The sequence below is a fragment of the Rhea pennata genome, chromosome 5 (assembly GCF_028389875.1).
Source record: "Rhea pennata isolate bPtePen1 chromosome 5, bPtePen1.pri, whole genome shotgun sequence".
Taxonomy (NCBI): domain Eukaryota; kingdom Metazoa; phylum Chordata; class Aves; order Rheiformes; family Rheidae; genus Rhea; species Rhea pennata.
Window position 1 is genome coordinate 31,878,115 of NC_084667.1, and position 288,358 is coordinate 32,166,472.

The 288,358-nt window shown below is 37.6% G+C and overlaps 4 protein-coding genes and 1 long non-coding RNA gene across 18 annotated transcripts; 2 read left to right on the plus strand and 3 right to left on the minus strand.

Moving 5' to 3' along the window:
• Window positions 1-23,147: 23,147 nt before the first annotated feature.
• FAR1 (fatty acyl-CoA reductase 1) lies at window positions 23,148-62,596 on the minus strand. Its single transcript, XM_062577640.1, has 12 exons — window positions 62,526-62,596; window positions 52,463-52,657; window positions 48,030-48,205; window positions 45,966-46,145; window positions 41,913-42,090; window positions 40,759-40,803; window positions 40,516-40,634; window positions 39,940-40,007; window positions 38,226-38,397; window positions 31,323-31,452; window positions 28,571-28,698; window positions 23,148-26,095 (listed from the first exon to the last, which is right to left on the minus strand). Exons 2-12 carry the CDS (start codon window positions 52,649-52,651, stop codon window positions 25,933-25,935), a joined length of 1,548 nt encoding a protein of 515 aa, XP_062433624.1. The 5' UTR covers window positions 52,652-52,657; window positions 62,526-62,596; the 3' UTR covers window positions 23,148-25,932.
• A 6,505-nt stretch (window positions 62,597-69,101) lies between these two features.
• Window positions 69,102-105,697, minus strand: LOC134141594 (uncharacterized). 2 transcript variants are annotated; one of them, XR_009958661.1, is made up of 5 exons: window positions 105,527-105,697; window positions 94,748-94,844; window positions 79,663-79,810; window positions 76,073-76,259; window positions 69,102-69,279 (listed from the first exon to the last, which is right to left on the minus strand). It is a non-coding gene; the product is annotated as an uncharacterized LOC134141594 (long non-coding RNA). The 2 variants fall into 2 exon arrangements; XR_009958662.1 differs by lacking the exon at window positions 69,102-69,279 and adding an exon at window positions 74,743-74,881.
• Window positions 99,447-100,605, plus strand: PTH (parathyroid hormone). The gene is made up of 2 exons (XM_062578029.1): window positions 99,447-99,532; window positions 100,332-100,605. The coding sequence occupies exons 1-2, from the start codon at window positions 99,447-99,449 to the stop codon at window positions 100,603-100,605; spliced, it is 360 nt and encodes a 119-aa protein (XP_062434013.1).
• Window positions 105,698-105,930: 233 nt separating the features above from the next.
• BTBD10 (BTB domain containing 10) lies at window positions 105,931-134,800 on the plus strand. Of its 6 annotated transcripts, none has more exons than XM_062575841.1 (8): window positions 105,931-106,006; window positions 126,504-126,697; window positions 127,351-127,636; window positions 129,665-129,767; window positions 130,532-130,652; window positions 131,577-131,774; window positions 132,698-132,808; window positions 133,529-134,799. In XM_062575841.1, the coding sequence occupies exons 2-8, from the start codon at window positions 126,544-126,546 to the stop codon at window positions 133,837-133,839; spliced, it is 1,284 nt and encodes a 427-aa protein (XP_062431825.1). In that variant the 5' UTR covers window positions 105,931-106,006; window positions 126,504-126,543; the 3' UTR covers window positions 133,840-134,799. The 6 variants fall into 6 exon arrangements, with proteins under 6 accessions (XP_062431825.1, XP_062431826.1, XP_062431828.1 ...); XM_062575842.1 differs by having other exon boundaries at window positions 105,933-105,998; XM_062575844.1 differs by having other exon boundaries at window positions 106,002-106,014.
• A 282-nt stretch (window positions 134,801-135,082) lies between these two features.
• BMAL1 (basic helix-loop-helix ARNT like 1) lies at window positions 135,083-186,591 on the minus strand. Of its 8 annotated transcripts, XM_062575833.1 has the most exons (20): window positions 186,481-186,591; window positions 184,406-184,519; window positions 161,290-161,413; window positions 160,445-160,592; window positions 157,682-157,702; window positions 156,948-156,986; window positions 156,574-156,615; window positions 155,442-155,599; window positions 153,044-153,123; window positions 151,916-152,008; window positions 150,702-150,819; window positions 148,885-149,034; window positions 147,786-148,032; window positions 143,143-143,249; window positions 142,638-142,788; window positions 141,973-142,061; window positions 139,937-140,045; window positions 138,082-138,175; window positions 136,282-136,384; window positions 135,083-135,679 (listed from the first exon to the last, which is right to left on the minus strand). In XM_062575833.1, exons 4-20 carry the CDS (start codon window positions 160,582-160,584, stop codon window positions 135,519-135,521), a joined length of 1,902 nt encoding a protein of 633 aa, XP_062431817.1. In that variant the 5' UTR covers window positions 160,585-160,592; window positions 161,290-161,413; window positions 184,406-184,519; window positions 186,481-186,591; the 3' UTR covers window positions 135,083-135,518. The 8 variants fall into 8 exon arrangements, with proteins under 8 accessions (XP_062431817.1, XP_062431816.1, XP_062431814.1 ...); XM_062575832.1 differs by lacking the exons at window positions 161,290-161,413; window positions 184,406-184,519; window positions 186,481-186,591 and adding exons at window positions 171,692-171,751; window positions 175,108-175,180 and having other exon boundaries at window positions 147,786-148,029; XM_062575830.1 differs by lacking the exons at window positions 161,290-161,413; window positions 184,406-184,519; window positions 186,481-186,591 and adding exons at window positions 171,692-171,751; window positions 175,108-175,180.
• Between the last annotated feature and the right edge of the window lie 101,767 nt (window positions 186,592-288,358).

Below are 288,358 nucleotides of genomic sequence, written 5' to 3' on the forward strand. Positions count from 1 at the left end.
TTCACAATATCCTCTGACCCACCACCAGTCAACAGCCCGACAATCATTTACATGTGTTATTCAATTGCAGGTTTTTGTTGTTCTGTTCTTCTGCCAGTCAGATGATAACAACCACCAGCTCTTAATCTGAACACACAATTTCATAGCAAACAGCTGAATACAAAACCTGTCTCAGAAACTGAGTTGCTGTCCTCTCAGTACACAGAACTTCTTAAAACTGCCATTTTCTTACTTGCCCTGTGGAGATCCCCAATTCTGCCACTTCTGAAACCTGTGCCACCACTATCATTCCATATAACTAAGAGCAGCTGTAATCAAAACCTCTGAAGACTGCTGTCTCCGTACACTGCCGGGACAAAACACCCCCCTCCCAGGCAGTTCCACATCCTGTAGAGCTCTCTGATCACCCACCACAGAGACATCCCTTGGAGTGATGCCACCCAACATGCTGAGATAAAAAAAAGAGTAAACAACCTCAGCAGTTAGGAGAGACACTGTGCAAACAGCACCTGTCACGTTACTGACGAGAAATAGAAACTTCCAGCCCACTGGCAAATCGAGAAACAATCGGCTCATTTCAAATTTGTAACAGCGAGGCAACACTCACTCTGCAGCAGCCAAAGCGGTCGCAGAGCAAAAGCACAGAATAGCACGTTCTGTACAACCTGTCCCTTGCCGAGGATGACAAAAGAGCAGTGTAGGTTTTCTCTTCTAACTGCTTGTCGTTCTCCTCCCTTGCTACCTATTTATCTCCTTCGTTCTGCACACAGTAAATATAGATACAACTGCAGAGGCATGGATGACCTTATCTTCTTTCCCCACAGGATGGCTGCCATTGCTCCTAAAACTCGTAGCTTTGGCAACCAGCTCCACCAGCATCGTTCCTCAAAGAGAGGCAAAGATCAAATCCGGGAAACTGATCTCTATCCACACGTGTGCTCAGAATCCAAATGCAGAGCTGGCTTCGTATCATCCTGTTAACATCCGGCATCTTTGTAGTAACACAAACCAAAGCCATTTAATCACAGTGTCCAAGATGACTGTGTACTTGAAATCTAGACCTGCTTTACATTTTAACACGTTAAGCCAGTCCCTAGTCCCACCATGGTGGCACTGATCAATGCTAGGCAGTCTGGTCTGTCTCTCTTGCAACGCATTTGATGTACAGACTTCTTGTTCTCCACAGTATGGTTGATGGTATGGGATTGTATATAGCTGCTTCTTCCTCTGACGTTATTACAAAGCCAAACACACATACAGAGAAGTAAGTTTAAAACTAGGAGAAGACAAAAGAATATAGATCACCACCATCACCAGAATCCTTCAGAGTTGTTGCTTATTTTGTCTTGTTTTGCTTGGGGGTGGGGGGAGGAGGGAGAGAGTGAATGGAAGCTGCAGTTTGGTTAACTTCCGTGAAACACTGAGTCCAGACTGCAAGATGTAAAATAACTCATTCTTTTCTTGCCACACAATTTTCTTCACTTTGCTTCTTCTGTCTAAGGAGAAATAAAGGTGGAAAATTTATCCACTTTATGACAATGTGAAGTTTAAGAGAAGAGGAGATGAGGAGTCAAGGATGAGGGGAGGGAAGGGTAAAACAAGCAGCAAATGCTGGTTAATAATTAACTTACTGGAAGATCAGTAAAAAAAGACATTTAAATGAGATTTTTTCGGGGGGGGGGGGATTGGACAAAATGAGCTGTGCTTTTAGAGGTCACCAGTCAAATCTGAACCACCGCAAAAGTGAAAAACATTAGTTCAATAAATTAAAAATTTCATAGATTCTAAACATGATATGATGGCTTGAAAGATTCATAAAACATTAAATTACATCAAATTTATCTTCATCTATTACACTTATCAAAAAAAATCTTTAGAGTAAAGCAGATTCAGGTTTAATAGGCTTTAAATGCATTTAGTTTTAACAGATTTGCATGGGAATTTTAATTTTCTTTCAATTTTTTTTACCAGCTTCAGCCTACTGAAATTCCAATGACTTGATTAAAATTATGCCTGATTTTGACTTAACAAGAAAATCAAGTCCAACCGTCAAAAGGAAAAAAAAGAAAAAAAAAAAGAAAAAACCCTCACAGACTGAGAAAGGTTTATTTTTCATTCACCTTCTTAAGCCAAAGCCTTTATCTTACACTTCAGAGGACTATATTAGAAAGCTGAGGGAAGTCCCTTAAAAGGGAATTCCCCTGCTTGAAAACATCCATTCCTAGGATCAAAACGTTAAATAACCCTTCAATTCACAAACCCTTTCCCCTCTGCCTCTCTACAAATATAGGCTCATCTTGGAGCAGAACTATGATGTTCTGCCAGGTCACACCTTTGGATGGGATTCATGTGGCTGGGATTTGTGTACTTACAGACTAGCAGAGATCATTTGATAAATTCACTTAACCTCTTGCACAATACAAACCACAGAATTTACCTTGGATTTCCCATATAAATCCCATAGCTCCTAGTTAAGATAGTTTTAGAGTTTAGGATTACAGCTAGGTTTGAATAAACATTGCTAAAAGATTTGCAAACTCTAGTAATGCTCATGACGCTATTAATTCATTTTCCTGAATGATTCATATCCATGATTTTTCAGTTGCTTGGACGTTTTCAGGAAACAAAGAATTTGGCTGAAAAATTTTGCAAATAAATATTATAGAAAGGTCAGAGCCAAAATTTGTCATCCAGTATCATTTTGAACCTATCCAATCTCCATCTATGAAAAACAGCAGTTGGTAACAATTGGTTGCTATTATATCAAGAGCAGAATTAACATGAAAACAAAGCAAAAGTTTTATATGATCCAAAAGCTCAAGTATCTTCCTACAATGGTTGTTGGTTCACAATTGCTTTAAGCCAACCCAAGTTTTGGCTGCTACCACAAGAGCAGTCGTGCACCTCCCTCATGAAAGTGTTTCTTGCAGCCCTTCACCTTGTGCTGGCCTCAGTTCTGGTCAGGCTGTGGGGAGAATCAAATACTCATCTGTTTTTATTTAGCTGGATTTATTTGTAGCTGGATTGCTTTCCTGATTAAAGCTGTTGCTCAAAAGTTGAATGCTAGTGCTGATGCAAAGCAGGAAGTGCGAATGCAGGCACTGGAGACAGATCAGTTCATTCTTTTTGGTTGCAGTCTCTGCTTACACTTTACAGTATCTAAAGCAGTCATGAAACTGCACCTAGACTAGAGCTGGCCTTTAGACACAGTATTGTCTAAAACCCAACCCACAGTTTTCACTTCAATATTTTGTTATGACTTCCTATCTGGTTCTAGTTAGTAAACATACCTCTCAGCTAAATGTTTTGCCATATTTAAGAACGGTCAACTAGACTCTGGGGCTTTCTTAGGGTATGAAGGTTTCTTAGGGTATGAAGATGTCTGAAAAGACAGAACATCCCTATGAGCTTTTAGCTGCACAATGCAAGTTTAAAGATACAGTCACCTTGTATCTCTGTAGCTCAAACTGGAATGTGGCTGCCACCCCTGTGTAACTTGCAGACAGTCCCCAACCTCCCAAGTATTACTCAGGTCAATGTGTCGGATTCCCTTGGATGCAGATTACTCTCCAAGACTTTGCTCTTTCAACATTTCCTCCCCCGCTACTATTGTGCTCCCATTAGAGCCTTCAGCTTAACTGAAAGAGCTAGTGTTCTTGCTTCACAGAGGGACATTTAGTTATGTTTTATTGCTTCTAATTAACTAAAGCAAGAAATCAAAGGGAACAGTATAACAAGAAAGGTTGGCTACTGACAATGTTTTTGTTTGACTTGCTACATCCTCCTAAATTCTTATGTTGACCTTTCAGGGCACAGAACAAAGCGTACAATAGCAAGTACGTTCAAAAGAGCGCTCAGTGCGATAAGTGCACTGAAATCTCCCCAAGACCCTTTTCTCAGAACATTTGGTCTGTAATTTAAGCTTCTGGATATGCCTCAAGTTCTGTTTGAGTTTCCTGTCCAAAAGGAGTGCAACTTTAGAGGAAAATGCATCATGTTCTTTGTCATTATGCAAAGCAAAGCGGAATAGTTGCTCTACTAGCCAAAAGTAATTGGAAACCAAGTGAAAGAAACAACACCTGCTTGCCTTTTTCCCACTTTTCACAATAGCTCCATTTTTTCTGCTCTCAGAGATTACCAGTACACAGGTAACTTAGACACAGGCTCAGTAACTTGTATTTTCAATGAATAGTGCTGTGAAATGCATTCTACATTTGTAGTTAGTCCTCCTGACATTCATTTTCCCTCTCAAGGTAAACAAGACCAAACCAAAACAAGATGAACAATATCAACAAATGATATTTGAGGCTATGAGAGCTACAGGCTCTGAGAAGGCTATGAGAAAGGCTAAGAGAAAAACAACATGTTAAGACAGAGAGAGAGTCCAAAGCTTTCCCTGGATAGAATCCAGCCCTACATCTACCATGTAACTGATTAATTGGGAAAGGACAGAAGAAGAAAGGAAAAAAGGAACAAAATTGCACTTAGCTTTATGTCTTTGGTCAGAGTCTCTAAAATGCTCTTAAGGGAAGATCAGTATTAACCTTCTTTAGTGAAGGAAAGCCTGACATAAGATCAAGCAAATCAGTGACAACCAGAAACATTCTGGTGTCTTAGCTCCCAAACGCATGTAGCAACCCCTCAGGAATGTTTTATTGCTGATGAAATACATAGTCCTAGAACAGTGGAGCTCTTCAATCTAAACATAAATGCAACAAACAGAAAAACCGATGCATTAGTTTCAAGCAGTAATACTGTTTTATGCTGAGCTGCTACACTAGCAATACCCAATTTGGGTCTGCAGGCGTCTAGAACTCATCTTAGCAGCCTCTCAGGCCCAGCAGAATAAAGTCTGAAGTACAAATAACTAGAGCTAATGAGGCTTTGTACCTCAGGTAAGTAACTATGAATGTAAAAAAATGTGAAGTTCTGGCTCTCCTGATTCAGCAGGCATCTTGGTATGAGGTGTAAGGCACTGGGGAAATGGGCCTCCGATCTTGCCAGCTGTCTCCGCCACTGTTTTGTCGCTGCACAGCATTGCACACACCAGAGCAGCCCAAGGCTGCTCACACAGCTATGGGTGCAAGACAAGTATACCAATTAACAAATGCACTGTTATATTATTATATCACATCATACTTTGATGAGAACAATTGCAAAAAGTCTGCTGCATCTGGAATGATTTAGCAGAACAAATATTTATCGAATGGGCTTTGTAGATTAGGAGACAGTCTCCCCCACCCCCCACCCAAGGACATCACATTCTCACTTTGCATGACCAATGATAAAGAACAGAATGCTTTTCAGTGCAACTAAGTCACCTGAAAAAAAAATCCAATCAACATTTCCCATTTGTTTTTCTCCTCACCACACTCTTCATAAGAATCATTGCTATATTTATGTCTAATATCTCGTAGAAATATGTCACCAGCTCAACTACATGAGGATTAATTCTCACTTCACTTGCTGTTTCTCTAATCTTTGGGACTGATACTGAGAAGCAATGACTGGACATGCTGAATTTTCAAGGTCTGAACATCTGTACTGATGAAGCATTTCTATGATGGTTTATCATGACACACGCACAATTCCTGAATAAGAGCTAAGTTAAGAGCATATCCTTTTGATACTGGAATTTTTTCTACCTGATACTATGAGTTTTATACTGACAAGTGACAGAGGCAACAATAACATCCGGTGGGAGAAGTTGCCATACTGCCTCTTTTTCTGTCATCGGTATGAAGCAAATATGGAGTAAGACTACAGTCTTCCCTTCTGTCTTCCTTAGCTGTAGGTACTTTTGCCCCAGAAATACATTGCCAGCAAGCTTAGATTACACACTCTCTTCCAATGAGGTTCAAAACACTGCAACAAAGCAAGGCATAAAGAAAGCAACTGTCTACTACATAGAAGTCATTCATAATTACATCAAATAAGCCGCACATCTCATCAAACTGATGGATAACAGTCATGGCCCAAAATAGAGCTAACAAAGTAAATTATTTGATTTTTTGGAAAGCACAGTGAATGCATTTTAACGTTCAATCTTAACATGGGAAAAAGTATTTATAGTGTTTCAGTGCTAAGGAATATGCTCAAAATACATACAAAGACCTGTTACATCTCAAGTAAATAGCAGTCAGATGAATTCTTGCATTGTTTGCTCAGAAAGGTACTAAAGATAAATCCTTTTCTATTTCATTAGCATGTCTGTGCTGTCAGTATAGTGTCTTGTATTACACTTCACCACTTCACATCAACAAGAAGTAATATAGAATCATAGAATCAGCAAGGTTGGAAGGGACTTCTGGAGATCATCTAGTTCAACCCCCCTGCTCAGCAGGGAAACAAGTGGCCCATATGGGGACTGAACCCACGACCTTGGCATTATTAGCACCATGCTCTAACCAGCTGAGCTAAACCTAACCCCCAGTATATAAGAACAGCAGTCCAGGTGCCCATTAAGTTCAGCATGGGGAGTCCAAAACCTTTAGCATCATTGCATAGCTGATTTCACAGAGGTCACCATTGCCTTACAAAGACAGAGTGAGCTGGAACCAAGTTCAAATGATAGGGGATCACAAACAAATGATTTGTCAAACCAGCTCAATACTCCAGGAAGTCCTAAAGCTAATCCAAGTATTTGCTTTTGGTCAGTCAACAGAGACCAGCTTCCACTATTGCAGACACCTGGCATGTAACCAGGGTCTATTTGCTCCTGGCCAGGCATGGTCTCCATGGCTAAATAACTTATCTTCAAGATCCAGTGGGAAAGGCACTTAGCAATGAAAGAATAAGCCAGTAGGCTCACAGTCCTTAATTTACAGTTTAGAGTGAGAGGCCAAGCCAGAAAAAAGGAAAGAACAGTGACTTTTCAAAGACAAAGTAGTATGCTCATACAGCTATTTACATTATACCAGCCCTGTATATAGGTACATTTCAAATCTTTGGTGGTACCTTCCAGACTGAAATCTGGTTAGGGTTTAGGGGAAAAAATGGCATGAGCCACAGTCTCCACCTTTAAATAGGGAAGTAGAGACAGAGAGAAAAAGTAGTTCTCTCCAGCATCAAGAATGGAAACTTGCAGCACAGTTGAAAAATAGACCTTAGTCTTCTGCCTAATAACTCATACTATTACAGTAATGTAAGAGTGCAGAAAGCAGGAGGAAGTTCAGTCTAGGCTCAAAAACCAGGCAATTTAAAAGAAATGGGAAATGTTAAGTTGCACAGGATTACTGAACAAGGATGGAAAAAGTAATAATTTCAGAGTTGTTTGTTCATTCTTTTATTTTTAATTAAAATGCAGCCAATGTCAGAAGCAACAGCACGCATTCTTCTAGCCAGTCCATGGTAACATGTACAATAATCTTCATTAAAATTGAAGTAGAAGGAAAGTGGTGTGTTTTGTTTTCAGCTCTGCCATAAGAGGGCAGAGCAACATCAATTCTATCTGAGATAGCTGAATGACATCTGAGATTTTCATAGAATCAATAAGGTTGGAAGGGACCTCTGGAGATCATCTAGTCCAACCTCCCTGCTCAGCAGGGTCACCTAGAACATGTTAGACAGGGTTGCATCCAGGTGGGCCTTGAAGACCTCCAGAGGAGGAGACTCCACAACCTCTCTGGGCAACCTGTTCCAGTGCTCTGTCACTCTCTTTAGTCAGGAAAGGCAAACATACAGCCAAGCAAATATCTACAAAAACAAATACAAAAAAAAAGACTTATTTTCATTCTGTACTGCTATTTGACATACAGGAAACCTCACTCAGGCTCAGAGAGATCTCTAAACTCACAGATTGAGAGCCTTAATTTATTTTTCAGGAGTAAATCTTAAATTGTTCTCATGATGGTTGAGAGGCCTTCAGGAACAACATGAAATCTGTGATGTTATCTAATTATAAAGAACCTTATTATGAGTAACAGTGACACACAGTCAGCATAGCTCTTCATACATTTTTGTATGGGTTTTTCCAGTTTTGCACTTTATTCTCAATGCTGAGTGTAAGGGACAGAGCAAAGCCTTCCTACCCCCTGGCAAACCAGAGCAGGTTCATCCTAGCATGGTTAGCTAATAGCACTAATGTAAAACTGTTCAGGTTTTCTGGAAGTATTTAAATCTTACATAAGTTAACATTAACAAGCTGAATTAACATGCCTATTTTCCCTACTTTCTCAGCTAGCCTTCTGCTTCCAGGAAGGAAAGAGTGAGCAGGTAGCTTGTAACAATACAGCCACCTGCAATATTTTCTGCCACAAGGGACACATTCCTTAAGCATTATCAGCAGCAATGAAACAACTGGTTTTCCTCTGTAGGAAGAGATGCACTATATGTTGTGCTACAGATAATATCACACAAAAGGATGAAACAGATGAAGAAAAAAAATAACCTATTGAAACTGAAGCGATTCTCTACCTCTGCAAAGGTAGATGGGATGTAATTACTAGTAGTGAGTAGGAAACAAGAAGTCCGCCTTACAAAATATTCTATATTTGGAATGTGCAAACACAGAATTGAAGTTTCTGCAGAAAGTAATTGTGGAGAGAAGAGGTAAGAACAGCCAGCAGTGAGAACTGATGCCTTGGATGCAGTTCAGATCCCTACTTTAAAAATCAGGGGGAGATGACACTCTAGGTAAATCTTCTAAAGTGATTTCCAGGAAAACGAGCGGTCTTCCTTTGGGAATAGGAGCTTTAGGAGCACTTCTAGAGGCATTTGACCATGAAGAGGCTGCAAACTGTCATTATATACTCCTTCAAATACATTTGGCCCACTCTGCAGAAGAAGGGAGCAGCTAGAAATTTCATAGTACACCAGTAGTGTGAGCAATGCTGCTATTTTTATTTTGTGTACAGTGAAGATAGGACATGGACACACTACCCTTCTGTCAACACTTCTGCTTTAGAAAGGACAGCTTTCTACCACCTCAGCAGATTTTGGTAAAGGTGCCAGAGTTGAAAGGCTTAGATCACTGCTACCATACCCACAATGACAGGCCAGAACATACTCCAAGCAGCACATGGCAACAAAATGACCATGGGAGAGTCTTAATAGCTTAAGAAATGAAATTTAAAGTAGTTCCAATCCTGATATGTAACCTCAATACATGGAAAACTGGCCTATGCTGCTAATAATTTATCTTAGAGTAATATAGTCAAAAACTGAAGGTGTTTAATGAACGTCACAGACCACTACAGAAACCACATTATGCTCAGAGACAGGAAGTGGCTTTTGCCTTTAATCAGCAGATGCAAGATATTCCACACGATCAGCTTTGTTGAAGCTGCTGAATTCTACACTGAGAACAACTGTACTAGAGTCCCCCCAAGCTAAACAGACCATTTTCAGAGTCAGCTCTGTTTCTGCAAGACATGGTATTTCTGATGTAGTGGTGCTTGGCACTGGGAAACTGATCAGTATGCTTATTCTCTGCTCAGAAAAACATGTGATATCAACCACTTGATAGAAATGTAGGCTTAAACTACATGAAGTTCATGTAAGCAGGACATAGAATTAGAACACACAAATTCCATACATGCTTGACTTAAACTTTGTTGGCATGCAGCTCTGCCACATTTTTGTAAGCAGCACTGTGCTGACTGTGCAACATTTCTGGCTGGTTCTACAAAACTAAGAAACAAACAAAAACACCTCACACCCAAAACCCCAAGATGGCAAATACTAACTCCCCGCAGATAAACAGCTGAAAAACACTGAATGCCAGTGTTTCCTTTCACAACTTTGTGCGCAATGCAACCTTTTCTTTATCTAGGAAAGTGCCATATCAAGCCCCCAGAACACTGCAGCTCACAAATACTGCAGAATATTGTAATTTTGTGCCACCCTGCACTAGGTAGTATTGAATTACTACACATCACTTGCTGCACTGTTCCTTGGCCTAATGCAATATGCATGGCATTGCATCACTAATTCATGATTCAGGAGCTTTCTGCCTTCTCTAGAACAGAAGTCAGAGGCAAAGTCTGTAGATTTTAATATCTTTATGCAAAAAAAAAAAAAAAAAAAAAAGAGAGAAAAAGAAAAAAAAATGAGTGGTGTGCATATCCGTGTCTTTCAACAGACAGGTGAAAGGAAATGGGATACGCCAGATAAATTTGCAACTCAAAGTATAGCAACTTTCAGTGAGGTCCATCTTAATTAACTTCCCCATCAATCTACCAAAAGAGCTTCCAGGCACTGAAATCACATGTGGCATTGAGAACAGGTGACAGGTAACAGGGCAGTGGACTATCACAAGCCAGCTGATTGAAGCACTGTCATTCAAGTGTATCTTATCTACAGCTGCACATCTTTAGCATTAGCAACTTCTGCATGCTTTTCTCCACTAAAATAAGCAGAACAGTTTTACTTTCTGCATTGAAGGACACAAAGGTGGTTTAAAATGCAATGCTAGAGGTCCCCCTATGGACTTGGTTCATTCTTCGGAATTCTTATCTGTTCCCAGGTAGCGAAAAAGCAAACCATAAGGTTTCTGCAATTTCAGGCCCCTCCCCCCAAGCTTGCAGGAAAAATGACAGATCAGGGCCTTTAAGAGTTAATAAGTCAAGAAGTCTCCATTATTTGGAGTGTTATAGTCAGGAAAGAATCATGCAAGAAACTACTGTTTACTTAACAGGTGTGTTCACAGTGAGGAATTTTTAAGTATGAGTTAAATTACTGAGTTCAACACTGCAGTGCCATGAAGTCTACCCTGTGTACTTGGATTCAAAACTGAATACGAGGATCTTCCAATTACCTTCTGATTTTCTGTACTTTCACAGCCTTAGTCACTTGTGAGCCATGTTTAGCCTAGGTTCTCCTTCTGCTTCCTAGAAATATTAGTACTTCCTTCTCACAAGTGTAGAAAAATCTTGAAAATAATTTGGGTAAACTTTGGCTTAAAACTCTTTTTTTTTTTTTTTTTTTTAAATGTATTTTGTAATTACCCTCACTCATTCTTCATACACACATTTTGGATTACCTTAAGTTTGCTCTACAGGTTTCCATCATTAATGGATAAAAAACCAATACAGCTAAAATTTCAGCTCTCTAAATTAACTTTGGCCACTGCAAAGATCAGAACAGCACAATGGCTAAATTAACTTAAAATCACAGAGAAGAAAGAAAAAATAATTCAGAACCTGTGTAGTGCCACTTTTCAGTCACATATTATCTTATGCATTTATTTCTGACCATTTGGACATCCACATAACCTCAATATCTAAAACTCCCAGAGCTCCACACAGGTGAATAGTCTCAACTTCTTGGCAGAAAAATTGAGACCACAAGTAGCTCCATTTTGTCAGAGACTGCTATTGGCACTTAAGCTTCTCAGCAGGAACAGCAGTTTACTATTATGAAGTTCTCTGCAGCAAAGAGCTTATGAACACTGTAGTCAAAAAAGCTACTTCTGCAATTAAAGTTTTTAGGAATCTGAATCTGCTGCTTTGTGGCTTTAATTGACCACTGACCTCTACCAGCATTGGAGCTGGGTTGTTTGCCTGTTTAATCATTTTTTCCTCTCTCTTTAATGAGGACCATCCTCTCCCCAACAATATAGCATGTGTGTGTACATGAGTCCATGGAAAGACCCGGAAAGACGTATTTTTACCATGCAAAGTATCCTTGATACATTATTTGTTTCACATCCCCTGGAGACTCGCTTCCCTCACTTACTTTGTGATACTGCAGTTGAAACTAATGGCAGCAAAACCAGCCCTGGCCTGTTTGCCAAGCTCCACCCTGAAGGATTTCATGCTGCAGATCTAGAGTTTACTATGGAAACACTGACAGTTTCCTAACAACAGGGACTGTAAACTATGTTACAGGAATGTAAGCAGCTTGGAACTAGTCAGAATTTCCTGCCTCTGCTTGGCAGAACACTCAGGGCAGTGCCTACAGTTTAAGTGTACAGTATAACCATGCAAGAAATTTTCAAAACAGAGCACACAGTAGTTGTCATCAGCATACACTCTTGTCTACTTATCACTGCTTACCTAACAGTTTGTGCGCAGTCTATTGTATGATCGCTGTTTAAAACCTCCTCCTTTGGCTCACTCTGTCAATTCACATGAACTTGTCAGTCCATAAGCTCAATGAAACAATGAAACTGCATCTGCAATATTGTTATTAACGGTGCATCAGCACTTCCACTCAACCACTGCTTTGCCGTGTGCTCAATTCTGCTCTAAAAACTAATTCCAGAATACAACTCATACATATGTCTCATCCAAGAAAACAACAAATCTAAACCAATTTTTCCCCTCATATGGGCGTGCTCACAAGCTCCCAGGTTGCTTTCATTTCACTGGCAGGAGCAAAGTGCCATTCACAAAATGCAAGAGAACTTGCTGCTCTTCTCTCACCTTTTCATTTTTCACTGCCCCTTCAAACACAGGCAGAGTGTTTGTCTCTCTGCAAGTATATTTACCAGTTGTCAAGCAATCAAACCAATGGTGATGCAAACTATAGCCTCTATCCTCATGCAGAGTCATGAAAATTATTCTTATGGCAAATAACTTTAATTTTTAAGGCTCTTTATTAATTCTTTCTTACTTAAATGTTCTGTTTTGAAGCAGAATCTATGAATACTGCATGCACCAGCTTCCCTACTGTGTGCAGTAATTAACAACTAAACCTTTAAGAAAACAGAAAAATCTGCAAGCCACATACTCCATTTAATACACCTATAACGATAAAGCAGAGATGATAAACCTTTTAGTTCTATAAAGCTGAGAAAACCCACTTCTTCACCTGGCACTACAAACATTTAAACTTTCTCTACAAAGAAAGAATTGACATTTAAAAGCCATTCATAAAATATATGCTTAGTTTTTTTGTGTAAATTCTATAAGCAAGTCATGTAATTTAAAGAGGTAATTTTCATTTGGAAATATTTAAGTTTTTGAGCTAGTATTTTAATCTTGTATTCATTAACTACAAAGAAATTGTTTAATTCAATTACAGTTAGAGCTGTTTGTCTAAATCACAATCTAGCAGGTACTTGTCTGTACAGTGCTGAACATCCATTTAAGGGATTGACATTTACTTTAGTGCTTTAAGAAACTCTGTATTAGCAGATGTATACTACTTACAAATAATCTCCTGAGGCAAGCTTCTTTTCTAAAGTTAATTGCCATGTAAGAGAGATCTAGACTCTGTGTTTGTTACTGTTTGTTGCAGTTTCCAACAAACAACTAATCTTCAGTCTTTCTTTTCTTCTAAGGAAAAAGAGGTGAGAGGATATGGATGTCAGAAAATTTACTATAATTTTAGTCTAAGCACCTACAGAGTTACTGCGTCACTTCTCTGTAACCTTGTGACTATAATTTTTCTGGTAAACTTATTGATACACACAGTTTGAATTGATACTGCAGCTAAATCTAGGCAGAGGTTACTAGTGAGCACTACATGTATTCATATTATCTTAGTTTCCAGAGATCCCAGCCAGTGGCCAGGATTCTGTTATTCAAAACATGCAATACAATCAACATCTCAGCTAGAGCCTTTGTACCTTTTACTCTCCTCCAAATACTCCATTCCAGTGGAACAGAATTTGAAAACCTGTAAGATACCATCCTACAGCAATTTTATCAATGAATTATGACCAATTCCTCCAGGAGCAAAAAATTAAATAAAACATTTTTTGCCATAAGCTGGAAAGGACATTTATTTTCAAAACATGATCTCCACCCAAATTGTACCTTCAACCCTAAAAAAGAGGACAACAGTAGAAGTGCTCCAAGAGCAGTAATTCATCCATTTTAGCTCTTGCTTTCTGCTTCTCTTTCAGACAGCTTCCAATACTACCCAAAGCCATGCCAGTTCTGTTTAATATGATTGTATAAAACTTGACAACTTTTGCCACTTTTCAATTTGTGTTTTTTGCACACATGCTTCTTACTTTCAAAAGGTGGGAGGGCTTTAGGTGCGTCTCAGGATGTAATTTCTGCAACAAGAATAAAAGTTTTCTTCCCTTCTTTCACTTCTCACTTATGTCTAGACAAACTGGAGACTCTTGAGTGACACTCTGGGCTCTCCAACTTCAGTTCTGATGTCACCTGATAAATCAGAAAATTATCAAACCTATTAACATTTTAACTTCTACCATTTCTGTCTACTTCAAAGGCCTCTTTTAGAAGAGCATCAGTGGACACAGGCTTAGCATATTTAATTCTACTGCATAACATAATTTTGCAGTCCAAAAGATGTTAGTTTTGAATAATGCTGTACTTTCACCCAGAATAGCTCTGTGCCTTCTCCTCAGAAGAAATAGTGCTCTTGCATATAGCCAAGTGCAAAGACCACAGCATCAACAGAGCTAAAAGGCTCTGTTCCAGTGCCCTGTTATGTCTTGGAATGACAGACGTAAAATAGCTATCACTTAACATGATATTTAATAGTCCTGCAGTTATCTACTACACACGCTAATAAAATATCCCACATAATAGGTCCATAGTAAGAAAACAGAGGACTCTATAGCCACATCCAAGATTTTGTTCATCTGGACAGCCTGAAAGCAGCTAGCTGCCTTTAAGTAGCAGCACTGGTCTTCCTAGTAAAGGAAAACCTGTTGACATAGGTGGCCTTGCACGGAAAAGCATAAAGATCATGCAGTGAGAAGAGTACAAGACCTATTTCACAAAGCTCAAACACCCGCAGAGTTGCATGCTGAACAGATTACCTTCAGCATTCTAGGTACAGTGCTAAACCTTAAATGAGTAAGTCCTATGTTCAGATTGCGGGACGATGATTCAAAAAAGTTACGAAGATTGCAAATGCTAAGCTCAGTGACAAAAACAAAATTACATAAACTAACGAATGGGGATAATTTGGTTCTGACCTATAGGGAATTAATACATTTCTTTATTTAGGACACCAAATCAAAGGCTGGCTGAAAGTAAAGGGACAAATTCAATTTCTCTTGTCTAATATTTTTAATTTCCTTTTGGAAGCCCTGATTCTACCAGCTATTGCCTAGTGCAATAGAAGATACCTATAAAATGCAGCTACCTTAATTGTGTTAGAAAATATAAAACCTTACTATATTGTGCTTTACTATTAACTTATGCCCATAACATGCACATGGTATGCAAGCCAATGTGAAAAACAAAACAGGTAACCATTTACATGCTTCAAAATGCAAACTATACTAACATATACTAACTCTTCTATATCTTTAAAACACCAAGGCAGTTCAGAGGGAGTTGTCTAGCAGCACAGATAATGTTATCTGTAACTAATATTTTCAAAACTGAAAGTAATTGGAATTAAGAAAAACATTCAAAAATCCTGTCAATATTAACATATCAAGTATTTAGTAGGACTCAATATTTTTCCAGGAGGTACAATTTTATTTTAATTAATAAGTTTATTTAAAATTTCACTAAACATTAGCAACAAAACATTTAAGAACTTTTTATTTTGCAAAATTCAGTAGACCCCCAAAGTTAGTTTATACATGGTGTTTAATAAGATGCTTTCAATCTTTTACTCAGGCACAATTAGGGGTAGCAGTGTTTTTCTTTTCATATAATACAGTATGCTCTGCAGTAGAATCTTCTCAGTGTGTTCAGTTTTTCTGGCAAGCAAACAAATGCTTTGCACTGAAGCATCAAGAAACAAACAAGGAAGAAGAGTTTCAGAGTGTAGCTTTTTGTACAATATTAATTTCTTAGTCTACACCAAGTTAAGCACCGCCATACTACCTGTAGAGTAACTACTTTGTTTTCTGCTCTACCAGCTGCAACAGGTAAAGGGGACTGGGAGGAAATGAAACAATCACTACTTAAATGAACAGGGTCTACAAGATTTCTTAGAAAAGCAAAGCTCTCTCAGATATTAGAGTACTCTGTTTTTCACTTCAATCCATACAAGTTTAATCCATGTAATAATTATGATTGGAGGAACATTTCATACTGCTATATTTAGCTTCTAAAAAATGTAGTTTTGATACAACCCACATATCTAACAATTGGCATAGATTAGCATAGGCCTAACGTATTTAGCCTTCTTGTAAGCAGCTGCTTTGAAAACAATAATGGGTAACTGTTTCCCTCAATTCCAAAAGAAGTCACTGATTCAAAAAAAAAAAAAAAAGAAAAAGAAAAAGAAAAAGAACTAATGAGAATTCATGAACAAAAACAGAAGAGGGGAGAAAAACTGCTGATAGCTCTTTATATGCATACCTGCCTTTTTACATAGGATTAAGACATACAGATTCAGCACTCCTTGGAAGCTTTTCAAACTATAATACAACTATGTTTGTAAATAACTATTTATTGTCACAACACAATTAACAACTGAGCAACACTGTAGAGAAACACAAAGGCTCAAATATGCTATGATCGTACCACTTCTAAATAACATTCTGTCAAGTAAAGACAGTTTCCAGGAAACATAACTAGAAGACTGGACAACAGAAAGCATATGTACTGTATGTACAATTTGAGAAGTCTGTAATAATCCAGTAGTTAAGAGGTAACATTTTATAGATAGCTTAAAGTAAATACAGAACAAAAACAAAACAACCCATAGTAGTTTCACCCATTACTTCACACACTTCACATAGTAAGAAAAAAAAATCACTATTTTCTGTTGTCACTTCACATGTAAACTTTGCAAGTAAGAGGGCTGACCCCCTGCACAGGAAGCCACAACAGTATTTCCCTGATGAATAGTCTAGAAGCTTTCACTAGGCACCCAAACTATCCCAGCTAAGGATGTCTTGGTATTGAGAAGACATAAAGCACTACACAAAGGAAGCCATTTGCAGTGTATTTAGCAGCACATTTCCTAAGTCCTATAAAACCCAGAAACCGTAAAATGCACTTGAACGCCAGCTGCCTCCAGTAGAAAAAAGAAAAATTGTTGCCCAAGATCAGAAGAACTAAGGCCTGAGGTTGAGGACAAATGCTTTAATTAAATGCAGTGAAGCAGAAGAAGCAAGCAGACACTGGAAGCAAGTGTTTACAAGACAGCATAGAGGAACACACAGATGATGCTGAGAAGACGAACAGGCAGAGCAGCACAGAAGTTCACCATAGGTCAGTTCAAACAAGCTGCTATTCAGAGAGAAGCATCTGAGCCTTTTCTGTTCTCTCCTTATGGAGAGCTGGCTGTTGTAACCTATTTCTCTCTTACCTGAACCTGCATTCCTCTCCACGTGAACTTCCTTCCGAAATTGTATGAAATGGCTGCTGAAGAAGAGTGATGAAAAAGGGGCAATCAACCCTGAATGTTGTATGAAAGAGACTGGAAACAAAGTGGGCAGGAAAACTAACAGCAAGCACTCTCAGTTTGATGTGGGGGCAGCCCATTCTGCCAGCACTGCCCAAGTGGGCTAACACTTTTCCTACTCTGACAGGGCCCCAAGCAGCTCCTATGTGCAGCACCTGTATCTTCATTGCAACATCATGTGCTAACTACCAGTTCTTAAACTCTCCCACCTGGGTTTCTAAGCACTTAGTGCTTAGATCTTACTTATAATAGAAGCAACACAATGTTTCATAGGTGGGAAGAGTAATTAAGTGAAAGATGACCTATAAGAAGGTTTCATGCTTTAAAATACTATAATCATTCATGACATGACACAAGTCATCTCCTTCACTTGACACATTTTAACAGTTTTTGGACAAAAACTGGACAAAAAACATTTTGAGGTGATGCTAAAACATTATTTAGGAAGAATATTACTTTTAAATATGCATTTGACTGACCTTCAATCTATCAGGGTCTTTCTTTTCTTTTTTTTTTTCTTTCTTTCTTTAAATGCCTGAAAACACAGTCCTTTCAGACAACCTGTCAGCATGGCACTGCATATCCAACTTGCCCTAACAGATGCCTCATGTAAAAAGGTTAATTACTAACCCTGCATGCCAAACACCTGTGTAGCCACCATGACTGAAGGGAGCATCTGTTTTCAGATTCTCCAGTCGGCTTCTAGGCCAGCTACACTGATCACTGCTGGCACTCAGAGTAATAACTTCTGACATTTCAACAAGACAAGAAACACAAAAAACAAGAGTTTTTGATCTTTCCAACAGAATGATTAAGATGACAAGATTACACTTAATTCTAAAACAAAACTTAAAAAAAAAAACTGTGAAGTGACTAATTTTAACACTTGCATTCTGCTTTTAGTATTTCTTCTTGACAAAAGTTACAATACAGTTCTAATTAGAAACAAGGTTATCTGATAGGTATTGCTATAACCTTCAAAGAGAAAAGTACCAACTGTTTCTATATTCTGCAGCTCTGGGTTTTTCGATACGTCTCTCTTTTCTCTGAAGTAGAGTTCAGACACACACCCCCCAAACTCAGCTCACTAGATATCGCTAGTTAGTATTTCCTACTATGGTTCCTTCCTACAGATTAAATCACATCAATACTTTTTCCGTTCTCTAACTGTGGAAACAAATCTAAAAGCGAGATCACTTAAAATTGTTCTCTAGCTCTCTCTAACCCAAGCTCAGATTGTTACTATGAAAGCCTTCACAGAATACTATTGCTACAAAAATCCCTGAAATATCCTCTGCAGCCTGATACTCCATATAATTTCAAGTCACATTTCCTGCTCTCTGAACTCATATACAGGCACAGGTTGCTAAACACCTAACATTTGCTCTGGAATGCAGAAACCAGCAAGGAAACAGCTAATTTATCCAGAAACTGACTTATAATGCTGAGTGCAGCATACTCTATTAAAAAAATCAATAGACTAAGTTTTAGAGTCACAAAGAGTGGAAGTCACCTCACATGTTTTTCTTCCCAAATCAAATATTTAACAGAGGGAAACCACAGGTGTCAGTAATAAGGAAAGATTAGTTGTAGCTTAAAACCACAAACATGGATTGAAAAGTAGTGGGATTTGCTCTGCTCTCTAGTAACCTTACCAGTGCCTAATTTAGGCTGGTATTTTTTGTCACAGAGGAAATAAAGCCTTTCATTTGTTCCCAAGATCTGAAATTATTTAATATTCTTTCTTAAGAAAAAGTGGCTGCTTCCCTGTTATGTTCAATATGTAGCATTAATAAAGTGTGTATAACTGAATGTGCACAATCTTTTCATCTCAAGAGGCCTAGTGCTCCAACTGGAGTGGAACAGTCAGCTGAGGGGTGATAAGAACAGAGGAACCAATGGTAGGTAGGATCTAGGTGGGGGAGGAAAATAAAGGAGCCAAAGAGCTTATAAGAGCCTGTTTGCTCAGTGCAAACTAAACTACTATAAAGCACTCTTTTTCTGTAGAGCAGAGTTAACTCCAGAGCTCTGACCTTTCTACCAATACACGCCCTTTCAGCAAGGGGACATTAAGCTGAGGAGTGAATGTGAAAGAAGGCTACTGGACTGTTATTTTTGCAACATGATACGAGGAAAAAGATAAAGAGTCCTACACTATCTAGTGTTTAATAGTCAATTACAGACAAAAGCCCTGCCAGCAAACAAACAGAATGCAGATAGAAATCAGTTTATGGGTCTTCCAGTACTGGATTTGGAAGAGAACTGTTTTACTTGCAGGCTTGAAAAGGTCACATTAGCAGTAAGAATAGCATCTGTTGTCAATTCACGGTTACTAAGTGAAAACTCATCAGCTTCAGGATGATTGTGCTGTTCTGCCCTTAGCAGACTTGAATCTTGTGAGTATGAACTAGGCACATGATTCAGAAAACACATAGTTGTGCTTTAAGCAACAGAAGAGTAGATCCTTGACCTAAATTAGGATAGCCTACAGGAAACAAGTAAAACAAAATAGATTTGAAAGATATAAGCAAACAAGAAAATTATTTTTCAGAAGGTAAAAATAATTTCACACAACTGGAGAATTATGCTTACCTTCCATCTTAATTTAAAAATTAAGGATGTTGAACAACAATGTCTTGTGAAGGAACCTGAATCAAGGATACTGATGCGTCTGTGTTCTGTGCAGCACAGCAAGTGGATCAGGAAACTGTCACATTCCTCCCACTAAGCACTTAGAGTAGCTATCAAGTCCTCTCGTTTTAGCCTATAGAAATTTGTTCAAAATTAGTGAGCCCCTTGACATAAAAATTTAAAAAAGCCTGTTTCAACAAATCCTGTATGGGAGTGATTAACGTGTTTTTGCAGGACCAGCTGCTGCCCTTAATGCTACAGTAAATCACCTACTTGCCAGAAGACTTCTACCTTATAAATCCCCCCTCTCATTTTCATACAAAGGCAGGGAAATGCCAAGAGGAGCTGGTAATAGATGCTGCAGACTTTTATACGCTTTTAGAAATACTCCAAAATAAGCATCTCTTTAGCTGCCGGCCCCTCTCCAGTCTGAATCTGGATCATCTTTAAGTTGGAGTCAACACTGTCCTAGGACAGAACATTAAGTGATAAACATTGGAAGACAGACGTGCTCACTTGGTTTCAAAATTAAGTTCTGTTGTCCAGTTTATCCCTTTTGACAGATAAGCTCTTTATGCAACGCAGATGCAGAGCAGGAACCTTGTAACACAAAAAGTAGTCCCACTTACCTATTGAAGTAAGAAAGAGCACTGGCAACATTAAGTCTACTGCTACAATTTAACTATTTCCTTTCACACCCACAGGTCTTTCTCCCCCCGCCATGTGATTCCTTTTGAGAAGTATTCCCTGCTTATTTTAAGCATTTGCCTTATGATTCTGAATCATACCAAGAAAACACCTATAGTTTAAGAAACCAAGTCTCCTAATTTTAGGTATTTGAATTTCATCCAAGTTAGGTGACTACAATAGTAAGTGTAGTTCTTTGTGTCACAGACATCCAGTTCTGAAACAATTTTATCGACAATGAAGAAAAGGATGGAGTTTTCTAAGAACAGAATTTCTATATGGTGCTAGCTTGAATCTGGATTAAGCAATAATACATAAAATTAACAATGGCTAAACATTAAGTGACTTGCACTAAATGGCCAATGGTAAGATGAAGGTGTTTGCTGATAATACAAGTACCACAACTGATTTATGGCACTCCTGATGGTAGACTGTACTGAAGTTTCTACAGTACAGATAAAGAACAGACAGAGCACGGAAGGAAAGCTCATACTATCTGAGGCAAGGATAATAAACCTCAGACATGTGGTGGTTCTAATTTTTCATCTCAAAGTTGATTATGACTCAAAAATAAGCATATGTTTTAATTTTATAGCCCTATAAGAAGCAAAATAGGTCCTGCTTCTACATATCAAAATACTTGTTTTTCAGAAGTGATAGTCACTACTGAATTATCATCCTGAAAGGAACAGCAATTAAATTAGAATGAAATTAAAGGCTTCTGGCAACAACTACTATGCTAGACGTTAACAGATATAACTGAATTAAGAGGAAAAAAAAAAAAAAAAAAAAAAACCCACAACACAGCTTACCCAGAGCCCACAGCTCTAAGCACTGGTGTTTTGTTCAGTGCACTCATGTGCTGGAACTTGCTTTCACCAGTCAGTCAGTTTCTCCTGCTGCTCACAGTATGAGTAAAAGCTGCTCACATTCCTGAAAAGACTATTGCATAATTACTCATTATCTATCAGTGAATCAGAGCTGTTGCAGAGCAGAAAAAGCCAAAGTGAATGCCAAACCCATACTAAAGAAAAATAACAAAATAACATTAAGGAGGAAAGTATTTATAAGTATCTTGAAAGTGAAAGCAGGGTTAAATTTAGTTCAATATGGCAGAGAAATACCTCACAGTTTGGTTAAGTAAGCTTTTACCTGAACTCACACCAGAAAGGAGGACAAAGACTGAAGGTCTGAAAAAGCTCTGAAGAATGTCCTACAAGAACTGGAACATCACAAAAAACTAGAAATCCAAAGTGATAAAAGTAAGACCTGTCAGTCTTCTCAAACCTCCCTTGACAGTTTATCTTACAGTACATACTAAAAATAAAAGCATACAATCAATACCAGTACCACTGGAGCTATCCTTCTTACTGCTTCTAGGGATTTACTCAAAATTCAGTGAATGCCACACACACACACACACACACACACACACACACACACACACAGGCATCACATACTTCAGCACAGGAAGAATGACAAGCAGTAAGAATACATTTTAAAGCAATTCACTTACATTTCTCCATAATAGCTCTTCTCTTGTGGCTTAGCTTCCTTTCCATTTTCAAGTCTGCTTGTCACAGTTTGGGAAGTATGCAAAAGATAGTATTTTGAAAAATTATGCCTCCCAACTCTCTGCAAGATACTTCTCAGGTCCAAGTTGCCTCTATAAGCCTCATTGTTTTTTGATTTATTAGTAATACTATGCTATGAAAAAAGGGTAAAGTGTTTAGCACTGCAGGAAGTATGTAAGTTATATTAATTTCCCTATTTTGTCCCTCATTCCAGTTTCGAACCAGCTAAGAAACTCAACATAAATCCACCTATGTTTGGTAGCTGAATTCTTAAAAAGGGTGTGTGGGGGGGAAATAACATGCTTTAATTTTGTAGTTCCCAAACCAGCGCTTACAGATCACACAATCTCTAGAGCTGTGCTCTCAAAAAGCCTATGACAAAGGGGGAAGGAAAATAAACCAAGAAATTCTGAGGGTTAAACAACACTAAGATTAAAAAGACACCATTTAGATTATGCACTAACTTAATGTTACCTTCTCCTACCTCACCTCCCAATATAGATGCTAGAATAGCTGTGTGTGTTTGCAGTTCCTTGAAATGTTAATACAATAGCTGCTGCAAAACCATAGTGCATTACAAGTCTACCTGGGGAAAATTTATTTTTACTGCTTGTATTTCTGTGTACAGATATATATATATATATAAAGGTTATCTCCCTTTTAAATTAGGTGAGAAAGCATCCATCTATTAAGGTATGATAGAAACCAGCATTACAAACAAAAAAGCAATGATAGTGAGGAGAAAACTAGCTGAAGTTCAAAAGAAGTCACTGTGACCAAGCATACCTTGCCATGTTGTTTTGATATCACTCCATGAGTTTTAGATTGTTTTCTTTTTTTAAAAAAAATGCTGTACCAGTTATATTAACTTGATTCTCCAAGTTTCAGATAAGAGAAAGAAGAAGAACATGGCTATAAATATGTATATTAGGATGGAAATAATACTATCCAGTTAATTATTTTCCACAAACTAATTAAAAAAACCCATACATGCACAGATACAATAAACACTGTAACAACATTTTAAAGGGATTTGTTTATTTTTGGTTTACAAACAAAGGCACCCAATATTTCTGTTTATGTCTTATAAAAGCTCACAGATTTAGCCTTTTTGTTTCAGAATGTCTTTTCCTACAGCAGAAAAAAACATTACAGGAAAATGCTTCTTTTCCTGGTCCCAAATTTAAATACTAATATGACTGTTAAGTGAACACATGTTTTCCAACTGTTCGTCTTCCTAATTAAGTAGTCAGAGTATCTCCTGTAACTTGCTAGTCAGTTCTAGCTGACTGTATCAAAATATAGTTCCAGTATATTTTTTGATCAAAATCTGTTATATGCAAACACTGGTATGAAAGACTGCAACAGAACAGGGTCTTGACATAGAAAAAAAAAGTATTTTCAGATAGAATTTTACAGACTGACCACAGGAAGTGACAAAACTAATGTAAAAAGTACGATATTGAATCTGTTGTTGATTAGATAGGATGACTGATGAGTTTGTGCATAATACCAATAGTGCACAGATAACTGTTGTCTCCAAAGAGGAAAAAATTTAGGTTTCTAAAATGACAATGTTGAAAGAGTAGCGGCTAGGTATCATTATGCTTAAAATAATGCTTTACTTCAATTATTCAAAAAAATAAATTCCTAACCAGTGCTCTGTACCAGAAATAATCAATTCATTGGTTCTGTAGTCCTCAGTATTAACAAAATAAATGTAGAAAGTATCGTATATAATGGCTACAAACAACCAAAATTTCTAAGCGAATTGTTTCACAGAAATAAATTTCACAATGTTGATATATTTCTTTCGTCAACTTCAGTCACATGCCAGCACAGGAAGGGGGGTGTCATTGGATTTTAGGCACCTCTGGAAAAAAAAGTCTAAGTGCAGGAATGCTTAAGCATAATTCTGGGTTGGGTAAAAGGATGCTTGAGGAGGTAACTACAATGTAATACACCTAAATGTATTTGTTAAACTCTAACATCTTCAATCACAGAAGCCATAATTTATTTTCAGCCACAGTCAGAGGTCTCTCACACAAGGTGTGGTCCTAGACCATTTAGACTTTTAATCACTAACTTTATATATACACATAGGTAACTTAAAAAAAAAAAAAAAAAAAAAAAAGAATTACAGTTTAGCTAGTTACTACAGAATATTTAGCTTCAACAAGGAAGCCGTTATCTTTTCAGAATGAGATATACACCTGCATGAAAGGTGTTCTCTTTAAAGTAAGCTCTTCACAAAAATAGTAAAATAAGTTCTTTACTTAATTCAAACAGGACAAAAAACTACTAAGGGCAAGTATAGCGTAGTTCTTGTCTAATTAAGTTACTGTTTGCCTTTTCAAGCAGATTTAAGAACGTATTATTCACATAAAGCATAAACTGATAATTTCAATGAGCAAACACTGGGCAAGGGTGATGGTCAGTGCATCAGTAAGAGGAACATTAAAATGTTTTCAACTAGACTAAGCCACCAAAATTTAGAGGGAACTCTGTGTGTTGCTTTAAACAGGGATTCCATCTTTTCTTACATTCACTATTTCAATAAATATTTTCCCTACCAAAACAGACACACATGTGGAAAAATAACTTTCTTCAGATTTAACCTTAAGAATTTAAGTTAAATGACAGATGGAAGAATTATTAACATATTTCAATTAGAAGCAAGGTGTGTCTCCTTCTGCTTGTTCAGTGAAATGAGGGTTTTATTGGGGCAAGGAGGAGAAAAATGTGCTTACGCATTGGCATTTTCCATGCAAACTTCATAGCTCGGAGAGATTTAAAGAAAAATCCTAATTTACAAAGAATTTGCTAACTTTGCTCAAAACTTTACAAGTTTATCTCTTAATAGCCTACAGTCTGTCCAGCTACAATCATCAGTACTACAAATAGCAATTAAGCATGTTAAAATCCTTTCACATAAATTTACCTTTTAAAGTCAAGTGTGACATTCAAGTGCTGGCTCTGTGTTTCCAATAAAATCATTAAAGAAAGAGGATGGTCAATGATTTGTAGCTTTCTTCAGTTACATTTCCTTCTATCTATTCAATGATGAGATCAACTCTGCTTTCAGAAAAACAAATTGCTCATGCTGATATAAATGCAAGCTGTATGAGGCCAATTCCAAGCACAGAAATGAATCACCGAGCACATTCTGAAGATGAGATCAGACAAAAGGCCTTTCAGTAATTAAAGGAGGATTTTTTTTTTTTTTTTTAAGCAAAGTAGTCACCCTTAACATCCTTACTTTGAGAGGAAGAGAGAAAGCGACAAAAAGTAAAAACAAATTACAGAAGAGTCCTACAATTTTTTTTCCAGGAGATCCACCACCATTTATACAAGTTTGCAACTTGATAAAACCCTTCGCAATTTAGAAGAATTTCAAATAAATACGTCTACAATAGCTAGCAACTAGTAAGTCAATATTTATCTTGCTCAATGTGGAGTAAAAATTAAAAGAAAAAAAACAACCTATGTTAAGGCAGATTTCAACCAAATGCATTCCAAATTGCACAGTTATGCTGGTCAGTGGTCTAAAAATGGTTTTCCCCAGGTCAAGGAGTTAAATTGTTTTAAATGTTTGTCCAATGCCAATTCAACCTGGCACCTGACCATTTTATTTTGTTTTTATGGAAATACACAACTAATATTACATATACCATACCGTATATTTCGCACTCCAATTTAAGATGAAATTATGTTTTTATAAAATATGAGATGACTACATGTTACAGGCTTTGTGCAGTTAGACCACCAAATGCATAGATGTCCGAATGCTAAATTCTGTTCTTCAATATCTCATAGTACTGGAGGCTCTGAAGTAGGAGAGGAACTTGTAACACAGACTAACCACAAAGTACCAGATGTTTCTTGCCATTTGCGATCTTGCAATAAAGATACGCCAGATCAGGATCACAAGAACTGTATTGAAGCCATAGCGTATGTTCCTCAACCTGAGTGAGGGAAAACAAAACAAAAAACAAAGCATTGAAATCAAGACCTACAGGAAAAAGAATACTCTAGAAAGTTAACTTCTAGTGTAGAATTTAGTTTGTTCATCTTATTCATCATTAAACGCATAACTGAGCGGAGAAAGCTAAGCACACACTTCACTGCTGAAAGAGGAACACAGGAGAATTAAGGAACACAGCCAGCCCCATGGCTAACCACTTATGTAACTACACTTCTGCTTTAGAGCTGCTTGATACAACCTCCTAATGTCAAGGTTGCACACTGTAACCTACCACTGTAACTTACCTACAGCAGGCAGCCATCATCCCAAAATAGGCCAATAGGCAACACTCCCCTCCTCCTAGCAAGCATGTATTTAAGGCTTCATATATACATGGAAACAGCTCTGACTGCAGCTGACAAAAAATTCATAGGATTTCCCTGCCATAGCATCCAGGTCTCCACTGCAATTTTAAATTCATTCCTTTCCAGGGAACCTCCAGTTACATTTAAGTGTTAAGAGAAACTAAGTGCCCTTTTAGCAATTTTCTCACACGTAAAGATAGCAGCTCTGGAGACAAGCAACAGAAACCAATATGCAGACTGCTAAGACTTCTAAGAAAACCAAACAACTTCTTTGGTTCAGGAGATCATGACAATTTGTATTTTACAGGGAGTTCTATTTAAGGAAATACTTGCTGCCTTTGTTCTGTTCTACAGGCATGCTGGATGTTATCACAGCCAGACTTTCCACTGCATAGGTTATTCATGTAAAAAGCAGACTATATTTCCATATTACAAGAATAAAAGTGCAGTTTTTCTATTTGAGAAAAGATTCTGCTCAGTAGTTTCTTAGAAAAGCCAAATCCTCTAAGTTGCCACATCTGATTATTATTCAAAAAACAGATTCCTCAAATTCTGATTAGCTACAGTTAAGTGCTAAATGGTCACAAAAGAGAGTGACTCAATACCTCAGAGTAAAGATATGCTAGAATCTAACCCGCTTGCAACATAATCCCCACATAAACTGAGAGTCAGGATGAACAGATGCCATTCCAATACAAGACTATTTCTCATGTTATTTTTGGTATGATCTTTTGTACAGAGACAAAGAGTGGCAACTGCATGGTAACTCCAGTGCATTTCCGAATGGCATCTAAATCCAAAATTAGAAGACATATCTCTTAAACTGCCTCCACTATTATCAAAAATTACTTTTTCCTTTAAAAAGTATATTTGAGTTTTTAAAAATCATCTTTTGTTTGACAAGAAGCAGTTTTGGGTCACATCAAAAGAGAATTCAATAAAAAGCAGTCACAACAGATATGCAAGAATTTTGATTTAGTCCTATGGACCCTTTACTTTTTTTCAATATTTCTACCATGTTCTTCCACGGTTAATTATGTTAGTCAAGTCCTCATCAGGATTCAGAAGAAATCATTACTTCAAGGTAGAATACCTTCTATAAAAATTCAGAAAGTCTGGATTCCCATAATAAACAGTCTGCAAATCTTATCTATCCAAACTTGATTGTTCGTATCCTACTTTATCAGCAAGGTGTCTGTGTGTCGTAAAGTACTAGCGGCATTCAGGATCATCACACACCTCAACCGAAACCCATTGTCTTGCCCATAGATAGAGATTACTTTGGTGCTACTCCATATGCAATGCTTACAGTTGTGTCTCAATACGCTACACCACAGGTTAACACTGGCAAATTTGGCCAATACACTAAACACAGGTCATCCCACACCAACCCACTCTGCAACTGCACAAATTCTTCAACAGAACAACATGAGTGATAGCACTAGGAGTAGTAGTCTAGGTTATCAAGCTTGGAGACAAGAAGCAGTATTGTAGAATGAGATGAGTCATTTTGATTTCATTCTTTAAGACAAATCAAAAAATTTCCATTACCAACTGTCTATGAATCACCCAAGAACAAAACCAGTAGAATTGTACCACTAACATTCTAGACAGTTAGATCATAAACTGGAGGATTTAAGCTACAGATAAAAGGCTAGGAGAAGTCACCTTAGAGGCACCAGCATCAAAGTTTTGTGCTTTGAGGTTGAGAGTTCATGCCTGTTTCAAGAGACCACATTCCTTCTATTAAACCTCCTCAAATGAATGAGCCCCTCTGACTTTGTTTTATTGCATACCTTTTTGCTTTCCAAAAGACACTTGGATAAAATCAGAAACCTCTATTTCAGTACATGCTAGTGATCAAAGCTATAACCGTAATACTAGAATAATATTGTAACTATTAAGACCGCAAACAACTTAAAAGAAGCAACAAGCAGAAGAGGAAAGATGATATTTGATTGTTTTAGAAAATGCATCAGACAACTGGAGAAGAACTCCAGTGGATCTAAGCAGGTGCTATAAAGAACAGTTACATCACAAAATTGAAATGCAGTGAATCTGGCAAGGACAGGAAAACATAAAAAGTTATTATGGGGGGAGGGGAAACTTACTTATTCAGGTGTTTCCTAGCTGCAGGGAGGCCAGACATTTCTTCATTCAGCACATATTTCTTTGTTCCCATACAGTAATTTTCCATGTATTCTGCCCAATGTAGTTGTCGAACATCAAAATTAAACGTCTGCATAAAATAAAGCTTTTACTGTTAGTTGCCTAAAAATTCACCTATGTTGCATTTGATAATTAAAAGGAAATGGTGAAATAGTAAACCCTCTTTATACCAGATACTTCCTTTTTTTTTTTTTTTTTTTTTTTGATGCAAGGAAATTATCTTGTCCTTAAGCGTAAGGATGAGTCAGATTTAGATCCCATTTCTGATTTCTTAGCTTCTTACATGCTGTCTTGCAAACTTCAACCACTTCATTCCTTATTTTCTCATCAGTATTATTCTGCCCTCACCTTCCAAATGCACTGCTTTTCCATTTCATCCATCTAGATATTTAAAAGCTATTTTGCATAATGAGGTTTTCTCTTAAGTAATAAAATAATTCTAATATGCTACTGACCAAACATACTGTTCTTTGTCAAGTTCTTTGTTAGATAAATGCACAGTTTTTAATGGTGCTTATAGTTGTACAATTATATTCCAAAGAAGAACCATATGAAAATATTCATCAGTAGAAGAAATTGCAGTGGTAAATTCACAACTCAAATTTTCCACTGGTGTCTAGATCTCCTCATCTCAAAAGATTCAACAGTCATAAAAGTTCTAGTGAAAGACCAAGATTTTCCTAGTGAGTTATTAAATGTTCTTTCAGGAAAAAAGAGAGTAAGCAAGATTATACTACGAACAAGAGACAATTAAGCAGTTTTGTGCAGTGAAACTGAATTCAGCATTTTTTTGTGCAGTGAAACTACATTCAGCTTTATAAAGTGATATATACACTAAATCAAATCCTCATGCTTATCCTTCAAAATAAGCTGTTTAACAGCATAGTAGGTGTGCTGTAAGGCACGATGAACCCCATTCATCCTACATTCATTCCCATATGAAAACCCCAAACTTCCGATGATAATCCATTACAATGCATCTTGGACAACAGTCCATTTGGTTTCTTTTAATTTCCCCCTCCCCCTGCAGCTTGAGTGGAATATTTCAGGAAAAGCCCAAAACCAACACTCCATGCAGAAATCAGCACAAGCTATTCTGGTTGATAAAAGGCTACAAGTGCAGTTTTATTTCCAGAAACTTGACCATATTTCCTGCTTCAAGACAGTTTATTTTGAAGTTGTGTTGCTTTTCTTCAACTTAACTAGATGGTAAAAATCACTGAAACATCTGAATAGGAAATTTAGAAACACACCCCATTCACCTTTCAAGGTAACTGAAAAATTTTATTTCCAGTCTATATTAGCCACTTCCATCTGAGAAGACCTTTGCTGCTTTCAGATATACCTGCCAACAGCAACTACACCGTTCATAATGCAAGACTAATTGTTCTAGGCATCAGAGAAAAGGTAGGTGAAAATGATTCTAATATCTGGCCTACAGCATGGCCTACATTTTACCAACATCAGCAATATCATCATGACATCACTATAGCAGAGAAGAGATGAGATTTTATAAACAGATATAAAGAGTCTGCCTTATAGGAACAGGGCTATAAAATGGCAAGTTAATTTGACAGCTTGTTGTTTCTGAAAGTCCCTACTCTAGTCCCCCACAAACCTTTCCTATGTTTCAAGTTCCCACTCTGTGTCTTTCGACGTTTGCTGGACTGAGTTGCTTTAACACATTAGTAGAGCTGGGTAGCTGGCTGCATTATGGTCAATGTCCTATTTCATAGTGCGATATCTGAACAAGTTGACATACAGTGAAGCTTCTCAGAACAGGCCAAGTCAAAAATCAACTGTGGTCAAACAGTTCTCTGATAGCATGCTCTCACAAACTACTAGAGCATAGTTAATACCAGGGTATAGCTCTACCAGTTCTCAGAGCATGGAACTCCTACTTCATGGGCACTAAACACCAAAATCTAGAAGAAAAAAAATAGCAAGAGTTCTTCTTATGAGCTCTTTTATTCATTCTTATTCAGATCCTGCATTCAAATAAAGTTTTTGCTCTCCCTCAACAGCCTGCAGGAGTTCTCTATCACTCTGCTTCTGATACACTTTCTCTCCTGCATGAGGCTGTTTTAGTCGCACAATGAGAATTCAGTAAAAAGAAGTGAGAGAATTTATGCTGGCATTTTTTAAATATACATGCTATCTTTCCAGAGCATGAAAAAGGATATACAGAAGTTGCTACTAGACTAAAACAAAAACAAACAAAAAAGCCATCAAAACCCATTGTTCGTTCCCAATAAAATAGACAGCAATCAAGTAAAGCCTTATTTTATTCAAAATGTAGGCAAAAGTGCAGTTGTTTGACCACCTGACATATCAAACACCACCTTTTATCACATGACCAGGCCACCCTAACAGAACTGTCTTTTATATCAAGTCTCCTTCAAGGGGACCCATGCCTTTCCTCATCTCTAGCCACTCATTTCTTCTCTCATTCATTTAGTGTCTTTGTAAAAAGGACTCTTCTTAAAACTCAAGTCACATCACTAATCCAGTTTATAACATGGCTTCATACAGATGCACTGGCACAACTGAAAGGATGTGGCAGATCTCTAGAACTGAGTTACTGCTAGGCTTAGCTCTGTATTACAAGTAGCATTTCCAATTCTTTTCAAGCTTTCTTAATAAGCTAATTTTTCACTTTCAGAGTCCACACGCCCACATCACACAGCTACTTGCCTTTTTGTCTTCCGGGTTTAGTTGATTCATAAGCATAGTCATATTTTCAGTATTCCAGATCCAAGAATTGCTTGTAAAGTACTCTAGTAACATCATGGCCTTATGAAGACGTGTTATTGTTTTCATCATCCTACAGTCCAAGGAATGGCATGTACAGGTTACAGCAGTAAAGATTAGTTCAAACAAAAACAGACAATCAGATCATACGTTTCATTACCCTCCAACCCTCCACCCTAAGTTAATACAACCCAACTTGCTCCAAACATTACCCAAAACATTAAAAATTAGATGAATAGTATATTTCTGCATATTACTCAAGAAAGCTATTACTGGATTTTGGATATCCAAATTCCAAATGGAATGTGAACTTACTGAACAGCCTGGTATTTTTTTATTCCTATTTTGCAGTGCAAGAGTAAGTTTATTCTCTAAAAAGAGTGACCATCAGAAGACAACATTTTATCACCTTTTCTTTTTATTTCAGGACAGTAACATAAAATGCCTTTGACCTACTCTTCACCTTAACCCTACTGCTTCTGCAGTAAAGGGTGGGAACAGCTAGACCACGGCATGTTCTAAAAGTTAGCTAATCACTTCTGGGCTACTTCAAAATATGCAGAAATACTTTCCATCCTCCTTTATTATGCAGAGGTTTTTGCAAAAACACCACTTGGAGTACAAAGAAATTACGCTGTAAGGATCAAACTGAGCAAGTTTCTCTCTGATCAGATTATCTGAAAGTGGATGCTAGAGTACAAATTTTCCTGTCTCTTCATTGCAAAGTTCTCCACTCTCTAACACGAAAATTCTTAAATATTACAGTGCTAAAGGAGGTTGCTCAAACCATGTTAAGTACTAATTTGTACCACATCACCTAATGCTATTAAATACCCAATTTCGAGGCTCAAGGGATTTTTCTATCTCACAGAATTGCTTCCAATTTGATCTTTACAGCAAGATATACTGATTATTTTAAACATAGAGGGGAAGAGGGGGGGAGAACAAAGCAGAACAACCAAGCAGTAACAGGAAATGGCTTTCTGAAAGTAAGATTTGATCAAGAAATACAGTAGAATTTTTTAAAAACTCTGATTTTTCTCTAAAAGCTGCCTTGGTGCATTCATACTTGTAGGAGGGATATAGCACATAGTCCCAGAAATTCTTCCAAATAAAGTATTCTGCGTTGCATGAGTGTCCCCTACTATTATTAATGACTGGCAATCTCAGTATCTCAGGGAATATCGACATTGACTCTTTTTGTTTCTTCTCATGAAATGGAGTAATACAACATGCAGAGATCATTGAAAAAGCAGAGTATATCTGAAGTGGAAATGCAAAAACTCTCCATCTCCATGGGTACCTATTTAAAACTTGATTGAGAGTTGTATTCAATTTTAGACTATCATTTAATTTCCTTAGTAGAAAGCATTCCTGGATGCTTTCAAACACCTGTTTATAGTTTCTCCAGTTAGGCAAGGTGGCAGCGCTGGGAGTTGAGTTGAATCAAGAGTTCCTCTGATTCAAAAGTAACTAAGAATATTGAAGGACCGAACTAAACATCCCCCCCAAAAAAAAGGTATGAACTTCCCAGCAAGTGTCTTAAGAGTTATAAATAAAAAATAAGATTTTTAAAAAAGGACTGTTTGAAGAGAACTTGGAACCTGAAAAGCAAAAAATCTCATTGGTCAGGAAAGCCAAAAACGATCTCACAGAGAATTGTCCTGGATAAAGGCAGTGCCAAACTAAACACAGCGGCTAAATGTTTAGACTTGTCTGTGAAGATCTGTCCACTGGCAGTCCTAAGATTATTTAGCTTATTTGACTTGCACTACTGTGCTTCCCCAGTTTGGTGTGTTCTCCAGCTAAGCTGGAAGAGCAGCTGGGTTGTAATTAGACTACTCTGACTGCTACAGTCCAAGAAAACTTGCACCCCTACAAAATTCTAAAGAGTGCAAACAAAATCTGAGTAGGTAAGTGTAGATTTACAGCTTGCCACCAGCCACTGGTCTTGCTTTCAGTTCCTCTTTTTCTGTCAGAAAATAAGCCAATTTAAGCTAACTTTCTACTGAGAATCTTGCTGCCTCTGCTTATGGAACGGGTATCAGAGCATACTTAAGCTGATAAAACAGCATGTTGCTAAAGATAGTCCTTCTACCCTACCTCAGCTGTAGATTCTCTCTCTCCCTCCATCTCACACTGGATATAGTGACTGGCCACAGAATCAGTTGATTCAGTTGACCAATGGATTTTTTTTCTTCTCCTTCATTGCAAGGTTAGTTTCTTGCTATATCAACCAAAAGAATCAAGTGACTCCACATTCTCTCGATTACTAGAGATCTGACAAGAGAGAAGTGACAATAATATGTAGCTAAGGGATGGAGGAGGAGGGCCTAACTTCCTTGGGGACAGCTTCTTAGCTTCCACTAAATCAACATGAAACTACACTCCAACTCTCTTTTACAAAAGAAGAAAAAAGTATGATGACACCTTCTTCTATTCATAGATATAAGATACATCAATAATGCATATTATTTAGTGGATACTGTGTAGCTGTAGCAGACTAAGTTTGAGTACAGAGACTTCATAATTTCAAGGGTACCATATTCCTCTTGCAAGTGGGAATACATAGGTGACTCAAAAAATTACATACACAGTAAACTTTATCTCTCAACCTGAAGTTCTGAAATATACACTTCACAGATTGTTCCAGAGATAGCAAATCACTTCGCGTAAGTAGTAAGTATGTCAAAACCACACATAACCAGTTAATATAGCATCAAATGCAGCACCACACTTTCTTCATAAGCTGATCAGTAGATCTGATTTTTCTGTCTTAAAAAACTGAACATCTCATGCAGTCTCCAAGTCAGTGTGACAACACGCAAGGCTTTCACCTATACTATGTGGAATTTTGCCTCTATTTGCCAGTCCTTATTGTCATTACCACAAAAAACATTTAACAGATCAAGAAGTATGTCACAGGAATTAGAAGTTTTAAGCAACAGTTAAACAAATCAAGTATCCTTAATTCCAGTAAGCGTGTTTCTAACCAAGATGATAAAAAGCAGCCTGGCTGCATTGCAACTATGCATTCTGAAATCTCACATGCAAGCTATTGTCTCCAGACTAAAATTAGTTTTGATGCCAAATACCTTCAATGAATCTATGGGTTGCCAATATGCAAGTCTCTAAATAAGCATTACAGAGACAGGTCAATTTTTTTTTCTTTAAAGATTCTTCTAAAATGCATCAGATACACTTTCAGATTTGCAAATGACACACACTTCCATTTTGCTGTAAATATTGGACTGTAAGACATCGGAATCCTTTTCTAGCAACTCTGTTGTTCCCTTAAGTGGATGCAACTTAGAAAAGTGTTTCCAAGACCAAAATATTATCTATTCAATAGAAGTGTACTGTTCATTCATTACTGATTTGCAACACAGTAACTATGTGAAGGGTGCTTCACATTTTAGTTCAAATTATATATATAAAATGATCTCTTTACACCTCCTCACACATATCAACCACACCTTCATTTCAGCTTTTTAAGAAGCAGTAACAGAAAGTTAATTGCTGGATAAATCCCTAAATTACTACCTTAACACCACATTCTGTTTTTCCAGAGTTACTGAAAAGATATGCTGGGTTAATATTTAAGGGCTTTAAGATTTCAAAGACACTGAACTGCTTCTAATAAGATATGGTTCTGTTGTTCTAAGCACTATGAAAAGTTACATGAGAGAACTATACCTTAAAATTAATTAATTAGCAAATATGCTTTGCTATGCAAGTATGTAGATTTCCAAGTATATATGGCAAGCTACTGACAACATTATCCACAAATTTGGATGCTACTCACTGCTATTTATGTATTGCCCAACATTACAAAAATCGTATTAAATTACAAAAATCCTATTAGGTATAATACACAAATTCCTCATTGTGCCATTCAATTCTTATAGCCCATGTTCTTTCTATGCAATTTGAGGCAAATATTTCTTCCTTCCCTTAATATTAATACTGTTAATATTAACAGAGAAATTTTAAAATTTTCTTATGAGAAATTCAAAAACATACCACTGTATACAAAGTCCATTGCACTAAAATCCATTGTTTTAACTGCTTCCACAAGTAAGGTGCACAAGAATTATTTGATATGGCAGAAATATTTCAAATTATAAATTTCAAAAACCCCTTGAATAGATTTTTTTCATTATGAAAACATTCCCCTAGTTCTAAAAAGTCATAGCCCTACATCTAGTTCTTTAATTTGTTAGATGTTTCTCATTCACTGACACAGTATGATATCCTGACAGCATGACAACAGTGCAGTTAAACCTACACAGTAACATCACCTCTTAAAATTTTTCTCTGTGGTGTGCAATAAAGACATTAGAAAAGAGTATTCAGACTGAGCACAGAGAAGGAAGACTATTGACTGTATGAAGTTGAGAGTCAGCACAGTATTCAAGGTCGACTGTGCAGATTTTACCCCTTTTTTAACCACACTATTCAAATTTTCTTGCTAAATTGTAGTGGAAAAAAATTCATCTTTTGAGTTAAGCTAGTCCTCCAACACTCAGAACAACATTGTGCTGAGTCATAATCTCTACCAATATTTCCAAGACTTCAGCAGTTTCCTCGTGCATGCTACCTGGTAATTAAAACCATGGGCCAACTGGACTGAATGACCATTGCAACAGCAGTAAACCTTTATATCAGTACTGTCTACAGCCTCTCAGATAAACTGATTTTCCAGGTATTTTAAGATAGAAAATTTTTATTATTAATAATAAACAGATCAAGATTAAAATTTGGCTCCTAAGTTTTTTTCTGTTATTAAATAACCTGTGAAGCCCATTAGGATTTAACACTGTATGTCTTGCTTTTACCTACATAGTAATTTCCTTCCATTGCTCCCTTTGTGCAATCTTATTAAAAAAAAAAAGTTTTTAAAAAAGAGCACTACATAATAAAAGCTATATTTCTATAAATGGGCTGGGTATCAAACTTAAAAGCTTTTCTTTTAAGAGCATTAGAGTAACTTTAGCAATTTGAAACACTTTTTCTTTACGTTGAATTTCCCATCTTTCCTCCAAACTGGAAATCTTGTGCACAACAAGAAACCCACCTATCTATGACTAAGTCAAATTAGTCACAATTACGAGTACTCATATCAGTAATACCTCACAGGCTATCAGATAATACTCAGTGTCACTAATTCTACTAGTACTCATTAGAGTTCTCAATTCCATCTTTGGACATCAAATAAGAATTCCAGAAAAGGCAAATAAGATTTACGCCATAACATTGGGAATGTCAAGACTATAAAAGTTTCCTAAATAATGCTGTTATTCACAGCCTTGTTTTATTCCCACTGGTCAAATAATTAAAAGATTAGACTCCTTTCTATGACTAACAAGATTCTGACAGCATTCAATTACTTCCTAATCATTTGAAAGACAGCAGGTTGGCATTTACAGTACAAGTTTTAAGTGATAAAGTTGTCACATCTGTCAGGGAATTTATAACAGTTTTTACTAATAACTAATCAATATTGCAAGAGAACCTAAATGCTAGCATCTCCTTTACATTAGGCAACTTCTTTTGATCTCAAGAGTTTATAATTTTTTTTTTCTTTATGTGGTGATATTACTGTACAGGCATGCCCTCCCACCACTACTGTTACTGTTACACTGTTGAGTAGGCTTGGGACAACAGAACCCAGGGCAGTTTAGAAGAGTTCTACAAACCATTTATAAGTCTTCCTTTTAGTGATCCAGTGTCAAGTCTATTACATGACTTTTTACCCTCTTCGTATGACAGACCTAGGCTTTGAGACAATGAAAGAGTACTCACTTCTGTTAATACACTGTCAACACAGTGGGGATTTGATATAGTCTGAAGACAAATACTTTTGAAAACAGTATATGCAATGAATTAAGATCATACGACTTGGTAAATCTGAAAAAGTCAAGTGACACCTCACATTCCATCTACATAATTTAGTTTAGCCTGCTTGGAAGAGATATGCCATTTTCCCACTTAAGAAGTTAGCCACATAATAGTGTAAATATTATAAACTGAATGAAATGCTGAGATGATACAAAACAACCGGATCAAGTTGTATCATCTATAGGAATAACCCACATTTTACTTCCTTTCTGCTTTCATTTTCAGTTTATAATAGCAACAACAATCTTAGTGCACGCCACTTCCTAGAGTTTAATGACTGACTAGAATTCTGACCTGAGACACATCTCAGTCAACATTGTTCAGCCAATCATTAATCTTAGTAACTCAGTCACTGGATTGTTATTGCTTATAGTTAGTAAATCTGGATAGTGCCCATGCCATGTCCTCTTCACAAGTCTCCACCACCTTATCAGCAAGTATTTTTAGCCCTGTTCTTCTTACCATGGTTTATGACCTGTCAATCTGAGCAAAAGATCGTGCAATAATGCAGGTAATATATGGCTGACTGTAGTCCAAAATTGACACAAGAGGGGGTTGGAACGTAAACTAATATTAGGGCGCCTTATTGCACATTCTAACGGATTTGTCTTGAAATTCAAATTTATGTGGTGTTCTGTAGGAAAAAATAAGGATCAACATATTTTGAATATTTATGATTCAGGAATGAACATCATTTGTTAAATCTTGTATTCTGTTTACCTTGACTACTCAAACACCCAAACAAGTAAAATAACCAACCAAAACATCCTCATTTTTGCTAGAAAGTTTAAAGTCACTTTCAATTCAAGGACCTATTTTCAGAAAAAAAGGCTGAATTTTAGTCACAAAGCATTCAAGGGGAGAAAAGTCAATATACATTATAGTGTAAGCATAGCTTTGTTTAAAAGTCAGAGGAACAGATAAGACAGAGCTAGTCACCATTACCTTGGGCTTCTTCCAGTAATCCTGAGGTAGATATCATACAGGAATGCTGGGGCCTTATGGCTTACAGCAATCCAGTAATGATATAAAAGGTGATTGGAAGTTAGATTTACATTGGGCCGTCTGAAGGCCTGTTCGAGAGGATTCCGCTTGAAAGTAGAAATTACATGGTATTCTGAGAAAGAAAAGTTGTGTAACAGCTTTGATAATAACCATGTAAAATTTAATGGTTTTCAAAGTAAATTACAGTGTACAATATTTACTTCAGTTATGTTATTTAAGTAACCATCCTAACTTTTCTCCCATCCACAGAAACTAAGACAGTTAAAAACTTTTAACCTGAAATACTGTTCAACTGGTTCTTAGTATATCAAGAGGACTTTTATGCCTTCATTTTCAGTATCATGTTTTACTGTAGCTTCTCTCTTTCTGTTCCTCTTCCCTACCTTAGGAGTTGTTGATTTCAAAAACTCATAGCAGTTTCAGTTTATATGGCACATAGAGCCATATAAAACAAATATTCCACTACATTTTACAGAGAAGGCTATTCTAATCTCTCACATGAAGAATAACTTAAAAACAGATTTAGGACTTGAAAAGCAACTGAAGCGCATTTCAAAAGACACTTAACAATTTTTTAATATTTAAACATTTAAAAAGTCCCATTAAGATTGGGCTTTACATGAAACTCCTGTTGAGACCTAAAAATGCTGTATATGGAAGTTTTGCAGGATCAAACTCTTAAATAGTTTTGCGGAAATTCACTTCATCTTTCTCATCCTCTCTTATAATTTTATGGTGTTTCTTACAGAAGTATTTAAATATCCCAATTAAAAATGAGATATAAATGAAGTCAGTAGTTTTCCCAGTTTGCCTGAAATAAGGTTTACAAACATAGATACATATAAAATGGGCAAAAGTAAATAAAAAACATGAAGAAAGTAGTCAAGAGAAATAAAATAGACTTAAATACTTAACTGAAAGAAGATTAATCTAAGTGCAACACATCTATTTCTGAAAAAAATGACAACTAATATACACTTTGCCATGCCAGCCAGCTTGCACCGTGATTTATAATAAAAAGTATTACAAGGCTTTTGGCATGTGGGTCACATTTTAGTCGGGATATTTAAGAGATGAAAATAGGTGGCCATACTTTCTTAAAGATTACTCTTTCCTCAATATAAACAGTTGATGTCTCAGAAACTATTTGAACACTAAAAAAGCCACCCCAAGCAATTACTTTAAGCTAAAAACAACAATAAGCTACACGAGTGCAAAACTATTGTCATACTTCTCAATTATGCAGCTGTACAAAATAAATTTTATTTTGGACTGCTTTTCCAAATTATATTTAGTCAAGTTGGCACTCAACATCACTACTGCTCTTCTGAGCAACGCTTTTCTCTACAACCTTCCCACAAATGGTAGGCAGATTAGAATGTGGCAGTACCAAGCAGAAAATCAGTTCTCACATGTTTTAACTGATAATGGAATTTAAAAACTATGAAAATAACAAGTTTAACAGTTGTAATGCTACAAGGAGGAAGAACTAATAGTAGAAGAAAATGAAAATATGTAATACACTGCAAGATTGAGAGGTATGGCTTTTATACTAGTTTCAACAATAAAAAGCAATATGATCTAATGATTATAGCCTAAGCTTTTATTATTTGACCTTATTCTTTTATTAAAGCTTATAAAAAAAAAGGCATACCAACTTCACCCCAGTGGAAAGGGTTGGTGCCACCTGTTGTACAGTTATATACCATGATATTTCTTGGTCTGATGTGAAAAAAACAAAGAGAAAAAACAAAAAGCAAGTTAAACATCTAGTAAATTTCTAAGAACAAACACACCCAAAGTGACTCCTTCCCTTAATAGTATCATTTAGATGAAGCAAAAAATATTAATATAATCACTTTATGTTTTTTGCTTCCTATATCCTTCCAATATTTATCCTTCTTTAACTATCACATTTCTTTCTTTTCAGAGGAAAATTTGCCCACATAGCTGTAAGTTACATTGACTGTAACAAAGGCTAGGAAGGAATTTTCAGGCATAGTTTGTATAACAGTATCAGGAGATGATGTCTTCCTCTTCACTATCAAATGTTGGCCATTACCACAAGGAAGTTACAAGTTGAGGGACTAATTGCTGTGAGAACCTTAGATTCCTTTATCCTGGGGGAACAGCAGGATATAGATTAGCAGTTAAATAGCAGACTGGTTTATCAAAGTACACAATATCATCACTTCAAAGTACTGATACTCTCTATTGTCACCTGCCATACCTATTAACTCCAGAATACCAGGCTGCAGCCAGTGTTGTATTGACAACAACATCTACTGGAACAAGATCTGCTACTGCACTGTTGGAGGCTCTCATTGTTCGAAGAATTCCTTTTCCTGCCTTGAAGAAAAAAAAAAAAAAAAAAAAAAAAAGACAGAAGATCCACCAGTAAAACGTATGAAGCTTTGCTGCCTTCCAAAGGAGGAAGAAAACAATCTGTAACTAAAGTCAAACATATACTTACAGCAATGAAGAGACCACTGGGTCCATTGAAGTTATCAATCCATCCCTATCACAAAGAAGGAAGGAAAAAATAATTTGGTTAGAGTGCATTGAATTCTGCAGTTTTTAAGAGAAAATTTGACAAGTTTCCACAAATAATGAGGGGGAGGGGTAGAGGGCAAAGGGGAGACAACAAAAGGGATTCTAGCTTCCATATCTATAAACAAAGTTCTTCCATTGCAAAATGGTGGTATAACAAATTGTTATAACTTGGAGAAGAGATCTATCTGTAATTTCATTAATCCCTCAAAGTGAGTTGCTGGCTTGTTTATTCTTAGCAAATATAATGCAAGTAACTTTTTTGTGCAATGTATTTATGTTGAAGGTATTCAAATTTACATTTAAAAATGTTTTCCTAGACTAACTTCCAGCAACTCACAGGAGGCTGATAAAAGGTTTTGCTATCAGTTATTAGATTTTCCTTGCATTTTCCAAAGCAGAAGACATTTTCTCTCAACTTTAATGCCAACATTTAGACATTACAAATTCATTGGTTTGATGTATATGTACATCGTACACATTCAAAAAAGTAGACAGTCATTATATAGATTCATAGATTATATAGATTTTAAGTGCTTGAGAAATATTCAATCTCGAATTGGCAAACTAGTCCAGCATCAATTTGCTATACTGGAGGAAGCATACAGGATACACGTTATAGATTAATACAGTATACGGTATATAAAACTTATGTTGCCTCCCACAAAGTTTATAGGGCTTGACTAGAAAAAGTAGAGTCCTCTGCCTCCTTAGTAACGTACTGCTATTGACATACCATACATCTTGAAGAGGGAAAAGTAGACAGATAAAAACATATCCAGGATCAGGAAGTAAAGAGGTGATAAATAATTATTTCATAGGCATTTTAACAAACTTTTTAATCTCCCCTTTAACAGAAATGTATTGCTCTATGATTAAAAGTAATTTATCCTCTACTTTTCCCACATAATACTACTAGACTTGATAGCTTTTATACCAGAGTTGTTTGCTGGAAGCAACTAAGCCACACTTCAGAGTTTAAAGGGTATTCCTGCACATGGGCCACTACATACTCAGGCTCTCAGCACATACTGGAGTTCACAAGCAAGATACTCAATTGAAAACTCAATGACTTACAGGAAAAGGCTCCTTCCAGCTAGCACCAACAATAGATGGCCTTATAATGGCTGTGTTTAATTTTGCACCTTCTTGCTGTACTACATATTCAGCTAAGGCTTTTGTGTATGTGTAAGTATTGGGCCTGTCGCCTATCAGTTTAGGAGTAATATCATTCACTAGACCATCATCCATCCACCTAAAGAAACAAAAAAGAGGCAAGTGTAAATAATTGCACATTATTCCACCAAGATAGAAAAAAAATGCAAAAGAAAGATCAAATAAAATTACTCCTGAAAATAATTTAAAAACCCAGTTTTTTCTTCAAAATACATTCCATGACAAAACTCAAAGCATAGGCATTTCACTAGAAGCTGAATAACTGTAAGAGCAAGAATTCTGCAAAGAAATTTAGGCAAAAATGAACAACTCAGTTCAGCATTTCACATTTCTGCAACAACTGTAGTATCTAACATTAAATCACTAAATTTTAAAAGTCAGCTCGATTTTTCAGAACTTGAAAGTAACTCTCACTGAGGTTATCAAATCATATATCTTTTTCTACTTGAAAAGGTTAAATGTTACGGAGTATTTCTATAAGCATTTACATACCAAACAGTAAATGTCTGCAAGCAGCTTACCCTGAGCTAAGCTTAAAACTATATAGCTTCCTAAAATACCACTCATGTGGGGTGGGAGAGGGGAGGGAACTCAACCCTTTTAAACTGAAGGCTGATTCCAACAGAGGCAAGAAAAAAAAATCTATCAAGTTTATTAGAATGAGTCTATTATTCATTCTGATTGTACACAGTAGTACAACCTTTAAATTAAGGTGGCAATAGCGTATTTATAACTGTTCTGAAAGAGAGCTTGAAGAAGAAAATCATCACTTGTATTTGTGTTTTTCCACAGCACTGTAGTTACGATGGACTAGTGACACTAGCACTGTCTTGTAGAAAACTATGTTGACAATGACTTCAGGTTCATCTTGCTTCAAATTAAAGCATAAAACCTAAGCATTTGAAAATAAATGCTAAGAGAAGAGAAACCTTTCACCAGAATATTTGGTCAGTTCCAAAATTCTTTTGAAAACATTTCTTAGAAAACATCCTAGAAAGTAAACACATTTATGAACTAGGCTAGGTATCAAAGATTTTTTTTTCCTTTACTGTTAGACAGAATAAAAGCTACTATGCCTTTTCCCTCTTTTTTAAAAGCAAAAGGCATACAGTCTGAACTGAAAACAAAACAAATTTCTCAAAATCAAAAAGAGAGATGAGGGCTGCATGCTGAGTGTCCACTGGCATACAACCCATGAAGCAACTACTTTCTCTGCACAAGTAGTTAATTCATTACACACCTACTGTAGAGCAAATACTGACTTCATCTGCAATATTCCTAATTCCACCAACTAAACTCTCAAATGTGAAGTGCAGATTTAGCAAGTTAGTTGTCTGTAGGTCACAGGTAGTGAGCTTCTCAGTTAGTGCTGTGTAATCTAGAAAGTGATGGCCCCAAAAGGAAGTGCCAGCTGCATTATAAGCAAACCATCACTTCCACTTTTGTGCTGGCTTAAGTGATCACATACCCGCACAGCAGGCTTGATCAGAAGCCTGACCTGGCAGCCCACCCCCAAGGTCTTCTCCTTGACCCAAACTGCCCTGTGACTGAACAGGCTCAAGAGCCAAGAGGGAGACAACAGTGAGAATATCCTCCTAGTAACAACACACAAGTTCAGCTAAACCCACTGTGATGGTGAAGGCCTTAGACAACGACCTTATGATTTAATCAACTAGAAAATAATATGGCAAATAGCTTCCTGCCTCAAGTTGCTATATCATGTGCCTTTTTAAAAAAAAATAACAATGAAATCTGCCTTTCAAAAAGGTGAATTTGTTCAGTCTTGCAACAGTCCCATTTCTGTAACTCTCTGACATACCTTGCTATTAATCAGTCGCTAATTAGATGGAGCCATGAGAGCTCAAGTACAGTTCAATGTGGTCAGAGGAATTAGTCTATGTGCTTCTCAAAAAAGTTCCTTAAAGCAACTAAAAAGATCTACTTTGTCAAAAACTAATGTTTAAGATATGTTGGAAGTTTTGTTTGCAAGTTTAACAGCAATTTAACAGAATGTTTCATCATTTTTCCCCATTGTAGTTCCTTTATGTAACTGTAGAAAAATCTCAGATAACAAGAGTTAGGAATAGAAAAATAGACAGTAATAAAACTTTAATAAGTAGAAGGATCATCTTAGGACTTAGGCTATAGGACCTCAAGTTTATTTCCAAAGGACAACTCATTTCCCTCCACAAGAGGGATTTCTATTTCCTAATCTGCATTATCAGTGATTGGTTTCAAAGAAAATAAGTGTTTACTCTCAGAGTGAATATTCAAATCTCTCTCTCTTTTTTTTTTGACATTATTCATCTTGTTTATCTTAGTTAAATCTTGCAATTTCACCTTGTTTTCCAATTCATTAAGCCACATGTATCTGAAGCTGTGGTAACCTCCTGTCTTAGCACATGAGCACAACCCAGATGTGCATCTTAAACCATTGTTATTTTGGTGTATACCTGAAATTCAGACTTGGATTTTGTTTGCTTTAGTGTCTCAATACCTTAGTCACATAACTGGAGTTTATTCAACATATTTTGATTCTTATTAACCAATCCTGTTATCTTCAAAGCAACATGCATTACTATTCCTTCATGATGTGAATTCAGAGGGTGTGGGGAATGGACACATGAGCACAAGTGCGTTTGTATCAGTGCCTCAGTCAGCTGTTGGCTAGAGAACTCATTCTCTCATAAATTTCTAAAGCTTTGCCTCTGTACAGCATGTCATTGCAACGGGTTTTAAAATACAGACAGCCCTTCAAGCCCAAATGACACTTTCAGTTGTATTTATTCTGCTTGTGAAAAGGAAAAATAGACAAAAACTACTTCAGAATATCTCCTTTGAAGTTTATTTCCTGTGAAACTTGTTTAAACTATTTATCTCAGGGTGCAATCTTAGAAGAGCTAATGTGAAAAAACACACACACACTACTACAAGGTAAAGAGAACACATTGCTTTTTAATTGATTTACTTGATTACTTTTAGTTTCATACTTGCAAGAAAAAATATTTATATGACAGGGAAGAAAGGATAGAGAGCAATTTAGAGACAAGATAATATTATCTGATTATCATATTACACGATTCATCTCATACTCGCTACTTGTTTCCTGTTTCAGTTAGGGTTTGATAGCCTCAGAGACCTCAGGGCAATATACAGAGAAAAGAAAAGAAAATACAGAATGAGTAATATTTTTTCCTAGTTTTGTCCAATCCAAGAGTAAAAAGCTACAGAAAATAGGTCTTCAGAGAACATAAGCACTGAAGATGCAACTGAACTACTATTATAATTTTGTTTCCGAGTAGTTAACTAAGAGCCTTTTCAGTATCTTGGAAGCTGTGATCTTCCAGTGGTATTCAGGTACATGTCAGAGGCTATTGCTAAAGGGCTGCTGTCTTAGCCTTACCACCGTCCTTCAGTGTTAGCACATGAAGTGTATTAGTACTCATGTAAGAATGCAGTGAACTAAAATAGATTATGAAGGTTTAACAAAAAATCCCTACACATACAACACCCTTCCATCCCCCAAAAACACACACCACCCTATGCCCTCCCTCCCCACCCCCAACAACAATCCCCACACTCCACACCTAGTCTTCAGAAGAGATCTAATGATTAGGTGTTTTTTTTAAAAAAAAAAAAAAAAAGCCGATTCAGCTTCCTGATCCAGCTCACCATACAGCTGCACAGACTGTCAGCATATGGGAAGCATCAGGAACAGAGACAAACAACTGTCTCTTTCAGCAGCAGTCTACACCTAGATCACCTTAAATTGACCACAAAACTTTAGCCTACTTCCTTTACTATAAGGGTAAGTGTCAGACATACACTAGACTTACAGTACAACATAAGCTAATTTCTTCACTTTTCAGCCATTTAACTGTTGTTTGGTACTTTGTTACTAGGAAGGAGGTGGTTACAAATTGCTGAAGTAGTTTATGAAATATCAACACATACTCTAGAGAATCCATCAGTTTCTTGGGATCAACAGGAGGTGGATAAACTATTTCCTCAATGTGTTTCCGATTGCAATATGCGTATGCGGTCGAAACATGCATGAACACTTCTAGATACTTCATTCGTTGGGCCAAGAAGAGGAGCTGTTGTGTGGCAATCACATTTAACTGAACAGCATCTCTGTTGATTAAACAGAAATTCGATTAGCAGAAATAAAAAAAAAAGGAAAGTAAAAAGTAGTAAATGGTCAACTCATTCCTAATGCCTCACTGATTAATACATAGAGTAAGAATATTCCTTATTAAAAAAATTAATAAAGTCGTAGACAGTGTCCTAACCTTTTGCTTGGAGCTATATGCTCCAGTCTTAACCTAAAACTTCTCTTAATATTCAGGATAATTCTTCTAAATTTCACTCTGTTCTTACTTTCATCTTTAGGCTCCCTTACAGGCAGGGAAAGGGAATGAATCACTGAACTCCTCAGCTTACTCCTCAATCCTACTCCAATAAAATGTTCTACCCAAGATGAGAAGGAAATAAATGCAGTAAGACATCTGGTCACCACAAAATAGGTGGGTCCAAAGTTTTAACTATAAGTTTGAACTTCCTAACTTGAGTGAGGTTATTGTCTGAGAGGGAAGGCTTGGAGGGCTAATAAATTAGATGACTGGCAACATCTTGCAAGATAGCACAAAGCTTAACAGTACAAACGCCTAATGGGAAAGAAGAAAATAAGAATGAGCAAGAACCTCAGCTTCCTCACTCCAAGTTGCAAACTCTTCATTGAGAGTCCTCAAGGAAATTGCACAGGGGTAAGTATATATTTATAATTTCTATCACATCAGAACATAGCTTACTGAACAAGTATTACAGATGATTTTATACAATTCAGACATTCTCTCCAGCTTACAACCTATTATGGGCTGAAGTCTTGTTGCAGACAGTGCAAAAACCAACTTAAGTTTCAAGAATACTGCTAAATACAGCTTTATCAAGATCTTTGCCATGAAGTGTTACATTAACATTTCTCATTTCTCCACAAAAACTACCAACAGTTTCTCAAAGTCATTTCCCCAAATCAGGTATTTATTCCATGTTTCAACACTAAAGCAAGTGCCAAAAGTGAATATAAGAATTCTTACATCCTCTCTCTTACTTTCACTAGTCCTTTTCCTATCATTTCATTAACAGAATTTCTGTACAAGATGAAAGTTATTCAACTTTGCTTAGTCTTCATCTTTCTCATCCATTTCTCTCTATTCCCTCCAATGCAAACTTCTATTCCTCTCACCGAAGAATTTTCTGAAGACATGGAGAAATCCCAGAATATTCACTTTCTTGTTAGATCATCAGGTAAAAAGATCAAGCACTAGAGCTTTCCTCAACACATAGCTTTGCTGAAGTTATCCCCATTGGAAACACATATTCACTTTCCATGAAGGAGAGCTGAAGGAATGGTTTATGTTCCCTCTTACACAAGGGGGAAAAGACTCTAATATAACTAGTAAGCACACTGCATACAGTTAGAGCTTATTTACATCCTTGCCAGCCATCCAAGGAATTACAGCAACATATGAGGATGGGAAGACTCAGAAAAACAAAGCGTTCCTGAACTAGCATCATACAAGTCTGTCCTCAACAGTTGCATGTATAGGCACACACAGCCTAGAGCAAAGTACAATGACCATTTACTTAGTCTGAATGACAATAATCCATTTGCCTTTTTGTCTAAGGGTTTAAGATACGAATTTTTGATGCTGGACAGTGTAAACCTAACCTTTGGCAAAGCAATCTTAAATAGGCCTCCGAAGACCACCTATGAAAGGCAAATGGAAACCTAATAGCTCAAGTCAAGTTTCATGTAGGGAAAAAGATTAATACATTGGGGGGGGGGGGGAGGAGAACCATGAAATTGACCAAATATCATACAGTACATGAAGGAGCCTAACAGAAAGGCTGAATATTGACAAGAACCATGCAGACACTTGATTTCTCTCTTCCTTCTGCAGACCACTGGTTAACCAAATTAGCACAAATTTAGTACATACAGAATTTCAGACTCACCTTAGTGTTTCATTGAATCTGATTGTAGCAGCACAATGAAATATAATATTAATGCATTCTATAAGCTTCTCCTTGATCGGTTCACTAAGATCCAGTTCAGGCTGTGTAAGTTCACTTGTAATTACTACTATTTTTGCTTTGAAGTCTGGCTGCTCCTCTCTCAACCTGTCAAAGAGCTGTCAGAAAACAGAACTAAAAATTCAAACTAATAGCCAGTGAAAATACAATACAAGCTTCAGGTAAGCAAAGAAAACAAAACACATACACATTTTCTGCCTATAGGAAGTTAGATATCCTTATTTCTCAAGATAACCAATAGCAGTTAGAAAACCACACTTAGAATCTTATAAAAGCATGTTACTAACTCCACATGAACATATTTAGTAGGAAACTGCACACTTGATGCCAAGCAGAACAAGTATTGCATGCATTGCAAAGGAAGCTATAAAACTTCAGTTTGCAATTAAAAATTTGCTAACATCTATCCTTAAAACCAGATTTCTCTTACAATGTCTAGTAGAGACCATTCTTTCTTTAGACAACAGGACTTAAAGCATTTTTAACTAGTGAACTAAATATTATTATCTCTTGTTCTTTCAAGATGAAAAAAAGAGAATAGTCCGCCCATTTCTTAAGGTATATAATGTCCCCCTAAATTCTTGTAGGATTCATGATATTTTTAGGTTTAGAAAGCTTTTATCAAACTTAAAAAATATATTAGAATTAATAAATACTATCTTGGACTTGAGTGAGCTTTGGGGAACAAAAGAACAAAACAAGAAAACCCCCATAAACATCAGACACCTATCTCTCTGGCCAGTAAAATAAACAGAATTAAAGGCTGCTCACTGTGCTGGAACATCTGATAAATCTTACCAAGCTGACATTCACCTCTTTTAGTAAAAAAAATTCCACCCACAGCTGAGTTCATTCTCTTGATTTTATTAACTGGATTCTAACCATATAGGGCTTAATACACACAACTCAATCATTAATATGCAAGCTTTTGGGGGGTGGGGGCAGAAGAATAGTGCTGTAGGAATAAAGTGCACTTGAAAGTGTCACCAGAGCAGACCCCTCCACAATTAAGCCAGTATCACAACTGCTTCAACGTAAGTCTATTAGAATACATTAAAAATCACAGCAGTACTCTTCTTTTCTCTTCTACTTAAGTGTGTGGTTATACTGAGGGAAAATAGTTAAAAGCCATTTCCTCACAGCATCAAAAGAAACCAACTCATTTTCTACTATAAATTAACTTAAAGGTGCAGTTTCATGGCTGTCTTAAGGCAGTCTAAGCTTATACAACTCCCAAACAGATTGGTCTCATCTCCTAACTTCCTTGTCATCTTGTTGCTTCTCTTGCACTGGCAATAGTAACTAGCCCAAGTCTGTGAGAACTTCCTGGTCCAGCTGAAAGATACTTTTGTATTTTTTTTGTATAGATTTTTATATAGATTTTTTAGCTTGATTGTGAGCTAATACAACTCACTGTGTGACCACCTAGGTAGCAGTGGTAACACTACAGTAAGAACATGGGATATGCCCAGTAGCAGACATCTTTGACTTCCCAGGCATGAGATTGCACCTTAAGTGGCCAGGTTACCAATACAGCGTTTAATGCCTTTACAGTTCTTAGTTCATGCAGTACAGCTACTGGTACTTACCTAAGGGCAGGAAGACTTATTATTTTGAAAGTGACCTACTATGATTTTATATTTGGAATGACAGTGTCAGCCTCTAAGAACATGTAAAACTGAAGCTACTGCCCTCTAATTGTATTAAGATGCGTGATGTGCATTATAAAATACAAGCAGTCCCATAGATAAAGCACTAAATAATAAAATAAAACACCTAAAAGAACACATCTGGTATTTTTAATGTTAGATATCTGCTTCTGCACCCTTTCACGTCCACAGACATATATTCTTGGCACAATCTTGAACTAGCAGTGACACAAGTACAAAGTAGGAAGTTCAAATAGCTAGACCACAAGTGATGGGCATGCTGAACTACCACAACAATTAGATGTCTCAAATCCAATGGAAGTAGAAAATCCATTTTTTTTTGCTATTGGCAGCTCAGTTTTGCTCTTAACCCTCACTTTCACCCATTTAGATTTTAAACTCTTCAAGAAACAGAGTATCTAAACATCTGCAGTATGTTTATTGTGCCAGTCAAAATGGTCCGAAGTTACTGACAGGGCCCTCCTCACAGCAGGACACATTAAGACAACAGATCCCACTAAATACTTTCATACTACTTTGGAGTCATCTTGACCAAGTTAATGCTAGTTAAACAATATACTTTCAACCTAATTTGTCTAAACACATGATAAAGTCAGAACAAATACCTTGATTCAGCTGTGTCTCTACACAGAGATGCAGCAGCACTCACTTTATGTTCTTATTCTAGAGACTAAAATGTAGGACTATCTCAAGCAGTATTTTTGCTTATCAAAAAAGGATTCATCTTTTGGACTTGTTCCAGCAATAAATGGTTAGCCAGGCTCATAAAACACTTTGGATTATAACACCTCAAGGCCTAGTATAGACTTTAAGCAGAAAGTTTGGGTCTTGTAAATTTAAGAGCCTCTTACAACACATGAGCTTCCCAAAAGCAACACTGAGGCCTAAGCCTCAGTCAGGTTCTGTTAGTTCACACTACTAGCTGTTTTCCCACCTGCCTGAATATTCCCCACCTTTTATTTGAGTAATGATCTTATCAACATCTGTAAGTACCTTAAGGGAGGGTGTCAAGGGGACGGGGACAAACTCTTTTCAGTTATCCCATGCGACATGACAAGAGGCAATGGGCACAAACTGAACCACAGGAAGTTCTGCCTGAACATGAGGGGGAATTTCTTCACTGTGAGAGTGACAGAGCCCTGGACCAGGCTGCCCAGAGAGGTTGTGGAGTCTCCTTCTCTGGAGATCTTCAAGGCCCTTCTGGATGCAACCCTGTCTAACACGCTCTAGGTGACCCTGTTGAGCAGGGAGGTTGGACTAGATGATCTCCAGAGGTCCCTTCCAACCTTACTGATTCTATGATTCTAATAGTGTATACAGAAAGTGAAGCGAGAAACTCCCCCTTTCCCCCCAAGGGTTTAGTTTAGCCTGAACATATATTTGTTTTAAGGAGTGAAGAATTGACAAACTCATGTAAATATGAAGGAAAGAATCTGTGGATGGATCTTAAAACTGAACCCCAAATGCAACTCTTTCTGCTGAATGCTATAGCAAGGCACTGGCATGCAAGCAGACGCTTTTGAGCAATGAGCAAGAGTTTTGACATGAGTCAGTTTATTTAAGGACAAACCTACCCTCATGTCTGCTGTGACTTCAACTTAGAGTTGCAAGGAAATTCAGTTCCCTGCTTCAAAAGGTTTGCCTTTCCCATCTTAAATGCCTTTATACATTATTTTTATTGAGTGCCTTTAATAACCTTCTAAGCACACACCTTGTGGAGCCTACATTGCATCTGAACACAGATTTCCAAAGTTTGGACTGCCAATGCCTACATCCCACAAGAGTGCTAGACATGGGTATGCCTAAACAAATTCTGCCTCGAAGTTTTGCTACAAATCCCTCCTCTCACTTTCTTCACATTATAAATGGGATACTCTGTACAGCATACATCTACTGAACGTTGTACTATTCATGTACTGATGGACAGTTCTGCATTTATTAAGAATTCCCAACTTAGCCTAAACTCTAAAGTAAATAAGTCTTTTCAGGAGTAAAGTACCCCACCCATGCACCAAGACCAATATGTAATCAGCTAGGTGTAGCCTGCAATAGAAAAATCATTTAGATATCTAGTTTGATACTTCCAGAACAAAGAATGTCAGTGCTTTGCCTTTGTTGTCACAGGCTTACAGGGATGTGGATGACTAATAGAAATTTGTAGTAGAATCTATTAAGGAAACATATCCGTCCTGTTCAAACATAACCTATTTAAATAGCCTGTTGAAATCAGATCAGATCTCCTTGATTGCTGGTAGATGTGACAGTGTTTTCCAGAAGAAAGAAGTGCTGATCCTCATTTTATAGACAAGAAAATAAGGCAAGGCACAAAGAAAAGTGACTTGCTTAAGATCAAAGCAGGCCAGTAGTCAAGTCAGTTTCACAATTCAGGCCTTAACTCAGTCCACACATCCTCCTGCTCTCGATTATACAGTCTCTTAACAAGTCGTCAGATATTGGACTTTTCAATACATTATAGCTAAACACCTTCCTGAGCTAAATAAAGGATAACTTTCTGCTACTGGCTTTCCTATATGAGTAACATTGACAGGTCTTAGCTTTCAATTTCTGTTAGAACAAAATGCATTGAAAAACAGTAATTTGCTTTAAATGAACTAAAGTTGTCTTCATAATGAAATGGAAACAAAAGATGGATCAAAATGCATTTCATGAGCATATGACACATACCTTACAGCTGGTTATTTCCTCTATTCGTGCTTCAGGTGTCTGCCCTGCTTTGTGTCTCACCAATACATACACTGCTTTCACTTTAGGACAAGATCTGAGCAGCTTTTCCAGAAGTACTTTCCCCATGAAGCCAGTAGCTCCTGTCAGGAGGACATTCTTTCCTTCATAGTATTCAGGAATGGAAACCATTGTGACCTTAACAGAAGTAACAAAAAGTAATATATTAAAACTTCCTTATCTTCTACAAATCTGAAATCCTAAATAAACTGTACAGACGCGAACATTCAATTTCATACTGAAAAGATGTGCTTACTTGTCATTTTTACCTACAGCTAATACTTAAGTATACCTCCCCACAGCCCAAACATTCCAAGGAATCTTATGGAGTCACTATACTCAAACAAGCTCTTATTACAGTTTGGTAATTGTAAACTGCTTCTATAACAGTGTTTTACTTTTAAGGAGTTCGACCTCCACCTAGCCTAGGAAAATAGCTGAACTTTTGGTGTATTTTATCTCCAAGTGCATGGTCCTTTAATACTGTAAGACTAGATGGGTGCTCCATGTAGCCTGTAGTCATATATTAAAATATAATCACAAGTGGAGGCTTCAAATATGTTGACTGAAAACAGGGAGCCAGACCTTTGCCAATTGCCAGCCCTGGAATTTTTCCCTGTGTCAGCAAATCCCCTGATAGTGCTGGGCAGAGTCTTCCTATGAAGGATGGATGCCAGGCCACAGAAAAGGTGAAGTTAGCAGACTGGTGTTGGAACTACTGTGTTCACATTGATAACAAAAGCTATACTTTCAACAAATAATATAGATTTGCCATGTTTTCACCAAATGACTCCCCAAAAAAAATTCCTCCCAACAAGATGTGCTCTTAGAACTATCACAAAAACTGAAGACTTGCTAGTCACAAATATTCTCTCTAATGAAATGAAGGGGTAGGGATGGTAATGGAAACCCAGCAGACTGCTCGAAAACACTGTAGGCTTTGCTTCAGTTTAAAAAGTTAATTTAGCTATGAGAATTATTAATCCTTTCCCCTCCCCCAGTTAACTGTTTGGAGACTATGACTAGTCCTAGATACTGATAATAATAATACCACCAGAAATTGGAGAATTATATCCACTCTTAGAAAGTTCTATTTTTCCCCACTAATGCTGTCTTTGGAACGTGACCTTAACAACCTCTGGAACTCAAACTGTGCCTTGGGCTAATTACAAGCTATTTTATGATGTCTGATATACCAGTGTCTTCACCACACCCCACTAAAACAGCTTCCTTTTACCACAAAAGGCTATATAACAGATGTCTATATTCACACCTTGGTTTACTAATCTTCAAGTTCTCTTAGCAAAACAACAAACTTACATAGTACAAGTTTAATTGTACAAGATACACATGCATACACAACCATTACAATCAAAAAACTACCAAAGAGACAGAGAGCACATTTGCATGACTCCATAAAGGCACTGCACTCAAAAAAAGCTAAGTCGCCTTGAAGGTAGATGAAGACTTAACTTAAACAAGAATTACAACACTGAACTGGTAAAAAGGATGAGAGCCTTTCTGCGCCTTTTATCCAAGAATACAGGAAAATAACTTCTATATAGAAGTACTTAGTTGTTTGAGACAGCAGGCTATTACAAGCAGAAACTTACCATGGAATATACAAGAGCTGTTCTATGCTAGGATTCACATTGCTATTCACTACTTTTTGCCCAAAAGGCTAAAAAAAATTTTGAACACTTGCCTAGAACTCAGGTATCTTTGGTATTAAAGGCTCTATGATACTCTTTTCCTACGCTCCTATAATGATGAAGTCTCTGAACAAGCTTGCTACAGTTACTTGCTAAAAATGAGTTGTTGCCTTCACAAACTTCAGTTTTAAAAGTCTAGATACAAAGTCTCATGCATTGTTGTCCCATATGCCAAATCTTATTTTGATTCCCTGCTTTCACAAGGACAGCTCCTGCACTTACTGGTGAAGCATCTAAAAAGCCTGTCAGTGGGCTACAGTAGCGAGTTTGAAATAAAACAAGAGCTGCAATTTCCACAGGCCAAAGTACAATCATCCAAAATCATTCCTTTGAAAGTTAGATCAGTTCAGTAGCAGTAGCTTCTTCCCATTCACCTCTTTCAGTTTTGCCATATACTTACAAACCTTTAAAACCAAGGAAATAAACCAAGGAAGGCAAGATAAAACTAGCAAGATACAGCTAGCTCATACAAGTCATTTTTTCTATTCAATGTAAAATACAGGCCTGTTGCCTTTACTGCTGCTCTCACAAGAACAAAGAGGACTCATTGTGATTTCAAACACGCCCTCCCCTTAACTCTAGTTTTTGCACATACTATTAAATTCTATTTCCTCCTAAAAAAATTCCACGCTTGCTCCCATGCATAAAATAAGTCTTCCTTCTGTTTCTTCAAGGAGGACAGAAGACTCATGCAACTATTATTATAACAAAACTGAATTTTAAGGACAAAGTCGGTACAGCTCCCACAGGATCTTTTTAACAAATTATCTGTGCCAATACATACTGGGACTGCGAGTGAATTGCCTAGAAACACCAAAACTGAAGTAAGGGTAAAGACATTTACAAAATCTAGGGGTAAATGAAAAAATGTTAATGCAAGTAATCAGCCCATGGTCTGCCCTACTAACTCTACATGCCAGTTAACACAGGAGTTGCCAACAATGCTAACTTCAGGCTCAAGAGGGAATTACCACATGCGTGTAATTATATTAGTTGTGTTACTGTCTAAAGTTCTTTAAGGAAGCAAGTTACTTGAGAACATGTTCATTGTATAAACAAAACAAAAAACAAGAAAGCCACCCACCCACACCATCCTAATAAAAATCACCCAGTTAAAAAAAATTTGTTCCCAATGCAACTTCAGTTTGCCTCTAACCCATAACAAGGAGCAGGTCCAAAAAGGTATCTACCTTGCAAGACAACATAGTAGAATCAAATCTGGCATTTAGCACTGGAGTGTCAGCAGTCTTTTAATGTAGTTTTAGAATACAATAACTTGCATATTTGTAATAGCTGAATTGTATCTATTAACCAGCTTTACATTTTTGTACTACTTAACAGCTACCTCTTCATATATGCAGCTGGATATTCCTAGCAAACACAATGTTTTCTGAAGTGCACCATGGAACATCCAAATTCCTACATAGTAGCTATTCTTAGAGCTAATAGGTAATAACAGATAAGGAAAAGAGAATCACAGAAGGATTGGAAGGGACCTCTGGAGATCATCTAGTCCAACCCTCCTGCTCAAGCAAGGTCACCTAGAGCATATTCCCAAGGATTGTGTCCAAACAGCTTTTCAATATCTCAACGAAAGGAGAGTCTACAACTTCTCTGGGTAGCCTGTTTCAGCGCTCTGTTACCCTCACAGTAAAGAGGTTTCTCTCATGTTCAGATAGAACTTCTTGTGTTTCAGTTGTGCCCCTTGCCTCTCATCCTGTCACTGGGCACCACTGAAAATGAGTCTGGCTCCATCCTTTCTACACCCTCCCTTCAGATACTTACACATACTAATAAGATCTCCCCTCAGCCTTCTCTTCTCCAGGCTGAAGTCCCCCCCAAAAAATCTGAGAGTTCAAAAGATCTAGTAAAAACATTCTCTAATGGGTTCTTGTTCTAGAACAGAGATGAGAAAAGTTTCTGGACAACTTGTATCACTGGTATTTGCCACCTTCAGTCACACAGGAAAGAAAAAAACAGTAGTTTTCTGTTGTCTAGTAAAAGCTTCTGTCAGAGAAGCTATAGAGAAACTGATGTCAGAATAACTCTGAATTCAGTTTCAGGGCTAAACCAATGGTAACACTTTTAAGATATTGCTCATCTGAAAGGTGCTCATCTTCGATATGCTCAGAAGTTCTGAGCATTTCAGTAAAAGTGAAAGAAAAAAAGGAAAATGGACAGGCTGGCCTCTCCCCCTCCTTTCAGGATCCAAGCCAACATTCTCCATCTTCTGGCGTTCAAGGCAGAGCAAGTGCTATTATGGAGCACACAACAGCAGCTCTGTTTGCCTTCAGAGCTGCTGCAGCAACATTTAACTCATTGCTTTAAACACACTGAGGTCTCCATGACTCTCAAGACAAGCACAATAAGCCCACATTCCGTTTTTAACATGAAAAAGACCATTTCTCAAGTTTGTCCAAACAGATCAAGATGCTTAAAGATTTGCTTTCTGAGCATCAAGAAAGCCTGAAATAAGCTAGAATTCCAATGAATGTTAAATCCAGCAATTAGTGAGGGGGTGCACATATGTCCTTGTTCAAGATTAGATAGCCTTTTTTCTACTGTATCACTGACAAACCCTACGTCAGCAAAATCCTCCTTCCAAATTCAGTCATAATGAGACTATCCAATCACTGGAAATAGAAAACGTGCACTTCCCAACCTCTGAAGCATCAACAGAAGAACCACTAGAAGTGCTGCAAAATAGAGCCTGACAAATTAATTTCCCTCTTACCCCTGCCAACTTAAACCTAGTACTAATGGCAGTACAGCAGGAAAAGGTCTAAAACTAAGGTGGAAAAAACATTTTATGTATAGTCAGAAATTAAGCCCATCCAGATATCAGGCCTGAATGCACTTGCACATTTTACAAGTAAAATCTGCATCACCGAACAACTTCACAGAAGGTGAAGTCCCTCATACAGAGCTTAAACTACTGCATTGCAATGATGCTATAACAAGCCAGGATTAAAGAGAAAAAAAAAAAAAGAAAGAAAGAAAGGGGAAAAAAAAAATCAAAGAACTAGATTTGGGCAGCAAGGAAGTAATATTTAACTCATCTGAACAAGGTTATTGTCAGCAAGACAAGCCTGGGTCATATCATGGTATCATGTCTTATTTCATCTGGTGCCTTGTTTCCACAAAAGTAAATCAATGAATGCTATCAGCAGAATGTCCACATTTTCAACAGCCACAAGGGTCAACGATCTACCTTATTTGGACAATACCTATCCAGCATATCACTAAAGGAGGACAGCATGTTTGTCTTCACGGTCCAAGGTTATATCTATTGAGAAACCTTATCTGTGAAAGATACCTGTTGTAGAAGATGAGAGTAGAGACTGATATGATAGAACAGAGTATTTCCTGTTATGAACTGGTTTTGGTGCAAATTAACCTAAAATGTACCTATTCCAAACTTACAGTCATGTAGATAATTTGGGATTCTTCCCACAACTAACAAGACAAACTACAAACTTATCCATGTTTTAGACTTATTATTAACATTTTTATCTATTCTCTGCAAGGTCATTTCTTTACTAGCTATAAGCCACAGTATCCAGTAGGATAAGCCTGCCAAGAAAATACAACACATCTCTAAGAGCAAGAAGACACACTGTCAGCTTTAGAAGCTGATTAGAACAACTAAGTTTTGAAGAACTATCAAGATGGGTCCACTAATGTAATAATAATTAGTCAGTCTTTAGCTTACACCAGATTACAAACATCTCACTACGTAGTTTCCAGACTAATAACTGGATGGGGTTCAGGGTAAGCTATTTCATCTATACCAGCATTTCTTTATTGACAATCTTGATAAAATACATGAAATGCAACCAAACTGTATCAGCTTGAAAGAGTATATGTACATGGTCATAACTGCAGTAAGATGTCCATGCAGTACAGCAAACTTGGGGCTGACACTCAGCAATAGGTATATTGGAAAATTTTCAAACTACAATACTAGATGCTTCAAACTAGTTATATCCTTCAGTCTCTAATAAGTTCAAAGAGACTAACCGATCACTAACAGAATGATTTGTCTACTTTGAATCATTTACCTATTCAAATACAACAACTGTTAAAAATAATTAATATAGTTAGGTCAACGTTTAGGTAAAGTGTACAGCCTGATATCCATAAATAAAAGTCTCACTTTTAAAATTCCTCATTCTTAAGTACAGAATGATGTTATATAATGAAAGCTTTTCTTGAGCTGTACACTATTCAAGTTGCAATCTTCCTGGATATACTACTATCTTTGGCAGTATACACATTTGAGTTAAGGAGCATTAAACTGATTTAGGTGAAACTTAAAACAGCTTACCGTTACAAACAAGTAATACCGCAAGATGAGTTGCAATTTTGATCCTGCTAATGATTACTGTGTGGTCATGGTTTAGTTGATTAGAACTCATTTCATTTTAAAGCAGTTGAATGAATATTGTGCTTGTTTAGTGTCATTGTCATCTTAAAATATATAACTGCATTACAGCATTTTGATTTAAAAAGTTACATCAGAATTTGAAGTAGTTCTGTAGCTTCATTAAAGATAACAATGACACCAAACAAGTACTTTTTAAAGCAGCTGAATGAATACTGAAGTGAATTCTGATCAACTAAACCATGACCATATAATAATTATTAGTGGGATCAAAACTACAACTCATCAGTTTTCATTCTAGCAAAAGCTCCAAACAGATTTGCTATTTGAAAATATACTTGTAAAAATACTTGAAAGTCAGGGCTGGGCCCAGAGTCACAAGGTCTTTAACTTGCTCCTTTCCTTTAGTTTTACTGGGGTGAGCCTGACCTCCACATGGGCCAAGAGGAATGGCTCTTTTAGGAGCAGTAAACTTCGCCATTAGAGGTATTTGATGTATGTGGTTCGCATGCACTTTCACATGCCTTCTTTCAGCCAAAATTCTGATTTTACTATAGATTTGTACTCACTTATGCCTCTATTCAGAGAGTATTCTGTACCAGCTGACTTAAAATGAGTTTTGAGCAGTACTGTTTAACAGAGCACTAGACAGCCCCACGCTTTGCTGTAATTACATTTTTTATTGTAAAGCCCTCCTTTTTTTAAAGTCCTTCTTTTTTTTTTTTTTTTTTTTTTTTTTAAATGAGGTTTCTATGAGCTGGTATAGTGCAATCAAGTAAGATTTTGACTATCACTTCATAATTAAATTATATTTGTAAATTGATGTTTTTCTGAATTGATCTATTTGTTGTGCTTAGTCTTCAAGTGCATGTTGAAAGAAAATCTGTTTTGACACACACAATCTCATTTCCCTAGGGTTGCACAAGAAGAGCAGAAAGCTCAGAAGTTAAGCTATTAGAATAACATATAACACATAAAAGAATAAAAGCATTTACCGTACTCCATCTCCAGTTTATGGGGAATCACGTTTCTAATACTTAAATCCAGATTGCTTTCAAACAAATTTTAGGAAAGCAAAGAATAAAAGATTTATGGTTCACTGAAGAGGATGACTGTTCCAAATCTTGTGATCTAAGCTACCTAAAGAACTACAAGATAAAAATCTCAGCGTTTACATGGAAGATGCATAAATCATGGCTCTTTCACCTGTAACCACTGAAAGAAAATGGAAAATCTATGCGAGGAACCCATGCACATCAAGAGACAGTAACACTACCTCACAAATTAACTACAACAGGAACTGCTGAAGCCACAGGATTGCTCAGTTCTCATTCACTGCATCAAAAAAGGAAGGGGGGGGAGCAACGCAGCTAAAGATGTCAATTTAGCCTTCGTACAGAGTATGCTGTTACCCAGTTCAGACTATTGGCAGGAAAAGCCTACATTTTGCAGAGTTCTCTTTTACAAATAGATATCAAGATATCTTCAATATATTTCAAAATACCAAAGATACTGGTATTCAATATATTTGAAGATACTCAAAATATTTGGAAATACCAAATAGCAGATGGGAGTGGGGGGGGGGGAAGCAAGGGGCTCACGTGTGAAACGTAGTCTTGTAAAAGACTAATTCAAGCAATTAAAACCTAGATTCACATTCTTGATCTCAAACAGGATAAGGATGATCAACCCAAATTTGCATTCCCAATTACATCCCGTTCAAAGCTCTAGGACAAAAAAAAATCAAAAATAAAAAAAAATAGCTAGCCCTTTTTTTAGAATTGCCTTGAAGCTTGTGAGTAAAGTTTATTAAGAATTTTGGCTGCAAATGCTATAATTAAAACCTCTTATTCCTTGCTTATTTAAAATTACATATTATGGAGTTAGAATACTTGAACTACAGTTTACAACAAACCTTGCACCAAGAATTTGAAATCCCAGGAATTTAATACTTCCAGATTCCTTCCATACCTTCCCACAGTTTTACAATTAAAAAAAATACTGAAGAACAAACACCATATAGTCAGCCTTGCTGATCATCTGAGCTCCTCTTGACTGAAACAGCTTCAGACAGTTTAAGATAGATGTACAGGAACAGCATAGTGCCTTATCTAATAGATAAATGACAATGTTTAGTGCTAGTTTATTAACTTTACTTCTGTAAGAAAATTCTCTGGTGCCATTGACCATGCTTCACCAAATCTTGTCTTCTTCTAGTGCTGTTGTAGTAAAGAACACTCATAATTCATCAACAGTGAGTATGCTTGCTGATTGCAGAATAGTTCTAAGAGAGTTAAGATTTCAGAAGTCTCCATTAAAATTAGACAAGTTCTCCATAACTGTAATAAAGCATTCAATTTCTTAATGTCAAAAGTGAGCCACTTTGAAGTTAGTCTACAAAACAGTAGTCAAGTAGTACATCATTTTAGCATAGTGCAATTCAATAGTTTTCCAATGCAAGTCAGTGAAGTTTCCCTCATGTTCCTACAAAAATTTTTAAAAGAATTCTCATTCTGAAATCTAAAATAACTCATTATTCATCTGACAACTGTCAGTTTGTATTTAAAGCCTAAACACAATATTCCATAAGTTTAGCTTTGCTTTTTCCAGAGATGCAGAAAAAATCCTGTCAGAAAATCAGAAGCCCTGTTTCCATAACTTCTACATCTTTAAAAAAAATAACTTAAACATATGTATTTATAGCAACTTCTGCTAATAAACTGCTGGCCTGTCCTACAACCAACACGAATAACAACCAACACAATCAAAAAGGATGCAAGAAGTTTCTCTCTCTCCTTCTCAGGACCGTTTATATTTGACAAGAGGGTAGAAAAACAGACTAGAGGAGCTGAAGAGCACGGAGATGCTAGGAAGTTCTACAAGTTGTTTAAAATAATGGTATTTCCACTCAGTTATGAAGTGTGGGCACCAGGTCACAGATTGCAAAAGTGGCCAGGGAAGAAGGGAACAAAAATTGTAGCCTGCTACAAGACAGATAGATATTACAAATATTTTAATATCTAAATGATTCACTTCAGTTTTAATTACCTTTAAAACAGTTATTAAAATATCAAAAGCTTTCATACTGCTCAGTTACTAAAACTATTAAACTACTAACTAAAGTAGGTTACATGAAATTACAGGTTTGTATTTCCATGGGACTCACACAGCAACACAGTGTAATTCTGCAATTAGCCACACTTCAGCTAAGCATCATGCCAAAAAGTCGTTCTGTAGAAGCACACGGCTCCAGCTCCACAAGGATTCAGGCTCTTCCCAGAGTCAGGGGCTGCTGCACATACTACTGAGCTACCAGGGCTCAAGCTACCACTCCTGTCACGCGCGGGCTCACTGCACAGAGACTCCTATTTGAAGGAATGGACAATTTTAGCTGTCTCCCTCATACATTTTTTCCTGACGGGGAGAGAAACTTGTGCCTCTTCCTCATTACGCTGTTCCTCGCACTAGTCACAGCTCCAGAAGGGCTCCGAGGAAGGGGAACTGCCGCGGCGAGAGGCCTAGGCGAGGGCGGGAGGGGAGCAGCCCGCAGAAGAGGGGGCGCCGCGGAGCTGCTCGCGAGATGCGCCTCCAGCGCCGCGCCAGAGGCCGGGGGAGGCTGCTCGCCGCGCCGGCACGGCTTGGCGCCGCGGGCCTCACCCACGCGAGAGCGCAGCCCGGCGCTGCCCACGCAGCCTCCCGCACCACTGTCGGGTCTTCCCCCGCCTCCTTCTCAATGACCGCTCTCGGCAACCAGCTCCTCAGCGCGGCCTCGCGCCCCGGCCTGGCCGCCCCCGCCGCGCCTCAGGGCTCCCGCCTTCAGCGCCCGCCGCGGCCTCCGCCCCCCGCCGCCGCGCAGGGATGGAGCAGCTCAGCCTGCGGCGCCCCCGCGCCCACCCCCGGCGGCGCCTACCTGCTGCGGGCGGCGGACCCCGCCGCGCCTGGCTGCCGCGCTCTCCCGCACAGGCACCGCCGCGAGCGGCCTGACCAGCGGGCCTAAAAGCGCCGCTCCCGTTGGCTGCTGCGCGCGCGCTGCCCGCCCGCCTATTGGCTGCGCTCCGCGCCGCTCTGAGGGACGGGGGCGCCGGGGGTTGGCGGCTTCCCGGAGCCCCACCCAGTGCCGCGGCCCGGCGGGGGGGGGGAGGGAGACGCCCCTCACCGGCGCCGCCGCGAGGGTCCTCCCGCCTCCGCTGCGGCCGTTACGGCGCCCGGGCACCCCCGCCAGCGGCCGCGCCCCGCCAACGGCCGCGCCCCGCCAACGGCCGCGCTCGCGCGGCGCGCCCTGCCCCGCCGCGCCCTCCGCGCCCGCGGCCTCCCCCACGCCCCCGGCCCGCGTGGCATCGCGCGGCGGCCTCGCCGCTCGCTCTCCCAGCTGCGGAGGCGACACAGTACAGCGGGACGGGCTCTGTCACGGCCTCCATCATCACGGCTTGCAGAACAGCCCCAGCGGCTGCCCCAGGCCTCTGCCGCCGCCGCGCCGCATCCTGCGCATCCACCATCGCGGGATCGGCCGCACGGGCTGCTCCATCACAGCGCGGCGCCGTCGGAGTGGGGCAGCGCCGTCACGGCTCGACACTGCCCCGCAGGCATCACCCGAGGAACCGACCGTGCCTGCTCGAGCCTCTGCCGCGCTTCGCATCGCACTTGTACAAAACAGGGGCCACCCTCCTGTCATATGTACGTACACGGGTATCATTCCTGTATGTCGTGTTACAGAGATACCCAGCAACTTGCGACATGTCACAGGGATTGCGCTGGTTTCTGTGAAGTTTCTAGAAGTTCAATAAATTGAGAAAATAAGACAAATTTGGTTGACTTCAGTGCAATGTCAGTAATACCAGCATACTCTTGGTAAACAGGTGATACCTGTGGTGCAAATACCATTGCCTAACAGTTATCTCACCACTTGTTACCAAATATCACTAGGCTCAAAGGAACATGCCGTGATGCTGTGCCCTGTTGCCATACGCCATTTATTTCACAACTAAATATTGCACATATGGACCTGCATCAGGCTGTAAAATGTCAGACCTATATAATCTTAGCAAGGAATCTTAATTCAGATGAGGGTGCATATACATTATTACACGAGCACTGTTGTTTACGTTGATTATGTTATTGCATATTACTTATCCAGTCCATACAAATCTGAGCTGTGCTCACAGCTATTCAGCTTAGAGCAGCTATTCAGGAGTTATTTTCTTCTCATTGTGGTATGTGTATTTCATGGCTTACTCCATACTAGTTAAAAGTTACTCTGAATAGGAAATTATTATTTTTTTCACAGAATATTTAGAATCACATAATTCTAAATTCACTATCCTAACTGTTAGTGGACAGTTTTTCAGACAATACATTATTTCTCAGAAAATACGAAAATCAAGTAAATCAGGCAGTGCAAAGATTCCAGTCTAAAACACCCACATCCCTGCTGATCTCACTAGATCTCACTACTCCATTAGCCCCTGTCCAGGTGTTGTTGACGACCTCTCTATGAGAGAGTTGGGCAGTAGGAGGGGAAAAAATCACAGAATCACAGAATGGTTGAGGTCGGAAGGGATGTCTGGAGATCATCTAGTCCAACTCCCCTCCTCAAGCTAGGTCATCTAGAGCATGTTAGACAGGATCGTGTCCAGGTGGGTTTTGAATATCTCCAGAGAAGGAGACTCCACAGCCTCTCTGGGCAACCTGTTCCAGTGCTCTGTCAGTCCCACAGTAAAATTCTTCTTTATATTCAGGTGCAACTTCCTGTGGTTCAGTTTGTGCCCACTGCCTCTTGTCCGGTCACTTGGCACTACTGAAAAGAGACCAGCCCCATCCTCTTGACACCCTCCCTTAAGGTAACTGCTAACTACAGGCCTCCAGCCAGACTCTGCAGCTCTGATGACAGCCCTCTGAGCTCTGCCTTTCAGCCAGTTCTCAATCCACCTCACTGTGCACTCCTCTAACTCACATTTCCTGAGCTTACCTAGGAGGATGTTATGGGAGACAGTGTCAAAAACCTTGCTGAAGTCAAGGTACACAACGTCCACTGCTCTCCCCTCATCTACCCAGCCAGTCATTCCATCCTAGGGGGCTATCAGATTGGTTAAGTATGATTTCCCCTTGGTGAATCCATGCTGACTACTCCTGATCACCTTCTTTTCCTCCACGTGCTTAGAGATGACATCCAGAATGAGCTGTTCCATCCCCTTTCCAGGGATGGAGGTGAAGCTGACCGGCCTATAGTTGCCTGGGATCTCTTGCCCTTTTTGAAGACAGTAGTGACATTGGCTTTCTTCCAGTCCTCAGGCACCTCTCTCTCCTGTTCTCCACGACCTTTCAAAGACGATGGAGATTGGCCTAGCAGTAACATCTACCAGCGCCCTCAGTACTCGGTATGGGAAGATAGTGACGAAAACACATCAGAGTGGGGAGGAAGGGGGAACTGCACCATCACACCACTAAATTTACGAGTAAATTACCTCTATGCCACGACCAGCAAAGTGACCTAAGAGGCTACGTCTCCTGTGAAGTCTCTTGTGGATCTCTACAGGTTGGCAATGCAGAAGGGCAAGAAACCAAGGCATCTTAGAGGGAGGAGAAGGCGATCAGAGAAACGGGTAAGCTAGGGAAAGGGGAAGAGATCCCCACAGGAATGTGGGATTAGGAACAGGAACCCAAAGCAATGCTGGAAGGCATACACTCCTCCACATTTTCCTGTGTAGCAACCAATGTGAAGAAACAGGTACGTGAGCTGCCAGCTTGGTTGTGTGCTCCCATCTGAAGATCTCTTCAAGCTCTCTGACACAGATATAAGTCTGCCATCTATCCATAAAACGTAATTATCATTCTTGTTCTTCTAGAATGCTGATTTTGTTCTTTCAAAGTTAGTGAGGCAACAGATCTCTGAAATACAGCAGCTGTTGCAAGGTTCGTAACCATCTGATACTGTCATTGGGTACTTCTGCTACACAGGAAACATGTTTTTCTATTGACACAGATTCACAGGGAGTATCAATTTCTCAAGGCCTCAGGTTGCATTTCTCTGAATTTTCTGGGGAGTGGAAGGGTAGTGGTTAACAATATTTATCAACAAATGAAGTAAGCAGGTAATAGTTTTGAAATACTTATTTGCCAGCTGCTTTACTAGTACTAACAGTTCTCACCCCATTTTACCTCTGGTGGTACACTTGCAAAAAAAGACAGCTTGAGGATTCTGCCTTATTATGTAAGAAATTAATTTATTAACCAAAAATTACTTCTATATTGAACTCTTAGAAAAGTTAGTCTCCAAAGCTATTTTGGAGGCTGCCTCTAAAATGCTTTGAATGCTGAGGCTGAAACTTCTGTTACACAAATGCTGTGAATGACTGTGACCTGCTCTACATTTTGTGATGTCTTTGATTCCTTTTCTGGGAGATGTGATTATACTTTTACTGCCAAAAGTGTCACTGAGAGATAAACACCTCACTAAGAAATTCCAGGTGGATTACAAACTTACCATGTACTCTAGTGCCAAAATCTTAATTACATCCAAGGATCAAGTGTAACTACCTTTATCTTTATGCAGGAGATGAACACGATCATGGAAAATAGCACAATCAGCTTACAGCACTGATGGACACCTGGTCAGCCCACAGCAACAAGTTGCCCCATTCTTGGCCTTTCATCTTCATCTTCCGAAATGTTTAAGATATTTAATAAACTTTTGTCCAGTTATCTGATCTGATGAACTCTCATCTGCCCAGCTGACTTGAAAACGTTATTTCAAATATTCACTACTTCAGCTGAGACTGTAGGTTTTTGTCCTCTTTGCAGATCTCCACCACAGCACAGCAGTGTTCCTCAGATCAAAACATGTCTTTGGCCTGTCAGAACAGGGTAAGTGCAGAGTCTGGTGCCAGTAGGATTTATACTAGGAGACTAATTTTGCAAAATGGGTGGCTGAACACCAGTGTTGTGACATGATACTGTCTTTTCAGAAAGCAGAAGAGGAGAAAGGTGTATAGAAAAGCCACCAGGCATGGAGGTGAAGAACTATACAATTGCCTATGGAAGATTTCCTTTATCTTCAGTGCGAATCTTTGAATGGGATGAAGAAAAATACAAGCTTTATCTCACATCTACACTGCCAGTATACATGTGCTATAGCCATAACTCTTAGCAAAGATTCTTTATTCTTCATCAAAGTTTTCAGGATGGCATAACATGTAGAGAACCAGATAAACCAAAACGTCAGCTTCAAACTCACAGCAAATCACAAGTTCAACAGATGAATGAGAACAAGATTCCTGCTAAAGCTAACAGGTTAACAAACATATTAAAGCTTGGACAAATACAAATCCTACCTTAGGAAGCTATGTCATTACATAACAAATGTTATGTTGAAAAGTAACTGCTATTGTGAAATGGTTACTCTACCAGCATTCCTGGCCAGAGCCTGGAAACTATCCCTAAATGATACAGCAGCAACTACAGCAGCAGGAAGAAGAAAAGGATCAGTGTGGGACATGCCCATTTTCTGGCTCTTAGGTGTAGTCCCAGTATCCATTCTGAGGTTCTCAACTTTCTTCCCACATCTCTAAGAGCAACTATAGAATTTCCTGTGAAACATTAAGTGGTATGATCTTGAAAGTGATTAGAAAGTAAACATTAGAAAAACAGTGGTAGGAATGGGAGAGATCACCTTCAGAAATTGCAGAACTTGCTGCAGTGCTTGTTTCTTTGTATAGAGCCACAAGTTAGCAACAGTAAAAAAAAGATAGAAAAGGCCCGTGAACACTGAGCGTAAGATTAATATTTGCAATTAACTCATCTGTGACATTATTTTTTGTCTGAGTTTTACTTAACACTACCAGTTCTAATTGTCCCTATTGACCAGGGACAATATATGGTTTAAGATGGTAGTGATTCTAACACAATATTTGGCTGTGATTTGCAGCTATCACCACCACACCATATGCAATGTCCAGATAATTTATTTATGACATGTAAGCAGTACTGGAAGCCAGAAGTTGCACATCAAAGAGAGCATCACTCTGCCTTTTTTCTTATACTTTCTTAAGTGTCTGCTACTGGCCATATTGAAGATAATATTGAGAAAAGACAACATTGGCTTAGTTTGGCAGTTCTTATATTCTTTAACATTCACTGAGAAAATTTACAAATGTTGAGCAATGTAAGATAACTTTATAATGCACTGTTGCAAGATGCCACTGATGGCTGAGATAGCCTTGTTACAATTATGAATTATATGAATTCTAACATCAGAAAGTCCTTTGCTCAGATATATTGCAATCAGTTGAATCGCAATCACAGTTGAGAGCTGCTTAACCTTCACCTTAACATTAGCCATGTTGACCATAATACTATATTCTTAGCAACATATTAAACTTAAACTCCTCCAAATGCATTTTTGTAATGCTTGTTGCCATTATATGATTTTTATTTAACACACTTGAATTTGTAGTCTATACTGTAATTTTTAACTGTAGCTGTAATATTACTATAATATTGCCATGATCTCCACAAGGATTTAATTAGTAGAATTATGTAATAAGTAGAATTATCATGTTTTCAGGTTCCCAAGGATACAGTGTTTTCTGTAATCAGAACTCTGGACTGGGAATAATTTGAGGATATTGGGTGATATCAAGGATGTCTGTCCTCAGTCCTAAGCAGGCAGAAAGATGTCCAGATACCCCAGACGCACTAAGAAATGCAACCTAAGTAGAGCACTTCCCAGAAGCTTCAGACCTACTGTGCAAATATTTTACCAATGGTTGCAAATGCTCAACAAATCCAGCAAGCTCAGGTTGTACTGGATTTACAGAAAATGATGTGTTTATTTATGAAGCATCTGCTATCTACTGCAGCTTGAACGTGTCAGACTCACAGTTTAAGGGCTAAACATAAGGATATATACTTCTGCCCAGACACACAGGAGCTCCACCCTAAGAATATCAGCCTAGGTGCAGTAATCATCAACTCTGAAGGAATTTCAAGTAATTCTGAGCTGTGAGCTCATTTTGGAGAGATCTTAAGATCCAATAATCTGGTGATTAAGACACCTCTATTGATGTTGACAGATCCAATTTCAATCTTCACTCTGCCTGATTAGTATTTATTTTCTCCCATAGTCCATGAGAGGGACCTTGACAGCAGACTGTTGTATACTCTGGATGTGAGCCCTCTGGAATTTCTTACACTTACATTTTATACAATAAATTCTTCAGAATAGGGATGTGGATGAAGGACAGAATGTGGATTTGAAAATAGATCCCACCTCCTAACTAGGATCATCCTAAGAAGGAAAACAGATCTCTCTCTCCTAAGAAGAAGAGCTTTATGACTTTTGGGAATGTAACCTGGGCCTCATCTCTGTTCCTGGCAGGTCCAACATGCAGGCCTAGACTTGACTTCATTGCTTAGAGAATCTGGGTTTCAAACCAGGAGCTGAAGTAGCCAGGTGCCTAAAAATCAAACACCTTTGCAAACTTAATTCTAATTGACTCAGAAAACTTTGAGGCTAAAGAGTAAAAGAAATAAAACTGAGTATTTTTCTTCCAGGAGACACTTCATTTACTCCACAATGGGCCAGAATCTTCTGTCTTTGTCCATACTTTGGATCTGTCTTTCAGGGTCAAGCTGGAATTCAAATCTTGTTTGTTTTCTTTTTTCTCCTGCTTAAATGCAGAAACAGATTTGTCAAAACTATTAAGGCATAAAATATTATTTTGTGTTCTGAGTTGGTTCTAGTCAACCTTAGTTTCTCTGAAACCGTATCAACTGCATTTTGCTTAACTACTTCCATCAGTTAAACAGCTTTATATTCCTTGGTATTTCATGGGAATGAAAACTGTAGCTCGAGTCCATTATGTTAGTAATTTGCCTGAAGTACAGCAACCGATTTCATAGTAGAACTTGAAATAAATCAAGCCTCTATATTGTCTTAGAGAGACCAATCTTCACTTTCCTTTCCTTCAATATTTCCATTCCTGTTTCCTCATTGCACTTTATCTCCTTCTCCCCTTATTAGATTGGATGCTATAGTCTTAGAATTTCTTGGAATCATAGATTGAGAGAAAAACTTAAGTTGTAAGGGACCTCATCTGGTCCAACCTCACACTCAAAGCAGATCCAGCTTCAAAGTTATTAGTTTCAAAGTCACATCAGGTTCTCCTACTCACCACCCCCCCTCCTCCTATTACTCTAATTTATACTAACCACATTTCTATTGTTTTTATAAACTATCATCCATAAGAAAGGAGCCATAGTTGTGTTGGTATTAACCTATATTAACGTTATACACACTATAAGCATAGGGCTTGAGTGCTTCATTTTATTCTCTGCCTTAATGTGTAGGTGGTGAGTTTTGTTGTGTGCCTGTGAACAAAGAATTATGTACAACCATAGTGCTCCATAGTTTCCAAATACTAAATCATAATACAGGTAAATGCATAAAGCAATAATTTAGGACAAAATACACTACAGAGGTCTTGAAATTGATCCTCAATCCAAGTATTACAAAACAAGAAAGTTCAGAACAAAGGCTACATTGAAAAGAAAATCAAACTATGTCAGGATAGAGCAATGTGACTCTGGCATTCAATGGTGATACAAGACAGGAATTACAGGAGTGGAAGGTAAAGATATTTTAGGATTTGTGATCTCAGGTTAAATTTCATGCAGTAACATGAAATGCCTCTGCTTGTCTGTTACAGCACTATGGGGAAAGATAAAGACGTAGACAGTTCTCAAAGCTTAGCAACAGCACTCGCCCAGCTGGCTTTTTTGCCAGGATCAGACGCTTGTCAGTGAGGCTGGTTAGGAAACTGGTAGCCAGCCATGCTGATAGCCACAGGCAGATCAATATTTACTTCTTGCTCTTGGAAAAGTCATTAGATGGAGCTGTGCCTCCAGTTGAAGGTGCAGACAACCCTGGGTTCTGCTTGCACTCCTGTTTATAAGCCATTTTCTATCCTGAGATCCTACCTAGTCAGCCAGGGTTGTCTGCTCAGATCCTGACTACACAGCACAAGGCAAAGTGCAAAGAAAGTAAGCAAACTTCCAGCAGGCTCACAGAGACATACGGCCCAGGGGCAAGCCAGACGGGCACATTAGCTCCAGCTATATTATACTATAAACCATACAGCAATTTAAAAAAGCCCTGTCTCTCATTGCGCAATTATACTGAGTGCAGTGCCTGTAGATGTAATGATACTGCTTCCTGTTCTGAGGTTAGCACAGCTACCTGGGCTATCTGATAGCTCAATAGTCTGGAAGAGAGACACACATGTAGCTACTGTATAAGGAATGCTGGCCTAATTACCTCCCTTCACCGTTTTTACTCATCCAAAGGAATACTCTTTGTCTGAAAGTCTGAAGAAAAACTAAACACTTTTGGCCATCTTTTCATTATAATTGCTGCAGCATAAAGTGATCAAGAGTTGTATTCCCCAAAACCTTTCCTTTGGACAAAATCCCTTGTTAACTTCAATGTGACAAAGTCCAGAAGAATTCAGCTCACAAATTTAGCTGCTTAGCTATACAAGAACTAAAAAACTGTGCTTGGCTTTTCCCACTGATCAGATATGCTGCCTTTTAGACATATAGGAGGTCTGGGAGATTCTCAGTCTCTCTGTGCCTAGATGATGACCTGGGAATGTTTCGGGCTCAAAAAATGCAAGCGTGAGCTCTAGTTCTATCCTGATTCCACACCAGGGCTCTGACTTGTCTATATGTCATCATTTCATCGTTCCTCTTTTCTCATACTTGGGTTTGCATGGGAATAAAATCTGGGGCAGTGGAGTAGAAAGAGGCTGCAGTATTCATTAGCTTCTCTATCCATGTGGTCAGGGGACAGAGATTCTGAGGTCCACTGCAGTGCACATCTTCAGTATGGACTTCTGAAATAGCCTCCTGGGCTTTCCCCTCCCTCTTCTCCTAATGCCATTCTTCCTACAGACTAACTACTTTCTCAAATTTTTAATCATTTCCAGTTTTCCAGAACAGTGGAAAGTCCATTTCCAGTCTTCATGAACCCAAAAGATTTCCAAAGATGTCAAATGAAACACTGTTTTCATTCCTCTCCCTTTGTCCATACGTAGAGAGACACAATTTCCATAAAATAATTTATTTTCAGCCATACTCTAACATAAAGCCTCTGAGTTAGTTATGCTACAAGGCTTCAGCTGTACCAGCCTGAGAAGTTGTTGCTTCTTTTTTTTTTTTTTTTTTTTAATTTGGCTTTCTCATTTTCTCATGTCATATACAACACATGGTTTCACCATCTTCTTTCTTACCTACCTCTTAAATCTTCTTTCAGGGCAGCTCAGAATTACTCTTCTTCCCAGTCATCAGAGCATTTCTTCATGAGCCTTCTTTGTTCCCCCCCAGGCAAAGGTTCTCATTGTTTTTATATGTTACTTACAGGCAAGCCAGTCCTGCTCATGATTTATCTCTGGGACCATGTCCTAATTCTTAAACAAATGTATTTGTTTTCAGTTTCTGCAAGAATTTCCACTACAGCAGGGTATTCATTTCACAAAGACTGCAGTAACCCTTTCTGTCAGTCTTCAGTGCATTAACGGATAGCCATGTATACCGCAGTTCTGACTGTAGTCAGGGCAACTGTATTTGATTTGTTCAGCCCCATCTTTTAGTTGGGGATCAGCCTCACTTTGAAGAATTTACCAGATATTAAACAAATTGCCAACCTACATAACTTCACTTACTTCAGCTTTTGGAGGAATTTTTCCGTACATGTTTGTGTCCTCTGTGCTTTCCTGAGCTGTCGTCTTTAATTTCTCCAGGACCTTAAATTATCTAGAAGTTGAGTCTTTCTGTCTGAATTTCACAGTTTCTTGCATACTTTCTTTTAATAAGTGCTGCAGGTTGATTATTCCAGACATACTCTTCTAGCTCTTCAGACACATTTTTCATACTCTGGAGCTTTCTGCAAAATACTTTGTTGTTTATAAAGCCACTTCATTTGCAGCTCCTGAACCTTTTTCAATTGTGGTTTCGTCATGACAGGCAATAGGGTGCTTCTGGGATTTAAGATCTGTCTTTTCTGTTCCCAGTTAGGCTATTTCTGCTGCCTATACAGTGCTGGAAGACTTGTACCTGGATGCAATTACAATTATCAAATGACAGTAGAACGCTGAAGAGCTCATCTTTTGAGCAAGAAAATATTCATTTGTTCGCACTGACATTTTAAAACACATTAAACAAACATTTACATTGTTCTTCCCATTTGTTAAAACTTCTGTCTAGAAAACTGACACTTGGATCACATTTAATCTGATGTCTCCTCTTAAAATTTTCAAAATGATGGCTCCCTTGTGTGAAATGAACTTGACAGCAGAAAACACTGTGTTTTGAAAAAGATCAGTGACAAACGGGTATTGTTAAAATGCTTCAGATGGCTGTTTCTTGTAAATAAAGAACTCATCCCTTGAAACAGAGGCTATTATTCTTTAAGTGGGACACATCTCTCAGAAAGCTGTTACCTGTCTCATTTTGGTAAATATTAAAGAAATAAACTTGTATCAAACCAATAGGTTTCTACAGGCATTTTTCATAAAACACACAGGCCCATTGAATAAGACATATCATTCTGCAGAATGGAGTTCTCTAGGAGGAAAAGACTTCTCTAGTAATTATAACAAAAAAATAGTTCAATAAAACATTTGATCTCCTTTTTTAGAAAAATCTATAAAGCTTTTCATTAAGGAAAGTTAGAAAAAATGCATGGGTCAGTATATTCTTCAAGTATATTCTTGTTCATGACTATGTGACGGAACTGGCATATCACACACTTGATGGAGGTATAAAGGAATTAAAGCTGTTGCTAGAGGAAAGGAAGAAAACTTCACCCCTCATGGAGAAATTCTCAGTGTTGCAGGTACAACAGGAAGGTATATACATGCAACTTCGGCATAAAGTATCCTGGGGAGGATACTTGATACAGGAAGCTTTAAACAACATTGGAGCCTAGAAAGCTCCTAGAACTCTTTATTTTCCTATGTATTCAAGTCGTTGCATGAGGATAAAGAAGTAGGTTTTTGGTTCACAAAATGTTTTCTCTTTTCTAAAGTTGTTTGAATACTTCTGTGATGAAAAAAGAGACAAAGCGAAGGAGGACTCAGATTCTTGTTTTTCCTGGCAGGCTTAAAATATAAGTAAATAAGAATAAGTTGGCTACTTCTCCCAGCAGGAAAAAATATTATCAATACTGATTCAGAAAGGATCCAATATGCCATATCCAAAGCCATGTTCCAGAGTCCAAACTAAAGACCACACAGAAAGCTATTCATATATTTGGAATTCAACTGAGTAAGATTTGATTTACTCATTACTTGCTAGAACTCAGCAATTATGTTTGTTTGACAATTTTCATATCTGGACACCCATGTTCTTACTAGGAGTCGGGGGCATACTTTCATAACTTAAAGGGTAATAGCAAGTCTTCTTCTGGAGAACGTAGACTAAAATAATTCTTCCCTATCTCAGCCTTAAGGTGTTTAATTTTCTGCTCCAGTCAGGGGCAGAGATGAGAACAGAAAAGACACGGGAGTAAGTAAAAGAGAAACAGTTGTAAGAGAAGTCATACCGTCAGGCCAGGAGCCTGGAGCCAGGGAACACCCTGGGACAATACTTTGAGGCATTGTTTAGAGGTGAATCTGGGAAGCCGCATGGTGAGCAAGTGGCATGAGCATTTCAGTCATGTAAATGGTATTTGCCATCTTTGTCTTTTATGTGGTGAAAGCTGTGGAAAGCATTTCTGAAAGATGATTGATAGAATTACTGTCACAAAGGATACTGCAATAGACCAATATAATGTTAAAGACATTTATGTTTACCAGTAATCATCTAATCTGATTGCCTGCATCTCTCAATTTGACAAAGGTGTCTAAAAAAAATTATTGGTTAATTAAATCTTCTTGAAATTACATGTCTTTAGCCATCCATATGTGTCCTCCAAACAACTGACAGCAAGGCATCTTTCCTAAGACCTTGTCTCCAGCCAAACCTAAGTTTCTTTCAAAAAAAGAAGGCACAGGCTGGAAGCTTGTTCACAACGATATTGCTTAAAACTACCAAAGGCAGAAGCATTTCACTTTCAGATTTGCACCTTCCATTTCAATTTTATTTTCAAATAAACATTCAGTGTAACAGCTTCTCTGACATCAATGTCTCTACTTGAACTACTTGTACTTCATTAATATCAGAGCATGGAGTTCCACAATCTGATATACATCAATTTCCCGATCTATTTAAATCCTGAAAGATGAAAAAGATTTGTACATGTTGAATTAAGAAAACATCTAAAAAAAAGCATACACTTCTTAATGCACTAGTAGCTTTGTATGGGACTTTGCTGGAAATGCTTTTACTATTTTAGTATGTTTAAATGACTTAGTATTTTAAACTATTGTGGGCACAATAACTTAAGAGCAAGCAACACCATTTTGAAAAGTGGCTAATGAATCATATACTAGAGAATACTAGAAGCCAAGTTACTCCTAATATCAGGTTTTACAGGGAAAAAAAACAGTTTTTAGAAGAACAGTGAACAAATACTTCTGAACGTTCTCTCTTTATAGCCTTTTTCACTGACAGTGTCATGCTATTGTTACAAAAGCAGATGTTGATATCATTCCTGTCATGACACAATGTCTCATACAGTATTTGCTAGAATTTCTCATGTTGCAGTCTCCAAGTTCCAGCTTCCTTTCCTTTTCTAAGAGTTAGCACAGTCTGGAGCCTCAGTTGCTTTTGTGCATTGTATTTGGATGTTAAAGGTAAAGGACACTAAATGTCAGCTTCAGCCAATTTACAGCTCTGACTTTGAGCTTTCTGAAAAGGAATGTACAGGTCTGTCTTCTTACACTGATTATGCTGTGGAATGACTGTGAAAATACGAATGTTTTCTATACTACACCTGCAAATTTATAAAACCTCCAGATGTGTGCAGAATTTAGCGGCCATTATACTCTCAGATTGGCTATAATTGTTAAGAAGAACATAATTTCTCATAGAAATTTTACTTTTCTTTATTTTTACTATTTTTACTATTTTTACTTACTATTTAAAATTAATCACTCTAATTCTAGACTTCCATGAACTCCTGAAGTTCATGGTTGACTCTTTACATGTTGGTAGACAGACTCTGTCAAAAAAAAAAAAATCTGGCATTCTGATCCTCATCATAAACAGTTAAATGACTTCCCTTTACCTACACCTGGAACAGCTTGTATGAACAGAGACTTCACGTCAAGGAAAGGAATGGAAGGGATAAAGGTTGACACATTACTATAGGGCTTAGAATGAAAGGGACAATACAGACCTTGCACATGTATAGCAACAGAAAACAGAGAGAAAACAGAAAAAAAGCAACTTGAGATGAATGTTATTACAAAAAGCAGGCAAAGCTATTCCTGCCCTAAGAGAAAAACTAAATTTTACACTTACCAGCAAAACTCCACTGGCCTCTAAAAGCTTCCTTCATTTCCTCTTTAACCAAAATGTTCCTATGTTTCACAGCTGCATGTAGCAGAAGAAATAGGAAAAGAATGGTGGGACCAAGAAAGCCTCTTACTGACAAACTCCACCTAGGTTAGCGCTAGGTAGTAGAGCACCTGGGTTAGGTGGGGTCCATCTGGGAAGAAAGAATAAGAAATGGCACTTGTTGAAATAGCAAAGAACACCAAAGAAGAATGTACTGCATTTACAATATAAAGACTTGCTGCTGCTGAAAGACAACGTTCATTATCAGAAATCTCTGAGACAGATGAATCACCTCTGTCCTCTGCCATAATATCTGCACCAATGTGAAGGAGAGCACTGGGCAGAAACATTCAGGTACAGATCCACACAAACCACAGAGCCAACAATGAAATCCTTTCTTGGAAGAAAGCATTGAGGTTCACTGATAAAATGCCAGATATGATCTCTAGATTCTGTACTGGCTTGTGACACTCAAAGATCTCACTTGTGTGGCCAGTAATGATGGTAACCGTGAAGGAGCAATTCTGGCACCAGTCACAGACATAAGGAATGTGGTATGTGGATACGTTGCACAGTTTTACAAGAACTGGATGTCAGGAACTGTTGTGACAATATCTAGCTCTCCTACTTTCCCATGAAAAACAAGACTTCTCAGCTAGAAGGCCTTTGCTGTGCTCTTATACTGTACTTTGTGCTACAAAATAGAGTGCAGTCATACTTCCTTCCTAGAGAAGCTTCTATGAAGGACACTTCAGCAACATGTAAACCAATGTCTGTGATCTCTAAACAGTAAATGTTAAACCACCTTCATTCAAACTCTGAGCACAACAATTTTCAAGGCTTTGAGTAAAACAAGTAATCTCTTTGCCTTCTTTTCCAGTTTGTAATGTTGGAATATTACCTGTTTGGAATTGGTATTATTTAACTGTGAAGGCATTATTCAACTAATAGTCATTACACAGATAAAAGGTTTATAGAGTTTACACCTTTACATTAGTATGGAGTATTATGTGGTTTCAGTGCTGATTTTCCTAGAATTAAGATTAATTTTCTTATACTATTAGGGGGATATTACTTATCTGAAATTAACATCTGGAATAGTCATATGTATTCTAGTGAATTATATTCTTGTTTCTTTTAAGAGGGTTTATGTTGTTTTTTAGATAAGTCCAGGAATTGTAATAAGGCTAAAGGCACTCCTCGAGCTCAACGTGAGAGCACCATCTGGTGGCAAATAGGCTGTCTCACATCATGTTAGAAATGCCCAAGATTGCAATAAACTGACACACTGCTTTTGAATTTAATTCAAGCATGCTCAAAAAACAAAACAAACAAACAAACAAACAAAAATCAAACTTGTGTGTGTTAAAGGGTATTTTTTCTCCTGTGCTATTTATTATTGTGAAATTGAATAAACTGGTCTGAAATCTCCAGTGACTTTTGCAGAAAATACCATGAGAGAAATCAACAGTCAAAAATGCATGAACATTTCTTGACATTCATGGTTGAAGAACGATGTGCTCTGTCTTCCAGTTCTCTGGAAGAGTGATTACAGTTGCTTTGTACATATGCTGAAACCATAAGACACATGCTCCTGCCCGAGACAGCTGTCACCATATGGCTTCCTTCAGACAACAGTCCATGATACTGAGTAGCTCAGCATTAGCATCCACCTGTGTATGTTTGGGCATCCTTTCACATAATCCATATGCTTCCATTTTAATGATTTGTGAGGTTGTACTTCATGTAATAAATATTTGATAAGGGATTACTGGAGTTTTGTGATTTGGCTTAAAATGCAATGAAGTATTTTCTTTTTGCTTCATTACACTTGTTAGTTCTTTGGACACAAGAGCCATGCAAAGGAAGCGCCACAGAAAGCAGCCAGTTGCTGCTTGGAATTTTCCTCACACTTTCCCCAAAGTCAGCTGTGCCCATCCCAGCTTCTCAGGTGGTGCCCTTCAGGGGCATCTGAAGCCTCTGCCCCTTCCTATAACCATGGCTACTGGAAATACAGTACATGGTTAGAAAAACAGATGTTTCATAGAAATGCTTTATTTCCCATTTGGGTATTGCACTGTGCATACGCACAGGTACGTCCAGTTTCTCTCCACATATTGGGGATTCTTGGGAGAAGAAACAGGATTGAACTGCTGCCACCATTTCACACCTACCAATCCTTTCTACCTCCTCCCTCAGGGATGCAGCCAGGAAGCAGACCACGTTTTGGATAAATTGTTCTGGTAGCTGCAGTCTGCTCCTTTCCCAAGGGCACTGCAGCTCCTTCCCTGTCCTAAGACAGTGTGCAGCACAAACTGCCCTGCTAGAGCAATGCAATCATAGACTAAGCCTTAAATAATTTTGCAGTCAAATTTTTCTGGCACTGGTTATTTTTGATGGGAAGAAATACTCTTGATCTATTACTTTCTACCTCCCTGTATCACAGCAGCCGAAGTCCATTTGCTTCCACATTTAAGTACTAGTCCATTCCTCTTTCGGACCACATCTTCTCTATAGTCTGCTTTTCTACAGTAGATCTAACAGACTAAGTATAACATTGACTCATCAAACTTCCAAATTCTAATATCAGATCTGCCAGTAGTTTCCCCAAAGTCATTTAAGCTCTTTGTGAACACGGAGTAGTATCATTTACCTTTCTATTCTTGAAAGATAGTCAGGATTCATTCATTCATTCATTCATGTTTGTACTGTAAATCACTTTGAAGACGTCAAATGCTAAAATATTGCCATATACTATGTGGCCTGATACCTTTCTTGCATAGGCAAACCACTTGCAATCCCACTGAAGTTGTAGAGTACCTTGGGTTTACGACTGAAATGAGGTAGGAATAAAACAAGTGCCCTATGTCCAAAATTTATTGTTTAAGAACACTGAATATATTTATGACTCCCTAGAGCATTCTGATTTTCCACTGTTACACAACTTGGATAATCTGCACCTTGTGAAAGGATGCTACAATATGTGAAAGCGAGTAAAAAAATGTGTCCATGTACCTTCTTCCTCTGTGACAGACAATGAGACTGCTGTCTCAACAACTGCCAGATACATCTATAAGGTGCTGCAACTCCAAATCATGCACAGCTGTCATGGAAAGACCAGATAGGCAGGGGCAATAAAATTAACTGTAGGAGTATGTTTTCTGAATGCATCAGAAGGGAGACTAGATTCTTAATTCAATACAGGCTGTGAAGTATCACAAAACATAATCATATCTCTTGTCATGAAAAAATTACATATGAATTTAGTTCTGCTTTCTAGGCTTTCTAGAGCTCTATTTTCACAAAGATATTATTGTCTAGGTATGGGTGAAATGCACAAAGTTCAAATACCGTTAAAGTGCCTGAAGAAATCATCATAAAATAACTGTTAGTTAATAACAAGTATTTTGCTTAAGTTTAACTATATACCCATTCTTTTTGTGTTTTGAGATTGATTGAAAGAAAAACAAGAGATCTTTCTTTCAAATAAAGGAGTTCCTTTCTCCCTTTTGCTCCTCCCCCCACCCTCATGCCCTCTCCTTACTTTTACCAACCTTGTCAGGTCTTGCTCAACCTCCTTCTGGAGAAAGGTGCGTCTCCTTGTCTTGATCATGAACTGTACACATGAGCAGTGAGATGACAAATCATCATCAACTATTTCCTTCTCCAACTGATTCACTGGTGGTGCACGTTAAACATGAGCTAAAAGAACATTTTAAATAACTTCAGTGACAGAACTTGTTCAATTTTTCAGCATCTTATTTTCTTTCCTTGGGATGTCACTATTTCATTTTCTGTCATCATAAAGCTTTCTAGGCTAGATAAAGTCTTAGTTCTACTATTAATACACTTTTTACACTTGGAATTTTCAATGCTTTCTTAGCATTTGCTAAGGTGAATAAAATCTGAGAGTTTAGAGTTCACTTTTTTGCAAACAGTAGGTTTACATTTAGAAATCAAGTGAACTGTACACAGCACCTGCAGTGAGTTGAACATGCAGCGTTTATGTTCTGTGCAATTTGATTGGATTTAGCTTCTTCTTAAAGTATGTTAGCGCACTACAAACAAAAACCAGTTATATGAATATATTTTTTCCAATGGAAATGTGACTTTTTTGTAACTTCACCTTCAGAACTAGGGGAAGCACTAGGAGTCAGCTTTTAGAGAACTGATTTGCAATGCTCTTACTTCTTTGTCATGGTGAGTGCCTGTACTGTCAGGAGTAGCGGCACAGTGTGAGGAATAAATGTCACTTGATAAAATGTGAAAAAATGCAGTTCTACCATGTGTCCACCCTGATATCCACATTCCTTGTAAGTCTAGCAGAGGACAAACTTAGCTTTGAAGACTGGAGGAGTGAGGAGATTTTTCTGGGATTGCAACAAGAATCTTTTTCCAAGGATAATTCTAGGTCCAATGATACCAGAAGACAACTTAAACCATGGATATTCTAAGGAACAAACAGTATCCTTGGGGATGTATGTAGATCTTTCCAGGGAAATCAACATAAAAGATATACAAGACAAATATTCTTCTTGTTGGAAAATAAGAAATTCTCAGGGTGTTTGGTTTCCATGTGGGATTTTTTGGAAATATTGAAGGAATTAAGTAGAGAGTGGAAGAATTGTTTTAAAGTAGAGCAATGGTTCTCAACTTTTATATGTTGGATTTCATGATAGACCCCAAGTCCTTAAAAAGCAGATTAACATTTTTAAAAGCTTCTTAATTACATTTTTAAAAATTATTTAAAATTCTATTTCATGGTAGTGAAAACCATGTAATAGTTGAGAACTATGAACAGCTTATTATAACCTATTTTTGTAATGAGCAGATCTTTGGGGATATATGATTTTGGAGATTAAGCTTATACTACTCATAACTACTCATAGCAATGCTACTGCTCATAGCACTTACCAGTATTCTGATGTAGGAGTGTAACCTTAATCTCCAAAATAGTACTTATCATCAATATGTATTGTGTGAAACACTATTTCTATATCTATTTTGTTACTTATACCAAATTTATACTCAAATCTACAAACTTTGTTTATGTAGGTCTGGCTTTCTTTAGGTTTGTGCTGGGTAGAAACCGACAGTCTTTGTTATGCAGCTGATCAGAAATGCTCATATTCCTAATTAATGTGGCACAACATTTGTGGCAGAAACATCTACCTGGAAGAAGCAGTGAGCAGGGATGGTGATAACATCCTAATGCATTCATTCTAAATCTGTAAGAGGTGATCTGTCAACACTTAAACTGTATTTTTTGCATAGTAAGTTGTTTAGATATTTTTCCTTAGGATGAGGAATTTTGGTTATCTGTTTCCTTCTCATATACACAAAGAACTTACTTCTCAATTAACGATATGAAGTAGGCATCCCATACGTTTTGTCTCAGCAGTAAGAACAAATAAATTCGCTGTTTTTGATGAGAAACTTGACAGACACATTAGGCATTTTAGTTAAAATAAAAAAGAACTTTCCCTTCTGTCCACGTGAGGGCAGTGTTTGTAACCGCACAGTCAGATGCACAGCAGTGCCTATTCCTTGATGATTTCTTAGGTGGCTTTCAGAATGTAACTGTCCACTCTGCATTTTTTTTTTTGGCAGATGAGAGAGAAATGTCTTTAAAATAATACATAGAGGAAAATATTTTTTCTTATCTTTATATCTTTATTCTTTTATTCTTTATTCTGTTTATATCTTTATATCTGTATTTTAAAACCTGTCAACTCTACTCTAGTACTAAAAACCAGAAAAAAACACACCTTTGATAGCATACTAATTAGGCCCTAACACACAATCAAGGTGATCTTGCTCAGCTTTCTTATATAAGCAAGAATTGAAGATTATCCTTGCAAAGATGAAAAGCAATTTTATCCCAAAGATAATTACCATTTTCTCTCAATTCCCCAGCAATTAACCTCTATCTTGCTCATAGTACATGAGTCACTTGGATCCATTCTTCTTTGACCGTGGATGTCACCAAAGGAAATAGCCACAACAGAAGAGAAAATTTCCAGATCAAACATAAGTTAAACACTAAGTTCCAGAGCTTATCCCCGTGCTAGGAGTTGGAAGGAGTCTCTTAGAAACCAATGTCCTACCTAAAATTTCACTAAGTCTGTAGGGACACAATTTTCAGAGGTATTTCTATCCAATTTCTATAAAATTTAACTTGTATGTTTTTGAATAAAAGCTTTCTTTTCACTGAAAATGTCAATTAACAGATATTATACATCAGAATTTAATACTAAGTAGACTTCACTGAGACCAGGATTTCATGCTGTGCTTCCCTATCTTTACAACAGTAAAAGCTCTCTGCTAATGAATGCATGTTGCCTCTCAGAATGAAAAGCAGGTAGCTAGGGAATTTGATCTGTAGGTAAATTCTCCTTTTCAGAACACTGATCAAGGCAGATGCCCCTGTGAGAACTTTAGGCCTGTAAGAGCAGTGCTCTCCAATGAAACCTATATGAGCTTCTGTGCTTATGAAATTGTTCAAATGAAAAAAGAAATATCCTCATGGTATCGTTTCAATGGCCACTTAAGAGGATTTGGTCCATTTAATTTATACTGATGGAAGTCTGTGCCACAGAACTTCAGAAAATGTTGTCAGAGATCTTCTATGTCAGAAAAAAATATAGGTATTACAGTACCAAATTTACTACCCTCTGTGCGCATACACTGTGTACATACACTGAGTGAACAGAAAAGCATTATGAAGTGCTTTTTCAGCTTGTGATATGTGTGATTTAGACAGTATGATAAGTTCAGATGACCCCTCCTCCCACATATTACTTTGTACTTTTGATTTGTTTTCCTAGTTCTAAGAAAGATATTTGAAGAAATCAATTGGCTGTAGAGATAGAATGATAACAGAAGCCAAGGAAAATGCATGCTAGGCAAAGTATGTCCTTTGTGATACATCCATCTCAGCAGATCTACCTTTGATTACAAATACTCATGACTAATGGCATAGTTTTAATTATACTGGAGTACTTATTATAGAAATGCTGCAAATGCATCAGATTTGCAAAAGCTTTTCCATTTGAATGTTTCGCCACTGCCTGCTGAAATACTTTAGGAGGCTTTAATTTTCTACAAAAATTGACAAAGCCAACTTGCAGATCATGTATTGTATAATAAAGATCCCCAAAGAGGTAAAACACAAAATATTGATTCAAAGAAGTTTAAATGCTCCAGTGTTCTTTCCTTTCACATTCTTTTTCCTGATTTAAATAGTGAAAGTGAGGGGACAAAACACCTATGGGAAACTTATACTCAGGTGATGACATGAGACATTCTTATGATCATAGGAATTACTCAACCAGGTCAAACTCATTCTTTATCTTTATCTGCTGTATCCTCTTCTTTATCTACTTTATTTATGGCTTTATTAGTATATTCTAAAAATTTGGAGAGATATGTAAGATGGGATCTTTATCCTTCATATTGCAATTTTTGTTCTTCCATTTTAACTATTTGGGCAATCAACATACTTATTATTTTGTAAAACACCATATCATCATATGCGCATTTTTTAAAGATTGACACAATTCGTTCACTGTCCTCAAGAACAAAGGCTATTTCTATTGAATATTTTGCGCATTGTAAACAAAACTAAATATCGAAGATCCCTTAATCACCTTACTTAGTTTCTTTCTCTAATTATTATACCACTTTCTTTTTAATGACATTTGAAATGTCTAGTTCAGTTTCTTTTGTCGAGCTAAAATATCGTTATTTTTGGTAAACCTCTCTTTGTACCATTTAATAAATGGTACAAAGTTCTCTTTTTTCCTTGTTTTTTATTTTGCATATGAAACTGCTATATTACTCTCTCAGTCTAGGTCTTTCAATGAGTCTTTCAGCCTCACTTTGGTCCCTACGTAATCACAGGGCAAGTCCTCTTGAAAGTCATTTCTGGGCACATAAGGAGAAAAAAGTAAATTGGAATAGCCAGCATGGCACTCACTAACCTGATTGCCTTCTATAATGAAGTGACTAGACCTGTGGGATAAGCAGAAAGCTGGGTATATTGGTTGCTTTGACTCTAGCAAGGCTTTCGACACAATCCCTCACAGCATTCCTGTAACCAAGTTGAGACACTACAGTCTAGATAGATGGACAACTAGATGGATGAAAAACTGGTTACATTATCAAAGTACAGTGGCTAATGCTTTGTACTACATCTGGAGGCTGACTGCCAGTGGAGTTTCTCAGGGGTCTACTCTGGGACCTATCCTGTTTCAAAATCTTATCAGTAACAGGGATGATGAGATAGAATATGCCTTCTGCAAACGTGAGGGTGATACCAACTTGAGGGGTGCAGTCAAAAGCTCAAAGGCAGGGTTGCCATTCAGAAGGATTTGGAGTTAGTTTTCCTCGCAACAGTAAAGCCTGCAGACTGGTTGGAGAGCAGCTCAGCTGAAAAGGACCTTGCGGTCCTAGGGGACAGTGAGCTAAACATGATTCAGCAGTGTGCCCTGGCAGCAACGAGACTAACAGCATACTGGGCTGTATCAATAGCAGCACAGTCAGTAGATTGAGAGAAGTGTTTATCCCCTATTACTCAGCACTCACTAGATTTCATTTGGAATACTGTGTCCAGTTTTGGTCTCTCAGTACATGAAAGATAATCAAGTTGAGCAAGTCCAGCAGAGGCCCACCACAATGGTCAGGGGACTGGAACACTTGTCTTAAGAGGAAAAGCTGAAGGAAGTAGGCTTGTCCAACCTGGAAAAAGCTTAGGGGTGATGTAACACAAGCTTTTATGTACCTATGAGGAGGTTGCCAAGAAGACAGAGACAAACTTTTTACAGAGGTGAACTGCAAATGAATGAGAGGCAATAGCTACAAAATGAAACGGGAGATTCTAACTCAGTATAAGGAAGAAAAAATTCTCACTGTAAGGATAACTAAACACAGAAACAGGTTGCTCAGAGATCTTACGGATTCTCCATCCTTGGAGATTTTCAAGACCTGACTGGATAAAGCTCTGATCAGTCTGGTCTGAATTTACTGTTGAGGTTGGACTAGATGGCCTCTGGAGTCTCTTCCAGTGTGAATGATTCTAGGAAATAGGAGATAATTAAAAGCTGCTTCTTCTTTTGTTAAAAATGTTACACGGACAGTAACCTCTTCAGAACGTGGAGAAATCTGAAAAACCCCCTCATTGTTTGAAGTCTGTACTCAGAAATGACAAATGTAAGATATTTGGTGATGAGAACTATTGATGTGTGATATGATCACTTAGACTAATGCTATTTACAATGCAGCCAGAGAAGCTGTGACTTGTTTGCACCTGTGTTTCATTGTCACAGATGGACTAGGATGCAAATAAATGCCTGTAATGAAGTATTTACCATACTTATGCAGTGAGATAATACAGAGAAGTGTTTTATTACATGGAGGTGGGACTGGCACCAGCAATAACAGCTGTCAGTGCAAGCCTTTCCAGAAATTCAAAGAATGACAGTCATTCAATTCAGTGTTTATATTTTTGCAAAGAGATTTTACTTCATGCTTCCAGAGAATAGAGCTATAAATTAAGCACAAAAATATGTATTCATATTTCTTCAGAAATATGTTACGTAGTTTGCCTTACTGCTCATATGACTGATTTTAAATTAGGAATAAAAACCCAAGAGAGAACCACAACAGAAGATGGATAAAATAGGGAAGATTGATGGAAAGAAAATTAGTATGTCTGGAAAGCTCAAAATATGACACATCAGTAGAGTGAAAATCTAGTAATACTGAGCTTGAGAAACTTAAAAAACAGTCTGTACATTTTGTGTAATATCTCTGTGAATCTCAGCACTGGGGAAACAAAAAGAGATTGCAGCCCCAGTCAAGTTGGAAATATGTGCTTCTTTGAGGAGTTAGATCACTCAGGGAGAAGAGAGCGTGTAGCTGTTACATAATAGGCCAGCAATAGAGCTGCAGCCCCGCACTCTGCACTGCTGGCTGGAGAGCAGGACCCCACATTCCAAATCGCAGCTCTGCCTTTGGACCTTGCAATCAGATCATTATATAGTGTGGACTGTTTTTACGGGCATGTATCTCCACTTACATTCAGCGATGCAAGGGCCTTGCATTGATATTTCCTATTGTTATAGGAAGGTTTCAGTTCTGTGATTTTTAGACATAATTTTTCATACTTCTATTCACCTATCTGTAAAATGGATAGTGTAATTCTTCCTCAAAGATGGTATGAGAATTAACTTTTTTTGTACTTCTGGAAAACAAGCAAGAGACCTGTTCTGACATTAATGATAACAGAGCTGTACAGCACACTTTCCTGGAAGGATATGATTCCTCTAAGTACATTCCTAATGTGATGAAGTTGTATTGAGCATGTGTGTATTCAGATCTGCCCATTCCAATCTGGTATCCTTTCTTCACACTGCTAGGCTACTTAGACACTGTGGCAGTGAAGTATGTTACTGCTCAGCTTGATAAAACAATAATTTGACATATAATTGTGTGCATTCAGAACTCCTGTGGTATTCTCGCATATTGTATGCAAATATTCCCGGTATATAAGTTCACAGTAAAAGGATCGTAGTAGAGTTTTAGAGAGCATTTGATCCAAGGAAGGTATGTTAGGTAGTTTGTCTTACTGCTCATTTTATGATATTCCACTTACTATACATAAGGTCTGCAGATTTGTATGCAGCTGCTCCTTTAAAAACAAATTTCAGAACTCCATATTGAGATCTTCCCTTTAGTATTAAGTGTTTCTTAAATACCATTGTTTTCCAGAGGAAGAAACACTTCTCCAGCTTCTGTTGTAATCTTAAGTCAAGGACAGAATTACAAATGTGCATGATTCAGACTGAATATTTTCTCCTCTCATGTAATTCAGCCATGTGCAACCTACCTGGTGCATACAAAAGTACGCCTTTTTGCCCCTACCAAATTTAACTTTAGAATCTTCATTAACGTCTGATATTTGAAATCTACTCCTTTTCTTACATTCATTTTAACAAACATCTGCAGCCAAATTCTAAACCCTCATACACTGAAATGATGATGGAGATGGTGGAGTTCATGATGCTGTGAAGAGGAAGCAGGATAATAAGTAGGATCACAACCCTGGACTTCAGCAGAGCAAACTCTGGCCTCTCTGGGGACTTGGAGGAATCCCACAGTTTAGGGCCCTATAAGGAAAAGGGGGGGGTAGTAGGCTAGTTAATATTCAAGCATCCCTTCTTCCAAGCTCAAGAGTAGTGCATCCCTATGAGTAAGAAGTCCAGCAAAGGGGGCAGGAGACCTGCATGGATGAATAAGGAGCTCCTGCCAAAACTCAAACAGAAGGAAGTCCACAGAATATGGAAAAAGGGACAGGCCACTTGGGAGGAATATAGGAATGCTGTCGGAGTAGGTAGGGATGTGACAAGGAAGGTAAAGGCCCATTTGGAATTCAGTCTGGCAAGGGATGTCAAGGACAACCAGAAGGGCTGCTTCACATACACTAGCAAAAGGAAGACTAGCGAGAACGTGGGCCTGGTGCTGAATGGGGTGGGTGCCTCAGTGATGAAGGATACAGAGAAGGCAGAGTTACTGAATGCCCTCTTTGCTTCAGTCTTTACTGCTAAGGTCAGCCCTCAGGAATCCCAGAAACAAGGGAAACAAGAAACAAGGCAGAAAGTCTGGAGAAATGAAGAATTTCTCTTGGTTGAGGAGGTTAGAGACCTTCTAGGCAAACTTGACACCCACAAATCCACAGGCCCGGATGGGATGCACCCACGAGTGCTGAGGGAGCTAGTGGACATTACTCCTAGGCTGCTTTCCACCAGCTGTGAAAGGTCATGGAGAACAGGAGAGAGAGAGGTGCCTGAGGACTGGAAGAAAGCCAATGTCACTACTGTCTTCAAAAAGGGCAAGAAAGAGATCCCAGGCAACTATAGGCTGGTCAGCTTCACCTCCATCCCTGGAAAGGGGATGGAACAGCTCATTCTGGATGTCATCTCTAAGCACGTGGAGGAAAAGAAGGTGATCAGGAGTAGTCAGCATGGATTCACCAAGGGGAAATCATACTTAACCAATCTGATAGCCCCCTAGGATGGAATGACTGGCTGGGTAGATGAGGGGAGAGCAGTGGACGTTGTGTACCTTGACTTCAGCAAGGTTTTTGACACTGTCTCCCATAACATCCTCCTAGGTAAGCTCAGAAAGTGTGGGTTAGACGAGTGGATAGTGAGGTGGACTGAGAACTGGCTGAAAGGCAGAGCTCAGAGGGCTGTCATCAGAGCTGCAGAGTCTGGCTAGAGGCCTGTAGTTAGCATTGTCCCCCAGGGGTCAGTACTGCTCAGGGTGCAGTCACGTTCAACTTACTCATCACTGACCTGGATGAAGGGACAAAGCTCCTTCTCAGCAGGTTCGCTAAACGATACCAAACTGGGAGGAGTGGCTGATATAGCTGAGGGCTGTGCTGCCATTCAGAGAGACCTGGACAGGCTGGAGAATTGGGCGGAGAGGAACCTCATGAAGTTCAACAAAGGCAAGTGCAGGGTCCCGCACCTAGGGAGGAATAACCCCACGCACCAGTACAGGCTGGGGGCTGATCTTCTGGAAAGCTGCTCTGCGGAGAAGGACCTGGGACTCCTGGTGGACAATAGGTTGACCATGAGCCAGCAATGTGCCCTTGTGGCCAAGAAGGCCAATGGCATGCTGGGGTGCATTAGGAAGACTGTTGCCAGCAGGTCGAGGGAAGTGATCCTGCCCATCTACTCAGCCCTGGGGAGGCCTCATCTCAAGTACTGTGTCCAGATCTGGGCTCCCCAGTACAAGAGAGACAAGGAGCTACTGGAGAGAGTCCAGTGTAGGGTTACAAAGATGGTTAGAGGACAGGAGCATCTCTCTTGTAAAAAAAAGACTGCAAGAGCTGGGCCTCTTCAGCCTGGAGAAAAGAAGACTGAGAGGAGAACTTATCCATGTTTATAAATACCTTAACAGAGGGTGTCAAGAGGATGGGGCTGGTCTCTTTTCAGTAGTGCCAAGTGACTGGACAAGAGGCAACGGGCACAAATTGAACCACAGGAAGTTGCACCTGAATATAAAGAAGAATTTTACTGTGGGACTGACAGAGCACTGGAACAGGTTGCCCAGAGATGCTGTGGAGTCTCCTTCTCTGGAGATATTCAAAACCCACCTGGACACGATCCTGTCTAACATGCTCTAGGTGACTTTGCTTGAGCAGGGGGGTTTGGACTAGATGATCTCCAGAGGTCTCTTCCAACCTCAACCATTCTGTAATTCTGTGATTCTGTGAAGATTTGCATTGCTCCTCTGATGGAGTACAACTATGTCAGCTGCACAACTGTAAGCTAGAGGGATGCACTCATTTTAAAGTGGTGTGCAAAGGACCTAGTTTGCAGAGTGAATGGGTACGTTTAGAAAACTAAAAGTTACATAATTCATCTGTTTGGGGGATCAGCCATCCCTGAAGTTCTGAAAAAGGTAGCTGGGCTGGGTTATTTATAGACTCTGTTCCTACAGTTACAGCACAGATGCTAGCATGGAACAAAAATAAACTGTTAGCTCGAGCCACCTCTTATGTACACCTTAGTACATATACATAATACTCTCAAAAGCATTCATGAAGCTCCTAGATACAAAGAGATTTTAGAGGTCTAGGATGCTGCTGTTGCCTCTTGCAGAATCTGTTTGCACATTAGTATGTCCATTTCCTATTAGCTTCTGACTGCACTTTTGTACTGTTCTTCAGGTCATTTGTGTGATAGAGGCACCTGGAGACTCATTTTAGAGGAGTTTCCGAGTGCCTGGGAGAGGAAAGAGGGTACTAATCTTGGGAGAACTAATACAGTGATTGACTATATTATTATTCTGTCTTTAATTTCACAGGACTGCTAGGATGATGGGTCAGAATCCTTCCTTTACACGGACTCACAGTTTGTTTTCTAAGAAAGATGCATTTGTAGGATCACTGTGAAAGTCCACTGGTACTGCTACAGCATGGTAAAGGTGCATAAGAATTCATGAGTGGTCTATAGCTGAACAGTTCACAATCATGGAGCCATGAAGAATCAGACAACTTATAGAAAGGGAAGAAATGGTATACAGTAGGAAATACATGTTTGGGCTGCTTCTTATGTATTCTGCTGTTATTTAATATATATGTCTATATATACTCATTGTTATTTTTACTTAAATACTAAAAAACATTCAAGGGAATAGAGATGGCTAATGAGCAGTAATAAAACAGCAAAAGAATGAAAAGAACAAAAGTTTTTTGGCTTATAGAGGAAAGCCTGTTCCTAACACAGGGGTCAGCACAGAAGACATCATGTTAGGGATAGGACTTTATAGGGACAACCCTTTTAATAAGGACCCTGAAGCATGGAAAGATGAAGGGGCTTGCTCAGGCTATTCAGCAAGTGATGAAGAGCCAAAGAGGGAATTGGTTAGTCCTTACCTCCATTAGACTATGCTATGAGATAGAGAGATCACAATGTAAACAGAGGTTTGTAGAAAATGAGGGCAGAAATATATGATTAGGTCCTTCACTGCATAGCATTCTGTATTGTCATTCATGCACTGTGCAAGCTAATTTTGATTTGTTAGTATCCAAGTCCAAAATGCCCTAGTTAAAATGGCAATGTGTGCTGCATGACAGTGGATATCTAGGCCTTTAGCAAAAAGCTGAGAAAATTAAGATGAGGAGTTTGCATTTTATATGGAGGGAGAAAAGCATCTTAGGAACAGATTTCAGCAGAGACTAAATCGAGAACAAAACAATTTAGCAATAAAAATCTAAAAATGAGATAGTCTGTATACCTTTATGAGAGATGAGAAATATTGATGTCAGCAAGAAAGAGGCTACAAGATCTAAAAGAGAAATACTGAGTTAGATTACTTTAGACTAGTACAATCTGATTCACAAAAATTACCACTACAGTTAGTAATAATGCTCTCCTCTGTTGAAAGACCAGAAAGACCAGAACAGAAAAGGCAAAAAATATGATATATTGAGCCAAAAGATATTTTTTCCCTCTTTTGAATCTCACTGGTTCAACACAGAGACTGTGGGAGAAACATAGAAACAAAAACAAACAATTGTTAATTGAGACCCACACATCTTACCATAAAGTGCATTTTATCATAGGCCACGCCATCAAATCAGACCACGGAAAAGAATGAAGTAAAAAGCAGAACAGAAAGTGACTGATGCTCAAGTTGCATAGAAGGTGCTAGACTTGTTGATGCATTATATTATGAGAATTACTGCAAGAATTTCACTCTAATATTGACATTTCGGAAGATCTAAGAAGAAAAATGAGTTTTGAGAAAATTCTTGTTCAATATGGAAGTATAAAAAGCAAATTAACTGTACTTAAAATGTTTTTTGAATTCTATAAAAGAAATATTAATTTGAGAATCTGATGTTGACAACTATTAATAATCAGAGAAAAAGATGGACCAAATAAGTGTGATAAAAGGCAGAAAAAATACTATCCCTTCAGAAAATAGGATCTATTATACTAAATATACAAATACATTAAAAGAGGTTTTGAAGAAAGTTCTAATGAGAATATATAAAACTATTAAGTGATTTAATCTTTAATAAGTCTTGTATCTAGAAGTTTTCATTTATTTAATTTTGTTTCTGGGGCAAGGTCTTTTGTGTATAACTTAAACCATTTTATCTGCCGTAATTATGTCTCAAATAATGAAAAGCTCTCTATAAAATAAAATGTATTTTTTGTCCGTAGTAACACCATTATTGGAGGCTCTACATCTTGTTCCATGTTTGCACAGCACCTAGTACAACATTTTCTTCTGTAATTCAAGCAAAACAATGATTTGTGCAAGCTATTTATTTTTCATGTTTTTCAACTAACTTGCTATGCTCTTCAACTTTTTTAGAACCTTCAGAGAATTGAAGGAAAGGTCTGAAATGTCATCATTTGTAATCTGAACTTGTCATTCCCATGAGATTTCATCAAGGTCCAGATTGCTTACTAGGACATTATCTGCTCATCTGCAGTGACTGCAAAAAATATGGGAATATGAACTTGAAATGTCTTTTCAGTAGAAAGAACAAGAAAATACGTGGTTGCCTGCATAAAACATGCAGACCTTCTTTATTCCATCCTGTATGGTCCTGAGTCTTGTAAGACCACTCTATGTAAAATTAACACATTCACTCTTACTATAGTTTTGTTAGGTCAAATCAGATATTCAATATGTATCTACTGCTCTCCAGCTCTCACTTTTAGGATGAAATGAATACTGATATTTAACTACTTAAATTTTTGTTAGTAGATTAATTAATTGTTTTTAAAATAATTTATTTTACAGGTTGTACATGCCTGTGCCTCTGTGTGCAGATACATTCTCAGGAAAGAGTTCCTGAATCCTGAAGTCTTGAGTGAGGTACTTAATCCATGAAAAGGGGAAAGACTTTAGACTCACTCCTATCCCCCAGCGTTACAGGCATTTCTCCTGGAGATTACTTGTGTGCCTAAAATTCGTCTCCTTGGGTGGCTGGTCAGGGATTCCATGTCAGTTTCAAGGATGACAAAATAAGAACATGAGCCCTCATTAGAGCTACCACTATATTGCACGTTGAAAGGGAATTCAAGCCTGCACAAAGTATTTAGAGCAAGCAACAGGCCAGTACACAATCTGACCTATATATGAGTGTGTGTGTGTGTGTGTGTGTGTGTGTGTGTGTGTGTGTACATATATACATATTTATTTCAATTTACTATCAATCCCAAGATTCTGCTCATCCAACAGTGGTTTTGAATACTATACCAGCCTGCTATTTACTGAAAAAGGTCACAAATGCATTTGTAAGGTACTGTATTATTCATTATCACAATATATTCAGCAAAACATTGACAATATAGAGTTTCAGTGTCATGAGAGCTAATATTCCACTGAGCAATTATTGACTGTACAATGATTTACCAGAACTTTAAAATCTGAAGTAACATCTAGGTTTTCATATGCAATTCTATGAACATTTACACATCAAGTCCATTCATTAACACCTACCTGTCCTTTAAAAATGTGTCAGTATGTATGTGTTGAAAATAAACAAGGCTTTTCTTATTTTTTCTGATACAAAATAACATTGTTGTTGCTGACCACTGAAAAATGTCTCTGTAGAGAATAAGATGTACTTCATCTTCATGACTTTCCTTAACAGCCATTGTAGCATTCCTCCAGGCTGTTCTGGGCTGTTTCATCAAGCTTTAGATTCTTCTCATGAGAGAGAGATGAGGTAAGCAGGGCTCTCCATTTAGGCTTCAAAACAGCCATGTAATGCTATATGAAACTCTATGCAGCCAAGGTGTAGGGTGGCATGCAGAGAGCAAACAATCACACATTCATGATCATATCATCAAAACATGGCATGTTCATGATAGGTCATCAGAGAAAATCCATGATAAATGGGATATCTCTGTTATCTTTTAACTTGGATATATCAAAGTCAAGGAAAAAGAACAAAAGAAAAAAACAGACATCCATTCAGACACCATATGTGATTCATTTAATCACTGAAAACTCTAGAAATAATCCAGATCACAGTTATCATTATAGCGTCTAGTTTAACTAACTATGTAAGAAAGTGTACTTAAAAACAGGTGATTGGGATTAGAATCAAACAGCTTTTGTTTTCTCTCTGATCTTCTCAGTGATGTTTGCATTTAACTTGTCTTTCCCTAAATGTTCATGAAACATATAAACAGACAACACCACTATTTATTTTTCTCACAAAGAAATCAAGGAGATTCATGAATATTGTGATTCTCAGATGAAGGATGTAACTGAAGAAATATATACTGGTAAGCAATTATTTCCAAACTCACATTTACCAGTAGCTGCTAAAAACACATTGTATCAAGCAGATCGGGCACATAATGAAATTGTGTTGTGCTATGTTTTGATTTTCATATAAGGCCATTTGTTGTTTTCCATCTAATTGGAACTTGGCATGTGATCGAAGCTTCATCTAGTTGCAGGAACCCAATGAACACCTGAGGATATCCCACATTACTTACATAAATTACCAAACATGTTGCTGTGGTATTTGAAAAGCCACAAATCTTGTCAATCAAGTGAAGATCTGAAGAGTTTACTGACTGTCACTTTGGATCTTCATTGTGTCAAGGCAGAAACATTCCTCGGACACATTTAGAAAGGTTGCCTCACCAGTCATCCACTGTGTCACCAATTACTTTGTTCCCTTGCTCAACAATCTACTAATACTGTGCTAGCTACAGTTCTGGTTAGAATGAAGTCTATCTGGAACTGCCGGCTGAAATAAGCAAAATGGCAGAAGTCTGATTTTATAAATAACATGGAAATAATCTGACTTCAGTACTTAAACCTTAACTCAAATTTATAGGATTAAGATCTCTACAGGAATATTAATACACCAGATTATGCAATCAATTTGTGAAAACTATACTCTAGTCACTTAGGGTATAATACTAGAAAGTACTCTGTCATCTAACCATAATCCAGTAATATATCTCAGGATGTGTTTAGTTTAGAGATGCAGTACAGTCATTTTTCCTGACAAAATGGAGAGAATATAAGAAGGAGGTTGTACAGAATTCAGTATTTTCAGAATATTTTGTTATATTCACTTACCTGGCTGTAAAATCTGTCTAATTGCTTCCAACTTGTTTTCAGCCCTGGAATCTGATTACATTCAATGGCACAAATTCAAAGCAAGGTGGCATGCCTCCTGCAAACAAAGCAGCACAGAGATTTTTTCATGCACAGTTGGTTAAAGCATCTACTCAATCTATAAGGGAAGGTCAGAGAAGAGTATTTCTATAACTGATCAAGGAAAAGGCTTTTCAGAGGAAAAGGCTGTGGTCAGCTCTTCTCTCCCACACAAGGATTCCAGTATTTTCAATTTTCACCCTTCTCCTTCAGAAGTACCATTTCCTTGTTTGATGTCTACAGCTACAGTGCCTGATGTCATAGATTAGCTATTATCATAATACAATTGGGAGTATACCACTATATTGTCTCACTTCAAGTACAGCATTCCTTGGTTTTCGGTGATGATTAACGAGAACTCTCTCTAGCCTGAGAGAGTTGACTAACACACTTGAAGAAATAATCACAAATTTGAACCAGAGTCTTCCAAGCATTATTATATTTCAACCCACATCTCATAAAAAGTTACCCACCTCTCCCTCTTCCAAAGGAAAAGAAAATTCAGTATTGATAATGCAACACAAAAACCAATTGTTTGCAATCAGTCTCAGAATCAGTCTCCTTTGTCTGGTAGATACCTGGAACATATAATGGTTTGTGGTTTCTGGACTGTTCTATTCAGTTATATCCACTGCATTGGCTCATTCATCGCCTGCAGTTTTCAGAATTTCAGAAACTCAGAATCCACTGTGTTTTTCTTCCTTCTGTTCCCAGAGAAACAAAAATTGTCCCCTATAGATCTGTTCTCTTCTGTGGGCACCTTACTGGCAGAGGATATTTTCATGAGAGACTCCTCCTCCTATCTAACAGCATTTCAGCAAGGGTTGGCACTGGTTTCCTGCTTTCTGCTGTTCCATTAAGCACTGCCCAAAAGGGATCTGAATTTGTTAAAAGGATGCTTAAGAAAGAGAAAATTTTGAATCTGAACATTAATCTCCATCTTTCTTAAGCATCTTCTGAAAAAGCTCAATACTACTTTCTACTGACCATTGGACAGTGGATACATTGTGTTTAAAGAAAAATGTTCACAATTACAGTATTTCATAAAAGAATGGCATTCATTTTGTTCATTATCTGTCATTCCCACACTTGATACACCATGTTCAGCAAATACAGACGACACATACAGGATAAGGTATCAGCAGCTGTATTTTCAAATAATAACACTTCTAGATATCAGGTGTAATAAACCAAAACAAATTTTCTGCATATACAAATAAATTATGCCAATTTGGAACTGTAATTTAAGGTTTTTGTACTTACTATCATAGGCCCTTTTTACTGAAAAACATTGGGGTATATATTTCATATTTTTACTATTTTCTGTATATTTTCTCATCTGAAGCAAATAGCACAGTTCTAATTTGTCTTCCGCACAGTTCTAATTTGTCTTCCATATTCTTCCACACACAAAAACATCTTTCACATATCAAGTTTAGTAATCTTTGTTTGACATTTAAAGAGTAACTACTTTAGTATCTTTGAATAAATATGATATTGAATAAGAAATCCTCTTTCAACAGGAGCATAAAGACTGGGGAGGCAGCAAACAAGCTAGCTAAAATTACATCTTTTTTAAGGGCAGCTACTGTAACAGACTATATTTGTATGAAGCTAGCAGAGTATTTAGAATTACAAAATCATACTCTTGGGTTTTCTCTATCTCAGTTTTATTCAAAGCCCTGGAACGGGGTCTCTCCTCAGGATTTACATATGAGTTGCAAGGGATGCAACTACTACTAAGAAATTAACCTCTGCAACCCAGATCTGCTAATACTCATTTTGCATCCACTGCTAGAGGCTTATTGCCACTTTTTGCTATCAGTTGCTCTCAGTTTATATGAAAACATATTTTTATATAGACACTAGAGTTTATAATGCTTAGCCTTTAGTTAAGGTTTTGCTGTTATATGCTAGAGGTTCCAAATGGCTGCCCAGCCTTTGCTAGAGCACTTCCTTGAGGCCTTGCTTTGAAGATTTTGTGTATGTTTATTATTGTTGAATCTAAAAAATGGTGCCTTTCTTTACCCATTGTGTAGCGATTTTTCAAATCCTTTCCTGGCATTCGGGTGTACACCATACATTTTATTTACCAAAGTCTTTAGGTTAGTACTGCTAGCAGCCAGATCAGATATAAAACTTCTAGCAAAATCCCATAAACCTCTGTACGTTTTCTCTGTGTGTAGGTGGAAGCACATTGACAACTGACATATGTCCTGTGACATATCACACAGGAAACCATCTCTATCCTGTTTTCTTGCAATCATTTAAATGAGTAGTTTCTTTACTTCTTAGTTTACTGTTTACTGAGAGAATCATGAGCTCTTTTTAGAGCTTTATGGAGCCTCTGGTTATAATAGTCTTTCCTTTCCCCATGAGAATACTGCCTGGGTAAATGAGTATTATAAAAAGTATCTTCTATCTCTTTGTGAAATATTACAATACAACATTATCTAAACAATGTTTCTGGTAAAGCAATGATAGCTTCCAATAGTGTACTAAAGTGTGCAGATGTAAACTTTTTTTTTTTCTTCTTCTTTTTTTTCTGGAGAAACATGCTGGAACCCAGAAGAAACATATAGGAAAAGTATCTGGCAGCCAAAAATACTCTTTCTTCATACATAGAGGAAGTATTGCTGATTTACACACATGTTTAATTTCTTAGAATGTAGGTAAAGAGTTCTATATTTCTTTTCCAAAATTAATAAAGCACTAATTTATATCACAGCCTCTTCAAATGCCTCTCTTATATCTGGCTTGTCTGAGCAATTCAGGGATATTCACAGGCATATATGACAGAATAGTGAGAGTCTAGCTCTATATTTTAAAAACTTTTTTAGTATCACCAGCTATTCATTAAAAACACCTTGGAAATGATCCTCTATCATTTAGAAGGGCAGATACTGGGGTGTCTGCCCTTCCTCAGTATATTCTTTCTCAAAGAAACCTAATATCTGATCTCAAATGACTACTTTCACTTCCCACAACTATTACAAATTATTAGCCTTTCAGTATTTTGTTTTAAGCTTATATTTATAGATCACTAACCCCACTGCATAATCTTAAATTCTACCTGTCTGCATTTAACATGACAAAGCTTTCTTTGCAAATCTTTACTATAGCTTCAGAGATCATGCTAGCCTGTGCACAAAGCTATGCATAATAGGGAATCTGAATTTAAAAGTTCAACTTGTTCACAGTTATCCAGAGTACCTTCTTTTTGCTGAGACCTTTCTTTTCTCTGTAAATGCCCAATTAACAAAAGCATCTGAGGGTGGGTACATGAGGGTCAGGAGGGTGTGTGTCAAGAGTGACATCAACTGAGACAATAAAAGGGCTTCTAAGTTACTTAGAAGCTCTATTTTAAAGTTACATTTAAGGGGTCCACTAGACCAATTCAGTAGTCTTTAAATATACTTGACATCAAGGGACAGTCAGCTGCTGACATACTCAGACCAGAAATCTGTTTAAGATCGTATCTGGTAAGTATACTTTTTTATTTCCAAGTTTTCTAGAAGATTGATTTAATCATTGATTCATTACTCAGCTTTTACTTTAGCTTCTTTTCTGACTATCTAAAAAAGGAATATAAGTAAGATTAAATTATTCTATTATCTGAACCAGATTTGTGAAATGAAAAAGTCTGAGAAAGTGAATTAGAAATACCTTAAGTGAATTCAACTCTTCAATTCATAATATTGAGTTACATGGACTGCTAGGAGCATAACTATATTCTCATGTAAGGTATTATGCTTTTTGTCCTGTATAAAATACTGAAAAAAAAATAGCACTATGGAGTTCTGTATTTATTATGTCTCCATTATTCTGTTACAAATTGTATAAGTTATAACAAAAAGATGTCTTTTCTGGCTGTCAATACTGAAAATCCAATTGCAAACTGAAATTTGGGCTGTTTTATTTCTGCCTGTTGCAGCATCATCAGTACTAAGTATTCTCCAGGTATATCCCAAGTGACAGTTTGGCTGATGATACACTGAGCAGAGTAGAATTAATACTGGCAATGCAGTATTAATACCAAAAAATGGGAGGCTCAATTCTGATTTCTCTTATGCAATTCAGTGGGGAATAACATGACTCAGTAGAGTTATGCCACCATGCAAGAATTGTGAAGAACAGTGTCCAGTTGTTCATACTAGAGAATATGGAACTCAGTGACACACCAGAAGTAGATAAAAGAAAAAAAAAATCATCTGCATAGTTATATACAAGTATTTTAACATACTTGGAGAGTATCAAGTATAAATGATTTCTAAATGCTAATAATTTTATTGCAAGGACACGGTGTTTTGCACCCAAGTATCTCAGTGATGTGTAGAGATATGCTGATGATGCAGGACAACTGAGGTTGACAGAAGTTCTTAAGAATTGCCTAAGAAATTACAGTAAGTTGTTCACAAAATTAACATTAGAAATAAAGTCTAATTATTCCCTGTCTAAATTTTCCTTGCTCTAACACATTCCACGAGAAAAATACTTTTCAATAACACTTTTCTGATGTCTTTAACTTTTTTTATAAACTAAATTTCTTTTAAGTTATTTAAACAGAAATTATTTGAAATACACATTCACATATCTATTCATTTCTATATTTATAGGCAAAATGACTTCTATACAAAATCTGGCCAAGACTGCAATAATTTTTTACGCCATTTGTTTTTTTACGAAGTGCGATGGACGACCAATGATGTAAGTACATTATTATACCCTGCTGAAGTTTGAAGGATGATTTTAGCTGTTGGTGAGAAAATGGTCAATTTGTCTGTCTGCATAGAATTTTATGTGTTTGTGAGTCCTTCTGTCCCCACTTTTGAACCCTTTGGCCACTTTAAGCCAAACTGGCCCAATTCTGTCTTTATGCATAACTGTAGAGATCTCAAATACACTTAGTTCTTATGCATTTTTTGAAAAATAAGCAGCTGAGTACAGGAAGAAAAATCACATAAGCATGTCCCTAGCTGTACAAGTTGTATCCCTTACTGGACACTTGGTGGTCTACACAGGAGCCCTAGTTTTGGGAGAATCTTTAGCTGAGACTCACACTTGTTTATACACTAATATCAGTTAGCCTTGAGAGACAAATCCACAGGAAATCGTGCTTCCTAAGCCATAGTGTTCACAGAAAACTGCCTTTGAGTAAGTGCTATCATTTTATTAATCAGTTATCTATTATCATGTAAGCCCTGAGCTCAACTACAACAGCAAAAATAAGTGATAAACTTACTGTAGCCAAACATTGTTGCATAACAGAATTACTTCACATTTTTTTGCTTCCTTCTCACTAATAAATCCATTACCTTTAATATATCATCATCCACCTTCCTTCTCCTCTCCAGATGTCATGCTAGCCCTTATAAATTAGAAAGATATGTTCTACAGCTCCGTACTGCAGTACCATCCAAAAGTTCCCAAAAATGGCTTTTGTGTGAAGTTTAAGAATTCAAGGAGGGCCATGATGAGCCTCTATCTTTTCCTTCCTTTTGTACAGGAAAAGATCAGTGAGTGAGATGCAATTAATGCATAATCTTGGAGAACATCGGCATGCTGTGGAGAGACAGGACTGGCTGCAGATGAAATTGCAGGACGTGCACAGTGCCCTCGACGATGATAGGACCCAGAGGCCTCGAAACAAGGATGATATTGTCTTGGGGGAGATTAGGAGTCGGAGATTGCTCCCTGAGCATTTGCGGGCAACAATGCAGAAGAAATCCATCGATCTGGATAAAGCTTACATGGATGTACTCATCAAAACAAAACCATAATGAAAAGAGCCAGAGCATTTTGTCTGTCCAAGTAAGCGTGTGTCTGTAGATCACTGATCAAGTAGGGCATTTTATTATTATTTATTCAAATTACAATAAGGATTAAAGGCTCCATTCAAGTTTATAGCCCCATCGAGTTAGGTATTTCACAACCAAATAATAAAAGGTAATTGCAGCCCACCCATGACCCTCACTGCTAATTTCTTTTAGCAGTCTTTCTATCTGGGTATCTTTCAAATGGCTTTTGCATCTTATAAATTTCAATTTCAAACATAAAATTAAAAAAAGAGGGTTGAAAAAGCATTTAAGATCAGTTCTATTACTCTTATACAGAGAATACTTGTATGTAATCTCTCTGTCTACTTAACCTGATAATGAAAAATGAATAAATGCAGCAGAACTTGTCCCCGGAATAGGGCATAATTTTGCCTATTGTCAAACTGTATAACTTTGTACTAAAGAAAACATGTGAATCTAGATTCACATTTATTTTAGGAAGAAGGCCAAAAATTATGTGAGCTTCAATTACGTAGGAAAAACTGCAAGATATCAATTTAAGATAAACAAGAGCAAACATAAGAAATTAAAGTAGGAAGGCAAAGCTTAAGATTAAAGTTGAATGGGATAGAATTAAAATAAGTTCTGCAAGAAATATAAGAATGAAATTAAGCAAAATACTGAAATGAAGGGAAGGTTTGATTACCTTTCCCTCTTCTGAAATGTAACAATCTACAATTAATTGCAGAAATAGTTCTCTTATAAATAAAGTTCCTCATTTTCTTATTTAAATTGTCATGAGACTTTTAAAACAAATTTTAACTTGTCAAGTCTCTGGGATGAGAACCATTGACCTGTAGAAAATAACACAATGAAGAGGAACCATAAGCTACAACACACAAAAACTCTAAACAGGATTCAAAAAGAACTGGATGTAAGTATGGAGAAAAAAATCCATTATGATAACCACAATATTGAAAAAAAAGAGAACAGTAAATACAAAACTGTTTCGAATGATATATATAGATACGTGCTTAGCACCCTCAACCATTTCTGAATAATAAGGACATTTTCTTAGTAGGATTAACGGCTGTTTCCTCCAAAATGGTCATTGACAAAGCTCAAATCTTAGAAAACTGCTGTTCTAAGCCAAAGTGTCTATACACATGTTTCCAGATTTCTTCTTATTTGTGTGATGTTCAGCACACTTTCGGGAACCTAGTGAAAACCCCATAAATAATTACAAATATAAATGCAATCTGCTGGAGTCTAGAAAGGTACTTGTAACTAGTGGACATAGTTCATAATCATAGCGGACTAGTTCATAATCTTGGCTATACTTTTACTAACGTAAAGGCCCTGATGCTGCAAGTAGATGATATGCCTGTGCACACTTGTGTGCCCACATGCAGGCAAGAATTCCACGTCATGTGTCTATTTGTAGGATTGAGGCCTTAAAGTGCACTTTCTATTTATTCTTTTATCAGATGTTTGTGCTAACTTAAAGGAATTACACTGCATTTTGTACCTATGTCTCACTTACATATTACTAAATAAAGTGGACCAAAGCTCTTGGACATTATTTTAAAGCATAATAACTGATGGACTTGTTACTACACTAATACAATTTAGCCTGGGCAAAATAAAACGGCTTAGTAAGTATAACATGGCAATAAGTAGTAAAATGACAATGAATGCAGTTCTTACTTTTCCTTTTGTCACAGAATGAAACTGGTGGTTAAAATCAAAGGCTATCACCTAGCATAAATCCATTTACGTCCCCATACAATAACAACAAAGTTGCAGAAGCTATATAATCTTCAAGTGCCATATTCATAATCTCTTTCTTCTCGATCTAAATAAAGAACCCTGTCAGCTAAAGAATTCCCTTTTGTTCTTCCTAATCTTCAACTATCCAGTAGACGAAACAAATTTATACAAGTATTTTAAATTTCTGTACACTTGGAAAGATACCCTTTGCTGAAAAAGGGCTTGAGCATCAAAGACAGATGAAGCACCACTGAACATGATGAACTTAGCAATATAGCCATAGACAAACTACGCTCAGCATTGTTTCATTCATGGCTAAACCCACTGTCACTTTTTCTGCATACAGTATGAATCTTCAGAAGGGCTAAGATAGCACAGTGGCAGACAAATAACAAGTATGATAAAGATACATGGAAGAATTAACCATATGGAGAGGTAAACAGTACTGTATACCTATCTTTCAAAGAGGACAGTGTAACAGAGACAAAGAATTGAGCTTGCATGTGGCTGAATACAGAAATTTCAGCTAGCATGAACCAAAATCTCATCTCCAGCCTTTGTCATTCAAAACACATTAAACAGTCTCAGACTCAAGTTTTTTCTCCCAAGGATGCACTGGAATTTGCCTTAAGTCTATGTCAGGGTGAGTACTTTGATGTAAGCAATGTAAACACTGAATTTGCACTTCACAATGGACTCAGACATGCCTATGACTGCCATCAGAGACTTCTTATGTCTCCTGTTACAATGAGATAAGGTTAGAAAAACCTAAGAGGGTATTAAGTCCACATTGTTTTGCATGCACACGATCAGCCTTCCAAACATGGGCTTCTGCAGTGTCTCTAGAAGGCCTCCCTCCCTGAAGACTGCAGTCTCCATGCATGTGTCCTTGAAAGGCACAAACTCTTGTTTTCTGGTCTGAGACAGGCTTTTTGCCCTCAGAGAGCTATCCTGTGAAGATGCATCCCTATGGTAACACCTACTTTTATAATATTGTCTGAAAAAGAAACATAATCCTGTTTCTCATTCATGACTCATCATTGAAACAGCAAGTGCTAGTATCATCTTCAGGGGAAGTAGAAAAGCAGCATGCTTAAAAAACATGCAAATTAAGAAAGTCAAAATCAAGAAAACTAATAATTAAACTAGATAAATTGTAAGATCTGAAGGTAAAATCTGCTGCTAGTCATTTAATTACTGTTGATTTGGTTTTCTTAATTGCTTTTGATGTTGGCTGCTGTAAATACTGCTGTTAAGTATTGCTCAGATTAGAGTTAAACAGCATGTAACATTTGACTCCTTGTCTAGTTAGCGTATTCACTGCTTTCGTAGGGGTTGTGTTGGCACATCATTGTTCTACTGGTGGATTTCCTAGAACTGCATGATTTGCCACTGTGACTATTGGTAAAGAAAGGAAAATTTATTTCAACGGATTCACATTTTGCTGCATATTGTAGTAAAGTTTCTGGCTTTCATAGGCCATTTAGTATTGTAAAGAGACAAATCCTTGCTCCGTTACCCTCTTTTCTTCCCTTCGCCCTCTGTCTTACATATGACTTGGTCTATTTAAGATTCCCTGCCTGAAGCAGTCAGATCTATTAATGCATTGGATGAGGCCAAAGATTAACATTCATTGAAATTTTAGATTAATATGTAAGTGACCCCAAATGAGGAAGATACTCTGTAAATACGTAAGAACCGCACAGCAGACATAGGTTACAGAGTTATAATCTCTGGAATTTCATAGCCACTTTATCAATTTTCTCCTCCAGTTTGATACTAACATTGCAAAATAAGTGATAGTAATGCATCTTCAAGTCTGACAATACCCGAACGTGGATTGTCACTCATGTTTCTGCAATGTTCCCATCCCCATCATCAGTATTACTTTGCTTGTATTACTCTACTAGTGGTATTACAAGTAATCGCTTATACAATGGTTAAGATGTCCATGACTGTGTCTAAAGGAGGCTCTGATATTTATATTTGTTTGTATTCAGATGTTTCCCTCTTCTTTTTTCTTTTCTTTTCCCTTTATGCTCTTATTTTCTCAGATTTCCAAGAGTAACAATCAGCTAGAAATAGTTTCAGCCTCCAGAAAAAGAACTCCCAAAGCCAAGCTAGTGCAATTTAAACACTTCAATTCAGAAGTGCAACCAATAATATTACTGTTTTCAATATTGTTTATGTATTTTCTGCATTGATTTTTAATTAGAACCCTGTTTGAGGTGAAGAGACTCATTGACAGTGAATAGATTCATGTCTCCTCTTGCCTACATGCTTTCCCTATGAGTTCTGGTCCAACAGTAGTGTAAAAAAGCACTTTCTGAAGTTCTGATATAAAAGATCCCCACAGAAGATGGCTAATCTCCACAGTGAATCTGCCCCAGAATATCCACTGTGCAACAGAACTGGCTTCCCACAACACACAAAGGGGAATAGATCAATATTCAAATGTTTAGGCAGAGATTTGCTCTTTCTCTTCCTCCTCCCAAACTCTCCACTATTTCCAATTTGCTTTAATGTATATACTGTCTAGAGTTCTACGGACCTGAAAGTCAAGCTCTGCCTATATTTAATAATGATGATACAGAGAATACCTTTAGAAAAGAGATAAATGTTGCCTTTAAACCTGAATATAGCTAGGGCTCGGTATCAGTCTGTTCTCCCCCAAAGAGAAGTGAACAGGGCTCTGCAATCTACACAACTGCAGCACTTCAGTACTTGGAACGGAAGCTGCTTGTGATGTGGGACATATAATAGCTGTGCAGGGGATTAGGGAACGATAGCCGCATCTGCTATTATATTCCCAAATAGACTGTAGATTACATAGCCCCTATATAACCTAGAGCACTATACAATCCTAAAAATTACAGTCCTTGGATGAGGCAGGAGCTAGCCCAGATGAGCTAATCTTTGTGCCTTATCTCTCTGGCGTTTCCCCACTCGTGTGCCAGGCAGTGATGGATGGACGTGGAGAGGCCTGGACCCTGTCTACCGCCTGCTCTGAGGCACCTGTAACGGTCGTTCCTCACAGCCCCTGCGGGCAAACGCTGAGCGCTCTAGCAGAGAAGCAGCTGTCCGGTCACCAGCCCCTCAGAGTAGCTCCTGAGGGGAAACTGGAGCATCTTCCCTGTCTTTCCCACCTCTTTACCTCTCCGTGGCGGCAGGCGGGCGGCGCCGCTCGTCACGCCGGCGGGAGGCGCTCGCCCTCCAGCGCCTCAGGCCTGCGTCCTCGCCGCCCTGGCCGGCCGCAGGCGCTGCGGGGGCCCCCGGCCGCGGCCGTAGCCGTGGTCAAGGTCGAGAACGGGCCCGCGGCCGGGCCTGGGGCCGGCACTGGGGCTGGGGCCGGGGACTCCCGAGGGCGGCGGCCCCCTCGGGCAGGCCCGGGCCGTCGCCGTCGCCATGGCGACGGCCGCCTGGGCGCGGCGGGACAGGCCCTAGCAACGGCGTCGGCCGCCGCCCCGCCCCCCTCCCCTGCAAGTCTCGTGAGATCTGGGCGCCGCCGCTTCCTCCTTCGTGCGCGGCTGCGGCTCTCGCGAGAGGCGGCGGCGGCGGCGGTTGCCGGGCCTGGGCGCTGGAGCCGGCAGCGGCGGTTGGCGGTGGTTGTGGCGCCGCGCGGGCGGGCGGGCGGGTGAGTGAGTGAGTGTCGGGCGCGGGGCGGCGGCGGCTGCCGGCTCGCGGGGCCGCGCAGGGTGGCGGCGGCGGCCGTGGGTGGCGGCGCGGCGAGCCGCGCCGCGCCGTGCCGCGCCGCGCCGTGCCGCGCCGCGCCGTGCCGCGCCGCGCTGTGCCGCCGGCGCGGGCGGCCCCCGCCGCCTCTGCGGGGCCGGGCGGGTGCTTTGCTGGCCCGGCAGGCGTTCAGGCGCTTCAGGGGGTCCCTGCAGCCGCTACCGCGCTCCGCGGGCCTGGCCTCGGCAGCGCCGCGGCCTCGGGTAAGGAACAGGGTTTAGGAGCCTTACGGAGATTGGTGCTGTAGCGTCTCCGTATCCCTGTGCATGTATAACTCTGTCTCGCGTAGTGTGACCAGGCTGAACACTAATTAGATGATCAGTTTTAATCTTAGAGTGTTTGCTAGTAAAACCCGCAGCTCTTGTGAGGGCTGTACACAAACAGTATCGCTGCCCAGGGCGGCCGGGCAGCTTTCGTGTAAGTTCTGAGCAGATTTATTTTGCATAGTCGCTAAGCAATGATGTACCTACTCAAATGTTTTCATAATGAGTTAAATGCCTTTATATAACTTTTTTTCCAGATAACTTATTTTTTTCCCCAGAGAAATATCTATTCCTTGTGTGATAGTTCTCTTACAGTATGGTTATGTATTACAGTTTTCTATCACTAATAACTATTCTTAAACTCAGTTTTGTTTCTAGCTATTGTGTCTACTCTTTTCTCCTTTTTATCTCTAAATTAATCAGATGTGTCGCTCGATCTCTTTTCACTCAGAATGTGGATCCAGCTCCATCTTAGACCTTTTCCAGGTTTGTTTCTGTTACTTCACTTGTTGCTTCTCTGTTGAAAGTAGTAGGTGAGCGTGATATCCTTTTTTTTTCCTTGACTATTGGCTGACTTTTACAAATTCAGTTATCTGCTTACACCCTGACTTTCTGGCAGCCCTTTTGCTGCCTTCTGTTCTATTTGATTTTGTTTGCTTTTTTTCTTCATGAGTCATCTTCGATGATTTATTTAAAAAATCCTATATCTGCTGTTGCTTCAGCTTTGCAGATCTTTTCCCTGAGATTTCATTTTTTTTTCCTTTTCATGTTTTGCTATTGAATTAGATGATCCAGAAATATAATTCAAGTTATGATCTTCACAGTGATTCGCAGTTCTTAACCTGATACTTTTGTTTGCTTTTGTCTGAACTGAAAATCTGTCTCTACATCATCTTATGCAGGTAGCTTGAACTCCTATGGCTTGAATGTAGGTACAGTCAAAAGGATAGCTGAGCTTTCTCTGTAGTTAAGGAAAACTGTCCTGTGTTTTTTTTTTTTTTTTTTGTTTGTTTGTTTTTTAACAGATCTACTATTGTGGATTAGTCTTTGATTAGATCTCTTTTTTGTAAAACATTGTAGAGATTTTTTTAATTGCCACACTTGCATCTTCTGGCAAAGGGCTGTTACTATTATGTCTTGGTTTGTGCCTTTTCTGTAGCAAAAGCTCCTCATGGTCTATTACATCCTGCCTGTAATCATAATTGACTTCCACCTTGTCTGTGATTTTATTTTGGACTGTGGTTTTTGGACTGTGGTTTCTCCTTTTCTTTTCTTTTCTGTTTTTTTTTTCTTTTAGTGTCAAATTTTTCAGCACATAAAATTTGTGCTTTCTAACCCCCTATCTCCCTGGTACTAACACACTTGGTGAAAAGAAAACAGTGCAAGGTGGCTCTCCTTAGCACATGCTGGTTTTCTTCTCCAAGTCTTCTTTTTCTTTTAGGCACTATGGCAAATGAAAATTGCTAAACAGTTGATATGTTGGTGACACTACTTAGTAAATTCATAGCAAATGTGATAACCATTGGTTTTTGTGTCACTTTGTTCTAATTTGTATGGCTTCCTGTATCTTATGTATACAGAAAGAAATAGTCCCATCTGCAAATTTACACAGAAATCAATCTCATGTGCTAGTATCTTTGAACGCAACTTTCCGTAACAGTATTGCTTAAATCTTGGTTTGGTGCTGTTCCTTATCAGTAAACGTATGTATCTTTAAAATATATATAAAATTGAAGGCTAATTTAGAATTTGTATAAAATGTGAAAATTCATTTGGAGTTTGCTTGCTCATTGAGATACATTGTTACTGATGGGTACATTCAAGGGGTTACTTCACCTTTTTGGACCAAAAGAAAAACCTACCCTACTTAATGTTCTCTTTCATGGTCTTCATCTTGTCACTGATGCTGACTGTCATAAAGCTCCGTGTCTGTTTGCTTTCTAGTTTATGTTGCTTGGCCACGGGTGATCAGGCTAGTAGTAGCAGCAAGAAATTAGATTCTCCTCCTTTTTGTCTCCTGGTGGTAACCTAGATTCTGCTTTTGTGTGGGAGAATCCACTCAATCCACTGAGCTTTTAATGAGTAGACTTAGGCTGATTAAATACATTGAATCCTAAGGCAGGGGAAGAAAATAGTCTAGTTTTTGCTTTTTAGGCTTTGTCTGTCAGATGCATGTTTTATGATCGTATTTCTTTTAGGAATCGTAAAGCTAAAGCTTGTAAGGTATTCGCTGGATGTCTGATACTCATACTGATACAGAAATAAGAATATTATCAACTTCACATGACTGCCTCTACCAGTTTTTGCCTCTTCATTAAGAGAAGCTTTAGTCCTGACCTACTATCTTAATGTTAGCAGTGTATCACAAAGAATGTTTCTTAGCTGTGCTTTGGTAAGTGACAGTTTGATAACATTTCTATCATGATAATTCATAAAACTACTGTACATGTCCGTATTAGGGCTCATATCTACACTAGTCTGCAAGAAAGTCACTTGGCAGGTATGGATTTCCATATTATATGATGTTTGTATTATTGGTGTGTGTACTTTGAACTGTATTTCCTAATTAGTAATGTTAGCTTGCTTTCCGTGTAATACTTAAGTTAGTTTTTGTTGTTGTTGCTTTTGTATTTTGATGATTAGAGGCAGTGAACAGCAGACTGTCACCCTTGACAGAAAGTCTGAATAATTTGAAGCTTTGGAGTTTCAGAACTGTCATAGCTAACTGATGACGCATTTTGTCCTGGCTGGTTACTTGTCTGTTGGGTCTTTCTGATTATCCTTGGTCAACTTTACAGTGCATTTCAGTGATGGAACTGGTTAGATCAAATGAGCTTTTGGGACCCTTGCACTGGATTTTGTCATAGTCCAGAACTGAATATGCTTTAAATATTACTTAACATAATCTGTTCTACAGCTATCAAAAGTTAGTGTCTGATATGTATGTCCTTTTATAAGGTCCTCGTGTAGTGGTGTAAGCATGCTAATTGTTGTATTTTGGAGTGGCTGCACCCTACGAACTATTAGCTGGCAGGACCCATCAAATGTTTCTCTTTACAGTTCTAATACATTTCAATAATCTGCTGCTTTCATAAATTAGTGAAGATTCCAACTTCAAGTTACTGTTGAAAGGTATTTTACCAAATCTGAAGTATTCCAGTTGTCTATGTCAAAAGCTTTAAAAAAGAAAGTGTGTAGTCTTTTACAGAATTGTTCCCTGTGCGGATTTTCTGAATATCAGCTTTATGCAGAAGACAAGAAGAACCTGAGGTACAAAGAAGGAATTTTTAATTAGCTGGTTATAATTTAGGCAGTGTGACAGTTGTTTGTGCTTTACAGAGCATCTTTGGCTATGTTTTATTTATTTGTTTTTATTATTTTTTTTATTAAATACGCTTCCAGTGCCTTTTAGTCTTTACCGGTATTTCAGGTGAAGTTCCTTAACTTCATGAAAGCCCCTAAATGATATTTGGGGCCATGTCCTCTTACACTTTCTCCCCTGCCCCTGAGTTTTACCCCTAAGGTGAAAATGCTCAGCAAAAAACACTCCTGTTAGTAAAAGTTACCTACATTCCCTATGGTTCTGGATCCATGTATAGAAATCTTTCAACCACAGTTTAATTACCTTTTTATGCAACAGGAGAAAAAAAAAAGATGGAGTTGTGGAAATGGTTAAAAACTAATCAGCAGCACTAGTTATAAATCTTCAATTAGCAAATGCTGTGTAACCTTAGTAAAGTAAATATCTTCATTTTTTTTCACAATGCTTTTATTTACTATCGTAGGGGTTTGTTAAAACCTAGAATAACATTGATAAATATATTTGTTTTTTATAAACAGTAGTTGAAGAACGTGTTAAGTGTTTTGTCAGGGCTAATGCTCAAAATTACTAACAGTTATGTTCAAAAAAAATTGACTGCAGTACAGTAAGTTGTTTCTTAGAGATGTGTTATATGTTAAGATCCTGTTGAATGGAGGATGGAAGAAAGTTGAAGTGAGGTTTTTTTCTTTTCTCCCTTTGCAAGTTCATAGTGTGACACACTTGGGAATTATGTTAAAAGTTTCATGAAATGTGGCTTTGGACACTTGCAAACTGTTTATCTTGTTTTTATATCTGTGCACGAGTTGTCAGACGTGTGCTGGTTTAGTACTTCACTGACAAAACTCTGCTGTGCTTTCTTGTGTGCTTTAAGCTGGAAAAAGGGAGCCCTCCTGTTCAGGAGGGGCAGTCCTGGTTGTTCATTTCTGTCCTTCTGTGTCATTTGTTGTTTGTAATGACCTGAGTGTGTGGCTGCATAGTAAAGCAGATTGAGGAACTGACTCTATTTAAAGCAATCTTTTTCTTTGAAGTGCACAGAGAAATTGTAGCCTCATGTTAAGTCTGTAATTTTCGTTAAATAAAAGATATGGGAAGGCAGGAAGCATGAGACAATTGAAGAAAGTGACTTTAAATTTTCCTTTCAGTTGCAGTTCTTGTAGTACTGGCCTTTCCTACAACTCTTTCTAGTGTGAAAGCTAAATTCAAATACTGATGTTTTTACTTGAATGACGTGAGTAAGTACTAGCTGCTAGATGATGATCTATTTAAAGGCTTCTTTTGGTCAATATATGAAAGGCTGAGGTGTTCGTGAGTCTTTTAGTTCCTTCTAAAAGGAAGAGGGAATTTCAGGGAACAAACAAAGATTGAATAGGAATGCTTGTATATGTGGTGCTAAATAAGCCTGTCATTGTGGTGCTTCAGTGCATAAGGGAGTCTTATTAGGTACCCTGTGTTAATCAAAAGCTAGGAGTTGCTAGCTCACTAGGCAGACAAGCTTAATTGCAGAACTCTGATCATTTGGAGAACTCTGTGCTTTGTTTTTTGTTCTACATCATACTGTTGCTATACAACAAATTTTGACTGCATGTATCTTGCTTGAGTGACTCAATCTAATGAACTCAGTTTGTTTCAATTCAGGATAAAATTGCCCCTTTATTTTTTGCATTAAGTGCAATATGACGTACCATTTTCATATGTAAGTAAGTCCTGGATGACTGCTGCTGAAGTAATTCACTACTGGATCTGTAAACTAACCTTCCTTCCCCTTGTTTTCTTGAAGTACTTTTTCCATTCTGAAGTAGGTTATAGGCTTCTCCTTGTTCAGTATCTAAACACACTTGATAAATGTGTAAATCCTATGACTTTCTAATTTTATGTAATATCATTGCATATTGACCATGCTTTTGTAACCAGGTAATTTCCAGGTAATACAGAATGAAATAATTCTTAGAAAATGTTGCTTCTTTTGCATGAGAATTGAGTATTTGTTGTAATTTTAAACAGAATGTGCTTTCTTCTCCTTACTTTATATGGACATGTGATCTTATTAATCTTCCAATCAAAGTGTGTTTAATTATAGAAACCCTAACAGAAAATACTGCCAGACCCCATGGTGGAGTTTGCCAAATGCTGAAACTTTAACATTATAAATCTTTAAGCAGCTGTTGAGTGTTCTGTGTATGAATGGTGCTGAAGTCAGAAGGTTAAGCATGTATCTTGATGTTGATCATAAGAGACTTACAGTAGACACTATAAACAATCTGTTTACCGCTACCAATTTTAGTTGCAAGAGTAAAATCATTCTAGGAAATATATAGTGTAAAACCTATTTTCTTTGTTAGAATTGAACATGAAGAAAAGCTCATCTGTAACTGACAAATTTTAAGAAGCTTGTTTTCTACCATTTGCCTGTATAACACTTTGGGGTCTAAATTTAACTAATAATATCTGAATTTGTCAGAAGAGCTTATCTCCATGCTGTATGGCTAGAAGGACTTTCTATCTGAGGAACTACCATGTCTTAAAGGAGAAATCTAAATTCTTTTGATACTAATTTTTGATAGGGTTAAGTCCTGTAGAATGTAATAGAAACATGCTAACTATAAGGGGCAGAGAGGGAAAATGACATTTGCAAAATACTTAGCTTAAAATTCCAGCAAAACATAGTAGGCTTTATTTCAATTATTTGTAATATATTTTCCATAATCTATACAGTCAAAAGCTTTTCAGTTCCTATGGCTACCTTTTACATTTTTATAACCAGGTTATTCCAAGCTACACAACTGTTTTGACAGACGTTTCACTTTTAGGTATGATTTAATGCCAGTTATTTAGGATCGGCTGCCTCTGTTGAAAGTCATAAGTTACCTGTGAATGTATTTTAGTGAGAGTTTAACTTAACGTTGGTTCAACTTTGGTTTAATCTAAACAAGATTAAGCTTATAATGTTACTTTTTTTTTTTTTTTTTTAATATGAATACTTTTTCCTCTTCTTCAGAATCCAGTGGAACTAAACTGGATTCAGTGTTTCTAAGGACTGCTTTTGATTCTCTTTTGGAATAAGAACTCAGATATAACTTTTTGTTAATCTTTACTTTGTTTTCCTTTTGGGCAGTCATTCAAATTTTAAAATTGTATTGGTCTTTTTTCTACAGTTGGTCTTTTTTCTGAATTCTTTGAATTAAGTTTATACATTTAAAATAATTTTATGATGTTTGTATTTATAGTGTTTTATAACTAGTGACTTTTCCTGTTTGGACAGAACAATTGGTCTGTGGAGTTAATTATGGCAAAATTGAAATTATTTGCCAACATATATAGAACTATTCCTTATAACAATCTTCCTTTAGTGCAGGTATCAGCAAAATGAGTGGACTATTGTGGTATAATTTAGAAGTTGTGCTTCAGAATACCCTAGTTTCTATAATCTTTTTTAAAAAAAGAACTAACCAACAACACTTTAAATTCTGCATTTGTCTTTTTTTTTTTTTTTTTTTTTTTTGTATGGCATGATTTAAAGGTCAACACTGCTCTCTTAATGTAGGTTGTGAGTGCTGCATGTGTGCTTTTCAGAGCAGTAGTGTGAGGAAGCTTGCAGTGGAATGGCAGGACGGCCTCATCCTTATGACAGTAACTCCAGTGATCCAGAGAATTGGGATCGGAAATTGCATAATAGACCTCGTAAACTTTGTAAACATTCAAGGTAGGTGTTATGTACAATCTATCGCATCTCAAAACTATAATAAAAATCCATTCTAAAGACTACTGTACCTGGTTGTGGCAAGTCCTGTCATAAATTTTATCGTTCTTGTTAAAAGGTATGCTAGTTAATTGATTTAAAAGATATTTTCTAACCTTACTTATTAGCCTTCTTAATCTGTGCTTGCATTTACTCTACAGTGGGTTTTTTTAATGCTTTTTTGTGTATATCAAGGTACCAGTTGAGTGTCTGAATGTTTTTGGAGTGCTTACCAGGAATTACTTCCTGTTAATTGCTTTTTAGTCACTTGGCCTTCTCTGTTAAATACTGTACTTATTTTAAGTGCAACTTGTATGCAAGTATCACTCTCTAGGGCACTTTCTTTGTAAAGCTGTGTGTCAGATGTTGCTTTCCACTTGCCTCCCTCACTGTGAGAATGTCTTCTAAATGCTTGATTTGAAGACATTAAGAAATTAACTGGTGTTTTTTCAGCCAATAGTATTCAAAATGTGATCCAAGCAAAGCAGTTATTTACCTAGTAAATGTATATGAAGAAGCATGTTGCTGGAAGTATGCATAAGCATCAAAATAAGTGTGTATTTCTCAGGTGTACTGTGTTTTTTAATAAAGGCTAAGTAAAACTAAAAATATTCCTGTTAGCTAGCTAAAATTGTTAGTGATTTATGTTTTCTCACCTGTAAGATGACAGAAAGAGAACCAAGCAGCACATTCAACAACAGCTTCTGAATTCCAATGTTTTTATTGGGTAGATTCAGCTAAACTGGACTCACATATTGCCCGAAGCTTTCTACGGGTGATTAATGTTGTGGGTTTTTTTCCTGTCATTAAAACTTGAATCACTGTGAGATATCTAAGAGGGCATGAAAAAGAATGTGCTGAGAATCAAAAGGCTTGCATGGACACCCACGTAATTACAGGTTTATTTGTGATGTTACCTTTATGAGGAATAAATGGTATGGTTAAGAAGGAACTGACTAGGGAGATACTACTGCTGATCAGTAGAGTCTTATGGAATATAACTTTGTACAGTCAATCTTGATATTAAGATGACAGCATCTTTTAAGTAGTCTTCTCTAGGGTCTTTGTGGTGCAGTATCAGTAAATGAACAATATAGAAGTAATAAGGCAGCGTATGTGAGCTGAGGACTGTTCACTGTCGGGCGCAAAGTACAATTGTAAATGGGTGATTCATTGTTGAGTCTAGTTCAAGCAATTCATTCCTGGTCCAGTGCTAGCTCCCATGGCTGGTGATCTGGAAGAAAATCTAGAGTTGGTATTGATGCTGATGACTCAAGATGGAGTGTTAATAATAAAAAGGGCTCATTAATAACATGTGATCTGAGCAGCTTGTAAATTGAGTGCCAGCAACCATGTGTTTTTAATATGACTAAGCGTGAAGTTACGTATTTTGGAACAACGGATGTAGGCCATTCTTGTAGACTGCTTAAACTCTATTGTTGGTAGTATTGGCACTATAAAGAACTCTCTTGTCTTAACAGGTAGTCAGTTGCACATGATCGTGCAGTAAAATACATGATCAAAAGGGCTAATGAAGCTATTGGATGTATGGTGAAATTATTGGAAGCCTGGTATCAGTGATTCAGGGAACAATTTTGATTTGAAAGGATTTTGAAAATTCATGAGAGTTCTTAAATATCTTGTGAGGCATGAAAAATTCAAAGGTTAGCTGATGACTTGATCAGTCTGTGAAGATCTGTGCAGGAAACAGCAATATGATGATCTTTAGTTGGTAGGCAAATTTGCAACAAAATGTAATAGCTGGAAGCTGAAACTAAATAAATCTCATCTAGAAAATCATTGCACATGTCTTACCATGTGAGGTTTATGGTACATTATCTATTTTGGGGAAATATTTAAATAAAGAGCTATGTGGCTTTCTGAAAAAGATTACTTGATTCAGATAGGAGTTAAGTTGAGAAAGTCTATAGACCGTGCCTTTCAGAAAGGTGGAATATGGTTAATTGCTTCTGAAGACATGAATTAATAGTTCATGCAGGACAACATATGTAATATATGCCTTTGGAATAAGGCGTATAAGCTAAGTTAGATGAATTTTTAACAAAACACAAGCTGTTTCCAAAATAATGTGTTACATGGTCATATGTATGATGGAGGAATAATACTCTAACACCTGATGATGTTGGTTTTCTGCTTTGTTTTTTCAGATAATGTAGACACATTTTTGGAAAGATTTGTGAATGAGAATCCAGCTAATAGTTTATAGTTTTTGAATAAAAATGTATTATCTTCCAAGAATTTTATTATTTGAAATAGTGAAGTATCTTAAAAGAATGAGATTATAAAATATTTTGAATTTATTTGTTACTGTTATGACCTCAAACTAAGTAATTTGGTTTTGGGTGGCTGAGTATAGGCATATTAATATTGCTTCTGACTTAATTGACACTTTTCCTCAAGAGAAGTGAAAGCCTGAAAACTGCAGGGTTAGAAAAATGCTTTGGGGGACATAAATTTTAAGGGTAGAACTTCAACATAACTGCTTTGTCTAAAGGCTTTAGTATTAGTCTTATTTGTCATGTGCTTTCAAAATGTGCCTTATTACTGTAAGAGAAAATAGATTTGTAAAATATGTTAGTGAAATCAGTGCTTAGACGGTGGCTAAGATTCAAACAAATAGTCTCTAATGTTTTCTTTAGTAAGTATTGCTGTTATGTATTTTCTATTTATTTTTTCATTGCTTATTAGCTTCCCACATGCAACTTCTCTATAGTACTGTAATTTTTCTTGTTGTTGGAAGACTTCCATTCTACTTCTGTTGCACTAAGTGCTTTCTCTGAAGTTATGGTGGAGAATTTTAACTTGCCTCTTGTAATTGGTACTGGATTTCTGTATATCTGTGCTAGAGTCTTATTTGATAGCTTCTTGTTCATTCTGTTTAGCTCATGTTAGATTCAAAATCTTTTCTGCTCCACTGCATTAATGAACAAAATGGATCCATGCCTTAATTCTTTTTTCATGACTTTTGAGTCTTTGAAAATCTTGAACCTATTTGAAAAATTTACCATAGATGACAAGTTATTGTGCAGATGCTGAAGACTAAGACTTTTTTTTTTTTCCTTATATTGCATGCTGGGAGGATGCGTTTATGGGTCATGAATTGAAGTTCTGCTTGCTTCAGTGTTTTTAACCAGATGAAGCATTTCTGCAAGACTCCTTTCCTTATCCCTGTAATGATAGCAGAATGTATAAACTGTTTTCCAATACAGGAAGATTTTTTTTTCCCCTCCTCTCGTAAATTGAACTGCAGAAGCTCAGTATTTTATAGAGTGGGACAGGCCTACACAATATGTGACACTAAAGCAATTAGGCCTGTTTTCACCTGTCATAGCTTATGAAAAAGCTGCCGTGCATCTTCTACTTTATGGTAACTGCAAACATACCTGCTCTTAATTGCAACCTAGTACTGATAAATCAAGATTTCTATCTAGCTTTTTATTTGCACCATCTTATAGAAAACTCAGAAGAAGCTGAGATGGACTGAGAGGAGATGTTCATGAAATCATTTTTTAGTTGCAATTTTCAAAAATTGGTATGCTAATCTTTTGGAAGATACCTAAGGTAGAGTGGTCTTAAACAGCTTTTTTCTTTCTTTCTTTCTTTCTTTTTTCTTTCTTTTTTTTTTTTTTTTTTCCTTTTTGAAGTTCTTTACTTCTGAGAAGGCAGCTTGTGAACACTGCTGAAAAGGAAAACTTGGTGGCCTTCTGTGCAGATGGTCTAACTAAGGTCTCCTCAACTTCTCCAGCACACAAATAATGCTCTCTAAATACCTTCAGATGTTAATTTTAGTGGACTTCAAAGTCATGCAGAGCTTGATCAGACCCTGACTTTTAATAAAGACCCTAAGCACTTACGAGATGAAAGCCATGCTTAGATACATCCCTGCAACTTTTATGGACAGCTGTCCTCTGCAATTGTTGCCTGATTATTTCTGCTCTGAGAGTAGAAGCTATAATGGCTAGATTCGGGTTCAGTAAGTGTCTGAACTTGATTCTTTTGAATTTGAACTTCTGAAGCTTTTTTTTTTTTTTTTTTTTTTAATAGATGGAGGGACTTTCCAAGGATGAAATTTTTTCTGCCTCTGAGTTTAAGTGTGTGCGTGCATGTGCATAATGTCTCTGAAAATAGAGGGGAAACTGCTGGTATATAAATAAAGGCAACTAGTATCCTTGTATGGAGATCATGTATTTGGGTAATTTGACAAAAGAGGTAGGGTTTGAATGAAAATCTAACCAAAGATTAACTTTTTGCTGCTGGAAAAATACCTCTGGCAACTGGAGACTCGGGATTTTTTTTATTGTTTCCTTCCTGAATGGAATAGAATTACTAAGAAATGTATTACAGTTGAGAGGATCTGCTGAAACGAAAAATTATGTGGTTAAGAATTTCAGAGCAAAATTTAATCAGAACTGCAATGCTGAGCTGAAGGAAAATCCTGTAGTACTCCCTGGCTTAAAACAGAGGGAAAGAATACTTTCCAAGGACCTTTTCGTGGCAGGTTCTGTGGCCTAAGTAAAGCAGGGCTGCTGTACCAGATCTTGCTGGATGGATGTCCTAGCCTGGGAATTTGAAGCTAGGCTATCCAAGACACATGCTTTCTACTTGAAATTGAGGCAAAGGAGAACAAAGTGTGCAAATTCTGCTATGGGGAAAAGACTCTGTATAGTGAATCAGTGCTGAAAGAACTTAGCTACAGTTGTACTTTTTCTTGCTGCTGTTTGACTCTTCTATTGAAATAAATAAATAAGTAAATGTTTGAGGCAGACAGCTTTTCTACCCTACTTCTTGTAGGGTGGCCTCCATGACTTATTTTGGAGGAAACAAAAGGCATGTAAAGATTGTGATGGTTATTCTACCCGGGAGGGTTGTGTGAAACCCCAGAAACCCTAAAACAGGAGGAAATTCACTGGCTCAGCTGATACTGTGTGAGCAAAAATTCTCCTTTGATGTCTAAAGAACTGATTCCTCAGTCTGGCATGCTTGTGCTCTCCTGCCTTTCTGATCAGAAGTCTTTCTTCTCTTGATGACTTTCTTATAACAGCAGGCCTTTTCTGAACAACCTTCCCTTACTCCTTCAACTTTCATTGTATTCCCATTTTCACTCTGCTGCTTCTCACATCTTGATTTTTTTTTTTTTATTATGATACCTAACCTGCTTTTCAACGGTTCCTCCAATGCACTGTGACTTCTTTAAACAGCCTGGAGACATTCTAAAAAGCATCATTTAAAAATGCTGTAGTATAATACTTATTTATCCTTCCCCAAAGGGGAAAGCCTCTTAGAGGAGTTTATCCTGATATAAAGAGTAATTCACTGTGGTGTTTTTACTCTATGCTCAGCAGGCTTGACTTGTTATCAAGCCTTTCATGACCTATTGATGTGAAGATGTGATGTATCAAGAGTTAGATTGTCACAGAGTGTAGCACATTTTTCCTCTGAAGTTGTGCATGCTCTTGTCTAGCATAGGCTGACTGGAAGAGGGATGTTTCTAGTTCAAAAATGGAGGCTGTGCTGTCTTGTTCTCCAAAGGCTAATGCAGTACCTGCTTACGAACTTAGCGAAAGGTGAATTCATATTAAATATTGATTCTGGGAGACCTTACAGTAACAGATTAAATGTCCCCTGAAACTTGCGTGGATTTGAATGTCTGTAAAAGCAAATGAGCTGTGTGATAAGGGACAGTTAGCAGTACCCTTTTCAGATGTAGTGTTTGTGTGCTGAAACCCGACAAGCTGGCAGGACTAGAAATAGCTCCGCAGATGGTACTTGGCAGCATAGCGAGCAGCTCTCCCCTCGCGCGCTGCTCGCCCTGCCTGTCAGTCGCAGTACCCAATGGCTGCCGAGAGATGGGCGAACGGCAAGCACGAATTCAGCTCGCAGGAGGCTGCGAGGTCAGACGTCAGGATTGCAGTACGCATGGCTGAGTCAGTGGCTGAGACAAAATGAATTGAATTAATATCTAGAGGGGTTTGCGTCTTTGAGCGCTTAATGGACTGCATAGCTACCATCCTCTTATCCTTGAGGGGGAAGATGATAGAGGAAAAAGTAAGGCTGGCTGATGGTGCAATGAATTGCTGATGAGATGATGGAAATATCAAATATGCTGAACTTAAGTAATGCCAAAGGATGGTGATCTGGCTTCCAAAGCTGCCTTCTTGGAAGGAACAGAATTCCTATGTGCTCCGATTTCAAAATTATTTCTGTGCTTTTGTGTTCCTTCCCTGAGAGATACAAGAGGAAGGTGCGTATCTAATAACAGGAGTAATCTCTGGACAGTGTCGAGGAGAAGAATGAGTAAAAGGAGAAGTGCTGTCCTTTGTGTACCCTGGTCGGTTGAAATGCCTGCTGACAAAGAGCAGGCTTCAGGGGAGGAAGAGGGGCATCAGCATTGTCATTGTGTTAAGTCATAGCAGCATGAGCAGAACGAATCTTACTTTATTTTTTTTTTTAAGCTTCACAGAAATGTTGCTGTAACTTAGTGTATGTCTTTAAGACTCTATATCCCTCTTATCTGAGTGTTGATTGTGTGAATGCAAGCATCCTAGGAAAGGATTGGATCTATGTTTGTATGTTAAGAGGAATTAGTTAAGAAAAGTTTAGAAGGTAAGGGGGGGAAATGAATGAGAGTCTGGGTTAATATTTCATTGCTGTGTACCTTGTGTTTAGCTAAGGTTTTATGGTGTTTTTCTCTGGCAATAAGTGTATTAGTTTACCACCATAATTCTCTGTGGATAAACATACTTGTTCTATGAAACAGCTTCTTATTGTTAGTGCTAAGTAAGATGCACATGAACTTTATATATTGGAATATGTGGTAATTGTTTTAGTGGCAGAATTAATTCAGTTTAATTACCTCTTTTAATCATTAGTAATATATTCAGAGCAATATGTTATATATAAAGACAAAGAAAAACTCAGCAGATGACTCGAGCATCATTAAATTGCTTTTACAGTGTTTTTTCTTTTTTTAAAGAAAAACTCTTACCTCACTGCAGAAATACAAAGTGTGATAGCCTGCCATTTTGATGGTACTCTCTTCCTTACTTACTTTCTATTAAGCAGTTTTGCTTATATAAGCTTTGAGTTTATTTGGCTTTCTCTGTGTGACAGCTGCTTTTAAAGAAATTACCTCTTTTCTCCTTTTGCGCAAAGAGGCTTCCTTTAGCAGCAGTTGAGGAAGAAAATAAAATTTCACTTACTGACCCTGAAGTTCTTGCATGTGTGCAGCAATACTGTCCCAATGTTCCTCTGGAGCCAAGAAAGAACAATATATTGAATTTATGAAGATTGTTTAAATATACCAATATTCATATTTTTTCCTATAGGAAAGTAGAGGATAAAGCAAGACACTCTTTTCTCTTCATAAGCTTTTGTGTCTTAGCTTGTCTACATTTTTGTTTGGTTTTGACCAGTTTTAGTGAATGTAGATTTAATTTTTCTCTTTTAGAGTTATAAATTAAACACAATATTAAGCACCCAGGAGAAGAATTTTGCTTATATGCCGCTTTTGTTTCTCAGTCATTGCCCATACATTCCTCAGTGCAATTTGTAGCTGTTAGTCATCAACTGGGAAATTAATTCAAAGTTCTAAAATGCAAATTCTTCTTAGAGTGCATTAGAGATTGGAAACTATGTGCTCAGAGCATCGTTGGTTGTTGTAGGCTGAAGTTGCAGATTAATATAATGTGACCGCCAGGTGCTGTGCAAGACCAGTGGCTTTCTGGCACTTCTAACTCTCAGTGGTTCACTGCTGTTTGAAAAACGCTGCTTTTATATCTGGTCTGCCTAAAGCTTTTGTGAGCCCTAGCACTTACCGACAGTTGCCCTGTGTTTGTTAGCAGGGCTGCTGTGGCTTTGTCAGGCTCTTTGTCATCAGTGCAGAACTCCCTGGTGGAGACCAGTTTGGCCTATCCACATCATTTTGGATCGTTTTGTAGTTAAGTCCCATTTTGGGCAAAAGTTAAGCCTTGATGAACAGAATGAACTACATAGTCTCTGTCAATAACTTAAGAAATCATTAAGTTAAAACTATGTTACAGGGAGAGGAAGTGAAAATTTTGGTGCAATCTGTTAATGAGTGAAACTAAATTTGCTAGTGGAGTCCCCCAGGGCTCAGTACTGGGTCCCATCCAGTTCAACCTTTTCATCAGTGACCTGGAGAAGGGGACAGAGTGCCTCCTCAGCAAGTTTGCTGATGATACCAAGCTGGGAGGAGTGGCTGACACACCTGAGGGCTGTGCTGCCATTCAGAGAGACCTGGACAGGCTGGAGAGCTGAGCGGAGAGGAACCTCACGAGGTTCAACAGGGGCAAGTGCAGGGTCCTGCACTTAGGGAAAAATAACCCTAGGCACCAGCACAAGCTGGGGGCTGACCTACTGGAGAGCATCTCTGCAGAGGAGGACCTGGGAGTGCTGGTGGATGACAAGTTGCCCATGAGCCAGCAATGTGCCCTTGTGGCCAAGAAGGCCAATGGTCTCCTGGGGTGCATTAAGAAGAATGTTGCCAGCAGGTCGAGGGAGGTGATTCTGCCCCTCTACCCAGCCCTGGGGAGGCCTCATCTCGAGTCCTGTGTCCAGTTCTGGGCTCCTCAGACAAGGAGCTACTGGGGAGAGTCTAGTGTAGGGCTACGAGGATGCTCAGAGGGCTGGAGCATCTGCCCTATGAGGAACAGCTGCGAGAGCTGGGCCTGTTTAGGCTGAGGAAGAGAAGACTGAGGGGGGATCTTATCAACATGTATATGTACCTGAAGGGAGGGTGTCAAGGGGATGGGGACAAACTCTTTTCAGTTGCCCCGTGTGACAGGACAAGAGGCAATGGGCAGAAACTGAAGCACAGGAAGTTCCGCCTGACCGTGAGGGGGAATTTCTTCTCTGTGAGAGTGACAGAGCCCTGGACCAGGTTGCCCAGAGAGGTTGTGGAGTCTCCTTCTCTGGAGATGTTCAAGGCCCGCCTGGATGCAACCTTGTCTAACGCGTTCTAGGTGACCCTGCTGAGCAGGGAGGTTGGGCTAGATGATCTCCAGAGGTCCCTTCCAACCTTACTGATTCTGTGATTCTAAATGACTCATAGATGGCTTATCTATGCCATAAATGGCTTAGATTACTGGTGTGAAGTGAAGAGTTTCTGCATTCCCTTCAACCCCCCCCCCCATTAAAAAAAAAAAAAAAAAAAAAAAGCTTTGTTGGGGGGGGAAAGATGTTGCTAACAAGTAAAAAAAATCAAAATCATTTCGTAGTTCTATTGTCTTTTCCTACGAACACTTGCAACTTTTTCTAATGTCTCTTCACAGTAAAATCCAAGTCATAGCTCTTCTTTCATATGTAATATCGGCCACAGGTGTAGGATTGAGGCTCCTTTTCAGACCAACTTATACAGTAGCTCAGTAACACAATTTTCAAAGTAAATTTGCAGGGTAAAGCAAGTAAATATTTCTCCTGACTTGCTAGATCCCACCTCTTTTTTCTTTGTTCAGGTTTAAACTCTTCAGTTTTAGTCATCTTGATTATTGTAAAATGAAGTTGCATTTCAGTAGTAGTATTTCTTCTGAGTACATATGCTACAGAACAAATGGAACTTCAAATGTCATCAGATACGTATCCAGTGATTCAAAGAAATACATTTACATTTTTTGTGCGTTGTATTTCAACAATGATGAGCCTTAAGATTGACACTGTAAGTGGTTGTAATTAAAATGAATGAAGATTCGTGATTCATATGGTGCTGTCCTAAGCCAGACTACTTGAATTCTCAGATATCTTGCATTTTGTGTATTGTTCTTCTGGCTGATATCTTGCAGTTAGTGTTAATCTGTACCTTAAAGGGGGAAGATGCAGTGTAAAAGTAGAACAAATGAACGGTGTCTGCAGTTGCAATCTGAACAACACCTCTTTCAAATTATTTACCAACTTAGCTTCAGAAACAAATTGATTTTAATATTAAAAGTTCTTGTCCTCCTCCACCTGGAGGTCTCTGCCTCCTCAGCAGTGCTGCATGCTGAACTACGAGTTCATGTGGCCCCGCTCCGAGGGGCTGGCTGCGGCTGGCCGGAGCAGGAAAGGTATCTGCATGTGCCTGTGTCCTCCTGCCTTGGTTGCTCCCTGTACCTGCCAAGGCAAAAGTAGCCCAGTTCTGGTGGTGGGAAAAAGTAGCTGGAACATTTAGAGCTAAACACGCCTGGCATCTCTTCCGAAATGACTAAGGAGGAAGGCTGATGCCAGCTGAATCAGTGCAACTTCCTGTAGCACCTGTTTTCTTCTATGTCTATGAAGAGATTATTAACTAGGGTTTACACTCCTTCAGTATGAACTCTGAATCACTGCTTAGAAGGTAATGTGGCTTTAGATAGTTTTCCGTTATTAAGAGTTGCATTTTAATTGCCTCCTCCTCTGTTAAAAGGTAATTCATGTCTGATCGTGATATGCTTGCAAATCCTCGCAGAGGTTTCATTTTTCACTATGTTTTCTCTCTTTTAAGAAACTAAAGTGCTTTGGTTATAGAGAAATACGGAATCATAACTTTGCTGCTATGAAATGGGGCACCTGCAAAACCATGGTTTCTCACTACATGGTTAAAAATACTGTCTGGAGGTAGGGTCAAAGTGCTTCATCGACAAAGGCTCGATCATGTGGTTTTGTTAGGATTTGCTGAGATGATTTGTCTCCAGACTGCCATGTACGTATTTCAGTACACTTTTTTTTTTTTTTCCCTCTCCTTCTGGGATGGTTACACCATGATGTGCAAATATAAAACAGGTAAGGGCAGATAAAAAAAAAAAAAAAAAAAAAAAAAATCTCCTTAAGTTTGTGACTTTTTTTGTTAGATGACACTAACAGCTAAACCTATCATAGATGATGATTGTCATCAGTAAGCAGAGCTCAAACTTGGGTTGCAAGTTAGGTTTTAATCATAGGCTACAAACTATCGCTTCCCCTAGTTTGCGGGCACATTTCATACCTGTTAGATTATCTTCTGTATGCGTTAGTGTATATGTAAGAAGAGGTCAAAGGTTTTTCTAAATTGTTGATGTTCATGGAAAGGATATTTGAGGGTCTCAATCTCTCAAATTTTTGCCAGTTTCTTTTTCATAATACAGAACATATCTCTTTATAATAGGGAAGTAAAACAAGTAAGGAGACGCATTAGCTGTGCTGAAGTGTTTCATATCTGTATACATTCAAAATAGCATCGGACAGCTTGTGGAGCGTACTGTTGCCTTTTAATGAGACTGGTTTAATTCTTGGACTGTACATCTGAGCATTTCCAGCTATAGGCAAGGCTTGCAGTTGTTTTACCTTAGTCAATAGACCTCTGGCTGACTTCACATCTAGAAGATGCATGTCTTATTGCAGCATATTTTCAGCTTGGCAGGAAACAGTATTGCAGTAGATTCTCTCTGCACCAAACTTCTGCTTTGTCAGTTATGAGCTTCTTCCCTCACTCAAATGGGGTGGGGAGAAACTTGCACCCCTTAGCTGAGGAGTACATTATATTCTTTGCATGCTAATATCCATTTTGTGCCTATTTTAACATCAATATAAACTGTATGATAAGGTCTATAGTAGCCTGTTTCATTCTAATTTAAACTTCTCCTCTTGTATCAGTCACTAATACCGGAAGCTGAAACAGTGAAGCTAAATGTGTCATACTGGGTATTTGCTTTTTAGATAGCCCTGATTTTTTTTTTTTTTTTTTTTTTTTTTTTATTTTCCTTCTGAGCAAAGTAGAAAGAGGACATTCTATGCAACTTGCTTGCATAGTTCATGCTCTTAAAATTTGCTGTGCTGTTCCTGGCTAGGCCGTTATTTTCACCTCTTTGTGCTCTTGAATTGTATAGCGTTCCTAGCAGAGGTGTTTAAGGTCTCTTGGGTAAGTGCTGGATTCACAAGCTGTAAGCAAGTGGGTTATTGTGGCCCTGTTTCGTGGCCACAAACAAGTGGGAAATAATGATCCTTCTGCACCTTGTCAGATCTTGTAGGTGTCCACACTTCTGTCTCAGTACTCCAGTACTTGGGGTTTTTAAACAGTTCTTTAGTTAAACTTTTATCTTGTAAATGAGGAGTGTTGTCCTGCCTGTGCTCTAAAGGCAAGTAGCAAAGGACCTGGTACAGGAATTCCAAAGGGGTGCAGAGAGACAGATGGGTCTATGTTGTCCTGAAATACCTATTTTGTATAAACAGTATAAATTAAAGATGTAAGTATTTTTGCTGAAATTTGTTACCGGAGCTTTTGTAGTTGATATTCAATTTTTAGTTTCTTAAAGCACTGGACCTTGAACTAAAATGTTTTGTTGATAGGTTTAATAATTAATTGCAAAATAAAATCAGTATCTTAAATTAAGAAATACAACATGATTTAGTCTAAAAAAATCTAAAACGGTTGCATTACATTTTGCTAATTTAGAACAAATGTGCAACTTGTTACTGACAACGCTGTAGATCTTAGCTTTAATGGTATAGCTGATATATTTATTCTCTGGGTTGTGATCTCTTTCTATTGGCTCTTCTAAGAGGAACTGGAAAGTAAAGGCGATGCACAGACACAGACTCTCGACTGGTGTGTCTCAATGCATTAACCAGCTTAAGGCTGACCTCCTTCTTAAAAGACAAGCTGCAGTAATAGCCAAGTGAGCACTAGAAATCTATATTCTGAGAAAGGTTTTCCAAAACAGGTTTTATTGGAAAAAATGACCCCTACCTTTTAATTTCTTGGTTTGATTAGAATGCATAATGTCACACTAAGAGTCAAAGTAAAATGCTCAGTTGTGTTTGGCTTACTGGTTCTAGAAGGGCTTTCTGTGAATTCAGGTTCATGGCCAGGCTGATTTAAGCAATGCTTTTTTGGATCACACAGGAATAAACAGGTATTTCTTGCTATCTATTTATTTAATGTTCCAAATCATTGTTCATGTTTGTTAATATACACATAAAGCAAAGCAAATGGAGGTGGATAATACTCATCTTCAAACTATGTACATGGAGCATAAATTGAAAATGCCTTTAAAATTTAAATATACTGTATTTTTGAAGCTTTGAAATGCTGAACACTTATTTCTCTTTTTAGTACCTCATCTCGTATTGCTAAAGGACTTGATTGTACAAAAATGAGCCTTCATGGTGCTAGTGGTGGACATGAGAGATCGAGGGACAGACGCAGATCAAGTGACAGATCTCGTGACTCATCCCATGAAAGAGCAGAATCTCAGCTCACTCCGTGCATCCGGAATGTTACTTCGCCAACAAGACAATATCACTCTGGTGTGTTCAGAGTCTATAGCCTTTCAGGATTAAAAACTTAATTACTATTTTGTTAAAAGAATGGTACAGCATACAAACTTCTAACGTGTGCCCTCTGACCTGAGAGCAACCTTTTTTGCCAGGTCATTTTTTTTCCTTCAATCTGCAGCCTGTATTTTTATGCAATGCTCTTGTGATTTGAACAAAATTAAGAGCAATTAAATTCTCCTGGGGACAGAATTGACTACTTTTCCTAACTTGATAGCATTTAGGTACATAGAAACACAGCTCTAGAAAAACCTCTTTCTTTTTTGGTGACAAAAACTTGGGCAGTCACTTTGAACTACAGCATTAAACACAGAATTTTTTGCTCCTGTACTCTGAGCTTCTTTTTCAAAAAAGGAGTTAAATTCTAAATCATTCTTGTAATGACTTTGGGAAGACAAGGTGCCTCTGATGCCTAAGTAGTAGGAACTTTGGGGTCTCTATATAGATGATTGTTATTTCTGTAGGGTTTTTTATTATTATTAATTAGAATATCTTTAATTGAGTTTGTCTGTAACTTATCAAGTTGCCTTGTTTTCCTTCTGGAAGGAAGGAAGTTGCGTAGAACTCATGTAAATCTTAATTTAGTTTCACATTTCTTTTTCTCCCTTTACCTACTCCCCTTCAAGATCGAGAAAAGGATCACAGTTCATCTCGACCAAGCAGCCCTCGTCCTCAGAAGACTTCCCCAAATGGTTCCACTGTCAGCATGGGGAACAGCAGCAGAAACAGCAGCCAGTCAAGTTCTGATGGGAGCTGCAAGACTGGTGGGGAAATGGTATTTGTATATGAAAATGGAAAAGAAGGAGCTCGGAACGTAAGAACATCTGAACGAGTAACGCTCATAGTAGACAACACTAGATTTGTTGTAGACCCTTCTATCTTTACTGCGCAGCCTAATACAATGTTGGGCAGGTTTGTATCTTTTTTTTTTAATTTCTAACTGTAAAAGTCATAAACACTTGTATGTATTAAGAGCTGTATTTAAATAGCTGTTGAACTTATCTTATTACAGCTGATCTGTTAACATTTAATATTATCACTTTGTGAAGGTCTTTAAAGATCAGATACAAGTTCTCTGTATTTGGCAGAGATGCTAGTAGACATCTTTTACGTAGAGACACAAGAGTTCCTAAATAAATGAACATTTCGTAACATACTCCTGTGCTCTTATCTTTTTGAGTATTGCTTCTGTATTGAGTCTGTCTCATGCTATCTCTTGTTCTTAAAGCTAGCTGCTCTGTAAGACAGAGTAATGAGTATAGCTTGTCTCTTTCAAACTAGCAAGGAGGAGAACCTTGAAGGAACTTTTATTTTTGCGTAATGGGCCTACCCTAACAACATTTAAGCTCAGCAAATTTGTCTTCTGAAATGTCTTCCCTTTTGAACAAGGGAATATCAAATGGATATTGTTGTTAGTGTGGCAGACATGTCCCTTAGCAAAGAGACCTAGCATTTAAAACAGGATGAAAATCTGCAGATGGGCATGTGATACTTTATGTAGAAACTATGAAGAGCAATATTTTTAACAGGTTTACTTGGTAGGAAAAGATACTATATTTTTCTTGCTTGTTTACAAACTTGCAGAAGAACAAAACAGTAAAGGGAAATAGAAGTAATCATTAATACAATTAAATTCTTGATATAAGGAATTTGTATAATATGCCACACATGTCTACAAGTGAATATCCAGTATAACAGATGCTGTATCAGTGTGAAGCTATGTGGTGAAACAGTCTCCTTTTTCATGTTCACCCTCAGAGTAAGTGGTGCTGGGAAATGCACTAGATTTCTTTGTGTTGCTGAGTTACTCTGCCCTCAAGGATTGGTCCAAGGAACAACCTTATTTTATCTTCTGGTAATTCAAAAGTAGGCTAATAAAAATATGAAAACATTGCTCTAAAATGCAAGTTATTTATATACCCACTCTTTCCCCAGTGCTAATTCACAGGACACTGAGCAAGAACTGCTTAACTAGCATGTACTGGGAGGTAAAAGTAGCTATAGTAGGAATGTATTCTTTGCCTTAAGCCTGTACCTTATTAGACTGCCATTTTCATAAATATTCTTTCTCTGCTTAGAAAGTAGACAGAAAATTCATGTCAAAGTAGCAAGGGGAAGAAGTGAATTTGTTCTCCACAGTAAATGGGCACAGTACTCCCGCTGTATATTTATTTGGGTGGTGTGTATGAAAGCAAAGTTTTGCCTTTGGGTAGGTTTACTAAGTAAAACAGAAAGTAGATGGCAGTATTTTTGTAAGCATAGGGTGTAGCTGAGACATACATTTTAAAAGGTTGGATTTTTTTCTGACAGTTCAATTACATATTGTAGATACAGTTGGAGGTATGAAGAAAAGTTTAAGTTAAAATTGTGGTTGTCTCCTTAGTCTAAATTTCTGTGCATCCTAACAGGAAGAAATAGGCTGTACATGCTATGCTTATTTATGGGCATCTTCTATCACAATGATATTTTAACTTTGAAATTAACTAATTTTTTAAAAATAAATTAAATGTAGATGAGTTGTGTCTATCTGAACACTTAAGCTTTGTTTCTCAAATTATCTCAAGTGTTTTTTAAATAATCAGAATTTCAGAGCAGAAGTTGTTTTTGTGCTGCGTTCACCATATGAGTGCCAAAGATATCTTCTGAGCTCCTGCCCAACTTCGGTACAGGCAGGAAATGGCCTGGTCTAACTCTTGTTTTGATCAAATAATATAGGTAGGTGAAGGTTGAAGAATAAAGCTAGTCTTTCCTTGGTTACATTACCCTACTTTCTATTTCCTAGTGGTGTTGCTAAACATAAACTGAACACTGTGTGTACATACAAGATGAGATAGGCTTTCCTTTCCTCTGCCATTTCAGAGCAATTTCTGACATATTGTAAAGCTGAGAAGTAAAATCATAATAAGGAATTCTAACTAAATTACCTGTTTTCTTGAATAGGATGTTTGGATCAGGCAGAGAACATAACTTTACACGTCCTAATGAAAAAGGAGAGTATGAAGTTGCTGAAGGAATTGGGTCCACTGTGTTTCGTGCTATTCTGGTGAGTTTTTATGGAGGAAAAAAAGGCAGGGGGAAGCACTATCAAACTAAATACTATAAGTATTAAAAAATATGTAACTTCTTGATTTAGTCTTACATATCTGGACTCTGTGAAAGGAATAAATACTGTTTTTCTGTACTGTTCTTTAGGGAGGGGGGAACTTAGTATGAAAACAGTCCTATTTTTAAAGATGCACATATGTTAGCCATAGAACACACGAAATAAACCACAATATATTGCTTGCTAGAAATCTGTCCACCTTCTCTTATACACCTGCACAATCACCTAGTTCAGATGTATTTGCCTTCTCTTGTAATGAAATTAGGTAGTTCAAGTACAGTACTTGAAATTAAGTTACAGGAGGTACAGGAGAAAAGCGAATTTCAGTCTGAGAAGAACACGACCCCTTACGCATTTCATATTTCTACAAAGGAGTAGAGCTGCTGTACTATTTTGACGGAACCAGAATACCAAAAGCTGGGTGATGTATAGACAAAAGACAGTATACATACCCCAAAATGATCAATATTAATAGTTGTCACTTAAATAGCAGTTTTAGCTAGAGCTTACTGCTCTGAAAGCAGCTACTTCAGAAACTTGATCAATTTGAGGACAATAGTATTAGCAAAATTTAACACACCTGTTGCTCTTCCTTATTTTAAGTTTTAGGGGATTGATTATGATGAGAGCGTTATAAACAATTAAATGTATGTCAGTGAATATTTTAGAGTGCATTGTGCTTCTTGTTTATGGTATTACTGTAGGATTACTACAAGACTGGAGTGATACGCTGTCCTGATGGGATATCTATTCCTGAACTGAGAGAAGCATGTGACTATCTCTGTATCTCCTTTGAATATAGTACTATTAAATGCAGAGATCTCAGTAAGTATAGAATTCTTGTAAGTATGTGAATGATGGGTAGTATTTGAGATAATGAAACAATGAGAAGATGCATTTTTCTGCTGTACTTAGTTCTGAGGAATACTTGAAATCTCCTGATGTATTTACAATACAGATACCACTAATATTAAGTGGTATTTTTGCAGAGGAGCAGGAGGATAATTTATTCACTACTCGTGTAAGAAAAATAAGATATTTTGCTAGCAAGAGAAGTACAGGTGTGCTGGTGCATCACTTCCAAGTGTGTAGCATCTCTCCAACTCTTTCCTTCCCTGAATGCAGCCAGAATTTTTGCCAAAGCTTTAAAATGACCTGGCCTACATCTTAGATCCTGTTGTCTCATGACTTCTGTGTCGTTCAGTGCAGTGCCTGCCTAGCAAGTCAATCCAGGTCAGTTCCAGCTGTGAGCTCAGTGCAGGAGCCAGTGTCCGCCTCTCCCAGCGGGGCTGTGACGGCTGTTGCCTCACAGAGCGTGACTCAGCAGGCAGCTCACTCTGTGCACTTTGTCCTTAGCGGAAGGATTTAGCAGCTGACACTGTGGAGGTTTTGAGGCCTTGTTTTTAGGCTGCTGCTTTCTTTTAGAAAGCTTCAGAGGAGTCTTGCACACAATTATCACACGTTTAGCAGTAGTAAAACATTCAGGAGATCTCAGTGTTGCTGAAGTCACTGCACTGTCTACCCAACAGAACATTAGTATCTATCTGCAGGACAGTCCTGTCAGTTTGAGCTGCTGATGTGGTTCTGGTAAACATTTGAAAAAGTTCCAATCTTGTGCAAACTAATAAACTAAAAATGTATTTACAACTATCTGCAGTAAATAATACAAAATAAACAGAACTAGTGTTTCTTTTGCTTTCATTTCTTTACTGAATTTTCAAATATGCCTATGCATCTATACTTTTTCAGGTGCTCTCATGCATGAATTGTCAAATGATGGTGCTCGCAAACAGTTTGAATTCTACCTAGAAGAAATGATTCTCCCGTTAATGGTAGCCAGTGCTCAGAGTGGTGAAAGAGAATGCCATATTGTTGTGTTGACAGATGATGATGTGGTTGACTGGGATGAAGAGTATCCCCCACAAATGGGAGAGGAATATTCACAAAGTAAGTTTGTTTTCATGGTTTTCAGTGAGCCACACTATGGCAAAGGTAGTAGTAAACATGCTGCTTTAACTTATTCATGAGCACTGTTAGCAAAGTCGTTACAACATCCCTAATATTTAACAAAAACTTTGGTAGTTCTGCTTAATATTTTGGTTCATTTAAGCATATGTTGCATTCAAATCTAGGTTAAAAAGAGGAACTAATCTTTTATTTTTAAAGTATTGTTAGTCTGTGGAGGAGGGGGAGAGGAAGGAAATACTTTCAGAAAGAGCTTGACAAGAGAAGTTGGATGGGGTCCTGTTAACTGAGGGAGAACAACTAGTGCTTTGAAATAGAAAGTGAGTGTCTGCTAATATTTTGTAAGTGTAATAACTTGATCTGTAAAGAAGTTAAAGTACCTGTTAATGGAGTGCACTGCCCTGCATGTGTATTATCCCTGTAGCTGGAAATATGTTTCCAGTGTGCAAACCCGAATTTCAGGATTTGGAGGGGGGAGGTGGGACTTGAGACGCTCTTTGTACTCCAGTACAAAGGACATGCTTGTCTTAAGTTTAATACTTTTCTTACAAGATTAGTGACCGCAATCCCTTTCAGGAGCTATATAAGCAGATTTTTGTAGGACTCCCTCTTGCTCTGCTTTATGGGTCTAAGTTTTCTGCAACTGATTTGTCCAGGAACTCAGATCTCTTACATCGTGGCAGGCAGAATGGAGAGGTTTTGGAATGTCTGCAGGAATCCCGTTGTAAGGGTGGTGGTGAGGGGAACTGAGATGTCTTTTTTTGGTAGAACCGAGTTTCAGAGTAGTTCATGTTGTTTGCTCTGTGAATTGTCCTATTACAGTCCAAACTGTTCAAAAATATTATGAAATCTTTGTAAAAGTGTAATTTTTGAATACAATTTTTCTCATTAGAATGTACTTTTAGTTATTTACAGCACAAAGTTGTATAGGTTCTTCAAATACATTGAAAATCGAGATGTGGCCAAATCAGTCCTGAAGGAAAGGGGGCTCAAGAAAATCCGACTGGGCATTGAAGGTAAGTTTGCTTTTACAAACTGGCTCTTTAGGGAAGAGCTTCACCGCGCTTTCACTTTATGATCGTCTTCACAGTTGAAGAAATCAGACTTGATACTGTGTGTCATAGGCTAGATGAATACAATGGCGAGTGGGGGAAGGGTACCCAATAAGCAACTGGTCCTGCTAGAAGACCTGGTAACAGGCTCATGGCTGAACTACAGAATTTATCTGCCTGCCTGGACTGTTTGTAGATTAAGTTAGGCTGGGGGGAAGGTGAGATGGTGGAGATGAGCAGTAGGATCCTGCTTGGAAACTTAAATCGCAGATCAGGGCAACACTGCTTTCTACTTCTGAGGTCTCGCATCCTGCCTTCCAGATCACAGTGCTACAGAAATAGCTTGATGCTTTGGTTTAAGAAAGGAGCAACTAGCTTTGTCTGTAAAGTTTGTAAGAGTCTTCTCACTAAAATGTATGCTAAAAACATATTCATTATTGGTAGCATTTTAACCTCTTTCTTTACAATTCAGTTGGTAATTAAAAAGTTTTGATTTGCGTTTTCCTTCCTTAGCTAACATTAAATGGAACACAGTGGCATCTGGTCCCATTCAGGATGCTGGTGGTGACAACTACTAATCATCTTCACTATGCCTTCATATGTTGTCTTTTTGTAAAAGAAAAGCCTGAATTAATCAGCACGTTAATCAGAAATGTTAACTTTCGCTATTATCTGATGTTTTAGGTTACCCTACATACAAAGAGAAAGTGAAAAAGCGACCAGGTGGAAGGCCTGAGGTGATTTACAACTACGTCCAAAGACCATTTATTCGGATGTCATGGGAGAAGGAGGAAGGAAAGAGTCGGCATGTTGACTTTCAGTGTGTGAAAAGCAAATCTATTACAAATTTAGCAGCAGCAGCAGCAGATATACCCCAGGACCAGCTTGTGGTAATGCATCCTACACCCCAAGTAGATGAGTTGGATATTCTGCCTATTCATCCTCCGCCTAATAACAGTGAGATGGATACTGAGGGACAGAACCCAGCGGTCTGATGTAGACTCGTATTAAAACAAAAGCATGCTACTTTAAAGTGACTCTGTACTCAACTCATGCTACACTGCAATTCCAGTTTTTCTCCATTGTGTAACAGTGTTCAGGATACTGCAGTGTAGACCTTTTTAAAGACCAAAGGGAGCATCTGATTGTTTTCTAAAGAGTACAGATAAAAACATCCTGCGGTTACAGTTACATACATGTATTTGTTTACCAGTAGGTTTGTGACATTGGTTATTTGTATGCTGGACTGTCCTCACTCTAAGCCCATCAAAAACAATGGGATGTGTTGGTGGCTAGTGTACATTCAATATTGCTGCACATGGGCTAGAATGCAGAATTGAAACTGATAGTAGCACTTTATAAATGGTTGATAAATGGAATTTCAAGCCATTTTTTGTAAATGTATTGCACAATACTAACAAAGTGCTTCTATCAAAAGTGTTAACTGTAAATAGTTTTGCGATGACTAGATTGACCCTTTTAAAGTTATTGTATATGGTTGAGCACAAAAATACTACTACTGGGTTTTTGGATTGAGGACATGATTCAATTACCCATACAACATCTTACTAAACTCAAGTTCTTTGGTGAATTTTTTCACTTGTTTGCAGCGTGAGCCATGTTCAAAAGTTGTGAACACCTGATAGGGGCTTTATCTTAAATTTTGCCTTACCTTAATCTGTTCACAAATATTTATTTACTAAATTTTTCGTGTCACAAAATAGGAAAATGCAAAAGGTTCATTCTTCATTTATTAATGATTGTAAACAAGTTTTTCATTCAAATAAAATTTCCATTATTTTAATTGATTTGAATTATCTGTGAATAAGATCAAGTATATATAAATGAATTTTGAAAGTCACTGGTTTTCTTTCTTTATGGTGGTGGGAGAATACTTAGATTGTTACTTATTATTTTGGGTGAAAAACAAGTATTACTTTAATATTAAAGAGAAATCTGTGGCACTACCAGACTACCTAACTAGCCTTTTCTGTTGCAAGTTGGGTTTTTTTGTAGTTTAAGCTAAATAGTAGCTTCTCTAGATACACACTTGCAGTATTTTGTCTTTACAATGTATGTATTGAGGCATTTTCCCCACGAAGAAAGAAATGATAAATATGCAACTACTTCTAGCATGCACCTTCAGCAGGGCTTTATCAAATTTATTTATCAAAGTAAATGCTCCATTTTAGAACAAGGGAAACATTTATTTAAAAATATTTAACTGTCTAATACATTACACTTTAACAATATTTATAGTAAAGGATTCTTACAAGAAAGAATAAACAGCTTTATGGTACAATTAGTATAAGAAATATCCACATGGGGACTGTTTTGCAGTGTAAAAACACACCATACATCTGAAATGGTCATTTGCATATAAAAGCTACCACTGATGCCAGTGAGTTGCACAGTGATTTTAAAAAAATTCAAACAACAGAATCCAAAATATACAAGTAATGCAAGCTATACACAGCTAACCAAATCCACACAAACACTGTAGCGGGTTATTCCACGTTGTCTGAAGTTACACATGGTAGGATGAGTTGCATTCTGATATGGCTTTTATGAAATTCATACATAAAAGCTTCTCCATCCAACAAGTTTCACAGACTGCAGAACTCCACCAATAAATGCACTTTTGATATTTGGATGTTGAAGCAAGGTGCATCATTTACAAGGGCCATGGCAAATCACTGAAATCAACAGGGCCACCGAGACCTGCATCTGCTTCAAGAAGGCTCATTATTACAGCCATTGCTGCTTCATCATTGCTAGGGCTGCTTGATCCTTGATCGTTGTCAATCATATCAATGCCTATATGAGAGTTTTCCCCTGTAAGCATAAATACAGTAAGTTGTTACAAGTCCAGATTTATTTGATGACTTTATTTGCAATGGTCACTTGCCACATGGCTTAAGAGCAGAACAGCTGAACAGGCTGACTATTCTATGTGTGTTAGTATGTCTGATAGCTAGGATGCCACAGTTTCAGGCATATTGTTGACACCTGGGAGTTAAGAGTACAAAGGTTAGGTCACCTCTCAGAAGTGACCAGTATACCTGATACGGAACATCTTATGATGTGCTCTACTACAAGAATAATCTAGATTAATGTCTAGGAGTCAACTTAGCCTTTCTTACTGTCTCTAGCTATTTAAAAGCATTCACAAGTGAGGGGTTCACCTAATGCACACCTATTCAGCAAGAGAGAACAGGGTTACAACCACTATTTTTAAAAATGACAATATTTTGCAATAAAGCAACCTAGACAGATTGTCAGGCTACTCTTGTAGCCACTTTTCAGGCAAACAGTGGTAAGTTAAGAGCTTTATTGTTCAGCTAAGTGCTACAGATGGTAAAAGCAATAATCTTGTTACAGTCATCTATACTGTGTTCAGTTGATATTGAGTTAAATTATTGTATGGCCTTGCTTACCAAGAATAGAGGAGCTGTCAGAATAGGGGTAACCAGAGTTATCCTGGATTTGCCCAGAGAGTAACCCAGCTGAAGGAATGTCTGGAGTGCCACCATTCAAGACCTTAAAAGAGAAGACAGAAGCTGTAAAGCAGCATATTATTATTACAGTTTAAGATTTAAGATACTGTTTCATACCAGGATACCTTTTAATACAGTGGGATGGACTTCCTGAAAAAACAGCATCTAAAGTCTAGTTAATGCGACTAGCTGTAAATTAAGATCTACTTCCTCTCTATTATGCCCATCAAGCAGATTCCTTCCTTTGCAGTAGTGATAAAAAGTCAGCACTACATGCTAAACTTCTAAAAGTAACTTCTGAAAAAACTACCAGAAAGCGCTTATAAAGATGTCACAGAAATTTCTTAACTATTCTATTTGCAAGTGATGTTACTTAGAGCTAACTAGAAGAACATCTGAATTTACAGCTATGGTACACGTAAAGGACTGTCAACTGAGCTCCTTCACATAGGAGGGGATCATGCTCCTAAAACTGAGAGAGACTACATGAGCTGAGCACTGCTCCTGGATGCTATGTCTAACCATCTGTGGTACAGAGCAGCACAGTGGCAGGGTGTACACCAAAGCGCATGATTGCATAAAGAACAGGGCAGGGACAATGAGTAGAAATTCCAGAATCTCTGAGATTCTTAAGCAGCAAGGAAATAGCTGAATGTGAATGACAATCACTCAAATTAAGGGTAAGGACTTGTGAGCTCCCTTTGAAGGCAGCATCAGTTGGAACTTGAGCCATAACTTACATGGTCCCTATGTAGAAGGCTTTTTAAGTTTGCTTTTTAAATGAAGATAAATATTGAGGGGGTACCATATTAGACACACCTAACTCACCATGTGCATTTTCCTTAATTCTGCTATGTTAACAGGAGCCCTTAGTAAGCTCAGATATTGAATTATTGTAAAGCAGATGGAACATGAATGATTATTCTAGAATTACTCTTATTATGAGAACTTACAAGTTCAAGTTTTACTTCAAGTACAAAGTAAGCCACCAACAGAAGAAAATATTTAGCATAAACGATATGTTCCAAAGAAAAAATTCTTATGTTAGAAGCTAACATGGTTAGTTTCTGAGGAAAAACGTCTGCAGCAGGGTTTGAATGCACAGAATAAGAATATGGGTAAATGCTCTTCTTGCCTTGAATATGACAGCAGCAATTTGCTAGATCATTTAGCCACTTGAACATTTATTTTAAAACATCAACTTTTATATACCAGCTGCTTTTAAACATTGATAATGGTATACGAATGCTACTCAAGCAATCTTAGGACAAGGCATGGTGCATAGTATTGATTTTAAAAGTAAAATTCCAGTGCACAGTGAAGCATCTAGTTGTCACATTTTATGTTTCATCAGTACAGTAAAGCCATTGTGTTTAGACTTAATGCGAGTATGGTGAGTGCTCAAACATAGCAATCCCAATGTTCACCAGTATGTGGTGTGAAAGACTTTTTGGAGGATCAAGAGACATGAAGCGAGTGACCTGCTTGCAGCTCAGTTAAAAAATAAAATTGGGAAAAATCTAGGAAGCAGGCAGATTTCAAAAGCTGTCAGTGCTCAAGAATTACTGATTTCTGCACTGTATGGTCTGCTATAAAGGGATTTGGCCCATCAGAGTGCTGTGATTTGCTGCCACAGCTCCTTTAGCCATGTAGAGTTAACACTATGTATAATTTTATAAGCTTTATCTCACACTGCTTACCACTGCTGTTGGAAGTCTTGTGTGTAAAGCTTTTTCTTACCTTTTTGCCTCCTGGGGATGATGTATCGGGTGGTGGTGTGCTGGTAATATTCAGCGGACTTGAACCACAGCTAGAAGGCGATGATCCTCTTATCCTGTCATATGGACAAAATAGGGAATGATTTTGCTAGTGACCGCTTGGACTCAAGTGCCAGAGACTTGGAGTTTCAAATGCTGACCTTACGTCAGCTGATACTAAGGTGTTTAAAAGCATCAAATTCATTATTGTCGTTTCATTGCTTTTTCACTCTTGTGCAAGTCAGCAGCAGCAACATTTTAAACTGCAGCCAGATCAACAACAGGTTCTGTGTACATTGTCCAGCTCGCTCAGTCTGCAAGCTATACCTCCTCCTACCTTTAGTTGCTGCTGTGCAACCTTCACAGAGCATCTGCCAAGAACAGATCCTGCAGGGTATTTTTTTAACCAAAAAGTTAATCTCAGGTTGTGGGTATTGCTTCAATTTATACCAGGTAAGAATTTGGCCTGCTTCAGCCATATTAACCTAGACTCCTTCAGTGAGCTACTGCTATAAAAAATACATTAGACACGTGATATAATTAACTTATATTAAAAAAACACTTGAAGTAGCATTTTTAACTTCCATTTTCCTCAACTTGATCAAATACCAATCTTTTAACAATAAATATTGTATTAATTGTAGAATCAACAAATATCCAGACTAAATGGAGTAGGGGCATTAATTACAGAGAACAGTAATGGAAATGGGAATCTTATCCTTGGCAGAGTTCCCCTGAAAAAGTTGAACAGAAGGCAGCCTTGGAAAATAGTAACAGTTGCTGAAGGAGGACTGGAACTAACCCAGAGTCTTCAAATGAAAGGAAAGTATGGGAGGTGAACTATACCACTGCATTCACGTTAACTAATTAAGAGTTATACATCTACGAGAAGTGATGGGAAGTTTTAAAGTCTTGGCTCAACTTGCCTGTTGCTTTAGAACTATGTTTACAGACAGGAAAAATGTCAGTCCTATTGTGATCAGTTTACTGTTTTTTGCCTAAATACCTAAGTTTTTGGCCTGCAGCAGGAACAAAACTACGAGAGATTGATCTCAAGTTTTTCCTGAACTGCAACTCAGAACTGTTAATACTACTCAACATTTGCTAGATGGAACTGCTTTTATTGGCATGGGAACAATTCCCAAGAGGAAACTCATGAAGAACGGAGGTCCTTAGCCAGTAGAAATTAATGGGGACACCTCCAGAAAGTAACTGCTCACACGGAAAGATGAGACACAGCTGTTCTAAGAACCACCTAGGTATTACTACAGGTCCTTACTGCAGGGTACCACGAGTCTATGTTTAAACTAGAGCTGTTTTCATACAGACTGCCTCTGGGAAGGCAGAGATAGCTTAATCATTTTATCCTTGGTCAATAAACTGTGTGAATACTCCTCAAGCCGGACTTACATTCTGAAAACTCTAAAAGCATCAAAGTGAAATGGATCACAGGGAAGCAAACATTTGGCACATTGTCAATAGTTTTGACATTCAGAAGTTGTTCCACTTACACCCTTAAGTTATTGGGAAAGAAAACATGGAAAGGAATTTAGTTTTAGTTAACTGCTCTTTTTACCCTTTGTTTCTGGTAAACAGATAATTACCACCATTAAAAAAAGTTTCAGTATTAGTCCTTTTAGAGTAGAAAACTGGAAGCTGTAACTTCTTCGTTCTTTAACTGTGGGCTTTGAGTGCCTCAGACATTCAGTATAGGTATCTGTAGCTGTCTACTTATATAATACAACTGTATAATTCCACATTCAGCTTGAAGAAATACTTCCTTAATTTTACTAAAAAAGCCAATGATTTTTCTTTAACTTCATACCATTTTCTCTCACCTGTGAATCTCCATGATTTCTTCAGCAATCATCCTCCCTATTTTACCTGCCCCAGCTCTTGTTCCACCTGGAATTCCAGGGACAGTAGGATGGGTCCTTTTTGGGCCACCTGAAACAAGTAGGTATCTTAAGGTCAGGTAAAAGCTTGCAGCCCTTTTCCTTAAAAGCACTTGCATTTAAGAATGAAAGTGTCCGTCAGCTTGTCAGTACTAAATGAATTGTATATATTTACAATTCCACAGACCAGTGAGTACCTTTAAATGTATGGAATGCTCCATCTTGCACTAGGCCAGGCTATGCTATACTCTTAAGACATCCATCTACGCCACTAGGTGTACATAACTCTGACTCAGTATACATATTCTGACTCTTTCCAGAATCTGGCTGTTTCAAGCACCTGGTAGTATCTCTTGCCTAAACTCAGTAGAGAATAGCTTACTAGATCCGCTTTAATCTGTGGATGATTAGGCTTATCTCCAGACACACTTGTTCTTTGCAAAGAACTTACCAGCACAGACACAATATGGAATAAACTCAAGCTACCTGATGAACATAAATCAAGCCACTACAGGTTACTGCAAATATCTCAGAAGGGAAGAAAAAGTGAGCTCTTGAACATTTAGAAATTCACTGTTACTTTAATGTGATTTATCACTTGCACAGTGCTTTAGGTTGTCTGGAAGGAGCTCAATATACTCCAAGGCACAATGAAAAAGGGATCACCTACTGAAAGGTTAAGGAAGCCACGTAGCATTGATTATGCATAGTAGACATTTGTCTTGTTTCAAAAATTCATATTTAACAACCAAAATGCTTGCAATCTTTATGGCTCAAATCCATCAGGAGGGGAGGTGGCTCAGCACCTCCTAGAAGGCATCAAATCCTTAGCTGAGCTAAAACCACTTGAAATTAAACTTTGCTCAATTACTTTTCTGGGAACAAGAACCATCAGTATGACAATATTACACGACTGATTTCTTTTCAAAGGCTATGCTGTAGCATGAATAAGCTTATTCCACTTATAGAACAGCTTGTTCAATATTTCTTCATTTGCAAAAGCCCCAGACACTACTTCATTTTTGTAATTCCACATTCAATTAGTAATCACCATACCTATATCTCAGTTTCTCTTTCTACCACACTGCCAACTATCTGTGTTTTGCCATCCTCTCCCTTCATAGTTTGACTTACTCAACCTCATTTTTCAGAGCAAAGACAGATGAAAAGCCTAGCTTTTGCAGTGATCTGCTAAGCATACTGTATACAATTTACGAGATAATTCCAGACATGCACAATATCCCTGCTTTACTGCTGTAAAGGCGTAGTTGACAAAACTAATATCTAGTAAAGTAAACATGATCTCTAAGGGCAATGGCTTCTGACTTTTTGGGAAGAATCTCAGTGCTGTTAACATCCCTTTTCCTCAATTCTTCATCCATAGTCTATCACTGCGTCTGCCTACTCCTCATTTCTACTCTGCTCCAGTAATACTTCCATTATCAAATCAAGCTCTGCTCCATATTATGCTACACTCCACCAGTTACAAAAGGTGTTCCGGTGATCTGCAGAAGCCATAACAAACCTGTGATAACTACTGGATTTCAGTTTTCACGTCTTGACAAAAAGCAAGTCAAATCAAGGGGAGTGATACGGAGAACAGCCAAACTATGTTTATGATCTATCCACCCTGAGCGAACGTCTGCACTGACCACAGAAGTTGAAATTGTTCTGGGACAATGTTTGTTAAGCATATATAGCAGATAGCCTCCTCCATGAAGGCAAACATTTCTCCTCTAACTCACTCCTCCAACCTTGTTGGTAATTATTTCCTCTGTCTCATTCATTCACTCTTCGAACATTTTGCATTCAAAGCTGATTTAGGCACTAGGGCAAGGACTGCATTAGCATTTGTGTGTCCTAAAACGTATTTTTTTCCTTAGATTTTCACAATGGACTAAAGCAGCAAATTTGTGCATTCAGGATGAGCTGATAACAAGGCAAGACTGCTAATAATTTCCTCATAGTACAGTAGTTACCTTCTCCAGACTGGAGAACACTGTCCATGCTGTGTGGAGAAGCTGCAAGCTGTGGAAAGGCTGCATCCCCACTGTCAAGTACATTGGTGCTGTGGATTTCAAGAATTAAAAGAATCAGTGATTAAAAACCCTACAAAATAGTCTCTCTGCCAGGGTGTCAGAGAAGAATGCTTCAGGGTTTAAGTAGTTTATGAGTCACTACCGCCTCTGTGAAAAAAACACCGTGACTGACATTAAGGCTAGATAAACAACAGAAATAAAACCCCGGGTTACAACTCAAAACGTGCAATGCAGAACCCAAATTGCTTCTCTCATGAGATTAATTCCTCTACCGCAGTTATTCTTCTGTGAAGTCACCGCACCTGTACAGAAACCACAAGGAAAAATAATGCATCTGCCTTAACCTCTACAAGGACAGTAACCCCTGGTTTTCCCAAGGATAGAAAATATTTGTATGTTTGAAGACCTTAATAAGCACTATCCAGCCTATATTACAATTCATAGGTCAACTAATTCCCCTCCCCACAGTATGCATTCTGACTCCTATTTGTAGAATACATACTGCCACAGGGAAGACATGCACATAGTTACCTCAAGTCTTATCTTAAGGCAGGGCAAAACAATCAGCGTTCACATCATGCGTTTGTTAAGGAAAAGATACTTACGAAACAACTGTATTTGTCGAGACAATGTATTCTACTTCTTTGGTCCAAGGGTTCATGAAACTGAACCAGCGACTCCTCAACGTAATAAAAGACCCATCTTTTATTTTAAACTTGTAGCAGTTGGTTGTGATCTTTTCTCTTGTCTGCAAAACTATAGAGGAATAGAAAGTGAGTAACTTTGTTTCAAACAGGCACAGTGACTACACAAGCAGAATCCCTGTCAGGGAAAACTCAATTCAGCCTACTCTTCCCCTCACCTCTGGAGAAAAAAAGATATTTCTGCAGCTTTTTTTTTCCCTCCATAACTGAAGAACAAATATTCATTAAAAATCCATGGAAGTCTAACACAATCATATCATTTGGCTCATGATGAACAATGCTCTGAACAGAAGTGACTCCAAACAGAGAGACAGCCAAAACCTTTCAAGTTTCCATGATTATCTTAATACACTATTTTCCCCAATATTTTTACAAAATTTCTTTATTGAATTATTAATAATTGTACCTTGTCTATGGCATTCTGCAAGATGTCCTATATCATCTTGATGAAAATACTCGTAACACGAAGTACCTAGAAGTTCCTGGGGTAAGTATGCCAGAATGGCTGTTGCCCTTGGGGAGGTGAAAAAAAATGTTTTTCAAGTTGAAATATTAATGACAGGTTACTAAAACTCATACTGAAGTTAGACAAGCTGCAAAGCTGCAAGTAATGCTGAAAGTTATTTTAGCTTACAAGGAAAAAACTCATTAAGAATACTGTTTTCTTTTTAATTCTCAGGTAATTACATCAACAGTCTTCAGATGGTGTATTTGACCTGTCAACCCTGGATGTAAGAGTTTCTAAATAACTTTGGAGATGTATCGTAATTCTGAGAATTTAAACTTGATTAAAGCTACTTTGTAGCAGCCACAAGGTAATATGAAACCCCCTGCATATGATTCCATTAAAAATAAACAATCATCTTGGGTCTGAAGAGCTGCAGTTTTCCTTTGTGTACCCATGGTGCTGTTGAATAGCAGCATAAATTTAGCATAACTAACTTTTCAGGAGCATTTTCTCCTAGTTGCAAGACATAAGAGTAGAATCCAAACAAACAAGCAAACAAAAAAAAACTCCACCCAAACCCATTAAAAAGAAAGGTTAACAGAATTTTCCTGAAGAAGCGCTAAGAGATCTACTGTATATCTTTATTTTAAATCAGACAGGAACACAAAACAGATAGAACAACTTCTCGTTTCATCAGAACGGCCACAAAGCCAAATCATTGTCCTCCTCATCAGAAAACTTTAGAATTAAACACATTTGAGAACTGCAACATGGAAAAGACACATGGGTTCTTGCTCTGATTCTCAGCGTTCAAGGAGATGTTGGAAAGGATGGGGTACATCTCAAGAAGCTAAGAAAAAAAAGATCTTTGTACATCAACTTGGTAATCCAGGCCTTAAGCTAAGTTCAAGAGAAAAAGCGAAGTAACACTGCAGATAAGTGACAACAGGCTAGACAGCAGCCCTACACAAGGCAAAAGGGCCATTCTTGACAAGGAAGAAGTTAGAGTGGGCTAAACATCTTGGAGATCTGTATATTAAAACAGGAAAACAAGACTTGCTTCTTCTGTTGTTTATGATTTAGAAGACGTATCAAATTTACTATGGTAACTCATCTAACCAGAATACGAACATGAAAAATAACAAATAGGCAAGGGGGGCACCAAAACTGGTGTCACCTTGCACATTATGGATGTGTCTGCTTGCCTCCAGCCCCCAGACTATGGGTTAAGACAGACTTGTTGAGGGTATCCAGGGAGTGACAGTTCATGTGCTGCACACAGCACAGGCATCACCTGGCAAAATCAGTAATTGCAGGTAAACGAGGAATCAGTTGAGAAAGCAACAAAGCAGTATTAACATCCAGGAAGGCCTTGAAATGCACGATTTCATTTAGGAGAGACACAAAACCAGAGGGCTTATGTCAAAAATCAAATCTGTAGAAGCCCCAGGGAAACTGCTTGAGAACATCAGGATAGAAAGTAACATGGCTGAATGACTCCGGCATAAGAGTTTGAGAACCTCTAGCTCAGCACAAGAATAGACAGCAAACAAAACCAATGACCTGCAGTAAACTTTGATTTTGTTTGTCTCTTAAAAGAGACATGATGGTTTCTTGAAGAAATCAGTATAAAAGTCCCAATTCCAAACTATTCCAATGCAAATGAAATATGAAAGGTAATAAGAAATCAACTCAGCTAGATCATCACCTCTTCTTCAACCTCAAAAAAGCCAAAGAAAATACTATAAAATGTAGAAACACTTTCATACTAAAAACTGTGAGTAAGAATAACAGTAAGAACATAGAGGGACAAAAAATGAGATACAACTGACACAAAAAAAGGAGGTTTTTAATGCAAGGTATTTTTGTATATTTCCTCTTAAAAGTCTTTAATATCAATCAGGTGGCTTACACCATTAGTCCTCACTGACAAAATACTCAGGCTTCAGCCTCAGAGAAGAAAACATTACAAAGTATTCACATGAGAGAAATTTTCAAATTAGCTTTTGTCTGGTGAAATTTACTAGGACACTTAAACTACCGACAGCTGTTTTGGTGAGTTACATCTGAGAGTTTGTGGAAAAACAAAGAGCAGCAAAATGTAGAGTTTATCATTAAAAAGGAAGAATGAGGAACAAACTAAACTTTATTTCAGTATTTTTCCAAGAACTGAAATAGCAAAGCCTCTTAACAGCACTGGGGCAGGAGCTGAAGGCCTGGCATAGATGATTAACAACCAATACGGACATCAATAAGCAGCTTGCTGAACCTTTTTAATTTACTTTCACAGAAGGATAAACAAGTCTTGTCGAATGTGGATGGTGTAACAAACTATGACAGATGTCAAAAGACCTAAAGAATTCAAGGTCTGACATTGTCCTCTGACTCTGGTGGCCCAGCTAGTTAGTACGTGTAGTATCTGTAGCAGCTTGGTTTCCTTCCTTGCTTAGTATATAATATATTGTAAGACAGTTTCTTAACCGTTCACTGTCAAAATGGCAGGCTACACTGAACAGAGTTTTAAAAAGAACCACACAATTTCTTACTTCATTCAGTACTTTTAATGACTCTGAATGATGAATTTGAAAGTAAAATGAAGTTTATTAAATATGTAGATGATATTATGCATAGCTTCAGAATTCAAAGTGATCTTCTCAAGTGGAGAAGCAAGGTAAAGAAAAAAATTAAAAAAAAAGATGAAATTCAAGAACAAGTGTTAAGTGCTACACTGCTGGAAAGAATGGAGGAACAGTTAGTTAAGAAATACTTCTACAGAAGGAGATTGAATATAATATACCATAAGGCAGTTTTGTTCAGTCATTGGCAACAGAACACCGCACTAGTATATATCTTTTGAAGCACATCCTATGAGATGCACATAACAAATCTGCTACTCAGCCCTGGAATCTTCAAAGTTCAAGAAGGATATGGATGAAGCAGGCACTCCAGATGACAGCTACGAGAATGGCCAGAAACCACCATCTGATGAAAGATTTAGCATAACCCTCTCTCCTCATTCCCAGCCTCCAAACAGATTCATTTCATTACAATCATGCTTCCTATTTGAAAGATGCATAGCACAAAGAAGAGACTCCATCTGTTCACTAAGTCATAATGGCTTTTAACTGCAGCAGAGAAGATTCAGATTCAGCGTATCTGTTACTAGGAATGCCTTTCAAAGGTAGAGGTTAGTGGCTTCCTAAAGTAACTTGCCTGGAAAAACCTAAGTGTCTCAAAGAGTAGCATAGCTCTTGACTGTAAACCTGAAAATGGTCTACATGGCCTCTTGGGTCCTTGTTGTTCACAATCCCATTACAATCCCTTGTTTATAGTCTAGACTTGTAGTCAACACATGCACACAATTCAGTGAGTAATTAAGTATTTTTGTATTTTCCCTGCTGAGGCAATTTATCAGAAGATACCTTGAAGAGCACTCTTGCCATGTTTTAATAAAAGTTATTAGATATATGCTTAACACTTTTACTGGATCTGAGCCAGGTCATAGACAACTTTCAATATCATTTCTTCCAGGTCACAGACTACTTTCAAGATCATTTCTTCCAGTGTACTGAACACCACACTTAGGAGCACAGACCAAGGAAATTCCAGTTACTTTGTGGACAGTTACTATGGAATAGCTGCTACACACTCTCTCATTCAGTAGCAACACAATGTACCCCTTTGCACAAATGGACAAATTAAACCAACTAATGTTACCTTCCCTGCTCAACAGAAACATGAACACAGGTAATAACCACGTAACAACTGATGAAAAGTAGCTCATGTGTTTCCAGTTCACAGATGCACTTTACAGCATTCTGCATATAGAATCCCTCTTCCACCGCTGCTAAATTAGTACAGAGTTCACTTGTGAAAGCATAGTTTTATACTGAGGGCTCATGTATGCCATCTTCCTCATCAAATACATAGTATGTTATTAGGGAAAGCCAGAGATACGCCAATTATTCTTAATTTAACTGCAAGCATAAGAAATTGGTTCAGTTATGAAAGTCTTTAAATGTTCAAGAAATCTCAAGTAAAACATTAATGCCTAATTATTCTCCAGAAGTTTCTCTATGCTAATTAATGCCTACATCTTTTCTCCTCCTGCAAGTTCCTCTCCAGGGACTATGCGCTCCATAATGACAAAACATTAAGGTCACAGAAAATCTGAGAAGTGTCTCTACTAGATTCCCTGCACAAAGGAACAATGCAGGTCTATATGAACAAGAAAAACCTCACAACATAGAAATAAATTAATGTTTTTCAGCTTTTATAGGTGCCTAAATATTGCCCAGTGGAAGTATAGATCCCAGAATATGAAACTTAAGCTACAGATGAGGCTCACTTTAAAAATTTCTTTTCAAAGAGCCCTTTGAAGTAATACACATCCTTCAAGGTATACAGACAACAGCTGGAAAATAACAAAATAGGGTATTGGGGAAAAACATCAGAAAAAATGTGTACAAGATTTAGCAAAAAGTTGAAATGAACAGACATTTTTATGAATAATATTTACACTGCTTTAAGTATATATTATGCTGTCAGTAAATCAGTGCTGGATAGTGACTTATTGCAGAAGTTATTACAAATATTCTTACCTCTGATCTACAAAAACAAATTTTCCATCTATTGCATGTCGAGAAACATATTCTGTAGGTTTCACCCTGATTTCACCATTCACTGGTTGTGGTACTACATGGGGATGCAGCCGTCCAATTGCAACAAGACAACTTAAATTGCAGCCTTCATTATCTGGTTCATTATCTTCATCTAGTCCCATTTTTGTTGGTGGCCAGCTCTTTAAATATCCTGTACTATGGATAGTGCAAAAGCTTTTGCGGTCTGCTGTTTAAAAATAAAAAAGAAAGAAAGAAAAAGAAAGAAAGGAAGAAAGAAGAAAGGAAGAAAAAGAAAAGCTTATTTATGTCATTAATACTGCTTTTGGAGAGCTTCATCTTCCAGTTTTGCTAAAATGCACAAAATGTACCTCCTCTCTCATCCTGGGAATTTGAGATATTGCTCACTAATGATTTTTCAGTACTCCTGTGACACTGCAGCACGTTAGAGAAGTCAACATACAGTTTACCTCTGCAAAATCACTGTTTATACTAAAATATCTGGTAGTTCAGACCATTTGATAATCCTGACGTAGCAACTCCATCAACTCTTATTGTTTCAATATAGGATACAAATAACCTAAAGAATTGATTGGAGAAATTAGCATTTTTTTCTTTTTAAGATGACTTTTTTTTTCAACTTACTATGAGGCTCATGAGAAAACACAAACAATATGGTTAGCGAAAAATACACCATTTCAGGTGCATGGGGGTAACTGTACACAGGCCTGAAGATTAAGACTCACAATGACAGGTAGTACAGGCAGCATCTGAAAGGAGAACTCATTTCCTCCTGCCTTGAGCAGGCAAGACTGACAGTACACACTGCCCACAACAATTTCAAGAAAGAAGAGTGGAGAATTTGGCTTTACATGCTAAAACAACATATAAAAGCTACTCTTGAAAAAAAGAAACAGTATGAAGAGGAGAAAGTAACAGACCTAGATATAGTTCATATAGCAATATCTTAAGAGGAAAGATTGACTCTATTCAGTGTCAAAAACTTAACCGTTGTACATCAGCAATTATAGAAGAAAAATGATTGATAGTCATTCTATTTGATAAAATGTATAATTGTTACCTTTCTTCTTTGAACAGGTTGAAGGAAAATCCTTGTCTTCTACTTTTACAGAAGGTCTATTGCACTTCATCCTACAAAAGAAGGACCGTCTTGCTCCAGAACATAGTCGTGACGGACCAGGTGTTATATCAGTTTTAACTGGGAGTCCAGCTGCAGCAAACAAAGGAAGTGAGGAAACTTTCTCTTTGTTAGATAAAAACTTAACCATATAAATGATTATATCGTACAATCAAACTGCATGATCTTTTAACTTTGCTGGGATTTGCACAGATGCCCCAACTGTTAAATCCTTCCCAGAACCAAAGTGCTATTTTGGAGATTTTCCTTTAAGTGAACCAACAACAAGATACCAACTGACTTAACCGACTGTATCAACTTAAAAAAGTTACTGATTAGTACAAGTACAAGTACTACAAATAGATCGTAAAAATCTTCACACATCTTGTAACATTTTAATTTCTTTGAACGCTATCAATTGATTAAAAAACAACAATTATTTCCCATAACCAGAGTGGCACTTCATACACACAGTCACCCAACAGTCCCACTGCCCTTCACTTCAGACTGGAAGATTTTTCTATTACACCCAAAAAGCACATAGCAATGTGCAGAAGAGAGCAGGCCCAGTGTCATTTCAGGTCCCTCTAAACTGCAGTATCTCAATACATCAGATCTTTCTCATTGTTCTGATAGAAGGGTGAGAAAGTGATATGCACACCGACCACAAAACTCCAAGAACTCCAGTTATGTCTAAAGAGTCTCCGTCCGGAAAGAAAAAGAATCCCTATGACCATGCCCTAACAATAAGCCCTAACCTTTACCATATTCTTGCAGAAGGTTTTTATAACCTTCTGCGGAACGTAACTGCAGAAACATGTGACCAAATGACACATCAACTCTGGAAACCATCAGCAGAGTGCTGGTATGGGGCGCCAGGAAGATCCCTGGCACATGTCAGGAGTGTGGGTATCAGCAAAGTCAATGATACAGCTGGAACTCTAGTGAGAGCACTCTGAGAACTGAGGAAAGTTCTAACCTGCCCAGTAACTTTTCCACAGCTTGTTATCCACCTCAACCATTTCTGCGTGGGGATATACATAAATGGACAGCTACAAACATATGCCCTGTAGGCCTTCTAACATGAAGAAGAAGAAAGAGATTCCAGTGTTTCAGTGTTAAGCGCGCTTTTCCATCATAGCAGATGGGAAGACCAACATTCATAGTATTTATTTTTGCCTTTACTTTGTCAGAGGCGCACAAATAGGGGACAGCACTGGATAAGCACACTTGAAGATCTGGGAAAACTTTCCAGAAACCAGGAGCCTCTAGACTTATCACCCTGGAATAACCTTAGTCTAGTTGCTGATCTTGAGCTGGTGGCTTCTTTCAGATGAAGTACTGGGCAGCTGAAATAATACAGGCAAGTCTCCAGTGCTACCTACTACCATTCTACTCACCCTATATTCCAAGGCTATTTCCCAGGCTTATCTAGCCTGGGGAAAAAGAAAAAAAAAGAAGAAAAAAAAAAAAAAAAAAAAGGATTCCTCACAGTGAAGCCAGTTAATCAAACTAATACATCTATATTGCAGTGCATGCTAAAACAACAAGCTTCCACACTGAGGTATCAATGTAGTACTTCTTTCCCTGCCTTTAAGGCAGAACTTCCTCAACATATGTGATATATTTCTAGCTGGAAAAGAATCTTGTGGAATGACAGGTAATCCAAATAGCTCCTCCCTCCTTCTAGATGTTAGGTAAATATTCAGAATCACTGTATCTGGCTACATGACACTGTTTCAAAACACACTAATACTCACTTTTTGCATCTATAAGCCTTTCTCGTGGTGCAGTGTCAGAAGAAGAGAGCTGTTCCTTCACTTTGGCAATGTCTTTAGGATGAAGGTAATCAAATAAGCTTTGACCAATCAAATCATTCTGTAGATATTGAATATTCAGTCAAAAATTAAAATAATTGCACCATATATCTTCCTAATTTTAGCATCCATTATTAAGAATTCTTTCATATATAGCTCTGACCAATGAACTTCAAATATCTGAGATCCAGGATTTAATGGAATGTATTTATTTTCTTTTTATGTTTTGAAGTTATGACTATGTTGCACAGTAATTTAATAATTCAATTATTTTCAGCATATAGCATGCTCAGTCCATTAACAACAAATATTTTGACTTAGTCTCATTTTATATACTACATTTGAAGTAAAAATCATAACTATAAATATTTTCTTTCAATACTTATGTGATTAGCAGGTATTTAGCATATATGTAAATTAAAGGCTCCCTGAAGGAAACCTTTGAAATTCTTTATAAAGTTGAAAAGCATAGCAGATGACAGAAAAAAGAAAGACTATTATTTACACATTATATAATGCAAGTCAAGCCTTATGTTAAGCACGTATTAAAGCCTAGCTTTGGTCTAATTCTCAGATTATATACTGGAGGGAGTCAATCCATGGATAACGCCATGGAAATAGTTTCTGCTTTCATCAGTTTTGCTTGACAAGTCTCACTCCTATGTTGACAATGAGCACTAATAACATTTTTTCTCTTTCCAGGTAGCCTCAAGGGAACCAAAATACACAAAGAATGATGCAAGATACTCCAGTGTTCAGATATAGGTGCTGCTGTCCAATATGCAAATACTTGGTGCAATACAAACCTTAGATGAGTTTTTAATCCATTATTAAGTAGGATTGCAAAAACAGAACAAAGATAACCAAGTAGAAAAATTCTCCAGAACAAATGTGAAGCTGTTGGAAGAACCACAGACTGATTTTTCAATGTTCCTTTAAAAGTGAAGTTGGGTAAAACTATGGTAAATCCCTAATAAGAATGTATCACTACTAGTGGAACAGAGTTAGTACATTTTCACCTCCTAAGATTGAACTCAAATCATTCCTTTCAAGATAGATCATTCAGGTGAATACCACTCCCCCCAAAATAAACGCATAATCACCTAAAGTCTTTTAAATCTTGTAAGGCCTAACGTTATTTACAACAGAAAAGATACCTGACTGTAGTTGAGGATCTTGAAGACAGATTCTGAAACAAACAGTATCTTCCCTCTGTCACAGCCCACAACAAAAAGAAATCCATCTGCTGCCTAATTAGGAAATAAAATGTAAATTGCTAAGTTATACATCTTCACTGCATCATTCTAGTCTTTAGAAGCCTTTTACATACAGTAGGATTTTTACATCAGGAAACTCTCAAAGTTCATAGAGATAACTGAGTCAACAGGCAAAATATGAAATTACAATAATTTTTTTTTTGCATTTGCAAGAATTTTTGGCATCTTTCTGGGAATCATGCCTAGAATTTAAAATCATTTTTATGAGAAAAAAAGAATTCATATCTTGTCCTATAATATTATGTTTAATAATAATGCTTTTCTTTTCAAATTAAAACATTATACTAACTATATTTACTTCATATTGGCTCCTTTAAAAACCAAATACAATATGAATATTTATGTGGCTGCAGGTAGGTAGTATCCCTTCAGGAAGTACTATTTTTCAGTCGCATACAAGCATGCAGGATTAGGAATGCTAGCTTTATGACTCTAGAGTCACAATGCTGCAGAAATTCAGTCCTGCATATGCTGTATCTGGTCATTGATTGCAGTGCTTCACAACTTATGCAAGTTATTAGAAGTGCTTAACTACCGACACAAGTGATATATACGCTCTGCACTTAAAAAAAAAAAAAAAAAAACATAGCACAAGTAGCCAAATATACCGAGTCGTGTTGCATCAGTGACCTCAAATAAACCAAATTCATTACATCACTGTATGCTGAAAATCATGTCAAGGTAGCCCAAGGCAGAACGTCTGTAGGAAACCTAATTATTTAATTTTGGTTCATTCCATGAAATAACCAATGATTCTGATGATCAGGAAGCACAGTGCTTTTACCATCAAAATATCTGAGTTTCTCAGATTTCCATCTAGAATCCTTTTGCTTAATTTTAGACATGCTAAACATCTTAAAATCACATTGACTTTATGCAATGGTCTGTCATCTTCCACAATCAAAACATTCTTAGGATGAGATACAAGGCAGAAAAATACTGGTGTTTTGCTTTGGGAGAGCTATATTCACAGCCATTAATATCTCATAATTAAAAGCTGAAACATACCCTGAGAATAAGATGTTTTAATTCATCATCTGATAAAAAAGCAGGCTTATAGTTTGCTTCTGTATATGGATTTGTAGCACCTAAAGAAAAAAAGATATCCTCTATAGATTACTAAGTTTGTGATACATAAATTTGACAATAAACACTTAAATGAGCAATTTTCCTTTGGCTCCTCTTTGTACTGTCATTTTTTTTCAGTTGTTTCTTAAGATGAAGTGCTTTTTTGGTTCTCTCCTACTATCCAGATGAACTCTGCTCGTATTGGCCCAGAAAAGGATGAAACATTTTGTGTACTAAAAACACATACTGAAGTGTAGATTATAATGTAAATTAAATGTATTTTGAGGTATAGAAGTGTTCCTCAATATGTTTTTTATTGCCTTGAGTGCTGTGCTTGACTTAGGAAGGTCTATTCTCAACATTAGAGGTCAAAATTGGAGATTAAGTTATAAAAAAAAATTTCTACCTTCAAATTATTTCTTCTTCCTAGAACTCAGTAAAATATGACCAAGTCACTTAACCAGACCATCAGTTAAGAGCTTACAAATTGGTTCTCTCATTCCATGTCAGAGACACAAAGCCCAATACTACAGTGGCTGTACCTAACAATGTCAAACTCCCCAAATTATCAACAAATGAGAGAGTTAGTTGTTCTAGAATGATTCTTCATGATCAGTTTCATTTAGAAAGACAAAAGGGAATCAAATTAGTAACCACTGAACTATTATTGTTTACTAATCTAGTCAAATGACAGTGTCATAAAAAAAGTTAAACTTAAGAGCGAGCACGAGAGAAAGCGAGAGCAAGCGCGCGAGAGAGCGAGCGCGAGATATGACCGGAATATGCCAGGTCTCATAGAAACTAGGAAAGTGACTCTCAAAATAAGCTGCACTACCATCCATACTCTTTGGAGGCTTAAGCTTTCACCATCACCACAGATTGCATTCAACAACTGATTCACTCTCAGACAAAGATCTAGGATACACAGAAATTTAAAACAACTCCAATTCTTCCAAAACCATGAGCGTTTCCTTTCAGGTGCTTGTAACAGAAACTGATTAAAATGACTCAAAGCAAATTCTCAAAGCACTGCTTATTCTTTCACACAGAGTTAATGGTTCAAAAACAGGTCTCACCAGTCCTGTAGGAATATTACTCATACCAAACACCTAACTTTCTGTCCAGAAGTCTTGCACTCTGCCTACCTAAGAGCATTACTCAGTGCTACACAAGTTTAAGTGTGGACTGCCGCTTAAGGCTGTTGTTTCCTTCCCCTGCACACCTCAGCTGCTTTGCCTTTCTGGAATCTAGTGATGGTGATCAAAAAAGTCAGCTTCCTGACTTAACAGAAAATTCTTTGCTCACACAAAAAAGCTCCCCATCAGATATCACATTGTGAACCTGCAATTGCTCAGCTGCAAGCCAGAGGGGAAAGGGAGGCTATGTCTCTTAAATGCTAACTTGACATTACAACAAACTAGCCATAGCAGAAAGCCACACCTTGAGTTAGAAGGTACAATCTGCAGCATTTGTCTTCCCATGACTTGAGTCTCTCAGCCTTTGCTAGCCCACACAGACTCCTTTTTTGTTCTAGGGCCTGATATATTTGGTATTCTTAAGGATTTCAAAGGGGGAAAAAAGTGCTGAAGGTAACATTTGACTAAGTTCAAAGGTGTTTCTGAGAAAGAAGACCTGGAGGGTTAAAAGGAAAGGTAGTCTCACTACAGTTTAATTTTGTAGTCAAATCTACAGAAACAGGTAGGAGAAAGGGCATAAATCTTCATGGCTATATCTGAGGAAAGGCTCTGGATGCTTAAGACTACCACACTATCAGGTGAGAAAGTTAGGAAAGGAGTTCTGAAGAGAATTCCATTGTGAACCACAGCACAGACAAGTTGCACACACAAGGGCTCCAGCAAAACAACCAGCTCCAGCACAGGAACATGCTTACGTTATCTCTTTTACACAGAAAAACACCAAACAACAGTTCTAGCAAGAGACTGAAGTGAGTTATCTTTCTAATGTCACTCTTCAAAAATAAACAAAAAACCTTTGAAGCTACAGAATTTAACAAATTGATTCGCTAAAAGAATATGCATTAGTCCCCCCATATGTTAAAAATGGCTAATTTTTAAGCAGCTCAGGTGAATCTGACAAGCTAAAATTTCTTTGATTTCCATAAGTGTAACCACAGCAAACAGTGCTGCAAACTCATGAAAGGTCTTGGAATCTCAAGAGCTATGGAGTGTTGCAGTAACCTATAAATGAAACAGCATCACCCACTAATAAAAGTCCTCCTGTAGGGAATTAATTTACTCCTTTTTCACAGAGGCAAGGAAGAGAGAGAAAATGAATGGCTTTGGGGAAACTCCATATTGTTCCCTCCCCACCAACTTACCGCGTAATGTTTTCATATGTTGGACTGCCATTCTCAACACAGTGAGTTTATCTAGTTTTCGAGACATAGCGTTGCATGTTGGTACCAAAGATGCCAGTTCATCTATAAAACTATTCATTTTATCTCTACGTCTTTTTTCAATTTGACTATGAGCCTCCCTAAACACACAAGGTGGTGAGGAAAAAGAAGAAAGCACAACAAAGCAAGTCATTAAAAAAAACAGTATGACTCCTGAAAAACTGAAATGCAAAATAACCTCCCCCTGACAATTAAGTCACCCTTTTATCCTCATGACAAGGCCATCCACATACACAGAGAGTTCTCCAGACATTAAATGTTCATTATTTGGGTAACAGTTATAAGCAATAGGTAAGGCTGCAGCACATGGCTCTAATTTACCAGAAAACACATATAATGTTGGCCACACTGTACACCACATCTTCAATTCTGAAACCATACGTTACACAGCACAATATCTTACGAATTTCCTACTGCTGTCCAATACTTCTTGGCACATACATTGAAACCTAACAGGAGTCACAAAAGTCACAGGTAAACAAATTCTAGCGTATCTAAAAATTGAATAAAGTATTCAATTAAGTATTTAAACCAGCACACTATATAAATGTACCAAAGATTTAAAACTGTCTCTTGCCATGGCAATACAAATTTTCTAAACATCCTACAGTTTTCCATTTGAGGTATTTGAGATACCTTTGGACTAAGCTCTTGCTTAACCAGGAAAATGGCGATCAACACCAATTTTGTTCATTTTTGTTCTATTTCTTCAAATACTACAGAGTCTCTGTGAATACTTTTGTGACCCACTGTGAGTTTAAAGAAACAAGATTACAAATGTAACATTATCAGAAACACATGTACAGACTTCAGTTGCAATGTTAATATTAACAGAAGTGATTAAAAACGTTTTTTAATACAATTATCTACCAAATCAGCATTTTCACAAAACTATATGCAGTTCATGCAAAAAAAAAAGTTAGTGTAAAAATATGGAAAACAGAAGGTCAAAGCTATAAAAATTTATTTTCAGAATAAGCACATGCAAATATTCCATATATGGCAAAAGGTGACAAAATAATTCTTTTCAATATACTTGTTAAGGGTATATTACCTTGCATTTTTTATTCTGCCTTGTTGGTCTGTATACTCCAATCTGTTAAGAAATTGTATCACAAAATTACAGTTCAGAAAACAATTCTTTTAGTGCATCTCACATACCTACTGACCTTCATCAAAGATCAGCATTTTATTTGATTCTTCATTTAAATATTCCTCAGAAAAGATCATTATTTACAATATTGTGGTATGTCTCTCTCTCTCTTTTTTTTTTTTTTTTTTTTTTTAATTTCTTTAACAACATTATGCCTTTTTTCCTGGGGAAAAGAAACAGTTTGGGGCACCTGACTGCAATGACATTGAACACTGGTATCTTAACACTATGTTAGTACTGTGGAACTAATGATTTACTGACTGTATCAATAGTACCTTCCATGTTGGTCATCTTTATCTGTATCCATACCTTCCCTGCAGAAACAGAACAAAGCAATTTATCGTAAATTAAGCAGGATTAGTAAAGCTCTCACCAAACCACCATAAAATTATTATAATTATTTAAATCCTAAGCACAAAAATAACTCAAGTTAAAAAATATAAAAATGAGAACTTAGAAGAACTAGAGAAGTTCTGGGTTTTGCAATACTAAAACATTTTCCTAAACCGGTTCTCTCCTTTAAAGCAAGCCAAATGGCACAGTTTGATGCATTTGACAGTAAAAAATGCTGCAGTTCAAAGATGCCACCTATTACAAAATTTGTTTTTCAATTAATTAGAGGAAAAAAATGAAAAAGGACTCAAAGCAGGTATTTTTCATGCCTTCATCAGAAATACGGCAAATAACTTGAAGAAGTTAAAAGAAAAAGGACACTTCTTAATACATTTTTATTTTGTAATTATAACTACAAAAATAAGGAGAGAGGAAAGCCTAAATCTTCACAGTAGAGCCTGGTAAAAGACTTTGGATGCCTACAACTACAGCACTATTATTTTTTGATATGATTAAATCTATACAACTGTGTTTAAATAGACATTCTTAAATCTGGTGTGAATTCTGATTTAAATCATACCTATAAGTTCTAGGCAAAGAGAGGGAATGGTGAGGAAAAAGACATGGCACCTTGAAATTTCAAGTTTGAAGTGATTATTGAAATATTTGTACTTACTCAAAAGGAAAGCCATCAAGTCTGAAAAGATAAAGAAAAAAAATTATACTATACATAAGAAGTTATAACACTACCCATATTTTTGCTGAACTTCTTAAACTAACAATTTATATTCTATTTGAAAAGAAAGCACAATGAAAAAGACAACAACAATGAAAGTTCGTATTCTAGGGTGACAAATTTGTTCAAGTAGATGTACTTTCAGAAAGAATAATTCTGCTTTTTAAGGTGGGATAATGTTACAGTTCATTACACTAAATGTGAAACATTAGACATAATTTAGAACAGCTGTTTTACTATTATGCAAATTATTATGATCCTGTTTCATTTGCAGAAATGAATAGATCTCTGCTTTACACATATTGCCCTTGTGGTTAGGTAAATGGAATTTCAGAGGACTCCAAGGCCAGGAATAAAAAACATATCTCCAGTTTCTCAGGTTTTTGATTCAGCAGGACAAATCTTCTTTTAGTTAGTACTGAAGTCTAATTCTGAAAATTATACAGACCTCCTCATATCATACACAAAATAAAAGAAATCTCTACATGCAAATTAACTTCTGATATCACTTCAAGACTGCAAAGGGGCCTGAAACAACACTGAGCTTTAAAAAATTGAGAGGCTAGATGGTTTTTTTTAGAAATTTTATGACAATCCTTTTAGTCATTAACATATTACCATTACTTCAGTTCAACATTAGACATTAAGATTCTTAAAAATAAACATAGTCTTTCATATTATTCAGTGTACTTTCTAATTAACCACCTTTGTGATTAGTTTTTTAAGGAAGTCTGAATAATGCTAAGTGTTTTCTTCATCTCTCTAATTTGCACACTCAAGTTACTGTATTAGTCAATGACTCAAAGCACTTCTGACACTTACAAAGAAATAGCATGCAGGTCTAGAGTAAAACTTAGAAACAGAAATGAGGCATCAATTATCCACTTATATAGGTATCTGAACTACTGTTCCCAAGGAATGATTTATATGCTGTAGTAAATCACAAAGTAGATATGGCATCTCAGTTCTTAATTGTTTCAGTGCAAATTCAATTGCAATCAGGTTGCTAATGAAAACAGACGTGATCTTTAGCTACAGGATGCTTCCTGGGACACAAAGTCCATTTTAGCCTTAGAAGAACCCAGAGAGAAAAACGTAAAAGAGGTATTTCCACCAGCTAATTTACTAATGCTTCCAAACAGTTTATTATTTTTTTTAATCATATATTATTTTAAATTAAAACTTTATTCCCAAGAAAGGAACTGTTTTGGGACCTGTGAGCAAAGTCTTGGATTCCAGCATTTAACAAGAACAGACTGTAGTGGAGAATGGATAACCTTTGCTGAAGCAGGCTGGACAGGAATTTCCCTGAAGGAGTTGCAGGAGAAAGAATTTAGGTGAAGCTGGTATGGAGAGCTAAAAGAGCAGCTCACCAATAAGCTTGTTTGTACTTGAGAGGTGAATAGAGATCACCACCAAAATAGTGAGGTTCTTCCTTATTCCTTGACTAACTTCATTGGTCAAGGAAGCATAAAGCTGAACCCTCGTAACAATTTATAAAAGAAAGAGATCGTTAATGGGGAGCAAAAAGCTGAACAGCAACATCTCTGAACAATGTTTACAGATACATACATACAGAAAGATGAATCAAGGGAGTCTATCTTAAGTTCTGTGCAAAAATAGGAATTTTTGGAAACTATCATTTCCTTTGCAATGCAACATGAACTGTAGTAAGAAGACAGCCATTGTAAACTTATTTTACTTAGGATTTAAGGAAACAGTATTTTTACATATTTAATAAAATGCAAACACAACCTGAACGGCAGAATTACAACTTACAAGAGCAAGCTGTCTTTTGGAAAAGAGGACTTGAGCAATGCTTCCTAGCCAGAAAAATAAAGATGAAGAAATCCTTTCTAGAGAAGAGGAAGTTGTTAAGATTGAAGCTATTCACTGAATTTTGTGGTAGTCAATTCAACTAGAGGAAGTTATCTTTTTTTTCAGGAAGGTTAATCACATATTATGGAAGATAGGTAGGTAGGTATGTATGTATGTCCACAGCCTCTAAATAGTAACTAAAATTTTGCACATAAGTTGTCCTAAAGAGAAGCTCTGGATTAAAAATTGTACACCTCCCTGCAAAAGGAACTATCATCACTTCAACAGCCCATGACAATCAGATCTGTGGAGAGTTGCAAAAAAAATGGATGTTACATAAAAGTGGACTACATAGCTGTATTAATGGATGGGACCCATCCAAATTAACCTCAACTAGCCACTTTTAATTTATAACACATACGATGAGGGCAAAAATAGGTAAACAGAAGTAACTATTCTTAGTTTTGCTTCTGCTTTTTAATTGATTATTAATTTCCTTCTTGCTAGTCAGACTACCTATTTCCTATGCAAATGGTCAACATAATCATCCTTCACATTGTACATTTCATCTAAATTAATTTATCTTTCCTGATCACATAGAAGATTTCTCTCCTCAGTCTTATCCCAAAAGCCTTGGAACAGATTTGACACTAGCTGCACAACCCTCAAAACTGGCTGCACTAAAATGAAGGCTTTATGTTTATTATTAAATAATGAACTTTCTCATTAGTGTATAGTAACTTTTTACTTCATTAAAACCTTTACAATAGGCTATCATGAAAAGGTTAAGAAAATCATTATGAATACTTCCACTGTCTCCCCCACCGTGACGTTCTGTCATAACACTATTTTCAATAGTGCTAAATCAACAGAAATCCAGCTTACTGATAATCAGTAGAGCTTCCTTTCCTTTTCCTGTTACAATCCATTCCTGAAGTGCTAAGGGAACTCGAGATCAAGTCAGTAGGATCTGGTGACATGAAGTCACTAATTGTAGAAGAAATGTCCATCCTTTGGTCTGCCATTGGTTTGTCTAAAGTTATCAAAAGGAAAAAAAAAAAGGACTGCATTAATAGAATCAGAAACTTGATATTTTTAACCAAAAACAAATTTCAAACTTAGTATACTTAATACCTGCAATAATTTCAATTCCATTATTTGCTTTTGTCATAAAACAGACACAAGCTATCACTCTTTCTTTCAAATACTGTTGTATTAAACATAGCATACAAACCACAACCATTCTCAAAACACATTACTTAACAGAGCATTTTGCAGAATTGTCAATGTGAGCTGGAACTGAACAGGGTTTACTGTTAACTGGCCAGCCAACTGCTGCTAATCAACATAAAGGCTAAGTTCTGTTTGCCTTTTGCTTAGTGGAGACACTAATTTGAGTGTCTCCTTCCTTCAGTTGCTGATTATATTCTCAAAATTCATAAAAATTGAGAGTTCCACTTCCATCAAATTCCTTGAAATAGAGTTCAAAATATTTCCATAGTAAACCAGGTTAAATGAACACTAGCACAAAAGTCCCCATCTAATAACCCAGCTACGGTCTAAGAAGCCTAGTTAAAGGTGCAAAAGAATTTGATTAGGTTTTTGTTCTAAAGGATGTACATTTTAAACCTCTAGACTGCAAATAACTCATTTAATTATATTGCCAGAGAGACACAGTAAAGAGCTTTTCCATTACTAAAGAGCATCATCTATGAAACAAAGAATGTTACCTGAAAGTCTGCCTTGGAAGCCTAGATTCACCTAGGGGAAGAAGCTGATGCTCTGCCTGAAGCAGTTGATCACCTTAAAACATTTTCATGCCCTGCAATTTGTTATTCGAATATTTCCAAGAACCTGAACAAAAAGAAAATCAGCTATCATGAAAATCATTTTCAAGATAAGTTCATCTTGAAAAATTGAAAAACTGTTTCTTCAACTTTTGAACAGAGCATCATCCTGTTTTTCTGGAAGCAGAGCTTCTAAGCTCAGGGGTTCATTGTGCATCTCACCACTCATCAGCCTTCTAAGGTCTTTTGTCAGTAACAACAACAAAAAGTGGTATTTCTGAATGTGTGGACATACTGGTAACAGCAAATGAAGAGTTGGCGCCAGGTCACTGACAAAAGCTGTATCAACATAAATTTAAATCAAATTATGAGTTCTCATTGAATCCAGAACCATAACTGATTTTAGAAGGCAGCTGTCATCCACGCTAATATAGTTACTTGTAGATCAGGCTTTATTTTCTTCTTATTTTAGCCCTTTCCTAGTTGTCTCTTTTGTCTCTCTTACACAAAGCAGCACAACTACAAATCCAGTCCTGTGATAAGTTACTGAGGTCTACGAGATTACCATAGCTTAATTTATAACACAGCAGTTAAACCACAGTCACTGACCATTTCTCTGCTCTTGGTCTATCAGATGCAAAGAGAATGCTATCTTTAACCTCAGTTGATGCGCAACAGTTAGTTACAGCTAAACCTAAGAGTGGCCTGTGCCTAAGCCTTATACATTTAGTGATAAAGTAGACACCTAACTGCCTATAGTGATAATTTTCTCTGCTAAGTACTGTGCATCCACAATTCAGTCCTAGAAGCTACCATAAAACCCTGGGCACTGTACAGCGCATGCTCTGGAAATGAGCAGCTTCCAAAATCTCTGGCCCACTCACGCATCATTAACTTTCCGAAGATCCTGAACACCACCACATACAACTACCTGAGTACTTGCTGAGCTCAAATTTTACTGCTTAAGATAATTTTAGGGACCTAAGAGAGAAGGTTGGGACACACTAGAATAAACGAAATGTTTTCTTAAGTTTGACATAGTCTTTTTAAGAATACTTACGATAGTCAGTGTTTCAGAAGGAAAGGGAAGGAAAAAAGGGATACTATGAGAAAAGGGGATGGGAAGAAGAAGGGACAAAAAGGCTGCATAGGTCATCAGTATGTTTTCATGCAAAAAGTTGCTTTCTTGTTTACCTCAAAATATAACTTTAAAAAGCAGTTTCACAGAAAAATTCTATAAATTATCCATTCAACTGTGCTATTTTAAATTGTATAAATAACAAGAGCATATACTTCATAGTTTCAAAGCAGCTATTTTAAGTTTCTGGGCTGTTTAAACATAGCAAAACTACATTAAAAATAAAAAGAATTTTCAATTTCTTTTCAAGTCAGCCCCTTCTCCACAATGTCCAAAATGCTCATCTCGGTTCTAACAACCACAGTCCTATGTTTCAGCCTTATGGGAATAAAGAATCATGTATGTCTCTTGAAATGAGGTTTAATGTTAAAAAACGTCAACTCAATAATCAGAGGAACATCAGCATGCTCCAGTATAATAAGCAGCCTAACAGTAAAACAAAGTTTGCTGAACTGTTCGCTTTCTTAAAAATCTGGAAGAGGGAACACTTCAGCAGTTTTTCAGCCTCAAGCTGCTGGTTGTTCAATGGCTCAAAAATCCTCTACAAAAAGTAACACACACAAAAAAATACCCATAAATAAAAGCAAAGCCCAAATCTTCCAATTATGACCCCAAGCCTGTTGCCAAGGTAATTCAAGAACCTACTTGAAAAAATGCCATGTAGGTCACTTCCTGATTAAATTCCCCTGTAGGTAAAGAATCAAACAATATTTTGTCACTGTGTTGCATCAGATAGTGTCTCTCCACAGCCTAGTTTGGACTGCTTCCTTCAGGATTTCCTCCCTTGCATCAATCTTTCTCTAACCCCCCCCCCCCAAGGAGCCTAATGAGACAGTAAACACAAATCTTATTGTTCTTCTGTTTAAAAAAAAAAAAAAGTTAGATGTCATGTGACTAGCTTAATCATGCAGCAAAGCTGATCACGAGTACATAAACACCTCTAAGCAAATCAAGGTCAGAGTTAAAGTAGGTCAGCTAAGTCTGCCAGGCTGGGGAGTTTGGACCTCTTTACACAAACACCGGCTTCAACTAAACCCCAGGCAAGATTCAACTACTTCCAGCATACGTTTATTTAAGAAGAAATGTAACAATTCATAATTTTGTGAATCAGAAATGTGTTGTATACTAAAAACTAATGCTTTTAGGTTTATTTCACAGTGATAGAGGAAAACTGTGGTGTGGCTTCCTTAAGAAATAATTGAGAAGACACTCATTGTCCTCATGCATAATGACTGAACTGAAAACAGATAGCTAAAGAAAGGAAATCTTTCTTCCCTTCACAGCCATATTCTATCTCAGATATTAATTTACACAATAAGGACTAGTAAGAAAGTGGAGATAAATAATCTTTATTCTTCTCTATCTACATTTCTGCAAGATGTGTTGTAGACATCTCCAGATGTGGGTGCATTCAATGAAAGTGGGAAATTTCTGCTCAGCAGTAGGACTGCAATATTCCTACATGGATTTCAAGACAGACACAGGCATGCAGAGGCATGGTTGCTAAAAGTGACAAGTAGTTCTTTTAATATCAGAATTCTTATTATGGAAAGCTCTGTAAAAAAAAAATCAAAGGAAGATCCCTAAAGCAAAGCAGTAATATTTTCCTTCGCCTCTAGCACTAAAGGAACAGCTGTCCGAATACTCCATATCTGTTCAATATATGGATATTGTTTTAATGGTACACTTTTATTCCTTGAACTTCCTGAAATTATTTGCAAGACTATTCCGTACTCCCAGAAGAGAAAATGTTATAGGCTAGTATCATCTCCTACGCAGATGTTTTAGATACAGTATCCATGGAGCATAGAACTAATTTTACCCCGCTTTGCTTGTTGTGGGCATCCTTTTACCAGTCACTCAACATCATGGTTACCAAACTTTGGCAGACCACAAGCCACATTTGAGTACTGGAACTCTTCCCTACCCAAGCACTCAGCAACAGCGGTGGCTCACACTTCCTCCCCATTCTCAACCACACACACAGCAACAGCGATCAGGCTGACTCCTGCATCTCTCGTGTTATCAGCCACTGCTTGCTACCAGACACCTTCACAACATGAGCTGCACAAGTACCCCTTTCTCTGTGGAAAGCAGAGGCACAGCCTTCAACTGCTGAAGTGACTTACTGTTCAAACAGCTGTTCCCTATCCTTCCTAAGAAAAAAGCAGCAGGCTAGAGGGAAGCAGCTCATGAATTCAAACCAGCCACAAAGCTACAAGCTGAATCATTTTGACTTGGGGGGGAGGGGAGGGAGTCCCCAACGAACAGAAGAAAAACTCCACAGGCACAAAGAATATCTTTCAGGTCTAGGAAGTCAATTTAAAGGCAGTTTCTCAATAGAGTGCCCACACATACTCCCCTGCCAAAAATCAGGTTTGTTCATCACCACTGCCTCTGAGAAAAGACAAAATACGTTATATCATGGGATGCTTTCCTACAGGAGCTTTCTAAACTCATGCAACACTAAGTGGTAATAGAGCCATAGGGCAATGTTCTCAACGTTATGCTGCTTAGAGAAGCAGTTAGACTTTTAGCTTAGGAGGTGCCTCTTCTTGCTTAAAAGGAAAACCACTTAAAAGTTTTTTTTTTCCCCTAGGTATTTTAGCAAAGAACTTTGCTTAAGCATAAGAATCATTTTAATTACCACTTATTTTAGGTTTTCAAAGAATCAATGTGCTAGCCTTCCATGATGAGATGATGAGCTTGTTTGAAGAAGGGAGAGCAGTGGATGTGGTTTACCTTGACTTTAGTAAAGATTCTGACACCCATAACATCCTCATAGATAAGCTGATGAGCTGCAGGTTGGATAAATGGTCAGTAATGTGGACTGAAAACTGGCTGAACTTCCATGCTGCAACAGCTCTGACTTGCAGCATGAAGTCTAGCTAGAGACCAGTAGCCAGTGGTGTACCCTAGGGGGCGATAGGAGGGCCAATCCTGTCAAACATTCCCATTAATGACTTGGATGATGGGAATGAGTGCGGCCTCAGGAAGTTCGCAGATTAAACAAAACAGAGGAGTGGCTGACAACCAGATGGTTATACTGCCATCCAGAGGGACCTCAACAGGCTGGAGAAAGGGGCAAAGAGGAATTTCATGAAGGTCAGGAAAGAGAAATGCAAAGTCCTGGGAAAGAATAACCCCATGTACAAGTACAGGGACTGGGCCAGCTGTAAAGTAGCTCTGCAGAAAAGGACCTGGGGTTGCTGGTGGACCACAAATTGGATATGAGCCTCACAGCAAAGAAGGCCAAAAGCCTTCTGTGCTGCATTCGGTAGAGTTTTGCCAGTAGTAGGGGGAAGGTGATCCTTTCCCTCTACCAAGCACTATGAGGCCACTTCTGGAGGCTTATGTCCAGGGTTGGGCTCTCCCAAGAGAGACATGGGCCTGCTGGAGTAAATCTCATGAACAGCCACAAAGCTTATAGAGGGATTGGTGCATTACTCATATGAGAAGAGGCTGAGAGAGCTTTGACTGTTCAGACACATGAAGAGAAGGCTTGGGGAATCTTACCAATATGTATAAATACCTGATGGGAGTGTGTAAAGAGAACTAGATGATCACATAGGCAAGCATCATCCAATTCTGACCTATCCTGGTGGTGATGACACTAATCCAATTCCACAGCACCTATAGAAAGGTTGGCAGGGAGATCATCTAGTCCAATATTCCTGCTCAAAGCAGGGTCAGCTACAGCAGGTTCCCCAGGTCAAGTGGGGTTCTTAGTATCTCCACAGACTTCACAACCTCCCTGGGCAACCTGTTCCAATGTTTGGTCATTTCTTATGTTCTCCCTTTGTACTCTTCCATCATGTATTTATACACATTGATAAAATCCCCCTAGGCTTTCTCAAAATTCAACAGTCCCAGTTCTCTCTGCCTCTCCTCAGAGGAGAGAGGCTCTGATCTAAATCCACAACCTTCTTGTCCTGGGGAGCCCAGCACTGCACATAGCACTCCAGATGTGGCCTCACCAGTACTCAGTAGAGGGGAAGGATCACCTCCCTCAACTTGCTAGCAATGCTTTAATGCAGAACAGAAGCTAATGCAACCCAATGTAGTACAGAAGGCTGCTGGCTGCCTTTGCCACCAGGGCACATTGTTGGCTCATATTCAGCTTTTTGTCCACCAGGAACCCCAATTCTCTGCAGAGCTACTTCACAGCTGGTCAGTCCCAGTCTGTACTGGTACCCGGGGTTATTCCTCAGGGCAGGACTCTGCATTTCTCTTTCCTGACCTTCATGAAGTTCCTTCTTTGCCCCTTTCTCCAGCCTATTGAGGTCCCTCTGAATGGCAGTACAATCATCTGGTTGTTAACCACTCCTCCCTATTTTGTGTTGTCTGCATTTATAACAAGCAAGACCTAGCATGTTCTTCTCTGTGAAGCAGAGAAATGCTTGTTTTGAAGGTGAGTCCTGCAGATAGAGATTACAGACTATCTTGGGGGGGGGGGGGGGGGGATGGGGGAGAAGAACTGGAACAAAACCAAACCCCATCCATGCCCCTTCAAGGAATCAAATCTATTGAGTCTAAAAGGAGGTTGTCCACAGTATAGATGAGGTACTTCCCTTCCTAGTAGGGCAGGGATATACATCACTAGTGATATAGTGAAGTGTAGCATAACATTCTACTGAATGGTCACCAAGTTTGGAGACTCTATCATTATCAGAGGTAGCATCCTAACCTACCTTTCAACTCTCAACCACAGGAGATGTCATTTCCTCCCGTGTCTCAAAGGAATCTTTCTGCCAACATATTTCAGTGAATCTCAGCTAAGAGAATGTTTCAAAGCTTGCTAGTTCATAAACCTTATTGAAAGCTATACTAAGTATAAACTCTCCTTCAGTCAGACTCCTTGGCCTCTGATCCTTTGATGTAAGCTCATGTTGTCCCCTTTAAACACTTCCTTTGGGGTAGCCATCAAAAGGAAAGCTCACATGGAAACCAATCAAACCTTTGAGAAAGGGTGGTGATAGACACTCCTGTAAATTAGTAGCAAGATGCTGCTGTTAAGGGAACTTGGCTTGTTTTAATAACCAACCCACCAATTCACTTTAAGTTCAGACATTGCTTCTACAGGAATAAAAATGGACCGGTGCTCCTTGGAAGATATGGTTTCAGAGGATTTCTGCAGCACACTTAAAGAGGGATGTTACCAACACATAAAGCAAACCTGTAGCCTCTACACAGGCCTCAAAGCAACAAGTATTGGTCCTACAGTCACTAAATACTGGGTATAATGATACCAATGATCAAATAAACTATTAAGTTCAGTCACAGTGGCCAGAACTACAGTAATCAATACCAATGTCTTAGCTGAGACAACAGGGACAAGTGGATGCTGCCTCAGAGTTGTTGCAAGCATTTCACTGAGAGGCTTATCACATTTTATACACACACTAAGACCCCCACCCCACCAGTATTCTAGAAATAGATTTTCATTTTTTAATCTCAAAAGTCAATGAAATGGAAATTTTAAGGAGGTTTTACAAAAAAGTAAAGCTGTCAATAAAAGCCAATCTCCTACAAAGAGTAGGAAAAATTAAACAGAGGTAAACCTATATATAAGTAAGTATCAATGCAAAATCCATTCTCAATTAGCACACTTCTTGACTTTGGATATATTACTTGACACAGTCCAGGTGATCAAAAATTGCCAGTTTGATAAAACAGAGAGAATAAAATTACTTATCTGAGAACAGTTGCTTTCAGAAGAAAAGTGAACTTTGATATTAGAAGGGTTTTCACTATTCATAAAATGTTACTTTAAGACAGGGGTATAGACATTTTGTTCAGCGTAGCACCCTAAAGTTTCTGTAAGTTACAGAAGACAATAGTTATATTAAGAAATAGGGAACACCAATGATAAATACTGGTAAAGTTAGTTCACAGAAATGTATATGTTAAGATGTAGTATTTAATATTCATTTATTCCAATCCCTCAGAAGAGTGTTCCTTCCTATGCATTCGGAAAAAGTATTAAGTTTTCAACATTACAAAAAACCCACCTGAATAACACTTAAAATTAATAGAAAAAAGAAGCTTTAAGTCCTGTGGCTATACACCAAATTCTACTCTTGACATCAAAATTCTTTATTCTATTACAAACACTGACCCCTATACAGTCCAAGTAGGAAAAGCTACTCCCTGAATTATAAGCTCAGTTTGGTTGTCAAACTGAGTTTCCAAGCCAGGTCCAGCCTCCAGTGAGTGAAGCCTGCACTATTTTACAACCATAGAATGAAATCTTTATCAACTCCAAGCCATCCAAAATATTTTTTTGGGGGGTGGGGGAGGGGGGGGAAGGAGAGGAAGCGGGGGGGTAGAGAGGGGAATAAAAGACTGAGGGAAAGCTACCCTACTAGATGGGCAGATCTATTATCCGTAATTAAATGTGCCTTAAGTAACAATCTAACTAAATATATTGTTGACTTCCATAGCCACTTATGTACTTCAGTGTGCTTTGATTGGAAGCCTTAAACAGATCTCTCAACTGAGGATTCAGTGGTTTTGTGAAGTCTCCCAAAGTTTAAGTACTGCTCTTAATCTGTCAAAGTAATATATCTTGTCTTGTGCAGCATTCAGTAAACTTCAAAGCAGAACTTACAAGAAAACTCCTTAAGAGAACTGTATACTATCCAGAATAACAGACATTTCCAGAACAGGAGAAGCATAGAAGATAACCAGATAATCTACTTAACTCATTCCTCCCATTTACACAAATAGTAGAAATTTACAAATCAGTGCATCTTTAACTGGGAATACCTACCTTCTGCATGTGCAGTCAAAAAGAAGTAGCTTTCTATTCCAAGAGTTCATCTTACTCCTATCTATGAGCACTGCTTATTGCAGGCATATCCTTTAGATACAGGCTTTAAAATTACATCCTCATCCTTCAGTTACCCAAACTGGATAAGCTAAGTTTCATACAGTTTAATATATGTCATCTAATTTAGGGCTTAGTAAGAATCCTGAAGCCTGATTGTTCATTGCAAACTTATTATCATGATGAGTTCTGGACAAGTTGAAATTTTCCATACCATGGCTAAGTGAAGCTCCAATATTCTCACAGTTGGCAAACATTCTTCCTGCAGTTCTTCATCTCCAAAGCTGCCTTTAAATGGTGGGAAGGCAAGTTCCTCTCATCAAGTTGTAAGAAATGTGCCTTCTAGAATGCATGAGTTACCAGTCTCATAAAATACTTCCGTGTTTCAAAGGTAGAAGTTGTATTTCAGATACCTCTCTAATACTTACCCCATCTGATCTTCTATTGTAACATACCATGAAATCCATTCTAGGATTTCTTCCTCAAGCTTACAACTTCTGTTTGCTCTTTAATATATTTTGCAATAGGATGTTTTGATTTAAAGATTTCAAGTGAGAATAAGCTCAAGTCAACATTTTTTTTCTTAATGACAAAGCACTATTTTTGCACTGCAAGTTGGCTACCCCAGCTTCCAGCTACTGAATTTGCTATGTGCTTTTGTAAGGTTTCAAAACATCAGTTAGAAATTCTTTTCTTAATTATTTTGAATTCCTTCTCTCCTCCTCATACTGGAGAATTGTAGGCATCAAAACTAGACATTGCATTCAAGCACTGATGTGACTAATCCCGCTTAAGTAATATGTCCTCACTTGACTTTTCTTGTTTTTGCATTCAAGGATATTTTAGCCATTTTTTAAGTCATATGACAACAAACTTAACTGCATTTGGCCTGTGTGAGATCCTTCTTTCAGAGGTCTGTTGCCAAACAAATTAAAACAACTAATAAAAAATAACAGTTCAAAACCAAAAAGTTTATATATTCAGGGAAGAGAGCTGAGAAACAAGAGTGCAAAAAACATCATTAAGAGTGTAGACATGGGTTATATTTATACCTTTTATTTCCAGCTTTTACACAGTTCCTTTGGTCCTCCTAAATTCCATCTCTGCCTGGAAGAAACTGCCTCTGCTCTCAGCACACTCTGCCAGTCTCCTTGCCAGTCTGACAAAGAGAAGTTGACAGGCTGTCAGCTTTCCTTTGATCCTAAAGTTATATCTTGGGGAAAACCAAGATATTCTCAGCTTGCCTGAAACAAAGCTGGAGATATTCCCCAATAAAATGCTTCTCCATTGTTTCCTCCAGCATGTGCATCTCTTTTCTCTCACTGATTTAAGAATTCCTAATTTTTGCAAAAAGTTAAAAGCTGTCAAACACATATGCATCAGATCCATATGAACATCAATATTTCTTCCCTCAAACCATCTCAGAACTATGTTAAAGGCTCAGTTTCATTATTGTTCTCCCACCCACTACATCACTGTATTTTAGATAAAGGTATCACAGCTTTTTGTTTAGTACGAGTAGGTTACTGCAAAAACAAAAAGAGAAGAACATGCAGAAGAACATACAGTGACAGTATACCCACTGTATTTCTTAGTTAGTATGTGTAAACAGAAAATTACAAGTTACAATTTTCATTTCCTGACTTTCAACTTCAAGAAGGTAAAAATCCCCACTTATGCAAGTGGATTCAGCTTCTAGTCTTTCAAATCTGCATCTGGAGTCCTTTTGATTTCTGGGAAGCAACAATAAACTTCTCATTTATGTTAATGAATGTTAACACCTTGATTTCCTACAGTCATACTATTTGCCAGTGACTACCCAAATCAAGCTGGTAAAAACTGAGGCACTGCAACAATTCAGTAGTTGCACATTTTCCATTAAACATACTAAGCAACACACAAACATCAAATAAAGTTACCGCATGCTATTTTCACTACTGTTCAATACTTCAAAAAATAGTATCTTTCCCACTTTTTAAATGAATGATCTACTGCTAACACTGAGAAAGGCAGCATTTTGAAATGATGACAGCTCATGCTGCTGCATTATCTGCTACTCTGCTCTTCAGAATGATTGACTTCAAGCAGTTATGAACCACAGCAATAGTAAACACAGTGAGAACTAGGGCAAGTTCCCAACCCTTCCCTAGGACAGCACAAATACTGATACAGTGCATTATAAGCAGAATTGCCGTAGCTGAAAACTACTCATTCAGCTATCCAACAAACAGCAGTGCTTGCTCTGGCACAGAACAGGAGAGCTTCTTCAAGACTTGGATCATACTTCTGTTGTTTTGAAATGACCATGCAACCAGAAAGACAATTAAAAGTAATCCTTTAACAGGACATTCAAAAGAAAGGTAAAAGTGTCAACATACCATATGCTGAATGCATAAGTGACTTATACGTCTGGCTTCTTCTGCCTCTGCATAGTTTATCTGAGTTAGGAAGAAAAACAAAAAAATAGCCAGTGCTGAGATTTCTGTGCAAGGCAGTATATCTACATGGTAAGCCCAGAGTAGTCCATGAGGCACGTTTCACTAAAGTCAGCATCTAGTAAATTTCACTTCTTTGAATGTTGTAATTTATGAAGTCTAAGTAAGGCAGTGGGGTAAATCAAGTGATAATTCAGGCAGAAACCATGCAGAATATTTCCTGTCCTTCATGTTTATGCCCAGAGTAGTAAGTGCCTTGATAAAAACCTTTATGTCTTGGAAAGAGTCCTATTTGTGTAGCTCAGGAAAAGCATGATACACTTAAATCTCACAGCAAAGTTTCATAGAATATCTGATATAACATTTTACAGACATCATCTGATATAACATTTGAATGGCCTTTTCCTTCTCTTCACTGTTACCCTTCCCCCAGATTTTCCTTCTAGTACTCTGGCACAGACTTCCCACAGGATCCATGGCCTGTCTGCACAGTGTGTCAAGTCAACTTGCTCATCAGGCTAAATACTAACTTGACAGAAAGCACAGTCTTCTGTGGAACTAGCAAACTGTCTTGCAGAAAGGTCAGATGATAACTCTGAACTAGCACAAACAAGGGGATGAGATTGCCAGAAGGTGGGAAGCAGCAGAACTATCCCCTTCACCCCTTCAACAGCAGTGGGGATAGAATATGCCTGCTGCATCCTTTAATTGCATGTGCAGAGCAAAAATTGTTTTCCAGCTTATTCAGCCTAGCATGATTTATTTTCATACGTAAATTCCTGTGCTAAGCACAGGTTTGTGTAAAGCAAGGTATGCTGAAACCTTTATACTGAGTGAACATCTGCACTGTGACATTTATTCTTTTGTGAATGACAAGTTAAGAATTTACAAATATGCTACTGGAGGCTTCACATCCTCTCTGTATTTGTTGCTTTAGCAGTAGTAGAAACTTACCTTCTTAAGAAAGCCCTACAGCAATAGGAAAGCTCTTGACAGAAATGGCTCATGAACCACATTCCTCTTCTGTGCATTTATACATTAATGCTGATGTTGACAAGAACTAAATTTGCAAGCCTGTGACATTCAGCAGTCATCTGGATTATTGCATCTGGATGCAAGTCTTCACATTCATTTTTTTTTTTCAGACAGCATTTTAAATTTCTGTTTTCTATTTTAATAGGAATAGAATTGTTTTAATTTAACAATCATGTTTGAATGTCTACTTTTACATTATAATTGGAACTGTGTTTTAAAATTGCTGTTGTATTTAGAACAAAGACTCACATTTCCAAATTAAAATGTCCATTCACAGAGACAGAATAATGATCAGGAAACAATGAGAATTCACTTAATAGGGCCTTATGTTATGCAGGCATCTTAACTATTACAATAAATGAAAATTAAATACAGCAGGTGAGTAAGAATTGAGTGTCACATGCACAAAACCAGATCAAAAACCCTTCCCATGCCATACATGTGAAATAGGAAGAAAACTTTTTCTGGGGAGGAAAATAACCCCCCTACAAAAAACAGTCTTTTGGTAAAACTCAAGTCTACGTTTTTTGCGATTGCTCATTTGGTTCAAAAATCTGCCCACACAGCAACCCCGTCGCCCCTCCATGACAACAACGCAGAGAAAGCAGACATTAACTGCTGCAAGGAAAAGTTCTTCCAACTCATTGTTCTATTCTGAAGTTGAACATTCCATGACCTGCATAGTCTGATCCCAAAGGACCTGTGATCACCAGACAGTTCACATTCCTCCACAGAAAGTTTAAGCAGGTTTAGAAGATCCTTTTTCTGCAAGTAACAGACTCGTGACAGATGTTAATAATGTAGCCCCTTAGTTACCACTTACAAATACTAATAATTATTTACACATCATGAACAGTACTGAGGATTTGGATATCATCCAACAAGTCCACAGCAATTCAGATTATTAGAAAATGGAAAGTTTTCCAATTTCACTCAACGGAATAAGATACGCAATCGCTTCTGTATGAGGAACAATTAGGTAAGCTAATATACTTTAGCCAAGAAAACAGACAATATCCTAGTCTATAAAATTATCAAATGTCACAGTAAGGACTGAGAAGTATTGTTCTCTTTCAGTGTTAGAGTTAAGGACATTAAAAAAAAAAAGTGCAGCCAGTAGGAGCCACGTTGAAGACAGCATCTCTTCCCACTACAGATGATAGGTCTTGGAACTCCCTACCAAATAACATGAAGGCTAGAAGTTTGTGGTTTCAAAAGAGATAGGACCAGTTCATGGAAAGGAATTTTGTTAAGGATTACCATATATGACTCGTGAAGACCCTGAGCTGAAGATAACTAGAGGCCAGTGTGAGAGGGCAACTGTCTGCTTTCATCTTGCTCTTCCCTAGGCAGTCACTGATGTACTCTCCAGGAACTGGGTCTTCACTCTGGCAGGGAATGATCATTCTTACCTTCTTTCAACATTAGCAAGAGAACACTATCTCAGTTTAAGTATTCAAGGAAAACTGCTACTTACAGAAGTATCATACATACTTTCAAGAATATCCATAGTGAAAGGGTAAAGTATACAACATCCTCAAAAAAACCCTTCTAGGAAACTTTAGGTTTAAGTCATCTAACCTGCAGTCATCAGCATAGCTTCAACTAACAGAAGATGGAAAGTTTCAACTCAACACATGTTAAACTGAGTTTAGCAAAGCCATCATTAAAGCCTACCTTATCAGAAAAACTGGCTTAGTACAGAATTTATTAGAATTTGTATAAATCCTAAGATAGGATCTATACATTAGCTAACAAGTGCCATCATAAGTGGAATTTAAAATCTGATTCAGACATCTAAATTTCCTATGCACTACCTCAAAATTACAGCAGAGAGTAGGGAACTAAGAAAAAAAATCAATGCAGGAGGCACAAACTTGCTATCAGCAAGCATTTAGGATTGGAGTCCAATCCTTTACCAGGCTAATGAGTGCAGAATCTCTCCACTCACTTGAAATCTACAGCCTACAGTACTAATTGAACTTTGGTATCATTGAGCACTGCTCACAATTCTCTTTTTAAAAGAGATCAAAGGAGGCAGCAAGCAGGGAAACTATTACTGAACAACATACAGGAGAAAAAAATGAAACAGGCAAACAGCTTTACAGTAGCACAGAAGAGAATCCCTTCTTTCAGGGGATCATATACTAATCCCTAGAGATAAATATTTCTACTTTTTTTCAGAGTCCTACTTTTCTGCAATGTTCATTTTGGAAAATGATCTCTAGACTCTAATTCATTATTTTGCCATGACATTACTAGAGAAACAAGAACAGCTCTGTTACTAACTACTACCACTTTTGTATATATTTTTGCTTCATTACCTCATCTGGTGTTCTACTGAAACGTTTAAAGATATTTGCTAAAGCTGGTTCATCTGGCTTCAAGGGTTCTGTCTCCTCTTCCGAATGTATCAGTTCCTTGACTCTAGATGTACAAGCTTAGGTATTCAATAAATTCTGAAACAACAAAATATTTAGTCTGAATAAATTAACAAATATAAAACTTTTTTCATTATCCTTATGTTAAAACACTACACATTTGTTTTCCTGAAAATACAAATCAGCTCTTCTAGTTGTTTCCCCTCCCCTCTTTTCACTTCCTTTAAGTATCAGTGCTTTAAATTTTGCTCTTATCCAAATCCCTGGTATGGAAACTTGATTCTCCTATTTCAAAACAGAAGTGTTGCACTTTGCTCCCACTGGTTAGTGATATTATAGTCCAAATGCGGAGTTTTCTTTGTCTTTTAGTATTGATGAACAAAACTAAAGATATGCCATTTTACCTATCTTTGACCTAAAACAGATTTGATCATCTCTTTGATTTTTAAGCTTCCTAAAGTTTTTAATAAGTTTTGAAGAAGAGTTACAAGAATCTTCATAGATGGTCCCCTTCTCTCTGTCATAAGCCTTTCTAGCTCTCCTTCACAGTCTGGTTAAATCTGTTTATGCCCCCTCCCCAACCTGCTTTCTACTGCTTAAGCATATAGCAGCTTAGAAGAAAACATACATTTTTTATCTTAATACTGATAGAAGATTCTTTCAGATTTGTTCCCATGTATGACCATGTATACTCAACTCCTATGCAGCAGAAGACAAAACAACCTCAACTACTATTTTGTACAACAAAGTAATAAGCTGTAATTCAGGCCAAAGTTTATTTCAGAAAGATGTCCTGAATGAACTGATAGGTTGCAAGAACCTACTAACCTAGCATTTCTATTCCAGAGCTTAGTTCCACTTGTTCAAAATAGTCACCTTTTCTAGTCTGAATTTGAGCAAGTCACTGATCAGCTACTGAGCCTCATTTTATTTACTCCATCAGGTCACTAACTTAAGGATGAAATCATCCAACTGTTTTTCCCTTCCTTTAACTACACTTGGTTGCATTTCTTTGATTTCTCACTGTGAGGTTGTTTTTCCAAATCAAAGTTCATCCCTTGACCCATTTTCAATTTTCTATAAAAATCTTTTGAACTACAGGAAAGTATCCAAGTTCTAACATAACTAACATCATATACAGACTAAAGTTCCTTCACATCCAGATTGACATTTCTTGTTCACAAAGCCAGAAATTCACTTGCTCATCTTTTTGTAACACTGCACTGGAAACAGCTAGTCAATAAAATTCTCCTGCCCTCAGTCATTTCAAACTTTGCTTTCTAAGAGAGCCTTTAATTTGTAAATATGACATACAGATATATGGCTGTCTAGAAGCTAGCTAGAAACAGCATGTATATTTCTTGAGTAAGACCTTACCAAGCAACATAGGCTGTTGCACCATTACCTTGCATCACTTGGCCCTTTCATTAATTAGGGTATCTTCCTCTATCATACAATTGATAAAAATACTGAAGAGCTTTACATCAAGGACAAACCCAGGTGGAAATCACCAGAAGCAATGCTACTGACTACTCCTTGCTTAGGATTGTGAGGAGTATGAATGGGGCTACATGGATTTTCTACACTACAGCATAGACTTCTCTTTACATGATTCACACGAGAAATCTCTTAGATTTTCAACTTCTCATCTAATAAGAAAATGCTTTTTTTTTGCTCAGTGTCTGATTCCAAGACATGTTAACTGCCCAGTCTCATCTGTCAGTTGTGCACATGTAGCATTGGCCACTACCTTATTTCAGTGAACTGATTCAGAGATCCAAAACAGATTATACCAACCTCATTAAAAAAAGTTTTCTGTACATTTGAGTCTACAGTAAGGTGATCCAGGGAGGCTCATTTATCAACACCTGCATTAGAACAAATCAGATCTCTAATGCGGGCTTTCTTGATTGTACTTCAATACATGTGTGCTACTCAATATGCAGGCAAGCTTGGTTTACGAAACCTGTTATTCTAAATTAGAATTACACATTAGAAAGATCAAAATACAACTGTACTGGGAAATTGGTGTTTATAGACTGAAAAGTGAGAATGAGAAAACTACCAGAACAAGAAAAAAAAACAACAATACAGGATGCCAATAGCTGCAGCTGACACAGCTTTTAAGAATGGAAGACAATGATTAGATCAGATGCAGAAATGATTCTGATGAGTACACTTTTGGAAGTTTGTATGGAAAATACAGAGCTACATCATAAAGAGTGGTTTAAGAGAAAGTTGCATACTCTTGCCAAATATCCAGCCAAATGACATACAGGGAGGAGTTAAAAAGGACATGCTGTGTTGTATTTGAAGGTGGAGACCTATAGCACAACACTGCAACATGCTATTTTGCTTGCCAGAAAGCAAAATTAGAGTTAACTGTATTTATCCCTACTGTTTCTTCTTTAAAGTAGAAATCTGCTAGCCCATCAAGAGTCTTGCAGAAGTTGAAAAGCCATGAAAGCTCCTTTCTCTACTTTCTGTGTTTTTCCAAAATCCACTTGCTAGCCACTTCTACAGATAAGCCTCAGAATTTACACCAACATCATTTTCTGACCCAGTCACCAACACATCATCATTCCAAAACATCACCACAAGAAAACCCCCACACACGCAAACAAAACACTCACGAAACTGAGATAAAAGGATAACAAAAAGGTACACACCAATCATTTCCAGAGGAGTTAGGCAAGTAAGGGGGGAAAGTAGACTGCAGCATATATATATAAGTCAGATAATTAAGAGACCAGTTACTAAACTTTGAGGTCAAAAAAAAAAAAGAAAGAAAAAAAAAAGAGGAAGAAGAAGAAGAATGGAAGAGTATTTCTCACTAACAAGTTTTAGAAAACACTATCTTTCCCCCACCACCACCACAAGGGACTCCATCACCCCAGTATGTTTAGGGTCACAGGGGAGTAGTAAGCCACAGAACTATCCTAAAACTGGAAGTCAGGTGACAGACAGTATTTGTTTAAAAAAAAAAAAAAAAAAAAAAAATGGATCTGAAAGCAGTGACAACAGAACTACATTACAAAAGTTTTACAGCACTCCATGAATGAATTCAGAGTTTCAACCACCTGCCTGAACACATCCTGTTCTAAAAGGCACATTTGTCTGAACAGTACCTAGAATTCTCCTAGATTAAATTCAGCATTCAAGGGGAGACCTCAAAAGCCTTGGAAGGCTGGATAATAATCAGAGACATTCATTCAGAGACAGAAGATCTCCAATACTTCATAATGCTAATTATGACTCCAATGAGATACCAACAGGCACTCTTTCCTCACTGTTTTGTTGCATGAAGGGTTTTTTGTCCTGCTTCTCTTAGAGATGTACAAATATTTGGTCCTCATTAATATAATATGTTCTAGGGGAAAAAAATAGTCATGAATTTATTTTAAGTCAAAGGAACAGATTCTCTTGAAGCTTTTCTTACTTTTCATTTATATTCCATATAAAAAGATGATTGAGTAATTCTTAAAAAAAAAAAAAAAAAAAAAAGCGTATATATCACAGCCACACAGAAAATGGATTTTCAGGCCATTAAAGACATGGAAACCTCTATTTCATAGCTCCAGAGATAAAAGTTAAAAGTTGTTTATTTCCTTGGCTTCTGGACACCTATGTCAAAAATAGTTTGTTACTTTTATGCAGATTCACAGAAAAAAAAAAGACCTAACAGAGCCTATCCAAAAATATTCTGTCATATATACTCTTCTCCCAAACTGAGGTTGCAGTGTAACATACTTAAAACAGCACTGCTACTGAAATGTAGTCCTCACACTCACTGCTTCTCCCACCTCTCCTTTAGGGCTACTCATTCTGTGAGCTGCCATTGTGCTGTTTCCCAACATACATAAGCACAAGTGTTTATGAAGCCACAAAGTGTACGTTACTGCCCTAGACGGTAGCATTTTCCACATGCATCACTGAAAGACTCAAAAAAATCGTAGATCAAACTAGAATTCTGGGAGGGACACAGAGAACCTGCATGCTGGCATCAGCTATATACACTTCTCAGTTTGTTCTAAGCCGATAACGTGATCACCTCTACCAGGAACAGCAGAGAATGCCGAATGTCAGTTTCTAGTTATACATTAATTTTGGAAACTCTTGTATATCTTTGATTTATTTAATGGTATTTTGTCCAGATTATTTCTTCAAAAGACTCTGACATGCTGTATAAACATCTAAAGAAAGACAAAATTGAGGTAGCTATTCTACAAGTGAAACATGTTAACAAAATAAAGACTTAAAAAAAAGAGAGAGAGAACTTTACTCATTTAAAAAGGAGTAGAACTTCCCTTTATTTTGAGCAGGTAGAGTTCTGGCAAATTGCAACAGCCTACTCATTCAAAGTTCTCTTCCCTCCCCCCCCCACCCCGATCTTATGCTTGATGATGACAACAGCATTATAACAGCAGGAATAAAGAACTAGTCCATCTAGGAAGATAAAACTGGCATTTGTTATGAATAGTCTCATGGCAAAGTTAAAGAAATTAGGACAGAAGTCATTCAACAACCAATAGCCAAATACAGTAATTGAGAACTCCATACTGCCAACTAGGATATCTCAAACAGACTATTAGATTTTTAATGCTACGATACAGAAACATCCATCTTTCTTCAGACTTCTGCCCAGTCAGATGGGTTGACCAAGCTACACATCACTCAGATATGAAGAGGTAGGGATAGGGGGGAACACACCATATAAAGTCCTAGAAATTCCAACTTAGAAGTCCAGCATAGCTCACTAAACTCACTCCTTCCATCTCTCTCATTAAAAACAGAAATATACAGTTGCAGAACTTTCACCTTTAAAATACAAATAACTTGTGGTATCTGGACCCTAAATGCAAGGTAAGCATTTAACACAACCAACAGGCACTGTTGTCATTCTATAATTATCCAGAGAGCTCTTCCAACAAGTTTAATGTTTTTATGTGACAGAAATCACTGGACTGACTTGACAGGTTTCTAAATAAAATGAAATATTCATCACCTAGTCTGGTTATAGCAGCCAAAGAGTATTTTCAAATACAAGAAAGAGGAAAAACCTTAAGTATACAATACTATTTATAATTAAGAAACTTTCCAAGCTCCTGTATAACTTCTAGTATTAAGATACTGCTCTCCACACTTGAAAACGTCACTGTGAGAGTGCTGTAACGGACACAATTTCCTAATTTTATGTAAGATGTCACTAAAAGATTAAACATTGCTTAAATATTGTCATTTTAAATAAAGGCTCTGTAAATGTAAATTTATGACAGCACTTGACATCATAAAGCTTCAATTTGATTTTAAAAATTAAGATGTTGAGTTTTTAAAAACTCATTTAATTCATTTCATCTATAACAAACCAATCTGTAAACCCAAAGCCACATTATAGCCTTGGTAATAATACATATTGGGAAAGGCAACACGGGAATAAGTATTTTCTCAAAGATTCCTACTGGTTCTCATCTGAGAGCCTAAGAAGAGTGAGCTGCATTTGAACTGGGAGAGGAAAAGTCTTTTGATATGCAGTCAGCCAGGACAAGGGCAGTGGTAAATACCTACTGTACAGCTCTATAAGGAGCAGCGCAACACATCTTTCCAGGATGAGTGGGCATGCATGCATGTTACAGCTTGAAGCCTAGTTTATATCCCTGAAAAATGACTAGGCTATTCAAGTCTATTGGCAAAACAAATAGTGCCTAAAAAAAGTCATAGTATAGCTAACACACCAACAAGCAAACTGTAAGAGAAAGCCTGAATCTCAGAAGAGTTATGCCCCAGAATAAAGGGCAAAATCAAAGCAGAACTCAATTCACAGCCATTCCGCTGTACCTTTCAACAAAATTACAAGGCATATATGCAACAGGAGTGATAAAAGTTCTTTTACTTCTTAAAATATATTTTTACTTCAAATTGGAACAAAAGTTTGAACAGAAGTCTTAAGTTTTATAAGGTTTCAAGGAAAAAAGAACATATATAAAGAAATCAATTCACAATAAACTAAGAAAGAAATTTCCAAAAAGAATTAAAAGTTTTTCCTCCTGCTTTTCTATGAAGTAACTTTGTCTCCTTACTTCACAGTTCCTCTATTAATATTCTGCACTACAACATTACTTAACGATTTATACCAAACTTTGACATTTTTTTTTTTTTAAACTAGAGAAGGGAAAGCCACCTCTAAGGAAATTTCCAAGATAAACAGCATATCAGATTAAGAATCATATTCATTTCTGAAGTCTCCAATAGTCTTATTTCATTCCCTCTCCAGAAATTATATCATCTTTAAACAGGCAAGACTACTTTGCAGTTTTCTGAGTAGTCTTATATCAGGAGTACTTCAGATCTTTAAAATACATGATTTCCATTAGCTTAAAGTATTTTTAGCTGACGCAAAGTAATTATAGCAAAGAGTTGCAATGGAATAAGCATATATGATTTATTACAAAATGACTTCCTATTAGTGACTTGAAAGATGTGATGCTAATACACACTGCTTAGAAACTGCCAAACACATCCTTCCCACTGATACAGCAAATGCTCACTAGGATATACACTTTCATTGTAGCTGTATCAAGTGAGGATCATTAAGGATTTAACAACATGTTCACTATTTCCTTTACACAAGCTGCAACTAAATTGCTTGTCTGTGCAAAATAAAGCCTACTAATGTTGCAAGGAAAACACTGCCAAAAGAAATGTTAAAAAAAAAAAACACCCTGAACTGCTTACATTCATTTGAATGGGTTTCTTTAAAAGTTAGTAGAGAACATCAACAACTTAGCCCATGAGAAACGTGGCATGTTATTTCACCATTTAATTCCTGTGAATTTTATTTCCTGCTCTGTAAGTATCCTGCTGGCACTATTCCTACAAAGGAACAACCTAGTAAACTACAGCATGGCTTCTGCTCAGGGTCACAAGTTCCGACACCAACAGCTGACGTAGAAGTGTCTGACATCGGAGACACTGAATAACAGCTTCTCAAATGGCAGAAGACTGAAAAGGTTACAAATTCTGCAAGCATTGGCTAAGAAATATCTTTCTGCAACTGCAAGGGAGAAAATATGATCTGAACACAGACGAGAAAGATGAATACTTGCAGGCATTAAAGAGGGTGAGAGGGGGAAGCAGGGATGGTCCTTCATTGCACACATGAAGGAGACATTTATCACCCAGCTATTGAATTGAACTAAATTATACAACTACCACAAGGATTTTAGCAACAGCTGAATTAAGTCCAAAATGATACCAAATGCAACAGAAACCATCCATCATCTTTGGGGCAAACCGTGAAATGTCAAGCTACTCTAGTTAAAGAACATTCCAGACTACCAAAATCTGAAAATGTCTGATCTGCATTCTTCTGCAAAATGGATTAAAAGAGAAATTACATTTCTCAACATCTGGTGAAAGATCAGGTTTCCAAGGAGATGAAGTCTGGGCCTTGGATAAGTAGCCATACTGCATTTTTCCAAACAAATTGAGGGGGTTAAAAAAAAAATACAGGTACACTATGCAGTTCATACCAGTGAATTATCCACTTAATATATTCAACATAAAATTTAACTAAATATACATAACAGATATTTAACAATATTTGAAGTGATTAACTACATGAAAAAAACAATTTAGTAAATCACAACTGGCATATCTTCCTTCCACCCACAAAAAACAACCTTGTAAAGAAAACTGAAATTGGCTTTCTAAATAATTACTCAATACATTAAGTCTTAAAAAAGAAGCATCCTCATTTTAAGTGTATCACTGCGTCCTGTTTCAGTTTCTTGGGTTTAATCTACATAACACTGTACAAGTATATAACAGCCATAAACAAAGATTTACAGGTTTGTTTTGTTGTTTAAACCACATAAACGGCTACTTTGCATTCAATCTAACTAAACCTAGAATGAAAGTTTTATTTATATATATACACATACACACACACATTATATTTTATATATATATACACATATACATGCATATATATGTGTGTGTGTGTGTGTATATATATATATATATATATATATATATATATGCACATATATGTTTATATAAGTAAATAAAATGTATTTTGGTCTGTTCATTCCCTGGTCCCTGGTATTCTGGTCTATTTTTTAAAATCACTAAAACCCACATTAGCTCTCAAAAAGCCTCAAAGACTCAGATTGAAAGCTCTCTTTGTGCAATGCGCTTTTGAAAATACTACGAAACATTTATTTGCATCTTAAAGTATCTCTAAAACATAGATTATAACTTCTATGGGACAACCAAGCAGAACTTAATAGCTAAATGCAACAGTTGATACTGAGTTCCAGTCAGTATCATCAATTATTACATTGATCAAAACCAAACCAAAACGATGTAATAATTGATTAAATTAGTCTGAAACTTTCTAAATACGATGATAGCCCAAAGTGAAAGTTTCAAATTATGTTTAAAACGTCAGTATAGAAAGCCTGAATATTTTGGAATTCTATTGGGCTTCTCTTTGCAGTAATTCATTATGTGTCATTAAACATTTTCCACTAAAGAAAAGTTTTCTTAAGAACTTTAAGCATTCTAAAACTTAAGAGATTTATCTATCTGCTTTTTACCACTTTTCTGCCCTTGTTCAAAACCAGAACTAAGTGTGAAACTGATGTTAAAGGTATGATAAATGATGATAAAGGTTAAAGGACACAAGTCGCAGAACTACAAAACAAACAGACAAAACCTCGCACCGCTAACTGATCTGCCAAATTTATCTTGGATTACTTAAGAACAATGAATTCCTTCAGATTTGCCTATATTCCCTGTTACAGTGTTATCATACAGACAGTTAGGTCTGCATTGAAACAACTGAAAATGTTGAAGTAGAGTATGAAACCAGTGCTTTTATAATCATCTAAATTTCTCTTGCTACTTCCACTATACGTGATAGCAATTTACTTTTAAAAACTGTCTTATTCATTTGCAGCCCACAGCCTGCAGCTATCATATCAAGTCTCAAATCCATCACCACAGTCCTGTGTAGTATTAAGGCACTGTATGTAACTGAGCTCTCCCAAGAAAACCCTGTGAATGTTCATTTGATCCTATTCTTTACTTTAGCGACATAATACTCTCCCCCTATTTCCATGTTTGTCTCTAGTTTCCTGCTAGGAAGAAGAATCTTCAAAAACAAGTATCTGGAGGAAAAAAAACAACAAAAAAACCCCACACTCCAACAAACTGCCCCTACAAACATCACCTTCCTGACCTTAGCGAAGATCCCCAGGTATGGCAGGTGTTGTGGTAGCAGGCCCTAACTTCAGCTCTGGCTTTGTAGAATCGCAGCTACAGCTAAATTAATCTCCTGACACCCCCACAGGACCTTGAAGGAAGAGCAAAATAGAGCAGTTTTTGTTAGGTTCTTCCTGGTGTTCCCTTCTTGTCCATGCAGTCTTCAGATGTACTTTTCTTTCTACCATCCCCCCAAATTGTTATATGGGCAGACAACGGAAATAGGCTGTGTAAAAGAGAATATAGGATGAAACAATACATTATTCTATAATCACAGTATATCTTCTTGGGTTATTTTACGATCCATTTCCACAGGTAGGCATACAATCATGAATGTTCATGAGAAATACAAACCCACAAAGCTTAGAAGATGGAAAAGCTTTCCTCTTAATAGGCAAATATTAGTTTAAAATATTCATATGAGAGCTCTACAGTTTCTGACACTTCAAATAGCTATTTACATTTGCAAGTACAAAATATCCACTTTCTTGGGGGGTACAGGGGAAGCAGACAGAGTTTACTCTCAGCCTTCTGCTAGACCATTTACAAAGACAGTCAGTACTAGTAGTCAATTACAGCAAACAACTTTTTTCCCCCCTACAGATCTGGCTGCAGTCTGTGCGATATCAGTTGCTTTCATTTACAAAACCCTCTCAAGAAAAGAAAAGAAACTATACTAAACAGGCAGGACAAGCTACTTTAATGCTTATCTACTCAAAATCAAGTTACTTCTTAATTTATTTTTAATGCTTAAGGAATAACATTTGGAAGAAATTTTTACTTAAAGCCTGAATGAATTCTGCAAAGAAACTGGAGTTCAAAACAAAGATTAGAGCTAGCTGCAGGCAGCCTCTTCTACTCCAGACACTAAGCAACTACTTAAAAACTGCTAATAGTACATTTACTCCAAAAGAAAAAAAAAAATCACCACCCACTTGCTTCTTGTAAAAATACTACAACCTTATTTTCAGGTACTAAAATGTTTATAAAATTGCTATAATTGAGGCATTGGAATAACATAAACCTCAGCCATGAAAAACAATTTGTTTCACACACAAAAAAAGTGTGAAATTCTGATAGTAATCCACCTTAACTGTTGTCTGCATTTTACTTTCAAAGAAAAATGTTCATTCTCAGCAGAGTATACACACACAGCTGCCAGACACAGGGAGTCAAGAAGTAACAGTACCAGTTTGGATAGACTCAGGACCCCAATTAACCATAAAACATTAATCTCATAGGGAGAGGAGGTAACTGGGCTGTACTGTTAGGAAGCAAGAAAACCCACAGTGGGTCCCCACATGGCTCTAGCTGTCTGCAGGTATGACGGGCCTACATGCAACAAACTCACAACATAAATTACCAACTACCATCACCGTTGAGGTGCTAAATACACACATTCTCTACACTCCACATAAAGCAGGCTTCATCACAAGGTATCAGATTCACCAAAAAAGATCCAGGCGATCAACTGCGGGACAGAGGCCGAGCGGATCCATCCTTGCTGCAGGGGAAGGGGAACCAACCGCTCGCTGCTCAGTGGCTTGCCTTAGCCACCGCACACTCACTCTTAAGCGAGGCGAACTCGAGATGGGAAGGAGAAGCAGAGCTAGTACTGCCTCCACTGGGACCCACGTTTCTGCCCCTTCCTCGCTCCCAAGGAGGCGCCGCCGCCAGACCCCGTAGCCCCGGCTCTACCCTAGGGGCCGGCTGCAAAGGACCGCGGCTGGCGCCCACCCCGTCCGCTCTGGGTCCCGCCACACCGAGACAGCCCGCGCCGCGGCCGCTGCACTCGCCCGCCTCGCCCGGTCCCGGCTCCGAGGGACATTGCCCCGCACCGCCGCCCGGGCCCGGCCACCCCACCCGGGTAAGCCGCAGCCTTCGCCTCCACCGGGGCAAGCAGCTCCGCCTGGCCTGCCAGAGGGCACCGCTCCCGCGGGGGGCAGCGGCGGCGGCCGCTCCCCGCCCTCCCCTCACCGCCCAGGAGGGGACCCCCGCCGCCTCCACAGTGCGCCCCCCCCAACGGTCGCCCACCGCCCGTTAACGGCTCACCGCGGGCTCGCGCGCCCCTGCGGGGGGGGGGGGGGGGGTCGCCGTCCCTCGGCAGCGCGCGACACGCTCGCAGCGGCGCCCGGCGCAGGCAGCCCCCGTCCCTGACCTACTTTCCGCCTGGCTTGCCACCCAACGTCGCACCACTAACCTACTTTCCAGCCAATGGCACCCGCCTCCGGCCCCGGACCGGACGTGCCGGTCCGCCAACGGGCGAGCGGCTCACCGGAGGCCCTGTCCAATGGCCGGCCAGCGGGCCGGCAATGCCCGCCCTCCTAAACAGCGGCTAATCCCCGGGCGCCCCCGGGACGGCAGCCAATCAGAAGGGTGGGTGGGAGCTTCAGTCCCGCCTCCCGGCGGCGGGGGAGGCGCGTGCGCGGTGGCGACGGCGGGTGGCGGTTGCGCGGGGGACCCGGATGTCACGCTCGCGGCGTGGCGGTTTTGGCCGTTGCTTCAGCTGTGGCGTTCCCCGGGGGTGCCGGCGGCGGGCCGAGCGCCGCGCCGCGCTGCGAGCAGCTCGCCCTCCTTCCCTTCAGCAGCCTCCGTGCCGCTGCTATGACTCACTCTGGGCTTTACGTCATTCGTATGAAATCGCCCTGGGCCATGACGTCACCTCTGAGGCGTCAAGGTCACCGCGGCCTGCCGTGATGTCACGCGGCCTTGCGGCAACCTGGCGACCGCTCGTTCTAGGCCTGCCGCCCCCGCTGTGGCCCCGCGTCCTCTGCAGGGGCGAAGCAGGAGCCTGTGCTGCCTCGTATGGGGGCAGCCACCTCCGGGCTTCCTGTTTCCTCAGAGCCGGGAGCACCTCTCGGCTGGCTAGCAGCAGTGCTGCCCAGCTCAGGGCAGGCGAATGTCCACCGCTACCTGCCCTCGCGGTTCTTCCCCGTGAGGTGGCTGCTCATCCTTTTACACTATGCTCCTTGTGTCCCATGGCCTTCTCTGCTGCATCCACAGACTGCAACGTTGCTCCCAATGTCATCCACCAGCATTAGCAGATGCCAGTGTTGTTTGCCTCGCATTGCTGTGTTGCACATGTATGTTCTTCTATACAATACTTCAATAAGGTGCTGTTGCGTCACCTGCACATCATATTTTATGAGATCTCATGCCTACCGTGAATGCCCTGGCATTCAAAGTGTCACAGAAGCACATGCACGACTGCCATCAGTTTTACTACCGTAAATGCTATCATCTTACAATGTGACTGTCTAATACTGAAACAGTAAGCTGCAATAATTTTATTGAGCATTTAAAAAGGCCAGTGACAGAAAATGGTAAAGCCATCCACTGCACCATATTATAGTTTGAAATTAGATATATTCTAATAAATTGAGTCAGAAAACCATCATCTGTATGACAATGCTGGCACGTCAAGGAGATGTGTTGCTAGAACACAGCGAGCAGTTGCAATCAAATACAAACGTTCAAATATTATTACTACATCAGAGCATCATTCCCTTATTATCATTCCCTTGACATCATTTTCTGTCTTGGGATGCCATGTCACAACTGTTTGTTTTATATTTACGAATATCACTAGAGAAGTGTGGATTGCAGTATTATCTAGTTGCAATGCAGTTGTGGTTATTCCAGTCCACTGTCGTAGAATGTGAACTCATCCTATGACACTGATAAGATTTAGTTTCCACCTAATTGATTTGGGATTCAACACAGCCAATAGTGGCCCCTGCTGGATGCCAACTTCCTATTCACCTCACAAGACTCCTACTCAAGGAACAACCTTCCAGCAGAACAAGGTAAATTGCATATCGTACATTAACCAAATGAAAATACATACCATGAAAAAAAGGAAACAAGGCATCAGTTCTCAGGGACTGTTTTGCTATTATTGTTTCAAATTGGTTTAGTGCGCATAAGTTATGGAGGTGGAGAAATCTCCTTGGCTACTTCTTTCTCACAAGTCTTTGTAGTTTTCATCATTGTTTCTACCCAGCTGTAGAAAGAATCTTTCTTAAGCACTCAGACACATACGATCTCTTTTAATGAGCGCAATGACTGTTGTGGGGAATGATGCCAAGAGTAATGATCTTTAGATATTTCTGCAGAGAAGTAGCTTAGCAGGCCATATGTCATAATTCCCTAGTAAGTGATTATTTTGATTTGTTTTTAAACTGCAGTTTCTATTCATATTAAAGAAAGTAACAGCATCTGATTAATCAAATCCTTGTTTTCAGCATATGATGATATTTACAGATGATATTCTATTCATTTTTTTAATAGATTTTATCTTTAATTTCCATACAGGGAATTTTTCTCTGTATGTCAATAAGGCATTTTCTAGACGACTATTACACCTTAAAATGTTAAGCATGCAAAGTTTATCACTGAAGAGTTAAGAAGTGATGGTTTGACATTTGATGAGATCTGCCCTCCACTGCTGTTGGCTGAAAAGTTTGCTTCACCCTTCTCCTACCCATCTATAAGCACAGAAAGTAAAAAGAAAAGGTGAGGCTTGAGCAAATGTGTGATGGGTACATTTTCCTTAAAGAGGAGTATTTGAAGGAGTACATGAAGGTGAGATCAGATTGCAAACCTTGGATCATGCTAGAAAGACCAGCTCAGTGGTGTGTTTTGCTCAGGGTGCAGCGTGTAAGTGCTTCTGATTTGTCCGATCGACTCTGACCTGATTATTTTTCAGGATTTAAACTATTTTAGAGAGGATAATAAACTAGGCCTTAAGCAGAAATTTAACTGTCTCTTTGATGATGTATGCATTAATGATTACACCCTACTTAAACACTGGAATTTAGACTAATTTCTGGCATAACATTACATTTTAAAAACAGGAGGAGAATATGCTGTGTGTTGACTTTACCAAAAATTGCATTTATTAATAGATTATTGAAACTACTAACCTGTGTTCTCACCTATGGATTTTCTTCATTGTTTTCACATTTGAATGCTATAGTAATCACTTCCCTATTCTTAGATTTTTGGCTTAATATTAAGAAGAGTAGTGGGTATAATCTGCATTAAATACACCCTATTTAAGGTATAGTGAGGCTATATATCGGTGACTTTATTTAGAATCTGCAGGTTTTTGTCTAATTTTTGTATTTAGGTATTGTTACAGGTACAAAAAGAAGTCTAGTTTCTCAAACCATAACTCAAAAACTGAGAGCGTTTTTCTTTGCCTTCGAACAGTCCCCAATACATCTGTGTAACAGCAACAGATATTCAGAAGTTCAGGAGTAACCTACCAACTTACTTCTTTGATGTTTTAGTTGTGTTTTGTCTGAATCATGATTCATGACCCCAATTACAGATGTGGAAGGAGACAAATCTCTGAGTCTTAGGAGCATGAATTTGGAAATACTATTTTACATATTTATTTTTGTAGTGTCTTCCAAGACGTATTATGTATATTATTTGGTTATATATTATGTATATATACTTGGATTTCTTTTTCTGTATATACTGTTTAAAAGGCCAGAGAAATACTGAACTGCATTTCCCAAGCTCTTATACAAAGGTAACGATGAGCTTCAACTCTGTTACAAGAACCAAAGAAACAGAATGCTCAGTACTGGTTGCAAAGCATGCCAAAAAACTCAGTCATGGTCTATTTATTATAGTCTGTCACAACTCATGTATGGCTGGCTTAAATTTCCTGTGTAAAACAGAAGATTCAGTGAGCAATAGCTTAATCATTCTTTTCAAGATTCTTCAAATTCTTAATACATTGCAACACCTGAGGCAAGGGAATGTAAGGCTTTTTTTTCTGCTTTTGTTTGTAGAAACACTTGTCACTTTAAAAACTGCTTACTCATGTCACAATATTTGAGCAAGACTAAATATAAAGTAACAAATACTGACTTTTTCATGTGCTTCTTTCTGAGATTTTTTAAAATCCATTTTTCGTCTTTAAAACCTCTATCTTAGTTACTGGAGCTAGAAGCTCATTTGAGGATAAAGAGAAAGAAGGTTCTTGTACAATCTGTTGATTTCAGCCCTGTGGTCTCTAAGAACACCGATTAATATTCTGAGATTCAGTACGAACTTTCAAGAGTTAGCAATCCGGTATCTGGCAATGTAACAGGAAAGGGAAGAAGAATCTAATGAGGAAAATGAGATTAAGACCAGAAATTGTAAGTAATTTTCTCCAGTATTTTTTCAATCTTTATGGAAGGTGCCAAAAAAGCATTTGTATCTTTATTTGAATTCAAACTTAGTAAAGATTGAAGTGATTTCAAGTTTTTTGCTCTGTTACAAAGATATGGAATTAATTTCATGGCCACATCAGGCTTATTTCTTTCAGAGACTGGAAGTATCTCAACTTAAGGCAGAGATGTTAAAAACTTTAAATATTTATATTTTATTGAATAGAATACTTTAAATAAAAAATTTTAAAGCCTATAGAAGACAACCTTTTAAATAAGAAAAAAATTCCATCAGAATCTTATCTTCCTAATTTGTTTTCTTTTTTTCTAAAATTCTATCAAAATGTATGTTTTATTTACCATTTTTGTTGATACATAAAAACAACTATAACCATTCTTACAGTGATCTCGATTCAATACCATATTGATTTCTTATAGTTAAGCATCATATATAAACATAGACTGAATTTTTATAAGATTTTTGCCTCCTTACAAAAAAGAATTCTACCAGCAATTTTGTTTAAATAGAATTAGTCTCACCTGACCAAAGACGCTTGAAATTGATGGTCATAATACTTAATCATTTATTGAGGAAACAAAGATCCAGTGTGGCATCTTATTGTTTTTCTTTTTTTTTTTTTTTTTTTTTGATAAGGGGTATTACAGCTTTGTATGGTCCATTGCCACTGCATCTTTGAATCAAAGTAGTCTGTTTCTTACTAGCAAGAAATTCTGTAGCTAGCTCTTTTAGTTTCTCATCTATCCTGTTCCCTTATGAGAACAGTGAGTGCTTCACTACAACAGTGGTATGCTTGAAGCACTGCGAGAAATTCTGTTCAGCATCAGTTCTTGCGTTTCAGGAGAATAAGAACACTTCAGTAGGGCAAAGCTTATTTTATTATTGGAACAAAGCTTCATTATAAGAAAAGCAAAATCTGTCAAATCCGTAACCTACCTTTCACAGAATAGTCAAGAGCAAGGCAGTATCTAGGCAGCTTTGACTTGAAATGAGGGCAAGAATCACTGAGATAGGAAGTAGGAAGATGACTTTTTCCATTTGGTAATGAATTGATCAGAAAAGGTTTTGAGCTAATCTTGATTTGACTGTTTTAAGGGGTAAGAAGCAGAATCGGATGTAGAAAAAGGGATAGCTGGAACTGAAAGCATCATCTTAATATTTGAAAAGTTATTTTAACTAATTAACATCCACAGGCTGTATTAATTAAAGAAGTATTATTATCTCTTTTTTACAGATTGGAAAAATAGGCCTGGAGATTATTAAATGAATTGGTCAGAGTTACACCCGCATACTAAATCACACTCAAAGCTACAATTAGAAGTAGATTACCTTGCTGACAGCATTCTAAAGAGTTCAGTAAGCCACAAAGCACTTGTTATTTTTTAAATCAGTTGCATAAAACATATTATTTATTTTCCAAATACAGGGTAAATCATGATGCCTGGGACACATATTCTAAAAAAGAAGCTATGGAATATATAAAAATTAGTGGATTGATTATATTTTCAGTTAATGTTGATAAAACTAATAGAAACAGGCTGTTTAACAATTCACAGACTTATTAAAGGATAGTATAATTTGAATCCATTTCTTTAGGATGTTCGCATTGACAAGATGTAATATGGCAGTGGGGCAGAATTTTTTTTTGACATTTCATCTTGTAAATATACCAGAAGTTATTCTGAAGTCTTTAGTTAATTGTTGCAATCAGAACTCTTGTTGTTTTCAATTCTGATTTCATTAGGCATTCAGAGTAAGGCCTGCAGTAAGTGCATGTCAGAGGATATAATTTTCTTCAACATTACATATTTCTGTACTCTGGACAGTGTTTTACGGTAATGTGCTTTCAAGTCTGTAATCAGTTGTAAACAGAAACTATCTTTTAAAGAAAAAAGCAATACATCCTTTATGCTCACAGTGAGCTTTAATTTCTCCATTGTCTACAGACAAATGTTAAGTAGTTTATTCATACTGCTTTGATGCATGTTAATATTAGAGAAATAAACTTTTTGTTGCCAGAGAAGGTATCTTTGTTATCAGAGAAGATACCGAGTATTAGAAAACAGAACAACAGCAGACTTTTTTATGGGGTTTATAGATATATCAACCAAAAGGTGTGTCTGGCACGTAGTAAATGGGAAAGATGTAAGGACTCGTTCTTGTTATTAATTTATGTAATAAGACAGGAAGTACTAAGGAAAGGTTTCCCTCTTGTTCTGACTGCCAGGAAAGTTATTCAGCCAAACTCATGGATCACGAAGCAGACTAGAAGGGAATTTCTATGAGTGTGGCATGAAAATATCATCTGCACTCTAAAGCCTGAAAAGTCAAACAATTTGATACTTTTGTTCTGCTGCAGATTTTTCTTGGATAAAAGAACAACCCCAGGAATATTTGACTATGCAAAATCTTGCTGTGTAAAATGTGATGTTTATATGAGAGATACCATGTTACTCATCAATTACTCTATTTTAAGACCAGCTCCACGTAGGGACTGCCATTTTGTGATCTACTTGGACAGCAGCAGGCACATTAGAGCTTTACATTAACGGACAGCTTTACAATCTAAAGGATACTTAATATACTCATGTAAAATTTATTCTCATAGTTGTGCTGTCACTGATATTCTATCTTAGCATGTTGTCTTTTCCATTACATTTTCTGTCCATTTCATGTCAAAAGTCAGTGCATCAGCAGCATTAAAATTAGTCCATAGTAATGCTTTGCTGCGATAAGATCAAACTATATTTGCAGCATATGCCATAAACTGCAGGTGAAAGATGTACTGTTTCAGTGCCTGAAAAAGGCAACTAAAAGGAATTCATGGTAATGTGTATCAGGGATAAAATCCATAGATTCTATAGAAATTCATAGATTCCATAGAAATCCATAGATTTTTATAGAAAAGACAGTACATGTTAATTAATTATATACAAAGACAAGCTACGTATATGATTTAGATCCATTTGGAAATATTTACATTGCAGAAGTAAGAAATGGTTGCCAGGTTGCAGCCTAATTCTGGAGTCTAGCAGTTATGTGAGTAATTTGCCAGTTGCCATAAAGTTCTAGGACTTCATCTGTCTCTTCATACGAAGAGGGAACTAAGTCCTTTCCTGTCTTTGAGAATGCCAAATCCCAGTCTTTTCTAAAAGATGACAGAATAGTAATGTTAGAGGGTAAAAACACATGTGCCTAAAGATGTGTGGAAGAAAGATGATTGAAAAGAGAGGACAAAATACGAGCACTGCCTATGGGCAGGCATTGGACCCTTGTTCACAATATGAAGTGGAACTACCTGTTCAGCCAGCTTCCAGTGCTTGTGCCCATTTTTTTCCATCTTCTTAGGCAGTCCCTGGGCCCACCAGCCCTTGAGCCCTGATGCAGTTGCCTGACTTGGACACTCAAGATCTCTGCCTTTGCGTATGTGAAGAGCAGGAACCGAAGCTAGGAGGTACTAGAATGTCACGCTGATCAACACAGGTACTGTATTGATAATTTTGTCCTACTCTCAGTAGAATTATCTTAACTGTGAAACGTAGTGATTAGTAATAAGGTGAAAAATGACTTTTCACATTTTATTTCAGACATTAGTAGACTGGTATTCATTTGTGTATCATGTGTTTAGCTGACCTTGGTTGTTGAAACTGTAAGCACCAATGTTATATGCTAAATAGTTTCTCACCAAGACTGTTCCTACAACCTCTTGGGTTTGGGCACTTCTTTCTTCTTCTCCTCCATCAGTGATGGCCAGGAGGTTCTTCATCATGGGACTCCTCTGTGCTCCTGGTACCATGCACCTCCACTGTAATGCTGGACTTGTACCCGCTCCTTGGGTTTTCCTGAAGTTGGCAGCCCTGGGACGTTCTGGACTGAATGACAGAATCATAGAATCATAGAATCAGTAAGGTTGGAAGGGACCTCTGGAGATCATCTAGTCCAACCTCCCTGCTCAGCAGGGTCACCTAGAGCATGTTAGACAGGGTTGCATCCAGGCAGGCCTTGAAGATCTCCAGAGAAGGAGACTCCACAACCTCTCTGGACAACCTATTCCAGGGCTCTGTCACTCTCACAGAGAAGAAATTCCCCCTCAGGTTCAGGCGGAACTTCCTGTGGTTCAGTTTGTACCCATTGCCTCTTGTCGTGTCACAGGGGACAACTGGAAAGAGTTTGTCCCCATCCCCTTGACACCCTCCCTTCAGGTACTTGTACACATTGATAAGATCCCCCCTCAGTCTTCTCTTCCACAGCCTAAACAGGCCCAGCTCTCGCAGCCGTTCCTCATAGGGCAGGTGCTCCAGCCCTCTGATCATTTTCGTAGCCCTATGCTGGACTCTCTCCAGTAGCTCCATGTCTCTCTGGTACTGGGGAGCCCAGAACTGGACACAGGACTCGAGATGAGGCCTCCCCAGGGCTGAGTAGAGGGGCAGGATCACCTCCCTCGACCTGCTGGCAACACTCTTCCCGATGCACCCCTTCTTGGCCACAAGGGCACATTGCTGGCTCATGGTCAACTTGTCATCCACCAAAACTCCCAGGTCCTCCTCTGCAGAGATGCTCTCCAACAGGTCAGCCCCCAGCTTGTGCTGGTGCCTAGGGTTATTTCTCCCTAGGTGCAGGACCCTGCACTTGCCCTTGTTGAACCTCATGAGGTTCCTTTCTGCCCAGCTCTCCAGCCTGTCCAGGTCTCTCTGAATGGCAGCACAGCCCTCTGGTGGATCAGCCACTCCTCCCAGTTTGGTATCATCAGCAAACTTGCTGAGGAGGCACTCTGTCCCCTCCTCCAGGTCACTGATGAAGAAGTTGAACAGGATGGGACCCAGTACTGACCCCTGGGGGATGCCACTAGCCACAGGCCTCCAACTCAACTCCATGCCAGTGATGACAACCCTCTGAGCTCTGCCTTTCAGCCAGTTCTCAATCCACCTCTTGGAGTGGGAGCCCAACATTCCAGCCTGTTTTTTATTATCCTATGTGCTTCTGAGTCTGCATGTCTTACAAATGAAGTTTGCCATGAGTCTTTCCAGGTGTACACTTTGACTTTATTATGTTGCAGCAAATTTGTGATTGAAGCAAAGCTACCACATCTGATACAGTTCCCACCCTCTCCACACCCACTTCAGTGACTTGAGACAGTGACTTCAGGTGTTTGTATCATCTTCAGATATCCTTCAGACCAACACTTGAACCAAAGATTGAGAAGCAACGTGTGAAATTATAGGGGAAGTCGTCACTACTTAATGACAGGCAAACTTGCCACATTCAACCAAATAAAATCCTTCTCAGTAGTTGTTTGCATGTGTATGATCCGGTGGCTCTCTGAGTCAGAGAGCTGAACCAAATGGAGCCTGCCTCCATGTCAGAGTTGGTATACCCAGAACTCTTTTCATTCTATGAAAAGATATTATGTGCTAAAAGCCTTCTCTGACTTTTATTAGGAGACTAATTGTTCTATAGATATGTGCTTTTCTGCTGTTCTTTTAAATTTAATCTTTTAATGAATTCAGATTCTAAGGTGGCTGTAGCAGCTTGTAGACAATTATTCTGAATTTCCTTGGGTTTGCTCCTGCAATCCTTATCCTGTGTCACACAAAATTACACTAATGGCAAAAAAAGTAATGTGAAGTTTTTCCTACATAATTCTTTTAATTTTGAATTGAAAGTGCTAAGCCTGTCATAAATAAAACCTAGCAATTATGGCAAAAATAATTAAAAAAAATACATTATCATAACAGATACAAGAATATAAGCTATTATAGAAATAATCAAATACCAGATCATCCCTAGTATAATTTTATTTAAATATAGCATAATCACTGTAAATAGTTATTTTCATCAGGCTCTTTTTACTCCAGTTTTTAATGACTGTTTCTAACATATCATTTATATTTTAATAACAGCTGTTAGTACATGAAGTGTTACACGACTTCAAAATCTTTATGAAAAAATTAAAAAATATATATTCTGCATGTATTAATGTGGACCATGAAAGAATTCATAAAGGAGGATAAATATATTCATTTCGTCATGCGGCTTGTTCAGATCATGAGTTGAATGTTTCTGATTTTTAGAGATCTACAGCTCCTTAAGTCAATTGAAAGACTCCTCTAAGAGATTTTTGGATCAGATCTTCAGGTGGAAGAAGAAAATGTTCTTTTGTGTGTTTTTTTTCAGGTTTCTGTGTGTTGTGTTGGGAACTGGACACAAAGCAATTGTACAAGCCAGAGACAGTTTCTGTAAGTGTGCCAGTCAAGTTTATTAGCAAGTAATGAAATGCAGCCCTCAAAAAGAGCTGCAAGATTGTTAACGTTTCTAGCTCGTCAATGCACAATTAGCTTCCTTTTGTATATTAGTAGTACATACACTCCTATTTGCTAAGCAAATATTCAATCCACACTGAAGTTTATGGGATGATTTTATACCTAGGACACAGAAGAAGACTTCGAGAAAACTACCACAGACTCAGTAAGTTAATTCAGACAAAATCCTTTCTTTTTGGTGTGAATTATTTACTTAAATGCATTTCTGAATCTGTCTCTCTGGCCTTTTGTTTACTGGTAGTTAAATGGGAATAATATTACTTGTCTTAGGATATTGCTTCAAAGCTCATTTTAAATACTTTTAAAGTCTCTCAAGACTCTTCATTGAAACATGGGATAAAAATATAAATCATTGTTATGTTCTTTCTGCCAGGATATTGCTGTGATACTAATTCTCTTTTCATTTTGTGTTTTTTATTTGTGATACTGTATACTAGCTTTAGGTTCAGAGGATAAAAGTCCTAAAATGCCACAAATAATCATTTAAGATAATCAATAATTAAATTAATTAGACAATACAAAGTTTTTGCCACTAATGAAAGAACTGACTTCTATTATTTGGCATTTGTTCAAACGTTCCTGTCTATAGCCTTAGGTATTTCCAATGAATATTGAATTAGTGAGTGCCTGAATACTACAAAAAAAAAATTCATTCATGACACACAGGATGGAAATACAAAGTGCAGCCAAAATTCTCTTGGAACACCAGCAATGCATTCTGCTGCAAATTATATCTCGTGTAACCTTATGGAGTCCATTTGGATTTTGTAGTAAACAGTAATTTTTGTATAATATTTACAACATATTACTATCATGACAGTAGTAGTGCAGTAGTGCAGCAATTAGAGCAGTAGTGCTGTAATACAGTATAGTGCAGCAGTAACTCTCATTAGGAGTGGGTTCCAGTATGCTAGATACCGTACCAGCAAAATAGATAGAGAGGTACTGTTTTTGACAGTGCTTCAATGGCATAGGAACCTGTTCCATTTTCAAAAATTGTTTAGGCATTTAGAAATGTCCATTTTATTGAAAGCCCAAGTGCTTAGCTTTGTATCTGTATTATTAATTTCTAGAATGTATTTAGATGGAATGGGTTTTTTTGAAGTTCAAGTATCTCTAGAACTGAAAGTACAAATGAGATGACCAAGGAATTCCAAGAAAACATTATCCAGCTTCGTTCTTGATCACACTAACCAGTTAGTGGATACTAAATTTAAAATTTTATAAAGACTTATAAGACAATTGTGATAAATGGGAAAAGCAGATGATAGTGTGATGAAGCAGCAGATCATAAATGTGAGAAACAGGGAATAGATGTTTCATTAATGCGGCTAACATAGGCCCAGAAGGTCTCTCTAATTTATTTTTGGCATGCAGTTAGTCCTAATGATAATGCGCTGTGTTACAGTGCTGTGTCTGTGATTCCCAGCATCTTGTCTAAAGCATTTTATTATTATTATTATTATTATTGCCTGTATAACTACTAGTATTGTGTTAAAATGGTATCTGGATTATTTACAACTCTGGTCGAAATAGTCACACAGACAGAAATCTGCAATATGTTTATGGCCTAAGAGACTGTACTTTTCTTCCTTAGCAAACAAACAGACAAATGAACAAAGAAGACAAGAAAATAATGTTTACCGTAAATTATGCAAAATTAATCTATCATTCCCTTCCTGATCCAGGAAAAGGAATGATGACATATCTTACATGATATACAGACTCCTAAGAACCTACAGAAAAAAAAGGCCAAAACAGGTTTTCCTTGAGGATGTTACTCTTACAGATTCATAATGTCTTCTTTAAATGATTTCACAGCCTATGTATATGACTCTACTGAGCTCAATTTGAGAAATGTAGTTTTGCCATTTTGATAGTCTGGGCATGTAAATATTATGCTTCAGGATAAATATTGCCGACTTGGAGCTGAGTTTGGCTTTCCTGAAGCCCTTCAGGCCTTTCCTGGAGTTCCTAAGTGAGGGAACTGGAAGAGAACTCTGATGCCAACAGTGCCGTTGGGCTGAAGTGAGAAAGAAAAGTGAAGAGGGATAGGTCTGAACCAGTTTATCTAATGATGCTAAGGTTTATGCGTGTGAGAGAGGATCTGTTTGGTCACGTTGGATAAACTTGGCACTGATCATGCTGAAAAATTTTGCCTCTTTCGGGTCACAGCAGTGTGTAATGTAAGTGACATGCACCTATGCTGTATTTTCTTACTACATGCCTATAAGTAGTTGTCCTTTCCAAGCAGATGTGATATATGGAGATGTATTGTTGAAAAGATTTTCCTACAGCCATTGGTCATAACTTGTTTATTGCAGCAAGGAGCATATGTTTTTCCTTTCTTTCCAAGATGTCTCTTTCTGAGGATGCTTATGTTTAAGGACTGTCATTGTGATTGGTTAAGCAGTGTTTTGTGGGTTTGGCCTATTGCAGAGACAGCAGTTAAATACACACATACCTTACTACTATAAACTGAGTGATTGCTTGGCTTTAGTATTTCCATTTGTTATACTTCGGGTTTTCTGCAGGTGATAGGAAAACATTCTTGATGATACTTGATGCAAACTAATTCAGATGTCTCTCGTCATTGGCTGCATTATCTCCATAATTACAATCTTAGTCTGAGTCTTTCCATGCATTGTTACTATTCCTATTCATAGCATCATTTTGTCTCTGCTTTTAAATCAGTTCAGATCCACTGTGTGCTTCACAAATAAACTCACAATTCACAAAAGGCATTTTCCTTAATTTTCAGTGAGAAGCTATAGTAAATGCTGTGTGCTTTTAAACGTTCAAAAGACTTAGTGAACTTTGCTTTTTATGTTGTTAATGCAGTTGGTACAGAATCAGTTAGCTTTCATGTGTAGCAAATTCATCACATTTTCTGGCACTCAGCACCTCTGTTAGTTTGATGTTGAGCTCTGACTAGCTCTTTATATTTCCATGGTTACTAGTAGTCACAAGAGTTCTGTTAACTCCAAAAGGCAGAGTTATTATGTCTTTTTTGCTATAAAAGGCATAAAATTAACCAATTAGACTAAATATAAATGAAAAGATGTTTTTCAACATTACAGTATCAACTTTTTCAGTTAATTTTCTAGCTAGAGTCAGTAAGTGTTTGCTCAAGTCTTTTTCAACTGTTATGCCTGTGTCACATTTTTTTAAGTGTGAATTCCTATTAAAAAACCTGGGGAGTCTTTTCTTTCTTTCCCATTTAATTTTGACTGAACATTGCAATAGATTTTGAAGGCAGTGGATTTAGAGCAAACTATTGAGGTTCAGACCTATCCTATAATTACATAATCCCAGGCAAGTATTAATTATTAGTATACATACTATTATTTGTTTTTATAGATATGAAAAATGGAGGTGGGACACATGATCACTTTTCAAAGAACACAGATGTAGACATATCAAAATCAGACTGAGAATTTCAGGTCTTAAAATGTTATATTTCTTTCAGATAGAAGATTGAAGAAAGCCCTTCCTGAGTTTCAGAACTCATATCTGGTCAAAACCTAGCTTCTTAAGTGACAGATTATCTGCCTTCTATAAGCAGATAAGAAATGGTATACCCTTAATAGAAGGCTGCTAGTAGTAGCAGTGTTGTTCTGGGAGGTTTTCTTTAGATAAACTTCAAGCAGTTTGAGAGTTTTTATGAAGGAAACACTTACGTAGCTGTGGTTTGTTATGGTCTTCTGAGATGCAGAGCTCTGAAACAAGGGAAAGGTATCTGGATCTTCCCTGGATAGAAGAGAGAGAGAGTAGCTGAGGGCAGAGGGGTCAGAGGGAGTGATGAAAGAAAGCCAGAGAAATGTCTCTAATGCAAAGAGAAAATATTGTATACTAAAAAGGTTATGTATATTGATAGCAGCATTGACTAGAATTGCAAGAAGTAATCCTGTTAAACAGCGAAGTAAGGCTCTGCCAAGGAAAGAGGATGGGACTCTCTAATTAACTCTGCAGAGTTACTTTGTCAGCGTGCACTACCATCTTCCTAATTGAAGAGAAAAGGACTTGCTCTTTTCTTGTCTTTTTGGAGCTTTTGGTTTGGCTGGAGGTATTAAAGTTGCTGAATCATCAGATGAATAGAGGCACAAGCTGCTTCTGTGGTCGTCGTATCAAACTGTAAAATACCTATTTGAATAGAACCGCTGTAGGAGAGACAATAGTAATGACACAACATTCTTCATCTTTAAAGTTTCTTACAGATATTAATGAATGTTCACAATAACCCAGTGATGTGCATAGACACACTGATAATATTTAGATATTATGGATGAAAGGTGATGGTTGTATGGTTATATGATGTATCTAAACACTTCTGAGCAGAAACATAGTCCAAGTATACAAATGAGCAATTACTGAAAAACAGACCAATAAAACTTCAGCCTGATAATTGTACTAGCTGCTCCACATTAGTCAAAAATGTAACTGGTTGTCATGTAGTTACAGGTGTTAGATTGTCAAATAATGCATGTGTGTCATTGACATTTTAGGTGGCAATTACAACTTCTGGAAGACTTCTTGTATGTGTGGAACAATCATAATTATGTATAGGAAACATTAAGATGGTGCTGCCAATCTGACAATTAATTCTGGTGTTCTCTTCCAGGGAGTGAGATTTGTAGATCTGAACTTGAGCAGGTTGTGGCAGGATACCACAAGTGCCACCAGGTGAAAGAAAGATGAACTAGCACGATAGTGGCAAAGAACAGAGTTTGCAGAGGTCATAACAGCCTGTTTGGGCTCCAGCTGTGATTTTTACAGCCAGTTCTGCTAAATCAGACTGAATGATCTCCAGGGCAGTCCTTGGAAACACTGTTACAAGCATATTGAACTTGTAAAGGAGGCACTCCCAAGTAGGAAGTGCCAAAACTTGTCTTTAGTGAAGGACAAATTATTTTGTCTGCAATGCATTTGGAATTCTAGCAGAACTGAAGCAAGGCCTTGGTCTGCAGCTGGCTGGGTGCTTCCAACAGCCCTGAGAACACTGGTGGCAAGCTTCTAGCAAAGCGAAATCATGAAAGGGTACTGTATGACAACTCCGGGTTTGTGTGACCTCACTGGAGTTAACCAAGACCAAGAAATGGCATTTTTTGTGTCTCAGAATTGTATCTATGCCAATTTCAAAGTTCTGCTTACAGCTATGGATTCATTAGACTGCTCCCAATAAAAGTGAGGGAGTTTTTTTTAATAAGGATTATATGTCTTAAAGTTGGTGGCTACTGCTCCCTTCACTGTGGATACAGTTTTTAAGAACCTTTTATAGGTGCAGTAGTGTTTGAAATCTACCAGAAGAATATGTTTCTTGTGCCGTTATATTGCAACAGTAGTACCACTGTCTGTTCAGTGTATTTGTCAGAAAGGAAGACTGGACTCCCCTGTGTGCCTTTGACTTGCATACAGTATGCAAAGAAGAGGGAGAGGCTAGTTCCTTTCAAAGTTTATGACTGTACAGCAGTAAAATGTGTGGTTACAACTCCTGTAGTCATACCCAAGCTAAATGTAATCTAGCTGTCTCATATTTAAAAAACACTGTGACTGCATTGGTGTACAGCTCAGTCTGTGTCATCTCTCTGAATATTCATCCACCTTAGGTATGTTGAGCTTCATTTTTCTGAGATTATATTTTTATTGAAATCTGAGCAACCTAGCTCAAACTAGCTTGCAGTTGTATTTGTTAAGAATTACAGTGCAAGATACTCAGAAATGTCCAGTCCTTTGGTCCATTGTTGCCTAGATAAAATAGTTAAACAGAGTTAGTTTAGTTTAATAGAAAATGTATATTTATGTCATAGGTAAATCTGTAGTTAATTAACATGGAATCATTTTGGAATCCTGCAAATTGGCATGATAAATTATAATGGAGTATGGTAAAAGCAATTCTGCTTCCAGAATGAGAAATTTTTATCTCCTTATAATTTAAGTGCATGTTGGAAATTAATTCATTCTAAACTTTCTGTGTAACAAATCACAATACATCAATACTTGATTAAAATATCCTAATTTTTAATTACATCAGTGTAAAATGTTTCTTAAATTATTAATATTGTTCAGTCCTACAGCTGACTGCAGTAGAACTTGTAAATGGCTTGTAGATCTATATGCATATATATATAAATTTTTCTCATCAGAGTGATTTCTTCGCTATTTCCCTGGAAAAGGATCGCTGATCTCTCTATAGCTATATACAGAGTGTTTTCTAACAACATGATTCTTCAGGGGATAAAGGAGGCAATTCATCTCTATCTTTCTGTCAAAGCCTATACTAGCAAAAGTCCTGACACAGATAAGTCAACGACTGTTTTTCTCAAAGCAAAGACAGATATTGTACTTGTTCTTGAGGATGGGAGGTTAGAGTTGATGATTCTGAGTGATTCAGATGATCAGTTAGACTTGGGATTTCTGACTCTACTCACAGTTTGGGATAAGCTCCTCTTCGGCATAATTTCTCACCATTCTATACACCTGATTATATAAAAAGCTGTTTCTAGTGTTTAGATACCTTTTACTAGAAGATATGCTTTCTCATTTGGAAGAATTTTGTTATGTGGAGCCCACAAGAACATTTTTTTTGTTCTAACCTTCTTTGATACCTCTCTTCAAGGTATCCAGCTATTCTCAGTGTTTGGAAAGCAAACTTTAGGGGGGTTACCTGTATTTTCATCACAAGATATTTTTAAGGTTTTGAGTGTTTTTGGTTATTGGCTTGCTTTTATTTTGAGGATCCATTGCTACCTACTAGAAAAGGACTTATTGAAATATGCCCTGGGTAATGACTAAATTCTGAGGTCATGTGGTGCCAGCCCTGGAGACAAAAACTCCAGAATGTGGCTGAAACCCTCCAATGCCATGAGAGGCCAAGACCCAAAGATGATCCCTTTGCAGGTTGTTTTCAGAGAAGCAAGAACAGAAAGTAAGGAATTTTTGTTTATTATAGGAAAATTTGAATAGTAGTAGCTTTCTTCTAGTTATTTGGCAATATGCTTACAAGTTTCCATTCTCATTGTTCACCTTGGGCAAGTTAACACACTTAAAGCAGATGACCTTCCATGTTGCTGGTATATCTTAGCAGTGCTTATTGTAGAAAATCAGTGTGAATTTCTTATTTGCTAGAGTAGTTTCTGAACTTGCTAGAAACCAAAGCAATCTGTGATACGTGCTTGTTTGTGTGGTCAAGTTCTGGGGAGCAAAGCTGAAAAGGCTATCATGAAAACCAGGAAGGAAAGTTTTACCAAATTTTATTAAGATTTCTGACTCATAATGGACATTTTTATTTTTGTGGTTTTGCTTTGTGTAGCAAGCTTAGAGTTTGTGAAATAGGTATAAGAAGCATCTTAAAGGTAGAAACATGGAAAGGTAGTATCGTAGTTCTGAGATAAAACAAAAGATGAGATGAAATGAAACTTCAGATTTTTGACTTACCTATCTAGAAGACATTACTTTAATATCTAAGGGTGTGCTTGTCTCTCAAAACTCTCGGTAGTTAAGTGTTTATTGAAGTTACATAAAGAAACTTAGATCATATTAAGTAAAAAAATATTTAACAAATATACAATAAAACATTATTAAAGACCTTTCTGTAAATAATACAACAGCGAAAATAGAAATACAGTTTACTACTGTTGCATAAATGTATGATTGTGTCTCTCGGGTTTAGAAAGATTCTTTTCTACCCATAGGCACTTTCTACCCATAGGCCCACATAAATAATTGCAAGTCTGTTCAGTGTCCTTTAGCCTCCAGCAAATAATGCTACAATCAATCTGAGTATTTTGTTGTTGCTATGCTCTAGGTTGTTATATGTGTTTGTAATAAATCTCTTGCACATGCTGAATAGAACAGGAGGGGGCAGAACAGCATAAGTGTAGTCACTTGCATGTGATTTACATTACAGATATCTATATTGTGTGTAAAATGAAAGTAAGTGGAAAACTGATCTAGGTAAAAGATTTGATAATAATTACATTTTAATGTTCACCTAAAATAAATTACTCAGATATTCTGAAGCTACTTACATGTTTTTCCTACGTATGCCTTTCATTGCTGCTACGCTATTAATGAACATTCCTGAAGGAAACGAGTTCTGGCCTGTAACAACGCTGTTAGAGGAACTCAAGCATTTAACTGGATTATTCAGTTCACACTTGAAATGGAATTGCCATTTTTTTGAGGGTTACTTTGAATCCCATTCATTTTTGTTTAATTTTTTTACTTCTTACTGTACTCTGATTCTGGTTTGGTTCCTAAAACATTTATTCTGTCTTCTTTAAAATAAAAGGCTTTAAACCAGTGTCCATTTTTAATAATGTAGTAAAGTATCAGCCCCATTAACTATCAAGTAGATTAAAATCTGTATTCCTCTTGAGAACGTTGATGGAATGGAATGCAACAGTTATTTTTATTACTTCTAGAAATCCTGATCTAAAGGCCATTGAGTATGAGCAATTGCACTCAGTCAATGTACTTTGGATAAACTGGGATGTTGATGCAGTGTTTTTTGGAACAAAGGCTGAGCTTCTTCCCGAACAGCAGTTTGCAGCTTGAGTAAAGAGAAGACAACACTCACAGAGCACATCTTGGGGAGGAGGGGAAGGAGTGGGTGAAGGACAACTGGAGAGACAGTGATATTCAGTAATTGCTTTGGTACAGTTTTTTCTTCATTTTTGTAGGTTTTTCTTAGCAAGAGAGTCTAATGCTTTTCTTTTAGTAATGAGATTAAAACATATAATCAAAGAATGCTAGTGTTTGTGCTTCAATAAAAAATATTCATGCTAACAGTAAGTAGCTTTTGCTGTAGTGAACCTTATTTTATAAGAAAGCTGTAAGCCCAACTACTGGTTTTGAGCCTTTTGTGACTGTTTATTTTTAAAAAATGGCAGGAGTGTGCTTTTGAAAGTTCTTGAGGTCTACATAATAACATGGTTGGCTTATTACATAATCAAAATGAAGTGTCTAAGGCTGTATCATCTTCTTCACAGACTGGAGGTTGAGTAGACAGAAGGATTCTAGAGGTATTTAAATCACCAACATTAAAAACAAAACAACCTTTTGAAGGAAAACAATATCAATATTATTCTTTGCTGCACAAGTGTAGTCAATATTGGCCTCTATCTAAACTAAGAGAGGATGATTTGTATTTGGTTTAAAATTGTGCAGAAGGAATGCAATCTGTAAATGAAACATGTTGTGCAGAGCATATGGGGTCTCTTCATCACATCCTCAATGTGTATTCAATGCAAGGATTTTAACAGGTTTAAATACAATGTGCATCATGCACATTGGAATAAAAAAAATTCTAAAACTAGTACTAACAAACCCCTGAAGTGAACGCTTCTATTTAAATCACATGGACTGGATGCTCTTAATACTAGAGTAATAGTTTCCTGTTTCTGTGATGTGTGTCTGCTTGGTAGAAAGTTAAATGTAACTTTATGAAAGCTTTCATTTTGCCTTTTTTAAAATCATAGTTTATTTTTCAAACCATTTATATAGTGAAACTGTAAATACTTAGATTTATGAAAATGGTGATTTCATATCAGGTATTATATATTGAAAAAATACTGAGTAGTCATTTCTGCTCAGATTTCTCTGCTTTCAGAATCTGAGACTCCTTGTATGTTAGGTGCTACAAGCTTCTTAGGTGACTGTGTATTACTCAATCTTATCTCATGATAGATGTGGACAGTATTACCAGAATGATTGTGAGATGGTTAGAACAGAGCAAAAATGTATTAACCCTAGGGGAATTGTTTTTCTCCTTAAGAGCTTTGCATTCCTCAGAGAAACAAGATAACTTTGGGTCTTACTGGACATCGTATAGCCTCAACATGATGAAAATAACTTTTCTATATCTAGCTTGCTTACCTTGTTCCTTAATCTCAAAAATCCAATCACAGTGATGAGTACTTATCACTAGATGGTCATGATTTGTATTGTGCTTCAGTGGAAGCAGAGGTTTATCTTTCCCTAGTGAGAAAATCACAGCGTATGTGCTTCTCTTTATTGTTTAGTTTTCCTCCTCCACTCTGACTATAATTTTAGCAGCATAGTAAAGATATCTCTATTTAAATCTTTTTCTTGGTTCATAAATTCTGATTAAAAATGTTCCTCTAAAATAAATTGTTAATGAATGAGTAATGTTTGAATTCTTGAAGCCATGAATAATTATGGTTGATTTATTTAGCTTACTTTTGCCTATAATCTGGTATATTTTATATTACCTATCTACAATTTTAAAACCTTATGAACTGCCTCAGTCATTTCGTCTCATGTTCTCCTCTATCAGATAAGTTGCCATATAACCTAATGAACTTTAGAGGAATTAGCTTGCTGAAACCCATTTCTTCTGCAGTTCCCAAGAATTATACTACAGTCGGAATATTATTTAATTCATTGGTCTTTCCGGCAGGGTTACAAAATAATTATCAACCACTATCAGTATCTTAGCCAATTTTCAGTCACAGTTAAGATGCCCTGCTCAGCTTCTTACTTATTACGAGTTGCAATGATTAAAAAAAAAGAGTTTAATGAGCTAAGAGTTTAAATGAACTGTCATTCCATAACATTTCCAGACATTCCATGACATTCCAGACATTTCCATGTCTGGAAAACCCTTTAGGTGCTTTGCAATATTCCCCTTCTGTCATCCTTTGTTCATGACTATTTGTAATTTTACTTATTAAAGTATCATGTCATGTGATTTCTATTCAGATAATAAAAATAAAGCATTATATATATATGTATGCATATATATATATATATATACATGTATACATATATACACAATGTATACATATATATAAATAAATATATATAAAATGTAGAGCACCATAAAGAAAAGGAAATATACCTCTTCTTGGTTTCCTCCTCATTTAGCCTTTACTTGAGTTTTGTCAGTTCTTCCTGTCTCAACGTCTTGTTTTCACAGGCATTCTGCCTCTTTGTATTGTAGTACTTGTCCATTTCTGGGAAAATGCATTAATCTGTGCTGTGCTAGCTTATGGATAGGGTGAGATGTCAATCTAAAATGGACCAATTCTGTTGAGTTTTACTTTCTACAGTTGCTGGGAAAACAAAGTGAAACTTAAATTGGTCGATTCAACTTTGGTATTTTTTTCTTTTGCTGATACTGCGTGAAATGACAATAAAATGAATAATGACAGAGTGAATATTGTATGAGATAAATGAAAGCTTATACAGAAATGTTCCTATATATGAGATATTCCTACTTCAGGGAAAAGGATGGGCAGGCTTAACTAACCCTGTTGTTTATTCCTTGAAGTAATTTCTTACGACTTTGCAGTCTGGTTAATGTGCTCAGTTTAGCAGTATCTAAACAATTGTAAACGAAATGTTGATAAATGTTGAATTTTTAAAAACTATGAACTGTTGTTCTTTTTGTAAACAACAGACAGATGCTAATTCTTTTTGTTTTTAATCTAGTTGTTTCTTTGATGAATGTTTATACTAGCTGTTTACTATCAATATTTTTGGCCTCTGCCCACCTGAACACTGGCTAGTTACTTTTGTCTTCAAATACTATGTAGCAATGCTGAAATCTGTCTGTAATTGGCATTACAGTGAGTGTCCTATGGGTGCCAGATTACAAACTGCTGAAAATGTTTCCTTCCTCTCTTTTCCAAAGCTTTAGTATCTTTGCTTTTGCTTTGGGGAATTTTTCTTAGAAAAATGATAAATATTATTTCTTCGGTGATTTTTATATTTGAACTTGAAAGGTTGTTGTCTGTAATAACGTGGGGCTTTTCTACCTCCGAGGGAATGAATGGTCAAGTCTTTCTACTCTGATGGTTGGAGGCAGTTCTTCAATCACTCTTATAATTTCTGAAGGTGACTGTTTTATATAAAACTTTATTTCCAGTTTGTTATGCTGAAGGTTTTATTTTTGCATGTACATTTTTTACTGTTTATTTGAATGGCATTCAAATCAGCGTCTGTGAATTGCGGCTTGTTGTTTGAGTTTGTGAGATCGGTAGTTCTGTAGTTGATTTGTACATTAACATTACCGTATCATGCAATTCTTCTAATGGCAAATAATTTACTAAGTCTAAAACAATATATTTCATCCCTGTAGTATGAAGTTACTATGAACTATAGTGCCTTACTATCAAGAAAATAAAATTAGTCAAAGCTTGACTGTTGGAGCACATAGTCCTGATTAATGATATTTACTGAACGATACTTATTTGAAATTATTTTAAAGCACTACATTAGAAATATATTAGTCCAAATTATTTTATACAAAAAATTTGAATAATAGTAAAATCAGCTAGCTTTTGCCATAATCATTATGTATATATCTTATTCTTGAGATCTGTTCATATCTCATTTTCCTGCTTGATTCACTATATACACTATCTGCAATAATTTTTTCCTTTTTTATTTGAATGTGTCTTATCAACTACTAGTATGGTTACTGAATTTTACTATATCACAGGGGTATAATTGGTGTCACAATTAGTTGTCCGATTTAACAAGCAGGACACATGCAGTATCTTCAATTTTACAGTAGTATACATATGTGATTATTAAGTGTGGGATTCTAATGGCAAATGCAGGCTCTGCAGCGAATTTGGAGCTTCTGGTGTGATCTTACTTCACAAGGAATGGTAGGATCTTAGGTGCCTCGGGTTTGTATTGGCAGGCTAACAGTCACAGAAGCTGGAGCAGCACAGATCTGCCGTTCTGCCCCAGTGAATGGCATAGGGCTCACTGCAGCGTCACCTCTGGCAACATTGCCCTTCTGCCCTGCCTGTGCACTGCCCTAATCCTGTTACTAATGCCCTTGCAATTTCTGCAGTATGTTTTGCCACATTCTCGAGTTAGGTTTGCATGCCAGTCTGAAATTGCAAACCACTGCTTGTCTTGTGCTTCAATTCCAAAGTGCATGTTACAATCAAGGGTGTCTTTTTGCCTTTCCCATTTCTGCAAGCTCAGAAAAGTCACCACGGCTTTCCAGGTAACAGACATGGCTCTGTGCCAGCAGATCATTATGCAGATTTAGGGCTTAGAGCAATCTCAATAAATGATATGTTACATACATGTAAATAGTTCTATTTCCTCTTTTTGTTTTTAAGAAGTGAGCATCCCAGAAATGGCGTATATCCAGTGGGTTCAACAGTTTCTCTTCAATTGATTAGTCTCTTAATTTAATGGCTTCTGACAATAAATTCTTTTGAAACACATTTTCCAATGGGTAGAAATCCATACTGTTATTAAAGTGTTAGATGTTCGGCTGTGCCAGGAAATGCTCTGGCAAGCAACTAATTATGTCCACAGATAAAGTCTTAACAAAAAAAATTGCTTCAAGCCACAAGTCAAAGGCTTTAACCATTGTCTGTGTCAGGTTACTCTAGGGCTTGTGACTGCAGTCAGCGGGGTGGGAATGTGGTTGGGAAGCAGTGTCCTTTGTCTGAGGGACAGGCCCCCGCTTTAGCCAGCTTATAGAGCCATACGTACAAACGGCCCCTTTGCTTTCACTTCGCAGGATGCTGTTCACCTTTCTGCTCTGCTGAGCACCATTTCATGACTTAACGGCCCAGGAATTAAACCCGACACACAAAGCAGCTTTACCAGTAATTGTCTACAGATTAAGTTAAATAACTGTTCACATACAATATATCTGAATTGTATAGGACTCACTTCTCCCCTTACACACTTATTTTCTGACAGTAAAAGGCACCTACTGAAAAATGTTGCAGTCCCTGGGAATCTTTCTGTCTCAGAGATTTGAGGGAAGTGTCTGGGGGTTTTCTGCATTCAACCCAATGTTAACTCTATTGTGTTTTATAGTGAATAAAATATCTTAATCCCATGGTATAACACCAAGATATTTTATTTCTGGAGCTACTGTCAGTAGCTTTCTTTTATGCTGCAACTTTTAAATTTCCACTGTCACAACGTTTGGCAGTTGAAATGTTAGTATTATTTTCTATTTAAAATTTTGAGGAATGTGTAAAATCCAGACAGTCTTTTTTTTGAATTAGATGAATTGGAGTAAAATAATCTTGACTAGTTTAAGTCAGTCATGCTTCCTTCCCTTCACTTTGTGTTTTCGAATGTGGAGAGTATAAAGCTGTTAATTTCATGAGGAAAACATTTTAAAATAATAAAGTTAAGGAACTAGTCAGTTTCCATTAGGGTAGATTTATGTATGTATTTCTTCTATATTTATTTCCTTATGATTGTTTACTATACTACAGAATTGTGCAACTGTCCCAGAAGTTCTTGACTCAGAGAGTGCTGCAACCTGCTTTTACTTTAAAAAAAAAAAATTATATCACTGTTGATCATCCAGCTGGTGTAGCTCATAAGTAGGAGCTGAAAGCATACCATCATTTTAAAAATTTCGCAATCTCTGATTTCTCATTTATGGTATGCTCCGTGGTTGTCAAATGTCTCCCACCAGTCTTTCAGTGACATCAGAGACGAGCACATTATTACATTCTCAAAATAATCTCTGCATGCTTTCTATAATATGTGTGAAATTCATGCTTTCTGTAATAATGTGTTTCTTCTCAGATTTTGAGTTTTGTGCAGTATTCTGTACATACCCAAAAAGAATTTAGACTTGGCTTAACATTTCTTGATTCAGGGGAATCTGGTGAAGACTTGACCTGAATTCATTCAGCCTCAGTCAGATTTTACGAATGCCCCTGAATTGTGATGATTTTATTTGTGTACAGTCCTAAAGATCGCACCTTTCAGAAGAATGGCGTGGTCTTTAATGACCAGAGAAGCTTTTGGAGTGAGTTGTTGTTTGACACATTAAAATCCAAGGTTTAACATGTTCCTGTGGAACAATTACGTTGATGGGATTATACTGTGTCATTTTAAGACTGGGTCAAGAAGAAAGGTACTTTTTTGAATTGTGTACAGCTTTCTAGTCAGAAAAGAAGCTACAGTAGACCTCTGAAAACTATATGCAAGTTAATTTCATTCTACTAATCTTTTAATATTTTTGGAAAAGCATTAAGCTTTTATAGTTGCATAGAATATGAAACTGTGCTTACTGAAGGAAGAAAATACCATTTCTTTCTTTTAAAGTTGATTGAAAAGATTTCATATATACTGTGCCAGAAATCTCATGCATTAGTGTTAGAAAGAACACTGATAAAATCAAGTATTGTATTTACTCCTGTATTTGCAGTCATCTTTAGCTCACTTTTCTTGTCTTTGTTTTAACTGGGAATGACTGGTGGGTAGGTAGAAAGACAAGATCCTCTCTAAGGGCTGTTGCCCATAAATATTTTGGCTGAAAGACTTTCATTCCAAAATTGTGGTAAGCTTTTATAAAATATGTGTAAAATGAGAGAATATTGATGGTCTTGGTACTTTCCTGAATAAAGTACTAGGATCTGTGTGATGAGGATCAACATGCTTTAAAATTATGGCTTTATCAGAATTTGGGAGTAACTATTGCATCACGGCACTAGAAGTCTCTATCAGTATAATGATGAAAGTATTTATACCAGCAGCACAGGAAGAACTCCAAGGAAGAAAAGGAAAATAGGACCATATTTCTACGAACACTGTGATATTAAGGTGCTTCCTTAGGAGATATCAGAGGATATATGTCTTATGTCTGCAGAACCAGCTGCAGGGCCTCCTTCCAGCACTTCCACTTGTGGTCTCAGTATGGCTTTGCCAAAGGTGGTAGGTGAGAAGGTAAAGGTAACAGCAAAGTGAGAATTCACTCTAAAATGTTAGTACCTTGAATGCTATGCTATTAGGGCAATACATGATGATTGTACATGTTATTCCATGCTAGACCTCACTTTCAGTGACTTTTACCTTTTTTTTTTTTCTGCTACTGCTAATATGGTAGGTTTATTTGATTGTACTCATTCTGAGTTTGATTCAGCCTTTGTTCCCCATTCACATAACTAAAACTCTTGCCTGGATCCTTATCGTTTCATGTCTTGACAACTGCAGTCATCTTCATTCTTGTCTCAACAAATACTAGCTTGCAACGTTTGTATCTTTTAAAACGTTTTCCTTGTTATTTTGACATTCCATTGTTCCCTCTCCTGTACTGTGGGAGTATTTGCTTTAACTTTTTAGGCCACTCCTTACCATCTCTCATATACTTCAACTGCTGACTGTACGGCATCTCTAAAAGCCAGCCTTTATTGCTCTTTTCAGTGTTTCCAACACGTATCTTTGAATTTCCTGCTATGTTATTTAATACAAGATATTAACTAAAAAAATGCCAGTACTATTTCATTGTCCTTCCATTCCTTCCAACTGGGACCTCTAAATTCTACTGCAATTTGACTATATATTAGTAGCACTAATCTGTCATAATAATTTACAAAGCATATGGGAGTTCTGGGCTACTGCCAAATGAAGCTCTGGGAACCAAAGCTGACCAATACTGAACTCAACAAGACTCTTATTAAATACACTATGATCATGTGCCTGAAGTACAACTTATTCATTACAGTATTACTTTTATTAAAGGTCACCAGGAAAATAGTGGAACCAAATGTCTCATCCATAGCATTCCATTTAATGCACTTTTCTTGACAATAAGTTGATAGAAAGAATGCATTCAGCATTCTTTTTTTGTTAAGAATAAGAAGAAATTTTTAAAGAAATGGCTACTGCCTCTTTTCTTATCCATGCCAGTAAGGCATGAGCATCTAATTGCTGTTTAGATACCTCAGGCTAACATTAGATTCCACTGAGATCCTCAGAGTTGCTGCTTAGCAACAGCTTAAAAACATCAGACACCCCAATTCTCTAAACATTATCTGTTCTTTTGGCTGCCAAGTTAGCTGAAAAGTCTGCCTTGCACAATCAGCTCCTCCACACCGTGCTGACATTCAGCTTGGCTACTAAGCCCCTTATGGGTTTTAACGCAATATTCACCTGCCTGTCTCCCTCCTGGTAGACTTCTTTTGCACAATGGGTAGAGACTTTTGAAGCTGACATTCTCACATGCTCTCTTTGCTCTAGTTGAGTTTTAGTTTACATTTTGTTTCTCTGAGGAAGAAGTTTACTTGGCTCAGGTGCCTGGCGCCAAGAGGATTTTCATTTCAGACGCAAGTAAGCTAGGCGTGGAGACACAGAGTCAAGTTATCTCCTCCTATATTATTTTCTTATGACTGGCATTTTTGGTAGCTTTTCACTTTACTTTCTGTCCTTGATGATCTCTTTGTAAGGTGCTTGATTTTGTCCAGGCATTGTACACAAGCCTTGGATGATCGTCTCGGACAGTTGTTCTGTTACGTTACAGGGCACTTAAAATTAGGCACTGCAGCATTGAATGGAGCAATACCTAAGCAGTATTCGTGGATTCTAGTATAAATCTCTTATGAAAATGAAATATTGGGTCGTATTTACAAAGATTTTGAGGCATCTAAAGATGATGATAGTCAGCCAGTAGTATTTCCAAAGATATCTAAGCAGCTTGTATTGATTTTATTTAATTTCCTAAATTTATAATTTTCTACATCCCTCCTCCCCAGTTTATATTTGCCTATGCAATCCGACTGTTTTATAGGAAGTAAAATATTTGGCTGATGGGCAAGTGGAAAGGAAACTTATCAGCAATTATCTACTTATCTATTACAGTGGCTTTGAACTACTTCATTACATGTTAATTAGTTCATGTTACAGTTGATGCCAAGTTAATCTTATTAGTATTTAGTATGTTATACAGCTTTGGGAGTGATAATATGGAAGGCTTTTCTGCAAAGTAGTAGATCATAGCCTTAGATTGCTGTGAAAGACTTCCTACTGTCTTCATTACAAGCTGGTGGAAGGAAACCAGCTCTAAGGTAAGGACTCTTAGGGATTATGAGAGAGATTATATTATTACAAGAAAGAACAATCTTTTTTTAGAAGTAAATGTTCTAAAAGCTACCACAAAATAGCAATGTATCAGATTATCCCAAGTAAATCACCTAAAAGACAACTTCATAAAAAGTTATTTCTATATCTGATCAATGATAGCATGATCCGAGAAATCATTGCCCAGATGGAATAAATCTTAGCTTTCACTTCTGATATGATTTTGAGGAGTGAACTGTATTCAGAATCTCTCAAGTGATTTAGCTGAGATTTTTGCTTAGACAGGATAAGATAATCTAAGAAACTAAAGTTAGAATCTCATGGTTAATTAGTACAGTGGCAGAGGGGAGTAAGAAGTAGAATCTTTAAGAGCAAATTATTTGATAAGCAAATTTTAATGTGCTTAATTTTCAAAAGTATAAAAATACAAAGTAGTCTGCAGGGTTTTTATTGTGCTCTAAGACTATGCAAAACTGTATTAGAAAGTGTTTGGGTGTAGATTTAGCATATAAAGAAACATTGCTGAAAGAACATTTTGGATTGAGAAATACTTTTGTAGATGATATGATAAATGTAGAGGGATCTCTTGTGAAATGGACCTTTACTAAGCTTGATTACCACAAAATAAAAATCCAATTAAGGCATTGAAAAGATAAAGAAAGACCATCTGTGAGGGAATTTGTCATAGATCTAATTGTAAGCTAATTTTTTAGATAAAGCAACTACTGTACTTTGCACGAGATGAAGTAGAGAAGTTAGAAATCGGTTTAGGTTATGGTATCAAAAACTTTGCCAGGAATACAAAAATATTGAATGAAAGAGATAGAAACAATGCTTGTAGGTCAGTTAAACACAAAATGTAAATACACACTGTATTTCATTAGGTGGTGACTCTGCATTCCATTGTGTTTCTGAAAATGCTTGAAATAGTGATACAGGTAAGATGTCTCTTACGATTTCTGAAAAGCAGCAGTGACTATATGCATTAAAGTTAATTTTGTCCCAGAGGTGATAATAATGTGCCTGGGATAGATTTTCATGTGATAGAGCAGAGGTAGCGTTTTGTAGTGGTTAACTGAAGACTGTTTTTCATAGAGAATCATAAATTGAGACTTGGTTGATTTTGTACTAATGGAGGGAAGGAAATCTGTTTTGCTATTTTTTTTGCAGGTAAATTTTCAGGTTCATGTTAACCAATTCCTTAACACAGAAAAAAGATCATGAAGATATAACTTCATGGAGAATTGATGAGGAAGCATGGTCTGAAGGGTGACTGGAGTGCTTCAGATAGCCTGGTCAAGGTTAAATTCACAGTATGGCATCATGAGCTGCTTTGTTGCTCTGGTCACACAAATGAGGTTGCTGAGAAGAACTGAGACATTTGCTTAAAGATTAGACTAGATTAGATAGAGTGTAATAGGGAGTCTGGAGAATTTTTGTACTTTAGTTGCGTTCTCAATTGCTAAACTTTGCCATGTGCAGATTGGTAAATTATGCAAATTAACATTCAATTTGTAGGTTAAAACTTCCAAAATTGCCCTATTAGTAAAAGTAGGAGACTTTATTCTTACAGTATCAATGAAAGAATCATTGATCTTCTGCAGTGTAGACCTGACTTTAGGGATAGCCATCTATCTAGGACTTAGCAATTATACTTCAAAGTCAAAACACTATTTAAATACTATTCAAACCCCTAAATAGTGTGAGATGGTCTATCCAGAAATCTTTGATATGGTGTATCTTCCATGAGCATCTGTAGTCAGCATGATCAGGACCAGTAACTCTCCTGAAATGTTATTTAGCTCTTCTCTGTGTGGAAGTGATCAGGAAAATTAAAGGTATTAAGACAATATACTTGATTAACAAATGTTCAGTCCCACTTCCTACTTGCTTTATATCCCTTCTCTTTAGTAGTAGCTTACTATTAAGCTTAATAATTAAGGTTTTTTTGAAGATCTTTAACTATTTAGCTCACATTAATATTGTGTATTTCTGTAGCTAAAACCTTACTATGTGGAAGTACACTCTCTAATTAAGATAAAAGGCCTTAAAAAGAACAACGAGTAGAAGCACCCTATCATGGGATAAAATAACATAAAATGTATTTTACAAGGGATGTAAGAATGATGATAAACAATGTGGTATATGTATACTCTCTCTAGGTAAAATAAATGCCCTTCTGGTCACATTTTTCTACTTTTTAATAATTTTAAGTCTATATATATTACGTTTTGTATTTTTACAGTGACAATATCCTTTCAAGGATGGCTAAAAATATGTCCCAGTCTTTGTAACTAGCTTCCTTACATTATTTAAGCTTTTTATGTATTGTTGAGCACTTTTCCTTTGATTGTTGGAACTACAGATGCCACCTGTCATGGAAGGACTCATAACTAATCCAATATTCGTTGGGCAGGTGAAAAAATTGGTATTATTGTGAAGTAAGTTGCTTAAGTACTTTGTGATGTCCATCTGCCCTTTCATTTTAAACACAGGCACATCCAGACCAGTTACTTTTGAACCTGTCAGCTATTTTTCATGTGTGACAGAGAAAGAGAGGTATGCTACATGAATAACAGCTGAAGCTTGGTTTCATTGACCAGAGCTTATCTCTTTATTTTAGTATGATTTGTTTTGTTTTGGGTTTCTTTTACCTTCTAGATACCATGAGAGTAACTTTAGGACAACCTGTTATGGAGAATCTCTGCTCACGTTAGAGAAAACAAGAGGTGGTTCGGGAGACTCACTCTTTCAAACAAAGCTTGCAGAACTAGTCTCTGATACTTTCTCTCTCTCTCTCTTTTTTTTTTTTTTTTTTTTTTTTGGTCCAGATGTTTTGCTTGAAGCTGTTTTTAGGTATAAAACCTCAATTCTGACCTTTGTGAGGAAGTGATGAGTGGCAGACAGTTAAAGGCCAAATTCCCACCTTATTTATTATCTTTTGCAACACTGCTTAGCTATATTAATTGATATTTAAGATGTTTACTAATAATATAGTTTGTTGTGCTGGCATTTCGAGTACTTTATAGTTAAATAGTCTAGGAATAACAAGCAATGTGTTTTGACACACAGCAGATTGAACCAACAGAAGAATGGAGTTCTACTGGCTATCAAGAACTGGAAATGGTATATTAACTTATGATACTTTACTCAGTATCTGCCAAGTGTGTGATCATATTGCAGTGCATAAAAGTGCTCTGAATTGTGCCTCATGTAGAATAAAATACGCTAAGTACCTTCCTTATAACTTTCTTGCAATGTAAGACATCTGCATGTCTTGCAAGTATTCCTTCTTCGTACTTCTGGACTTTTACAGCTCCTCTTACCTGACAATTGGTTATTTCAAATGGAACTTTCATAGCAGGATTGCAGTTGGCCAAACTAGAGCTAATTTTAAAATTGAAAGGAAGTAATTTAATTGCAGCAAACATTATTGATAAGTAGAGCAAACTTTTAAGCAGAAAAGTTACCATTATAATTTTAGTTTTAGTTAGTTTTTCTCTTTGTTCCTACACTGTAGACAAATTAAATAAAAATACTGGTAGTCCTTTCTTTCTGCTGATCTTTTCAAATATATTTTAAATAAATAGATTGTGGTAATGTCTCTCAATGTAAATTAGGAGAGTACAGTTATATTCAAAAGCATCAAAGTTTTGAAGTTGGTTACCTCTTCTCTTCTTATTCCTTTCCACTCATGTCTTTTTTATCCAAAGCCTTCCAATTCTGCATATTCATTTCATTTTTTTGTTCATTTTTTAATTATAAAGACTTTTTTTCCAAGGCAAGGAATCATAAGAACAGCTTAAAATCAGACTTGTTGTAGATGGCTGGCTGAGTTAAAATCATTAAAAACCTAAACATTTTAACACTTGAGATCTTTAATATAAAGAATAATTTCTTTAAAATTCTTCACATTTTTTTTTTTTTGTTGTGGTCTTTGATGATCCTTTTGCTGAATGCTAAGTATAATTTTGCTATAACATTTTCTTTCTTCTGGAATTAGACATTAATTTACTGTTTACCATTCGCTGTCTGTTCAATATAATCCTGTCAAGATGAGATATTTTAAGAGGCGATAAAATATAGTTTCATCTCAGTTTTGTAGGCTATTCTGTTATAAACAAAGAAGATTTTTAGACTTTAATAAATATGTAAGAGATGCACCTATTTTAGAAGCCATTGATTCTGTAAGAAGTTACTGAATTTATAGGTCTGATTTGGGGAATGGCTAAATTCTGATTATGTCAAAAAACTATCATTATATGAATGTTATGTGTATCTTTCTATGCTGTAAATAATTCAATTTCAAACCACATTATTTCCTAGCCAGCACTGAAGTTGTTGGTAGCCAAGAATAACAGCTTCCTGTGATGGAAGGAAATTGCACTTTGCCATTATTTGATGCTGCAAAAAGCATCCAAATGACATTGAAGGCTGTCATATGGCAACACTCTCCTTCCAAATACCTGACGACTTTGACATGCAGTAATTTGAATCCTTCATAATTCTTCTAAAAATGACTAAAGATAACATTAAACATTTTTTAATTGAAACTCTATAAATGCCTAGTTACAGTTTTATTAAAACTAGTACTGTAAGTGGAAGTTCCTTGATGACATCCAATGACATAGCTGACATCGTCTAGGAATTTCATGCTATGTTCTTTCTTGTTATATGTTGGAGGAGTTTGGTCAACTGCAAACATGAATTGATCTAGAATTTAAGCAGAAGACCAGGAAAGATTTTTTCTTTCTTTTCCTGTTACTCAGTGAACATAGTGGACTTTCTTCTTCAAATTTCTGATCAGTGGAATGGGAGTAATACCATGTTGGAATATTTTTACAGTTGAAGTTCGTTAGAAGCTTTGAAGATTAAGTACAAAGAATTATTGTTCATAGTTTTGAAAGCTAATCCATGAGTGAAAAAGAGGAGTAACACATGCCTGAGGGAGAAAGAGCTTTTATCGGGGCACACATTGTACAAACTGCTCTTATGTGTGGAGAGGGAGCATTGCTCTTAGTTGTATTACAGAGTAGAATCCAAGACTTAAGAGTGTTAGAAGTGCTCTAATTTGGCGTGTAGGGACCGAGGTAAACAAAATCCAGGGTAGTGGCTGTATTTTGTTTTTAGATTTTGAGTGGCTGTCACAAAAGAAAAACAAAGCATAGTGGAGCTTAGATTTTTCAGCCTCTTCTGTTTCTGTTCCTCAGTCTGCCGTTTGTCTTGTAGAGATTTACCTATTGCACTATGCTGAGGAGAGAGGAATACCTCCTTGTTTCCTGCCAGCCAGATCACATAGGACCCGATGTAATTGGACCCTTCAGGAGTTAGCAGGACTGGAATCACAGCTCTTTCACAATTCTCACTAGAGGTGTTCATCAAAGGTTTTGTTTGCAGAGGGCTCAGAACAGCATTAAGCCATGTTAAGATATACTGAGAATGGTGGCATGATGCTTTTCTTTATTGCCATATTTCGTGAAGATAAGGAACCTTTTCCTTTTTATTGTCTGTATGCATTCCTGAAAGTCTGAGCTAGCTTTTCCTTGCAGTACATGTATTCCTTTTCAAATCTCTTCATTCAGATGGTCCAATTTCTTATCAAGAAGTTGTTTTGGGGGCGAGCAATAACCTAGACAGAGATACAGAATGATAATTTCTAAACCTATTTCCCAGCTGTTACGCTTCTTCTGTTTTGCTTTAGTGGAAATTCCACTTCTGTAGGCTCTTCAGGTGCAGGCTTAACAGTTTCTATACTAGGGAGGTTGTTTAAAATCATAGCATACTTTCAGATCAGGAGACATTATTATATCAGAGAGAGGAGGAAGCTCTCTCATCACCCAGATTCTGAGACTAACAGGAGAGAAAACATGTAGCACTATCTGAACAAGATAAAATACAAATACCATGTTTGCCTTTGGATTTGTAGCCTTTGCTAATCTCTCAAGAATCTGTCTTCTGACTCATAACCCAGGTAAATTTATTTTCCTTTCCCAGGTGTGGAGTTACTTCTTATCTGCCTTCAGATGATGAATAGCAACTGAACATATGTTCCTATATTATTGCGGGAAAGGGTAAAATATATTCGCTTAAACTGAAGATGATTTAGACAAACAGGCTTTATTTTTCTTCACAACTTTGCAGATTAAAAATGCACTCCTTTAGTAATCACGCTTCACAAAATCCATACTCGTTCCTTTTATCATTTTAATTTACTTTCTGCAATTGTCTTGCTATCCACTTACATATCTATGAATCAATTCATGAACAATTTTAATGGGATTTATCTGTCTACTATACTTTGTTGTTTGCATTCATTTATTAAAATATTCCAGGTGTCTTCAAATTGAATATTCAATGATTAAATCACTAAATATAAAAGTAATAGTGAAATAAAATGAATACATTCTGTATTTGACTGCAATATTAATTTATTTACATTAAAATAGACAACTTTAAATTCACATAGGAACATGATACCTTTTCTAAAGTATATGAACTAATTGTATAGTATGTAAAATCATTATTTTTAATGTGATGCTGTTTGTAGATTACAGCCATTCTTTAGCTTAAAAGAGTAACTGTTTACTGCATTTTAAATTAAAAAAAAATTTTAGCAGATTTAACTCAATTTATGGAAAATAATAAATAAAATCTGTCAGTAAGAACATTAGCACTAAGCTAGATAAAAATCCACTACTTTTTTTCTCCAATTCCAGCAATGTAAATACAGGCATATGTCAGCATCATGATGTTTTCATTGTTTCATGATCCTTTTGAACAGCTCAGTTAACAAATGGTATTTCTATAGTCAGTTGGTCAGGATATATCTAACAAAAGTTTGGAGAAACACAAAGTCATGAAAAAGATGAAAATTCTAAAGAAGTTGTATAACTACCTACCTATATCATCATTACTAAGATAAAATACTCAGCCTAATTGTACAGGCCACCATGTGGCTTAATCCTTTTCTGAAGGTCAGGAGAGTTTTATTCATCTTGTGTAAATGGCTAGACCATGAGATTACTCCAAGTGATGACCTGTAATACTCTTTAAACATTTATACAGCTTCAGCATTAATTTAACTTGCCAGATGATTGGATTTATAAGTACTTTTATATTAAAAGCTGCATAGTTGCAGAAACGAAAAGTTCTCTAATTCTTCTCTGCTCTTTTTGCTATATCAAGTTAATCAGAGGTTGCTAAACAAGAAATATGAATACTTTGGGGAATAAATGCTCAAATAGAGCCCATTATGTTTGCTTTGGAATGTCTTTTTAAAAGTGCCTAGGAACTTCTCATTGTGCCACTTAATTTAAGGTTAACTACAATGGATATATTAGTTCTGCCCTCATAGACAGCATTTGCTGGAATGCTTCAACCACCATGGAGCTCCAAAGATAATGTAAAGCAGAAACTACAATTGGCATGAAAAAAATCACAACATTTAACTTAATTTTCAGCTTCAACATAATCCTTCCACATGAAGGCTTTGTCATAAAATTTTAATCCTTTTATTGCTGAATATAGGAGTTTCTTTAAAGATACTTATTCAGCTAATACAATAGGAATATGATAGATCAAGAACAATGTTATCAGCAGGCTACTTTCTTAGATCATTAAAAAAATTTGAAAATGAACTTTAACACTTAAAAAGCAGCCCCTTTTCCCTGTTTCAAATAAATTGCTCTTAGAATTATACTTAGTGTATATTTAAAATTTATGTTAAATGTGTATATTTAAAACCATTACTTTTTCATTGTTTGCAAATATAACATTGATGCCTGTGTTGGCCACAGATAAAATATTGCAGAGTTTACTAAGAATGCATTTATTAATTCTTGAAAGAGAAACTTTGCAAAAAATGTACAAGAAGACTGTTCTAAGCATTTTATAGGGGGGTCCATTTTTACAGATAGGAAGAAGAGGAAGGGGAGTGTCTTGCAAAGATGTAGTGGTAGAAACACGGACAGAGTATCTTTTTCCTCTGCATTTTTCTGCAGATTTTATGAAGTATTCCCTTCTTCTATGAAATACTGCAGTTGTCTGAGATATAGCTCATTTTATTCCAGTTCAGCTGTTTTGAACTTGATGTCACTGGCTGTGAATGACAATATAGATGATGGCAGGCTCAGGACTAACGTAGGATGTGGCCACAGGCTGTACCATTTTGAACTCTAATCTCAAAATGTCATTCTCTTTTTTTTTAAGGGGTTCCTGGAGATTGTAGACATGCTGGAGTGTAGGGGATATAAAACAGCTATATTGGTACAGTCTAAAAGATCATCCAGCTGAATAACCTGCAAATGCACTAACAAAGAAAAGAAAACCAAACCAATACAAGGGTAACTATAGTTATCTTTTGATAACTATAGTTATCAAAAGTCTAGAGGTCTGGAAACTATGGCATTTAGAGACTTCAGAGAATTCATGCTTCAGGAATTCACTGAATTCATGGTTTTCTTCAAAAAATCTATTTCAGAAGTATTTCTGTGGTGATTTTTGCAGCCTGTATTATCTGCTTATATACCCTTGCAGTACAACTGTATCATTCAAACTTGGTTCTGTCAATGTAATAGTTTCATATGAACTTTCTGCTAAAACAATTTGAAGCAAAGAAGAAGGGCCAACTAACTTATTTCATATGCATTAAAATATAGCCTGGTAAATAGAGAAAACAAAGTTCTTAATATCTTTGCCAGAGTAAATGCTAATAATTTTACTGAATTCTGACACTAATTTTGTAAGAGAAAGCATTATACAGGCTGTTCTAGATCTGGTAGCAAATGAATAATGCTTTTTTATTCTAATAAATAAGCAATTAATATACTTTATCTCCTCATCTAAACACAGGTCACAATTTCATTTCCTTCCTGATAAGAGACTGGTATTTGGAGACGTATATTCCCACGCAAAGGTTTGAAATATTTTCTTCTATAAAATACTGTGAGATCATCAGGCATAACATATTTTGGAGCTGAGAAGATAGTGGAAGCATTTCTGATTGTTTAAATCTTTAAGCCACCTTGTTTATTTAGGTAACATACTAATTGGCTGTTTTTATATATGCTAGTTAGGTAGAGTGTTAAAACTCAAAATATACTACTTCTGATCACAAGGAAGAGACAATCCTGGTCTTCTGCATTTTTGTAGACAGACTGGCAAAAATACTGATAGTCAGATCTACCTGATTTTTTTTTTTTATTTATTATTTAAGTAAAAAACCTTCTGAAATACAGGTGGGCATAGAAAAAAATATAAAATCAAAGGCATTTTTTACCAGGAGTTATTAAAAAGAAAATTTTGATGTGCATCAGGAGTAGCCATTCCCCTTCTATACTGCCTTAGTGCAATGTAGCGGAGATCTGAGCAATCAGGGAACTACTACTTTGGATGTTTCTCATTCCTATCGACTGATTTTTTTGGAAATTCCATATTAATCAGCATTTTAATTTAATTGTTGAAGTAAATCTGTCTAGCTTAAGCATAGCCGAATTAATAGAGATGTATATCTTGTGCATGTATTTTGCAGATTAATCATAAATTTATTTTCTGAAAGTTGGAATTCTACATGTTGAAACAAGAACTTCGTCTCAGTGCCAGAAAAGTGAATTTTTGAATTATGCTGCTGTTTGTTGATGTTAGAGAAAGAAGCAAAATTGTAATTTAGATAGTTGCATGCTATGAATGCACATACTGCTTTGAGAAAGTGACAGCATTTCAAGTTGTTTGTTAAATATTTGTATAATTGGTACTGTGGTTCTAACTTTTCATACTTAGAACCTCTGGTCATATTTCATTATTAGATACTGGAATTCACTTCCTAAGACATATTAGATGTGCATCAGAGTCTAATTTAGGTATTACATTGATATTTGTAATCTAGGAAAAGGAAAAGAAAAAGAGAATGCCCATGCTTAACAGAAGGAAGCTGTATCTTACTGCATTTTTCTAAACCAAGTATAATTTTTCCTTTTGCCAATTTTATGCCTTTGTTTTGGTTCTTCTGGTTAGTGACTCCAGTTGCATTTGGCAAATCAACACAGAGCATCTCCTTTTTCATTATACACGTAAGTCACTTTTCATCCCTGGTTTAGTGAAGCATTGCTTCTCCACAGTCTCAGTAGCTGTCCTTACTGCTAGTCCATCTGCGCCGCGCACTCCTTTCCCACCTCTTCTATAAATCCTTTTATGATGTCCACTCTATCAGTAGCTGATGTTTTTTCTGTTATTCAACCTCTTCTGCTGACTTAGTCAAATGCTTTTGGTCTTAACACTAAAAGCTGTGACTCCTTAACCTGATTGCCGAGGTGGGCCTTCAGCTCTAGGTCTCTTCCCAACTACCAGCCCTGATACAGCTATAGAGCCTTCTCCTACTTAAGTGGGTGCACTGCTTCTGGGCCGACTTGCACATTCCTTTATTGTCTGTTTGCCACATTTCACTCCCACTGTCTGCTTGAATCACAAGAATACATTGACTTTCTCACACTGTAGATAGGGCTGTCCTCCTCCTTGTGTCCCTAGTTTTATTGTGTGCCATGCTCATGTAGCTTCTCTCACTTGCTTTTCTACTTCCATGCCTCCTTTGCCTCGCTGATCCCTCTCCTGCGCCATTCTTTCTGTCTTAACTTTTCCTTTGTCTCTATTTCTGTCTATCTTCCTATCAACAGAAATATATTCTTGCTATAGTTACTTGTCCATAGCCAGCCAATATTTCTTAATTCTTTCACCTTTCAATAAGTCCTGGCCAGTATACCAAATACAACTGCACTTTTTGCCCCTGCTTTTGCTGATCACATTGACTTATGCTTCATCTTTAATTACTGAATTGAAAGGTGAAAGATTTAAGACTAATGCAAAAAAAATATTTTTGGGCAGCACAGTGAACTTGTTCATGGAAAATCAATATGACTTGGATTCTGTTCTCCTTCAGTCAGTGGTAAATCTCCTGCTGCTTTGCATAGGGGCACTTATATGTTTTGTATTACTCTGATACACATATTTAAATCAGGCACTGTTCAGCTCTTCCTTTTTGTTAGAGACAGACAAGCAAGTTAATGACACCTGGTCTGCAGTCTTAGGTTTTGGGAATAACACAGCTGCTCTTATGTTTTATCACTTTTAACTGTTATATACTTAATAGACTGTATGTATTTCCCAAGACATGAATCAATTCCTTTTAAAGCAGATATGAATAGATTACATAATAGGTACTGCTGTGCATTCTTGACATTCTGAAAAGGCAAGTAAAACCAGTAGAACTGCTATGTGTTCCTCTAAGTGTAAGGCAAAATTTGTAATTCAGGTCATAAGTTTATAATTGTTTGAAATTATAGAAGTTTGAAATGCTTTAGAAGAGATAGCAAGCAGTTCAGTTATGAGAACAGTTACAAAAACTTCAGTTTGATTATATGCTCTTGGATATCTTTATACTGCCATGCAATAAAAACAGGAGATAGCTGATACGTCTTGGCTTGTTTCTATGTATATACCTTTTGCAGTTCTTTTGAGACTCATACCATTGTTCCAGGATAAGTTCCCAGTGAACACTCCTTTTGATTTTTAAATGTGTAATAGTCTTGATTCTATTTTAGCAAAGCCACTTTTTTAAAGACCTTCTGTCAATGTGTCATGTTGATTTCAGATTAGTTTTCATGTAGAAAGAGTACTTTAACTGCCAGCTCTGCAAACTCTTTCTGGTTTCTTGGAGTCAAGGTTGTGCAAGCCTCAGTAGTGAAGATGTATCAGACAGAATGTAGGTAGCACCAACAAAAATTGCTTCACACTGCTTGCAGACTTGGGACACTAATTAACAGTTCTGTTAATGATCCGTGAGAAAAAGGAGCTGTGTAAATAGATAACACTAAGTGCACAGAGAGCAGAGGTTTAGGATAGGAATGCACTATTTTTACAGAAGTGCTTCTCTGGCTATGTTTGCATTTCAGTCTTCTTAGTTTAATTAAAAATGAGAAATTTTCTGTTTTAAAATACTACTGACAGAAGGTGAGTTGGGGTAGGGAGAACCATACAAAGGGTGAGAGAGAAGGCAGGAGAAAAGCAGAGCAGGCGTGCAGGTACTTCCCTAACAGATGACTATTTGTACACACTGCACGGGTGCATAAAGCCTCATGTATCCCTCCACTCCTGGTAATTCCATTCCTTATGCGTGTAGGAAGCAGCACATAAGAAAACATTTCCTATTGAAGAAGATGGGAGAAAAAATTTATTGTGCTTTACTCCCAGAGCCCTATTCAAAGAAAGAGGACTTGTTTCCTCATGCCATTTACTTGCCACTGTCTAAGCATGTTATGTCATGGCTCTGGAGCGTGGGCAGCGATATTAAAAATGGTACTGCAGACAATATATGAGGTGGGCTTCTGACTATTGGCTGAACTGGCACAAATTTCCTCTTCTAAAACAGAACATCACTCCATGGCCTGAAAGTATTTAGGGAAAAAATGGATCACAATTTGTTTTGTAGCAGGTTTGTTATAGGTTATGTAGCTCAGTTGCTAGCATGTTATTAGACCAATGTATTTTGGTAGAAGGTTTTATGTCTTAAATAGCCTGTGCCATATGGAATCCCAGCTACTGTGACTTAGAAAAATACCCAGAAGTCTTACATATCAGAACACTGTTGACACATCTCCTCATTTATATGTGTAAAAGTACTCAGGAATTGAGTATAATGTTTTCTGAAATAATTCTGGATTGTTGGAGAAGTATAATGCACATTTGAAACAATATCAAAGATATTTCAAATGTATCTGCTCTTTGCATCACAACTGGTTAGAGAAGGATACCTGTACATCTGCCATGCTTTTTTCCAAAGAGGATAATCTGTTATATAAATAGCATTCTTACTAATATGGTAGGCAGCAAACCTTGCAGGTAGGACAGGTAACAGCAGTAAGACTCATATTCTGATCCAGACTCTGATGATGTTTTGTGTAACCTTGAAAAAGCAACTTAAACTTTGTGGCTGACTGACTTCTTATGTTGTGCAATCAGGATCACTTTGTAGTGATTTGTGGAAAAAGTAGTGTTCTCTGTAAAAAAAAGCTATATATCTTCATTTAGAACATGCTCTGGTGAAAAGGTATCTATGAACAAAAAATTGTCAGGGCTCTTGTAGAAAAATTCAGCTACATCTTTCAAACTTTAAAATATACTGAGTCTCATGGTAAGAGAAGAGGAGGATCTTGATATTTCTCCTTATTCTTTCATTCCTATCCTAATTGACAACAAAGTTGACCCAAATCCTCAGCCTGCTTTTATTGTCAGTCTCACAGACCTTTATAAACTAGCAGTGAGCAAAACAAGACTTTGGTCTCAACCTTCTAAGTGGGCTCTTTGATAATTATTTTAGTAGTCCTCCTTCCCTCGAAGGGCAATGCTTTCCCACAGAAATTTGCACAGAAGAGGGAGTTGCTTTATACTAGCTATTATTTACAGTGTATTTCAAGGCTTTGAGATTTTTCATCTAGCACTGATGCTATCTCTTTGTAGCTCATTAAGCTCTGTAACCAAAGTGAGAAATGCCAAAGGAGTTTTCTGTGAAAAGAATGCACACTTGTGTCTTACTGTGGTGGTATGGTGCACTTACGCTCTGTGGTTATCTTGAATGATAATGTATTTGAAGGCAAGAAGAACATGTCTTTGTGGAGACAGCAGCTTTTTTTTTTTTAGTTTGAACTCATGTCGCCCTTCTTGTAGCTTATTGACTGCTGATGAATTTTTAACCAAGCACTTAAGGGTTTGGCACAGATTAAAGCATTATGCTAGCTTCTCAAGTCACAGTATCCCTTAATCTTACTGCACACCCAGATCTGCTTGTGTTCTTCCTCAGCTGGACTGAAGAAGTAACTTGTATAAAGAAGAGTATTAGTATTCATCCTGAGAGTTTCTTTTTTTCTGACATTCTGATTTAAGGGATTTCTGCAAGACTCTTTCCACACATTAGGGGTAACTAAGATTTTGCAACTGATCTCATGAGTTACACTCAGCTTACCTGGTTGTCCAGCATTATTGTACCTGATGCAGAGTGATTTTTTGAAGTTGCTTCACTCTGATAGAATAAGACGTGACCTATGATGGTAGGATTTAGGTTTGATGTAGCTTCAGTGTTGCTGGAATTTTGTTGCAAAAATGATGGTGTTTACCTTTCTTCCATGTAATGTATTCAATAAGGACATAATCTGAACCACAACTGTACTGTAATTTGAGATTGGAAGTTGATTTGTATTGTTAATCCACCAGAGAAAATTCTACATCCATTTTTCAGCTGCAGTTTATGTCCTGATATAGCCAGGATGCTGTTTCCCTACCATGTACAATCCTGAAAGTGCCTGAGGCCTGCCTTGTTTGCATTTCCATCTCTGGTAATTTCATTGTTACTAGTTATACTGTGTTTTTCAGAAAAAAAAATAGCGTGAGAGAGATCGAGTAACCATACCTTTTAATAACCATAGCAAACTTGCAAAAGCTGTAGTTTTGGCAGTGGTAGTAATACGCTTGTACATCCTATTATGCATGAAATCTTTGATAGCTGCTTTTGATAGTTGTAGTATAGAGTATTTTGTGGTAGAAAGGGATAAGCACACAGAAGCAAAGAGGGTGAGTGAAGACTAACATTGCTACACAGAGCAAGCCCTTATCACGGTGCAAACTTTAGGGCTATCATTACCAAAGGCTTTTTGTCTTGCTTGTAGTGCAACACAATCCAAATAACCACACAACCCAGTAGCACTGTTTGAATTTATTGTTCTTTTCCATCCACCTTGCTTCATCTCTTTCCCAGCTGTGGGCCCTTAAGACTCCCTGGCTGTGGTCAGGGAAAGCCCCTGGCTGGCTCTCAGCTGAAGCTGTTGATTATGGCTGATGCTCCATACAGAGCAGGTGGGAGGTGGGGGCAGCTTCCCCTCCCTCGGCCCAGGTGGCAATTGGGCTTGCCCTGGCTGCTTTCTGGGCAGTGGCTAACCTCCAGGGTTAGCTATGCTCACAGTATTTACTGGACTTAATGGTGAGCACATTGGAGCAGAGCTCTTGGTAAGGACAGACTGACTTTATTTTTACTCTTTTCTCTGGTTAGTGGGTAGAGAATGCAGCTGGAAATATCTGAAAGCAGTTGGGGTTTCACCTTTCCTAAGTGTGTGTTGATAATCAGATTCTTTTGGCATCATAAGTGTATATATTTGGTTCTGTTCTTTAGAGTTGTTTAATGCTCTCGTTTCTGACTGCTGTTGAGAAGATGTGAAGGTATTCAACATCTCTAGGGAGCTTCTGAGGAATTTTGGAGCTAGACCTTAATATGTTTGTGTGTGTGTGCACATGCATCTCACTTTGCTCTATTAAAATGGCCTTCTTACTACTGCAGACTGTGGTAGCCTGAGAACAAGCACAGACGTGCTGCTGTTTTAACTGTTGCTTTGTAAGTTATCCTCTTCAGGTCTGTCTACATTAGGTATTCTTTGGAATAATTATTTGTGCTCCCTTAAAATAAGGAAAGGACTGGAAAATGCAACATTTCATGAGAGATTAAACTTACAGTGCGAAAACCCAGTAGCTCTAACAGAACTCTAATTATTCAGGCAGATTTTAGAACAACCTCTGGGTGCTAGTGAGGGCAAAACAGACTTGAAAAGCTGCTCTGTGGGAAATAGCGCTAAGGAGTTTTTACAGGGTAGCCAATCCCAAGTTTGCTTTGGAGAGTTCTGCAAGATTTCCTTCATGTTTCACTAAGCGTGAATCTGTGGAGACTTTACACTACTTAAATTGTTAAACCTTTTCAGCTTCCCACACATGAAATAATTTACGTGTTAGCAGTTTCAGTGTTTGTGCTGTAGTGGTAGCTAGAAACAGGGGACCTCGTTGTGTTGGTTTTGAAGCAAGCTTCTAACGCAGTAGCCTTACGGGTAGGCTTTGCAAGTAGCAAGGTTTCCTAAAGGCTGATCTCCCCTCATGCTGCAGCCATGTAAAGCGCTCTGCTCAATTTTTCCCAGCCTTTGGATTTAGAGATTTGGTAAAGACCTCCTTAGAACTGGTAAGGCCTGAATTGCTGGTTTATTTTATCTTGTTCTAAAGTGGTGCAGGGTTTATAGGAGAGGAAGAACTGCAGTGATAGGCCATGAGTCAAATCTAGGTTATGTGATATGTGACTGGCATCTAGTTCTGTGGGGTGGAAGCAAAAATGGGGGGGTTGCCTCTGACCAAAGTAGAGGGGAGTGTGTTTTACTTCAGTGTTGCCCCTTGAGCAATGTTGTGTCACTCGATTCAAGCACGTAAAAATTCGCCAGTACAAAAAGCCCCTGGAAGTATCTTTCTAATCAGGTTTGCTACAAGGTTTGACCAATGGTGAAGTTTACTGGATTACCAATATTGTACTAATCCTCTTGGAACACAGTGATTATCACCTTAGCATCACATAGATGTGTATATTCAGGAGGGATTATGGTCTCTTTCTCCTCCTTTCCTCTGTTTGAATAGAGGAGGAGCAAATAAAATCACCATTAGCTCCTGAGGAGGAGGAATACAGCTGCAGCTGTTTGTAGCAGGGAATGAAGAAAGGTAGTGGCTCTGGGGCTGAGCTGGCTGCAGTTTCCTAGCAGAACAAAGCTTTAGGTATACCACAGGACACGTAAATACGAGGTATACTCAGTCCTCCCATGTCGCTAGAAGCTGCATAAGTCTAGAGAGTGTCTCAAATCCCTGGAGTTTAAAAAAATAAAGCAAACACCATTTTCCTTGAAACTCACTCTATAATGAATTTTTGTTTTTCCGTTTTTTTTTCTTTCTTTTTTTTTAAGTTGCATTAATGGTATAAATTTTTTTTCTATATTTTTTTCGTATGATGGGATTTAACATGAAATTCTGGTTTGCTCTACCCTTTGATAGCCTATCTGAATGATTTATAAAAACTTTTTACAGAGGCATCACCATCTTTTGATGCTTTGATAGGAAGCCAAATCCCTCCAGGTGGTTTAGCCAGATGCTAGCAGCGTGACAACGCCCTAGTTTGTATACTGTTTTAATAGTTACTAATTATTCGTTCAGTGTCATTACCGTGTTTTTGTTTCTGGCACAGAATTGCAGAACAAGTTTCAACAGTCACTCTATGTTTTCTGCCAACAGGAGAACATAAGAATTGTTAGCTTGCTTGCAATTATGTTGAGAAGCTAGTGTGTGTGTTTAGCTCTTAAATTTGTTTATTTTGGACTTTCTGCATTGTTTATGACTTTTGCCTTGACTGGGATTCATGATTTGAACAATTACTTATTGTTAAGTCCTAGAGACCAAATCTGTTTTGCAGAAACAGCATTTTTTTTTTTTTTATCGTTTGGTATTACTTGACAAAACAAAATCAAATCTCCTCAGATGCTGTTCAGAAGAATACATGCTTTTGAAAGATCATAGTGCTGAATATTATTAGTCCAAGATAAAACTTATGAATGCAAACAAAGCCCAGTGACTTACATTGTCAGAAAATATTACTCAGTGTTGTAAATGAAACCTTATTTTACTGTGGAAGGAAAAAGAATCCTTTTTTTTTTTTTTTTTTTAAAAAAAAAGAGAGAGAGACTGAGAGTTCTTGTCACCTATCCCCACTAACCCTGCTCCATTTATGAGACCTGTTTCATAGTAGAAGTGTGTTTGAAACCCTATGAATTCCCACATTCAAACTCCCTTTCTGAAAAATATTTCATACTGAACATCTATAGAGAGAGATTTCTGGTCTCAGCAGGGCAAACTAGTTGGGGCAGAGCATCGTGTTGATGCAGATGCACTACCTCATTTGACTCTGCTTTGTGGGTTTGTGCCAGTGCTGCACTGTGCAGGATAACCGCACATGAAATACCATTTGTTGTAGATTAGATAGAAGTGCTGATCTGATTAATATGTCTACAGCAGGAAGTTTTCCTGGCAGAACTAAGATGATTAGCAGTGTGATTTATTTTTAAGCATTGCTACACTGATAAGAGCCTATTTTATTTTTATCGAACATAACAGTGGAAACACTAAGAGTTCTGACTGGTTTAGTTAAACAGAAAAAAATCATACTGAGGAACCAACGCATCTGCCTCTAGTCAGATGATATCTGTAGTAGAATACTTAATTTTTAAATTTAAATTGTTGTTTAGTTTTCAGACTTCACTTCCACATGAAAGACACAATAATTACCAAAGCTATTGTCTGGGCTGTTCTTGAGGCAGAAATCCTTGTGCTGGAACTTATCAGCTCATAGTTAAATCACATTTTGAAATGTAGCTTTTGTGTATGTGTGATCTAGTGACTCTAATTCTTTGTCTTCTTTAGCTTACAAATAATTCATGGAGGAATAAGAGTGGTGCTCAGTGTGAATGCGAGCAAAGGAATCAAGCACGTCATTTTTGAAAGTATAGGTTCTGGATCACGGGATGCACCTCCAGCCCTTCTGCGCACTGGCGGCAGTAAAGGAGCAATATGGCTCAGTCAGCTCTTGGAGGGTGGAGGAAGTTGTCTGTCATCCATCATCAGATGTTTCTCATTCATTTGTATATACCCATTGCTGCTTCTTTCTTGTTAGTGCTTTGCATGAATTCTCAATTTATAACTGGAGAGTAGTTAAAAACCTGCAAAAACGTGGAGTGAGATTTGGTGTTACCGCTGCTGCCAGTATCTCAAGGCATGTTTTCATGAGAAGCTTTGTTTGAGATATAATTTCTCAGAACTTGCTCCTTGGTGGTCATTGCAGGTTAAAAGTTTCTTACCTGTTTGCACAGATGTGTTGCTCTTCATTTCCCCATCAGTTGTGCACCTGTTTAACGGAGCTGCCTTGTTAGCGGGGCTGCTGTAATGAACAAGAGTGGGAAGTGTCCTGTGACAAGCAGCACGAGCTGTGATATGATTTAGTGGAGGGAGTGGAGAATTTCAGCTGTGGATTTGGGGGCAAAAATGTATAGTCAGACACAAGGCAGTCCTAAACTGCCTCCTTTACCAGGAAGGAGCTGTGCCTTTCCAAATTAATTGCCAGCATAGCCTAATCCTGTGTTTCAGTCATCGCATTGCAGAGACTTGAGTTATTTTGGCCTCAGTAGTGATCCTGTGTATATCATTCGTGTTTCTAGAAAGGTAGTTCTTTAATTTTTGCATGGTGGGGGGGGGTGGGAGGAAGCTAGCTTATGGTTCTTTCCCAATGAATTGTTTAGAAAAATTGTCTCCTTCTAGGCTCACTGGGGAAATTATGTGGGAGGTCAAGTAAAAACATTCAGCCCTAGGCATACAGTTCTTTTAAATATGAAAGAAAGAATTTTACATTTGCGGGTGAGAAAGGGCAAAGCCGAATAGGAGCCTAGGGTAATGGCAGTGAAAGCATGTCCTCGGGGGGGTCACCACTGCCAAGAACACAGGATATTCAGTTATGTATTGTGCTTATTTTTGGACAGTGTTTTATGATTTATGGAATAGCATGCACTAGAGGGCTAAATCAGAATGGAAAGTTACTTTAAAGTCTTCTGAAATGGAAATATGTGAAATTCTAATGTGTCAGCTAAAGAAGTGTACTGACTTTGGTTAGGAAAGAAATGAAGAGTAGCTTCTCTTATAATAAAGTTATAACTTAACTTAAAATTTAAAGCTTCATATTTTTATAGTTGTTGTTCAGGAAGTGTCAATTTCTTAGCTAAATTAAGACCATGCAGACTTGCTTAGGTTGCTGCGTGGCTTTAGCAGAATTTAGAGATTGAAAGTACTCGGAGCCTGTACGTTTGTTTGCCAGCTTCCTTAACTGGAAAACAACAATGGGAGAAATTTTTGGAAGAATTGTGGTTTTACAGATGATGAAAGCAGTACTTAAGAGTACAATGTCTAGATAATACAGCTGAGAAAATAACTGCTCAGGTTTTTTTGTTGTATAACTGAGAAATAATATGAAAACCTAAAATAAATTATAATCATAGGATGATATAACAAACAGCCCTGAAGTCTGACATTTGCAAGATCAAAAAGGTTGTCTTTAATGAAATGATCCCATGACACAGTAGCTGTAGGCACTGTACCATCTAGGCAAGCAAAAATCTTTCAAAAAAACCTGTAAGGCTTAGCAGTAAGCTTTTAACAGTTTGCAGTATGGGCTTTGGAAATGTGAGTGTTTGTTTAATGTGTTAGTGTTTGGGGTTTCTTTTTTTTTTTAAAAAAAATTCTTTTTAATTTCTATAATAATCCTTTTTAATAAAAGTAAGCTATATTTACATTATCAGAAAGTTATAAAAGTGCCTATATAATGCTGTTTTAGGCCACTTGCAATTATTCTACAATAGTAGAGTGCCTGGAATGTTTTAATTAAACAATCTATTGGATTTTCTATACAGCTGTATTGTAGCAAATTATTTTTGGTTTAAAATACTTTTTATGTTTTTCCCACACAGTTATTTGCAATTTTTCTTCAACATTATTTGCTTCTTATTTTGATAATTAAATGTTTAAAAATGCTCCTAGAGTCGAAATAATTTCTTCTTTTAAAAGATATAATGCCTACTGAATACTTTTATGTTACTTTCATTATTACAGGAGAGAAAAATACTGGAAAAATACTGTACATATCTGCTTTCTGATCGTATTTTTAGATCAAGATAATACATTCTAGGATTTTTATTAATTCGCATGATGAACTAAGAGAAAGGACTACTGTCTTTTAAGTTGTAATAGTTGTAATATTTCTAAACACTAAGAAGTGTTTGTCTTGACCTAGCTCCAGATAAAATTTAATTCCAAATTTACTTGTAATTACAATGGTAAAAAAAATCATTACTGTTGGCATGGACTTGAAAAGTGTGGAGGAATTGTTAGGTGCATTATTTTTTTTTTTTAAAAAAAAAAAAAAAGGATGGGGGAGAGGAAAACAGGAAACCTCCACCAAGTATCTGAGTTTCCAAGGTTATGCAGCAGCTCTGAGAGAAGTGGTTTTGGCTTTTGTTAATGGCTGTTGCTCAAAAAATAAACATTCATGTTTTTGAGATCCTCTGACAGGTAAAGTCTAAGGCATTGCAGAGCGCATGTATAGCCTTTTTTTTGTTAAAGTCTAATGCTTAGCTGATAAATGTTTGTTTGCTTTTTAGTTCATGATAGAAGATTTGAGTCATAGACAAATGAACCAGGTGTGTTATTGAGGAAAAAAATCTAAGCGAAATCTTTGTGTGCAAATCAAACAGTTTAACTTTTGTTAAACAAAGATTTCTAAAATCCCATTTTGGCTACTCTGTGAAAGTTTCTGCTGAGAAACCACATGGTGAATCTTTAAGAAGATCCTCATCTTCGCTAGCTAAAAATACCTGCTAAGGTATTTTTTCTTATGAATTTCAAGCGTAGTGGGGCATGACTCTACAAGAGATGGTAGATTTCAGTTTAGGAATAGAAATACTGCATATTTCCACTGATGTTAGCATATTTTGTCCAGACAGGTTTTCTATCTACTAGCATATGAAAGTGTCTGCAGGAAGTGTATTTCTAAAATATTAGTCACACATTCATACTTGTTCACCCTCTTTCAGTTGCTGTGTTGTAAATTAAAAATGGTCACAAGAGCACGTGTATGTCTGCAACTGATTTAGTTTGAAAGCCCCAGTTTCTTGTGTGGTTGGCACCTGGGACAAGTAGATGGCTTATGAGAGTAGAGAGATGCCCAAGATGCCTCCAGAGAAGTCAAATTATATCAAGAAAATCTGATTTTTATTGATAGTAACTTCCTTGTCTGCGAAATAGTTGTTTATAGCCGTTGACTTCTCTTTAATGAGAATTGAATAGACAAATTTAGCTCTGTGAAATCTTACTTTTTTATATATGTGTATATATATATATATTTTGTTGTTGTTGTTGTTGTTCTGCCTTTGCAAATGATTGCAGGACTTCTTGTTTCTTAATAAATTAAAATGCTGTGATAGCAAATGATTGTCATAGGCAAAAATTCATATTGTCAAGAGACAAGATACTGTAGAAGTTGAAACAGTATAACTACCTTAGTAGGCAGATAAAATACACTTAAGGACCAAAGCAAAGTATGTTGAACTGATGGTGAAACATTTTAAATGTTCTTGGCCAAGTAGGAAAAATGCACAAGACTACCACAGAGAAAAATTGCTAGAAAAAAAAATAATTTATAAGATTTTGGTAACTTTAAGGAAGTAATTTATCAATTGCATGATGATGTAAGCGCTAGCTCTTTGTATAAGCCTCTCCTAATACTTTAAAGTAGTTGGGCATCCTACTTTTGCATTTCTTCTCACTGCTTCATATGAACTGTAGGTATTATTCGAAGCTGACTTCTGTTCCTGAGCCGGTTTGGGTTCGTTCTTACGGTTTTTGACAAACGACTTGTGGTCCAATCTCTATAATATGTGAGCTGTTAACAGTAGCAGCGATCCAGCAAAATAATGCAGCTGCTCTGTAACTGTTCACGTGTGTTCCACAACTTCCTGACAACTCTGTTACTGTGTAGGTAGAATATTCAAAAAGATTTGAACAAAGCACAGATATTAATTGAACAACAAGTTGGGTAGCAGGAATGTCAGCAGTATCAGATGAAAGCCAAAATGGACCTAAGAGTGAATGAAGAGAGCCATAGTATCTCTTAAATTCAGCTAATTTCATTTTGGGTTTTAATGCTGCTTTTTGAATAAATTATTTGTACTGATTAGAGGCAGGGCAGTGGGGAGAAGAAGGCATAATCTTTATTAAAGCATTGGGGAACAGTGAGCAACAACCTAATAGGCAGTAATCTGTAAGTAATCTTTTCAGCTCTTAGAAGTCGTCTGGAGCCAAGAGGACATGTGCTTGCAGCCTGAGTTTATAGAGTACTCATAGGTATCTACCTTTTCTGTATATTGGGTAAATGACACTTTCTTGAGAACTAAGTTTAAAAAGTCCCAAATAATCATGAAGAAACTGAAGTTCTGTGTTCTTTCATGTTGTGCAGTTTCAAAGATAAATAGCTTTAGGGGTTCTGAGTTACTGAGTGTTTTAGTTAGTTTGGTCTGTTTCTTAATTTGGTGTTTACATGTGTTACTAGAATTTCTTTCCCTCTGAAAGTCCTGGTTCTTGTACATGCAAACCTTTCATCACTGAGTACAAATGCTTTTTTAACTTGTCACCTTAGCACTATCTCTATGAAGCATATGGCCATGAGTAGTGATATCAAACTTCTCTGAATACTGTGAGATTTCTACTGGCAGAAAGGAAATTGCAGAAAATGAAATAGCATGCAGCCAGAATGTAAACTATAATGCAGCAGTCAAAACCCACAGCAGATGATTTATATATTTAGTACCGAAAGGGTTGATTCAAGATAGGAATGCATATTTGTTTTTAAGAAATAAATAAAAGGAACTGGTAGGTCTTAACAGCTAGCCAAAAACACTGAAAAAGAATCACAAGCTTCTAAAGCAATTCATCCAGATCAAGAGAGGATTAACTTTGAAGTCTGAAATATTCTCCATGCCTGAGGAGGGACCAGTTTAAAGTGATCATGAATGGAACAGATAGCTGATTTTCAAGAGTGGGAGTTAATTTATGGATGTGAAATCTGCTTTTTGACTTTACAATCTAGACTTTTAGATCTTTTGTAATAGATCAGTAACCTGGGCAAGTGTGGAGTGAAAAATATCATAGATCATTTTAGATGAGTACAAACTCTAAGAAATATAAATGACTGAACTTGCTATTGCAACTTGATATTTTTCACTCCACACTTGCCAGGTTACAGAAGATTAAGATCTAAAAGTTCAGCCAGGAGTTTTAGAAAGGTTGATTATTAAGAGAAAAACTCAGATTTGATTATCAGCAAATCAGAAATACTTGAAAAATGAAAGCTAACCTACTCATTCTAGAATAAATCATGGAAATTTACCATTGTTTGTTACTGCTTTTCTTGTGTGTGTTTTTTTTTTTTTTTTGTTTTGTTTTGTTTTTTTTTTGTAATTGCTTTAGTGAATTTCATACTGATTTCTGGAAACTTTTTCTTGGAAATAAAATTACAATAGGGTGTTTTTGTTTTTTAATCAAAAAGTTTGTTCAGATAATACAAAGTATTATCACCTCAACCAGAATGATCAGTCACATTGAAAAGATGATAATTTTTCCAGTGTTTAGGCTTTGAAGGCTATACTGAAATTTTTACATTTTTGAACAGTTAGATTCCCCCAGTGTCCCCGTTACAGTCATGCCTTTCAATGGGAATATTCTGCTCTCAATCCTTGCTGGTCTTTGTAAAAGTCTCTTTGACTTTCCTGTGATCATTCTCTATCTTAAACAGTGAAGCACCTACTGTTGTCTTCATTCTTTTTACCATCCTTATTTCTCCCCACAAAAACAGAAAGTGAAGCTATTAAGCAGGCAGTCGACAATGCACTCTTGTAAAGAGACAGCCATCTCATAAACAGAGAACTGAATCTTGAGACAGCTTCTCCCTGGAGACTGCAGGTCTCCCGATCTTTGTTGTCCCATGTGGACTTAGGGTATCTTTTCTGACCCAAACATACCCTTTTGTAAGGCTGTCCTTTGTGCACCATGATGAAATTATGTCCACTGTTGACTATAATGGAATAAGCCTCTAACACCTACAGAAATTTGGGGAAAAAGTAGTTCAGAGAAAACACTTAAGCTAATATTGCTTTCCTATTACTACTTAACGTGTGATCTCGTTATACAGCTAAAGATGACCTTGAGATTGGGGGACATGATAGCATGTTTGTAGTAGGAATACTTCTTGATCTGTATGATATTCAAGACTGTTGTAGTATTTTACATGCTTTAAACATCTCTTCACCAAATAGGCCATGGATGTGTCATGACATTAGGCGCTGACAACTTTAAGAGGGGAAGGGAAAGAAATTTTTCTGCTAATGTGGAAGGATGTGAGAGGTGGGAATGGAGAATGGATATGGCTGTGATGACCGTACCACCAATAAAGCACTCTGTGTCATCAGTATACGTTCCTAACAAGAATATCAGCAAAAGAGGAGAATAGCTTTGAATAACAAGTTGCAGAGGAGGATAGGGAGGAAGAGGTTCATCTTGCATAAAAGGACGGAGAGAGAGAGAAATAGCTTCAGAAAAATCCTTATGGATGGAGCATGATAGTCCAGAATTTAGGCTAAAGAAGATCATTAAAGAACAAAAGGGAAATCTTACTGTAAAATATAACCGAATACTGCTTTTCTGTTTCATTTTCCTCTTTCAGTAGGTTGTCATCTGTAGTTTAACATTTTGTTGCATTAAACTTAGACTTAAATTTTCATTTTTGAGCAACTATCTCGTAAAGTGTGATCTTGAGTGAAGCTGACAGGTTTGATACTACTGCCTGATTCTAGATTTACCTTTAGATATATGCTCTGATATGCTTTAGAATCTGGTCCTTTTGTTCGTCAAGGTGGTTCTGTTTGGAAAATGCCAAGTCTACTGCGTGGGGCTAGGACCCCGTTAGCTGGGCTTGCAAGCCAGAGCATAGGAAAGGATGAGCTGATGCACTTCGCATTTCTTTCAGATGCTGACTTGTGACAAAGATCATACATACATCCCCACGAAGAATTAGAACATTACTTCAGAAGCAATTAATCTATGTATCCTAATGTGCAGTTGTAACCAAGTGAAGCCAAATGAAGATAAATGCAAACCATAATAAGTTTAGCCTTAAGGGCAGGGTTAGAAAGGAAGAATCCTCAGAGTTGGAAGTCCTTGGGATCCTGCTTAGCCTGGAAAGTTAGGATGAGGCCTGACCTCAAAGTGCATTCGCCACTCAACATACTCTTTGTGCTGGTCTTGTCTTTCAATTCTTCAGTGCGATTTTAGGGTTAGGGAAGCAAGGTCTTCAGAGCTGGATTGTCAGGGGAGTCCTGCCCAGCTTGGGGAGTAGGGATGGGGGATTGGCTCGGGATAGGACTGTAGCTCAACATACATTTGGAGCTGGGCAGCTGCTGTTCTCAGCTTTGGGATTAGGATGAGGGCTTTCAGAGCTGGAATTACATTGGAGACCTGGCCAACCTGGAGAGGAAGGAGTTTAAGGGCTGCTAGTGCTGGGTATCGTGTCCTAGGAAAAATCTTCTCTTATGTTTGCAAATTAATGCTCTGATGTAAGAGAAGGAGCAGGCAATTCCTAAATTCACACTTGCACAGTTATTAGTACTTCTCTTCTTTAAAGGCACTTTTCATTTCAAATCCGCAAGTTAATATGTGATGAATTGAGAATTTTTATGAAACTCTAGATTTTTTTTTTTTTTTAATGTCAGCTATTAGTGTTTTGAGTAACGCATCTTTATCAGCTACTTAAGCTTGAAATTCTGTGCTAATTTTTCACGTTGTGTGTTCTGGAAAATGTAGTGAAGTGTTCTCTCACTAGTTTAAATAAAAAGAACAACTTGGGATTTGTAATAATCAGACTATCTTACTTAGGGTGGGATAGTGATTCATTCACCACAAGCCAAAACCATGAGCTTTCAAAAAAATGTCAGCTCACCATGTAATAAGAGAAACGATGCCAATTCATGAACGCAAATCTTTTAAAAGACTATTCTGCAAAACTTGGCCTGTATCTCAGATTAGCCCCCGGCTGGTTTAACTTATCTGGCACATGCTCAACTCTGACACTAGCCGATTATATTACTCAATAAAAGAAGAAAAGATGTATCTTCTTCTGCACCTGTGGTTTTTTTTATATGCATACCCCTTCTGTGTCACAAAACAATGTGCTGACATATGGTACTTAGTCACCTTCTCTATATGTTGATTATATGTTTTGCTCTGAAGTTTATTTTGCTCTTGGCAGCTGAATTGTTTCTTAATCCATTGATAAAACCTACCAAACAAGCACTTACAAAGACATTGCTGTAACTAGAAGACTGTTGGTGACATCATGCCACGATGCCTATAAAGCCAAAGAAAAATGCTCCTGGATACTGTATCCAAGCAAAAAATTTTTTTGAGAAATATGTAAAAGTTTTATTCTTGCTTTGCGTAGTTAAGTATGATGCTTCTTTGCATTTGTTTTGAATGTTTAAACAGGGAGTGGATTCTCCTGTGCTAGATGCCTCTTTTGCTGTTTGTTGAGGCTATCTAGAATATCACTTGACCTTCCTTAATTATTTGTGTATATATCATTCTCTTGATATGAAGTGACTTTAAGAAGGAATGCATTATTCTGTTTCAGGTAGCTTGATGTGACTATATAGGGCTGGCAGTTTGCCATGGAAATTATAGGTAGCTTTTTTTTCCTTCTCCCTTCCTGCAAAAGATAAAGCCTTCTGGGGGTTTTGGTTTAGGGTCCTCAACTCATTGCATTTCTTTGGTAATGACAATATGGCTAAACAGCTTCAGTTACAGTAGGCTTGTAAATATGTAAATATTATAAACCTGGGCAGGGGAAAATTACATCCTTTTGACATTATTAGGGCTTGCTTGAATTATTTTAAGGCCAGATCATTCATACTAATCTGTGAACGACCATCTCTGACCAATTTATGCTATCACCAAGATTAACTAAGGAGGTCACACGGTACAATTTCATTTGCCATCAGTCGTCTGATGAGTCCCTTCATCCATGTATCAAGGCATGCTTTTGCACCATTTAGCAGCATCTTCTGCCAGCTTTGGGAACTTTCTCATCTTGGAGATCTTCAAGGCTTCAGGGTAGGAAAACTCTGGTGTTTGTTAAACGTCCTCTTTGTCTGGACAACTAGGTTGATATCATCTGAAGGAGCAAAACTCTCTACATTAGAGATGATTAACACTAAATGTGATGAATCCTGCCCTGAGAGATTGTCTCCTCTTAAAATGATCCACCCTCAAACAAAATTCTGACGTTTCTTTGTGAAAGCTGTCAGGAAAGTTAGGCCTATTTGAATGAAAGAAATAAAAATTAATGAGGAAAAAGATTGTGAACGGAACTTGGGATAATTAATTTTGAATCTGAGAGTGATAATATTTTGACTATTCCTGCTTAGATTCTCATGTTCAGAAAAGCTCATCTTTCTCTTAAACTAAGGCAGTGAAGAGGTTGATGCTTATTTTTTTTTTTTCATTGCACTTGTGACTGTTCCCTTGCGAAACAGGAGCAAAGTATTTTTGTAAATTTTGTCCTAGACTTTAAGTAGTTGAGATACTTAGAAACCTATAGTCCTCATGAATTTCTTCAGTCAAGCAGAATCTCTTAAAATTCCTGAATAGATTTTGAGAATGAGTTCAACTTTTTGAAATGGTTTGTACTATAAATGCTGAATATATAGGGGAAAAAAATGAAGAATAGCTTTGTATAGCTGTAATATTTCTTCTTTCCCTCTTGGCTTGGCACAGAAAAGGGTTTTTTTAAAACACAGGTTAGAAGACTAAATAGTTAAACCATAAAATACGGAGAAGCATGTTAAGGCATGACACTGTTTCACAGTTCATTCCTTTTTTGGTGGTTGCCTCTAGAGACATGCGCGAAAAAGAAAGAGGAGGGGGTGAAGCAAGCTTTTTTAGAGCTTATGTGATGTACTTCAGTGATTCACCTTAGTTAATAGAATAAAGATATGTTTAAGCAAAAAAAAAAAAAAAAAAAATCCTCCCAAAAATCCGTTCACCCCCCCCCCCCCCCACACAAACACACACCAAAACCTGTAGCAGGAATATTCCAAAACACAAAATGCTTTTCTTCAGAGGTTTTGGCTGTCAGACTTGGGGCAGACTTACTGTCTGTTGCTTGGCCATCACAGTGTTTGGCACTGCCAGGGATGTTTGCAGTTCTTCAAACATCTCTGGCAAATATGATAAATATTTGTTCTGTCTGTGGAGAATATTGTAAAGGCTTGTTAAGTTTGAATATTAAGGAATCTAGTATTTCTTCTGGCTGAGGCAGGATGCACACTGAAATGATATAAGAAGGTGAACGTATCCGGGAAGTATATGATAGTAAAGTTCACTCAGTTACTGAGGTGACTGAGCTAATCCACTTTCTCAGAGAGTCTTCATTCTTAAAACAGAGTATCTGAGCTACCAGCATCTTCTAATAATCAAAGATTATTTTACAGCTTTAAAGAAAAGTTTTTTGATGAAAATCTGAATTGGAAGTGCGCATTCAGCTGGAGAATATTAGGATAAATTTAAGTTTTGTGGATTTGTAGAATATTTAAAGTAGTCTTGCTGCTTTGTTAGTTCCTGATAAGTTGTCAGATATTGGTGAAAGTTGTTTTTGCTGTTGTCATTGGGTTTTTTTTGTTTTTCTTGTTTTTAACAAGAGTGATAAGCTTGACACATGCTAACAGGAAAACTGATTGTAATGTGCAGGACAGGATTCAAACATTCCATAGCAGTCTGCAAGATTAAAATTTCTGTAGCTTAGAATTTTACACAGTTTCTACTGGAGTCTATCCAAGTATTTATAAAAAATTATTACTCAATGATGAATTGAAGTGGTGCAATCTAGTATGTAGGAAAATTTGCATTCTAATACGGTTATGTGCCAAGTGTAATATGTTTTGGGAATAATAAGTGAAATATTCTGACCTCAAAGATAAATAGACAGGAACAGCAATAAACTCTGTAAAGCTGGAAACTTGACTTCCAGCTTTACAGAGTTCCAGCTCTGTAAAGCTGGAAACTTGACACTTTCTGTACCTTGAACTGGAGATGATTAGCATTGTTGCTATTTTGTACTAAGATTTTGATACAAAATGCTGAAACCATGATTCAGTGTCAGTTAAATACTCGTATTTTTGGGAAGAAGACTCACTGCATAAAATCATACGTATGTGGTTCAATGCCAAATTTTCAGAATCACAATTTAAAGTAGTACTTACTACATGAGCAGGTTGATACCTTTTACACTAGCCTTGCTGTGCAGCTAGTGCTTGATTTTGCAGTCAATATTAACATAACAAATTTCATGAAGGTAAGGGCTGAGTTGTTTCACTGTTTTCATCATTTGTGTATGATGGAACCAACTTTTCAGAGCAGGGACTATCTTTTTTTCCCTGAGTGTTCAGGAATTACCTTATACAGTTGGTACTCAGCTGTAAACTGAGTAACTCCTAATTTGCACAATATTTCTGAAACTATTCTAACACTCATATTTTTTTTAAAAAAAATATATTCAGAGCTACTGTAGATCTAAGCAGTTAATTTGATCATCTAGAACACGTTTACTCCAGCAGTAGCTGATGAGAAAATTATACGTGTTATATAGGGAATAACATGTTCTGGTAGTGAACAGTTTCCATTTAAAGTCTACTCTTTTCTCACTTTGTTTTGTCCTTCTGTTAATAGTACACTTTCTTCTCCATAAACATTTCAGTATTTACACTTGTCTCCTCAAAACCTCTTTCATCTCCTAGTGCTCTCCATAGTGGAGATCTGCTTCTAACGATGGCAAAGCTATTGGAACTTTTCAGCACCGGTAGCCTATTCCCCTAATGAGTGCAGCAAGTCTAGTAGTCCAGAGATTATTTCGTAAAGCTGCATCTCAAACTTTATGGAGGGCACATGGGCAAACTGAAATACTATAAAGAACATCTTATACTAAGTGTTTTCTACTTTAGAAAGTTTGGGCATGCTTGATTGACATTTCTTTGACAAAAATATATTGGCATAAATATAAATCTGATTCAAATACTGGTGCAGCCGTGGAAACAGAAGTGCAGAGGGTGCTGGATCAAGTCTCTTTGCTTGAGTCTTGTCTGATACTGAGGGATTTTCAGCAAGGTTGAGCATTGGCCACGCTCACTGTGGACAGTGGGAGTTGGAAGAAATTACCGTGTTCTGGACCTCAGAACCAGACACTGGCAAGCACCGATTATGCAGATCAGTCAGAAAGGGTCTGCTTTGGGTAGTTAATAGCTTTTCAATGAGCTAGCCTTAGAGGTCGTAGTAATAGTTTTTCTGCAGTTCTTTCTAACTGCCTTTTCATTGGAATGTATTTAGGAGGAAGAAGTCTTGAGACACATGTGAAAATGGTTTAGCCAAAATTGTATGTATTCGTTACACGTAACAGTTGCGTTCTTTTATCTTTTTAATAATGCGGACAAATATTTCTCCATGGCATAAAATGTTAGCTTTGAGATAAAATAAGGGTGGGTGACTTGCACACTTTTCAAAATGAGTTTTGAGACAAAACCAAAAATTTTGTTTTATTTAAATAACTGGATATATGTTATCCAGGATTTCTATATTAATTTCAGTAGAGACCTCTTAGATCATGCTATTTGCTCGTACTCTTCATGCATGTTTTTCATTTTGCAGTAAAGCAATTGTAGAGAAAAGGATTAGTTTGTATGTTTTGTGGGAGGTTACCCTTGCCATTTATTCCATTTCATGTTTATATTGGAATACCACTGATGTTTTAAAATAAATCAAAAAGACTTAAATTATAATGACAGCCAAAGTCTTATTGCTGGAAGCTCTTCGGTTAGAATAAATGTTTCTCTTGAAGAGTGGTGTGGAAAAGAAGAAAGTTCTAATGGGATTCGTGTGTCTCAACATTTTAATTATGCAACTCGCTCTTTTAACTACTATACTTAAGTTTTGCTTTGTGCATAGCTTGCTTTTTACTTCTGTTGCATTGTTTTGTGGTTGTTGTATACTGACTCCTGGGCAATGTCACGCTAATACCGTAAGTAACATGAGTACTACTTAAAAAGAGCAATTTTGGGGGGAGATTTTATTTGTTTATGACACTGTGAAGCAAGATTGTTTTTGAAGAAAATGTTTAGTAGTTAGACAAATAATTAGCAGTATTCTTTCAAATCCTTTATAAACTCCTACTTCCCTATTCTGTTTCTTTGTAGTCAGTTTTATTTTGTCTACCAGTTCGAATGGTGATAGCTCAGTATGTGATTGGTCTTATGATTGCATTTGTTGACATAAAATATTGGCTTTCATGACTGCTAAGAAAAAGGTAAATGCCTTGAGTTTCAAGGGCTAGCTCTATATGGAGGTGGTGATGATAATGCATACCTTTAACCTGTTAAACACCTTTCTTAAAAAGACCCACCAGTTGTTCAGGTAGATTCTGTACTTAGTGGGAAGCACCTGGGCTGTTTTGAAAACACCATGAACAACTGACAGAACTATTCTATCCGTCTCCACGGGCGGTGTTTTTAGGCAGAGGTGCTATTTACGTGCTGTCACTCCTTCTTGCTACGTGGACCCACTAAAGGGATTGCCACTGTAAGGAAGAAATGCAGTTTTAACAGCTTACTAAAATTTCAACCTAGTTTGTTTCCAAAACTGAACTTCACTAACAATTTTATGTTGTTATAAATAGAATGTAAGTATACTGTTGAAGAGTAATGGAAACAGGTCAAAATTTGAAGAAAAATAGATGCTTGTTGAAGTTTTACTTTCTTTAATAGCTTTGGAAAGTAAGTCAGTCTTGTCACTGGGATGATGCAGGCACATATGTGACTTTGATTTTCACAGAGTGGCTAGGAGTTGTTTGTAGTACTGTGCATTTTCTGATTCATACTCTCCTTTGACCTGTGCTTGTTTTTTTTGTTCTTTGTTTCTGTTGCCTTTCCTGCCTTCTTTCGCCATCTGTTGCTTTCTTATGTTTTCTTTTTTTTCTTCTTTCTGCCCAACTAATTCTTCCCCAAGTCTCCTTTTCCTTTGTGTAATTCTTCTGGTTTTAATTTAAGATACTAGAAGTGTTGCTAAAATAATGCAGACCCTCCTCCCCCCTCCCAACCCCCCCCCCAAAAAAAAAACACGACAACAAAACAAAATGGGGGTGAGGGGGCATTTCTATTGTAGAGCTTATTTCCTGTTTTTTTTTTATTTATATATATATATATATATATATATATATAAACATTTCAGAAAGTATATACAGTATACCATGTAAAAGGGAATAGCATGTACCACTCGGGTCACAAAGACTGGGGCATGTTCAGGAGATCAGTAACACCTGTAGCCAAGTTCTTTTGTGATATCTTAAAATGGTTATGATGTGAAAGGGCCTCCCCAAGCAAAACAGTTGTTTGAGCAGTGGACTGCTGGAACAGCTAAAGAGCTATGGCCTTGCTGCCTTTTGCTTATGCCAGGGCCCTGAAAAGCTAGCTTTTTTCCATGAAGGATCCATACAAACATATATATATATATATAGGTAGCGGCAGCTACAGTTATGGGGGCAGAGGCACCCCAAAAGCAACGCTTGCTGCCAAGCCCTTCCTGTCTTCTGCAGCTTGCTTGTCCTGGCTGCCAGTTTCCTTTCTGATGGTGGGAGCTGCTTGTGGAGCAGGCTGGCCTTGCTCCCAGGCCATGCCGCAATTTTGTGGCCTCGAGATACTGCTAGCACATGGTAGGTGCTCACTGGTCTATGTGAAATGAGTTACTGAGCTTTCAGCTTCCTTGCAGGCAGTGATTATTTCACTGCTAACGTTACACAGTATAAATATCATGTGTGAGAGTGGTAAGAACTGAATAAGGAGGAAAACTGACCGAACTTCCAGTGCAGCCCAGAATTACGCTGCTGGTATGTGGGAACAGCTCTTTTGCCTTTCTCTTTCTCCAGTGGCTGAGCAGAGGAACGCTGGTGTGGGACAAACAGCCTCGTACCTTTCTCCCCGGAGCGTATGTTCAACCTGGCAGTCAGTGCCAGTGTAATAAAGCACAGCATGCAGCCTCCTGGGTCTGTAGACGGCGCCATACGGTCCTGGCACAGGTAGGGATATCTCCATGTGGCAAGATTTCATAGATGTTGCTGCAGGATATTCCACTAAGAGGATTAATCGCTATTTTGGGCTGACATTTTTAATATCTGTTTTTGTTATGGCATGAATGACCAGTTACAACTTCCCAACGCTGCCTGCAGTTTCCCTTGGGCTTATGCAAGTTCTTTTTACCTGCCCCACTTTCTGAAGGCTTTTCAGGAAACAGGTCTGTTTGTATGCCTCTACTTTATACTTGAGGAAAAGATCAAGTCAAATGTTTTTTAGGTCCTCGTACACTACCAAAAAAAAAAAAAAAAAAAATCCTCCACAGCTCTTCAAAGAAAATTAAATCTGTCTTGCTTTCAATTTTGTGTATAGTTAAGCATGCTCGTCCTGGTGTAAAGTTAGACATAGAAATCTTCCAAGATGCTTGAGGATATTTTTCCCTTTTTTTCTTTTGTAAATGAAGCACAGCATCCTGCTTCTGTTTAAGGCTACCTTAGTCACATATTCTGCATGTGTCAGGAGCATGTTGTGACAAGTTGCACTTGGATCAGACGTACCACTTCCAAAATGTAAATTTGTGGGAGAGAGAAAAGAGGGGGAAAAAAAACGAAAATGGCAGAACTCTTGAATTGTCTCACCAATGATCCTATACCATATTCATGGATAAAGTAGCACAAACCTTATAGCAAGTAGGAACTTAACAGTGCAAATGTAGAAATGTAGCACTAAGAAGAAAATAAATTCATTTGTCTTAACAAATAGCTATGGCAGTCGTGCTTCAAAATGTAATAAATATTAAGAAAGGACACAAAAAAATTATTATTTAAATAAGTTTAGTTATTTTTCAGTCATTTAAAGTGTTTTTCTTGGCAGTTACCCTCATGCTCTTTCAGTTCTTGTATTGCCTTTAAGCAAATACCTTTACTACTTCAACATACAGTTACTTATTTTGCCTGCTTGCTTCTCAGGAGGAACTAGCATTTCTTTCTACAGGACTTTAACACTATTAAAGCTCAGTTATTACCTCTTATGAAAAGGTGTTGCACTAGATATTTCTTTCCTAATAAGATTTTTCAATGATTCATTTCTCTTTGGAAGAATTATTTGGTTTGATCTCATACTTGATTTGCTTTGCATTTTTCATAATTTGCAGCATGCCAAGAGATTTCTAGTTTCGGGGGAAAAATAAGTGCCGATGTTTTGCATTCGAGTTGGTTACTGTTTACAAGCTAAATATAGAGGCAGTTATAAAAACCTTACTGTTGTCTTTTAGCAAAGAACATTTTTTTTTTATGGTGATGTTTATGGATATAGTGATATGGAACTTATTTGTGTGCACAGCAAAGGTTGCACAAGCAATATGATACAAGATCATCATGGAGTTTGAAGGGCTTTTCGGAAAGGTTTCCTGCTCCTTTCAGGCCTTGACAGAGTTGCTCTTGCCTGTGAAAGATTTACCAGTAGAAACTTGTTTGAAGGAAGCAGATCCAGCTGCTGTGCCAATGTGGGGAGACCTTGTCTAAAAGGTTGTTAAAGATGGAGAAAATTAGAAGGGGAAAAGTGTTTTAGCTTATCCTCAGTTCTAGGATTGTTTATGCATATATGAGAGCGTTACCTGTGAGAAGCTGAATATAATTTCAGACTTGTGACTGACTGTATTTAAGATATTTATTGCTCACTCTCTCTGCTACCATAAACACTTACTACATATCTTTATATGGCTGTTAAAGGGTCATTAATGTTAAGGAGAATGCATATGTTTTACTCACCTGACAGCTGAGAAAACAGGATAGTATTAACATAGTGCGAGTTTTCTGATATGTTCCAGACCACTGTAGACATGTAATGAACACATGATGTGTAAATGGCTTCAGCTTTTAACTGTCTGTTGGCTATAGTCCTTGATTATCAGTTCATTTTGATCATAGATGTTTTGAACTAACTTCTGCTATTATTACACCTTTTTAGGATTTGTTGGAGAGAATATAAATTTTCTTGTAGATTTTCTTTTTCTGTTAAAGAACTACTGAATTCCTCCCAGTAAAGCCTTTTTTTTCCCCTGTTGAAGGAGCTTAGTTTCATTTCGAACAAAATATTGGATGCTGCTTTGACTTATTCAAGGAAGTGTCTACGTGTTATGTGTAAATATTACATAGCACACGCATACCACCTCAATTGTAAGACAAAATATCAGGCTTTAGTAATTCCAGAAATCTTGTAATTTAAGAATCTAATCTCATAATTAGATCATGATGCTCTTTCAGTCTCAGTTATAAAGCTGAAGTCACTTCAGAATTTCCCTTGTATCTGTAGTGTTGACAATCATTTTTTTCCTTAGATAGTTGTGAGTGAGATGGATATGAAAAGTCCTCATTCCTAAAATTTCTTTTGCAAATTCTGTGTTTACTTGCTTTGGAGGGAACAAAAGGTAATAGATAAAAGGGAAGGGGACAGGAATACTTTTACAATAGATTTCATATATTTTCAAAGCTGATCTGCCTAATTTGGCTTTATATAATGAGCTGATATTGAGATAACACCTAAAAACTTGTCTTGTTCTTTTTTCAGAAATACACATTCTGTAAGCAGAGTTCAGTCAATGACTTCTGGTGGTTTTTTTATCTGGATACAATTGGCCATGATCCTTGGCAAAGCAGCTTTGTTTTTTCTACAAGTACTACTCGCTCCTCTTCGTTCGTTGTAGAATAGGTCTTTTGTGGCATTGTGTTCAGACAACTGAAGATGGTAAATGCCAAGTTACCAGCCTTGGAGCTGAGTTAGTGCAGCAGATTGCTTTCATGGATCCATTCTCTCTATTTGTTACGGCTTATCTTGAATATTTTTTGTAAGGCAAATGGTTAGGAAAAGGAGGAACAACTTGAAGCGTGCTCAGTATCTGCTGAATTAAAAGAAATTAACCTTATCATTTAGATGACCACAATTGAAGCACGTTATATTGCTTAAATTTCAGCTGGTTTTGATTGAGCTGGGCAATGTATACCTCCAATTGTGTTGAACTGTAGATATATCATTCCCTGAGAATACTAGCTACAGGTCGGTAACCTTGTCTCTATCCTGTATGTAAGACTTTCAATGTGTGATATCGCATTAGTCTCTGGTAAGCGGTAATCAATATGGTTTCTTGTACTTTTAAGCAATCGTGTATAAGGAACCTTTCTATGTGTGTAAGAAACCGTGCAAGACAATCTCTTGGGGAAGTTTCTTTTTTGTTGCTCTTTGAACTATGTGTAACAAGAACCACAGAAAAAGAGAGCTCCTCAAAGAAGAGGTTCACAAAAGCTCTTGGTGTAATTCAGCATTACTTTGAAGAGCAGAGTAAAAAAAAAAAAAAAAAAAAAAAAAACTCAAAAGTACAGGAGGAAATAGGCAGATACACAGAAACATGATTGTATCCAGTCATTGGAGACAAACGTCAACAGCTCCTCACTACAGAAGTCAGGTTTTTATGCTGTAATAATTACATTAAAGAAGAATGGATGCTTTCCATTAGGGCACTGGCTATGTTTACTTTAAAAACAAATGTACCAAGTACAAGAAGAGGAAGCACTTTTCCTGTAATTGCACTATGTTATTGTTTGTATCCCATGGACAAAAGTACTTTTGTCTGTTGATGTTAAAATGAATTATGTGTTGTTTGATCTATAGAAGCAAAATGGACTTAAATAAACAAAAACCTTGCTACTTATTGAACTCTCCCAAAACCTTGAGAATTTGGGGCAGGGACTAATTAATAGCAAGAAGAAGAGTACCCTCTTGTCTGTTGGTTCTTTTTCAACACTGTACCATCCAACTCAGGCATTACTGTCTGAGCAAAAAGAGAAGAGAGCTTTTATAATGTTGAAAGGTGGTTTTACCGTGGTAGTGACTGCTATGGCATGTAATAATTAATATTTTAATGGGAATTATTTTCTAATTCTTTGTTGTGTTTCTAGCTGTATTCATGTTATGTCTCTTGGATATTTTCTTGAGTGTGTCTTAGTCTGAAGTGGTTATCAGGCTTTGTAACAGTTATTTTTCTCACATCAAGTGAATGAGATTCAAACAAATGACATGCTTTTGCAGATGGATGATGTGAAGTAGGTATGTTCTGTAGATTAGCCTACTTCCTAGTAGTTGGTGACTTTCCACTGCATGTAAAGTGTGAAGTCATTGGGTCTGCAGGGACAGCCAGCTCTCCCTTCTTGTGCACTGGGCCTTGGAGCTTTGGGGTGTCTTCACAGCAGTAATTTCAGTAAATATATGTGTTTTCTGAACTTGGATCCAATCTTCTTGGAGAAAATATGAAGAAAAACCTGCTCCCATCTTGCTTTAAATTAGAGTCCATATCAGAAGGAATTCAAAGGAAAGCAAAGTTACTGTCAATGTGAGTCTGCAGATGCAACATTTTACCCTGTACCTGTGATTTCCTTTAAAGCCACAGTCCGATTGCTGTGTTTTTTTTCCCGCTATTTTATTATCCTCCTGAGAAAAATGCTTTTCTAGAACTAGTACAACAGATCAGATCTGGGATAGGTGCTGAAAACTATTTCAGTCAGTGGTAAAAGTCACTTGAGATTGGGCTATGGAAAAAAATGTGTGTGCACAAATATGTTTGTGTGTGTATATATACATAAATACTACTCAGTCTAGGGAATAAAGTAAAAACTTCATTTGAATTTTCAAATTTTCCTTTAGGAAATATTTGGAAGGGAATCTATGGAAAATAATTTTTTTTTTTTTTTTTTTTTTAAGATGAGGTTGACTCAGCATCATTTTTTCTCCAGGAGGTCACAAATAGTCTAGGTAACTCCTTTTTAAAAACAATCTTAGTTCTTTTCAAATAATATATGTTTGTATAGACCTTTAGATCATGCTTTCTGGTGTTTGTCAAAGTATGGGAAAACAAGGACTCCATAAACTGATTACTGAGGAAACTGGACACCATCTTTGTTCTAGAAAAGTAGATACAGAATGATTTAATTTTCCTTGTGAAACCTGTGTAAGGCAGATTTCTCAGCAGTTCTGTAACTTTACTACTGTCTCTAAGTTACTTTTACTACTTTGAGCAGCAGAATTCAAATGGAAAGAAGTGACAAAAGCATCTCATGTTAGGATAAGCAGACAAACTTTTGGCAATGATGTACTCAACCTATATTATAGTCAAATGCAATTATATAATCACAAAATGTAGATGAAAATCTGTCACTTTTACTTATACCTATGAATAGTTGTTATCCTGTTAAGTCTGAATAAAATACTAACTTTGACAATTCTGGTAATTTCATATTTGAGATATATGAAATACTAACATGTTCTTTAAGAAAGATCTAACTGTGGTTATTTCAACCTCTATGGAATGAAAACAGTTAAAATTAGTGTTGCTCACTTAAAACTCCTCTATGTACTTCTCTGGCTTTATAATTTCTCACTATTTTGTTTTTGTTTGTTTACCATTTCTAAATGTTGAACGATTTTTTTTTTCCCGAATTGAATACTCTAATACAACCTGAAATATTTTCTGTAATAGAATTATAGAGTAGCATACGTATGTTTTCCAAGTGCCTTGAAATTAAATTAATTGTTTCTTTGAGCTCATCAAATGTCAAAATGATTTTCCTTGCCAACAGTCTTGAATGCAGAAGCTATAAAATCACACATTCTCATAGCAATCCATTTACAGTTCTTCCTCTATATGGCTTTCTTTTACAAAAATGTTCCTATTAGGCAATAATGAAAGAACAGAACAAGTTCAAAATTAGCTGAAGTGAATTTAGAGACTGGTCAGTTTTTAGAAAGAAAATGATACGTTTTGGACAGATTGGAAAATTAAAAGTAGTGGGTGTGCGTGTTGCATCTTTTATTTTGCTTTGGCTTTTTTTCCTTCATTCTTCATACTTTCCTCCATTCATTTCCTTCATCCATCCATAGTCTGGATCTAAGCTTTAGCTACATTTATCCTTTAATCCTGCTGGTGCTGTTTATGTAAGATTTATTATGTAGTAGAGTTGGGCTAGTTATATTAAAAACAGAACTGACCTGCAGCCTCTGCAAGAATACTAAGAACAGATTACTTTTCATAGGCAACTTAAATTTAACCCTCACATAATGAATTGAAAATAGGCTCCGCACTTTGTGTCAATATGAGACTGAAATTACTGCAAATGATAACTGCCTTTTTGCACTTAGCTTTCTAATGTCTCAACAGCAAAACAGGGAGAAAGAGCATCTGTGTACTTATTTCATAACTATTACCTTAAAATAAGAACTCACTTAATGGCACATTTTATTATACAATTAATTAAAACATTTTACTATGATTGAATATATTTGCCACTGGCTGTGTACAAATCTGGCCCAGTAGGACTCTTGTTGGTCCTTGATTAGCTTTACTTTTAGGAAAATAATAATTAGATACCAGAAGCATAGGGACTGGATGAACCAACATGACAGCTGTTTTGTTACAAGTGCTCACACCTTCTTTGTGCATGAAACCTGTTGTAATGACAACAAATTATATTACGAATTGAATGCATTTCCCTCAAAGTAACAGTTGATACTACAGCTTCCCTTAAGAGACTGTCCTGTCAGGACACTGTAATTGGAGGTTGGCTTCCTGTACTTTCTGGCTTGGATTTTATTTTATTGGACGAATGTGCTGAAGCAGACTGGAAATAACCAGACTGCCTAGGTGTCTGGACAGAGAGTGAAGTAATAACTGTGGGAATCGTAGATGTTTTCACTCACTGTGCATTTTGTATTCTGTACTCATCAGGCAAATGTGGAAGAATTGTGATGGATTTGTCCTGATATGATGCTCTGAGCTACAGATTAAGTTCAGCCTGCTTTGAAAGACCCACACGAGGGTTTATTTGTCATTAAAATAGGATTTAAGTGAGATTTTAATGTCTTGAGCAGGATTTAAATGATGTGTAGTGTAGACACTCTGTAGAGAGGGGGAAAAACGACCGTTAAGTTTACCAGTAACGTAATGCTTTGCAATTTCATCAAGCTACACATAATAGGATTTAGGCCATTGATGGACTCTAACCTTTTGTAACATCCTAACTGTATATTCTTTGGATAAATGTTATTTCTACTTTATTCATCAAAAAAACAGAGGCACTGAAATGGTTACGTGACCTAGCCAATGGTGTTAAATGACTGATATTGCTACCTACATGTATTCTGTCCACTCCCTCTGGCTCCCTGCACGTTTACTTGATTTTAAAATAAGCTTCTAATTTTAAAGTAATCCTGCCTTTTTACTGCCATTTTGAAACACCCATGCGAACAAAAGGCAAGGCAAATTCAGAAGCACTGTAGGAGAAATGATGAAATCAAAGTTGGAGACAGTAACTTGTGTACAATATACTGCAGTTTAAAAAAAAAAAAAAAACAGCTTGCTGTTTTCTGTGAAGTTTCTATTACTGATTGTGCGTTAATGCAGTAGCTAGTGAAAAATACAGGTGGAAGAGTCAAGTTAAGATTGCCGCCGCTTTAGCGGTGATGCAGACGGGCTAAAAATCCCAATGAACGTGTAAATATGAGGAGGATTTACTGAAGCTCTGCAGTTCTTTTAGGCTGAGGTATCCTTTGTATAGAGGAGACAGAAGCTTATCCTGACGATGTGCTTTGATTAAAGTGATGTTTCACGGCAGTGAGTGGAGCGATCTGCGGGGCGAGGCGGGTGTGCGACCCTGTGGTCAGAGCAGGAGAGCACAGGCGCTGCGGGAGCCCTGGCTCGGCTCCGGCCGTGCCCGGGATCCCACAGCGAGCTCACGGCTACCTGCGAAACCTCTGCTGTTTGTTTGGCCCATTCATACCAAATAAAATGCTGATTGCAGGAAGGGACCAGGAACCTTAATTAGCAGGCATTTGGTTCACTTGTGACTCTCAGAGGAGAGATACTATAAAAGTTTGAAAAAGATGCATAATTACTCAGCTATCCTAGAAAGTTTTACTGATTTCTCCAGTGTGGTCATGAAGTGAAAGGTCCTGCATTATTTTATTGTATCAGGTATAGGTATTTTTGATTTTTCAAAGGGTGGAGAAGTGTTTGATTTGCAGTTTAAAAAAATGAAATAAGTAATACATTTGTACATTCATTGTATTATTATTATCATAAAGCTTTGGGGTAATGTTAAGTATTTTTTGCCTATTTATGGCTGATTTAGTGTGAAACAAGTCTAAATCTAATTCATTGCTGTCATAAACTCTTTAAGGTGTGGTATGAGCACAGATTTTTGCAAATTTTACCCAATTTTCCCCTGTAGGCAAAATATTTGTTACTTATGTAACTTGTTACTTAATTTATGTACAATAATTTTCTATCATTTTGTTCATCGTCTTGGGAGCTCTACCAAATGAATCAGGATGTATGTTTGTCAGAAGCACAGACTGACAGATTGATGGAAGAGAAGCAAATCTGTGTTTGGATGGGGATGTGGGGAAAATGCTCTTCTGAGAGATTTGAATTACAAGACTGACTCTGCACCTGAAAATATTGCTGAAGCGATGAATCAAGCTTGGGGCGTAAGTTAAGGGAGAGTAGCTTTAACACAATGCAACAGACCTACTAGAAAAGCATATAGGGATTATTCTGTTTGATTTTTTTTCTCTCTTTTTTTTTCTTTTTACTCCAAGCATGCAAATCTGTCAAATATACTTTTTTTCTCTGTGAAATGTTCTTTTTTTCTCCATAAAGTATTGCACTAAAGCCGAAAAGCACATCAATTAAATGATCATTTAGACATTGCTTTGATTGCATAAAATAAGATGAAAGCAGAGCCATTACACTGGCAGAGTGGATTAAACTTATTTGATCTGTCCTGAATATAGATGTTGTGTGCATGTGGGAAGAGTTGCTGATGCAATACAGATTATTTAAAAAGTGATTGCAAGACATGTGTTCTCCATTATTCTCTCTGTTTACTTAGTTAATAAGAAGAGTGTGTTGCTGATTTGTCCTATAAAATAGGACTCCAAATCATTAAAGTTTTAAATTCACAGGAAGTCTAGCTTCTGTATAGGCTATCACTTGTAATAGCTGTATTTTCCCCATGTCTAGCAATTGAAAGCAATTTGGATTTAGAAAGATTGCGCCCTGTTACATCTGTGATAACTGGAAGGTACAGCTTCCATTAGCGGCCAAGCCACTCTAGACACTTAAAGAGGCACAGTATGTTATTTTGAGTAAATACAAGACAAAGTATGTTGCTTTTTTTCTTGAGGAGCTTAAAAATCGAAGATGAACTGACAAAACATGGATAAGATAAGGTGCTGCTGGCAGTTGGTTGATAAAACTGCAGGTGTGTTTGCAAGAATCAAGTTATTTGATTTTCTCTCTACGTATTTTTTAAATCTTTTCAAGGACAGCTGACACTGAAGTGTTCCAGCGCAGGGACAAGAAGAGAAAGATGAGTGGGAATGCCAGATAAAGCAAATTCTGAGACAGATGAGTGTTTCATAAACTCTTGTTACTTAATGTAATTGTCGGGGCTTTTATATTGTCCTGACTAAATTAGTTAGAGCAACTGCAGTTCCTCAGATGATCTGATAGTGCCAAAAGGATAAGAAAGGGAAATTATCTCAAATTATCCAGATAGATTTGTCCCAACTAATCATTTGAAACCAATATGATTTCTTTTGGGAAAATGCATCAGGTAGCATGGATAGCTGAGATGCAGCCAATATTGTATAATTTACTGCAAATAAGGTTGGTTTTTTTTTTTTTTTTGGGGGGATACTATCTTGTATGCTTATCAAACAGTACTTTATTTGTTGCCTGGAATTGCTGATATTATTCTAAGCATACACAAGCAGCTGATAAAGCGTATTCGAGAAATGATTGTCAGTGATTTGCCATGAGATGAGAAGGTTGTTTTGTCTGCTCCTATGGAGGGTTTGTTCTTCTGGGTCAATTGCAATTCCATGCTTTCCTTGCTGATACAGATGGTAAAATAGAAACAGTGCATATTACATTGGCAGATGACAGCAGGCTGCAACCAATTTGAAAAATAGGAATGGCCTTGAAAACTGTTGTGGAAAATAATATTGAGAAAATATAAGAAAATTAAATAACAATAAGTACCAAATTCTGCATTTGGAAAGGTCATTCAGTATCAAAAAATACAGAAAAATGATGCTGGGGTTCTGGTGGATCATAGAGCAAATAGCAGTCAAGATTTTTGCAAAAATGACAAATAGGGATGTTTAAGTAGATGTGTAATTTGTAGAAAATGTAAAGAAATCTTCCACTCTGTTCAGTGCTCATATAGCTTTATCTGAATTACTGTGTCTTTCAGTGAGCACTGAACTTCAGGAGAGAATATGAATGTTTGTTGTACAGCATTTTTTTAAAAAGAAGACCTTTAAAGAAAGAATAAGAAGATCCAGTTTTCTTGAAGAAAATGCAGAGGGGAGATGTAATCAACTTTCAAATTTATACAGAGTTTCTGAAAAGAAAAAAAGAATAATTTATTTTCCAGTATTGACATTAAGCAGCTAAAATGGCAGCAAGGGAGCTTTTGATTAAACATTAGGAAAAGTTTTGTAAATCTAAGAGCAGTGAAGTACTAGAGTGGATCACCAGTTCTGAACCTTCCCCTGGAGATCTTCAAGAACTTGTTAGATATTCATCAGCTAGGTGTGAGTTGACCACACATGACCGCAGAAAGGTGAGACACAGCCCCCTAAAAATTGTAAGCTATTTTCAGCGCTATTTTCTGTGATTCCATATGTTATTTTATGTGAAAACCCAGCTTCTGAATTCTCTTTGGTTTTATTACCTGGAATTATTGTGCCTACCCAGTGATGCATGATTTAGTAGGACATAAAGTGACACTTCTTGGTGTGTGTTGCCAGAAGGTATTGATAGTTTTGTATTTCTATTCAGTGACATTGCCTGAAAATTTTTTGAAGATCAGATTAACTTAACAGTGTACAAACTTACTGATTCGGCATTTTCAGAGCTGGATGTGTATTTAATACAGTAACACAGTTCAAACAAAGTTCTGAGCTCGTTATGCTATACTGAATTCATGTAAAGGTTCTGTTACATCTGAGAGCTTGCAGCTGAGCTTCTCCAGGGCTCAAATCCATTGATAATTAGAGCTTTTGCTAGAATAAGTTATTTGTTAGGCAACACCTGGAAGTGAACCAAAATCAACTCTAAAGGTTGGAGTTTTCTCAATACAGGGGAAGATGTTCCTATACTTATTATGGTGACTAACACAGATAAATAAGACTTAATATGTTTAGCACTGGTGAGGGAATGATCTTGTGTCTAATGCTATGGAAAGGGGAAAACGAAGTTCTCATACCTTTTTGCAATCTGAAGCATATGTTTCCAGTATTTGAGCAAATACAGTCAAATAAGTAGTAGGTTGCATATTAAGTAGTAAGTTCATGCCTCCTGGGGCATCCAGAACATCCTGGAGAAGTGGCATAATTTCAGAGAGCTGTTCCTTTATCTAACGAGAAGCTTTTGAGATAATTTTCAGGTATTATCTTTAAGGTAAACGAGAAATTCAAGCAAAGAGCTTTGTAGAGGAAGAATGCAAGAAAGGCCCAAACGTAAATAACTATTTAGATGATAGCTGAACTGTGCCTCTGGATCTCTATATTGTGCTAGTGAAAGGCAATTGTTAAGAAATTGTTTGATTACAAACTGAAAATTTTTTTCTAGTTAGTGTCTAGTTTTTAGGTGGTGTTATGTGAATAAGTTTGTCGTTGGGTCCCTTCTGTGCTTTCATAACCTTCTCTGTAATCCAAGGTATGAATTTTAGATTATTTTTATAGCCATTGTTTTGAAGAACTGCTTATGCCCCTAATTACCCATCGGCCTCCCAGTACGTATTGAGTAATGAGGAAAATAAATCTGTAAATATGACCTTAAAAAAGCAGACCTTTGGACTGCTTTCATTCAGGTTGCATCAGGTAATATTTCGTTGCATTATGTCATGTCTGTTTAAAATGTTAGGAAGATTAGGATGACAGTATTTTGTTGTGTTTAATTTGACTAATTAGAAGCTTGAGTTGAGCTATAAAATTAAATACTTGTACCAGTATGGTCAACTTTAATTTTGCTGACTTAAACTGTAATGGCCTGTTATGTCAGGCTAGACACTTTTTTTGACCAAAATGGAAATGCAGTTGCTATACAGATCTTCAGCAAGAGACAGAAAGAAAACTTAATTGATGGAATTCTGCTTAACTGATTTTTGTGGAATATTTTTAAACCATGAAACTGTTCTAGTCTTCAGTTTCTCTGTACGTTTTAAAGTTTTTTTTTGACTGTTTTTAGTTCCTTTTATATATTACATATTATAAATGTCAAGGGATATTATAAATGCCAGATTTACTTTTCTGTTATCACTGGTGAAACTTTGGTAGATCTGAGTAAACATATAGTGAATTAAGTTGCCTTTTGAGCCAGGTTGTCATTAGATGAGTCCCCTGAATGTTAACTGGGCTAAACAATTTGCAGACAGACAAAATGTTTCTTCCTGGTTTAGTGGTACGGGATTCAAAGACCTTTCTGTTATCGTTCAAAAAATGAATAATAAAAGCACCTCTGATCTGCCTTTTCCTCCCATTTAGTCCTGGGGCTAGTATGAATTTGCTTGTATGTTGGATCGTTTTTTTGGCAATGCTTTTTTCTAGGTTATAATAGTTTTTGGGATCCCTGGCGCATAGTTAAATGGCAATGGTAGGAAAAACTGTGATTATTTTCCCTTTGCTGCCTATATGCAGTTTGTGGTCTCATAATAGAAAGGGACATTTGTATGCCAAAAATTAAGGCCTGAGTCTATTGTTGCTTGTGATTTGAATTTCTTATGTTCTTCTGGTAGATTGCAGGAGTCTGTAGAGCTGTGCAGGCGGAGCAGGGCTGTGAGGTCTTGTTTATCAGCGGAGGTTATATATGCAGTATAGTGCAGCAATAGCCAGATTTCCAATGTGGGAAGCCAAATAAAAGCCATACAGGGAAGATCGATGAAGAAACCATTCATACTTTACTGGGCGATATGAAAGAGTACAGAAATGCATATGAGCTTTTTGACATTTCTTGTGTGATTCATTTCTAATGGAAAAAATGAAAGTAAGCTGATAGATTGAGTTACTGTATCTTTTGACTAGGGGAGGGCTGGCAAAAACTTCTGAGTCAAGAAATGTAACTTTTCCAAGGCAAGTATTCTATTCAATCTTTTTTAATGCAAAATGTGACCAGAATGATCATGGACTTTTTAGAAGTGAACTATCAAGTAAGGTTACTTTCAAAAAGTGAATGAGCACACTTCTACATATATGTATGTGGAGAGCAACAGTGAGGGAATGGTTAAAAGAGACATCTTTGAAAATAGGAAGTCAGGAGTCACAAAACTCAGACCTACACTGGTGAAGTAATAGTGTACCCCCCAAGGGCCCTACTTAAACCCAGAGAGCAGCATGTGCTGCTGGTGACTGCTGTTAAGAGGAGCACCCTTTGAGAGGTGGGGTTTGACAGGGCTCTGAAGCAAAATCTCCTGGTGGGACATCTGTTTTCCCTTTGTTCTGCTTCTGCTGTGGGCTTTTTTCTACCCCTGCTTAGAGCCTTGACATTAATAGTGTAATTTGGATGTTGTGTGTTATATCTCTATGCTTCTGATTTTTAGGACATTAGAACAGCATGTTTCTCCCGCACACAGGTGGTCACAAGGTGTGTGTGTGTGTGCACGCATGCGCGCAACAACTCTTCCAGAAAGGTTTTCCAGATCTTCCATGACACAAACAAAGCTCCCCTTTCCTACCTGGTATTTTAAGTGAAACGTGAGACTAGCTAGGGGCTGGCAGGCATCCTTGTAATAATGAAGAAGGGCATCATGGCAGCTTGAAAAAGCACTAGCACATGTGAAGCATTCAGTCATTTTTTTCAATAGTGAAGGCACCTATCTAAAAATCTTTACAATTGTATTGTTTTCAGTGCTGAAAGATAATTTGAGATTCCAAGCAGATTTAATGCAAATATAATATTAAACCATGTAAGAATATCTGTTTCTGGGTGCACTACTGCACTACTTAAATAACCATTGAAGTAACGGACCATAAATTCTACACTGCAGAAGTAGTGGTGATTTTCAGCAAGGAGCCCTTAATTTATTGTTATTATTTATTATTTTTTACCAAACTGCCCAAGAGAAATTATCACTGACAAATAAAATAGCAAAAGGATCCTAATCAAACTTGGAATATAGAAGTTCCTAAGCTGGTGGGGGAAGAAATCTGAAAAATCCTCAAACAAGCTCTCAAACATTGAGTCAGCAGCCAAGCTGCATGTCGTGTCCTTACCATCAGCTGCAGGGAGTCCTGCTCCAGCTGATGGTGGTACATTTGCTTTCCTAGCAGCCTGCAATTGCCACTGCCCTGCAGCAGTGCCTATGGTGCCAGTGACTACCTGCCTCTTGCCACACTTGGCTTCTAGCGTGCATATTTACTCCATCAGATCACAAGACTGAAGATTTTCATCATCTTCTACTTCATGCTGTGTTCCAACAGAATCAATGTGGCTGTAAGTCCAGGCACCTAGATCCTAAATCCAAGCACCTGTTTTCCATGGAATGGGACTTGATGACTTTAGGTCCTCATATGTACCCATTGTAGCCCTAATAGGAATGCTTCTTGCTCTATCACATTTTTGTCAGCCCTCCCTTTCAGTGGAGGGACAGCTAAGCTGAAGCAATACAGAAGAACCCATGTAGCTGACTAGTATCCTACTCTGTGAAGCTATTCCAGATGTAATGCTTATGTATTAATATGACCCTTTTAAACCCCTCCAAAAATGCCTTTGCCAGACCTCAACTTCTTTGGCTTGCGTAGCTAAGAGTGAAAACGGGATGTTAAGGATTTGAGGTGTTTCCTCACGTCTAGTGAGAAACATTGTTGTTATTACTGCAGCAAGTAAAATGCCAATGCAGATTCAAGTTTCCTGTTTGATAGGAGCAAAATCTATCCAGACACAAGTGACAAGGCTTTACGCTGCCTTAGGGATTCTAGAACAGGGCTGTGTTCTCTAGGAAGCCTAAGGTACTGGTACAAAGACAACTCAAACTTCAACAACAGAAGAGCCAGGATCAAGCCAGGAGTATTGACATCTATAAGGGATGTCATGGTTCTGAAAAAGATACAAAACTACATTTCTTCAGCCATCCTACTGCTTTAGTTGTCTAACATTTCAAAGAAGCCTGAAGAACTGCAGATAATTTTCTGCATTCCTTTGTTCTGCTTCCACAATGCCTGACACGTGATCTTCGGACTGTTAGATATTCATCTAACTGATGATAGATGAAATAATACTGTTTTTATCTTTTCTACTCCCACCATATACAGGGATCTGTCTTACAAGACTGTGTGATTTAAATGACTTGGGTATACCTCAACCAAAAGCCATGGAAAATGTTTCACGTGTTTCAAGGAAAGGGTGTTTTGCCTCTGAGAGACAAATTGGTTTGAGTTGGTTTGACCTACCTTTGTTGTTAGAAACCAAACGTCTGACTTAAGTTTTGGCTGGTTTCCCTAGCATCCTTACCTTGAATCAGAGATGTATCAAATCTGAGTACATTACTGTGAACTGCTGGAGGACTGTGGAGAGAACTTGGCAGAGCACCTAGTTTTTAACAATCTCTTTCCCTTTTTATTTTAGGAGTTAAGCAGCTGGTGTTTTTATTCTGACTGAAATTAGGCTTGCACACATTTTGGCAGTGTTATTTTGACTTTTATGAATACAGAATAAGCTATTGTTAGTATGATTCTGGTCTTGGCTGGACCAAATGGAGTTAAAACAACTGTGTTTTAAATAACTGCTTGAAAGTGCAAGTTAACAAATGATAGCACATATCACTTCAAAGGTATCCCAAAAATACTTGGAGATACTGCAAGAGCTTATTCAGATGTCCCTAAGTCTGACTGAGTTTCTCTGCTGGAAGCCTTGAAGAGCTGTCATTCCCTTACGTCTGCCTGGATTGACTTGGAAAGCTGTGAGGATCATCGCTATAAAGGAAATAAGCACAAGTATCCCATGGCTGAACTTTAAGGATGAGTTGCTTCCACAGACAAATACAGGTTCCTTCCTCCACCATTATTTTTGAAGATTCTGGGACTGAGCAGTTGGAGGCTAAGAGCAAATCGTCATTCTCTGAGTGGCCATAGGCATTTTTTTTTATAGGTCATCTATTACAGCTGAGCTGTATTTATCTTCTGATGATTTCAGTGAGGCTGGAGGATGCCACTCACAGAATTTTAGTTAACCTAGTTATTATTGTGGGTCTTATCCATAAGAATGCCTCAATGTTGTAATTCCTTAGAAGCTGCAAGGAGTAAAAACAGGATAATAAATGCTGACCATTTAAAGTTTACTTTTCTTGAATTCATGTTGAAATAAGTAAACTGAAGAGGGATTATCAAGTACTGACCATTTTGCTCTTAGGACATGTTAAGAGTAGAATTGTGTGACATTTTAAAACTCATTCAGAAGAAAATGCAGTTCTGCAGCTGATCACGCATGACATGACGTGGTATGTCATTCTGTGTCCTCCATTTAAGCATTAGGTGCCCATTTACGAAATAATGTCACTGGCCTTCTGCCTCCACAAGAGTGCAGTTTTGTTACTTCATTACATGATTTTTAACCAAACAAAAGGCACTGAGGAGACTTTCGCATATTGTGTTGTACTTCTGATGACCCTTTGTTTTCACAACTTTTGAAGGACAGGCAGACAGTGGCTTTGCCTCCTGCCAATGTGTCCACGCTCTGTTAGGAAGGGCTGTGCAGTGGCTGTGCTGCAAGAGCACCCTGCAGGCCATTGGAGTCAGCTTGTGGGGAAGGGAAAGCATCAAAACCTATTCTGAAAAGCAGAAGACCTGATTGCCATCATCTCCACAGATAGGTGTACGTGCATGTGTGCATGTGAATATGTTGGAAACTACCTTTCCTAAAGCAGGCTTTGGCATAATTGGATCTTACTAACTTTTAAATATTTTAAATATTATCCACGTGTCTTGAGAGTGTATTCTAGGCCTTAGAATTTACAGTGTTTTGTATGTGTGTTCTTTGTTTTCCCTGTCTTTAGTGTTGATAGCATTTTTATGAATTTTTCATGAAGTCAGAAAGGTTTTGGTGTTTTTTTTTTGTAAAATATCTTGCAAGTGTTAGTGCTTCATAGCTTTGGTCTAATAGATAGCAGCAGGAAAATTAAAATGCTTGTTTCATTGTCTAAATTGAAAGAAGCATGAAAAATAAATGGTGAGAGTACTGAAAGCCAAAGAAGTTGTTGTTTTAAGTATTTCCATTTCAACAAACCTAAGTTAATGATATTAAAAAAAATTGTTCAAAAATTTACTATCCAGTTAAGGGTGTGATTAGAATCTATTCACAGAACAACTTCATGTTCTGAGTAAACACAGAGGACTTCTTTACTCAGAGCGCAGGTTTACCTCAGTTGGTTAGAGTGTGGTGCTGCTAATGCCAAGGTTGTAGGTTCAATCCCTGTATAGCCTATGCTGAGGGTTGGACTGGATGATCTCCAGAGGTCCCTTCCAACCTTACCGTTCTATGATTCTATGTGAAGAGATGGAGTCAAGAATAGGAATCCTTTTGCAGTGAGGTATATTAGATTGGAGACTTAGTGTGTGACCTCCATCACTGCTTCAGATTTCTTAAACTGCAGTAGGGAAAACACAGTGAGGCCTGAAGAACTGTCTAAGTTAGCCAGCAATCCTTTTGTGTCCCCTAGCTGGATGGACAAATTAGTGTACGCTTCACCTTCTCAGAGGTATGAGCCAATTTTAAAAATCATTCCCTCTTAATTTTGACTGTTGCTATGATTTCAGGTCTGACCTTTCTAAAACTAGGCTCAACATTGCCTTGTAAAACTGGCAATTTTTTCTGATAGCACAACTGTGTTGTAGCATGAAAATGCCCTGTTACCAGCAGAAATGGCATAATTGCAGCAAGGCTGGAAGGCCCTAACAAATAAATATTCCTGCATTTCTTGTTTCTCGTTTATGTAAAGGTGCAGGGCTTGTTAGTCGGATAGTGTTCATGGCACTAGGAGGAGTGTGAGCTAGGGCTACATATATCTTGAATTAAATACCTATTCAAAGAGATTGCTTTTATCACCACTATTGTATGCAAGTATTGTTAAAAATGATAAAAACATACTCTGAATGCACTGTGTAGGAGTGAGGGTTGGTTGTTTCATTTTGCAACTTCCTAGAAGCTACCCTAAATACCTGAGGAGAAGGGTCACGAGAGGAAACCCATTTTTGGGCTCTTTCAGTTCCTCAGTTGGGTCTCATGCCCTCTGTGTCTCCTCAGGGAAGTGTATGGCATCTGGAGCATCTGCACTTCTGTAGCCTCCAGTGCTGCCCGAGGAAGTCTCTAATAATAGGTACCTACCTGTCCCTCTACTCCCAGTAACAAAAAGGAGTTGTAACATTGGATGTTAACAACCTCTCCTTCAGCTGGCTGTCTCACTGATGTCAACAATATTTCCTTGATAAAGCAGGGAGAGCAGATGATGCTCTGTTTGCTACTGTTCTCCCTCTACCAGCAAGCATCAACTGAGGAGAGGTGCCCTCTCAGGTTAGTGTGAATCAGAGGTTAGCAATGTTGGACAGAAGGCAGGCTGCAGGGGTACCTAGATGCCCTGTGGGGGGGGGGGGGGAATACAAATCTGTTCTTTACACCAGGACATTCTGCTCATCTGAAGTTCAGTTCATTTCCTTAACTCTTCCTTCCATGGTAGGCTGTTTGCCCCCACCTAGTGTGGAAACACAGCAAGGAAGATACTTGCTCACATAGTTGCTCTTTGAAATGTTATCAAAAAAGCTCTCTGAACTATGAAAGACTTAGGGGACCTATACAAGGTCTTATCGCTTCATCTTCTGCCATTCTGATGTGTCATTAAATATGATTGCTTTTAACATTGATCTACTGAGCTTTAAACAAGACTTGAATTGTACTTCCATAAGATACGTAAGAGATGTATTTTTTTCAAATAGTATGTGTTGGTTTATTATTATTAATTCATACTCTTACTGTGTATACTTTTTTAAGCATTTGTGGCAGAGACTTTTCCATTTCTTCCCAATCCCATTTTAAAGTTATTCAGGGTACTGCCGGTGATTCTTTATTATATCAGAAAATCTCTGTGCCAATTCACTACTGAGCTGCATGCAAAGGTTTGCAAGGACTTTTCTTCAGTGCTTGAGTCCACAAATTACAGAATGTGAAACAAAGCTCTTAGTTACCAGCAAAGAAGTAGAGCAAATGTAGCAGTCTGTAGCAGAAACGTTGATTAGAGTCTGAAGTATGCTTTTTAAACTAATGTTTGAATGTGGATGCTGAGTTGTGACACATTGTGACCTTTCTTATGTAGAATCAACAAGTCCTTCATGCTACTGTTTATGAAATCCTCTCTGATTTACAACAAATGTACTATTCATTCTCTTCAGTTATTCATGGCTAGCCTGACAGTGGAGGGCTTTCACTTGTGTTTGTGTGGCCATCCCTTGTATATGACAGCTAAACAATGCGCTGCCAACTGCAGTAAAGAGGAGTGAATTTATAGTTTCAGAGCTGCCCACAAAGGTATCACAGAATAAGTAAGGTTGGAAGGGACCTCTGGAGAGCATCTAGTCCAACCTCCCTTCTCAAGCAGGGTCACCTAGAGCATGTTAGACAGAGTCACATACAGGTGGGTTTTGAATATCTCCAGAGAAGGAGACTCTACAACCTCTCTGGGCAACCTGGTCTGGTGCTCCATCACTCTCACAGTGAAGAAATTCTCCCTCATATTCAGGTAGAACTTCCTGTGGTTCAGTTTGTGCCCATTGCCTCTTGTCGTGTCACATGGGACAACTGAAAAGAGTTTGTCCCCATCCCCTTGACACTCTCCCTTCAGGTACATATACATGTTGATAAGATCCCCCCTCAGTCTTCTCTTCCACAGCCTAAACAGGCCCAGCTCTCGCAGCCATTCCTCGTAGGGCAGGTGCTCCAGCCCTCTGAGCATCCTCGTAGCCCTACACTGGACTCTCCCCAGTAGCTCCATGTCTCTCTTGTACTGGGGAGCCCGGAACTGGACGCAGTACTCGAGAAGAGGTCTCAGCAGGGCTGAGTAGAGGGGCAGGATCACCTCCCTTGACCTGCTGGCAACACTCTTCCCAATGCACCCCAGGATACCATTAGCCTTGGCCCCAAGGGCACGTTGCTGGCTCATGGTCAATCTGTCATCCACCAGCACTCCCAGGTCCTTCTCTGCAGAGCTGCTCTCCAGCAGGTCAGCCCCCAGCTTGTGCTGGTGCCTAGGGTTATTTCTCCCGAGGTGCAGGACCCTGCACTTGCCCTTGTTGAACCTCATGAGGTTCCTCCCTGCCCAGCTCTCCAGCCTGTCCAGGTCTCTCTGAATGGCAGCACAGCCCTCTGGTGTGTCAGCCACTCCTCCCAGTTTGGTATCATCAGCAAACTTGCTGAGGAGGCACTCTGTCCCCTCCTCCAGGTCACTGATGAAGAAGTTGAACAGGACTGCACCAAGTACTGACCCCTGGGGGACACTGCTAACTACAGGCTTCCAACTAGACTGCAGCTCTGATGACGACCCTCTGAGCTCTGCCTTTCAGCCAGTTCTCAATGCACCTCACTGCACTCCTCTAACCCACACTTCCTGAGTTTACCTAGGAGGATGTTGTGGGAGACAGTGTCAAAAGCCTTGCTGAAGTCAATGTAGACAACATCCACTGCTCTCCCCTCATCTACTAACCGGTGGTTATAAGGATACCTAAATTATATAGTAAATGCTGTTTGTGTCCAAAATGCAAAGTTTCCAGTTTCACATTGACTTTTTGATATACCTCTGTATTCATGAGAGTAACGTAATGCTCTGTTCAACAATTTTAAAATACCAGAATCATCCAATAATACAAATCACTCAGTAGTAACATCCAGAGCACATTTATAGTTCACTGGAATTGGGCATTTCCTGACTTGTTTTTGTCACCTGTTGTAGATGATATTTTCAGCTGCTACATGGAATCTCTTTCCATTCATATCTAAGTGATATCAAAGAGAATGCCAACTTTAGCAAACCTGGGAGAAAATTTGCAGAGTGGTGGTCTTTCCTATCTCGTTTTCAATTCTTAAGGTGTTTGCAAATGTTTCTTGGTTTGCTTGCTTATTGACTTTTACATATATATCCAAATTCATGAGATTTACTTCATACTGAATCAGCAAAGTTAAAATTTCAAAATCATCCACTACTTCTGGTTCTTTCTGTTTCTCAGAAGTAGATCATCAAATAAATGAGAAATTTCTCATTTATTTGTTGCTTAAATTTAAAAAATACTAATATCTATAGGAAATGTTCATTCTTTGAACATTCAAGCAAAACGCTTGGGAGCCATCTGTGAAAGTATTTTACAGCAATTAAAATGAGTCATGGTCTAATTAAATGATTTCCTATTTGATTTCACATAGTTGTGACGTTCATGACATCTCTGACATCTCCATCACTATTTGCCCTTAACCTCAACCAAGAATTTGGGACACTTTTCATAAATGAGTAGCTAAGGCAGACTTTATCTATGTGATTCTTACCACCATCAGATCTATTAGTGTCATGTTCCTGGTACGCCTAGAGGCACTCAATTTAAAGTGGATCTTTTATAATAATTAGGGCAGCTGAAAAACAATATACATAGTGTGTTTTTTACAAAGAACCCTTTCATCAGACTATTATGTTGTACATCTCACTGTGCCCAAAGGGTTGAAAGCAGGTGGTTTCTCCCCCAACAATAATTTATTAATGAGAAATTTCAGTCCATTTCAATATGTAAATTCTTTTTTTAAAGAAATAAAGCATAACTTTTTAAATTTTGCAAATAGAGTACTTCTTCTAGACATGTCCAAAAATTGCAGAACTAATGTTTCACAACTTGTATTCCTACTTTGCATGTAACAAATAGGCTTTTTGTTTATTTTGTATGTATCTTGGCTTTCTCCCTCTTATTCCTTTTGCTTTTCCCCGTTTCTTTTGTTTCAACTACAACCATCTGTCTCCTGTTTATCTATAGAATCTGCAGGGATTCCAAGCTAAAATGTTATCTGTCTCTTCTTTCTAATGTCATCCATTATACAAAAAATATATTAGCATGTATCTATTTTTCCTGCTTTCAAGATAGAAGCAGGTTTTTTGCATAACATTAAGTTCCAGGTGAAGGATATAGGGCTGAATGTTCTCCTGCTATTCTAGACATGGCAGGGGAGAGACTACACAGCACTGATGGAGTCTGTCTTGGTAGAGGCTAGGAATTTTTTACTGAAATATGGGGATGCTCTTGGAGAATATTTCCCTGGCTTCTGGTCAGCTGCCCTCTTGGCTGTTTCTTTTTAGGATCTGAGAAACAATATGCCTTAAAAGTGTGGGGTTTTTTTTTTGTTTTTTTTTTTCCTGAGAATGTACCCATGTGCCAGATGTCCTTCCTCAGACTGTGAAACATCCTCACTTCTGCTTTAAGTTGTTGGGAACTTTCTTGACTGCCTACAGAATCTTTATTCTTTTCCTCTCAAATCTCACATGGTTGAACAACGTGCTATATTGTTCCGCACTATCAGTTTACTTGTACCATTTTTCTAGGAGAAAGCATAAATGATTCTAGTGAAGTTTGCTTTCTATTTTTTAGGATATTGTCTTTTTTTTTCCCTTAATATAGAGTACTTTAATTGGAAGAGCATAGATTTCTTGCCTGTTACTTGCAAATGTAAACAGTTGGAGTAAGGGATTTTTAAGTGGCTTGGGAAATGATTTTGTGAGAATGTCTCCAGTTCCTGTAAGAGAAGAGATTCCCTCAATACAGAGGAGGAACGTATGGTTATAGAGAAATGACAACAGAAAGAGATTGAGTAATTGGGGAAAGCCTAAGGATCCAGTAAGGAATCTGGGACACTGTCTGCTGATCTTGAATTACTGCAGCAGATGTACACCTTTGTTCTTCATTCTGTACATCCTATTAACAGCTTGCTGTGTATGTGAGAAACTAGACTAGAACTAAACCTCATTAACTACTTGTATCCGCCACTTCTTTTAACAAGTTTTTTTTCCCTCTAGCTTCTTAAGTAGTTGTAAGCAGAAGATATTATTTGAGAGTGATTTGCCGTAAACTAACGTGACATACTCCACTTCAGTGTGTTTGTGGGCAGTGTCAATGATTTATGAGGCATTACAAATAAGTATTTTTGTAACAATGATCTCCATACACACAAATTCATCCTTTGGGTTCACAGGAGAGCTTGTATGGAGAATGCTTTGGTCTTGTCCTTTCAGGATATAATGCATCTTTCTTCCCCTGGCACTGTTGTTTTGTGGTATTTTTATGCCAAGGTTTGCAAATAGGAGATGCAAAGCACGAATGGCTTTATGCATACAAACTGTAGTGAGTCTGTATGTGTATGTGAATTCTTTTCCCCTCGTGAAGGGAAGCATAATGTTTTGAGAGTTTTGCTTTATATTTTGCAGTTATTGCATACAATTTGCTGTATTTTGGAAGAGTAGGTTGGTTAAATCTAGATTTATAATATCTAAAAAAGCTTTGTAATTGATGTTCAGTGATACATAATAAATCAAAGCAGTTTGAAAATGAGATAAAATCAAGCACACCATGACAAAACAGTGTTGATTTCTCTCATAGACGAGAGAGTGCTGTGTTGTGTTTCTGGCTTCGTAAGCTCTCAAAACGAAATTGAGGGGAGGGGAAAATATGGTTCCGTTGAACAACTCAAATCTACTTTAGAAGTAATTTTTATGAACAAACTTGTACTACTCTCTTGTTAAACGTTAAATACTGGAAGTTGATCTTACACTGCTCCTTTATTACACAGATTGTATTGAGTTTCAAGTTAGTGCTCTTTGCAAGAGATTTCTGTCTCTCTCTACCTGTTTTATTGTAGTAATTGAAAGAACGGTTGTCTGTTTTAAATACTTTCCAATGTTTCTCTATTCAGAATCATCTTGTCCTTGTGCCATGTCAAATGGTAAGATTATAGTACCGTTCCATTACCAGTGAAAGGCCTGAGGACGAGCTGTGGACAGTCACTGAAGGGGAACAGTGGAACATCTGTTCTCTGGGTGGGAGCAGAGGGGTTCTCCATTCCCTTGTTGCTTTGTTCAAGACACTAAACTCTTACAAATCAGTTTTCTCTTTTTTTTTTTTAAGCATAGCAAAAAAAGCAGCTTGCTAGAGAGTTCATCTACTGACTGTGTCATTCCAAGACTAACAAATATTTTGAGCCTATTAATGTATTTGTGGGTATTAAAAAAAAAAGCACTAAAATTGTGTGTGTATATATACATATATAAAAAAACCTACTAATTTCCACAATAAAAATCCTTGATGGGAAAGGCTACTTCTTACTACTGTAAGAAATCAGGTTATATTGAGAATAAGATTGTTTTATTCTATTTCAGAATATGATTTTTGGGGGTACTCAGTGAAAACATTGAAAATTTTACCATTGACTTCAGTGGGAACAGATTAGTACCAGGAAGTATTACGGTAGTTATGTAGAATTCATGGTATTATTAAATTAGAATAAGTTTGGAGAGTAAAATATATTTCTGAACTTTTTAGAAATGCTTTAGAAATTAAAATTTCTTGAATACCTGAAACTAAATACATTTTATTATGGCTGTGAAGCTGAGGTAAAGCTTAAGCACAGAGTACACTAGATAAATTTAATCTTTCACCAAAATTTTTCAAAACAAAATGCATTACAGAAAATGTAATACAGTACATGTCAAATGACAGGTTGTTCCCACTTGTAAGTGGAACACTTTCTTGTTCAAAGCAGCTTATGGACTTCCTCATTGTAGTCATTGCTTAAACAGATTACAGTTAAGGTAACACTGAATTTATACTAATTAACTGTTAATTTTACATTCAACAAAGCTTATTGACAGAGAACAATTAGCCTGTGCAATTCAGTGCCCTCAGAGATGCTTCCAGCAACCTCAGAGTAACCAGAGATGCTTTTCTCGTCCCCCTCAGGAGCTGTGTATGACTGAATTCAATTACCTGCCTGGGCATTCAGGAGCTTTGTGTCCCTTCGCTATGTCAGTGTTATAAATACTATCCAATTTCAGGCTCTATCAGCTTGCTTTCTAAAGGATGTATCTTCACAACAGCTCTGTGAGGTAGAAAAGCTCTATTCCCTTTTCATGGAGGACAACTAAGGCATAAAGAATAGACTTGCAAAGGGAAAAGTGAGTGGCAGACTTGTGTAGGAAGGTCCCTCTGCAATGTGTTTGAGGACTGAGACAGCCCTCCGACAGCCACTAGGGAGCCCTGAGCAAAGGGCTGTGTGGAAACCACACCTTGGGGTGTGAGTGGGAGAGGAGGAGCAATCCTTTGAAGCTTTGAAGAGTGGACCAAAAAGCAAGTTACCCTGGTTTAGCCCCCCGCCTTTGACTGAGGAGATCCAAACATGCTTCTCCCACCTCCTTTTGGGTTGATCTCTATGCTATAGGCTGCTCCTGGGTGGCAGCTATCTCCACCCTTCCTGTGGAAGCTACACCCACAGGAGATCCTCACAAAAGCACCCTGCCCTTTCTCTTCTCTGCTTGGTCCTCAGTGAGCCCCAGAAGCTGGCTCATGGGCTGGAGCCTGCTGCAGGCTGACCATGTCCTGCCATAGCAGAGGTGGTGGCTAAAGCTGGGCTGAGCAAGCAGGGTGCGAGTCGGAGGTTAAAGGCCTTGGTAAGGAAATGCAGCGTGGCAGCTGGGCATGGAAAACATCATGGAGAGCAGTTCGATTCACTCTTTACCAGCAGCACAATATTCCTGAGGCCTTTCAAGCAGCTGCTTTGCATTGAAAAGAATGTGAAACAAATAGAAGTTCTTTTTTTTTATTATTATTACGAGACTTTGAAAGATAAAAGTTTTCTTGGGAAGCACCTATGCAAAAGCCTTTTGAGTCTTGGTATATTTATATGTACATGTATGTAGCTTTGATTACTCTATGCTCCTCCTTTTCTCAAATGCCACCCTACAGTCTAAGGCTAATTAGTGCCAGTATGAGAAAGAAAAGGCATCTAGGCTTTGTCTGATCACAAAGTTAATATATATCTTAATACATGCTTTGGATGGGGCACTGGATGAAAATTGATGCCCATATAGCTTGCAAAACCATGACGTTTAATTCACTATACATAATGTTACAACTGTTCTGGATGACTTTATGCACTTATTAAACTTTTCATCTGGAGATCTAAGAGTGGTATGCAAACAGTAAGTTATTTGAACTTTCATATGTACTGACACATTTCAAATTGTAGTTCTTTAAGAAAGAAATGGAATAAAGTAGATTTTCTATGGCAAGTAGTTTGGATGTCTAACCTTAACGATACCGTAACAATGTTCTGTTTTTGTTTGTATTGCAAGTATTAAATATACCAGCGATGCATAATTAGGGATTTTCTTCCTTCATACCCATCATCTTAAAAACAGAAATTAGCACGTAATTACAGAAAACTCTGATTTGTATTGGCAAGAGCCACATGTTTTCCATAAAAGTCAAATATGTAATTCACTGCTAGGTCTACAAGAATGGATCCCAGTCTCTTTCTCTGAGATTTTGGGGATGCAGAGTAATGCAATAAATTATTTAATAAGAGGAGCTGTTATATATTCTCTAGTTTTTCTCATAGCTGCTTCTGTTGCTTCTGATGCAGTTCTGCAAGTATAGGTTGTATTAAAGATTGGCACAGATGCAAATGTTCAAAATGAAATTGTTTTGATCATAAGATCAAAGTGTGTCTGGCATAAAGCGACGAAAGTAGCTGGTATGCAAACTTACTGTCTCATACACCTTGCCTTGTGATCACAGACTGATTTCATTAATATGCTCAGGGAGGAGAAAAGCAGGACTCACTTTTATAGAAAACTGTGGATGGAGGGAGAGGCTTTTCCTCCTTAACCTTTTCCTAGAGCTGAGTTTGCTGATACTCTCAAGTGTGGAAAAAGGATACAAATGTCTTCTCAAAACAAGTTGCTAGAATACTGTGAAAATTTTCTGACTCTCACAGTCTCTTTCCAAATCCACATGTTTTTTTTACTTCTCCACTTTTCATAAGCCAAAAATAGTATGCCTCAAAGATATCAATTCAGGTTCTGTTAAATGAAAGAAGCAAGCAAGTTCCAGAGTCCAGGATCTATTCAGCCACTGGCCACTTTGCTTTATACTTCAGAAATATTTAATTTAATGCTTCTGTGCTGAAATTAAACCCAGTTAGAATTATAGATCAATTTTATGGACCAGAAATTCTACCTTGAATATAGCCTAGTGATTGACTGGGAGTAGTGCCAATGACAGCACTTTGCTAATGAGTTCTGTTTTTAAGATGAAACTTCATGTTTGTGCTAAGTGTTTCCTTTGTATTCTGTGTTACAGTAATCCACTCTTGTTCATCATATGAAAGAAAGGATCACATTTTCACAGTACAGAAAAAAATATATATTTGGGCCTGATGCAATAATCTGAACATCTGAAATTTTTAGAGGATTCAATAAGACTCCTAACCTTTGCTATTCCCAAGATAATTTTTTGAGGTAATTATTTGAGGTAATGCTCACTAAGACACATCATCAGAGTTTCCTGTGTTTTTTCTCAACTCCTTGTAGGAGTCTAGTCGTGAGACTAAGCTGTAGATAGCATTGCTTCAGGTCTGTAGCTCAGTTAAATAAATTGCTCAGTTACATGGTTCTGTTCCTGATTTAATAGTAACAAAGTGGAGCAAAAAAGCATCTGAGTGAATAATGAATATATTTCTATGAATATGAAGTCTCCTAGTGAGAGTCTCTATTCAGAAGGAAAAAATACTGGGCCGTGTTATTGCTGTAGGGCTTGCACTGCCAGACTGTGCTGTTTCAAGGCCTTGGAGTCCTGGCATGTCGGGGTAAGGAGGTCCTGCCCAGCCCAACTCCCTTCCCAGCAGGCCGGCTGCCTTCCTCCATAGCTTCCTCCTGCTTGGGGACTGCTGGCGCTGGTGGAGTTGGCACTAAGAGGCCTATTGAGGGGACTGTGCATTGCATGAAGGGAGCAAGATCTGAAGTGGGAGGCAAAGGAGGAAGAGAATATGAGAAGTAGCAGAGAGTGAGAATGTGGATGAACATAATTGTGTAGAGAATATGCAGCCACAAGAAGACAACAGATGTTATCACTGCTGGCATGGATACTGAATAAGCAGATTGAGTTGTTAAATATAGATTATATCTTGTAGTAATTCTCATGACTCCTAAAACATAACTAAAATGCGTGCAACACAGGGGATGATTTATATAAAGATTAATATATTTTGTTTGCCTCATAAGTGCACTTGCCAAGGCACTGCATTTACAAGGGAAGAAACAGTGCATTGAACATGTGCAGAACCATTAGTTATAACATCTACAAATAGAAAACTGAAGCATTGCTTGAAAGACCTAGAATGACGTAGAAATGTTATATGAAGATGCAATTCTTCTTCTGGGTGATGTCTTCAGAAATTATTTTTCTTTGACAATGGCTTTGATCATTGTTCTATGGTATTTTTAATTTGTTTAATTCCTACTTTTAAAGATGTTTTTTATGGGAAATTTAATGCTTAACTAGCCATATTATTCTCTCAAAATTTAGCAGATCTTAAACATGCTCTGAAGCAAAATATATCATGATCTGCTTAAGGAAATGCAATATTTAACACAGTGCAAACTTGTTTATAGCTGAGATGCCAAATAATTTTTTCAGAAATAAATGGATAACATTTACCCAACTCATTCATCTTGCTTTCTCTCCCAACAAGTTCATGAAATCTGTTCTTGCAACTGCAATATACAGAATTTTACTGGACTGCGTGGTTCACATTCTTTTTTTTTTTTTTAATTGCTCATATGGGTGTGATATGAATATTTGATAAAAGTCAGCTCCAGTGCCTGATAATTAAGAACACCTTAAAAAGCAATAGATTAAGAATGGTTCAGCTGCATCATTCTGTGCAGCAATGTGAAAAGCCATGTTCAGAATCAGCATGCATAATTTCTGTGTACTTTCTCTGGGTCTTGTTTCAGCTTTGCTGCTGAAACAAGCTGAGTAGGGTAACTGTCAGTGTAATATATTTCTGATGAAGTGGTTGTCTCATTCAACTCGTCCATGCTGGTAGGGGAGGAGGCAAAGTCCTTGGGCAGGCTGTGTTAGACACTAGTGGCAGTTTTCCTTTTTCAGAGAAACCAGGATTTTTTTTCAAGCATTGAGATAATCAGCTGATGAAGATCCTAATAAGGAATAGTTTGAAGTACCCTGAAAGTTTGCTACTGAAAATCCCACTCTGTAGTGCTTCTCTGCCATTTCTGTCCTTTAATTCTGTCTTGCAGTCCTGCAGGAAGACTGCAGTAAATTCCGCAATCTGCTGATGACTACTACTGCTTTACCATAGGTCTTGTTGCTACTCAAACTTTCCTCTGGCTGCTTTTCTTCCAAATGATACAGCTTCTGCTTGCTTTCCAGAAAAAAAGTAATTTCTTCATTCAACGCTAGTTCTTCTTTCAGCCATGAAAGTGAATGAAACGGTCTAGATTCAGACGTGTCTGCAACATAGTTTTGCCTTGAGTTAATTATTTGCTGTTCATAAGCACTAGTCTGGAAGCTCCCTGAATGTTTGTTTCAGGCTATAAATATTTGCAGCTCATGCTGAAGATGAGGATGTATGAATTTTCTGTGTATATGAAGTTGACTAGGTTGTCATATGCTGATATGATGTTGCCTCTTTTAACTTATGCACAGAGAAAAAAAATTGCTAAAATTTTACAATATTTACTGAGCTAAGGTAGTATTTCATGTTTCTAGTAATCAGTTTTGGCTAATGGTCCACCCAACAGTCATGCATGAAAACCTCCTCTTGCCCTTTGCCGAAAGATATAAAAGAGAAGAGATTTATCAGCGCCTTACTTGCATAGATTCATGTAGATTTATTCTCTCTAGATCACTTTACCAGCATAAGATTAATTTTAAGGCTTTCTATAAACATTTATTTTCATATGTTTTTAGTCCTATACATCTTGAAACTATCAGTGTAACACTTTGTAGGAATCTGCTTATGCATCTCTGCTTCTCCTTTTAAGTCATGCATTCAAGTGTGGACGAGAGTGATGGTAGAGCAAAAGATGACACACTATATGACGTGATTCTCCAAAGCCAGACTACCACTCAAGTTCACTCTTTGTCAGGGTGTGTCTTTCCTCCTAGTCATGGATCTTAAATCCTTTGAAGTTGACAGAGTGGCAGGTTCTAGCTCTTTGGTCAAGTTGATCTATAGTAAAAAATAATAAATTTGTGGTAATTTTTAACTCCCTTTCCCAATATTTGAAGTGTGAATCTTAGCTATGAGTTTGGATTAGCTCATATTACAGATAAACTGATGAATTTTTTTAAATCATGGAAATTGTGCTGGATAGGTGAATGCTAGTAGGAAAAGACTGGACTAGATAGCTCAACAACCTGTATTAGTCTGTTGAAACTTTATTCTTGAATCTGCTGCTCATGAGAGCTCCCCATTTAAGGGTCCACACTCTGCATTGCACAGTTGGTCTCTTAGTCAGCACTGGGCATCTGTGAGCACTGTTGTTTCTTCCAGCTACCTCTGAAATAAGTCTCATATTCTTCGCATTCTTCACTGCTGGAGTATTGTAACTAATCTCAAGCCTTTGGCAGCAGTAGCTACTAACTTGGATTTCATTCTGTAGAAGTAAATTAGATATGAAAGCATTTGCTAGAGAGAAGTCAGGAGCTGGGGTTTATTTTTTTATGTATTTTTTTCCTCCCACTTTCTGCAAACTTACTGTCAGTTGAGCATCAACTAAGGCAATAGGATTTGTGGAAACCTAGGCTTTTACAATACGTCTTGATGATTATCTTGTCCAGTTAATGTGTAGAACTGGTCAAATCTAGGAATGAGAAGTATATGCTCAGTGCACAGAAAACTACAGTGTTATGAATATGAACATCTTAAAGACAGTTCAGTGGGCTCGATACTGGCTTGATTCAATTCTTACATCACTGACACCTAGAAGGGTAAGATTTAGGAAAGATTTCAATATGTGCGTATTTGTTGTCAGTTCATATTTTAATAAGAACAGGACACACAGCAAATTCCTTTATTAGCAAAATGGTTTTTGGTGAGGACATGGTATTCTTCTAACAGAAATGAACAGTCAGCAACATACCACAAAACTCCATGGGAACAGGAATCATTTGCACTTCCAGAGGAAAAACACACAGAACTGAATTGAGAAGCAAAGTACTTTAAGTGAACCATATTGTGAATCCCATTTTTAATAGCTTGTTTATTAAGTAAATTCCAGTCCTAAAACGCTGCCATCGAACATTTCCAAATGTGTTCTTTAAAACTGCAAGAAAGCCACCAGTGGTAACTCAAAGACACGTTTCACTGTATGAAACTATAAAATCTCTGTATGTAAAAGATATCTTCTGGTCTAAAACAATATGCTTCCCTTACTAATTTACAACTGTACCAAAGACACAACATTTGAATTATGTAGCAGGGCTACAATTTTCAAAAAGAGTCTAAGTGATTTTAGACCAGTTTCTCATATGCTTTTCAAAAGCAACAAGCTTTGGAGGGCAGGTCTGACTGGAAGTCGATGACACTTAAACCCGCTTCTGAAAGTGGGACTTGGGTTTCTAAGTCCGGAGGTGGTTTTCAGTGTTGTATCCACACCCTCTCTCCCCTCAGTAAATCTTGCAAAGGAAGCCCCTGCAGGCATATTTTGGGGTGGAGATGGTTTTTGATTTTTGAAGTTGAGGACTGTCAGTCCTGCCAGACTGGTTGGCTTGAGCTAATCCTTTCTCAGAAACAGGGCCAAGCATGATACTCCAAATGGCATGGTGTTTGCTTAGCATCACGAAAGATGTTTGAATGCAGTTGCTTGGGGACTACTGTTTTATTATTTTTTTTGAAATGAGTAATTGCTTCAGAAAGGGGAGATATCCAGGAGAATGCTGTTTGCTGAAAAGAAGCTGAGAAGCGGGTGTGTGCCGAAGTGACAAATGAGCAACACACTTCTCAACAGCGCTGGAGAATGGCTTGTTGTGTGCTTATATTTGTTTTTGGATAAACTGCACTCAGATATGAATGTATGACACTCCTGGATGTCAGGGAAATTTTAACTTTTGTTCCTGGAACAAATGGAATGTGACCCTAATTACTCTTAGCAAAACATGCGGTGGATTGTTCAAGTGCATTTAAACCCTTAAGAGTTTAAAAAGAACCCATACAAAAGCATGTTTTTTGGCCAGTGTTAATGTACTACAAGTTGTTTGTATTTGAATAGTGAAGGTAGCTGGATTCTTTTAGTTTTTGCACTTGTACATGTTTAGGCTCGATTTACCAGTGAACATAATAATAATTAAGTCATTTAAACTGAGGACTGATTACACACCACTTACAAACATTCCACACAGAAATTAACTTAATTTTTCTCCTCAGTAATTTTAATTTGCATTTGTCCTTCACTGACATACTTTTATCTGCCGATGTCTAAATGATATTCATACTTCAAGTATGGGGCCAGGAAGAAAAGTTAAATCAAACCTAGTCATCTTCTATTTATTTGAGTAGCTTATGAATGCTAGCCCTGATTTTCTTGTAAAGAGTATGCTATTGGAATCATGTACTTGGAATTGGGAGGTACTTCTGAAGCCTCTTTTTTCAATATGAAACGTACATTAACATGCAGTTTCTTTACTTTCTGTAGAGAAGCCTTGATTACCTGCCAGCTTTAAAGCAAAGGATAGCAATAAGGCCTTTTTTGATTACATGATCTCATGTGCTCATGGTTCTGAGGAGGATTCTGGTTTTATTCGTAAATTGACTACATCGTGATTAATATGTGTAATTATATCAATGTTCACATTCACTTAATCAGCATTCAGATACATACATCTCACCTGCACTCACTTTTTAAACAGGATTTTGCAAAGACACTTATTTTGAAAGGTGACTTATTACGAAAATTGCAGCTATTGGTTTTGTTTGTAAGTGTGATGACAAAAAATGATGATTTTTATTTACATAAATGTAATCTGTTTTACCTGTGTCTCTGACTGCTCTAAGAGGAGACAATCTAAAAAGCAAAACAATAGGAAAAGAGCATATGCATGTCTTACAATGAATATAAAACTGTCTGAAATGTAAATGGTGCAAGTGGAACTTGATTATTTCTTATATAGTTTCCATTAGTTGTCTACTTCTATCTAATAAATAACTATTCAGGGCCTGTTCCCATTAAAGCTCATAATTTGATATTCTGAGTACTTGCTGACTTAGATGCAGGGTTTGGACTTTCCATTCTTGTCTTTGATAGCATTTTGTTCGTTAGAGATTTGAATAAAAATGGAAATTTCTCAGGTTAATTATATAGTGCGTCTCATGGCTACCCTCCCATGTAAAAGGTTTTGGTGAGGGACCAGGCTGTTTGGAGCTTGTGCAGAGCTAATCACAGTGGCTTCCTAGATGACAGAACTAGCTATAATGTTCATCTGTATTACATAATAATTAGGGCTTTCATCTAGACAGATCAAAAGATGTATGATAAAATGTTTGGTGTTTTTCCTTTTGAGCCCTCGTGCAAGATGCAGTGCTCCTTGGTATTGAACATCTTGTGTAATAAAGCCTATCCTGGCAGTACAGGTCTCTATAACAGTGCTCTTTGGTAGCTTACATATGCAGCGTGTGTGTGTTTATTTTTTGAGTGGAGAACCTCAGGACTGAGCTTAGGTCAGATATCACTAATGAGACAGTCTGGACCTTCATAATCAGCAAATCTGAGATAACTCTCCAGACACATGACTTCGTGCAGGTACATGGTAATATATGACATAATTGCATGACAATAGTGCATAGAGAAGAAAATAAATCATAGAGCTTCTGAGGCCCTTAGTGAAACACAGGTATCACTATTAATAGAAGAATCCCAAAACTATAGATTTGTGAATTACAGGCTTGAGACTACTGTGAAACATGGTTATGAAATGTCTAGTACAGTGCTTTCCTCATACTCTTGACCGCCCGTATTTATTCAATAGCTTGAAAAAGTCTCCATACCTTATATGGCTCTTGTGGCATTAAGGAGTGGAGATGAATTTATACCTCCTTTTCTGTCTATACCACATCACAGGCTGGAATTGTGGGTCTAGTAAAGAGGAAAACAGTCTGGGAACGAGGAGAACTGGCTCTGTTCCTGCCTTTGTTACTAGCTTACTGTGCACCTAAGTCAAGTGACTGCAGTGCTTGTGTCTGTCTTCTCAATCAATTTCTGGGTTGAATATCTGTTCTGTGGTCTTGTTAAAGCAGGGATGGCCTTGTCCTGTGTCTTGCTTAAAAAAAAAGTGTGTGGGGGGGTTAAGAGGGGGGGGGGTTATTTTGTGTAGTACTATTGCTATACAAATGTTAATAAGAGTGATATTATTTAGTCCTGGCTGAAAATGGTAGACCAACTGATTACTGGTTTAACTGAGTACATGGTCAAGGTCTCTAACTTAAACTTGTCTTCTTCCATAAAGAAATGTCAACATCCTGGCTCAGGTTGTGGAGCAGTGCCCTTTTACATGGTCTGGTTACGAAAAATATCTGTTCTCCAGTTCCATAAATAAAGGAAATCCCAAAATACTGATGTGGAAAAAAAAATAGCTGAAATGACTGTGATTTGGCCTAAGTTGCAAGTCTTGAGTTCAAAATGTGTGGCAGATAACTTCTGAACGGGTAGATACATTGTTTCTTTCTTTTCAGACAGGTGAAACCCAATTGCTAATCATTGAAAGGAGGAAAAAAAAAGATTTTAAATTTTGTGGGGGGAAAATATTAGAGAAAGAGAAGCTGAGAATAAAAAACATTCTGTAAAGGTTGACTATTCCTTTAGGCATCTAAAAGCCATAGAGTCAGTAATTAGGGAGGTGATTATGAAGGTGAAATGCAGCAAGCAGTGTGGATACAGGTCCAATTACTACTGCCAAAGCTTGATAATTGTGCTCATTAACTAGATTAAGTGATTTACACGTGAATCACTTCAGTGACACATGATAACAGACTTTAAACAATTTAAAATTAAATTTGGCTCAGTTAGTTTGTTTTATACAAACTAGTTTGTAAAACATACTTAGAAATTCCATTGCAAACTAGTTTATCTAAAGTGGAGTGATAGTTCTGGATTTGCTTTTACCTTAAACATGCATATTAAATAAAGAGGAGGAGACTGGGAAAGCTAAATACCATGTTTACTCTGTTGTCACTGTTTCTGGCAAAACATTGAAATAAACACTTGCAGCAGCACAACAATATCCAGGTCATAAAACAGTAGCAAAGATATAACATTCTCTGAAAGGAGTGTGTTATGATGAACCCCTAGTGATACAAATTTATCATTTAGAGAAACGTTCATTTTTACATATTTATAAAGTAGGAGTTAAATGCAAAACAAACAAACAAACAAAAAAAAACTTAGAGAGTGATATTTCATCCTTAAATACCCAGCATAAAATCCTATTGTAAATTCTATAATCATTAATTTTTATAGCTGAATTAACAGACCCTCAGGAAAATCCCAATATTCTCGCTGATCTTTCTTGTTCACCAGGCTACAGTGTTAATAAGCTGTGCAGACACTGTGACACTAATTCCTGTCCCTTGCAGGCTGCAATGTTTGTCAGACGGTTGCAGGGAAGCAATTGGAAGTGCAGCTGTGTGGTGGTTGTCCCAAACGGAGTCTTATCTCCTCGTTACAATGCAGGAGATGATTCATGCTGCCTATTACTTTCCTGTTGTCCAGTCTTCCTGCTATTTCTGTATTCTTTCTCTATTCATTCCCTTCAACTCTTTACTCTCTTGTTTTTATTTCCTGTGCTCAGTTCCTTCTCTTTGAACCTGATTTCATTCATTACTCTTTTGTCCCTTACATCCCCAATTCATTTAGATAGGGCAGAGAGGAAGGTAGTATTTCATTTCCCACCAGGAGAGAAAGTAGCATAATATGTGCTGGTTACTGTCCTGACTAGTTTGTAAATTCTTCTGAGCCAGAATGCTGTTCTCTTACATAACTATATACCTGACAGATAAGAAGCAGGGGATATGTTTTTAAAAATCTGTACCCTGAACTCAGTAAATACATAAAAATAGATTCAAAATAATCAGCTGATCAGATTATTCTGTTTCACGTTGGTATTACTTATTCAAGAGCATGAGTTTTCCCTGTAAGGGCTATGAATAAGTTACTTACAATGCATTGGCCTCAAATCTGCCTCTTCATATAGTAGTCTAGGAGAGAGGTTACAGATTTCTAATTAGTTCATTTTTATGACTATCACACAGCTCCAAGGGTGGTTCTGTGTGTCACAGATAGAAGACACCTGGAGCTGTGTACTATTTCTTCCTTTGCAGGATGGTGGTATTTGAGAAGATGCTTGACCTCTATTATTTGGTCAGTGTAATATTTTTGAGACCAAAGAGGTGGAGAAGTAGGAGAGATGAAAGTTATGCAGGGACAGAATTATATAAAGATGACAATCCTGGCTTTAATCCTTTAACCTGCTGGTGGTGCTTGAGCCATCCGCTCCTACAGAAGAGGAGACCTGTAGTGGTATTATGGATATACCTTATTTATCACTGTCAGAACATGAAGAATAGCTCTGAAAGGAAAATACAGAAGAGCTAGAAATTATCAGTTAAATTTGTATTAGTGATGAGAAGAACAAGTACCAACATTTTCAAAAGGTGACTCATATGTCTCCATTTCCAGTCACATTTTCTCTGTTTTCAGGACGCATCTACCATGAGGAGATTTAGTGGAACTGGGGGGGGGAGGGGGGAGAGAAGACAATTTATTAGGCTACAGGGATTATTAAATGAATAACCTAATAGCCTGATTACATGTAAAAAATACACTATAGGAGATTAAAATAAGGGGATTATATTAATTTGAAACAGGGATTAAATATTTCTCCTTAAGGCTTTTAACACATTTTCCAAAGACTTGCTTACAAGCACAATTTGACTGATGCACACTTCTTTTTGAGGTAATAGGCCAAATAATCACATAATTAAGCCTTGTTAATTTTTGTGCTAGTAAGCTCTTGATGATGTGTTTCTGGTAAGTAGAAGCTCTTCCCGAGACACAGGTGATTTTCTTTTTTCTTTTTTTCTTTCTTTTTTTTTTTCCTTCTTCTTTAGCAAACTCTAGAAAGTCCTAAACCAGATTGTATTCTAAAGTTGCACTGCAGTGGTTACAGTGAGCTGTTATATGGGAAAGATGATTTCAAATCATTCAGGAAAGGGAAGTGTTTTGTACACACACACACACACACACACACACACACACACACACACACACACACACATTTCAAAGTTAGGGGAACTGAGGCACCGAAACTGAAATTATTTTACATTTTCATTGTAACAGTGCCTAAAAGGCTTTAAGTGATTAGGCCTCCTTCAGCCAGATGGCATACAATCACACGGTAAATATCTTCATCAAAAGCTTATGTGCCAAGGGAACCCCTTCACTACTCAAGTTATTAGTAGAGCTGGGAATAGAAACTGTATCTCCTTACTCCAATCCTCCACACTGACATTCCCTCTGCAGAGTATAGCCTTCCCTCCTGTGAGGCACTATTTGCCTCTCAAATTAGAAGAGGAGAATTCAGAAGGTAACTTCTGGCATATTAAAAAATAATAATGATGATAAAAACCCAGGAAGGCTGAGGGCTTGAGCAGCAGTGGCATAAGACAACAGATGAAAGTATGACATGATATTACATAAAAAGCTATAAAATTACTTCTGTGATTCCCACCTACCACACAGATTATGAGTTTTTGTCAAAACATGGAAAGAAACTTCCTTTCTTTAGGTTTGTTACCAACTAGGATAGTCGTATTGAACCTGTGGAGCCCCACCAACTTGCATGAGATTATTCATGAAATACAGAGCAGACGCTGATGGAGGGGATGGAGTAGGTTGGAAGGAAGGAGAACGAAGTATTGGGAAGGAAATTATACTTTTGAGGAACATCAGTGTGTTTCAGGATCATTTTCAAAACAAAGGAAAGAGGATTTTAATATTCCCAAGCAATAAAAGTTTAAAGTGTAAATGAACTGACATATAGGCAATGTATAAAGCTTGCAGAAGTTATAATTTAAGGAAATGTATTAGTATCCTGGTATAATTGGTATTGTACTTTCTAAGATATCAGTGGCTGACTTGGTAATGTTCTTCAGCATGTGAAAGCATGTGAGAGTCTTCCTTGCGTGGAAGGTTCTGCTCTGATGCATTTACACAAGTAGTGTATTAAATTATGCAAGCAGGGTGTTTTAAGAGTATTAGTTGACATTTCTGCTTGAAGATATTTGGCTAATTTGTATGTGGAGCCCAATTTTGCTTTGAGTTTGTTTAATTTTCCCTTTTTGTTAAGCCTCCAAGTTCATTTAGCAACATGAGTTCGTATATACAGAGAAGTAACATTTGTGTAGACTCCCTGCACTTTGTAATGCTCATTTCTTCAGACTTTTTATGCCAGCTCAGGAGCAGTAATATCAAGTGACTTCAAAGGACAACTGCTTCCAACAATCTGCAATGGCTTGTATTTCAACTCAGTAACCTGCATAGCTCACCAGACCTGTTATTTCATTTCATGGCCTGTGCTGCTCTTTTCATGTATTGAACTACAGTCCCAGCTTAGTGGAAATGAAAGGGGTGGGGATGAGGACTCCCAGATACAAAATTTTCTTGGTGAGGGGAAAGATCTGTGTGCACACAAAATATATTTTTAAGTAAACCTAGAAAGCGTTTCATGCAAGCAGTCAATAATAAAACTTCATGACATATTTTTCTTTGTTCACACCCTCTTACTTGCTTCCCTCCTTCTATTATATTGTGCCTGAAACTAAGCTTGCAGGACCTTTGGAAAAGGATCTGTCACTGTAAGTCAACCAGAGTCCAATTTGGCTGGCTACATACTGCTTTAGAATAAATGGCATAATAGGTCATTCACTTTGTATTTCAGTGGTATTCATTACACTAAATTTATTTTGCGTCCTCTCCATCATTTAAGGCTTCAAGTGATATACCTATAAAGTATTTATTCAATCTGAGAGGTCTCTAATGTGATGAGGACTAGAAATATATGGAGTTTGACATGGAATCTTCACTATGATAACATTGCTTCATAGTGGAGATCTGAACAAAGGCAAGATTAACTAGACATCAGGTCTAGTATCGGTGAGCATAACTGATGTCGGTGAAGCTACAGCTCTTAACCTTAGTCTTCTACTGGAAACCTTCTCTTCAGATTGTGGGTGAAGGGGATATTACAGTCTGAACTATACTTTTGCCAACATGTACATTGTCATAAGACAGCATCCATTGCTGAAAGAATCACTTCTACATTTCCAAGTACCTTCAACTTGTCATTTTTATCACCCTGCCTTGCTACGGCACAAATGTTTGTGTGACTGTTCACGGAGCCGTATCAGGAATCCCATCTGAGTGAAAGCCCACCAGATTTTGGGTTGATCTGTTTCACCATTTGGTCCCATGAACTCTTGTACAGGTACAAAAGAAAGCACCATGTAGGGCAAGAAAAACGTGGCTGGGGGCAGCATGCTAGCAGGACATGAGGAACAGTGCTTGACTGGGCTTTTCTAAAGGGTGCCTGCAACAAAAATCGGATTCTGCTCTGACTGTGGCTCCGGGATGAAAATCCCTTTGATTCTCTAGGTGCTGTGCCTGAGAAAGGCATGCTGGCCGTGGCCCTTGATGGTTGGTTAGAGAAGCAGATATAGGGTATCGAATAAATAAGGTAATGCAGTACTATGTGCTGATTTATCTT

Bases quoted from the DNA above. Each gene is read 5' to 3' on its own strand.
- FAR1 (XM_062577640.1), bottom strand. From the start codon at position 52,651: ATGGTTTCCATTCCTGAATACTATGAAGGAAAGAATGTCCTCCTGACA. The intron at 46,146-48,029 runs GTGAGTCTGAAA...TTTAATCAACAG, and splicing joins AGATTCAATGAAACACTAAG to AGATGCTGTTCAGTTAAATG. The intron at 38,398-39,939 runs GTATGCCTTTTT...TTTCTTTCTCAG, and splicing joins TTTCCACTGGGGTGAAGTTG to AATACCATGTAATTTCTACT.
- PTH (XM_062578029.1), top strand. From the start codon at position 99,447: ATGACTTCTATACAAAATCTGGCCAAGACTGCAATAATTTTTTACGCC. The intron at 99,533-100,331 runs GTAAGTACATTA...CCTTTTGTACAG, and splicing joins TGCGATGGACGACCAATGAT to GAAAAGATCAGTGAGTGAGA.
- BTBD10 (XM_062575839.1), top strand. From the start codon at position 119,560: ATGCCAAAGGATGGTGATCTGGCTTCCAAAGCTGCCTTCTTGGAAGGA. The intron at 127,637-129,664 runs GTTTGTATCTTT...TTTCTTGAATAG, and splicing joins CCTAATACAATGTTGGGCAG to GATGTTTGGATCAGGCAGAG. The intron at 131,775-132,697 runs GTAAGTTTGTTT...ATGTACTTTTAG, and splicing joins GGGAGAGGAATATTCACAAA to TTATTTACAGCACAAAGTTG.
- BMAL1 (XM_062575830.1), bottom strand. The intron at 143,250-147,785 runs GTAAGAATATTT...CACCTCCCCAAG, and splicing joins TTTGTTTTTGTAGATCAGAG to GGCAACAGCCATTCTGGCAT. The intron at 142,062-142,637 runs GTAAGTATCTTT...TGAAATCCACAG, and splicing joins TCGACAAATACAGTTGTTTC to CACCAATGTACTTGACAGTG.